Source organism: Motacilla alba, chromosome 7, assembly GCF_015832195.1.
Source record: "Motacilla alba alba isolate MOTALB_02 chromosome 7, Motacilla_alba_V1.0_pri, whole genome shotgun sequence".
NCBI lineage: Eukaryota > Metazoa > Chordata > Aves > Passeriformes > Motacillidae > Motacilla > Motacilla alba.
Genome location: NC_052022.1, coordinates 26,132,309 through 26,341,019, shown reverse-complemented (window position 1 = coordinate 26,341,019; position 208,711 = coordinate 26,132,309). Strand labels below are relative to the sequence as shown.

The following is a 208,711-nucleotide window of genomic DNA, read 5'->3' as shown; positions in this document are numbered from 1 at the left end:
AAACAGTAGATTCCTGTCTGCAGTTTAAATGGTTTCAAGTAGGGAAACCAGGTTTGAATTTAATTTTGAATGCCCAGAATTTCCATTTTCTTTCCAAAAAGAAGATACACTGGAGCCACCTCTGCACTCAGAGAAACACTTCTTTTTGGACATAATGTTACAAAGATCAACAAAGTTTCCAGAGAAGTTCGACTGGCATCATAGCCAAGGATAGGATGGTGTGAGGCAGTGATGGTGCCTGCTCTGAGATGCCTGGAACACTTTGTGTTCGTTATTCAGTGTACTGCTGCTGACATACCAGTTGGATGGTAAAAAGATGAGAGTCTATGATATATGTTTCGTTTAAACCCAGAAACAGAGGCAACAGCTGGCATATTTAAAATTTTTACACAGGTGAGTGTCTTGAGATATTTGAGGAGTGAAAAATTGTTGAGGTTTTTTTTTTTTTCTCTTTCTCTGTAGCATTGTTTGGTAACAAAAGATAATACGTTAAGCTTATTTGGAGAGTTTCCTAGGATCCATAATCAGGTAGTGTTAATAATATTACAGATTGGTAATAGTGCTATTTGGGTGCTTTTTTAGATTTCCAGTTGCTGTCGATTTCTCCAGGGAATTTTTGTCAGTACATTCCAGTGGCACACTGTCTCCACTATGTTGAAGTAGTATTGTTTACTAACTTAAAAAAAATTTCTTTCCCATTACTGAAGTGATTTACAGGAAGGTTAGTAGAGTCTAGCTAAAACATAGTCCTCTGGAGATGGAATTATTTAAGGCTGCTGAGAAGGCAAAATTGGCAGAATATGGTGAGTACTGAGATTTTGAGGAATCAGGTTTTTTATGTTACTATTGATGGAGCATAGCATTCACCAAGGCTGATACCTAAAGCAGAATTTTTTTGCACAGGTCAGACAGAGTTTACCATCCTTGCCCACAGAGTGTGGGGGGATAGAATGTAAGAAAATAAAGATGGTGCAGAAGGTAATCTCGCCCCTGAGGAGCTGCAGCTGTACTAATTACCAAAGATTAGGAACAGGCCTGCCCTTAACAGGCCACAGCTGTGTCCAATGAGAATGGGTGCCAAAAAAGAGTGGGTTAGCTGGTTGAGGGGGGAGTTGGAGTTTGTTGGCTGTGCTGTGAAGAAGGAGTCAGTGCTGTGAGGAGCTGCCCATGAGAAATCACCAAGAAGGTATGGAACTCTTGCAATAAGATGACAACAACAGAGTAAGAACCAAACTAGGTTATTGACGTCAGCACTTACTCTGATTCCTTCTTGCTGTTTTAGAATGAATGGTTAACTTTTGGCTACCTGAGAAATGCAGTTTCAAAACCAAGAACTTTAGCTCTCTTCTATGAGCTGTGTCAGAAATTTCTGAAAGAGAAGCAGTGAAAAATACTGAAGAAAGATAGGAAAGTCTGTACCACAATGAAAATGTGTACCAAAATGAACTCTTGCTTTTGAGAAGCCCACAGGACATGCTCTGAAATCCTGGAGCATGAGCCTGGCTGCCATTGGACCTGAGCACAAGCTATCACAAACCTCCAAAACCCTCTCAGCAGCACACACACAAATTTGTTCCTGTCCACCCCAAGCCAGAAAAGTCTCTACTTAGACCACATACAAAGTTAAAGTTAATTTTTAGTGTCATTTCACCGCATCCCAGTTTAAATGGGTTGCTTGAGAAAGCAGTCTAAAAACAATGATGCAATCAAAAATTGAAGCTCTTTTAAAAGTAGAAGCTGAAAAAAATGAATCTGTGTTCAAATCTGTAATTTCTGTTTTCCATTAGAAAGGAGACAGAGGGGAAATAATATTTACCTGACTATTGCTACATAGTGTAATAGGTAATAGTCTGATAAATTTCCGCCAGAAAGGAGTACTCATAATGTCTTAAAGCACTGGGACACTGAAATAATTCCAAATTATTTTGTAATTTTAAATTAGTTTTATTTTTAAATTTTCTATCTATATTTATGTTTTCATATATTGTATGAGTAAAGCAGGCAATTTTTGATTTTATGATGGTTGGTTCTCATTGCTAATGCACATCTTGACGTAATCCACATTTATAACACTATCACTTTTGCAGGGACAAGCAATGTCAGACAATAGGGAATTAGCACAGAATGGGGCATCCAAAACTACTTCTGCTGGCTTTAATCAGATTTTTGTTTGTTTTGAGTGGCAGTAGATAACTGACAATAATAATTTAGAGTTCGCTCCTTCCTTGGAAGGTCTGTGCCCTGCTGTAAATTTTTTGGCATCTACAGGATCAAGCAGAAGAGACAGGCTGAGGGTTCTGCTGTTTGGAAAACAATGGCTGCAGAGTTACAAAGTGTGGGCAGGGGACACAGCCACCATCTCTATATCCAGCAGATGAGAGAACAAGGAATTAAATAGAAGATGGATGTGAGCCCTGGTTTTGTTCTGGTGTTACCATGTTAGATCAAAAGATTTCTAGGGGAATTAATGAGCAGCACTGCAAGAGAAATCAGAGGTGGGAGCTTGGTGATGGCATCTGGTTGAACTCCACCAAGTCATCCAGCTGCTTCTGTAGCATTGGAAGTGAGAGGATATTTTCCCAGTCCTCCTTCAGACTGTTTGGAAGGAGTATGTTCTGTCCCAGGCTATCCTTTCCCTAGTTCTTGACTTTGTGAGGGATGATGCCATTTAGGCCAACAGGTTGTGAGAAGAGATGGATGTTGGTTGGCTAAGTGCACTTAGCTCAGACAACTAACATTAGTAGCAGTTCTTGTAAATTGCCAGTTCTTTCTGCAGCAGGTTGTTCTGCACACATCAAGAGATGGCAAATTTAGGAGGTGAATATACTTCTGGAGGCTGCAAAACCCGAGATTTGTGTGTGTAAGTGCAGCCTCACGCAGTGCACACACACGTGTAACTGTAATAATTTGTTAATAGTTACTGCTACAAACAACTTGGCAGAAAGCTACTTTCAGTCATCCTATGAAAAGCAAAGAGCTTGCTTCCATGTGGCAGCTCAATAAGGCAAGAACTTCAGAAACTGTTTGTAGAATATATAGCATGGTCTCTTGACAAAGACCATGATTAAAAAATTCTCATTTTCTGAAGTGTGAGGTGGTTTGCTTGTGTGTTAAAAGAATTTTAAACATTAAGCATGGCTGTTACCATGTGTTGCTGCTTCTGTGCTGAGCAGTCACTGAAGCCTACATTATAATTCCATACTCAGAAATTTCTTTTTTTTTTTACCTTTGATTAGAGAATACAGTCTCCAAGCTGTTTTCAAGCTGGCATTATAGAAGAATTAGAGGGTTTATTCTAATTAGATATTGAAATTTAAGAAATGTAATAAAATCACTAGCAGCTGTAATCAATGACAGTCTTCAGTGAATTGTGAAGTCAAACTCTTGGGAAGGGTCTGGATGGTTTGTGAATCATTAGTGACTCTGCTTTCTCCAGCTAACACCAAAAATTCATTTTCAGTTTCTGTCAGCCAGTGTCCAGGCATTGCTCTGTTCTGCAAACAGGTGGAGCGAGAGGGGTTGCAGTGGGGTGGCCCATGCAATCATAGACAGGAGGTAAGACATCAGAAAAAGCAGCACTGAAGGGAGAGGCAGTGCCAAAGTTCTAAATGTAGATGAGCTCTAAGCAATTACCAGCATCATTAGGCACCACTTCTGGAGTATCAGTTCTGATAGATATGTCGTTATCTCAGCCTGGCCTGACCTGGTTTTCCACATCAGCTGATTGCTCTGCACTTCACGCTTTGAGTCTTTTCCCCCTGCCCTGGCAGTAGGGGGTGGGATATAGCAGAGGCTGCAGTGTCCCTGCTTAGCGCAATGCTCTTCCTTTGCTAAGAAGAGCCACAACATGTGTTTTGTGTGTGGGTCACTGGGACTCTGGCCACAACAAGAGTGCACGAAGTTAAAGCATCTCAGACTGTATGAAGGGAGGAGAAGTTCCTGGACTTCCAGTGCTACTTATTCTGCAACTTGCAACCTTGAATGAAGTCTGTGATCATCCCAGCAAGACTGGACCAGTTTGCATTTAACACAAAGATCCTTCTTGCATTAACAGCTTCTTCAAAACTGAAGCCTCATAGGGAGTTTAATTAGGTGCTTGATCTTTCTGGAATACTGGTAGCACTGATGGACATGTGATGTATATGAAGGACAAGACTTGGATGTCAAAGACAGGACAGCAGACACTGGTGCAGAGTCACTGGGAATGTCACAAACAACTGAAATCTGCAGTGTCTGCCTGGACTACAGAGTTGTGGCTTTCTTCTGAGCATGGGAGAAGGAGCTCTCTAAACTGCTGAGCACTGGTGTAAAGGTTGGTGTTACCTCTATGCACTAGTTTGGCTTGCAGTCTTCACCAGCATCTGTGTGTAGCGGCAAATCCATTTGACCTTTCCTATCTTGTCAGGAGATTTGCCTCACTCTTTCTTTGCTCTCTCTGTGTTTAGAGAGAGTTGCTGTGCCATAGAGAGAGGCTTCCTGTGCCCCAGGCACAACAGAAATACTGTAGTCAGTGGAGCAGAGACATACAGGCTTTAGCATGTTTATGCTTGTCCCCTCTTCAACCAGTCCCAAATACGACCAAAAAAGATGTTGGCTACATGGCTTCTTCTTTCCCTGGCTCTGGGAAAGGAAATTGCCAACACACTCTGGAAGATTTAAACCGTAGCCCGAAGATGCCTTTGTCACTCACATGATTTACTCAAGTAACACCATTTAGGTGCTCCTGGGGAAGGGGAGCTCTAACACCACTGAAACAATCCTGTTTTGCTCCCAAATGCTATAAAATGGAAGGAAAGACTAGAGAAGCTCTAAATGGCCAACTGGAATATTGTGGTCTGAGGTACTCTAAAGGATAATTTCATCCGCTTATTATCCAAGTTCATTCTGTTTTCTCTTTTTATTTCTTTTCTGGTGACAATGCTCATCTAAACAATGAGCACAGCTCCAAGGCCAGAATCATCGTCTTGCCAGTTTATATTGGTCTCCTGTGAAAGCTAGTAACCAGAGTAGACTTTCACAATCTGTACCTGTATTTCATGGATTAGGACGTAAAGTAAGATCCTGCATTTTCCTGTCCTGGGAGTGTGTTTGCCTCATCATTCTTAGGGTGGCAATGTTTAGCTATGTGCACATAACTAGCTTAAAGAATTTTGTTTATTATTATTTTTGGGGATTTTTTTGTTGTTGGTTGGTTTGGGGTTTTTTTGTCCAAAAAAGAAGAAAAGGGTCAGACTTCCTTCATGTTACTGATATTTCCTTATATTTGCTCTTTATTCCTTTAGGATGACAAAGGTACCAACTGCATTAATCCTTTTTGATGCTAGAGGGAGCTCATGGCTTGAGCAGTCAGAATGAATCATGATACCTTGCACAATTCTTGAGGAAACACAGATGGAAAGTAAAGTGCTGTTGATGACTATAATGCATCTTTTTCCACCACTGGCAAAATTAGAAGGGCTGAATGTATCTGCTTAGGAAATTACACATGGCTTTCAGAGACACTCAGATGTTGAAATGCTGTAGCTGCAATTTCTTCTATATCTGAGCACCTCCCTGTTGTGACTGGATTTATCTTTCCAACTTCCTCTGAGGAAATAAGTTGTCTTCCCTATCGCTATGAATACCCAGGACCTGTAACACCGGGAGCGTTTGTGTTACTATGTGTGTGTATACAGATACACAAAGTAGTAGTCCAAGCAAAATTCTCCAAAGCACCCAAGGAGGAGACTTGAAAACACAAGGTAACATCATGAAACATATTGACTGACTCTTTTGCCATCTCCTCGTTGTGCTTCACTAGGGATCTGTCACTGTAACAGTGCAGTTGACACACATTAGCAACCAGAATTTAGGGTCTTTGGGGGCTGAAATGCAACCACACTTGAACTGGCCTAGCTTAAATATATTAGCTAAGATAACTTTCCATAATCGGAACAAATTTTAATTTACATTACATCCACTTCATCATTCAGAATTCTTTACATGTGGACCTCCAATCCTAGTAAGCACCGCCTCTCATCTGTTTAGTTGTATTTCAGCTAATCCTTACTCCTTCAGAAGAAGCTCAGCTGTCGCTGTAATGCTCAGTGAGGTTACTTCAAGTGTCAGGGCAACAGCAAATGGACAATCATACTGCTCCAGTGCCTGAGGCAAAGCAGGCTTGCTTGCAGTGCAGAGCTTTGCAAGCCCGGCTTGGCGTTCGTGCCGGGGCAGCTCTGCCCGGGAGAGGGCAGTGATGCCTGGCCACGGGCTCCAGCAGAGTAGCCGTGGTGGGCAAAATGTAATATATCAGATAGGAAGGTCCATATAAACAGGTGGATGTTAGATATGTCACAAAATAATCACTCAAATGCAAGTCACAGTATTTCAGTGGCATATTACTGCCAGAAACATGCCGTCCTGCTGGATATAGATCCTGTTAAGGAAGCCAGACAAAGGGGGCTCTTGCAAAGGGCTGAGGATGGGAAGGCATTACAATGGCATTGACTTCATAGATACCTATGCATAAGTACTACAGTTTTGATTTGCAGCTCAGTCTGATTTGTGGAATAGAAGATACTTCAGCCTCTTCAGGGTATACTCAGATACAGGGTGCCTAAGCTTTTCTCCTTGGTATCTTCTGACACAGTTGTCTAAAGCTTGATTGCTTGGGATTTACTTTTACAGGATGCAGTAAGTACTGAAAGCTGCTACTCTCTTATAGGTGGCACTGTAGAGACTCCTCTGCCCAAGGCAGATTTATGTTCCTTTATCACCTAGGAGGTTCATCTGCATGGACACCAATACATCATTTTTATTTACTTCGATTCCCTGTTAATTCTATCAGCCTTTTCCCCTTCTTTTTATTTGTGCCCTAGCTTTAAAAGTTAAAATGATAAAGGCTGAGACTATTATAACACACACTATTGAGGCAGACCATATTCTTGGATGTATTTTGAACATGAGTACCGTGATGGATAGATGGAGTAAAGAGGATTTTAGATGTCAGGATAGTATTTGTATAGCAGTTGTAGCTATGGGAAAATTATACCTGGGCCTTATGCCTGTGGGTTACATTTATGGTGTGGAGAGCTCTGGTCCTTATACCAGAAAGAAAAAGAGCCCTGAGGCTGCTCTAACTTCCATGGAACTGCAGCTATACCTCAAAGGCTAAAACATCAACCACAGTTCCCTGCTCTGCTACTTGCTAATTAAATTGGCATTAAGATGAAAAGTCACTGTAGAGAAGTACAGAGGCAGACACTGAAGGTCTGGCTGTAACTTCATAGGAGAAAATAAAAGCAACTTGCTAGCAGCAGCAATTACAAGTGGTCAATTGTTGTAGACTTTTTTTTTAGGTAGAGTCAATAGATTATGTTTGTGAAAGCTTTGGCACCTCAGACTTCTTCTAGATGGGATCTGGGGTCAAGGCTCTCTATCCAAACCTTTCCAGGAGGATTGGGGTGGAAGTTATTGCTGTAAAACATCTGTTCACTCATCTCACTGCAGCTTCAATATTTCCTTCCCACAGCATCTCAGCAAGGAGCTCACATAGGCTGTATCCACATTGAATGCAAGCAGTGTCTTGTGAGACATCCCTGATTTGGCTGGAGGCTCCCCAGGGTTATGCTGCCATGGAGAGGGACTGGCCCAGGCTCTGGGTGCAGGATGGCTGCTTGCAGGGCCCCACAGATAGGTGAGTGAAGTGTTGCACAGACAGCACTGAGGTGTCAGTGTTCCTCGCTGTCCCAAACCTGGCAGGATTGGTGCTGGATAGGGGAATCTCTGCACTGAGCTGCCTCCCATGGTATCGATATTCCTCTCTCCTGCCACATTAAAGACCTCACAGGGCGAGTGAGCAATGTCCTGACACCAGAATAAGGCCAGAATATGACAGGGAAGCTGGAGAAACCATGGACTGCACCGAAACAGGCCCTGGATGGGGCCAGGACAAGGAGAGAGTTGGGCTTGGAGCAAAGGTAGGCAGGGAGAGTTCATAGGCAGGTAGAGCAGAGCAGAAGACAAGTCAGGAAATGAGAGTACTGAACATTCAGCTGCATCCCTTAAGGCTGCCTATACCTCCATAAGAGGGGGAGGCTAAACACGGTGCAGGGATACAGAAGCCACTCCTGGTCAGGACAGAAGTTCACGAAAACTAGATTTCTCAGTCCCTATCAGTGTAGAGTTTAACAGTTCTCAAATATACCCTTGCAGCAGCATTTCCCTTTCTGGATAGGGAAATGGAGATGTGGAGACTAAACCAGCTTGCTTAAACTCACACAGGAAGCCCATGGCATACCAGAGGAGTAAAGGAAGAAGGTCACCACCCTAATCTGGCATTCCTGCCTATTAACCTTTCCAAATGGGGCTGCATGGACAGGCAAAAATGTCACACGGTCACTACTGTCCCCCCTATTCTAGTGGACTCTTGATCTTCCAGGCTGCTGAGTGAGTGAATGAGTGTTTCTCTGTGCCACTCCTGTTATCCAGGAGAATGGCCTGCAGGAATGAAAAGGAGGTGCAGGAAGCACCAGTTGAGGGCATTAGAGGGACAGGTTTTGCTAAACTAGCAAACAAGACCTATTTAGAAGAGAAAGAAGAGCTCTAAGGATACAAAGACAAAGCAGGGAAGTTGCATTGAACAAAACCAGGATGGCACTTGCAGAGATTAATAGCTGCTTCCTGTCCCATATAATATGTCTTGTCCTTGCAAACATACACAAAAGATTTTCTGGAAATGCATACTTTACTCCTCCTTACTCCAGTCCAGTTTCCCCTGAGTTTCAAGACAAAGGTGCAATTGAATAAATGACTCAAGTTACATTAAATAAGATCAAACACAGTTCGAAGCACAATCCAAAACTGCACAGCCAATGAAGGCCTATTCATTGTTTTAGTAGGATTTAGATCAGATTCCAGTTAAACAGTTTATTTGAAGTGTAACAGGATAACAGCAGTAGAGTGAAGTAGAACAACTTGGAGGAATCCACTTACACTCATTGTCTGTTAGCTTTAAGTGCTAGTAGAATTAATAATAATAATAATAGAAATTAATAAATAAAGGGGGAGGGTGGTGAGTGAATATCTCTGTACCAAACTATAGGTGTTAATGAGTGAGTCTAAATAGAACTGGGTGGATGATATCTGATGTAGTCATTCCCTGCTCACTGCAGGAACTAGACCTGGAGGAGAATAAATTGGACAAAGATTTGTAGACAAGATGGTGGCTCTTAGACTGAAGCTTTGCTTCTAAGACCTTACTTGCTGAGTTTCTATCTCTTTTGTACCTGATGCCTCACCTTCAGCTGTCCTAGTGTGGCTGAAGTTCCAAGAAATAGATCCCCCAGTCTCTCATTGCCCATCCTAGCTCTATCACTGGAAGATAGGATACTGTGAGCTCTCCTCATTTCAGCCTGCCATGCACAAGCTGCTCACTGAGCTTTCTGTCATGTGGGGTCTCAAGGCTCCCCCTTCTCATGACAAATCTCTGCTTGACCATCTCTCCTTTACATGCTGCAATTACTTGTTTTGTGGTATCCATATCTTCTAAGGCATAAGCCAACTTTTTTGTTCTCCTTTCTGGTAATTTCCCCTTGCTTTGGATATCAATGAGATTTCAGTTCTTCCTTCTGAGTCACTGCTTTGTTTTTGTTCAAATGTTGTCTTCATTTGCAGCAAAGCTGGCAGTATTACCTGCTAGTGGCAAAGAAGGACTTTTAAAGACACTTTTAAAGTAAAACCCATGCCAGAGGCCAGGTGCTGTGCTACTAGTAATCATTACTTTATGCATGTTTAATGATTACTAAGAAGGAAAAAAAAAGAATATAAACAGAAACTGATTAAGATGAAGAAGGAAATTCTGAAAACAGGATGGATTTTCTGTCTGAGTAGTATGATCCTGAAGTGCGATTCAAGAGGGTGAAGGAATACCAGTGATCTTGATACACTGCAATAGGACTCTGGAGAAATAACTGTATCGACTTCCTAGCTCTGCCATGGCATGAATGACCTCAAGTATTATTTAATTTCACTGAGGCTTAGCTCTCTGTGTAAAGGGTGATTGTTCTTTCTTTGACTTGAAAGATTGTTCTTGCAAGACCTTTTTATCCTATAGAGATGGTGTTCAGAGGAGCCCCTTAGAGAAGTTTCTTTTGTTAGAAGAGATGCAGTTACTGGTGAAATGTTGAAAAGGCAAAAATCATGAAAATTTCAAAACTACCAAGCTCTGAGGAAACAAGGGTAAACTCCTTTGTGGAGGCTGTTTCTTCAAACCAGTCCAGTGGTTTAAGTGAGGAGTCTGTCTCCACATATCTTTCTTCCTCTGTTTGTGATAAACCTTTAGCACCAGGATATTTGCTTAAGTGGAGAGGACTGGGTGGGTGCAGAGAATTTTGTTATTCCATACCTCAGCTGAATGAAATAATTTATCACAACAAAAGAGGCTCAGCAGTAAGGTTCCAAAGACTGCTGCCCTGCACATATGCAGGCACAAAGGCACTGCTTTGTCTCTGCAGTCCATGGACTGGTTGTGCAGTACAACCATCTACTTGAAGGTGAGATACAGTAGCGCAGTGCCCAGAGCTTAGCTTCAGTAAAAGACCTTCCCAAGTGCTGGGGGAATATTTTCCTTTTATTGTTCTTGAGATTCCTCATTGGCTAATAATGATTCTAGAAATTCTCAACCTTGTATCCACACCACCTTGGAACAGGCTGTATCGTTCAATACTCATATCTGTGTGTACCATTACAGTTCTCTCTTTCAATGCTGTCTTTTGCAGAAACCTCCTGAGACCTCTTGGCTCCATTTCACTGTTTTAGTGACCAGCATGCATCTGACCCTGTAATATTGCAAACCGCCTCAAAAACTGGCTGGCCCCTTACAGCTGGTGGTTGAAGATGGGGGCAGTTTAGGAGCCTTCCGAAGAATTTCAGCTGCATGCTCCTGAAAGTGGCTCTGAGGAGTGTCGGGATAGAGGTTCATGCTTGCTTTTGCCTCAGTCCATCTCTTCATCACCAGAGAACTGCTCACAGCCGGAAGGTAGGAGACATAGGCCCGTGCTAAATGCCAGCCTGCCTTCTCCGGCAGGGTGGGAAGGGGAGGCTGCTCCAGTCGTGCCTTCCCAGCAGCATCTCCCAGTCACAGCTGCTGGATAATGGACAGCAAACCCAGGTTTTGCTGCGAGAACTTAATCTGCACTGTCGTCCCTCATTACTGCCACTCAGTGCCGTCGTGTCCGGCCATGAAGGGTCACAAGATGACATGAGAGAGGTCGGGCAGGGGGTGTACAAAAGGGTCTGGCAAGCCTCGGGAAATATGGAAAGGCTAAAAAGAGAACAGCTACCCAAACGATGCTCCAAGCGGCTCGGTGGGGATGGGGCTGAATGCGGCTGGGTTCACACTAAGTTTTCCCGAAGGTCACTCTGCAATATGGTAACTCCCAGCCCGGCTGTCAGTGCCCATAAAGGCAGCTCTCCTCACAGTGCGGGGGTGGGGAAGGGAAGGAGGTTTGTTTAGAAGCATTAGTGCACCCCTCCCCCGGCCCCATTAGTGGCCCTTATTAAACCAACACAGACAAAGAGCAAAGATGCCCTCGTTAATGGAGAGTCTTCGATAATTACTCTGCTCTGCCGCTTCTTTTGGGGCCTGAATAGCCTTTGAATAATGTTTCTCTTGCTGTGGTTGCAGACAATACCCTCGCAGACTGCTTTAAGCGGTGCCAATCCCATTAGCAGAAGAATAGCAGAGCTTTCTGGTTGTGTGGGTGTGTGCGCTCACGGGAGGACAGCGGGCTCGCAGTGGGAACGGACTTCGCTGCCCACTGCTTCGCTCTTCTCTCCTGTCCTCCAGGGCCCGAGGAAGCAAAGCAGGCAAGTTCTGGGCGAAACTCCCTCTCAGAAACCATCACCCTGTTTAAAGGGGCCTGTGAGAGCCGTGCTGCTACTCACTGCAGGAGCGCAGAGCCGGGCATGGCTGCTCGCCAGGAGGGAAGGGAAGGGGTGGGAGGCAGAAACCCCGCAGGACTGGGGTGCCTCCAGCCTTTCCTCAGGCTCCCCGGGCACAGCTCTCCTCGTGCTCGCACAAAATTCCTAAGGGGTTGGAGGCCCAAGGGCCCCCAAAATCAGAATCAGGCAGAGCTGCTGCTTTACTATACAGAGATGAGACACTCATCCTTCTGCATGCAGTTGATTACAGAGCATGAAAATGGCTGTACCACCCAATTTTGGGAGGGTTAATTTTGTGCTGCACACCCCAAGCAGGAAGCTAATTAGTGTGTTCAAGGGGTAGCTATCAGCCAAACTTGGAAGAGTTGGGATAATTCTACCTGAGCCTTTCTCTTTGATCTCCCCGTCTGCCTGATAAGTGAAAATAGCGTATAGCCAGGCTGGCTGTGGTGTTTAATTTAATCATCTGATGATATTTATTTTCACAAACATGAACTCAAGCAACAATTATCAGAAAGGCTTCATCTTGTGCTGAACGCTCCAGTTAATGGCGTTTCTGTGAGGAAATAGCTTCTGTGTAGGGAGTCAGTAATTAAAACGTGTGAAAAAGGCCACTTTTTCAGAGGCAGTGGAAGACTGGCTCAGCTGGTATGAGCTGTCAAGTCGGTCAATGGCCACAATAAATGGGCACTGCTCCTTCCACGTTATGCCAGCAAAGGGTGTGCCCAAAAGGTTGTTGAGAGTTTGAGAAGGAGGTTTGGATTCTTGTCAACAGGAGCCAAACTTAGGAATACATGGTGCAATGATCTGGTCTTTGAAAGATGATTCTGGACTACTCATGGAAGATGTTCAGATTGAAGGAGCACTTGGTCCTGCAAACTGTCTCACAAGGAAAGCAGCTAAGTTGTTTCCAGTATTGCTAAAGAGAGACTTTTTTTCCCTCTCTCAACACAGCGTTGAAACTAAGGAAAAAATGACATTTAACGTTCCAAGTAGCAGGAAGATGAGTCTTTGTCATATGGAAAAACAATGTACAATTTTTTTTACTCATACAGTTAACCACCATATGGCTCCATGGGCAGTTCAGTGTTGGGCCATGTGCTGATGGTTGGTGAACAACGAGCACAGAGCTGGAAGTCAAGCTGTGAGGAAGGTTCTGATAGATACCCACCATTATAAGCAGTATATCTTACTGGAAACACCTTGTGATTTCATGTTGAGTGACAATGATATGCTTAAAAATGAAAATTGCAAAATTTGAAGCTTGCATTCTGAAATATATATATAGTAATAACAAAAAATTCAAAGGTTCTTATTTCTTCATAACTGAGAGTGTTTTTCTGCAGCTTTGAAAGATAGTGTTGATATTTGAGGTTTTTTTCTTCCTCTCTTCATTGGCATACAGACTGCAGGAAGAAAAAATATCTACTAGAGAAATCGATTAGGGGATTCAGAAGCAAGGAAGAGATAGGTTTTTTATAGTGTGCATTGCCTGCTTTTCTGCCCTGACAGCTGTGTCCCCCCAGGTAATGGACCAGCATGCCCTGTGCACAATTTGGTTGGCTGTGAAAGGAAACTTTTAGTCTGTAACTGGAAGAGAGGCAAAGTTCTGAAACATTGTCAGACACAGGAGTTCTAGAGAGTCTCTTTCCTTCTGAGGAGCCCAAGAGATAAATGTTTAAGTACCATTTGACAAAAGGCTGGATGGTGATAAATAACATGGCAGGTAATGATAGTGCCTTGTCCTTTGTGGGATCTAGGTGGCTACAGGTGAATTGGAATAAAAAAGATCAATCCTTCACTGTTACCCAGTGAAGAAGCCATTCATATTTGGGAGCAGGACTTGGCATGTATGGTGGTCTAGTAATATGTTTTTTTTGGAGGAGAAGATTGATTATTTTTCAGCCAGATTAAAAGGTATTTTGTGTGTCAAAGGCTCTCATTTATCCTTACTGTCACTGAAGTGAGATAACCCATTCAAATACTATGTTAGTTGTGCCAGTTGCATTTTACAGTATACACTAAATGGCTGATGTGTGAGGAGATGAAAAACTGCTGGTGGAAGCTGACCTAACTCCTGCCTTTTGCTGTGGATTGTGAGTCCTTTTGATGGATTCAATTCAGCAGCACATCTTGTGGCTCTACTTCAGCACTAGCCCGGTCTCTGCTGCTGAGCACAGCACCAACCTCTCCTGTGGCACAGCCAGTGAGACAGCACCGTGCCCGTGAACCCAGACCTGTGCATGGTGCTGGTGAGAGGTGGTCTGCGTACATGGGACGTCAAAATCCAGGTGCATCCCTGACCCAGACATGGCTATTTCTTGCCGTGAGGTTATTTTTACAGACCAGTATTGCCGGGTGGATTGCCATGCTACCTGCAACAAGGCATCTGAAATTGTCTTGTAAGTCTTTGTTTTCCTTGGGTAACAGGTTCTGCTAGAGATCCTTTAGCTGCCCTGTGGCGATACGGGTTCATGCACCACGCCGCCCCCTGCAGCCTTCGCGCCTAGGTAAGCGAGCTCGCACTTGGGACTGTTAAAATCCCGTTAGGATTTTGCGTTTCCCATCTCTCCTGAAGTCAAGTGCCAGCTCCCTGAGAATCTCGGCTGCTTTAAACTTGGAAAGGTGCAACTTTACCCTTGCTGTTGATACAGGAAAATCTGTGGTTTTTCGAGTACCGTATTTTTAGGGAAGTGAGACTGGCGGGTTGCCGGGACGGGCTGCGGCCGCCGAGCCGCGCTCCGAGGGCTGGCGCGAGGCCGGCGCTCGGCGGGCGCGGCGCCGGCGGCGGCAGGAACCTTGGTGCGGCGGAGCCGTTTCCCGCGGCGGCCGGGACGGCTTTGCGGCAGGACGCGGCGGCGGGAGGGGCCGCTGGGCGCCGGGCAGGGCCAGCGCGGGCCCCTCCCGGAGCGCGGGCGCGGCGCGGCCCGGGCGCAGGTAAATAAATCCTCCCTTTGGTCCGCGGGCGGGGCGGGGCCGGAGGGGGCTGCGAGGCTCCCCGGCCCCTCCGGGGCGGGCGGCCGGGCCGGGCTTCCCGCAGCCTTCGCCGCGCTGCCTGCCCGCCCGAGCGTACGGGGCTGTGTGCGAGGGCCCGGGCGCGGCCGCGTTTGCTTTCATAGCACAAACACGGCTGTAGTCATGTGCTCGTCTGGAAGGACATGTTCCCCTCTGCGTAAAAAGGCCCCCTGCTTTCATTTTCCCCACCCGGCTCACGGTCTTACCAGGAATTTGGGTGCTCCTCGAGTCAGACTCCAGTATGTGTAGGCGCAGGATGCTGACATCCCTGTCTATTTTAGTAGCCCAGAGTGTGACATAATGCCGTGGTCTTCTTACCTGGCAGTAAAGTTGCTTCTTTCAAGGAGCAGGCACCCAGACACAGCCAGTGGAGTTACACCTTCTGGAATCAAATAGGCCTGACAAGAGAGCCTGTGTTAGGTGGGAATCAATGTGTGCTAGCTGGAGTATCGGCAGAAATGCTGGGGTCGCTGTCAGCGTGAGGTAAGGGAAAAAACTCGGGTGTGCGTTTGTGTAGGGCATCATGGCTTGCTCCTGATCTGTTCTGCAGATACGCACAAATGATCCTCATCCTGCAAAGCTTTACAGGCAAATCTCACTTTCAGCACTGCATACCCTACTAATTGACTACAAAAAGTCACAGTAAGAAAGCATCTGAATCTTAGTTGGTCCAATGCCCATACACTTAAAGCAACAGTAACTTTCATCTTGACACTTTTATGTCTTATTTATTCAAAATTAATGAATTAGTTTTGGGACTTAAATCAGAAATCTAATGTGAAACAGAGCACTGTACAGTAGAATGAAAGTTCTTATCAGTCTGTAGTAGCTGGATACATTGTTCCTGGAGGACCTGATCAGACTGAAGCAGGTAATTGTTACCATTTCAATATCATGAGATGCCTTGATGCTTCTACCGGGCTTCTGCTAAGATTTTCTGTAATGAAGATGAAGTTCAGTTTGGAGAAGAGCAAGCACTTATGCTGGGTAGTCACACAACTCTCTAGTGGTGCCATCCCACTGGGTCAGCTGTTGTGGCAGGGCTGCCAGGACAAGAGCATTTGGGTTGCTGTGGTAGATTACCAAACTTCAGCATTATTTGGATCGGTGCTGCTTCTCCTGCCAATGTAGGTGACAAGGGACTGTGGTCCTGGCTGTTTGAAAAACAAGAGAAGAGCTTAGCTTGAGGTGAAAAGAGGCTGTGATTAAGCACTGTATTTCCCTCAATGTCAGCATGCAACTGCTAACAGTTACAGGAAATCCAGGTCTCACTGTAGAATGGCTTGTACTGTCCCAGCTGATTCTTTGGGTGCCACAGTTGGAGAGAGTAGTTAGCTCCAGCTGCAGCTCAGGGCTACTCAGAAAGCTGTACAGTACAGATTTGGATGTCAAATGTGTTTTCTTACAGCTGTGCTGGGATCTCAGGGAAGAAACGGTCTTCTGTGTCCTTGTGGGAGATGGTGTGTTTGTTATCTTCTTTTGGGCCTCTGGGGCAATGCAAGCTGTTATTCCCAGCTATGTTTTTTACTTCTGTTCACAGCTCAACAAGGGCAAATTGAAAATGTCTTAATTTCTGAACTTAAAGAAAAAAAAGTCAAGCATTTAAGGACTGACTGTCTTTCCTTTTCAACGTAGTCCTAGAAAATGTGTAGTGAGGAGATACCTGCAAAATTTCAGTTTGCATTAAGTAAAATCGTTTGGGTTTTTTTAAAAGAAAAGTATTATTTCACCTGACATATACAAAGTTGCTCCACATCCTAGCAGGAGCCAAGCTGCTCCATGGAGGCAGATACAATTAGAAGTATTAGACTGAGTCATGTTTGTTGTTTCCTGCTTGCCTAGTTCAGTCACGTTTCCTCTTGTACTGGAGGAGCTTGTATCAGCCCTCTTGGATACTCTGTTCCCTGACAATTTCTGTACTCTGTACTGAATTCAGGAGGTGACAGGCTGTTTTGGGGTGTCTGTGTGCCTGGCAGAACAGGCAGTGCTCTTGTAGACAGGGACAGCATGTAGAATCCAAGTTACACAACTTTAGACAAAACTGGAATGTGAGCACAGAAATCATTCACTCCCTTGGGTTGTTATTTGAGGCTACAGGTGTGTTTAGGACCACAGATCCACGTCGAGGGCCAAATCACTGCACTGCTGTGTTCTTTTTGTCCATGTGGATTTTGTGAGGTCAGGCAGCCACCAGGCAGCATGCAGAGTGGGGGTGGTCTGGGTTTCAGTCTGATGTGACCTAAGAAAGTGCCCACGTGCTGATGGGTTTGGCTGGCTGCAGCCAGGGCTGTGTGTCACCACCAGCTGCTCCCCAGTGGTCAGTCTGCTTGGCTTTTTGTTCCCTTCCTTGTTAAAGTCCTTTATCCTTCATCCCGGTCCAGCTGCTGAGATTTTTAATGGTTATTCATCCTCAGGAAGTGACACAGCCCTTGATGACTTGGTGGTGCTCCCCAGCCAGGAGGGATGTGTGTCAGATGGCTGCAAGGCAAACGAGTGAGTGATAAAGATCTTCGGAGAGCTGTCCAGCAGTCAGTTTCAGGAAAAGAAATCCTTTTGGTGGTCTGTCTTCCTCCACTCCTGGGTGCTCCTCAGCCTCTGGCCCCACTTTGTTCTAGTGCAGGCTGTTGTGCTCATTGCAGCTTAGTATTTAATGGGTTTTAATCAGTGTTTCCAAATGACAGTTAAAATTAAAGATAATGTGTACTGTAAGCACTGTTTTGCTGTGTGCTCATCGCTGGGTGAGCTGTTCTGGAGCTGTGGCGTGTTAGTTCTCCACACGGGAAGGATGCCTGGGGAGCTTCCTTGTTAAAGGCACTGGGTGAGATCAGCAGCTGGGGAAAATCTGTGCTTCACAGAGCCAGACTCATGTGTCCTTGCTAAGTGTCTCTTTCCCTTCACAGAATGTGGCATTCTTCTTCTTACCTGATTTCACTTCTTTCTTCAGTCTTCAGTTCAAGTTTTTGCAGTCGTTTTTTTTATTGTTTTTTTTCTTTGTTTGTTTGTTTTGTTTTCTGTAGAGTAGAAGAGATCACTGCTGTCTTTTAGCTTGACTGTAATTAGGCCCCAAGTTAATTGCAGCTGTTCTTGCTGTTTGCCTTTCCCTGGGTCTAGCAGACAGGATGTGGGAACTCTTCTTCATTGATAGATGTTGGAAGGTAATTTCATCCTTTAGGGCAATGAGACTGGAAAACAGGTGGGTTTGCAACATGGAAATGGTTATGTTTACATTCAGCTACCCTCTCTTGACCCTATAGGCAAGCATTCCTGACCATGGAGTCTCTTTCTGCAGTTTTTTTGAGTTTTTCCTGAGTATTGCCAGTTGCTTTGTGCAGGAATATCAGTCAAAAGATATTTCTGTGAGACATTTTAAAGTTGGGATAGTCTGAAACATTTAAGCAATGCATTTCTCAGTTTGTCTGTCAGGGAAAGACGCCTCTGGAGAGAGGCTTTAAAAATGTGATCTAAAGACAATTGCCCAGGTGATGTTGAACCAACCATTGACTGTCATATGGTAACCTTTTGAAATTGTGGTTCCCTGTATATGAAAAGTTTCTTGTAGTTTTCTCTTCTTTTTGAAGCTCTGTAAATTTCCTCCAGCTATTGAAATGGTGACTCTAACAAGCTTGTGTGCTCTGTCTCACTTGATGTACAAGGCAGTATGTCTTCTGGGGTTTTGGAATCACTTGGGAAAAGGCTTGCCTTGTGCCACAGGAGCAAAATACAGCCAGGATCCAAGAGAATGTGATAGTTTGCCCAGGGACAGTGTCCCAGCTGATGCTCACACTCTATAGTTGTCCCTTGTGAAGTTCCTCCTTATCAGTTGCTTCTCCAAGATGGGTGTGACAGGCAAGCAGGAGTGCAGCCTTCAGTTGCTGCTCAGAGAGCTGGCCACTGCATTGCCTGGGATTCACAACCACTCGGAGGGAAAGTGTCTTGAACCAGGACTCTTGCAGGACTCTTCAGCTCCTCGTGCAAGCGCTTTGTGCCAGTGATGTGCGGAACTGCATAGACAATGATAAAAGCTGTGTGTGACAGCCACCTGTGCATCCTTCTCTCTTCTGTCCACTCGAGTGTGCCCACCTGACAAATACAGCTCAACTTCTTAACTATTAGGTAGCACCTAAGTCATCAACTTCATAGCTGCTTTCAGGGATTCTGCACAGCAAAGCCTGATTTTCAAGCACTGTCATTGACCTAAGTGTGTCCTGTTTAGATTTAGGGCAGTACTTGTCTGATGTGAGCTACCGAGCAGGTCAGAAATCCTTGAAGCAGCAAAACCTGTAGGTTGTGATTGTTTGAAGTACCACTGGAAGACTTTGAGGTCCCAGTCTGAGGTTGCTCAGACTGACAGGTAGAAAAGCTCAGTAGGTACTTAGCTGTGCCAGCCCCAGTGGATTGTATTCAGAGACAGTGCATCAGCCTCTTCTTCAGATACCTTCAGACCAGGTTTGTCTGAACAACACATAGCCCACAAACTGGACTGTAGTGGTCCACGCCTACAGCATAACAGAAATAAAAGTCCCAAGGCTGCTTGAGTTTGCTCTGCTACCCAATTGTTACCCAGCTGAAAGAATCTCTCTGTTTTCCTTCTTGGCCTTGGAGTTTCAGCCCACAGTTGTAATGTAGTGTGAGATAAGCAGAGCTGGTTCCCACAGAAGGTTCCAGTGTGTTGGGAAGGGGATGGGGCAAGCTCCCCAGTGCCTGAGGCACCCCTGCTCTCTATTTGCATACAGGTAGCTTGTAGAGCTCCTCTTGAGCTCTTGAGATAAAATTCTCAGAAACCGTATTCTTTGCCAGGAATCTGAGCTCAAGAGTCATTAAGAGTTAATGAGACTTGAGGGACTTTTAATATTACCTGTCTCTGGCTACCTTTTACTGACTGAGAGCTCCTGTAATGTATGCATTCCCACATGAACAACGTTGATAGTTCCTTTCTGATTCTCTCTTCTGATTCCTCAAATACTAGAGGAAAGGGGAAGTCTCTATCTGTTGTGTATCACTTGTTAAGCATCGCTATTATCTGGAAGAGAGGTAGGAAGTCCTCTGAGCACCAAAACCAACAAGATTGCTTATCAAGTTGTGTGAAGTCTCCTTTTCTTCCTTTCTGCTTTTCCCCTCTGTTTCACAGTATTTTCTGTGCTTTTTAAATTTTGCCATGCATTGCTTGGATATTTTTCATAACCCATGAGGATCCAGAAAATGTATCAGGAAGCATAATGATCTCTTCCAGTGTATGTTCCTTGGCATTTGTCATTCGTGACTCTTCTCTGCTGTCATAGACTGTGCTGTCACCAGGGTTAAACTCATGTGGCTTCTCCAAGGGAGGTAATCTTTAGTAAATTGAACTTCAGTGTCTCATGTGGTATGACCAGTAATCCTTGCTGTTTACCTCAGCCGTGTGAGTGATGGGGCCACTATAAACTTGTGATAGTAAAGACTACTCATGTTGTAAGTGCACATTAATTATCTGACTGCTGCATGTTCGTGCTGGGCAGATATACAGAAAACTGTTTTTCAGCTGCTGCAATCTCTGTGTCCAGCAGTTTTTGCTGAGTACAATGCAGCATGTTCCTTCATCCTTTTTTCACTAAGACCAGTTCCCAGGGGCCTGGATGAGCACAAATCCAAGCTTATGGTTGTCCATAGCTTCATCAATCTATAATAATTTGGGCTAATGCTTCTTTCTTTCTTTCTCTCATATTCACTGCCTTAGACTGAAAATCTTTGGAAAAGAAACAATACATAAAGCAATACATTTTATAGTAACTTAAAAAAGAAGTTTAACTTATCCTATTATTTGCCTTTTTTTACCCTTCCCATGAAGGAAGTGATTTTCACTGCTTTTCCTCCTGGAGGATATTGTGATGAAGCTGTTTACTGCCATGTCAGAGTTTGCTTTCATTTGGCACCAAATCCATGCAGACGTCTCAATTAAATTTTTGTTGAGTGCTGCTGTCAGAAAGTGCCTAATTGCATTTATGGAGGATATGTAATTGCAGGATCCCAGTGCTAGTGGGAATTACTGGCAAAACTCTTTTGGTGGTGTAGGGAAGGATGAGCCTGCCACCACTGATGTCACCTTTCACATGATGTCACATCTTTATTGAGCAGGGCAAACAGACTAGTTGGGAAGGTATGAATGTTGCAGTTTGTGAACTGTGTGATACAGGGGCCTGCCATCTTCTCATGACCATGTGATTCAGCATCCTGCTGGCTCTGAGGTCAGTTTGTAGTTCGGCATCACCACACTTGGCTGCATGGTAGCTCCAGTCTCACAGGATCCAGAGAAACATTCAGCCACTTGAAGCCTCCGGCATTTAAAAATGAACTTGTTAAACGTAAGTTTCCATTTTTATCCCTTGCTTTCCACCTTTCCTCGTGACTTAAAGAACAGACCAACCTTGTTCTGCTGTCACTAGAATGCTGCAGTGGCATGTCACAAGCCCTTCTGGAGTGATTGCTGCTCCCGTTGCGTGAAGGAGTGCAAGGCTGCATCCCCTGCCAATCCCCATGAGGCAGCATCTTTGAATGGACCAGGCTGTAGCCTTCACTGCAGGCCTGTGGTTATGTTGGTACTAGCTTTGTTCAAGTGAATGCTTCTTGCAGTTTGCAACTTGAAAATACCATTCTTGCTGTAAAAACATGCTACAGAAGGGTATAGAATAAGTGGACAGGTTGCACCACCTATGTCCCTTAGGCTGTTCCTTGAGCTCCCAAGCTCTGTGGTAGCAGGGAGCAGAGCACTGCTCTGGGGCTGCTGGCAGGACTGACCTTCGAGAGTAAACTCAATGCTGCATTAAGCTGACAATGCAGATGTGCCCAGGATGACTTAATTTCCCACTGCTGTCATCTGGCACACTTGCACAGCTTTGCAAAGAGTCTGCTCCCATACTGTTCTGATTTGAAATAACTCCAGGTCTGTTTTGTTCAGCCCTCTGGTTGTGGTTTTGTCTCTATCTTTAGTGCCTTACTCTGTGTTCGCATAATTGAAGCTGATCCTACCCTGATTCACTATGAGACTAGCAAAGTGAATCCTTGATAAGAGTTAAGGGGAGAAAGATCTCAGTGTATAGGCTTGATGTTCCAGAGTTGTGTATGTGATTAGTTATTGCTTTTGAAAGCTACTTAGTTGGAGTGTCTTTGTGGACGTCATAGTCTGAACTGCAGATCTACGGAGGGAGGGTGAGCTGCTGCTTTTGAGCACAACTGTGTCGTGGCTGGCTACAACTGAAGCAGGGGTGGGAGGACGCCACTGGGGGATTGTGGAGGAGATTGGTTTGTGCTACAGAATTCTGTGCCCCTTTCTTTTGGGGTTGCTGGCCCACCTTCCTCTCTTCCTCTGGCTTGCTATAGTAAGGGTGCCTATTTAAGCAGCTTTCCTAACAGAAGTTAGACTAAAAGACTGTTCTGGATTTAAAAAAAAAAAACCCACCTTAAATAGAAGTATTATCTGGGTTTGAAGCTGCTTAATAGATGTTTTTTCCTGCTAAGTGTAAATCTTCATGGGTCCTGGTAGCACTTCAGCAGCATTTACAAGCTAATGAACTGCTAATTGTCGGCCCAGCCCAGCTAATTAGTTTTGTTAAGAGTGTAATAATCTAGGTAGAGCTCTGAGCTAATGCAGCCTTGCTGCTTCTAGGACTTGAGCTGATGTGTTCAAAACTCTGACTTTAAGCTGTCCTGCATGTACAGGCTCCGGGTACTGTGATTTGTCTTAGGAGACTTGAGGGCTGTTCTCCTGCCAGTACAAATGCCCGGTCTCCAGGTCCCAAGAACTCGCAGACATTTGACAAGTTACCCCAATTTAAACATACCTACTGTGCATTTCCCTTCAGCATGGCAGCACTGTGGAGGGAGCTTCAAGACAGCAGCAGACTTGATTTATTCGGCAAATGTCACAGTTCTGTTCATGCAGATGGATAGGCAAGGTAGCTGCTGTAAAACTCACATTGGTCTCCATAAAATTGCGAGTTCAAGCAATCTTGGACAAAAAGGCAAACTATTTGGGGCTGGTTGGCCTATGTTATGACCCTGTAGTTTAGCAACTTTTTCTCAGAAAAAAAGAAAGTGAGGGAAAGGCCTAAGGGAAACTCTATGAAGCATTCTTTAGGTGGTGGCTACCTCTCAATGCAGCTTTCTAAAGCTTGGTTTACAAATGGCATGGCTTTGGTTTCCCATCATCTGGTGTCCCATCCTGCTCTCTGCAGCTTTCAGTTCAAAAAGTGATCATACACAGAGTTCATACAGAGTGAACAACAGAAACCAAAAAGAGTTTCTTCATACACAACAATTTTGGTGCCAATTGAAGGATAAAGTTAAATGAAGGGGATTATATGAAAGGCGTGATGTGATTAAACATATTTACCTGGGAATACACTCTTACTGATGTGATGTTTTGCTTTTCTTTGCAGCTACTCTTCATCCCTATGAGCTGTTTTCACACAGGCACCATAGCCCACTTGGTCAGTGGGTGTTAGGTCTTCCCACTGAAGACAAATTGAGTTGGTTACTTCTACCACTATGGGCTGGAGTTGTTGACTGTGTTTGCCCGCCAAGTCCAAGTTAATGGTGTGCCAAGGACAGATGTGAAGCAGCTCTTTAGGTCCATATTGATGTGGTATCTTCTTAACGCATCGCACCGCCTTGAGCCCACCGCAGCACAGGATATGGAGGCTCTTGAAGTGGATGACATTAGCCCTGCCTTGGAAGTGACTGAAGACTTTTTCAATAGTTTTGATACTAAGCTTGAAAAGATTGTGCAGCCCTCTGAAGTGTATGGTGTACAGGAGGTCCCGGAACTGGTTGGGCATGAGGTATTTGATCAGATAACAGAGAGCAGGAACCTGAGGAACGTCGCCTCCTTAGCCAAAAGTAGCCTCCTCTGGGATCACTGCAAAAATGGCCTCTTGGAAACCAAAGCTCAGACTGTGTTCCCTGCCAAAGACCAATGCATGGTGCAGAGGGGAACAGCTGCTGACAACCTTGCTTGGGCAGGAGAGGGGGACACCACAGCTTTTAATATCTTCAAGATCTGCCAGCGGCGGAGGGATAGGCCTCGCTCGGTGAATGACATCCTGGTGCAGAGTGAGGAAGCCTCCATGTTCAAACCAGGTCACAACAGGTCACGCTCTGATATCAGCCATGTGAACTGGAGAGTGGTCTTCACAGGCACCTCCCTGCAGCAGCCACCTGCACCTGGTCAGGACAATAACTGTGCTCTGCTTTCCTACCTGGCACTAACCAAGGGAGAGGATATCCAAGGAAACACAGGTTTGTGCTGGTGCTTTGTTTATGTTTATATGAGGAGTTTCCTATCTGATTTTAATATTTGTCTTGAAAGAGGATCTGAATGTTAAAAAACAACAACAAAAAAACCCACTCAAATCTCACTGTGAGGTAGCTCTTAAAAGAAGAGAAATCAGTATGGCTCTTTTGTCTTTGATGTGACTCTTTGTTTGCCTGCCTAAGGATAATTTTTTAAACTTACCTTGATTTCTGTTTTTTTATGGTTTAAATATCTAAGCTTGTTTTACTTTTTGCTTCTGTCTTACTCAGTTTGACTCAGGAAAAAATGATTTATTTGCTGTATATTTCTGATAATTTCCTTGAATGATTTTCCCAAACTTAAAAAAAGCTTTGAATGCTAAAGCTATTGGGAGAATGGCAATTCCAAACAAAAGCAGTTGTCATAAAGTGAAAGAGCAGCCATTAAAAAGAGGGCGTACAGAGCTTTATTGTAAGGCCCCAGATCTCTGCTCTCTTTCTTTAAATGATGCTGAATTTTCAGTCCATAAGCAAGTAACAGAAACTAAAGTACTCAATTTGTCAATATTGAGGCATTCCTGCCAGCACTGTGTGGGGCACAGGAAGTGTTGTTATCAGATTGAGGCAGGCATCTCCAGTGAGCCATATGAAGTGGTGTTCCAGCAAGTGATACCTTTCCTTTTCCTTTCCCAAGCACTGCTCTGATGAGGTTCTGCTCAGGGCTTTGGAAACACTGACCCAGTGTCTCCATCTCCATGCTTTATTTTGTAGATGCCAGAAATGGGCCAGGCACTTATGGAGAGGAACAGCAGCTAGTGCCACGAAGATTTTTGAAATCTAAATAAAGACAGGGCTTAACTAAAAATCAAGGGATTGTGAAAGGATGCATGTATGCATATGGTGGCTTGACTCCGGTTATTAACAGGTGGCCTGTTCAGGGTTAAAACAAACTTTTTGTGTTGGATTTTCCAGGTAAGTCAGCTATATTGGAACATGGAAAGCAGGTGCCTAAGTGTTTGTGTTTGGGGAGATGTGTGTGTGTATAAATGTATATAACCTGTAAGCACGTATAAGTGTATAGACAGGTACAAACATGTAGGTTGCTGAGTTACATTGTGACATAGTTGCTGTAGCCCAAAGAAGGGTGTTCTTGGTTGACAAAGGCAAGTACACCTGCTGTTACTTTTGTCTAGGGAGATACATTGCTTCTTGTAGAGTGGAGTCTCTGTTCTATATCTTTCTGTGGGAAGGATGCAGAACAGAAACGCACTCACAAGTCTGGAGACGGAGCTCTTTGTTTTTGTCAGCTGTATCCTGGGCATCTCCTGGGTTTGATGTATAACAACTTCATATACCCACAGAAACTCCATTAAAATGGAGCCCTTGAAGGTCTGTACGTGTCCCTGATAGTGTTTTGTGCTTAATCTGTGATTCTGTGATATGAAATTCCCACGGACCCACTTCTTGAGGTAGTCAGTGCTTGCTGTGTGCCCTCCAAGAGCTTTCTGTACGGAATGTTGGAAGGCAGGGTTACCTTCTTTGAGGAAGGAAAGCTTCTGTGCTCTGAAAATACACTTTTTTAACCTGTTTCCTTTACCTGTTCTGTTCAGCAGCTGTGCAGGTTTTACAGGTAGCTGTGCTATTTCTTCCCTCTCTGTTTACAAGAGAGCTTCACAAAGAGTTTGCTGCTACTGTGAACTGACCTGAAAAGAGAAGTACAAAAGCAAGAAAGTAGGTTTTGCAGACGTGTATCTGTGGCTACTAGTTATTCTCCGGAGAAGACTGAAGAATGTGTTTGGAGGTTGGATAAAACCTTCTGCAGTTGTTGAAGGGGTCATAGTGGTTGCATCCCTTAGAAGACATCCCTTTTCAGGGTTTTAATCCAAATTAAATGAATGCTGTGAGATACTGAGAGGACCTTCAGCGACTCATGTCAGTCCTCACGGCTGTAAAGGACTTCCCTCTGGAGCCTGCAGAGGTCTCCCAGTCCTCCAAAGCTGTCCCAGTTATTGCATACATGAACTCTTCACTGTTTGTTTTTTTTTCCTTACTGTCATAGTGTACCCATTACTGTGGGCTTCTCTGTTCCTGCTGCTTGCTCTTTTACAGAATCATAGAATCTTTTAGGTTGGAAAAAACCTTTAAGATTATCTCCTCCAGCTGTTAACCCAGCACTGCTGGTTCTACCCCTAAACTGTAATACAAATAAAATGGCACTGAATCCTTTCCATGTGCTGAGAAAGAAAAGGACCTGAAAAGAAGCTGTGCTTTTGGGGGCAGTATCTTTGGCCTGCTGGTGAAAGAACTCATGTGCTAGAAATGAACCCTGTTGTGCTATGGGGCACAAGCAGGAAGCAGAGGTAGCAAAGACAGCAGTTGTAAGCGAATTCAAGGCAGGCTCTTGTACTTCTGGGCATGTGGCCTGGCAGACAAAGAGAGAATACTGCTCCTGTAATATACAGTGAAGCTTGGCTTGGATTTTTAAAACACAGTGTTTTAAGCACAGCACAGCTTGATGGTCATGTGAGTGTTATTCAAACGCCACCACTCCTGACAGTGTGGGTGCTACAGTACTTTTTCCAAGTAGCTGTTTTGTTTGCCTGCTGTGCCTGTGAGCTTGGGGAACTCTAGAGCTGTCACTGTGCTGAGCACCTGCACACTGACAAACTGAAGGATACATATCTGCAGACCCAGGTGGGAAAACAGGTGGGAGGAAAAGACTGTATTTGTAAGTAGGAAGATAGTGGACATTGTGGATCTGAGGTACAGTTTGTCCCTGATCTAGCAAATCCCACCAAGAAGGTGACTAGCTCAACCCAATTTGAGAGCATTTTAGGTCCCAAACATGTTTTGTAAAAATGTTAAATTTTTTAAAAATCTGAGAGGAAAACTACTGGCAAAGCTCTGTAACTTAGACTCATCACTTACTAAGCATCAGAGAATTCAGAGAGGAGTGCCCCCTCAAGAGTGCCCCCTCAAACTCCTCATGAACTAGACATCTCTGCTTCTGCTCTTTTCTGAGTTACTTGGAATGATTGTTCTCAGAAATGCTTTAGTGGTGGAAAAATAGAGTAAGCGTTCCTGCCATGCCAATTGAGATGCAAGTACAGTCAGTTGTTCTGGAGTGTGTATCTTCTGGCCAGGCTGATACAACATTTGGTCTCTCTCTCCAGGGGTGCTGGTTGCACCAGCTGCCCCAAGTGTGGCGAGTGGTAGGTGGGTGCTAGGCTGGCCTGGTTTCAGTGCTATGTGCAGGGTTCCTATCTGGGACAAGGGGACATTTCCCAATGGAGAGGAGAGATGCTGAGGATGATATTACTCTGTCCCTAGCTCCTGAGTCTCTCTTTGTTTTTCTCTGCCTTCTTCCACCTCTTTCCTTGAAATTATAACTCCAAATGGCTCAGATGTGAGCCATTTACTGTGATTATTTCCTTTTTTTTACTCTTCTTCAATTTACTCTGCCTGTCTCCATAAGGAGGAAAAGAGATGCAGTTTCTGTTTGGAAGATGGTCCCATTTGCTCTCTGAGTAAAAAGGTTTTATCTGGCGCAGTGCATGGGGAAGAGGTAAAGCAGCAGAGCTGTGAGATGTATGTGTATGTGCAGCATATGAATTCAACCTGTCTCTGCCAGCATCTATTGCCCTGACCTAAACAATACGAGGCATTTGAATGTTAATCAAGGTGGCTGCTGGTTCTGTCCCAGTTTGAGCAAGAGCCATTGGAGCCAATTTCACAGAGCTTGAAGGGAAGGAGTGGGGTGAAGGAGGGAGAGGGGGGTGCCTCTGTGAAAGACAGGGAGAGATACCCTTTCTCTAACTCAACAAAAGACAAGCAAACCTGTGTGTGGATGAAGGAGGGGTGGCTGGGGGAAGGTTATGAGTTGTCTTATTATGGAGAAGCTTGAACAGTCATCTGTACTTGATGGAAGTGAGAGAGATTGCAGTTGGAGCTGCAGAAGCGCTGCTTCCCTGATTGGATTAATAGAAAGGGAAGATGACTCTAGAATGGCTGTCCATTATCTGCACTACAAAGGGATTAGTGTGGGTTTCAGAGAAATTAATGGCTTTTGAGTTAGTGCAGAAATACTAATGAATGTCAGGGCCAGAGATGTACGGTGAACAAAATTGGTTCTCTTTCAGTGTGTCCATGTGTGTGCACATCTATCCATTTGGGCTATCAGAGTGTGCTTTTTCGCTGCCATTTTGGCTTATAGATTATTCTTTCAGTTTTCATATTTAGCTGAAATACCCTCGAGTAGTTTATTGATATGCAAGGTATAGTTATACTGACCTTTTTAGACCTAGTGCCAAAATAGCAATTTTTGAAATTGTTGTTATGGTTTTTGCTATGTCTGCAGGAAATTTCTGTAGATGGAGTCCTTTGACCATGGTGCTAAAAGCAGGCTCCATTCTGAGTATGTGGGTAAATGGAGAAACTGAGGCTGAGCTGTCAAGGTGAAACCGAAGTGCCTCCTTTTTGTTAGGATGGCAGCAAGGTAGCATCCTTCCCCCATTTTTAACCCCCATTAGATTTCCATACCAACATTAAATATATCAAACAATTAATTTTCATTTATATTTATTAAGTTTATGTTCATCAAGTTTAACTGGAGCTTGTCTGCTTAATCCTTAAAAATCCTTAAAAGTTGGTCTTTGCTGAAGAGCTGGCAGAAGCTTTTACACTGCTGCTATTCTGATTCTTCCTCCTGCCCATAAAAGAAACTGAGAATTAGCTGCAGAAGTACTTGCAGCCAAAGGCAGGAGCATCTTCTTAGAATGAATGTTACAGCCCAAGGTTGCCCCAGTTGGTATCAGAAGCCCCTGGACAGTAACTAAGTACCTCAAGTACTCAAGAGTCCCTGACTCTCCTTGTGCTCCAGGGGGACAGACAGACAGACTCACCCTTTATCGAGCAGTGGTGAGAGCAGTTTGGCCAGCAGTCTTGACCATATAAGCTGGGAATCTCAGTACAGATGATGATGTTGTTTCTGTACAGGCCTGGTTTTGTTTCCAAGCTTCATCCAGTCTAGATATTTCTGTTCTCTTAGCTCTGTGTTGCAGGCATCCACAGTACACTCAGAGATGATGTCTAATCTAAAGCTTGTTAGAGTGTGGCCTGTTAACATGAGTGTAACTGGTTAAGCTGAGATGCTGAAAATGTTTTATGCCTCCAGCTATCCCTGTTTCAAAGGCTGTCAGCCCCAGGGTGGAAATCTTGAGTAGACCAGCTCTTGTGTTGCTGTGGTCTGTAATGCTGTGTGTTAAAGTGAATTGATGCTGATTTTGTTGTGACCTAATTTGCTGGGCAATGGATGAGGAGCTGTTTCCAGGTGGCTACCTTGCTCATGTGCCAGGAATAGCAGACTCCAAGGGAGATAGACAGTCGGAGGCAGAAACCTTTACTTGTGTCTGCTAATTCTGTCACTGTTTGTAAGTCAAGACCCAGCACAGGTACCCTTACTGGAAGGGTGAAGTAGAACTCAAATGGGAGTAAGAGTTTGTTCCTCAGGCCTGTGTTGTTTTGGGGTGCCAGGTGTTACAGCTGGTATTACAGTGTAACAGTGGATGCCTCTGAATTTATGCAGGGACCAATAAAAATTGCCTAGAGCCACATACCTAGCCCAAGGTGAAAATACGAGTCTTACCTGTGGTAGCTGAAAGTGGTGTGAATGAGATTGGAACAAATTTTGTAAGGAAACATTTTGTTTAAACTCAGAAATGCTTTAGATAATTAATTTTAAATTTGCATCACTTTAGTGCTTGGAGGGACTTGTGCATGGCTGGTTTTCTGTGGATGAAGAAGATTCCCTTTAACTTTGCCTTGGGTTGGGGTTTGTGGTCTGCTCCCAAAGCACCTGGAGTGCTGAGATGCTCAGGTGTATGTGTTTGAATCCTTCTGGGCAGCCTCTTCCTTTTCATTTTTGGTCATGTCTGCTACTCCTGAACCTGATTCTCATAAATCAGCAAAACTCTGGAGTAAACAGAGCTGCACAAAATGTTCTGGTCCCAGGTTGTGCTGGAATGTGGTAGGAAACTGCTGTGTTGGGCACAGTTCTGCATTCAGTGGGTCAGTGCAGGTGCTGTACGCAGTGCTGGCAGCAGGGCAGTTCCAGCAGCCCCTCGGCAGGACACAGCTGTGCCCACCAGCCACAGGTGGGGCCTCTTTGGCAGAACACATCTCAGGAAGGGCACAGCACTTGCAGCTGTGTCAAGAGCAGCTGAGGGTCAGAGGGTGAGAATGTGCTCCAGCCCATGGGGAGAACGTGGCGGAGCAGGATCTCCCTGCAGGCTTGTGTGGGACCCCATGCTGAAGAATGTGGAGACTTCCTGAAGGAACTGTGGCCAGAGAGAGCTCATGCAGGGGTACGTTTAACCTGAAGGGCTGCAGCCCCTGGAGAGGACCATGCTGGAGCAGGGGAAAGGTGTGAGAAGGAAGGAGCAGCAGAGAGGGGCTGACCAGATACCACTATGCCCTTTCCCTCTGAGCTGCTTAAGATGAGGGAGGCAGTGGTGGTGTGTGTGAAAACATGAAGTTGAGCCTGGGAAGCAGCAGGGAAGAGAGGGTAAGGTGTTTTAATTTTTATGTGTTTTTCACTGTCAAAATCTTATTTTAGCTGGCAGTAGATTACTTGATAGTATTGTCCACTTCTGGACTAGGTTCTGGGAGACCTGCAGCGTTTTGTTGCTCTGTCATTGTTGTCCTGGATATCTCAGGAAAATTACTTTGTTTTTCTGTTCCTCTGTTTCTTTGTTCCTTTTTGTAAGGTGTTTTGATACCTCTGGGTAAAACAGTGCTGTATTCTCAGTGGCTCAAAAGTAGAGTTAGTGCTTGTATTGATAATTATAACCTATTACATGAAGAGTCTCTCTGTGATCCTATCTTCAGCTATGCCATGTATGGGTAGGAGAGATGTAGAAGCCAGAATGATGTAGTAATTTGAGATAATTAAAAAATAATCTTAATATTCTATTTTTTTTCCTCCAGAACACAAGACAGTGTTCTCAAATCTTCTGAAGAAGGGATACTTGGAAGTTAGAAGAGACAATGACAGCTACTGGCAAACCTGTTACGCTGAACTCTCTCAGTACAAACTGTACCTGTATTGCTTGGACAGCAGTGGCAACCAGACTCTTCCCACCGTGTATCCACTCATGCGTTTTCAAAGGGTCGCTGTTACTGGTGGCATTGAAGCCAAGGTGGTGGATGCTGTCCTGTCAGACAGCTCACAGCTGCAGCTGAAGGCTGAGTCCTCCTGGGAGACTTTGGACTGGGGACAGAAACTTTGGGAAGCGGTGCATGCTTCTGGGCCTGCTTTTACAAGACAGCAGGAGAAACTGGAGAATGTGCCAAAGCCTGAAAATAACAGTGACCTTTCTCAAACTAATGGATTATTAGAGAAGCCTATGGAGCTCTTCCTATCCATGAATTTGACTGAAAACACTAAAGAGTACCAAAATATTCTGAAATCGGGGACTCTTTACAGGTTAACTGTCCAGAATAACTGGAAGGCATTTACTTTTGTCTTGAACAGGTCTTGTCTCATGGCATTCCAGCCTGGTAGGCTTGATGAAGATCCCCTGCTGAGCTACAATGTGGATGTGTGCCTGTCGGTCCAGACAGATACTCAGGATGGCTGTGACTCTTGCTTCCAGGTCATTTTTCCCCAGGATGTGCTGCGCCTGCGCGCGGAAACGCGGCAGAGGGCCCAGGAGTGGATGGAGGCACTGAAAGCAGCAGCCAACGCTACTCGAAGTTTGACTCAGAACCCACAGGTCACGCTCAGGAACAAACCTGGAGATCGGCCCTTTGGAAATGATCTTAGAAAGACCAAGCGCCAGTCTGTGACCACCAGCTTCCTGAGCATCCTGACCACACTGTCTCTAGAGAGAGGGCTCACAGTTCAGAGCTTCAAGTGTGCAGGTGAGCAGCCAGGTTGCAGCATCTGCACTTACATCCCCTCTACAGGAAAAGAAAATCACTTGAAAGAGCCTGTATGTGTTTTAGCAGCACAGCTGTTCCCTGCCTCTCACTGTGGCTGTAGTTAGCCTTTCTCTCTGTCAAATGTAGAAAAAAAACTTATGGGATATTCAGAGGCTCGTCTGATTTTGATGAGCAGTGCTGAAACGTTAGATCCTGCACATACACCACTACATGGGCTGGGGCTGCCTTGCAGGGTGGCTGTGCTGTGTTTTTGATTCAGGGTGCTGTAAAGGTGATTTGCAGAATCCAAGGGGTTTGAATTCATTTGTTGTCTGACTCTAGTCCTATAGGCAAGATTGTGTTTTTATCCAGTTTGGGAAGGAAGTGAAAATAGAGAGAATGTGTCTGAATGCAGTACATTGTCATTTTACTTTAGCAAGGGCACCTGTGTGGAGCAAATTTGGGCACCTTATGCCTAAACTGTAGTTTCTGACTTGCTTTAGTTACACTCACTTAGAAATTGTCAGCTCAAGCAGAAACAGCTCTTTTGGAGACTTTTTCTCTTGTATTATGGGAGCTGTGATGGTCCTGCCTCGTCTCCATGCTGCTTTGGGGTGTGATTCTTATGTTGCTCTGGAGCCACACATGACTCTAGGGGGTATCTGTTTGGGCCCAGGACCTGCTGGCTGGCCTGAATCCCTTTCAGGGGAGACCTGGGCCCTAGAAGTACTGGGCTGCCCTCAAAATTGTCTGTGGGTGCAGTTGGGTTTGTCCTTCTCTGGTAGCCACCTGCAGGTCCCTGCTCATCTCTCCACAGTGTGTGACACCCACCTGGCAGCTGGAGCATCATGAAGGTTGGCATCATTGCAGTTAATGATTTGGTCACAGTATTTGAATTTCTGCCTGAATTCAGCTCTGGTTTTGGCCACATTTGTATCACTTGATGTAATTTGTTTTATATTTTGCTTAATCTTCTGACTGAGGTTCAGGAGAGTTTCAAGTGAATATTTTCAATTACTTCCTCTAAAATGGGATCAGACCCTGTGATGGCAACAAAATACATGTCTCCAATGTGAAACAGGTGTTAGCCTTGCTTTATGTAGTATGGGAGCAGACTTTTCTCTGGGAAAGGGTGGATTCCCTCTTCTGAACATGGGATGATTAATTGATTAATATCCACTCACTTACATATTCCCCACAAAAATAAGGTGCTTTGACCAGGGTTGCATGATGTCTTTTCCTGATTCACCCAGGCATTCCTAGTACTCCTGTGGTCTCCTTTTAGTCTGCCAAACTGAACAAATGTTCTTGTGCAGAGAAATTCTTCTTGAGTTGTGGCAGGCCTGTGGGCAGCTGGTCACTGGGATTCTCTGTCCCTGAGGATGGGGATTCCAGCACTTTCTGCAGGAGCCAGTCCTTTGCCATTCCTGAGACCCTTAGGGCCGGCTGGAACCTGGAGCTGTTACCATGGTGCAGAGAAAGAAATAATTTTAGTTATAACTGGGAGAAACTGGGGAAACTTGTTTGGCTCAGAAAAGTTGGTGCTGAGGAGGCCCACGGGCGAGCTGAGGCTGTCTCGTTGTTCCTTGCTCCCTGCAGGCAGTTGTGCCGTTCGGCATGGGCTGCTGTTTAACCTGAGGGGCCTGCTGTTGGTAATTACGGCTTGCAGGCATTGAGAGCGGTTTTCCCCAGGGCTGCTGGGAGGGGTAAAGCTTGGGGAAAGATGAGGAGGGGGGAGGAAGAAAAGTTTTGCTGTGAATTCTTCAGCCATTTAGTGCAAATTCCTGTAATTACCGTCTTTGTGTCCTGTCCCAATGGCACATAATACAGCAGAAGCCTTTCCTAATTGAGACCTTACAGGAGGTACAAATCCCTCCTTTGTTCAGCCTGACAAATTAGTGCCAGAAAGTGGCAAGGTCCGAGTGGGAATCAAAGGCAAGCAACACAAAGATGGAACTTACGGCTACAGTAATAACCCTCTCTAGTCCTGCAGGGGTGGGAGGGAAGGAAAAGTAATGACCAATGAAAAATGAAGGGTTTTTTTGTTATAAATTCCCTTGACATGACAGCACCTCAGGGCTGCTTTATTTATTTAGGAAAAGCGATTAAATAGTAATACAACAGGGCAGACCATTGTCTCTCCAGCTACCCCCCTTCTTACAGACCCCTGCTGCCTTGGCTAATTGATTGACAATGAACCTCTGATAAAGAAGGTTGCTGGGAGGACCTGATGGGGACAGGCTTTTTAAAATTTATTTTCTCTTTGCAGTCTTTGTGGGGTTCCCCTTCCTGGTTTTGGGTTTGTTTTGTTGTGGTTTTTTTTCCTGTTTGAAATGCTCTCGGCATCCCCCTTTCCTTTTCTCCCTCAGTAAAAGCTTTTTAAGGAATTGGTCCCAGACGAACAGCTGATATTCACAGGCAGGTAGGGAGGAATGTGAATGTCTGTGCCTCGCTATTGACAGGTTTATCTTGGAGTCTGGCTAGCACTTTTCAACTCGTGATATAAGCCAGGGCAGTGGTGTCAGATGTAGTCATGGGGCAGGGAGGACAAAGTGTTGATGCCCTGGAGTCAGAAGGGCAGTTGGAAAAAAGTTGTCTTTTGCTTGATCAGCAAACACAAAAAGCTTTTCTCCACACTTCTAATTCTGTTTTACTGCAGAGGGCAGGGTGTTACTTGTAATTTGAAAAAAAAATGAATGAACAGGCCACCGATTAGCAGTGGAGAGGCAGGGAGTTTATAAACCCTTTTAATTTTGTGGCCATTATTTATATTTTTGGCTCAGAGAAAAGCTTTTAGGGAAAGGTAGACATTTCTCCTGGAGGAGTTCTCCTGGAAGTCTGTAAGGAGCAAATATCCCCAGGTGCCCTTCACTATCGTTATTTCTTTGTCGTGTGGCATCACTTTTCTATAGATGAGGAAGACAAATGGTCTTTGCCCTTGCCTCCTGTTTTTGCATAGCTCCTGTTCTTTTGATGGCTCTCTTCTGTTTCACTTTGTGTTTTCTTTCCCCCTGTCCTTTATTAAAACAGACATTTTTTCCAGAGAAGTCAGTTGTGTCTGCCAGGAACTCTGTTACTTAGACAGCAAGTCCTAATGGATGTGGGAATTTCTGCCTCCTGGAAAATGTGCTCTGCACGCTTTCATTTGTCTGTGTGGCTTTCCTTGCTCCTCTTCTAGGGTGCCTTCTGTCTTTTCCTCCCTGCTTCTCCATGTCTCCTCACTTGCCAAAACGATGAATACTGCTATTAGGGCTTGAATGACTTGGCTGGCTGAGCTGAACACTAGGTGCAGAGAAGCCAGGGTTAGTAAATGTGCTATTTCCTGAGCTTGCAGCCCTGTCAAATGAAGCAGCAGGTGGAGAGCTGTTGTCTTTCAAGGAATCATTCTGCACCTAGTGCTGTGATCCTGTGTGTTGCTGGGGGACAGCCCAGTGCCGCATGCGCGGGTCATGCAATCTCTGCTCTATCTCAGCCCCTTGGGCTGGAATACTGCTCTGTTGCGGTAAAAATAAAATTCCTTTCTTTCCTGCCTTAGTGAAAAGAAAGTATTTCCTAATAGATTGCAAAACAGCAAGTGTAATTTAAAAACAAAACAAAAAAGTCAATGTCAACTTTGTTCAACTTTTCAAAAAGCCTTACAGTTGAAACTTCTCAAATACAGATAGTTGAGAAGCATCCTTGAATTTAGCAAATACTTAGTGAACCGTCATTACACCCAACACTTATTTTGTAGCAGGTCACTGAAATAAAAATGCTAGAGGATAAACCCTAGAAAAATGCAGCACAATAATAAAATACCATAAGGTCCTTTGGAGGGTTTTTAGCTCTCTTGTCACATTTTAGTTCTGAATAACCATTGTTCTCACCTGTCCAGGGCTTTTAGGATTGTGCTTTTTCTGAGTGCTGTATTTGTTTTGTGCTTGGTTTCATTTCAATTCATCTCTTTCTTCCAAGGCTTCAGCAGCTTTTTACCTTCCCTGTATTTGAGACTCTGTAAAATCCCCTAGGAATGTTTTGCACTGTAAAGGTTTTATTGTTTAGGTATCTTCACTTTAGGCTTTAGTCTTCTAGTCTTGTATGTGACTTTCAGGCCCTATTTCTATTAATTTAAAAGTAAAACTTCCACTGCTAGCAGTGGGATTTCTAAACCAGCTGAGCAGAAAAATACATTGTCCAAGTTAGTATTTGGAAAATACATCATGTTTAAACAAGGTCACTGACTTGTTGGGAGGAGTGGGGGGAGCATTTCCAAACAAAGGTGACTGGAATTTGTGTAGCAGGGAGCACTTTATTTGCAGTAGACCTGCATGTTTCAAAACACGAGGTTGCTGGCCCATAGTGCTTTGCCATATGACAGCTCATTTTGGACAAAGATTGGAAGATGCCATGTACTTGGATTGATTAAACCTGTTTATCAGTGATCAGTTATGATCACAGAAGCCATTTAATCTTCATTGATGAGTTCCTCAGTGCAGTTCTAGGATGGCATGACTAGAGGAAGTGACAGTGAAAACTGTCAGCTTTGTCTGGTAGCACTTGGGTCCTTCACCCTCCTGGGATTTGGCTGGCACCTCCACAGAGTGAGATTTTCTCCTTCATGGGATTTCATTTGGAGTTGGCCTGCTGCTGCCTGGAAGTGCAGCTTAGATAAGTACTTGATCAATTCAGTGCCTGTTCTGTGCCCTGATGTGCACTTTGCAATCAACTGGTGTTTAAGTGACTTTTTGTCTCAGCCCTGCAAGAGGACCTGCTGATACAGCTGTCTTGGCTGATGAATCTACATTTTCCCCCTGGCAGCCTTCAAGGGTGCTTTTTCTGTCTCTGTGGGGATAGGTGACCCCATTGCTCTAATCTGCCCCTGTCAACAACTCTGCAGGTTTTCAGTACGTGCTAATTTATTGTACTATTGTGAGCTCAGTCTCTACTGTAAGCATAGGCTGATCTTGGCCATGCCTTGTTTCTTCCTGGCTTGTGGGCGCTAGGTATGAGTTCCACTACCCCCAAAGAGCTCTTGGTTGTCTGGGGACCTTTTTGTTTGAATTTGTTGTATGAAACTAGTCTCGAGGGATCTTTTGGCATAGAGTTCAAAGAAAAGAATGCCCAAACCAAGCAGTCTAAATGTCCAAGTCTCACCTTTGCTGAGGTGGAAAAAAGCTACATCTGGACAAAAGAAAGTATTTTTCAGACCTGAACGACTCCCAACACTTATATACCACCCCCACAGTTCTTCTCTGGAGAACTCAGAGGTTCTTCATGAATTGTGTGCAAGAGAAAGCTTTATTTGTTGGGCTAGCATCTTTTAAATCAGTCAAGCCAGCTTTTGCTACTAAAGACCTTACCTTCCCAGGCATCCGCACAACATTTTCTCTGCAGTTGCAGTTTATACCAGGTTCCTGGGTTGGTTTGGGCTGTTAATTTAGTTTCCTAAGAAGGCAAAGGTTATGTTCCAATGCTGTTTGCTCAGTTCTACTCTTGCTCCATAAAATTTGGGTCTACCTGACTGTTCTAACAAAATTTGACAGAGGAGAAGAGGTAGCAAAGATGTGTGCATCTTGGAGGTGTTACGGAAGCCAGCATCACAGGGAGCCCTTCCTAATGCTGCTCCTAATGCTGGAAAAAAATTCTATGAAGTGCACTGTGCATTTGTTTGGTGCCAGAATGTCCTTGCATATGTGCAGCCCTGAGGGACAAACACTGAAGGAAAATGGCTGCTTTGGGGTCGGTCCACTGCTGCAAAACTAAGGCATTAGCAGGGCTCCCCCTCTTCTGTCACATGCCAAAGCAGTGTATTATTGCAAAACTATTGCATGTGGATCAAATCAGGGGCAACATAAAAGAAATTACAGAATAAACCAGAGGCCAACGGCTAGGAAGGATTTAAGTTTTCAGTCTGGGCTTCTGCAACATCTGTAGTGTTAAAAACTAGAACCTATTTTTAACATATAGTCTCTGACATGTACCTGTGCTGTGTAAATCTGGATAGTTCATATGCCTAAGGCGGTGCTGTGGTAGTGGTGAGTGACCAACAAGAAATTCAGCCAAATAGCATTGGTAAAAATATGTAACCACACTTAACTGCACAGTTGTTCTTTCTGTTAAAAGGAGATAAAAAACCAGTTGTGTATTCAAACAGAAACAGAGCTGGTTATTTCTAGGTATGCTAATGCTGTATCAAATAAATGAAAATTGGCTAACCAGGTAGCCTTCAGTGTAAGTCAAGGAGTGAGCAGTGCAAGGGTAAGTGGTCTTCAAACTAACTGCAGAGCAGAAATGAAAACTGGGTTAAGTAGAGACTCATTTTGCTAAATGACCTGGCTGAGGGTGCTGGCACCAGTGTTCTGATCACACAAATGGCTGGCCTGCTCTTTGCTCTGTTCTCTTCTTTGCCCTCTCAGTATGTAGAACCAAGTATGAAGGTAATCAACTCTGTAAGTGGGAATGCCCATAATATATTAATTATGCTTACAAATCTCCTCACTTCTAGCTGGCAGCAGGCTTCAAGAGCTGGGCCAGACAGTGTGTTCAGTTCCAATTCCTGACCCAAGAGCTGGTGAATTACTGAATCCTACCAATAAGTCATTTCATGGTAGATCCCGTTTCTTTCTGTCAGGGAGCATTTCAGAGTCTCAGCAAAGCACCAGATACTGCAGAAAGTAATCCTATAAGGGTATGGGGAAAAGAATACCAGATTAGTTTGAGGTGGATGGTGTTATTCATCAGCAGTGTTGTCCTGCGAACACGGGGAAAGGATTTGAAAATGTGCAATAGAAAAATGCAAACTGGCCATGTGTTAAAAGGGTCACAAACAACAGCTTATGTGTAAAGTATGTCTTCAAAGCTGTTTGTAATTTCCTTAGAGCATATTCTCTGGGAAGAATATAACTTTGCCACCTCTTAGAATTTGACACAAATGGTAAAAGAACCTATCTTCTGATAAAACTCAAGTGGGGAAATCCAAGTAAATAAAAAACTAGTTTCCAAATGTATAGTTTTGTTGCTTGTCATTTATCCCAGCTAGGATTTTAGTTCTCATTTAGTGATGAAATGTTACTCTTGCCTTATATGTGAAATGCAAGCTTAATTTTACTTTTAAGTTTTGGGGTTATATTTGTAAGCTTAACTACTATTAGTTTTACTGGGAAGGCAGAATTTAGCTCTGTAATCTGCAGCATGCCTGTATGCTGTCTTCTACAAAGGACCTGTACAATACAGGCATGCAGAATGTTGTGTATGCACCCATATGTGTTCTCACCTGACTTTTTTCCAACATGGGGTTTTTTTCTTGATTGTTCATCTTCACAGAGAAAGTCACAGCTCTGTGCATTCAGTGTGACTGATGTAAAGGGTTTTGGTCACTTCACCTACCCCCAGTCATCTAAATATTGGATATCTACACCAATCCAATCTTTGCTGATTGAAGAAAGACTGGGTGCCTAGGGAATAATTCCTCTCATATGCCTTGGAGAGCTGCTCTGAAGCGGGGTGCCTGTGAGACATCTCCAGTAGGGTGGGATGGGTCACTGTCTGGAGTCACAGCCCAGAGCCACCAAGCCTACACTGGTAGGCTAAGTCAGCTGAGCTGGAATGTGTAAGGCGAGAAAGACAGGCACAGTACCTTCAAATGGTGCTAAAGAAGATGGAAAGTCTGTTATTTTAGCACTTAGTCCTGAGCTATAGCTGATAGTCAAGGTTTCCATTGACTTGGAACAGTTGGACCATCCTTTGGATGAGCAAACCCTTCTTTATTTCTGGAGAAGCTGATCTAGTTTATAATTAAAGTGGGATGTGTACATTGCTGACATTATAGGAGTTTTATATGTTGCTTAGGTAATTGTAACTTGATAGGGTCAAACCCACATGGTTTCAACACAGAATCATTTTATTTTTTTTTTACTTTAATCTGTTACGGTTCTGGTGTCCTTTTTTAAAGTTCATAAGAAGCTCACAGAAAATGTAGGCAAGGTGAGTAGTGTCAGACTTTGCTTAGAGGTTTATAAGTTTTTCATTATTTAGTTGAAATAAAATTGCTCTGGCAAGTAATGGTGAGAAAAGGACAAAGTGTAATGCAAACCTGGGTAGGCATAGGAGAGAACTTAATTGGATTGTTAGTGTATCTTCCTTGTGAATTTGAGTTTTCCCATAGTGGACTGAATTGGAATAGATGCACAGAAATAAAGGTAACCAACTGAAGTAATTCTCACCTTATTTCTGTTGGTGCTGAGCTGATAGAGCAATGTTGTATGTCTGATCTAACACTGAAAATTTGTTGCTGTGCTCCTTCTGCTTAGTCTGCTTTATGCCTTTATCAGGCTGAAAGCCTTTTGAAGTCTGTGGATCATTTTCTTTTCTTTGTATTCTATGTTGTTTCTAAATGAATTAGCTTCTAAGCTAATCTGTCACAGATTTAATTATAGCACACAATCACAAGGGACTTGATTTTTCCTGTTACCGAGCAAGGAACTTTATTGAATAAGGAAAACAGTTGTGTACTTGATTCTAATTTGGTCTTTCACTTTCTCTGTTTCACTGTGGAGCTGCTCCAGTCTTTTCTTGCTACAAGATCAAAGAGAAAGGTATCGGGATTAAAAGCATAGTTATGTGTGTCTTCCTTGACCACAAGAGTATGTAGCCACCTGAAAGTGGTGTTTTCCATGCTTCAGAGAAGAGGAATTGTGTTCAGAGGTCTTGGATTCCTCCTCCATGCTAGTCTACCACCTTAAGTCAAGGAGAGAGTTTTGTTACAACTTTTTAACCTCACCTTCTGTGCTATTTTCTTCCTGAAGGCTTTGCATTTGGACATGAGCCTCTTGATGTTGATACTCCTGCTCTGCTCACAGACGTGTTGTTGAGAGAGATTCATCTGTGCCCAGCAGCACTTTCTTGCTGCTATTTTTTCTAACCCCTATTTTCTTTCCTTGATTCCAAGCCTGTTTTGTTGTATTTTCCATGATGAAAGGTTTGGGATGATTCCTTCTCGCTATTTGCTAGCAGTATACCTTACAGCTACACTTCTTTCCTCTGTAGCTTGTTCTATAACATTCTTTAGGGAGGGATGATCTCTTTGCATTAGGCTCCGGGTTTGCCAGACCTTTGTACAGATGTTATATTGATAAGATGTTATATTGATAATATTCTGTGTTAGCATTAGGAATAGGTGAGAGAGGTTTGGTGAAAGTTCTGCTGCTTTTTTCTCCCATCCTGTGCAAGGTGCTTTCTCTAGTTATGTAGGCAATTAAGTGTTTTCTCTGCAAACGTGGTCCCTTCCCAAACCCTAAACTATCTATTGAATTGTGTTATCGATCTCTGAGGTGGTCAGCTACCTCTGATTGTCCTGCTGGGAGAGGTGCTCAGGAGTTTCAAGCCAGGAATCAGTACTAGCTTTTCTTCTGGTAAACATCATGGCAAGTTGATGTACCTGAATGTCCAGGTGCAAGATTTCCAAGGTCATTAAACCAATGGCTATTCCTTCTTCCTCTTCTTTCTCTCTCATTCTTGATGTATTTTTTTCCATCTTAAAAAAACAAAGTAGCATAAGTGGTCTATGCCACAGAAATATGTTTGTCACACTACACCACTTTGAACTGCATAACATCAAAGAAAATCAGTGCTTTGATAACTTGATTTGAAAGGGTTGCAGAAATAGCCATCATTATGAATCACAACAGAGAGGAATGGAAAAGATGGTGATTTTCAAACAGCAATGCTTGGAAAGTAGGGGAAGATGTAAAGTGAATGCCAGCGCCACATTATCATCTAACAAACCCCAGCTACACAACTGTTATGTAGCTTTGCAGAACATGTTTTCTTAAGGAATGAAAAATACTAGGTGTAAAGAGGAAATGCAGGCTCAGGAAAGGGCTGTAACAAGGGAGAAAGCAATGTATGCTGCTTGGGTACAAATTTCTTCCACTTCCTCCTCTTCATAAAACCACCCTTTCTGAAGATGAAGAGCATCCAAGATTGCTTGCTGAGACTCTCCTCACCCTGAGAGAAGACTTCAGTTCTTATGAGCTGGATATAGGGAAGAGGAGAGAAGCCCCCCAGCATTTCTGTGCTTTGTCACTCCTCTCCTGAGAAAACTGTCTCCATGGACTGGAGTGAGTTTCTGGCTCTAGGAGGCTGCAAGAAATTAAGCCTTAAAGTGGTTAATTCTCAACTGCAAATGTTTTAATCTAGAATTTTGGCAGTTCAAATTGGACTTTTGCTTTTTCTGACCTTCAGTCTTAACAGACAGGAGTTAGGGCATTAAGACAAGGTAGCAGCCAGTGGAATGCATGGTGCTAGTTAGGTGAAATCAGTATGTCCTGTCCCGTCCTTATCCCCAAACAAGTAAGTGTTGGGTAGTGGGGAATGTTTAGAAGGTTTCAATGACATTGAGTTGGGAGACTGTTTGCATTCAGACACAGCTTTACCACTAGAACTCATTAATACTTATGCGCTGGTCTTATGAAGAGTAAAGGAGAAGATATGAACATAATCATCTCTTTTATCAACTGACCAGTTCATATATTTACTTCTTCCCAGAAACTGTATGTCCTTTCTTAAAAAAAAAAAAAGGCAGGGGAAGAGAGAGATGGAAACAGGACATGCCTCATACTGATTCACCTGGTAGTGTGTATTGCAGAGAACCAGTGGCCAAATGGCTCTGGAGTGTGAAAGAGGCAGAAATGAGCTAATTGTGTTTTTTAGGTTATTCTCGTGATTTTTATTAGAGCAGAGGGGGACATGGTGACATCATTTGATGTGGGAAAGGAGGAGCTCAGTTTATGCCTAGAATAGCTGACCTGCAATGTTTCCTCAAATCAGTGTAACTTTTGCTGGGGAGAAAAGATGCTTTCAGCTGGAGAAGTCACATAATTTCACTCAATGAAATTAATTATATTGACAAAAACAATCCATCAGTTGACTTCTATCTGAAAAACTCTGTTTAAGCAATGCTTTTGCAGTAAAAGTAATGTACAAGGATTCTGCTACTCAGTATTTCTAACCAGCTGCAGCAGAGACCATCTGAACATACAGCACATGCCAGAGTGGAGCTCTGGTGCTCTGGCTGAAACTATAAATGTCATGTGGGGACACTGGCATTTGAAGGAAAAGCAGAAATTCTGTCATGTGTGCTGTGTCTAGAGGTGGTCATGTGTGCTGTGTCTAGAGGTGCTGTTAACAACCACAGACATCTTGATATATCTTACCCAAACATTTTTAGCCTCACTTCCTGAGCAGGTTGTTTAATGTGACTGTGCTGTCTGTCTTCAGCCACCCACTCTAATATCATATGAACCTTTTGGCTAATTTTAGTCACTATTGAAAGACAGAAGTGTCAAGTATGTTGAGTTTTTATGTGTTTTGTGAAAACAGGTGGACAGGTGAAGGAGATCTCTGCATTAGTTCTTTCCAACTAAAGCAGCAGATTTTGAATACATTGTTTTTTCCTAGGGACTTCACGCAAGAGGGCATGGGAAGAGGCAAGGGATCTAGCTGTGAAAAAAGTGTCAGGCAGACCTCAGACCTTGTAAGACACAGAGTAATGCAATTGTAAGAAAAAAACACCCTACTGGGAACTGAGCTGTTCACTATTGCTAGTCAAGAACTACTCATTCTCAGTGTGACTGCTGCTCAGTTATTATTCATGATCTGACTGTGGTTTGCCTTGGCTGTGCTAGTTCTGTGGCTGTCTTACCTGCCAAGTCAGCGTCCCTTCTGGCTGTCAGCAGGAGCTGGCTTGCACCCCTGCAGGCAGGCAATGCTGGCCCATTCTCTTGTGGGGCAAATGGGAGCTCTGGGGCAAGCATACAGTAGAATGTGGCCTGTCTAAGCTTCAGGCCATGGTTTTCAGATGGCCATGGCTTTTAAATTCCCAGTGTCTCCCAAGCAAACCTTCTGCCTTTGTTTCTTCAGAAGCGCTAAGTATCTTTTGGCTGCTGTTTGAACTTTTTGTCACAGATGCCCAAGTTAGCATGTGCTTTTTCAGTGCTAGTTCAAGAATACTGATATTTATTTCTCAATTTTTTTATGGAATGAGAAATGTCTCTAGGGTAAAATAAATAAAATATTAAAAGGATCTCAGATGGAGGAATACTTTTCTGACTCCATCCTGAATGTGTATCTCCGACTTGGTGTACAAACCCAGACTTCTGCTCCTCTCTTTTCTCTAGGCTGTCAGCGCTCCATAGGGTTGTCCAATGGGAAAGCCAAGGTGTGCAGCTACAGTGGATGGTATTACTGCAGCACCTGCCATGTGGATGACAACTTCCTTATCCCTGCACGGCTGGTTCATAACTGGGACACTTCCAAATACAAGGTAATCTCCCTGCAGCTGGAGTGCCAGCAAGTGAACTGAATTGCTGATAGAAACACAGCAGCCTGAAGGTTGCAGCACTGGCTGTTAATATTGTTGCCTTTGTCCCTCTTGACAAAATGAGCCACGCTCTCTCAACAAGACATGTTTTCATCACAGTTTCCTTGGCCCGATCTAAGGTGCTCCTCCACAGGAGCAGCCATGCTCCTCCTTCTTGGTGGCATCTTTTTTATCATTGCTTATCTGGCTGTTCGAGGGACAGAGAGAGATTGCACACAATAACAGCTCTAATTCTTGCAGTTACTGGAGCCTTGAGGAGTACCTGTTTCATGACCAGCAGGGACTAAGGATTGGCAGTTTACTGATGGATGCTAAATTGTGGAAATGCCTATAGGAAACTGGGCTTACCAAATGCAGTGTTTGTGAGGCCCAGTATGTTCTGTCTCTTGGCATGAGCATTTTGAGGACAGTAGAAGGACATTGCTGCAGCACTCGACTGAACCAAACAGATGAAAGTAACATAACAAGAAAATTCTACAGTTGCTCACTTGCAATAGCTCTTGCCACACAAGAGCTTTTCTAAAACTTTTATAATCTGCTATTTGCTGCTGCCTCGGTGGCTGGTTGCTAGATAGGGGCACTGATTACATGCCTCAAAGCATTACACCAGCAAACACACCAACAGTGTTGTTTTGCCATCTCAGGCAGTATATGCTGAAAGAATAACAAACTCATAAGGAATCCAGACCATGCTAGAGCTTCAGACCTAGCAGCCACTGTTAGGAGAGGCTGTTTGATGTTTTGTGTCTGCAAATATTATTATTATGTGCTATTTGAAAAAGAAAAAAAAATAACCAGTAAATGCCCTATTAGGGGAAAAGCAGGTCTCTTGAAGAAAATTTGTCAGATGGGGAGATTATTAAAAGGTAGCCAGAGCCTGCTATCAGGAAAATTATGGTCTTGCTCCGTGAAATGCAAGATTCTTCAAAGTTGCAAAGCTCCAAGGTGTGGAGACAAAAAGCCCTCCTATGCCTAGACGTTAGGAATATTTAAAAGTTCTGGTTTTGGATGCTTTTACCAAGGACTAAACTTGCTACCACACGGTAGTATAAGCAGACCTGATATGGGGCTAGTGGATAGTAAGGCAAAGACCTCGTATCAAGCTGTCAGTAATACTGCCAAGAAAATTAGCTGGGTTTTTTTCTAAACCTGCAGCATAAAAACTATGCTCTAGTCTGTGTCCTGTGATATAGGCAGCTGAGGCACAAAAAGAAGCAGGACTTTAAAGCTTAAGCATTCATTGAAAACTTAAGCTACTGTCATCTCACTGTAATCGTGAGAAATTTCGTTTTGCACTTTTTGTAGACAGAATAGGTATGAAGTGCCTTGGAAACAAGCAAGTTCTGTGCAGCTGCTTTACCTGTCTTTGTGTGAAAGGGCTCAGAGAGGTGAATTTAAGAAAGGAACACAACCCCTCAGGAAGGAAAAAACATCATCATCCCCAACTATTAGAGCAGGAACTAAGGCAGGGAGGGAAGGTGAAGATAAGCACACTGTTCTTCCCCTTGTAGGTAGCACAGCACTGCCTGAAAGTGGAGCCTCTGCAGAGGGGGAAATGCTCCTGGCTGTACTTCTGGCTGCACATCCCAAAGAGGTCCTGCAGGAAATAAGCACATATTACGTTTGATGGTCAGGACTGAGAGAGGGCTCCAGGGTTCAAAAACTTCTTTGTTTTACACAGTCTGAAATGTGTCTGTCAGTCCACCAAATTGGAAGCGAAATTGAATGAAGAATTTGCAAACCTGCATTCCTTTCCACTGCCACCTATTCCCCACCTCCTCGGGTGTTTTTGGGGTCTGTCCTGTTTCTGGTAAAGCAAGCACCAAAAAGTGCTGTAGGACACAAGCTTTTACAGTGTAACTGGGCATGTTTCTCTTTTTATGTTACATGAGCTCAGCAGCTGTAAAATAAACTGTGGCATCAATTAAGTTTGCAAATTGAGAGGTTCTTGTCTGCTTTTGGCAAGACAGGTCATGAAAATCAGAAACAATGAACCTCTCTAGAGCTGTCTCTTCCCATACGCAGGATCCTGAAAAACTACAATGCACTTAACATCTGGTAGCACATGGGTAGGAGAAGAGAAATCTTCTTGGCTGCAATAGAAGCTCTTTAAAGGACTTGGCAGTTAGACATGTTTCTTCTGTCAAACCGAAGCTGCAGCTCAGTCCCCAGGTTTGCTTTTCCCCCCATGTCTCCTACTGTTTTCATTTTTGTATTTTTCGTGTGTTTGTGTGAAGGCAAAAGAAAAGAGGCAGTTTTGTGAACACTTTCTTTCTTTTGCTTAGGCCAAGTGTTTTCCCTGTTTGCATGCAAAGCCCGCTAAATATTGCAGTTTGTTTCAGGTGGCTTTCAGCCTGCACAAAATGCCAGACAAACCCAGTAGGAAATGAACTCCCTGTGCCAGGAGGTTTCAGGAGAAACTGACTTATGGTAAATTGAATTTTGAACTGGTCTGGAAATGTTAGCATCCATCCTTTTATGACATTTAAAGCTGAAATCCCTTTGCACTTTGCATCTTCTCACTCCTGGCTGATTTAATAGGATTGTTTTACTGCCCACTAAAGCTGGGGCACTGTGAGTATGCTAGGATGTATACTAAAATATTGAATTACTGTGACTGCCCAACCCTTCCTGTTTCAAGACTGTGCTTCAGCCTCTTGTAACCCTGCTGTGTTTGGCAACGTGAGTTAATGTTTTACAAGATGTGTGTGCCTCTGTCAGCCATGCAGAGTGGACTGACACCTGTCTGTCAGCCAGTGATGCTGGACAAAGCTGCTTTTCCTGCAATCAGCGCTCCATGGGTGCATTGTATTGGCAAGGAGAGGGAAAGGATTGCTTTGCCCTTCTCTCCTTAAAGGCTGCATTCAGACCGTGCTGCACCAGTGCTGCACAGTAGTGCTTGGTCACCATAGTGCATGCATATGGCAGAGTCACTCAGGGGACCTCAGTTATGGCATCTCTTTGTTTCTGTGCTCCTGATGCCTCAGGAGAGATGCCCAACATGGGGTACAGGTGTGAGTGTAGTATTGGGACAGGAATCACCCTCCAGTTCCCAAGACAGCAGGGCAGGTGGATGAGGAGCCCATCACCTCAACAGAGGCTTAAAGCAAGGAGATGGACAAAGAAGAACTGAGCACCTGGTCCTCCTGGTGGGAGGAGCTGGTCACTGTGCCAAGCATTCACACACCTCCTCAGGAGTCATGGAGTACATGCTCATTGGTGGAAGAGGACTAATAATTACTATAGATACAGAAGTTGCCAAGGGATTGCTGAGATATTGCAGTCAGATAGTTAATGATTGTAACAGCAGGTTGTTTAACTGCAGTTTTTTAATGCACTGCAATAAGCATAATAAAATATTAATGTTGCTAGTGTTAAAAAACTTGATAAGTTTGGAGTTTATAGAATTTTGTTCTACAAAATCTGAGGTGCTTGTGTTGCAATGTTAGCTCTGATTCCACTCAGATGGCACAGTTCTTTGTACATGCAGGATATTAAAAAAAAAAAAGAAATTAGTGGGGTGTTTTATGTAAATAGGTGGGATATTTAATACAGCTTCAGGACCTGGGAAACCTGTGGAGTTATGGTCTGCTATATTTAAAACTGCACATCTTGTTATCTGTGTAGTTATTGGTGGAAGGCTGGCCTTGGCATATTTCTTAGATTTGTATTAAATGCTGTGAAAAGGTTACATCCATCTGGGGCTAGCTTCCCCTGTCAGTAGCTAGTTAGTTGTGCTGGTTTTGGAAGTGGTGCTATTTATCAGGCTATGTATTGTTCTTACCTACAGCACCAGAAGGGAAATAACTTCCTAAATCTCAAGAGGCTGTAGCTTGTGTGCCCTTTCTACTTTTGTTAGCCTAACTCATCCCTCCCTTGTCTCAGTGTAAACATTGACTTTGAGGTCCAGGAGGACTAATTGAATTGTGGAACCAGTAGTATTTCTGTAGCAGAGCTTCAGGTGATTTGCAGCTCATTTCATGTAATCGCATCTTCTCTTTTCCAGCTGTGACAAAATGCAGAAATCAGGAATGGGAGGGAATTTGGCCTTTTCACTTAAGGAACAAGAGTCCAGTTCATTTATCGAGATTACAGTAGCTTTTTGCAGGTGGAGATAAAACAGGGCACTGTAATGAAAAATGCATGAAAAACTTCTTGCAGCTAGAACTTTGGGAGTAATACTAATAAGATTCAGTTTTATTTATCTGTATTTTAAAAAGCACAACAACTTGCCTTTTGCCAAAAAGAAAGCAGTGAACAAACAGAAAAATATGAGCAGGGAAGAAACTGGTTATTCAGATTTTAGCGTTTAAAAAAAAATCTAGTAAGCTATGTTACTGTACAGCAAAAGCATATGTGACTGCAGATATCACTGTACTTTGAGTAAGTAGCTATCTCATACATTCAGTTTTGAAGCGCTTGATGAAGTTTGACTTGGCTATAAGCAGAGAGAGTTGGATATCTCTCAACTCTGTCTCCATTTTTAATTGGTAACAGACTAAGTTTTCAGATGCATAGAATAGCTGACAGATCACAGAGGGGGAGATCTGCTGAAAAGAGTTTGGAAAAAAGCCTAACTAAACTGCTTTATTTTTTAGGTATCAAAGCAAGCCAAAGAGTTCCTGGAATATGTTTATGAGGAGCCATTAATTGACATCCAGCAGGAAAATCCCATGTTGTACAATCATGTTGAACCTCTGGCAACTGTTGTCCGCCTGAGACAGCAGCTGAAATCCCTGCGAGCCTACTTGTTCAGCTGCAGGGCAGCAGTGGCTGAAGATCTGCGTAGAAGGTAAGAGCCACAGCCAGCCTACAGCACAAGGACGGAGTTTCCTTGGTGTGTTGTCCTCTCCTGCTGCCTGTTTTGTTTTCTCTCACACTCTGGTTTTGAAGGCATTACCTGTTTGGAAAGATGTTGTGCTATATCTGACTTCCTTGGGAAGCTGGGTTATCTTCTGCCAAAGAAAACGATGTTTTAGGGTCTGAATATCTGAAGTTTTTCTTGACAGCTATTATGTGTCATCACAGATTGTGGTGAGCATCTTTTACTCCTCCTCAGGCTTTCTGGCTGTGTGTATTTTCAGTCAGATCTGCTACCTCATGCCCCCTGCCATGGCATCACAGTGAGGTAGCCACTGCTGGGACCTTTGAAACACCTCACAGTGTGGCAAAGCATGAGGGGGGCCAGAGTCAACCACCTTTCCAGCACTTCTGCTCTCCTCTGTGGTATGAGCTCAGCCAAAGGCAGAGGTCAGATGTAATCCCCTGGCACATGACCCAGCTCATGATTTATGCTGGTCTGTTGCTCAGACAGTATCCATGAGATGGCTGCGCTGAATGTTTTGTTTATTGGCTAACACATGGTCACAGCACTGCAGGTGAAAAGGTGTTTCATATTGAGTTTGCTGTGGTGAAAACAGGAGTTTTATAAAAGGTGAACTTCATTTTAGGAGTGCTGTATCTTAGTCCATTCAGCTGCTGCTGCATTTTTCTAACGAGCTAAAAATGAACATTTTCCTTCATACTGTCAAGCCACAGTTGTGATCTTAAAAGGGCCAAGTAGTTTTTGGTGTGGATCTCCAAAAGAGATGGGAAGCTGTCTCTGCCCATGCCATACTGTGAAGTGAGTGGCTCTGGGCACACGCAGCTGACCTGATGGATCTGTAAACATTTGTATAGCCCAGTTTTTAAGACAAGATTTCAAGTAGGAAAGCTACTGCTTTGAAATGGTGAGCTGCCAAAGGGCAAGGAAGCAGGTGACATCAGTGACTGTATTTTGAACACGGTGTTCTAGGGACCTGAATTCTTTGGAAGGGAGAGGAGGCTGCACTGGTGTCTTTATCCCAGGTAAGGAGAGCTGGGCTGCTATTGGGTACATAATCGATGTCATTGCTTTGAAGAACTACCTAGAACAAGTAGGAGAAGGATACAGCAACAGGTTTATGGAGAGCATTGCACTGTGGGTTAATATGTGTTTCTGCGTTACTACTCTATTCCTGTTATTTGCTAGGGCAGCTTACAGCATTTTAAAAGTTAGGATGGTTTTCTTTTATTCCAGAGGATGGCATTTTCTGGCAGACCTGGTTTTCTATGCCATCCTCTTCAATAATACCAAAGGGAAAATAAGATTTTTAAAGGTTGTTCAGAAAAAGTAGAAGAAAGAAAATTACGCTTTCTGATTAGGTAATTCTCTTAGTAAAATAGACAGAAGGAGGCAAGGAATTCAATGGACTTGGGTAAGACAGTGAAAGAAGAGAGTTCAAAGGAGGCCTAGCATAGCAATCAATTGACTAGAGGGAAAAAAAGGGATGAGGGAAAGCCAGGAAAAGGTGTTTCAAACAAGGAAGAAATCTCAGGAAATTGTGTTCATGAAGAAATCAGGACAAAAGAGGAACAACCCAAAATCTGCCTCCAAAATGGAGAGATGGCAATTGCTAAGGAAATAGAAGAGAGAATGGACAAAATGTATCACAGAAATGTGAGCGTGCTCTTTTCTTGGAGCAGAGAGGAGAGAGAAGACATCCCTGTGTCAAAATGAAATGGCTAGAAGGAAAAACTGGGAAACAATGCTCCTGTTGCTTCTCTTTCTTATTCTTCACACAATCTCCAATTAAAGCTGTGTGGTGAAGAGAAGGGCCCCAGCCCAAGAAGAGTTTGGTTTTGTACTGGGGAAGCATCTCCAGTTCGATAGGACTTGCTGCAAGTGTAAAAGCCCCTGAAGGAATGTACAATACACACCTTAGAGTCTGACTCTTTCTAGGTTTGTGAAGTCTCCATTGAGGTGATTTTGGTGCTCAGTTGTTCCCTCAGATGTCACCTAAGAAGTGTGCAGAGATGAGAAGAGGGAAGTTCATTTCCCATAAGGATTTATTCCATGCACAAAATGCTCCCAATGGCTTTGCTGCTTTCATCTAGTATCCCAGTGTGCAGATGTTCACTACCAATGTGATGACTTTATAGAGCACAGCTGAAAAGTAAACAAAGAAAATACGTGATTTAAAATTTTCCTTTGGCTCATCCCAGAGGCAAATTGCAAGAAAAGGAGGAGTTTAAATAATATGGTGAGACAGCATTCCTAAATTTAGTACTGTTTCCTAATTAAAAGTGAAAGATGGAGAGAGAATCCAGTTATCTGTCCTCCTCTAAAAACATTCTTTTTCTGCTTGGTCTTCACCTTAGTATGTGAATGACTATTAATCACAAGAGAGTGAACACAGCATCTTGAAGACCTGTCAGACCCATATAAACAGACTGAAACAAACTGTTAATATTGCTGTCTACAGAGAACTAAAAACAGACTGATTAATTGTATTGGCACCTTGCTGCCTCTGGGACACTGATAGAGCGTGCCTTATTAGGGAAAAGCAGATCACTCTGAGGTTTCTTTTATTAATACTATTTGCATTATCATCTACTTTAAATCTATACCTTGCTCTTCAACCCAGATCACAAAATGAAGATGGCAATGAAGTTGGAAACTCTTGGTGTCCTCTGTGAAGACAAAACTGTTTACAATGCTTACAGTCACTTTTTTTCTGAAGAATTCCAGATGGCTATAAACCAGGTTAGCTCAGGATCCAGTTAGCTTAAATGTGGAAATGTTATTTATAATGTTTGGTGTGCCTAGATAGGTACTTTGAGAACTTTAGCAGGGAACTCAGGACTGAAACCATATTGTGAACCTTGAAGATGCAAGTGACAAAGTAGAAAGAAGGGAAGGAAAAAAAGGAAGGAAGGAAAAGACAGAAGAAATCCTTAAAGTAGCTAGGAGGCTCGCAGTAAAAATCGTCTTTGTCACTTTTAGTGATTTATTCTCACCTACTGCTCTACTGAATTCTATGCTTTTATATTTGCAGGGGGAAAAAAATAAGGAACATGGACTTGGCAGGGAGGTGAAATAAGGCCCTCCAGCAGCACATATCAGCAGTGTTCTCTGATGTTAGCCAGATGAGATTCCTAGCCTGTTGCTGAGCTCCCTGTTTTACAAGGGATGTTGTTATGCCTAGTTAGCTGTAACTGTCACCTCAGTATTGCAACACATCATTTGACTAAAATGTCTTTACTGAACAAGTTCTCGCTTGTTTTTGTTGCCTTGCTTGTGTGGATGCTGTTCAGGCAGAGGCATACTGGACTGAAACCTAGAGCCAAAACACGCAGCTAGTGCAAGTGGAGCTGTACAGATACCACCACCACGTGCAGATGGTGAATGAATGGCCCAGACAAACCAAGATGGAGTCAGTAAAATGGATGGCTGGGAAGGAAACAGAATCTCTGAGTCCATTAAATAATTAGGGTATTTTATGAAACTATGCTGAATGATGCAAGTTCTGTTCTGGGTTTGCTTTGTTCTTGTCATGATTGAGGATTCTTCAAGTCAAGGAACTGGCAGAATGATTTTTGGGGTAGTGTTAGATGCCTTAATATCTACTGTAGGGTAGGGTAACCTAGGCCAGCCTTGGAGGTCCATCTGGGGAGCCTTCTGGGCTCTCTGCTCTCTCAGCTGTACATCTAAACTTGCAGTTCAGGTGCTGCTAGCCCAGATACTTTAGACAGATGGCAGTGACACAAGGTAAATGTTTTGCAGCAGATTCCTCTATGCATTAGTGCTTGTTGTAGTGCCCTGGTTCTGTAAGTAAATCTGAATGGTGGTGAGAAACTACATGGACAAACTTCCCTCTTGTTACTCATCTCGGCCTGGTACCATTTGTCTGCCAGGTCCAGAACAGCAATACATCAGTTTTACCCCAGCAGAACTCCAGTGATAGATGCATCACTTAGCAGGCTCTAGTTTGGTCTTCCTGTACAGCAGCAGGAGGTTGAAGGTACACCCCCAGTGCTGCGACGTGTGGTCTTGGCTGAGCCTGCCGCTCTGTCGGCACGAGGTGGAACAAGCCCAGATTCAGTTCTGCTGAACAATAGAGTCCTGTCACTTCCTCCACTGAGGCCTTAGACATAACACTTCTGACACAGGAATAGATTACTTTCAAAATATTTGTGTGGCAATTGGGGAACCTGTCTAAACACATCACAGGAATACTGATTGATCTAATGCAATCACTATACCTCCAAATACCTCATGGATGTGAAGCTGGGGCTATGTCATCATTCAGACCAGGGACAACAGAAGGTCATCAAGTCATCTCCAGACTGTCAAAGGAGACTCTCCATTTTCTTTGCAGTGTTTAGGCCATTTGATGAGTGGGAAATTCCAAAGCAGGAGAACAAAGATACAGGTTCTGAAAGCAGTAAACTGCAAAAAGAAAGTTTGAGCAGGGAAGAAACAGAAGGATGTGGTTTTGGGACTCTGAGATAGTGGCGAGACCAACAGAAGAAGAAAATTTGTTGCATGGGTGGTTATAAAGAGGATGAGAGGAAATTCATTCACAGAGGTTATTCACATATCCTGAGAGGAACCAGTATTAAGACTAAACAACAACCCAGAGTGAGGAAAGGTTAGAAAATAAATGCAGAGAAGTATGCACAAGCCATTTGTTATTTTATTTCGATCCTGCATGCCTGTAGTCATTGTAGTAGCTGAAATAAAATTGCCTGTGGATGGAGCTCATACAAACAGACTACCTTCACCTCTTTGCTTCAACTCTTCTCTCTTTTGGAAGAGGTAACCATGCATGCAGGATCTTACAAATTAGCATCTTAAAAAGTGTTTGGCTGAAACTGAGGGGATGGTGTTAAGGTGGAATTTGAGCTTTCATTTCAACTAGAGGTAACAAACAGCTGAAGCATTGAGATCTGTGCCAGAGCAGCCAGGGTGGAGGCAGTGCTGCTGTCTGTTCATGTCAAGGGAAGGTCAAGCACAAGCTAGTCCTCTACCATGGTAAGCATCCAGCTGAGGAACCTGCCAGAGCTTTCCACGGTAAGTCTTCCAGAAGACAGGTGGGTCTTTCAGTTCACATTAGTGTTTTACGGTCTAGGGGGCACACCTGTATCTCCTTGTCAAAGACATGAGTGATATTACATCTCTTTCACATTGGTAATTTCCATTCACCTTTTGAAATCACGTTGCTTTCAAAAAAACAATGATTTAAAAACAAGTTCCTGTTAGATGTGGACACCATGTTAAATAGGATTTGTGCCATTTTTATCTGTGTCTTTATATCAGAACTTCCAACAGCAAAGTGCAGAGGTTCAAGAGTGCCTGACAAAAGCGAAGACCATTTTATTATTCTTAATTTCATGTTAATTGGGAGCTCTAAATTATTTTGATTTCAAAATGAAACTCTGTCTCTAATTCTCTGTTCTGCTTTCACTAACACTGCTACTTGATTCATGAGTTATCTGTAGTAATTCTTGTCTTTCACAATGTTACCATAACCTTGCTCAAGGAACCACAAAGGAGAGGGAGTTGGTGTACTGCATTTTAGTAGGAAGTTTATAAACTGGTTCAGGATTGCTGATGGATGATAAGAGTAACTGTTTTAACACAGGGGTGCTCCTGGGGAATTTCATAACAACATAAAATAATACCTTACCTGCACATGCTTGCTAATAAATCTAGCACTTAGTGTGGGCTGAAGATATGTGGGAGTGACTGTTCCCAGAACATAACCAGAAGTGTTCATACCTCATGAATGTGAAATGATTCACAAAAGTTTTTTTGCATAAGCCCACAGAATTAGAAAAAAAAATCTGGTATAATGCCACAAGAACTAAATGAATAAGTAGTGTTTTGGTTTGCTTTAAATTCATTCATTTATTTTTACCTTTTGACTTGAGAATCACTAAGTTCCCAAAGCCCTACTTTTCTGAGTAACTTTAGTTGGCTGGAAAGTTTGGGTTCTTCTCTCCCAGCAAAGTTGAAGGAGCTAAGATTTCCAAGGAAATACAAAATCAAAAGACTGAAGAAAACTATAAGAATTAGCAACACTGGAAAAAATCCCGCCTTTTCCCCTCACCTCTGATGCCCTTCTCGACCTTGAATTGACAATGTCCATATCAAATGAATTGCAAGAGAAAACCCAGCAAGAAATGTTATTTACCTTGCCATGTGTGTTTGGGGTAACTAGCAACTCACTGCTACCCCTCTGTACTTTTATAACCAAACAGTAAGTCTGAAAATTTGGAGCTGCTCTTAGTGAGATCAGAGTGCACACAGGTCCTGCCTGCCTGCTCCACACGTGGTTGGTGCATGACTGGAGGGACAGGACCAAAGAGGGCTCTTGCCCCTTGTTCAGGGCCAAAAAACCACGGGAACAGTGCTCATCAGCATGTGCTGGTGGCCTGCAGCTGCTACTGTGCAGTGCAGTAGCTCCAAAGGTGTAGGTTGCAGTGCCAGGATATGAACTGTGCTGGATGAGGAATTGGACTTGGTACCCTGGTGCTGTGCCAGCTGTGGGTGTAGCAGCTTCCTGCAGAGGGGTGGAGAGGAGGCTGAATGCAGTGCTGTGCTGGACCGGGTCATCTGCGTCCCCTGTGAGTCACAGCTCAGTCATACAGTTCCCAGCCTGGTCAAACCAGCTGGCAGCTCCTGGCTGGCACATGAAACCACGGTGCCACCTTCCCTCCCTTCCCCCCTCACATCCTAGGTTTTAAGAGGCTTTTTGGTATAAAGGAAACTTGGTTGTGCTCACCTGCCACCTAACTTGATTTCTTTTGATTGCACTATAAAAAGAAGAGTTCCCCCTGCTTATCACATTTGTACTTTGGTTATAGTGTCAGGCATAGGCAGATTAATTGGTTGTAGCTTTAGCAGAGCTGTCAGGGTATTTAACCCATTGAAGAAAAATTGCCTAGGCTGGTGATAAACAGGCTTTAAATGCAGAGCAATTACTTAGTGCTAACAAAGCACCATGACTACACACTTTATCCAAATGCAAAAAGCAAACTCTTATCAGTGGTTCTGTTTGCAGGAGGACACTAAAAGATAACCTTTGTTTGTGCAAATACTTACCTGATAAGATCATCCAAGAAGTAACAGATGAAATTTCTGTCTTGCCTGAAGGTTATACTTCAGATTATAAAGTATCAAGCAAAAAAGAATAGTAATCAGAAACTGAGAATGCTCACATCATTCTTTTAGTTGGATCAAAAGTCCTGGATGGTGTGTTTCTTTTCTGCTTGCATTGATTGTGTTTATATCTAGGACATAATAAAGCAATTTAGAGACGCTTAACCAATAGGACTTCAGATTTCACTGTTCACAGTACCTGGCAAAGCTAGAGGCTGCTTAGCATTGAACTTGGTTTGTTCATTGCAGGTTAAACCCTGACTGGTAGCCAGGGTTTGCAGCACAGCAGTCCTGTGACTCATCAGTGGTGAAACTGGTCCGGGAGTTTCCAAGCTGGGAAAGCTTAGGAGGTGCTTTTAGTGGGACGTGCACTTGATACCATTTGCCTCTCAAGGGTCACAGGTCACATTCTGAAGCTGCAGAGGTTTGAGTTTTTATTGTGATGAGTCTTAACGTCTTGGGTTTGACCTCTGTCTGGTTCACTCCAGTTTCTTTTCTGTGTTAAGATTTGACTGAAAGGCCGCTGTTTATTGAATGCTCCTAATTGACCAATTAAAAAAAAATCTAGTTAGTTGTACCACATCAATCAAAAGATTTACAGAACTGACATATTTTATTTTGCTTTCAAATGACTAGTCAGAGATTTCCCATTTGGTGTTTATAAAAGACCTTTATATTAAGGGAAAAGTAATATTCAGGCACGTTTTGGTCTTTTTGTATCAAGGTCTTGTATTATTTTAAGCATGCTCAAAGTTCCTGATGCAACCTTGTGTAGAAACTAAACACATATTTCCTAGTGAAGTGTTCCTAAGTGTCATTATCTTAGCCTGCTCTGGTCTCTGTGAGATTTTTGGACATAGGTGTGATTTTAGGTTGATCTGGATGCCTTGTAGTACTTTGTCTGGATGCTAATGCCGTGGTGTGGTGTTTGTGTGGGCCCCAGCTCGCCTGCTCTTCTCTACTGACTTTGGTTTCCTTTGAACAATTTCAGTTGCCGGTGACAGAGGGACAGAGATAGGATAGACACTACTTTCCTACTGGCTACATGGGAGGAGGCCTCCATGTTGGGAAGTAAGATGCTGTGAATTAGTCCTGTGTGCCTCCTCCTGAAAAGGACTTTATATCAGCCATGACCTCATTAGGCTCAGAGAACCTGTGCAGGCAAGCAAATGGTTGGAAACTGGCCATCAGTCATTTTCTTGCTCACTGGAGTACTTGGTCTGTATGGATTTCCTGCCCCAACTGATTTGCTTGCGTTTTATGAGGTTTTTTTAAAAATGTATTTGGGTTTGGTGTTTTGGTGCCTGTTATTCTCTTGTTCCAACCCACTAGAGGCTGACAAAAACTGGCAATGAACAGATGCATTTTGGGAGGTGGTTTCAGCAGTTACATTCAGATAGCTGTTGAGCTTTGACTTTTTCTTTCCAAACAGGACTAATAGAAATTTTTTGGAGTAGAACTCAATTGCAGACATGCAGCACAGCAAGACCTGTTTCTGTAGCAGTTGCTCAGCTCACCATGGGTGTGGTGAAAGCACTTCATTTATATGAGTGGGGGCTGAGCTGCCTCCTCCGAGGCAATTTCAGGGTTTCACAGCCATGGGACTGTATGGTTTCCACCTTTGGTGGTGTGAGCAAATGTTGAAGGAGTGTTTTGCCCCTCTGCATTTACTGGGAATCATGCAGGGACTGGCCCGGTTACTTCATGACTTCTGTAAATGCTGTTGCATTTGTGAGCTTTGGCTGCCTGGCTGTTCCTCTGTGGCCTACCACAGAGAACCAGTTTTAATTGTTAGAGTCAATAGAAGGACTGCACATCTGAAGCTGGACCAGCCTTACTTACTTACTGCTCTGTTTCTGTAGCAATGGAAATAGTCACTCCCTTCCCTTGAGTGCTGAGTATTTGTGTGTGTGTGTATCTATATATATGTATATACATGTTTTGCATAAAACTGGGAGGGCAGTGCTTATTTTTTTTTTTCCTGGAAGTAGATGTGGAAGTAGATTTTTGCATAAAACTGGGAGGGCAGTGCTTATTTTTTTTTTTCCTGGAAGTAGATTTGAAAGGGAGGAGGTGCATTGGATACCAGCTCTGCAGAGCTATTTCTGCAAATTAGCATGTTTTAAGGAAGGGGACAGGTATAGGGGTAAGATTTGTCACCAGGGCCTGTGCTGGCTGAGACTTGTCTGACAACGGAATTTGGTTGATCATGAGTTTGCTTTTCACCTGCACACTTTTTACTAGGAGTTAGAACTTGCAGGACATAAGGAAATAAAATGCCATCCTTGAAGGCAGGGGAGTGTGATGTTAGTCATCAATACTAGTCATTTACAGTTTTTGCATTATGGGCTATTCATGCTATTTCCTGAAAGAAAGGTCTCATTGGCTAATTGTTTTCCTTAGCAGTGCTGTAAGGGCATCAGCAGATAACACAGTTTCTGGCAAAGCTGTTTAGTGCCTGCCTGTATGATCAGTGGAGAATGATGGTAAATTTTAATGAAAGAAATTCTGTCTGAGCTGAAAAAATACTAATGCTTCAAAATGCTGTTCGGAGTTGACTCCTTATCTTTTAATAAGTCTGAATTATGACTTCTACCTTCTTAGAATTTTGACTTCTATTGCAAACGAGCAATTCCAGTCTCATACGTTGTCTGATGTCTGGATTTTGACTGTTTTCCAGTGGTCTTTGACATTGTGCCAAATGTATTCTGAAGGTGTGATGCAGCAGAGCCACTGCAACGCAGTCCCCTGAAAAAGGAGCAATAGTATAACCTGCAGAGCTGAAAGGGGAAATGGCAGTGCCCTAGTGAGATTGCAGCTGAGAATTCTGTGGGTAGAGTGGATATGCTTGGTGAGTGAGAAGGAGCAATGGCACAGTCCTGCTCTGGCAGAGTGCTGTAAGATGGGTGGCCTGCAGTTGTCAGTGCCTTGCTTGCAAAACTCTTCTCCAAAAACCCCAGTAAATCTTAATTTTTTTTCAAAAGTACTAGAGGAATTACAAATTATTTGTACTGCCCACCTTAGCAGCAGTGAGAGGTCCTAGTTCCTTCAGTACATACAGCTTTGAAAACTATCAGTATAAGGCTGTTGTTCAAGACAACTAACGGAATACCAGAAGCAGAGGTATTTTCATTATTTCTTATAATCCATGTTCTGTGGAAAGATTGCATTTGGTAGTCTTATTCTCTTGATCTGTGGTTTAGCTGGTTCTGTTGTTGCAGCTTCTGTGTGCATGCACACAAAGATAGATGTTATTTTTCTGTTCCTGAGATCTTTATAGCAGATACATACGTTTTCATAAACGTTTTTAGTTAATATCTGCTTAACATTCCAATGTCCTTTTTTTTCCTCTGTGATGTTATATTAACCCAGTTTTTCATTTTACTGCCAATCAGTCTAATTAGGGCATCTCTTCTCTGTTCAGTTTCCTGTAATTTAGCTTTACTTATCAGGTCTGTCAGTACATAAGCAATGGTCTTGCCTGAAACCTTGGCTTATGTAAGGTAAATACTGCTTTCTTAACTCATTATAGAGTCTATACCAATACATATATTTCTGTGTGGAAAGGGGAATTGATATCAGTCAACTTGATGTTGGAAGAACAGTATCTGCATGGCCTTTTCCCCCAATATAGTTATTTCAGTTACAAAACCACAAATCACATGTTAAACTGTTACAGCTTTGTAGCAGACAAGAATCTTGTCTCAGACCATAAGAAATACTTCTAATGTGTTGTTTGCATTATTTATTTGTATTGCTGCATTGTTTAAAGAATAATCATCGTCTGTGGTCAGAAAGAGCTTTCAGTGGCTGTTAATGTCTCAGTATATGACCTGACAATATGAGAATGACACTGGCACAGAAATTACTCTTATTGTGGGACTATTGTGCCCATGCAGAAAACTGTAAAAATAGCTGGTGCTGAGAAGGTGATATAATTCTAGTTTCCTTTTCTCTAACATTACTGTCTTGCTGTTATTTGGTGGGGAGAGGAAGCTTAGGAGTTTCCCAGTCAAAAAGGTGTGACACATACCCATTTGTCTCTTTTCAGGATCTTTCCCAGAGAGTATCTTCTTCAACAAATCCATCTTTATTCTCTGGCAGACCTTCAGCAGGTGAGTGTCTTTGGTTTATTCTACCTGTTACACATGGAGCCTGTTGTCACCTTCAGAGCTAATTGTCCCTTCTAGCTATTCATAGCATAAATACCCGTACTTCCAAGCTGTGTCTGTGGCTTGTAGTTCAGTATAAAAATGGGTTAACAGTGGCATCGATTAGGGATGAAAGCCTAGAGCATCAGTGTTCAAATAGGGATGGAAGGAGACTGTGAAAGAAAACTGTAGTCTGTAAAGAGAACTTTGCTATGAGAAATTTTTAATCTGCTCAATAAATTCTCGTCAAAATCTCAGCCCACAGGTGACAAGTAGTTTTTATTTCTTTGCTTGAATGAGTAGTTATTTGGGAATTTTGAAGTTTGTGAAGTCCCTAATGCGACGTGAATATTTGCAAATCTGGTGAGCATGGCCATGAGGAGGGGCAGAGTGGAACCTAACCCCCACCCCCCTTCCCCTCAAACCTCAGCCAGCCCGCTACACAGAGCTGAGCCATGCAGTGTTACCATGACAGATGTGACCACGGAAGAGGTAATGTGCCAGCAGAATTTGTCTTTGCATGGTTATGGATTCAACTAAGCAAGAACCTTGAAGTACATTTATCTGAACAGCAGGATTTTATTATGTAACAGGTTAAACAAGAAGAATTTGGAAAAAAGAGCTGAAAAGGGGAGAATAGGGAATCTAAGGTGAGTGTGCTGCAATGCTCAGATGCACAGTGGAGGAAGCAATGAGGTGAGGTGTGCTGGCTGACCTGGGCACCTCTGTGTCCACACTAACGCTGTTGCCAGTGGCATGTAAAACAGTGTTTTAAGCTTCTTTCACCTATGTTTCCCTTCTCTAGTGGTGCCTTTTCTGCAGGATAAGAGTAGCATAGTCAGTTCTGGATGTTCAGTTGACGCATTAAGTTGAGATAGTTCAGATGCCCCTCAGAGCTGGAGACTACAGAACAACAGGAAACGTGGCTTTTGTTGGCTGGAAAATCACAGGATAGAAATGATTCCATATATAAAATAAAAAGGCCAGTTGCCTGAGGTCTGAAACTGTTTCCACATCTTTTCAGCATGTTCTGCTATCTCATCTTTAATAATCAAGCCATGAAAAAGCAAGCTACTTAACTCCAGAGCTGCAGTCTCCCTGGTGGGCCTGACTATTAGCCCCCAGTGCTTTGTAAGCTGCTTAATCAGTTCCTAGCATTGGTAGTAGATATTTTAGAAGCAAGCAGCAGCTTATCAAGCACCCTGGGGGAGAGAAGGAGGGTAGAAGTCATAATTCATGCATTGATTTAGCACTTTCCTGTAACATGTTTCTTTGTGTTTTTGTTTGCAATACACCTTCTCTTCCCCTGAGGCGCCCAGTCCCAAACTTATTATATTTAGAGGCAATATAATTTGATTATAATTTCTGCTGGAGTGGGTTAAATTACATTTACCTTTTAATCTAGCTATAGCCTCGCTGTCAGCATGGAGAGGGTTTTCCACATTTTAGAGGCTCCAGGTTTGAAATCTGATTGCCTGTTTTTGTCGAAGTGGATCCAGAGTGGAAAAGAGAGGAGGGCCCCATTGAGAGAATGAATTCAATGGTCAGATAAATACTAATATCCTTAACAGCCCCTCCCTCCTGTGTGCTTTGCCCCTTACTGCTGCTTTTTCCCAGTTGCTCATCATTTTCCACTAACCTGCAGTTTGGGGGGTTTTAATCCTGAAAGTTTTTCCTCCTTTTGATTCCTCTGCTGCCTATTTCCTCATATCCATGGACTGCTTTTGCACTGTTTCCTGCTGTCATGTAGATTGCATGTGCTTGGGGAATTAACTAAAAGGTTTATTAAAGATTAATGGAAAGATAAGGCATGGTGAGTGAATTAGAAAAGCAGAGAGGGGTAATCTGCAGATATAAGCAACCTTTACCCTGGTTAGTCCCAGCTCAATTCTGATTTGCTTCCTGACCAAGTTCCCTTTAAAGATCCTAGAAAACATGGTTGTTTCCTACCAAGCAGCTGAGTTTCAAAAATGGGGTTTGAGGGTTTGTTCTTAGTTGCAAAAAAGGTTGAAATGCCTGTTTGCCAGTAGATGAAGCAGCTTATAATACTACTCTAAAATAAAATCCAGTATCAGTCTGTTTCCAAGCTTAACAGGGCCTAGATATTATGTATCTAGCAGAGTATATACTTGGGCTATCTGGTGGTCTGGGGATGGTTGTCACTTGGATCCATTTGGATAGGGTTCTAGTGGGGAAGACTTTACTGTGAGGTTAAAAGCAGAGTGAAAAAAAAATTGCAACAAAGTGGCCTTACTTTTGGAAATTTCCCAAATCCTGGTGAGACGGTGGTTTTTGCTAGTACTTGTATTGTTAACAAATGCTCGTAGTGCAGATGTGAGTAACCAAAGAGGCAGCAAGTGACAGTCTTTATTTGTACGTACACACAAATGCATACGTGGACTCCAGAAGGTTTTGCTGCAGCCCAAGGCCCTAGGGACTACATTAAAGTTTACAGCAGTCTGTATCTGTGGGCATTCCTGTGGGGTAGATGTTTTCAGAATCCTGGTGTCAGCAGACAAGATAACTGATTAGGTGTCTTCGGATTGAATAGGCAGAAACACCACAGCTTGCCTGTTCTGCCTCATTGGCTGCACTTGTTTGTCTTTGCAGCCTCGTGTCATCTGCCCTACATCACCCATAACCCTCTGCATCTCTGTTAGGCAGTTTATCCAGGGTTATTCCAGTCAATTAAAGCTTTCAAGAAGGAGATCTCCACTTGCTAGGAAGCAAGTATTCACTCCTGAATTTGCTGGTGTTAGCAGACATAGTATACTGGAAAAATGGATTAGTCCATGATGTGCTATTACAGTCCAGAATATTTTCATCCTAAGCCTGCTGGAGGTGTGAACTCTTCTCTGCTGACATTACTGATACTTTTGTGCATGTATGGACAGAGTTCATGCAACAGGAGTTAAAAACTGTCCATTTAGATTTTACGGGTGTGATTATGGGGCTGCTTTTATTGAAACTGACAATTTTTACATGGTTAAATGTTGGTTTGGACCAAAGTTGACTCAGACAAGAGTCTTGTATTTCTTATGAAAAGTAATTCTGGCTCCTTACACTACATAACATGTTGATGGGAGCTTTTGAAGTAAAAGACTAGAAGGTAGTACTGTGGTGATTTCCAAATTCAGATAGTTCATCCATAGAGAGTTAACTAATGTCTTGCCTTTTTTAAATGTTAAATAGCAAGATACACAAGTGCACAAAACTTATTGCAGTGATGCACAGGCAGTTCCACCTGAATGTGAGGAAGAACTTTACTGTGCAGTGACCATGCATGGGAACCTGTTGCCACAGGTTGTGGAGTTTTCTCTCTCTGGAGATATTCAAGAGCTGCGTGGGCACAGTTCTGTGCCACATGCTCTGGGATAACCCTGCTTGAGCAGGGAGGTTGGTCCAGATGACCCACTGTGGGCCCTTTCAGCCTGACACATTCTGTGATTCTGTGATGGTCTTCACTGTAGAAACTCTCTTAATCATGGCAATTATTTCATCCTGGTTATACCAACTCTAAAAGATACAGTAAAATGAAAAGGCTCCACATAAGGGCAAAAATTACTGGATGTGAAGGATGGAAATTGTGAGCAAGATGTGAAATTTAAAAAGATGATAATTTGAAGACTTGTTTATACAGGAACACTCAGGGAAAAATAATGAAATGACAAAATATGGGAATTTAAAAAGATGAGTTGAATTACTTTAAATCACTGTGTAAATACTGTTATTGAAAATATGAGTGGCTTTAATTTGGTTTATCTCCATTTACTTTGGAAGCAAAGTGACATAAATTGTATTAAGGCCAATTACATTCTGAATGTGTATGTCCATACAGGCATTTAATGTAGTATAATTTATCCATTTTAACATTGTAGATAAAGTAATCTGTTGAAATTTAGTTAAAACATTATTGACTTCAGATCAACTTTCCTAACTACCTGTAGATGAACCTACAAATAATGTGAAGAACAGAGCAGAGAAAGGATGAACAGGAGAGCCCTGTTCTCACGATAATATGGCACAGATCACACAGTGAGTATGAGGGATGCATAAAAATCCTTAATGGAAATGCTTCTTTGCAAAACACAGTGAGTATGAGGAGTTTAATGCCACAATGGTGTCACTGAGGCCAGAAATGTATCATCTTTGAGAGGATTAAGTATCCATAATGAGAATATCCACAGTTACAGTACATAAAATAAAGGGATTATAGGATTTCAGACTAGACATACTATACTGAAGGGATTAGGAAGATGTCTCCCCTACTGACAGACAATGATTTCATCTTCCTCTGACGTTTGGAGCACTGATTACACATAGCTCTGATTACAGCTCCTGGGAGCATTTTGGGTTTGCTGGACTGTTGGTCTCACAAAAGCGTTCCTCACTGGGTAATCTTAATGTTTCTGGTCAAGCTTTTCTGCATATAAGGCTCCCTAACAAGAGTGTGGGGAATAAAGATGAGCTTCAATGAGACAAAAGTTCTGCCTGATTTGAGCCTAACATATTGTTAGATTAGGATTAGAAAATTTTAGAAGAGCAAGGAAATCATTAGATCTCTTCAATCCTCCAGGCTTTTAACCCACACTGTACTTTCATTGCACCTCCTACACAGAAGTGAAGGAGTAGATCAGAGATGCTCTTTCTACTATTTTTATATATGCAAAGCTTTATGTTGATTTAGACAAGTTGTTTCATCAGTCCCAACAATAGCAAAGAATGCAAGATGTGGACTTCTTTTGCCTTTTACTTGCTGGTTTTTTTTTCAGAAGTAAAACTTCTTTTCTGATAACTCAGTCCTCATACCATTGCTTACAGATGCTTAGTATAGATTTGTAACATACAGCCTGATGAATTCCAAGCCCTTCAGTGGTGGTGTCCCTGCCCAGCAGTTCCTTTTTATTGATACAGTAAAATGATGGGATGTAGCATCTAACCCACATGGAACCTGTGCATTTGGCTGTTTTGATTGAAAAAAATGGGATTTGGCTAAGATACTTTGGGCTTGCTGTAGTTTCAGAAGTACTACTGAATTAGGTACGTGACAAATGCCCTCCTGCTCTTAGTGTAAATAGCTGAGCCTGTGAAATCATGAGTGCAAACTCACTTATATCAGTGAGAGAGTCTGTTGCTGTCATTTGTGTCATTCAGCGATTCAATATAAGCTGTATCATCTTAAGCTTTTATTTACCAAAGAGGTTGACCTGTGTAGCTATACCAGCAAATTCTTTTAATTTTAGGCAAGCCCTTTTTCTGCTTGAGGGGCAGGAGGTAGAAAATGAGAAGGAGAATCAGGTTTTGGGCAGGCCTGGCTGTGCTGAGATGACTCAAGATTTGTCCGTCACAGTTCTGTGTGGGAACTGACTGTGCTCAACAAGGGCAGCAAAATGCCAGGCACATCATCTGTGCCATAGCAGCCACAGTTCAGAGTTCAGCACTGTTGGGAAAACATTGATTCACAGCTCCAGCCTCCCAAGCAAGGGTTGACACAGCATGTGTGACAGAGGTGTGAGTCCTGCAGGGAGTTACTACCAGTGTAATAACACCAGATAATTCTCTACATGACCTATGTAAGGATGCATCTTAGACCACAGTGGCATAATGTTAATAGCTGTCTTTATGAGCTGTGCCTGATTGACAGTGTTCTAAACTAAGTATATTAGCAGAGGAATATGAAAATAGTCCCAGGATGGGAAAAACACACAATATCTGTTTTCATAAGTATTAAAACATCTGATAGCAAAGCAGCAGTTAAACAGCTTGTCTACTTTCCTGTGGCCGTGGCTCCTTTATCACTGAATCACAGAATGGGTGAGGTTGGAAGCACCACAGTGTGTCATCTAGTCCAACCTCCCTGCTCAAGCAGGGTCATCCTAAAGCACCTGGCACATCATTTATTTTTGTCACTCCCTGGAGGTTGCCAGCACTGAGCTGCCTTTCAGCAGAACAGGAAGCTTCAGGTTAGCTGATATTCCCGGTGTGTGTGTAATTCTCAAAGTGCTGACAGCTCTGGTTACAATTAGTGGTAATGGCAGTGATTGTACTGGCGTTTCCTTTTTACCTCAGCTCTGCTGGGGAAGGGAGTTGCTGTCATTCAGAGTGGCTCTCAGGCAGAGAGCATGGCAGAGCCAGCCAGGCTAGGGGATGAAGAGCTGGTTAGGAGCATTTTGGCAGGTGGCTGTCAGGAAGACAAGTTCATCTGAATTAGGTATTGCAGGCAAATCTAGAGATCTAGCAAGATTGTTAGTAGACATTTTTAATAGTAGGACTGGTTCCAGCACTGCATGAAACCAGAATTTTTAACAGGCTTTATTAAATACTTGTAGTCCTTTTGAAATACTTGTAGTCCTTTTCCTTGTGAATATGTAATCTAGGCCACTTGAGGTAAGTGTGGCTTTTTAGAATGAAATTCTGTTTAAAATGACCCAGTAGTGGTGCCAGGGATTCACTGGAGCTTTTGAGTTGAGATCTCCAGAGATACTTTAATTTTTTTCAGCCTGTAGAAGCAGTGGTAATATAAGTTACCCCTTTTCTGCTGCCTTGTGCTAAACAGGTGTCTTCTGTTATTTTCTGCTGTGCAGAATGAAAAGCCCAGTACTGGAGATGTGTGTTAGCAGTGTGAAAGATTGGGCTCTGAACTCATTGCTCTACTTCACTTTAAATGATGATTTAGGAGAGCCAGCTGGGTGTTCCTTCAGGATTAACACCCTGAAAAAACAGATTTCCCAAGAAATAAAATAGTGTCTCACCTGCTTGGATGAGAGAAAAACATTTTTTTTTTAGGTTTTTCTTTTAAATATACTTTGTCCTCACAGAGGTTTTTTTCAGAGTTAGCCCTAGCCATTTTCTTGGTATGTTGCTTTCTTGTTCTAAAATCCTTCAGAGGACTCCTCCTTAAAATGCCCAGATCCAGGCCTATGCAAGGCAGAAAAGTTTCTAATTTTGTGCTATCACTCATGAAATAACATCTTGCTCAGTGGGCATGTAGAGTCAGTTAATATCTCTGCATGCAATTGCTTGCCTAATCTTAAAAAAAGGTGTATATATACTCTCTGCCTGAATGCGTATTTGCTTCTGTATTTAGAGTCACGTATGTTTGTAAGCTAAGTAATGTGCTTTCTGTTTTCTACCAGCCAAATTCCTGGTACTCTTTCAACCTTGTTTGATTAAAACAGCCTTTAACCTTTGCTTGAATACCTTTTTCTTAAAACAACCTATAATTCATTCCTGCAACAAGATCAGGAGAACTTGGAGTGTGACAAAATTGACATGTAGCTGCCTGGAAACCTTGAGGGAAGGAGAAAGGAGCAAAGACCATTGAAACACAGTGAGTGTGAGTCTTGTTGCAGAGCTGGCGGGGGAGCTGGCACAGGTGATTTCCAGGCATGTTGTTTATACTGAGACAATTCCATCTCCTCTTTACTTGTGTCAGCTTGCATCCAGAGACCTGCTGAAATTTCTGGCATTTCTTCCTTTCAATGAGAAGAGTGGGGGAGGGCTTGGAGAACCTTGTCATCCTCTCTGTCTGCTGCTATAAATCGACTTGAACTGTCGCCAGTTTGTTTTTCCTCTCCCCCAGCCAATGTAAAACTCCATCTTCACCTCACCCCCTGCCTATGTGTGCTTGTCAGAGATTAGCAGTGTTTGCTCTTGACCTTGTAATTCTTCCTCTTCCCGGTGCCTATTTTAGTTAGGGGCTAATTTGTGGAGTATGTCTCTAATAGCAAATTAAAGTGAAACATATTTAGGGATTTACTCCAGAAGGACTGTGAACAGCAAATGGCTCTGCCATCAGCACAGGCTGCCTGATGCAAACAAGTCAGAGGGGGCTTCTGATTTCTGTTTATTCAAATATCACTCCTTTAGTTTCCTCTGCTTAATTTGATTTATTTGGCAGTTGGTTTTGTGGGGTTCTTTTTGTTCTTTGCAGTGTTTATTGCAGGGTTTCCTTTCAGATTGCTCTCTGCCCTGTGTGGGTGATGAGTTAGTGCAGCACAATGCGTGCTGGTGTCAGCAGTGGGCGAACAGAGTCCCTGGCTCACCTGCTCCTGCCCACCCTGCTGTCACCTGTACCACAGGCGGAACAGGCTTTTGGGACAGCGAGGGACCTGTGGAGGGTGTAAAGGGAAGAGGAGGGAAAGGGTGGGGTGGTATCACTCTTGCTGTTGGGAGCTGGGATGGTGGCCCGTAGCATGCCTGTCACAACTGAAGTTACTGCTGTGTTCTTTTTTATTTTGTTGTATAGCAGTGCACAGTGACTGATTGTAGTGTGCATGCACACAAATAGTAAGAGGTCATTCTTCCCTTAAATCACCTGTAATTTAAATAAACAAGATAGGCAGTCTGAAAGAGGTGACTGGGAGTCAAAATGGAGCAAGGAAAGCCAGCCGATTAGTATATTGCACAAAAGATCTGATATCTGCCTCTCTGCAACTTTTACCTCATGATCATCCTTCCTCCTTCCATTTCCTTTTCCTCTGAACTAAAGATTAATTGTGCATTGAAATTATAACAAGAATTTGTGGTGTTAAGAATCTGGCCAACGGAAGAGAAAAAATCCTCAAGGAAATTAGCAGTCCACAAGCATTGTCTGTTCCCTAGATATAAATGACTGGGAACTTCCCAGCCAGAGAATGTTTTCCCTTTATTTTCTCTGCAACTTGTATTATCCTTAGCTAAGCATATTGTAGCATGCTTGTTTCCAAGTCTGTGTTTTTATCACAGAAGTCCTGACCCCACTGAAATCTTCGTGGGGCAGAACTTGCATTTACCATTTCAGCTTTAATGCCCAACTTGCATATTTAATGAATGCAGAAAATACCTGCTTGTTATCCAGTAAACAAATAGGGAAAGGCAATCATTGTATTTTTCCTACACCCCCAGTCCACTTTTGCTTGTCCTGACTTCTGACACAGATTACCTGTGACAGACAAGAGAATTTGTCAGAAAATGATTTCTGAAATAGATATTGCAATGTAAGGATAGGAGGTAGAGTGTAAAGTAAAGATCCTGACTGCAGCAAAAGATCCGAGGCAGGCATTAGGAACAACTTTCCAGTTGTTCTGAGCACTGAACTGATGTGGTATCTCTCTGGTGAGAAGTTTTTAAGCAAGTCATACAGTCATTTTGGTTGTGCTGGAGGGTGAGGAACAAACCAGATGTTTCTAAAGGTGTTTTTTCTAGACCTGTTTTCTTGTATCATTGGTAGCTTCTTTAAAAGCATATTTCCAATCTGTCCTGGAGATGGAGAAAGATTATTGAATGTTTAGTCCTCCTCCACAAAGCTTCCACTGGTGGAATTTGGAGGGTAGTGAGCATCCAATGGTGAATTGAAGACAGTCTCTTCAGGATATTTTATCTGCCCTTTCATTCAGTCCAGGAAGCATATTCTCTGTGGTGCTTTAAAGTCCAGGCAAAGCTGGAGCTAACCTCTGAACTTGTTAGGAAAAGGCATGATTCAGACTAGCTGTTTCTGGAGAGGTAAAAAGAAAGCAACCAATGAGGGCAGAAACCTTTTCTGTAGAGGATGGTGGAAAGCTGTGCACAATTGTTGTCTGCTCCTTCAGGTAGCTTCCTTCTGCCAGACATGCCTGTGACAGTATTCCTGCGAATTAAAGTACTTTCTGTCTCTTCAATTTGCATAATTGGGGATCATGAATGAGTGAATCATGTCCACCACCCCTTCTATTTTCTCAGTGCCTCTTGGCCTTTCATGTCTCTTCTGCATTGCGTCAGTGCCTCCTGGCAAATTCTGTCTATGTCTGTCTCTCAGATCAGGCCAAGTGTGTGTCTGGCCTTGAGAAATAATCATAAATTTTGTTCTGTCAGGAGGAGACAATCCAGTTTAGATTTGAACCTGTAGTTCAAGGTGTTTTAGGGATTTCATACCACTTAACCCATACCCTCCAGGGATCACTTGTGTCTGACATGTAGATCAGACTGGAGGAATAAGAGCAACAGATTGCTCAGTGCTTCAAAAGAAGGTTATGAAGCAAACCTGTGTCTTTAAAGAGAGTGCCTTCTAATAAATGTTATCTGCAGAGAAATACACCAGTCCCTGCATAAGTAGTTAATGTTACTGCTTCAGTGTTGGCTCATAAAACAACTTTATCACCTCTATGACGATAATGATTAACAAGCTGATTTACAAGGGTGGGGTCACAAAGCCATTTGGCAAATTTAGCTTGTCTCACAGTGGCAGGAATACAGAACCTGGGTTTTACAGTATTTTTACCACTTTACCTGGAATACTTAACCCTGGTGGCCAGGCTCTTAGGCAGAGCAGTAGCAGCAGGTTCTCCTTTATGAGGATAATAAACAGAGTTTCCTGCAGTGCTTCTGATACCTGAGGAAATTGCAGGTCTCAATCTGAGGATTCAGGAGCTCTGGGGACATTTCACCAGTTCCCATCTCAGTGTTTATTCCCTGATCACTTAGTCACAGTGAACTGACAGTGTTTACAGGCACACTGTTATTTGAGCCTCTGGTTGACTGCCCCTTGTGCCAGAGCTGGCAGAATATCTACCCAAAGATGTGTGTAGATTTATCTTCTTACTCTTAGATTCTGAATAGCTTCTGTTAAATTATCCTTTATCTGTTGATTCTCCATCATCTTGGATCTTAATAAGGAAGTTTTTTGTTTAGACTGTGTCAGATTTTTCTTTTATTATCATATGGTAGGAATTACCCAGAGTGGCAAATTTAATTTAAGAAGTATTTTAATCCAGAAACACTTTGTGTGGTTGTAATATACCATGACACTGTTGAGAATCTAGACTTCTTAACCTTTGCAATTTCTCACATTGAGCAAAATGGTGTATCTGAAAGCTCAGCAAGCTGTATTCCTTTTACTGTCTGTTCTGACAGTCCTAATGTAGGTGATCAAAGATATTTATGATCTCCATTCTATGTAAACATCTACTGCACTTTTAGAAGTTGGCAAAAATGCACAGACAGAGTAGAAGTTTTGATGACTCTGACTCAAATTCACAACACAGACTCCTGCAGGGATGTAGGTCTTACTCAGTACCTTTTGCTTCTTATCTAGCAATGCTGACAGGAGCCCTGCCCTGAAAACAAACACTCACTGACCTCAGAAATGTCTGAAAACTGTGCTCTTTTTTCTTTCCTGTCCAGAAAGTTCATCGTATCTGATAGATTTCAGTGCTGATTTATGTGGCCATGATGCAAAGTTCGGGTATTTCTGTGGCCCTGATCTACTAGGTGGGTGGAAGGCTATTGCAGGTGTTACTTGAAGCACTAATGGATTACAGCTAACTCATTTGTCCTCCTGTTTCTACACATCTCTCCCCTAGTTCCTGCTAAAGTTATTGGGATATTACATCTGTGGAAATGCCACAGTCTGAGTTAGGAGGGGTCTTGCATGCTTGCCTTGTCTAAACAATATTTGATTGCTTTTCAGTTAGTCCCAGCCAGAGGCTTCTATTAATGTCTTTTGTAATTTGAACAACTCTCAGGAACAAACTCTAATTCTGTAATAGGGTTTTTTTGTGCCTAGGTTTTGGTCTTGCTCTGTTTCCTAAACAAAGTTATTACAAGTCATGAGTTTAGGTTACCATCTCTGGGTTAAAACTCAGAACAGACTTGAAAAGTCCTGCCACTGTTGCCTTGGCCACTTTTCTAGTTTGGTTTTTAATATGAAAACATATATTGCAACACCTTGTTCACTACATTGCTCTCCCATGGGACTGGTTTGTGCAACCCTCCTTCATACTGGTAAGTAGGTTCTCATACAAGGAGTTTTTATTGACTGAACAGGGAAGACAAAGTGACTTGACTTCTCTGCTGTGTGCAATGGGAGCTGGGGGTTTGTGCTGCATAGGGGCACAGCTGGGTCTGGGACGTGGGGCCTTCAGAGGTGGACTTCAGCCAGCACTGTGCTCAGCCCAGGAGCCAGGATGAGGGATGGAGTCAGGACAGAGCTGGAACTCAGCGTGTGCCAGAGATGAGGGGACTGCCTCTCCTGCAGTGCAGGGCAGTGCTGTGGGCTCAGAAATGCTTTGTGAAGGTCAGACACAGGGACTCTGGTCACAGGCCCCTGGGAAACACCTGCTGCTTCTGTAAGTTGTCTGTGAACAAGAGCCCTGTTCTGCACATTGTGGGCCGCTCTGGCTCGGTGGATGCTCTGGTCTATGGCCTTTGCAGGTGTTGGTCTCTGGGGACAGCTGGCTCTCCATTTGTTTGTGAAAACATCACCTTGATAGAGTGAGGGAACTAAGAGTAACTTCCACTCTTTGAATAGAAGGATCAGGAAACCTCTGGGGATGAGCAGCCCTCCTGAAAAATAGTTAAACTTTGACTGATCACACATTGCCCTCATAATCATATTAATGTGATATATCCAAAGGGACTTCAACTTGTAGCACAGCCACTGCTGCCTTTTATCTCCTGTCTTCCTGGTGAATCAGGAAATACATAACCCAGTGCACGTGTCCTGCCCTCCCACTGCACAAAGACTCTCGCAGCCTTTGCCAGCGTTGGCTTGTTTGGCAGCCCCTGCATTTTCCCCTCACCTCACTTATTCTGTGCAATGTTTCTTCAGAATTATACTACTCCCCAGCTGGACACAAAGAAGAAAGTTTGATTTACCTTTATTCATAACATTGACTTGCATGAGAAGCCTCTGTTTCAGAAGTCATCTAAAATAATTGTGCCACCACCCTTTCAGCACATGTTCAGGTACTTGTACCCCTTTTGTTTCTCCCATTGCTGCAGACAAGTCTCTGCCTTCCCCTCTTGCTCTTCAGTACAGCTTGAGCTTTCCCAAGCTGGGTTCAGGAGGCTAGGCAGTGGGGCAGGTAGCTGCTCCTGTTGGATTTCCTGGTTTCTCCTCTCCTCCTGGCAGCCCTGGCACCTGCAGCCAAACTCTGGCCAGAGGGATGGTCTGCAGTATGGGCAGGGAACCTGTATGGGAGGCTCCTCCAAAACACAGCTTGTCCCATTTCAGGTGGAAGATATGTGGCAGTTACTGTAAAAAGCAGTGTTTGCTTTGCTGGTTTAAATTGTAAGTGCTCTGAGGGCAGGGCCTGGCTTTTATGTATGTACATGTGGGTGTGTATGCTTATACAATTCCTAATGTGACACACACAGGAGCTGCGGTGTGCAAAGCATGGCTTTCTGTCTTCTGGAAGCTTAGAGAAATGTTTTCCTGATCCAGAGAGATGAACAGTGATTCTGATCTGAACACTGGGGCTATTCAGAGACACAACTTGCTTTGGACTTCTGGACACAACTGTTTTCCTTCTCTTGTCACCAAGTAGTGTACCCCAATGTATTCCAGGTACAGCAGTGATAAGCGTGGCCCTGTGTCCACAATGATGTTGGGATGGATTCCTTGACCAGCTAAGGAAGAAAAAGCTGCATTGTACCCTCTGTCATTTGCTGACTGGGATGCCATCATTAACCACCTCTCACCCATAGTTTTGACCAATTAAACAATTGCTTGCTCTACAAAGAGTTTGGATTAGAAACAGACCTTGCTCTTTATGTGTGCTGTAAGTAGAAGAGAATCTGAACTCAGCAAAATTTTAATTTAAGCTTGATGCTTTTTTCTTCTTAAGAGAGAGACATACATTTTTAATCCTTTGCCAGGTGTATGCTGAGACATCCCCTATGTTAAAGAGATAAGTCAAGGGGGAACATTTTGGTTTCTGTTCTTTGGCATACTCTTAACTTTTATGCTAAGCTGTCACACTTGTGAAATGTGACGTACTTTTCTGCAGCTTGTAGTGTGTGATTTCACAGTTTCTGTGTTTTGTAAACTTATTTTGTAAACTGAAATGTTCTTAGGAAAGGTTCAGGTCAGAGCTTAGGAATGACTCCAGCAGTGAGAACAGACGTGTGCTGGATTAGACTGCATAGGGGCTGTGAAGTCTTCATCACTGAAAGGCTTTAGGAGCAGATACAGCAGTAAAGAGTGATGTAAATATTAGTGGCTCTGCCAAGACAGCCTCTTGAGGTCTTTCTTTTCCTCCCATAATTTCCATGATATCTGGATAATGCATTACATTTGACTATCACACTTCTATTCTTTTATCACTTTTGTTTCCTTGAAACTCAAAATCAGATTCTAGCCACAACTGGGAGAAGATCCTGGGACTCTTCCATCATGGTTCCGGGATGTCTGAACTGACTGACTCTGGACCTCTGGCACAGAGTAACAGGCACAGGAGAAGTTTTAAAACCTTTGGTGACATGTTCTGTGCTCCTTTTCCCAAGCCATAAAGCACTCACTGTTACCACAAAACAGTGAGTAGACAGCCAAGTAGACTTGGGATAGCAAATAGAAATCTTCCTTTCTGCTTGCCTAGCATAAATGGAGACGAGGATTTTATTCTTATTAGCTACAAACAGGAACGAGAGAAGGCTGCAAGGAAAAATCATCCTGTGCACAGCCTTGAGGTCTCTGATGAAACAAAATAACACAAAATTTACAGATGCTAAAACCAGTGATAACATCGATTTGATGCTGCATTTTGTCTTCCTCCTATAATACAGTAAAATGGCCTGTAATTCACATTGCAAAATTGGCATGCATGGCTCTTTGAAGATATCATCTTCCTTGTATGTCTGCAGTGGCCAGAGTAACAAGCCCACCCACTATAGTGCTACAACAAGCCATACAAATAAATAATTTAATAAAGAGGGACAAATAACACCATCTCCTCAGGGCAGCTGCCCACTCGAGTGTCTTGCTTAGATTGTGAACTCTTCGGCACAGGAAAGTTTGGTAGTTTTAAATTCACTCCCAGTGCTTAGGAATGTAATAGAATATGATAATTGTGTTTATGACATTATATAAAATGTTACTTCAGTTCAGATATTTTACTTTTAAATCGTTGCTGACAGAGACATTAGTTCAGATTTAGAGAGTTTGTTTGCACTGTGTCTTTAGCCTGCCATTTTAAGCTGAGTAGTTGTGGCCTGAGGTGACTGCTATAGCATGAAGATTCTCTGGAAAATTTGTATGCATTGTGATTTATTTATTATCTTTGTATGTGCATTTCATCTCTTAGTGCCTAAGTGGGTTTTTGGAGGGTGACTGTAGCCTTGTGACTTGCTGGGTGGCTTCACTGTTTCTTTCTTTCTGTTTATTGAATATTGTCAACTTCTGTGTCTCCCCTCTGTAACTGTGGAGTCTGCAAGCAAAATATTTCTTCCTTCAAAATGAAAAACAAACCCTAGCCTGAGGGAGCTAAATTAGCTTCTGACCATCTGTTAGGTGGTTAGCAGTATCACTGCCTTGAACTATGGCTTCATTTTCGTATTTCATGCAGCAGCTTCTCTGCATTGTTTATATTATGGTTCAAGGGATCTTCCGATACCAGGATGCAATAGGAACGTCATTTTTCCTCTGACATGAGCAGATGTCCTATCTGCAGTAGTAGCAATAACATTGCTGCTTCCTGTTGTTGCAGGTGTTGTCAGCAGGCTGGAGCTGAAGGCAAAGAAGGGGCACGTTTCAGCCCGTGCCATTCACTGCCATCAACACCAGCACTCCCCATGCACCTCCTTTCCCAGTTCTACTTGTTACTAATGGCTTTCTTGGCTAGTGGGCAGGAAGTTGCCCTGGAACACAAATTTATTTCCTTACTACCTGGACTTTGCTTCTCTGTTCTTCTTTGCATTGGTATCTCTGCTTTCTCTAGATTTGGTTATGCCTAACCCAAATTACAAGTGGTGCATTACCATATTTAGGGAAGGGGTGCCTGAACTAAATGAGTGTGTGACACTCATTTAAGTGTAAAACTCCCCACTCTTGGGTTCCAGGGCACAACCCCATGCAACTCTTCAGTCAGCAATTACTGCATTCTTTTTCCTTTTTACAGGAGGTTGCTATCAAATCCCATGACACATTTCTATCACTAATCTGGCAAGCTGCCATTCAGACCACAGGAAGCCCAGAAGAGAAGAATATACACTTAGGGCCTTATTCCATCTTCATTCTTCCCCACAACAGCAGAATTCCTTAAAGTCTCTAGAAGTTTGATCTGAATGGAAAGTATTTTGCCTGAATAGCACCCCTTATTGAGGCATTGTCTCCAAGTCACAAATTTAGATGAGTGTTGTGGTTAGCAGTTTAAGGTTTGGTCATTTTTTCCACACCAACATGAGGAGTGCTAATCACTTCTCATGGTCTAGCAGGATTCTCTGGGACTTCTTGATTTGAGAGCTGGACACTGAAGGGAAAAAAAAAAACCAAAAAACAAACAAGTTCCTCTTCAAGACTTTACCTAAGAAGTTATTCATTTTAGCAGGGAGCAGAACATTATATTTGAGTGGTTTTCAGTGGGAAACACAGTCCTACTAAAGGACTAAAGCCAGGACTCTGTCACAACATACATGCAAAAAACTTGTACTTTGAAGGAAAAGAAACAACCAAAACTGTGGTATGTGCATAAAAAGTAAGAAGAAGTGAAAATTGTAAGGCAGTATTCATAGCTGTAAGAAATAATGTGGAAGCCTTAAACTTGTTTCCTGTTTACTTCTTTGTGCCTTATTGTATGAATGCATTGTTGTACTTAAAATGACTACTTATATTTTGTTATTGCCATGTACAGATTTACAAAGAGATAGTAACTTAGTTTTCATGTTCAGATCATTGCTGCTTCAATGACTACTATTATCACTTGTGTTTTCATGGAGCTCCAATTGTTGGGAAGTAACTTTCCAACAACTTTTTTGTTGTTGTAACCAACAGCATGTACCTACATTTCTGTTGTAATAAGTATTGTCTCAGTCTTTCAGGTCATTCTGGTTATTTCTGAGGGGTTCATTCCATATTGTCTTCTCATTCCAGGTTATTGAAGGAAAGCTGGCTCCTTTTTTGGGAAAGGTGATCAAGTTTGCCACCTCTCATGTGTACAGCTGCAGCCTTTGTAGCCAAAAGGGCTTCATCTGTGAGATTTGCAACAATGGAGAAATCCTTTACCCCTTTGAGGACATTTCTACAAGCAGGTACTCCAATGTGGTAATATCAGTCATACATTTGATTTGAGTGTTAAAGCCTGGAGGATTCTCAGCCTCGTGACCTTATATTTAAATAATTAGGGACTAGATTCCACTAATGCACATTTCTGGGGAGCTACAGTGGATCACTGCTCCAGGGAGGCCACCATGAGCAAACGTGGAAGCAAATGAGAAGTGCTGCTTCCCAAGGTCCTGTAAGTCTCAGAACAGCTGTTCAAAAAGGGAAAAGCCCCCAGTATCATCACACAGTGTGATTTATTCAAAGCTCTTCTGTGTTTGCTGCTTTTCTTGTCCTGAAAAGCCAGATGACTTTTCTGGAGTGATCACAGACATCTTTCTGTTCTCTGGTGTCACTGGGCCCATAATGTACAGGAATCATCCAGTATAAAACAATAACCATCTATTCTGAAGTTCTTCCCCATGAAATGTTACGGCTAGTTCTCTGCTCTCTCTGCTTATTCCTCTGTGCCTGTGTACGCAAGATTTTAATTTTTTTTAAATTATATTGCTGTTCTCAGGTGGCAACAAAGTAAGTGTAAGTGTATGTGAATCCTAAACTAAACCAAAAAACCCTTTATTTCAGATCATGTAGAGTACTGGATACTAGGTCAGGGACAGGAGTCACAAGGGAAACCTAGAAGCAAAATGCAGGAAACCAAAGCAGACTTGGCAACACAGCAGTGTTACTACTCTTTTTCAGTAGTGTCTTGGAGTTTGAATAAAGGAGATGCATTTTTTTTCCAGCCTTGACAGAAAGACAGTATATCTGACATCCACAGATAAGTATTTTTTGTCTGTTTCGAATGCAGTCATTGTAATTTGTTCTCCAAAGTGTTCATTTGAAAGGGGAAAAAATCTAGGACCCACCTTTTGAAACAATCAGGATCAGCCAATTAAAAGGGTTTGTTAAGAGTCTGGTTCCCTTGCATGCACAAAGATGTTAAATTACAAGTAACCAGGGACTACTCTTAAGGGATTTTCAGTCTGATCTGAGTTTCAAAGGTTGTTTGCACATAGTTTTTCCAGAGTCTTATTCTAAAAAATGTATTGACAAAGCAGTGGATAAAAGCTAAACAAGGTATGTGGCTGAGTTTATAAACAGTTTTAAAGAAAGAATGCATCTAGGGTGCATGGTGAGATAGGCTGAGTTAAAAGACAGACTAAGATGGCATAAAACATAAGATGTCTCTGGAGACTGCATAATAGGTGATTGAAGATATTCCCAAAAGATTAATGAGAATGTGAAGGAACATTTGGGAATGCAAGTTTACGTTTAAATTTGATTTGTCTGGGGGATTTTTAGTCAGAAAACCATTATCGGGTGTATTTTGTTTCCCTGCCCTTCAGCTGAGATCAGACATACCTTGCAATTACAGAGTTCAAAACCCTCTGGAATCAAATAGAATTTGTCAGCAATTCAAGCCAACAGAAGCTGCTCTAGCTCCTGTGTTTATGTCAGTTAGAAGCCAGAAAGGACTTGTGTTCATGTTTCACAAATGTGAAGTTATGGTTGATGTTATGCCAAAGACAGCAGTCTTTGTTAATGATTTTAATTAAAACACAATCAGCATGAAATGTTCTCCAAGATTTCTCTTTCTTATCTCATCATTCTGCTTACTCCTTTTGTATTCCTTATAACTAAACCTTGTTTTTATCCCCAGCATTTTCTGTTTCCCTTCCTAGTTAATTTTCTGATCTCATTACTACACATGCACCTATGTGGAACCAACCAAATTATTTCAGTTCCATATTTTTGCTCTGGCAACAAGTTATGCCAACAGAGGAGCTTGTACAGTAAAGCTACTGTGCAGCTCTATCAGCTGCAAAGCAGTGAGGGAGAAGGTCAGGTGGAGGGATTTTGTGTTTGTTTCCATCTCTTAAAGATGAGAGAGGTTTCTGAAGTAGGTGTACTGACCACTACAAGACAAGGTAAGGTGAGGAGACTGGTTAGAAATCGAGAGATGTACAGAGTAACCTGTGGCAAATGGAATGGCAAGTCCTAAAAGGTCCATGTAAAGACTTGCAATTATACCTGAAAATTCTGATGATATATTCAGAATTTCCTTGTCAGTTGTCATACAGACCTCTGAGTAAAACAGTCAGATTTGTGATTTAGTTGTACTATTCTGAGTCCACAGTGTACAGAGATAATTGACTACAACTCCCTTTTCTCCATCCTGGTTTTCTGGGAAATGCTATCTACAGCACAGTACTCATATTTTGTACACAATAGTGGACTACCAGCTACCCTGGCTGAAGCTGGTGAGTTGAGGAGGAAAGAGCTGCTGAACTCTGAAGACTGTATTTTTATTTCTGCATTTGAATGTTTGTTCACTTTTGAGCTATTAACTTCCAGCAAACTGGGCTGTTAGGTTAGAAATATTCAAAAGTGGGCGCATGACATCTTTTGCAAACTTTGCTGCATGTTTAAAAAGTGAAGCCTGCTTTTGTGCGTATGTGTGTGTATATATGTATGTCTGTGTTGAGCTGGCATTTGGAGTTTTGGCTACCTCCCTGATCTTTCTTGCTCTTTGAGAGAAGAGTGACAGCTGTCAGAGTGGCCATTACAATTCCAAGGTGGTTCTCAGTTGGCTGTTAACTTTCCCTCCTCGTGGTCTCTTAGGTCAGCTTTGAGGTGAAGAGATTGTTTCTCTCCAAAATATTCTCAACAGTTTCTGGCACAGTGTTCAGTAGGAATTTATGAAGGATGGATATTCTTTAGATAGATGCAGCTGAGAGGAAAAGAGGGCCCCTCTTGAGGGCTGGAGTTTCTCTTTGGTCTGGTTATTTGCTTGAGAGTCATTTTTGTCAGTCCTTGGGCAAACAGAGTGAATACCTGGGTTATGCACTCCTCAGGGTTTGAATACACATATGTTACATACCCTTCTCTCGCTAATCAGTGTGACACATTCCTTTGTTGGCAAACGGTTCCAAAACAAACACAATCAGTTCACTTAATTAGCGGGTCTGTGGGCTGTGCTTGGCAGGCTCTTTACATCCTGCTCAACAATGCAGCGCAACAGTTTGCTGCCTTGAATGTAAGGGTGGGCTCACAAAGTCATAAGCTTTCTAATGATACATCCTTTCTCTGGCTGTTCTTGGGAGGTGGCCATTCTGCACAGATCTTAATGAAAGCTGGGATTCAGCAGTTAAACAGTTTCTTAGAAATTGTCCCATCCTTTTGATGCCTCTTCCAGTCAGTTTGATTCTTCTGTCCCTTATTTCCCTCTTTTCTATCTTACCCATATTTATATAATACTTAATCGGGATTCTTTCAAAATTTCAGCATTTCACCTTCTTTTTGAAGGTCTCTAAATCATGAGAACTATTTAAAGCCTCTTGAAATAATTGCACATTTCATGGACCAAATTTTCAGCTAATGTAAACTCTCAGAGCTCTGCTTTTGCTGAAGTTCTGGAAACTTAAATAAACTGAGCATCTGCCTCCTATTTTATTTCTTGGGCTAAATTTGCCCCGGGCTTAAATTTTGTGAGTAAACATATAAAATTATCACATTATATCACTTATTTTATATTTACAGGTGTTGTGCAATGACTTTAAATATCCTTGACTGTAAATTGGCTTGTTAGATCTGTCCTTGCCCATTAGCAAGCAGGCACTTCCCCTCAAGTTGCTTTGATTTAACTTGTTCTAAACTAATGTGGGGAAGAGGTTTTGTTTCTTTCTCCTAAAATTAAAAAAAGACCCAACAACCAAAAAACAGAAGTGAAGTCTGGGTAGTGGAACTGTTGTTTATAGTAGTGGCTATTTGTTTTGTAGTGTGTTTGTTTTATAACTTAGAACAATTTTTAACAATTTTTGAATCTTAAGGAATACTGAGAAAATTACCTTTGGAATGAGAATATAATTTATTAAAACATGTTTTCTGTCCCATCAGATAATTAAGCAATCATGGTATGATTAAGATTATGTTACCCATTTAATAAAGTGTTGGTCTTGCCTGTCATCATCCTAATGATTACTTTCACAGGCAATTAAATTTGTTGTGTTTTGCTGGTAAAGTTACTTGCTTGTTAAGAACAATTTAATCCATTCCTTTCCTTTTATGTGCTGACTGTAGATGTATGTGAAGCATGGAGAGTTGCTCTTTTGTGTTCATATTCATTTATCAAAGCTAAACTGTTTTCACTTTGTTAAGTTAATTTGTTCTGCTGATCAGTTAAGACATGTAGACCTTTTAAGATACAAACCAGAAGGCCCAAGTTTAAAATAGACGTGCCACAGAACAGACTTGACTATGTCAACCAGCTTGGATGCCTCCATAATCTTTGGCTACCATCCTGATAAGACCTGTGAATGTACTTTGCACATAGTGACAAGGTCTGCTAAAGGCTCTGGGGCTATGCGTGCTGAAGTCTTTGCAAAGTTACAGCTTACTGTGTTATGGATGCTGTGTCACTGGACAAATGCAACTTGGAGCGTTTGGGAGAATGTTGAAGATAGATGTTAGGTGAAGAGACTGAAATACGCAGTACACAGTATTTGCAGGAAATACCTTGGCACAGGTCGAAGGCATCACTCAAAGTACATAATTTTCTCTCTTGCTTTGATTGGTTTTGCTAGAAAGCCTTTCCCCAGGCCCGGCTCACCTGAGTTGTGCCAGTAGTTTAGTACCTAATTTTTGAAAGAGCTTAGCTTATCAGATGCTGATAGCTAGCTCAAAGCACTCTGAAGTGATCTGCTCAGCACTTCTTTGAGGAAATGTAGGCACCTAAGTAGATGTTAAGTTCTCTAGGTGATTTAATTTCACCTGAATCTGTCAAAACTGATCAAAATCTTCTGGCCCAGATTGTCTTAGTTTTGTTTGTGCAGGGTAGCACAGTAATATTATCTGGAAGATGTAAACAGAAGACAATAAAGTATACCGGCTTTTTCATCAAGTATTGTCTTTTGCAACTGAATTAGCTTTAGAGGTTGATTTTACTTGCCTCATGTCACAGTGGTTTTTAACTAGAATGTCCAGTCAATGTCATATTAGTGCCAACTTTCTTCCATTCATTTACCACGTGGGCATCCCTCCCTAGGCAGGCTACTTGCATTGGTTCCTAGGCAACTGGAATAATATTACTGCACGTGTGTGTCAGGCATTGATTGCCTTTGGGGCTTTTTTTGTATTGTAAGTGAACACAGGCTAGTCCTTTTTCCTTTTCTTTGTGTTCTGCTAAAGGCTCAGAGTTTGAAGGGCCTGTCTATGATATTCACAGCTGAGCAATTCCCAAGTGCTTGCAGACAGGCACATGTGCATAGTGTGGGATGATGATCATGCTGGAATCCCTAGGCAAGGCTTACTTCAGCCAGCGTGGTTTGCTCTTTGGAGTTTTGTAATAGCCAAGTTACAGGTGGTTTAGTGTTTTGGGTGCTTGGTGAATGTTTAGCATCATCTAAGGAAAACATAATGGATGATCCCATTTAATCCTGCTTTTACTCTGCATGGCAGGAAAGAAGAAACTGAAGAGTTTAGTCGAGAAGGATTCAGCCCTAAATCAAATCCTTGCTGAAATTTCTCCCAAGGGATTACTCACTTGTGTAATCTTGTGTTACTCAAAGGTGTGCAAGGTCTGGCACAAAGAAAGTGAGTTTATTGAATGAAAAAAATGAAAGCTAATGTATAAAATGACAAAGAAAGGGTAGTGGGTGAATGTGGCACTGCAGTGAGACAGGGGAGCTCTTACCCTTCTCAGCTCTGCTAGGAGCCCCTGGCTGACCTTGAGCAAGCCAGTTCACCTCTCACTTCCTGTTGTGAGGTGGGAATGGTGCTGTATCTGTACAGCCAGCCCCTGAGCATGGGACTGAAGGTGTCCCAATAAACCTTGTTGGTTCCAGCAGCTTCATCCCACCTTTATACCAGTCACATAGGTAAGTCTATCAACCAGTAAGGTTCCTGTGAGACAAAAACCTCGCTTTCAGATGACATCCTGGGCTACCTGTTGATCATCCCTGCTTCATTTTTCTGTTTAAGGTGAAAGGTCTTTGAGTCCTCTTTGTGTTGTACCCTCCACTTCAGGCACCTGATTCTGCTCAGGGGCACTTAATGGTGGTGCAGTACAGGGAATAAATATGAGCATTATCAATTGGTTGTCCAGCATCTAGAATTACTTGAGCTGTATTCCTGGGAAAAATAGATGGGAAGCATGAAAAGAGCATGCCAGAATTTGCAATTTACTAGATATTGATATGTTTCAAGTGCCCAGACTTAATGGGAGATACTAACTTCAGCATTTCCTCAGCATACAAGGAATGATTATATGCTTTTAATGTAGAAAGCCTTTTCTTTTGTAACTAGTGATGATAATAATAAGAGCATTATAATGCCTCTCTGGCTGGGGAGAGCTTTGCCCTTTCTCTTACACTTTCCAGTGCAATAGAAATTATTTAGAGGATTGAATTATTCTCTGCATTTTTTACTCCATACAAGTAAAACATCCTTAAAACATAAAACACCCCCTAAAGTCTCAACAGAAATTGAGTTAGGTCAGGAAAGAGGGAAAAAAAAAAAAACAAAAAAAAACCCCACCAAAATAGAGAGGAAGCTATTTCAGCTGCCTTCTTAGAAGACTGCAAGCCTGTGTGAAAACAACACGCAGTGTTCACTAAGTCTTCAAATACTGTTTGAAAAATAGCAAGATGCTATTAATGTGCAGTGTCACAATATCATTCATTAAAGAGGGAAACATGAAAGGCCTGAATGGCTATGGGCTCATCAGCTTATTATCAGTGGTGAATAGCATTCTCACAAAGGATGTAGGGACTTTTTGGCCTCTAGACAAAGAATAAGTCAGGATTCAGAAATAGCACCTGAACTGTGAATTACCTATGACAACAACAAGGGTTAAGGGAAAGATAAGTAGGTGTAGTGAACTATTAAGTGAGCCTTTTATAGGCTACAAAATATATTTTATTTCTCCAGAGAAATAAAATCATTTTAATATACTGAGGCTTGAAAACAACAAAAGATCCTGTGAAATTCACATGTGGAGATAAAATTAGATCTCAGAATTAACTAGGAAGCAATCTGTTTGTAATATTCTAAAAAGGAATTTAGTGCTGGAGTTTTTGGTATCACTGGAGAACCTCTTGCAGTGAGGTCAGAAATGGTCAACCAGTTGGCATTCCAGGGCCAGTTGAGATTGATATGAGGAAAAGCAGAGCTGTGTAGGTAGCTTGGGGTAGTATAGCTCCACCATTTTAAAAGGAGTGACTTGCCAGTTGCATGAAGGCAGAGCAAGATCAGCAATGCCCCCCTGCCCTGGTGGCTTTGTCAGTGAGGGCGACACAAGCATCTAGTGAAGGCTGAAATGGGTGTCCTCTCTACTTGTTCCTGTGCAGAGCTAGAGGCAGCTTTGTTCTCCAACTCAGAGCACCCTTCATCTAGGCTGCTGCTTTGTTGTCATCTGGACCCCTTGGCTGGGCTCAACCTTCACAAGAGAAGGCAGAAAATAGGTCTTCAGAGCAGCAGTCAGCGGGCACCAGAATGGACCCACAATAGCAGCAGTGGAGGCCACTGCAGGGACTGTGAGATCAGGGCTGGCTGTTTGCTCTGCCTCTGCTTAGTGCCTGACAGTGTGGGGTCCTGGGCACAGCTTCAGCTACTGCACCAGCTCTAATGAATAACAGTTCAGACAGTTTTTCTCTCTGTTTTGATTCTGACCGATGGGAAAAAAAGTTTGTTAATCTTTTCCACTGACTTTATTTCTGAAAAATGAATTTGTATTAATTTGAACACCATTAGTCTTTGTTTGCTCTACTGATGGCCTTTGACTTGAAAGACCAGGTGTGCTGGCTCCTCTCTCATCCTGCTCAATACACTTCAGCAGTAATTTCTGATAGGTTTTGTCATTTCCATGTATGCTGTAGAGAAATATTGGTCTAGCATAGGGGGTGGTGATGTGAGAGCACAAAATTACACTCCTCATCAATCATTAGCCTCTAGCAACTTCCAAGGCACTGTAAACTGCTGACTAACAAGGGAGAATTAGCTTGATAAAATCACCATTAGTGTCAGTTGAGAGTGGTGTAAAGTTTTAAAGACACTGCTGTGTTCCGTCTCTTCTTTGCCCATTAGTGTGTCTGTTTGTGGAGATCCCAACCCAGCAAAGCACGGAAGAACACTTAATGGAAGGCAGATCAGTAATCCCAGAGAAATCAGTAGGATATGAGTGCTAAGCATGTGTGCATGTGCTTCGCTGGATAAGGGCAATAACACACTCTCTGAGCACAGAAATTGTAAATATCTCTGCATGAGCCAGTTTCTTGATTCAAAACAAGATTAAGACTGTAGCTGCACTCAGAAATCCAACAGTCAAGTTTTACTGCAAGAGAGCATGGAAACCAGTAGATATACTGCTTTATATTTAGCCTTGTTCACCTGCCTTTTCTTTCTCATATTTAAGTTTTATCAATTTATGCTAATTAGAAATGTGCCTCCTTAAATCTCTGCACAGCCTTCTTAAAGCTCTGCAGTTATTAAAATTTATGCCATTTTTGGAGCCATGCATAAAACTTCAAGTGCAGCCAGACCAGGAACAGTTTTTTTAAAAGTTACAGATGAGATGCAGCCAATATAGCTAACAGGTTGTGTTAGCATATGGGCTTCTCTAAGTATTGTCAGACCCCATGCCTTGTGGCTTCTCACTTTTTGGGGGTTTCTTTCTTCAGGTTTTTAATTTTTCTTCACAGTCTTGAAGACAAGAACCTTTTTCCTATGAAAAATAGGTTCAAAGCATACCAGCAAAAAACCCCTCTAAAGTTATAATAATGGGCACTTGGATTCTTATGTAGTCATTTGACTACAGTATCTACAAGAAAGGAAAAAAAAGTGCAAGGCATTTCAAGATGTCCTATGGAATCGCCAAGGGTGACCCACCCATTGTTTGTACTTCCGGGTTACTCTAAAGTTTCGTGTTTTGTTGCTTTTATTATTTGATTATCCAACTGAAATCTAAGACTTTTTACCTCTGACAGTCCTCCTTTTACTTTTTCCTTTGGTTACAAAGCTGTAGTGACAACTCATCACTACAGATAGATATTTGCATTGAAAGGCCGAGAATGTCCAACTGTTGAGTTGTAGCCCACTCGTTATTTCCAGATGTTTCATTGCTCCACATCCATCTGCAACTGGGGATTGATCTGCTGTGACATTAAGTTCATTGCCTCACAATACCCCAAAAGTAAACCACTCATCTTGTTTGAGCAGTTGATTTGTGTGAAGTCCTAATGTCACATTGAGAACAGAATAACACAGCTTTGAATGCCAGAAGCATAGCTCAATGTATTGATCAATTGATCAGAATGGATCAGTTGTCTTCATCTAGTCTAGTCTTCCATAGGACAAGGGCAGACAACACTTACCTCTGTTTCATTTTTACTTTTGAAATGACAACTTCTGCTGTTGAAGTGGACTGTTCTTTACTCTTTCCAGAACAGCTGACCACTGGAGCTTCAATGAGAAATATGCCGCATCATGGCTGTTGCAAATCACAGAATCTGTTTCTGCAAATGCTGAAATATACCTTATTGGAAAATAATATAGTCACGCCTCATTTACAAACAAAGCGAGACCTGTCTTTCATAAAACAAAGTTGATGTCTTTTCAGTGATATACCTGATTACTAGTTACTAAGAAGATAAGTATTAATCCTTCTAAAAACTTGTCTGTGAAGCAGAACTGCTGGGACAGATCCTCAGCAACTGCAAAATGAATGCAAGTCAATTGATTTTAGTGCTCCTGAGTAGCTTTACACCAGCAGAGGTGTGGCCATACCAGTGTCTTTTACAACGCCACTCTAATGAAGCATAATGCTCTTTGAGCTCACAGAATGGTGTCAAGGAATACCTGCTGCCCACAGCCCACGTGAAGCCCGTTGCATGCTCTGGTCCTATGTTGTGATTCAATTTTGACACTAATTTGTGTTTGCAGGTGTGAAAGCTGTGGTGCTGTCTTCCACTCTGAGTGCAAAGTGAAGGCTGTACCATGCCCCAGGTGTGTGCGTAAAGAATTGCAGAAGAAGCAGAAATCCTTCTGGAGGCAACTGAATATGGACGAGAACTTTGAAGAGTCTTGCAACATGTTTGAATTGTCATATCAGAACACATGAGGTCCTTAAGGCAGTGGCCAGCCTGAAGAGAATCCCTCTCCCAGCTGCCAGCTCAAGCAAATTCTCTGCTTAGACAGGCAGAAATTGTTTTGAAAAATATTACCTGACCTTCTTCATCTGTGAAATAAGAGCTGCCAAAGTGGCCATAAAGCCTTGTTGGCTTTGAAATACCAATGGCTAAACTGCATTTAAGTCCAGCCTTTGACTCTCATTCAAAATGTGGTTTATGAGAAATGCTTTAGGTCTAGCTAATTAAGTACCCAACTTTCTTTTTCACCTCTGGGAACACTTTATCTCAAGGCAGAAAATATTTGCTGCCATGATTGCATTATTTTTTATGTTGTTCGTTTAGAGTTGATGAACCATCTACTTATTTATGTGTATTATTTATTTATTAGTAGCCTTGGCAGAGCTTCTGGTGAGGTGTTTCACAGAACCCGATAGAGCAGGAATTATTTTTAATCCACTGTCTCCTTCTGATATGGACATGTAGTTTCACTTCCTCATGTTTTCAGAGAACTACCTTAAAGGATCTCCCTTAAACCTTATTTGGGGTGCTTGCAAACAGAAGACACAGAATAATTCCTTCAGTTATGTTTATATATTTATAACCACCCCAGTGAACTGCTCCATATTCAGATAACCATGGGACTTGCTACTCTTTCTGTTCAGGCTGGAAGTATCAGTTAAGCTCTGTCACTGAAGTCCTTTGAGATTTGTGCTGGTTGCTCTTGATTCATGGCAGGCTATGTCCTTGTCTGTAGTAACATGATGTTGGTTCTCCTCCTTCCAGTCTGAAACTTTAGGGCATTTTAAGTGTTCACACTGGTTTTCTTTTTATTTCCTGAAGTTTACTTCAAATGTTTTTCTAATCTGAACCTGTTGAACTGATAGTTAGGAAAGTGGTCTTGCCCATTTTAATTAGCAAAAAATCTCCAAAATTGTGAAACGCTACTTTGCTGTTTTCATATGCAACTTGTGTCCTACATTCTCTCTGAGCTCCGAGGCATTTATAGTTCTGTAATGACTTCCATGGTGGACGGTGAAGTTCCTTGAGGTATGATTCTGCTTCACACACCTGGAACACAGGGAAGTATAAAACACAGTGAATTATTTTGTAAAGGGAAGTACCTGATGGATTTAACTGGGGAGGTGTGTGTCGTTGCTGGCAGTATGTTTAATTCATGGCGAATTCACTTCCAATGAGCAGTTAGATTGTCTTCCCCTCATTTCACATTCCTGACTCTTTTCCACACCCTGCAGTGATATGTGTATTACATACCTATGAAAGCATTCATATGTATATATATATATATACATACACAAACACACACACATCTATATATAGAAAGTAAATATGTTTTCAGAAGAATAATGCCAGTTGCATGTGTATTTTTCCTCTCCTCTCACATAGGTTTGTGAAAATATGGAATACTGATTTTTGCTTTCTATATAATCTACAGACTGTTGTTTTCAAGGCAGAAAGCAGTTTTGATTGTTGAAGCATCTCACTAATTGCTGAAGTATTTGAAATGAAAGAACAGGGTACATCATGCTTACATTAAAAGGCAAAATGCTGCAATGAGTTGCCTTGTACTGGAATATAAGTGGTTACCTTTTCCAGCCTCCAGTCAAAGAAAAAAGTAGCTTTCTCAAATTTGAGTGCAACTACTATATGTAAATATATATGCAGAAGCATGTTTATATCTCTATACATTAGACAACCAGTGCCTTTCTTTTGCAGAAATTCTTCCTTCATTGGGATTCTTTAGAAGGAAGTGAGGGTTTTTCCATGTTCTTGGCAAAGTGCTGTAGGGATTCCCATACTTAATAAACATGGTGAATCATGCACCTTTGTCACCAAAATTAATACTTCCCATACACAATGGTGTCTCTGTCTCAGCTCACTGTTCCTCATGTGAAAATGAGTTGCTTTTGGCTATCACCCTTAAAGGTATAATGTTCCTTGCAAATCCATTCCCATGCAAAGAATTCCCTGTGTTCAGAAATGCAAACACTGGGGAAGTATTGTGGAATTAGTCAGGCAAACAGGAACTGCACTGGTACTGGCTGAATAAACAGAACGCTCCCATGTTTTTCAGCTTGTGTCACTACAATTACTGCTGTGGCAAAGCCAGTAGCTCTGAAACTGTCAGCATCTGGCAGGTACTATTTTGAATTATCTGTAGACATAATGTTAGGTCATTAAAAAAAAAATGGTGGTGTTTTTCATATCCTCATGCTCTGGTATTTATAATGCCTCACAGTGCTTGTTCATGTCCAGCTCAGTTTGGAGAAGGCTGCTTGAGTGCACTGTCAAAAACCATGCGGAGTCAAGGAATCAAGGTTCAGACATTGCAGAATATTAGTTACTTTGACAGATGTCCTGTCTAGAAAGTACCAGCCATGTGGGTGGTTAGATATTGGAATTGAACGCTGGAATAACAACATAGACAGCATTGGAGTTGCTCTGGGTTTGTACATGTACTACAGAACAGTTTCTTTGCTAACAGAGATTTAAAGGATAAAAAGTATGATGTTGGCAAAACTGCCGAAATTAGTCATGGGTCTGAAACCACTGCCATTATAAATGGCATAGAGCAAGAGCATGTTATGGTATTCTGTCAGTGCTCCGAGCTTTATGTAAAAGGATACTATACAATACAATACAGATCATGCTATTTGCTTTAAATCCAGTGTTGTAGTAAACTAGCTAGTTCCTCAAATGAATAGACATTAATTTCTACTTTGGAAAAGTGATACAGCTTCACAGTAGCTCTAGGAGCAGGCTGTAATGTGGAAGATGATGTCCTCTCAGGGATGCCTAGCTCCTATCCAAAACCATTTATTCCTTATAGGTAAGATAAAATATTTTGTCACCAATTTTTGTAAGCATAATGAAAGGCTTAATCCTGCCCTCAGTCGATTTTCTTGCAGGAGCCATCTGCAAGCAGGAGCCTCAGCCTGGGGTTCTGCAGGTGGTTTGGGTTTCAGACAGCGCTGTACCCTTGCATGGTTGTCTCTGCTGTATCACCAGTGCTCCGTGCTGGTCCCTACTGCTGCTGTCTGCCCATGCTGCAGCCCACAGCCTGCACGTGGCTCTGCTCTGCAGACTTCTGGATGAGCATCAGCTGGTAGAGTTCCTGGGGGCTTTGCAGATTGCATGACTCTGCCCACTCTCTCCCCCCACCCCAGGTGAAATTATGCATTAGTACTTCAGACTTGTCCTACCCATGTGTGAAATAAATTAGAACGATGCCATTTCATTGTGAATCAAGAATAAAATATGCTGTTTGTCTTCTTCAAAGAGAAGATGCTTTCATAACTGACTGAAAAGAAATTGTTCTGTAATCCAGTTACTGCTTTTGCTTTGTACAGAACTCATTATCAGTTTAAAAATAGGGTGCTTAACTGCAGTGGACCATAGCTTCACTCTCTACAGGTACTTACAGTTGTTAGTCTGATATTATTTAAATCTAGGACACTATCGAGATCTTTCTTCAAGTCTCTTTTCCTCTTTACCCTAACCATCTACCTTTCCTTTAATGGGAAGATGGGCCTATTTAGGGGATGCAAACTGCAGCTCTTTTTGTATTATCAATCTATAAAAAGAGAAATTCGTATTTCTTGTGTAGGAATCCTCCTACTGCTTTTCTTGTTTTTTGTCTGTCTTATGTGGTGGAAAATGATGGGTTTGTGATATGACAAAATATCCTGGCTGGCACATACCAATATGAGCTTACTGCTGGGATCCATAGGAATTGGTAGGTATGAGGGAAGGTACTCTTTTGAGAGGAACTTAAGTTTTTGCAGTACTGTGCAGGCTCTGATGGCCCTGTTAGGAGTGAATCATCAGGGTATCTCTGGAGCTCCTCTTGTCAAGGCTTCTCTTATTATTAGCATAGTGTGTGTATTACAATAGTTTGATGATAATGTCTTGAAAGATTTTTAAAAAGAGCAGAGGATGTCTGTTTACAATGAAATGGGGAAGCTGCCCAGTTGAATTTTGCTTTTACCCTGTAGCAACAGAAGCCACTGAGTTTCCTAAGCTTCCCAGAGGTCACTGCCTGGATTGCAGCTGACTGTTGATCTGTATTAAAAAAAAAAATAAATTGAATAATTGCCATAATTTTCTAATTTTTTTTCTGCCACTGAGTTGCAAGCCAGTCTCCCCTCTCTCTCCACTGTCTCTGTTCCTCACCTTACTCATAGTACTGAGCCTATAGCCAGGCTTGGAGCTTCATAGGTCATTGTGTTGCTTTTGAACCAGTTGAGTCCGGTCATTCTCTCCTTTGTAATTTGCCTTCCAATTTTCCCTTCCCAATAGGAGTGCCTTACAGTACAGTATATTAGTGTCTCTCTTCCTGTTTTGGATTTCCTGATTGCATCTGCTGTTTTATTAACTTAAACCGAAACGCTCCTGTGGCTGGGCCTGCTCTTTCGCAGGAGCAGCTGAATAAATCAGTTTGCTTGTTCTGCCCGCATGAAGTTAGCTCTACAGGCTTCATATACCAGCTCTGAAGACACCAAGCTGTGTGGGAACTCCTCACTTTTGCTCATTTTGGTGCCTTAAATTTTGAGAAGTGAATGATTTTTTTTAGAAATGCTCTGCCATGATGCAATGTGTTTGGCATTGGAGCTTAAAACCCTTGCTCATGACAGTTTCCATCGTGCTAGGAATGGTAACCATAACACTTGTTTATTGTCTATGTTTTTGTGAGGGCATTATTTTTGAGAGAGGATAGTGTGGAGATGGTATTGGTTCTTATGATGTGTATTTTTGAGACTTGCTGGGCTGCTTAGCCTGAGATGCAGTTGTGCAAGACCTTCAGAAGCTGTGCATGTATAATAATGTCAAGTACAGAGAATTAAAACAGGGTCAGGTCACATGCAGTTTTGCTCCTCCTGGCGCCCCTGGCCAGTCCACACTACAAGGCCAGGGACTCCCATACTGAGCCCCCTGCTCTCTTGCACAGCTGGGTCCAGTGCTGTGGGAGTGAAGGTGTTTCCTCAAAGCTCAATTTTAATACAGCCTGCCTCCCTGGAGGCTGACCCAGTGCGGGTTTAGTCAGCCTCACCTCAGAGAGAGGGTTAGCCCGTTGCAATTTTAGCAGTATTTGCTGAAGTATGTGGCATGTGTCAGCCTGGGGCACAAGTCTATACTAACTGTGATTTCGTAAGTCCACACTTGACACCAGTAGCAGAAATCCCCTTAACAGCAGCAGTGCTGTTACTGCATTTTAGCAGTACAGAGAGGAGACAGCCTGGATAATAATGTGCAAAATCCTTCTTTACTTGAAAACCCTGGTGTGGCCGTGATGGCTTGAGTCATATGTTAAAATGCCAATTTCATCCAAATTCCCTAGGGTGACCATTAATCCAAATTGCAAACATGCCACTTGTGGTCAGCATCAGAGATATCTAGGTCTGGAGAGCTATCGGCTGTCTAGGACCAAAGTGTATTAGACTTTGTCTTTGTGCACAGGTGTCAGTGGCTCAATTATTTATTTATTTATTCCTGTCTAATCCACATGTTAAACCATTATGAATCCTTGAATACACAGCATTGTTTTGGTGGAAAAAAGGATTTGTTTCAGTTTTGCTTATGCACTTGTCTACCAAGTTGATTTTGCTTAAACTAAACTGTGCTTTCAGTTTGGATTTTTAATTAATACCTGTGATACCAAGTTACCTTACATGAGTCCCTGCTATACTTGAGGTAAGCAAAAGTAAATTCATGAGCAAAATGTGTGTTTCATAGGTATTAAGTGATGAAGGCAGCTTGCAAATCAACTTTAGTTCAGTCAAGGCAGTTAAAAGCCAGGGAAAGCCAGGTGTGAGCAGCAGAGCACAGTGGCTGATGTGGTCCCTGGCAGCCTGGGGTTACCTTCCTGCCAGAGCACCAGCTCACCTGCACCATTTCAGTGAATTTTAGCATTGCTGGCAGTGCGCCCTGAGTTTTTGGAATACCCTTATGTGTGTGTGCTACTGTGTTAACTTATTTGCAACATTGTTATGTGTATTTCATTGTTGTTGGTTTGGGTTTTTTTTACTTTTGACAAGGATATTTTTTTAAATTATCTGCAACTACTGGGCAATAGTCTTAATTTATTATTGATGTGTAATGATGTTATAATTTGAATGCATTGAGTTTGAATTGCTTGTTGACACTTGAGCAGGGTTTATTTGGGTTCACTTGTGACTGCATCAGAGCACCAGTCCCTCCTGTATAAAGGCAACTCTCAATAAACACTAAAAAAATGTTACTCGTCCTTTTTAATTTGCCTTCTGGTGGGTACTGTACCACAGGTAGGGCAAGGCTCTGAAAGAGTGATAGTTTTCTTAAAAATGCTTCTCTGCTGGTTAAAATCTTCTGAAACTAAGAAAATATGATACTTACTGTTCCCAGATCTCAGCCAGGAGGGCCTCTGGAAGTACTGTTGATGTCTGCATCAGGCTCTTGGGGTTTGGATTCCCAGTTAAATCTTGTGGGTTTGGAAAGCCACAAATTTCTAGATTTGTAATGGTGCTGACCCCTGCCATGAGCTCCCAGGGGATCTTACTGTGGCTTTGAGGCACCCTTGAAACAGGGCTCCTGGGAGGCTTGCAGCAGGCAGCTGCTTACTGTGTGGCTGCCACATGCCCTCTGCCAGAAGGGTCCAAGGTCAGGGCCTTGAACTCTAAGTAAGGGAGGCATCTCCCAAGTGGACTGAGGGGACCACTGAGGGGCTGTAAGGGCAGAATTTTGCCCATGTTAGCAGGGTTCTCACACCTATGAATGTAGGAGCAGGCAAGATTCTTGTTCTTCTTGGTGGTTTCTTCCAGTGCACTAGCTAAGGTGTTTCTGCAGCTCCTTGAATCTGGATTCGATGACTAAAGATTGCAGCACAGAGCTGTGGTGGAGCTCATGGGCCTAAACCCCCTGCCTGACACTCCCCAGAGCATCCCACACCCAGCCTTATGTTCTGGTAGCTTTCAAAGAGAAGGATCTATCCCCTCCTTCACGATGTTCCTGCCCATCCTCAGAAAGACCAGAAGTCCATCGGGAATGTCAATCCTCTCTCCTGCAGGAACCTTTGGACTTCATCCCTGTGATGCAATCAGCTACAAGCAATGAGTTAATGTTTGACCAGGACCACACAAGCTGCACAAGGAAACCGTGTGCGAGACCTTCTCTTCCTCCTTATTTGCTTTACAAGGTGAGCAAATTCTGCTATGACATCTCCTTCCCCTTTCACTGCCTCCCCTCCTCACTTCACCCTCTAAGAGGTAGTGTGAAAAAGCATCCATGCAGAGCAGAGACCATGGGCTCTGTGGAGCCCTGGGAAGAGCATGCCACTCCAAGCTCTAGCTCTTCTTTTAAAGTCAGGATAATTCATTTTAAAAGAGCTACCCTTCTAGCTCTCAGACCAAAATTAAGAATATTTGGGTTAGTATGTGAAGTTGACTGGTTTTCTGAAAGAATGGAGTTAGCAACCTCCTCCTTTCCTTAGGGACTGGCTGTGAGGCTTACCATACCTTTTCAGTGAAAGCACGCTGAGGGCAAATGAAAATATTCTGGGAGTGTGTGTACATAGCTCTGGACTGTCTTGTTAAAAGAGTTCTTGTTTAACTAAATACTCTCCAAAATAGTGGTCCCATTTAAAGGCCGAGTATTAGCACTATGAGAAGGTGGTGAAAAGCATCTCAGATAATCAAGTGTCACAATTAAAACCAGACAAAGTCTCCAAGGCAAGCAGGAGTAAATTCCATCCATTTTAAGCATAGACAAATATAAAACTTGGCATTGAAGCTGCAAACATGCTTTAAAAAAGTCAGTCAGTTGTTTATAGTAAGTGACTTTGAATTTTTTACAATTTAGTTGCAAGGCATTAGCATTCATTTAGATATTAAAAACGAAGGTGTGAGGCTCATCTGGAAAGCAAGACAAGTCAGATAAGAGCTTGTGTTAAAGGACTGAACTTTCATTTACTTGAAAATTCTCGGGTGTTTGTCATGTGCACACTATGATGCATTTAGAAGTAAATAAGAAGGAATTATTATTAAAGTTAGGTACTCTTTAAAATAAGAAAGTGCAAATTACTGAATCAGTGTAAGAAAGTAATGGATATAATCAGCATGCATGGAGCAGTTCAGTCCAAAGTGCTTTCCTAGCTTTAAGATGATAAATTAATCTCATTTCTGACTGACACTGCAGGCAAATATCTGAAGTGCAGCAACAAAGTAATGAAACACAAGGAGTGTGCAGTTTTGGGCTCCACAATGCAAGTAAGAGGTTAGGCTATTAGAGAGCATCCAAGAGGAGGGCAGCAAAGATGGTGAGGGGCCTTGAGGAGAACCATATGAGGAGCAGCTGAGGTCATTTGATCTGTTCAGTCTGGAGAAGAGGACACTGAGGGGAGACCTCACTGCAGTCACAACTTCCTTGTGAGGGGAAGTGGGAGAGGCAAGCATTGATCTCTGTGGTGACCAGCGACAGGACCTGGGCAAATGGCCTGAAATTGTGTCGGGGGGATTTAGGTTGGATATTAGAGAAAGGGTGGTTGGGCACTGGAATGGGCTCCCCAAGGAAGTGGTCACAGCTCTAAATCTGGCAGAGTTCAAGAAGTCTTTGGACAGTGCTCTCAGGCACAGGGTGTGACTCTTGGGGATGGTGCTGTGCAGGGCCAAGAGTTCAACTCCCTAGTTCTTGCGGGTCTCTTCCACCTCAGCTTATTCTGTGATTCTGTGTCTCTCCCTCAGTTTGTACCTTCCCCTGCAGTGATTTCTGAGAACAGGGGTACAAATGCCCACGAAAGCAAAGCTAGGGTGGAAAACAAATGCCAGCACCATCCTGTCATCAGACATTGTCACGCAATGGCTTGTGACATTGGTGGATACTTTCTTGTGTACATACTGCAAAATGTCCTGTTCTGCCTTAGACTCTGCACTTCTGAAGGACGCTTGTTTTGGATTTGACAGACAGCATGTTTGATCCTTTAAGCAGATCCAAGATCTGCTGGCTCCAGTGAAAACTGCAGTTTGTCAAAGAACCAGAGCTGGGCTCTCAGTATTTAAAGACAGGAGCTGTAGCAGTGTATAAAATTGGCAGGTTCCTTGTGAAATACAAGTGCATCTAACACAGAGTTAACCCTGGGTGATAACAGGTAAAAGAGGGCAAAAGCATAATAAAATACAGGTCTCTACTGTAGGTATTTACACAGTATCAACATTGTTAGCTGTGCTTAGAAATTTATGTCAAGTGTTAACTGCACTGTCATAAAACAATAAAGTACTTCTGTGAAGGGCTTAGGGCAAAGGGGAGGCAGAGAAGTCTCACTATATAAGGCCCTCCTCCTGCATCTGTGGTAATCCATGGGAATGTTTCCATAGTTGTCAGCAGGAGTTGTGTGGAGGCCTGCTAGGGGAGGGCAAGCAGAAGCACATTTACTATGTTTAGAGCAGGTAACTAATGATTTTGTCTCAGGGAGGATGTTGCCACCACCAAATTCTAGGAGCTAACACAGCTGATAAGTCCACCTTGCAATAAGTGGAGAGATTAGGGTTCCTCCTGGCAGCAGGGACGTCCTTTGGTGTTTCATAGAAATGCTGAACCGTAAAATATGAGAGATTACAATACGAGAACTACTGTGTGCCAGGTGGCCATGAGGTGAAAAGGGCAAGAGTCCAGTGTCCCAGGGTTTCTACAAAGCACACCTGGACTCTGCACACTTCCAGCTCTAGGCTGTTGCAACTCTGCTACTCACACTGGGCTCACAGTAGGCTTCCTCTCAACATTTTGACTACAGGAGCAGACTTCTCATCTGAGTTTAGTGTTTATATGTAGTGGACCAAACTGAAACGCCGTCCAAATCAGTCAGAGCACCAGAGAGTTTAGATCCAGGCACGGTGCCTGCCTGTCCATAGATCTGTAGCTCCAGTTTGTCCTCCCTGCTTGTTGTGTCAGCCTTTCATGAGGTTATGGCAAGATTGCTTCTCCAAGCCGTGCTGATACATGGGATTCACTAGAAGAGTATTGCTCTTCCACTAGAGATGCTTCCTATGGAGTTGTTCCCTGTTTAGATGCCACTGTATGGGATGGTGTTTTCTTGCTTCTTTGCAGATGCAGGAAGTAATTCTTCTTTATCAAAACATCTAGTAGAAGTCTCCCCCACCACAGCAGTCCCACAGCTGTCTTGAGAGGGACAGGAGAATTACCTGCTTCCTGACCCTGCTGTGGACAGTGCTTCTCAAAGCTCAGTCAGCTTCAAATAAGAGAAACATCTTTGCCCAGAAGATATTTCAGAGCCCTTCATAAACCTGAGTATTGCTGCCAGCCTTGCTTTCTCTGTCAGGAACCACAGTGCTCCACACCTGCTGGTCTTCACTGTTCTCTGAGGGAGCTGATAGGAGCTATGTGGAAAACAGGTGTTCAGCACTTCAGCATCTGACCCCATGTCTCTCAGTTGTCTGAATTTTGAGCCAATGCAACTGGATGAGTGTTACATACTTCTTTCTCAAAAGCATTGTCCATGCCATTTCCTGTCTCATATTTTATCTTAAAAGCTAGTGAATACAGCTGAAATCTGTCCCTCACTTGTCAGCTTCTTCAGCTTTAAAACTCCAGGCCTAACTTCATACTGAGACAGCTTTTAATGTCCATGGGTTCATTCCTGCCGTATTTCAGTGTGAGACTGAGTTAGTCCCTCCTGAGTCCTGGTGGTGTTACAGTGGCAATAAGCAGCTTCAGTCCCGTGTCACCTATTGTCCCTTTCATCCCTCCAGCCCTCAGCTTTGCTGGTGCTGGAGATGTGGCCTAGATTCATTCCCCTACTCCCAGCAGCACCTACCCCAGCAGAGTGCTGCAGGACACCCTGTCCTTGCATCCCACTGTCCTGTGGAAGGATAGAATGTAAGAAAATAAAGATGGTGCAGGAGGTCATCTCACACCTGAGGAGCTGCAGCTGTACCAATTATCAAAGATTAGGAACAGGTGTGACTTTAACAGGCCACAGCTGTAACCAATGAGAAGAAGAGTGTTCTAAGAGAGTGGGTTGGCTGGTTGAGAGGAAAACTGTGAACTAAGAAGGAAACTGAGAGCTGGAGTTTGTTGGTTATGCTGTGAAGGAGTCAGTGCTGTGAGGAGCTGCTGGTGAGAAATCACCAAGAAGGTATGGGACTCTTGCAATAAGATAACAACACTGTCCCGGTGCGAAATACAGATAAATTAAGCTCAGTTTAGAAAGGGTGAGGAGTCTCCCATGTGTACCCAGGGCAGAGTGCCCCAGCACCAGCATCTTGGCTGTGTGTGACCTTTTCCCATTAGTATCTCAGTGGTGTCCTCATCCATGAGTTCTTCAGCCTGTGGCATGCTGAGACAGCCTGGGAGATTGCACATTCCTTGCTCTGCATAGCCACGCGTTACAATTTTTCGCCTTCCACTTCCATGTAGGAATGCGGGGGGCCCTTGGAGCAAGCTGCCTGGGACGGGCACGGACGTGCCCGCGGGAGAGACGCGGAGCAGAGCGCGTTTCTCGCTCCTCACACTTCTCTTTTTTTCCTTGACCCGCCTCGGCGATTGGAAAGGACCCGTGTCCCGTGTTCCACCCCACCCCCCCGCGGCCCCCTCTTCTTCCCCGGCCGCACAATTGTCGCCGCCAATTAGTGCATTGTTAGGGCACACAATGGCGCTGTGGCCACTGGAATGGGCCGCTTTTGTGCGTCTCCAGTCGGCTGTAGGGGCAGTCAAGATTCATTTAGGGCCTTACACAACATGTACAGAAAATACTATCAGAAAAGCAAAAGGGGGAAAGAAAAAGGGAGAGGTAGCGAGGAGGGGCGGGGGGAGCCCGCTATTCAGGGGTTAGCCCAGCCGCATGAAAGGCCCAAGAAGCAGTGCCACGTTGAAGACGCCCCTTGGAACACAAAAAGGAACCGGGGCTTAATAGTAATTAGTGGGCAAACTGCAAAGCGCACCGTGGCTCTCCAGTGAATTGTTCCTGCACTTACTGCCAGAGCTGCCCCTTCCCCCTTCCCTCCGGTCTGCCTGGGAGGGGGGCGGCTCGGGGCTGGGAACTGGCAGCCCTCCTTTACCCACCGGCTCTGGGGAGGCCTCCCCAAGCTCTTCTTTGTGGCAGGTAAATTGGATTTCATTCTCTACAGCTCAGAGCCAGTTACAGGAGGTACTTTTGCAGCCAGGGCAGGGGGATGGTTTCAGAGTCAGCACCGTGCCCGTGTCAAGGACCTTTAAACAGCCCCGTCCCTTCCTGCAGCCCGCCACGACACACCTTGAGGCTCAGCTCTTTGCCTGTGGCTGTCCCTCTTTCCCCGGCAGAGACTTGGAGGCCACTGCTGCTGCTGTTTTGCTTCTGTTGTTTTTCCCCTTTGTTTATAAAATAACCACCTGCACCTGGGTTTTTATGATCTATCTAGGGAAAGGCCTGATAACACCTCAGTCAGTTTAGTAAAGGTGAGGAATCTGCTCAGGCTGAAGACCAAACCTTGCCCATCCTTTCAAAAGTCTACACAGTGCAAACAGCACTTGCCTCCACCTCTCTCCCCTCATATCTCTCATATCTATGCCAGCTCTCAGTCACACTGAGGTCTTCATCAGTCGTTAGGAATATAGAGAAGTTCCTAAAGAACATTTTGGCCCAGCACACCTTGGGATTGTCTTAGGCAGCTGCATTAGGGTGCAGCTGAATATGTTTCATCCCTACTTCTGTAGAGATCAGGTTGCTGCTGTTATCAGTCTCAGCTCATTTCCTGAACTTCTTGTACTAGGTTTAGTCAGGAGCCTGTGTGTCCAACACAGTTAGCTGTGTCTTGGTAATATGCCAGATTAAAAGAGCCACAAGGCAGGTTTGACCCTACATAAATAAATGTGGTTAAGTATTGAGGAGAAATTCAGGGCATTTTAGCCCCCATGGAAAGTACACAGAGGCACAAAATTCAGAATCATTCCTTTTATGTTGTCAGAGAATCTAAATATAATCTATGGAAGAAATCTGTGGGGTCTGATGGTTAGTTTGTTGGCTCTTCTTAGGATGTATATTTCAGCTATCCTTGAATACAGGGCTGCTGAGGTGCTCATCTCAAGCACAACCACATAGTCCCACAAATTTGAACTGGACTCTTGCAGATTAAGCTCAGTGTGGTTAGACCAGATACCAGCTGACCAAATTTAGTAGTCTCAGCTGGAAATGTTTGCAAACTGCAGTGTGTGAGATACACATACACAGTTCTGGACCACCACCTCAGTGCTGGTAGAGATTGAAAATACCTCCCTGTTTCCTCTGGTAGTTACAACACTCTCCTATCTCCTAGACATCCAGGAAAGCCTAGGAAATACAGATGCTGCTCCAGTACTGGTCTTTTTCCATGACCTGGAAGCCACAGCCACTCTGTGTATCTATACAAAATAGGTTTGGTTGTATTAGAACAGTGAAAATAAGATTTACAACCAAGACTTTTTGTCTGTCTGGAATCCCATCAAGGGTTTCGTATGAAGCTGTGGGCAGCACAGCGGGCATCAAGGGCTCAGCTGGTGTTGCTGGGATGGCTCCTGCAGTACAAACACAATCAGGGAGCTCACTGTCTCACAGATAGAGCTGGTTGAAGGCACTGTCTCACAACACAGAACGTGTCTGTCTCTCGCCAGCCACAGTACATCCTCTCTCTGCTAATTAGCAACATCCTTGGCAAAGTCTCAGCTGAAAGGATTACACTGTCTTCTCACCTTGCTCTATCCCTTCCTCCCTGAAAGAGGGATGTTTGCTCCTGTCAGGATGCAGCCTGGCTGGCCCAGGTAAGGAATATGCCTTGTTTCCCTCCAGACTGCCCATCTACCAGAAGATGGATTTTGTCTTCAGGACTGTAAGCCTGGCCCTGACTGCAGGGAGATGCAGCCTTGCCTCCCTGCAGCAGAGAACAGAGATTGTCAGTCTCATGTGCTCTAGTGGAAGAGAGAGGGGAACAGCATCTGCAGCAGGAGCCAGAATGGTATTTTTCCAGCTTAGCACCGTGGGGTTGATTTCACAGCTCTCTCTGGCCATAGAGACAAACCATAAAATTACCTTTCCTTTCTCCTGTTGTTGTGTTCCCTGTCTGCTCAGCCCAAGAGCAGTTTGAACTGCAGGTACATTCAGCACCTGGCACAGGTGGGAAGCTTGCACAGGAATTTCTGTGAGTGCACGCAGTAGGATCCTGTCTGCCTCGTGATGGTGTAATGGTTGGGGGTCTGGCACTGCTGGCCTGAGGAAGACATGGAGAAGGGCTCAGCTTCTCCTTTGTCGCAAATAGTGGGACAGTTAATTCACCAGCATGAATTCTCCTGCAGCTGGACAGACTTTCCTGAGCTAAAAGCTGAACCAAGCTACTTCAGTGTTTTCATGCCGTAAGGACGATGCTGACCTACATGAGCCCCATCTTTGCAGCTATTGTGCTGCCTTTTGTATCAGCTTGTTGCTTTTACAAAACCAATTTGACAGTATCAGTTTGGTAAAAAAGCACCTTGTAATAGGACTACACAACCTTGTCATCAATATTTTTGGCAACTCTGTGCCAGCACTTGTGGAATATTTTGGAGAACTTTCTTGCATCACCAGGTAATATGCCAAGCTGGATAACATAATTGCATGCTCAGTGTTGCTGTGCATGGCAGTGAAGTGTAGGATTTAGAGAATGAATTCCTTCTTTTGCCCAGCAAATTTCCTGGTTTGCTCCAATTCTGTTAACATTAGTCCCTGTCCTTATGGCCACAGAGAGCTGGGAAATCAACCACTCAGCCTTGAGCTGGAAAAAGACCATTCTGGCTCCTGCTGCAGACTCTGCTCCCTGTTTCCATTCCACTACAGCACATAAAGGTCACTTGCATGTGTTAATCCTTCACATCTGACTAATACCTGAGTGGGAAGGTTGCTAGCAACATCCTTTCCAAAATCACTTTGACCTGTGTATTATACTATGCCATGAATGACTTGCAGAAGGAAGTAATCAAAATGTGTATAGTTCTAGCGAGTGCTAATTGCCTTTTCATCTGTTTCTGGTTCTTTTTATTGTGTCCAATAAATGTTGATTATGCGGGGATTTAAATCTGTATTTCAACATAGTTTCATTCACGTGATGTGAATGACATGACTCACTAACTCTTAGTTCTAATATTCCTCTAGCTCTGTGTCAAGCACTTCAAGGATGTCAAAAGCAGATAGGAAAAACTGAAGTGCCTGATCTTAGCAAGAATGCCTAAAAGGTCAGGCAAAAGACATTGTTTCAGGGGGTCTCTGGCTTTGATACTTTCTGGTTCATAGAAACACAGAATGTATGTGAATGTTCTCCTTCTAGGGTAATGTATGTAAGAACGCATACAGGATAAAGCTTTTAAATGCATAATTTTTGATTGCTTCTGTTCTTAAGTGAGCAATATGGCATGTTGTAAAGGAGTCCAGTTTCTGGAAATAATGATCCCTTAAGGTTGCCTTAAGAGAGTCCAGAATCACTGCATCTGGAAGGTCTTGATCACAGCATCTTGAGATATTGGTGAAGAAATGCAGTCAAACTGGCTTACATGTTTGAAATCTATTTTAAATGAACTCTGTATTTTCAGGAAAAGACAGACTGAACTCGAACTATTCTGAAGACAGACTGAAGTTGTTTTTAACAGCAACAGTTGTTATCATATGTTTTGCACCAATTCATAGAATTTTAAGGCCAGGAGAGACCACCCATAACTGCAGATGCTCATACTGAGAGCAGTTTCTTTGTAAAGTGTCAGTTTGGCAGAGACAGAAAATATCTTGGAAAGGTTTCTGTTTTCATTGACCATCTTTCTCTGAAAATCAGGCAGGACCTAAGAGACAAATGCTCACCAAGCAGATTCCTGCCTGAAGTCTGCCCAGTTTGCGAACAAGATCCATCTCTCTAGGGTTTCCATGTTCCCCATTCCACGTCCTCCCCCCATCTTTTGCCCCTAAGGCTTTCCTGGGTAGGGGGCTTCTAGGAACGCTCCATGTTTTGAGAGGAAACCTGCTAGCTTTTACTGATGCTGCAGGATTGCTCAGAAGTAAGGGCAGCTTGCCCTGTTTGGAACAAACTGGTGTGTTTTACATTTTTTTTAATGTTGGTATTTTCCACAAAACAGAAATCATAAGTCATAACCAGCTTCAGCCTAGGCCGCCTGAGCCATTACAAACTTGCATCCTAACTCTGAAATACTTGCCTCAAATTTTTCAGACAAAAACCTGTCCCTCTTTTTGCTGGAATAAAAAAACTACTTAGTACTTCTGTCTCTGCAGCTGTAACAGATAATATGTTAATTTTGGTGTAAAACAAGCGGATAGAAACAAGTCTCCAAAGGCTGTGATCTGAAGCAAGGCAGGCAAAGCATTTTGCCAAAAAACTGCCTTGAGCAGTTTCACCCTGAAAGTCTCACACAGCAAAGGAGGGGGCAGGAAAAAGGCAGAAAAGGAAAGAACTATTTTTGAGATAGTGCTGATCAAAACAGCATTGGTCTGAAGACGAGTCAAGCAGTAATTAATCTATATTGTTATTGTTTCCTAGAGGCGATTGATGGCTCCCATGTATGAGCTGGGGGTTTGTTTTACTCTGTGGTCGGAGTCAGAGCTGGTTAAGCCAGCCCTGATCTTTGCTGGGCCGCAAAACTGGGCTCCTTCAGGCCTGCTGAGGAGCCTAGCCAGGGATTTGGCTTCTCACAGCTGCCTTGGTCTTCAGAAACTAACACTTGTGTCCTTGCATGCTGGCCCCCAGGAGGTTGCGGGGAAGTGATGATGGCCCCACCTCATGTGCATGTAGAGGGTTAGATGTGCTATGATGCAAACCACAGCTTCATGGCTTGTAAGGTCACTTTTGCTGGACTTTCAGATCAGACAGGGCAAAACTTGTGTGGTTCATGGGAAATGCTCTGCTCTCTAAGTTAGGAAAAGGCCTGAGCTGCTCAGACCACTAGAGTGGCAAGCACTGGCCCCTTGGCTGAGAAAAAAATCTCAGATTCCATGCTTCAAGGCTGCTCATTTTGCAGCTTTCCTGGGAGCTCGGTTCACTTACAGCTATAGGCATACAAATATATATGCCATGGAATAATCTGGCTTGGAAATCCCACTGGAGCAAAATATTTAACTGAAAAATATTTGGAGTAACTTCTTTGCAATGTATAGAGCAGCAAGAGTTTAAGAAACAATCTCACTGTATTTAAACAGTCATTACTGCTTTCTGGGTAAATAACACATGTTTTTAAAATGGTCTCTATACACAATAGACGCTAACACAATAAATCCTAATTGCTCTGAAGGACCCATTAGGCTGTATCAGGTCAATACATGGCGGAGCTTTTTTTGAAAGTCACTCACCCTGTTGTTACATAAGCCACAAATTGAAAGTCCATAAATAAGTATTTGCCAAATGAAGAGTGAGGGCTTTGCCAGGGCCATACCAATTTATCATGTCAACTTCACTATGGGGATTGTTTTCTTTTGAGAGAAAAAGAAAAGGAAAAAAAAAAAAGCATAATGTCCTGTGCTTCAAAAACTACATATCTGAAAAGTTTCAGATGTTTCAGGCTGCACTATACCCCCCCCCAAGAAAATTAGATGTAAGGAATGTCACTGGTGCCTCTTTATCTCAGCGTTGTGAGTCACAGCAAGGAGATTTGAAGACCAGCCATGGCTGTGGCATGGCAGAGGCCCAGCCTCATCACCACCAAGCCTCATGCAGCTCTGGGCCAGGGCCCTGATCCTGCCTCTGCATGCTGTGGTAGCTGGACCTCAGGACAGGAACATCCCTTCAGTATTCCAAGTGTGGCTCATGGGAAGGTTCCCAGTGCCTGGGGAGACCAAGAAAGCTTATGACATGCATTTTATGTGCACTTATATGTACAAGTATAGTTAATTAAGAAGTGATGAGTTTGGCAAGATTAGTTTTATGTGCAGCCACTCTTCCTGATTTTACTTTGGTCTTACTTACCTGAACTTCTGGTGGCATTTTTCAAACTGCAGCACTGTGTTAGTTAGGTGTTGCTAAAGTCTGTGTCACTGTTAGAAATTGAGTTTTAAAAGAAGTTTTCAAGTTCCATGTAACTTTTTGGATATGGCTACAGTTTGGCATGGTTTTGTTTTCCTGCAATATGCTAAGGTGTGTAATTGCACAGGTGTAATATAGAACCAAATTGTATTGATGTAAGCTAGGATTTTTAAGGGAATTTGAGCAAGGCATGGTGAAAAGCATTCAAGTGATTTAAATTTGAATTCCTGTCCCCAGGCTACAGCCTTTAATTCATCAGGGCACACGAGAAATGTTTACCCCCCCTGCTGTTGCACTTCAGTAGGATTTGGGTGCCGGGGTCCCTCTGCAAATGCTGGCAGTGATTCTCACTCTGCTCTGCCTGCTTGCAAAGGGCCAAGAGTCCTTCTGCCTCCCTGCCTGTCAGATCCCTCCTGCCTGCAGCGCAGCAAGAACTTTGGTCTAATTTAGGAGCCCCCTGCTCCAGGTGCTGTTGCCCAAGGTCAGTCTTGGTGCTGGGGTTTGCAGCACAGGCAGCCTGGAGCTGCAGCTCTCAGGTGGGAAGGCAAACACTTGCCATGGGTGGAAGCAGAAGCGCACCTGCCTTGGTGCAGCATGCAGCTGTGTCCTCAATGTGGGGCAAACACTGATATCCTTTTGTACCAGGACACAGTGGTCTGCTGTGCTGGTGCTGCCTGGGGACTGCACCGTGATGCCAGAAGTGATGTCTGTTCCTGCACTCTTCACAGGCAGTAAGGCACAGTCTTGTGCTGCTGCAAACCACCCATGGTCCCCAGCACCCCCTCACTCAAGCAGTTTGTTATCAGGGGTCACTGCTAATTTGAGCAATGCCTGAGCCAGCACAGCCTCCAGCTGGGGTGACTGGCAGGCTGCCCACCAGCACTGGGAGACTGGAGTCACCTGTGCTGGGCCCCCACTGCTCCCTTCCTGGGAGCTGGAGACTTGTCAGCAGCGCAGACAGAACCAGGATTTGCTGCTTAGAGCAAGAAGGGTCGAGGGCCAAGGGGTGGTGTGCTGATCCTGTGACAAGAGGGGCAGGAGGTTCCTGCCCTGCTTTGGTGCCGGCAAAGCCAAGAGCGAGATCAGTCCTCTCTGGCTTTGTCCCTGCCCAAAGCCTGGGCTGAAAAGCTCTTTGCAAAAGTCTGCCGAGTCCTCTAACAAGGGCAAGGGCAATAGCCAGTCTTTACAAAGGAAACTCAGTCCTTTTCTAAAGTCTTTTAAAAGTCATGCTATCCTTCACAAAAGCAATTTGTCCAGGTAAACAGTGTATGCTGACAATCAGCAGTGAAAGAACCAAATACAGAAATATTTATCACCTTTTTACTTTCTGCTTCTACCAGGAACCACTGCATCCTAGCTGAAAACTCCTCAGTGAGTGGAAGGTATGTCTGTGAGGACACATATTGCCAGTCCATGCCTGAATCCTCTGGGCTGCAGCCAGGAGCAGGGGTTAGATGTACTCCCAAGCAGACCTGTCTAGCACAGTGGATCTTCTTGGACGCTTCTGCACATGGATAAAAGGTAAAGTGATTTTTAATAATTTAAGAGTTTTTTAACTACAAAAGCATTTTCTTAGGGCCAGGAAACACTTCCTTTTTTGTCTGTAGGGTTTGACTCAGTAAATTTTTTGTGCAGACACATCTTCTGTTTATGTGCTGGATGCACATAAAGCACTGTACTCTCCTCCTTTACTGAAGAAATGAGTAACAAACCTATCAACTGCACTTGCACTTACCCCATATTTAATCCTGCTCTGGTTGTTCTGCTACATATTCATAAAAAACAAAAAGGAAACAGAAGCACAGAGCAAGACAACAGATGTCTACCTGGCTCTTAATTGGATTTTATGTGTCCCCAGTGTAGCAAATACAGCATTATTTACAGCCAGGCTCTAAGAATTAGATACATCTGGAGGAGTGGCAAAACCTGAACCAGGCTACAAGAGTTGATAGATTAACTGAAATGAAGAGCTGCCCTATTTTCCCCTTCTTATCTTCTCCCTTCCCACTTATGTACCCATTCCCTATTGTGTGTCAAATCAAACGAAGATGATGCCCAAGAGAATGCTTATAAAAATGAAAAATGCCAACAAAAAAAGACAATTTTTGCTCTTATGGAGTTGCATCAGCATTTTCTAATTGTACAGCAATGATGATAATAAAAAGGCTGCCCTCTTCTCTCAGCTATAATTTGGATAATCAACTGACAGCCATAATGAAACTGTCTGTGATTGCTTTCTGCTGGGCTGCTAGTTCACAGAAACTCATTGTTGAGGAGAATTAAAAGTTATGACTCCTGCTACAAGGATATGCCACTGTCTTCCAAAGGAACATGTGACTTATAATTTTCTTCTGTATAGCTCTGTTACAGGGAAAAAAACTTACAGTGTAAAGCAAAGAGGTGTAGGAATGTGAGATTTATTTTTTTCCTTAAAAAAAAAAAAAGTTAAGCATCAACATTGACAGTGCCAAGTAATATGCATGCCTAGTCTGGGTGGATGTGAATTTCAGAGGTGGTTGTGAGGTCTCTCGCCTTAAAATGACTGATGATTTTGGTCATCAGCAGTCAGTGCTCTGCCTGCGGGTACATCAGCCACTGGCTTCAGAGCAATGAGCAAGCCTGATTTTACTTCTGGGAGGAAGGCAGGAGCTAAGTCATGCTTTGCGTATTTGCTTTGTGGGCTCTGGGTGCAGTTAGGGGTATTTTGGGTGCTGGTGTTCCTCGGCACCAGGTCTTGAATGCAAAGTGTCTGTATCTGTGATGTGCTGTGGGTATGTCTTGACTGGTAGATCCAGGGCTGGATGCAAGTACTCTGGTCTAAAATGCCCTTCCATCCACATCCACTGAGGTGGAGTGAATGGCTCCTGTGCAAGGCCTTCTGCCTTGGGGCAGAAGGCTCTGCCATATCAGCTGCAGTCTGGACCCCCGAATCTGGCTTCTGAAGCAGGTCTGTTCCCCTGTGTGCCCTGAAAATGCCGTGGGCTTCAGGGCTTTCAGGGAAGCGCTTGAAAATCGGGCTGGCAATTTCGGTGTTTACGAATGCATGGACCGGAGGATTGGAATTCCTGGCAACTGAGCGTGACCACCTCGGTGGCTCTGGCAGGAGCCCGCGGTCCCAGGGCGCTGGGCACAGCCTTCTGCCCCGGCGCGGTCTCGTCGTTGGTTCGCGCTGCGCCGCAGCGCCTGCCGCCCGCCTGGGCGGGAAGAAAAGGGCTGGCGGAGCGGATGGCGACCGGAATCCGGGGCAGGAATGTGGTAACGCGGCTGCCTGCGCCCGGGCAGGGGTGGTTTTCCTTCCCGCCGAGGCTCAGCGTTCCGGGAGTCAGGAGCGCTGCCCCGCCGGGCAGCTTGGGCGCGGGCAGCGCCGGTAGATGCTACAGTGCCCCTTGTACCCGGGCTGATGTGCCACGGCCGGAGCAAGGCAAAGCCGCTCAGGACCCCTTCACGTTTTCCCTTCCCCTACCCAGGTTTTCCCCCGTTCGTCCCAGTCCCGTTACGGTGGGCGAGGCCCCGGCCCCTTCCCGCGAAGAGGGGCTGAAGGGCCCGAGGAGGAAGGGGAGAAGCGGCAGCAGCGCCGCGGGCACAGCCTGCTCTTCTCCAGGCGCTGGGGGGGCGGAGGGTCCTGGGTCTCGGGAGGGGCCCGGCGGCCAGGAGGGGAAGGCGATGCACGGATGCGGAGCAGTCGGTGGTTTGGCACCGTCATCTTCTCACTTCGCCGCTTGCCCCCGGGCCGCCGCGGGACTCCGAGCCCCGGCGGACGGGGACCCAGCGGGACGCCTCCAGCAGCGGGGGCCGGGGCAGAGCGGCGTTTCGCCGCCGCGGGACTCGGTACCCGGCGCGGGGGCGGCCGCGGGGAGCCCCGGCGGGGCGGGGCCGGCGGCGGGGGCGGTCCCGGGGCGGTCCCGGGGCGGGGCGCGGGCGCGGCGCGGAGCGGGGCCGCCCGCCCGCCCCAGAGCGCAGGTGGCGGCGGCGGCGGCGGTCGGGATCCCGCTCTCGCTCCCGGCGGGGCCCCGCTCCCGGCGCGGAGGCGGCAGGTGCCCGGGACATGCGGCGGCGGTAGGACGCGCGGCGGCGATGGGCGGCCGGGGGCTGCCGGTGCCGCTGCTGCTGGGGCTGCCGCTGCTGCTGGGGCTGCCGGCGGCGGGGCGCGCCGCCTCCAAGGCGCTGGTGTGCCAGGAGATCACGGTGCCGATGTGCAAGGGCATCGGCTACAACCTCACCTACATGCCCAACCAGTTCAACCACGACACGCAGGACGAGGCTGGGCTGGAGGTGCACCAGTTCTGGCCGCTGGTGGAGATCCAGTGCTCCCCGGACCTGCGCTTCTTCCTCTGCAGCATGTACACCCCCATCTGCCTGTCCGACTACACGAAGCCGCTGCCCCCCTGCCGCTCCGTCTGCGAGCGGGCCAAGGCCGGCTGCTCGCCCATCATGCAGCAGTACGGCTTTGCCTGGCCCGAGAGGATGAGCTGTGACAGCCTGCCGGTGCTGGGGGACACCGAGGTGCTTTGCATGGGATACAACCACACGGAAGCCACCACCCTGCCGCCTTTCTTCGGGAAGCCCACGCGCCCTGCCAAGGACACGGCCAAAAACCTGACTCCACTCGATGGGCAGCGCCTCTCAGGGCTGGACTGTGGGCAGACTTGCAAGTGCAAAGCGCCCCTGATCCCCATCTCCAAGGAGTCCCATCCGCTGTACAACCGCATCAGGACTGGGAAGGTACTCAACTGTGCCATCCCCTGCTACCAGCCCTACTTTACCCAGGATGAGAAGACCTTTGCTACCTTCTGGATTGGCCTCTGGTCCATCCTCTGCTTCCTCTCCACCTCAACCACTGTGGCCACCTTCCTCATTGACATGGAGCGCTTCAAGTACCCTGAGCGCCCCATCATCTTCCTCTCTGCCTGCTACCTCTTCGTCTCCATGGGCTACATCGTGCGGCTGGTGGCAGGGCACGCCAATGTGGCTTGCAACCCGGAGCACCACCACATCCATTACGAGACCACAGGCCCTGCTCTCTGCACCGTGGTTTTCCTTCTCCTCTACTTCTTCGGCATGGCCAGCTCCATCTGGTGGGTCATCCTGTCCCTCACCTGGTTCCTGGCTGCTGGCATGAAGTGGGGCAATGAGGCCATTGCCAGCTATTCACAGTACTTCCACCTGGCTGCCTGGCTCATCCCCAGTGCCAAATCCATTGCTGTTCTGGCACTCAGCTCTGTTGATGGTGACCCGGTGGCTGGGGTTTGCTATGTGGGCAACCAGAGCCTGGAGAATCTGCGGGGCTTTGTGCTGGCACCGCTAGTGGTTTATCTCTTCACCGGCAGCCTCTTCCTGCTGGCTGGCTTCATCTCGCTCTTTCGCATCCGCAGCGTGATCAAGCAGGGCGGCACCAAAACTGACAAGCTGGAGAAGCTGATGATCCGCATCGGCATCTTCACCGTGCTGTACACCGTGCCTGCCACCATCGTCATCGCGTGCTACATCTACGAGCAGCACAACCGGGAGGCCTGGGAGCAGGCACACAACTGCTCCTGCCCGGGGGATCCTCACCGCCCCAAGCCTGACTATGCTGTCTTCATGCTCAAGTACTTCATGTGCCTTGTGGTGGGGATCACCTCCGGCGTTTGGATCTGGTCTGGCAAGACACTCGAGTCCTGGAGGCGCTTCACCACGCGCTGCTGCCGGGCCAGGAAGCCTGCGGGCGCCTCTGTGTACGGTGAGGCCAGCCCGGCACTGGTGGGCAGGACGGTACTGCCCAGTATGGCCTCCTACCACAAGCAGGTCCCACTGTCCCATGTGTGACCAGAGGGAGCCTCGGTGACCCCAGCCACAGGGAGGAGAGGGTTGCGAAGACCCTGGGCCACAGAAGAGGGGGTGACAGCTGGGCCACCCCTGGCATCTTCAGCCCCACCGTGGTGGTGCTGCCTGGGACCACGGGCACAGAGCAGCTGCAGCCCCAAGCAGGGCAGGAGGAGGTGCTGCCAACTATGTGGGGGCAGAGGGATGGGGTGGTCTGGAGCCTGGCACTGCCATGTATGCCCCATTTGGGGTCCCACATCCTGGTTGGGGTCCTGGGATGCTGCTGCCTGTGGACCAATTAGGTGGCAGTAGGCCTTCAGGCACTGATTTGTGTCCTACAACGAGCCTCTGGGCAGGTCTTGCTGGTGCCAGGGTGAAAGGCAGAGCTGTAGCAGGCAGAGCAGATCGTGGTCCCCGACCCCAGGTGGCACTGCCACTGCCTCACTAAAGCCCAGAGAGTGAGTCAGAGAGAGCTGGCAGGGGGTGCTGCTTCCCTGGGTGTCCTGAGCAGAACAGGAGACTGCCCTCAGTGCCCCCAACCCCCAGGCACACCACATATTGAGGAGGAGAAGCCTGGGGGCTCTGGTGTGAGGCAGCTGCTGGCCCTGCTCAGGCAGCAGCACACTGAGCAGGAGGAGAGGAGCTGTGCGGGCCGGGGGCTTCATGGGTGGTGGCAATGCAGGAGGAAGGGGCTGTGGAGAGGATCTGCCACAGGGACAGGGTCCCAGCTGTCTGCAGGGCAGGCAGGGACCAGGTGATCCCCTGCGGTCCCTTCTGCCCTGGGCAAGCACATCGGGCTCCCTTCAGTCAGGCGCTCAGAGCGGGCAGGAGCTGGCTCGGTGGGCTCAGCTGGGTGGCAGCGGCTCCCTGCTCTGCGGTGGGCAGCCAGCTGCACTGCCCGCGGAGCCACTCAGCCCGGGGGCTGCACAAGGGGCCCTGCGGGTGGTGAGGCTGCCAGCCAGCACGGGGTTTGCAAGGAGCCCTGGCACCGCTGGCTCTGGCACTGACAGCGGGGCTCTCCTGAGCTGCCCTGTGCCCTGGGAAGGGTCGGCGCCACTCGTGCCCCTCACCTCTGCAGAGGGGTGAGTGCCTCGGTCCCCCTTGTCCCATGCGGGTTACCTGGGGCGAGGGAGGCAGGCCCCGTGTCCTGCCCGCCAGCTGTGGCATGTGGCACAGCAGCTGATCGTGGCACAATCAACCCTAAAAGGGTGGCTGCACCCCTGCAGTGAGCAGTGACTGCACGGGGGTGTCCCAGCCAGGTGGCAGGCTGTCTCTCCGGAGCAGCAGCTAGGTTTTCCAGTCAGTCGGCTTCAATACTTGTTGCTGCTTTTCCCAAAGCTCTGCCTCTGCTAGAGAGAGTACCAGGTTTGAGAGGGAGCAGTTAATTTAGGAAAACTTAGCTGAGCACTCATACCTCTTTTCCTCCAACTTCCCAAGCCTTTTTCACTTCCCTGGATCAGACAGCAGCTGAGCACTGACAGTACCATTGCCTGGCGTTAAGCAGTGGTGACAGCTGGGTTTCAGTAAGTAGAATAATGGTGGCGGGGCCCTGTTGTCAAAGTCACTAAATGCAGCCAGGGCAAGGGGCTCCAGCTGTGGCACGGGATGAGGCTGGCTGCCTCTGGCCACTTGTGAAAGCACCTGGGTTTTAATTTTTTTTTTCTGCCTGCTCTAAGCAGTGGTGATATGTGTAACTACCCAGCCATTACAGGAGTCCTTTTTGCCCTCCTTCAAGCGTGGCACTGTGACCCAGCTGTTCAAGCACTGGAGAACAACTTCTGGCTTTGCTCCTGCAGGGCTGCAAGGATCCGAGGGTGTTCCTAATGCCTTTGGACCGCTTCAGGCAAAAAGGTTTCCACCTCATTTTAAAACCAAAACCTGGGAAGTGAGGGAACTCTCAAGTGGCACATCAGCGGATAAAGGTACTGCATGAGTGTCTCTGGGGAGTCCTGGATAGAGGAGACAGAGGTGCAAGGATGAAGGGCTCACCAGGGACTGTTCAGCTGCACCCGTCTGCACTCTTGCAATGGGGCTCACCCCCTCCAGCATGTTGGAGTGCTTTGTTGTGGACAGAATTGCACCATATTGTGTTACACACTGTAAATAGTTGTATTATAGCCTAATTTGTACATAAAGAAGCCTTACGTAGTGACCTTTGATACAGGTTAGGGACAGGTGTGTTCTCAGCAGCGAGGCAGGTCAGGCGCAGAGACACCGTGGGTAGTCTCGTGCTGTAATCCAGGGCATTAAATGATTCCAACCTCCTCCAGTCTGCACCTTGCTGGACTCCTCTCTCTCTATAGTGCCTTTTGTAGATACAGCTAAACACACATCATGCAATACGAAGAACAAAACCATGTGAAAGGTGGTATTTTGCTGTTTTTGTTTTTTCCAATGTGCAACTGACTGTGTAAAGAAATCCAAGATTAGCTACAAACCGTTGCCTATTGAAAAACGCAAGAGCATTTTCAACTTTGATGTAATGGTAGGGTAATACAATCGACTTGTGTTTGAGCCTGGCTTCTCAGCAACAAGTGGCAGGAGGGGGGAAGGAGCTGTGGCCGTGTGCCCTGTCTGCTGTAGCCAATTTACATGTTGGGTTTTGCCTCTTCCGTTACCGATGCTGTTCAATGTTGCTTAAATAACTGTACTATATTATGTGAAAAGCTGAAGAAATTTTATTCAAAGAGAAGTATCAAGATTAGTTATTTATGAGGATAAAAATTAGTGTGTGTTGTTTTCTTTACTTCTGCTTCTGTTAGAGTGTTTATTACCTTAAAAGCTTACCTGTCAGGGGAGGGGGAGGCGTGTGCTGGAAGGCCAAGCCGGGCTCTTATCGCTGGGGATCGTGGGGAACTGGTGAGGCAACTGCACTTGCGTGGCACAGGAAAAGCACGTTCCATGTGCACGAACCCTACGCAGCGCTGCCCTTGGCACGGAGGATGCCACACATCCGTGCCCTCAGTGCCAGGCTCTGCCCTGAGCCGGGTTCTGTGCCCGTGACCTCACTGACAGCGACTTCCTTGACGGGCCAAGGTCACGCCTTGCTGCTAAAAGAGGGTTAACTATCAACTTTTATTGGCCTTCTGCAGTTTGCACGGTACGTGTCCCTTGCCCTGTGCTGAGATCAGGCCCTGGGGAGGTGCCCTTTGATACTCCTAAGGCCAAGCAGACGACAGCTCCTAGCCAAGCAGGATGCTGCACGCCGGCCTGTTCGGGTGGCCGTGCTTCCATCTGTGAGGAGCACTTGGCGAGGGACAGCAAGGGGTTAAGGCTGGCTCCGTGGTGACTAATGGTGCAGGACTCTGCTATCTAGTTAGGTGTGTAGGCACACACCAGGTCCCACCAGATAGGATCTCTTACCTGGAAGCAGCATTCCAGCACCAGTGATAAACCTGACAGTTCCACAGCCTGACTCACCTGATTCTGCAGGGATCTGCCCCCCATGCTCAAGTACAGGCAAAACACACCATTGGGGCTGATGCTATCGCTTGAAGGGCAGCCGTTTTGGGGTGTGGAGGGGACATGAACCATTTCAGCATCAGGTTCTTCTCAAGGAGCTGTGGGCACTCACTGCCTGCTCCCGGAAGTAACTCCAGCACCTTGCTGGCAGCCTTGTTGTCATTCTTGCCTGCCAGGAAGCTGTTGTGTCCTCAGCTCCTCGGTAAACAGGAGTTTGGCAGCACTGCCATCCACCGCCTACCTCAAGCCACTGTTTCCGAGCAAGGGAAGGGCCTCTCCTGCAGGCAGTGTGTGAATCACCTGCTGCCTAATGCTTGTGCTCCTGCGCTCTCCAGGTTCCACTTGGTCAACTTAAGCCACCCTCGAGGCAGTCACTGGCTTCCCTGGGGCTGAACGGTGCCAATGCAGCACAAGTGCAGGCTGGGTGGCGTGGGGAATGACACTGTCTGATGGCATGGGGACCATGTGGCTCTTCAAATAGGTTTTAATATTGGTCAGAAGCCTAAGTGGTTATTTCACCTAGAAAATGCCTTGCCTGTGAAGGCAGCCTGAGACTTTCCTACTGCTAAGACAAACAGGCCCACGCTCTGCCATTTAAGTGCTCTTTTGCCAGTCCATTGGGGGCTGGGTGTTAGTAAGGGCACAGCAGTCACTTTGGCAGCACCCTGTAATTCACTCTATGCTGGCAAACAGCTTATTTGGTGCAAGGATAGTTTTCCCAGGTAATGATATGGAATACCAGTTCTGTGTCATAGTCCTGCACTACGGTGCTGTGGGAAATCCCAGCACAGGATGGGGGCTGCAGCCTGCCCAGTGCTGCGCTGTGAATAGAGCAGCTCACCCTGCCCTGAGCGCTCCTGCCAACCTCCTGTGCAAGCTCTTGCCTCAATGGCTCTTCTGTCCAATTCTCCTTGCTCAGGGTATGCTTGACACCTATACTCTTATCCAGGAGCAGTGGTCTTGACATTTATTCTGTCCTCAAGTGCCTGTCCTCTTAACTGCCAAACCCAAACTGAAGTAGTTCTCATAAAATTCCCTTGGAAACAAAATACACAGTCCCTGTACACAAAGGGAAGGGTAGGGTTGTAGCCCATGAACACCTCCATGGCCTTCTGCCCCTGCTGACTGCTAACACACGCTGCTCCTGCTAGGCTGGCTGGTGCTCACATCACTGTTGCTGGGCCATAACACAGCTATTGTCTCTGCAAACAGCATTTACTGCCAGATGGGGAGTGCTACCCTGGAACTGAAAGCAGGCAGAGGTCACCTCAACATCGATTAAATATTAATTCAGCTATTGGATTAAGAAAAACAAGGTACGTTGATCCCATAGCCAGTTGCTCTTCCCTGAGAGCAGAGATTGTAACAGTCTCTGTAATTTCAATATTCTGACCATGACTGTAAGTTTTCTTTTGCCTGTTTGAGAAAAGTGTTGCCAGCATATAGAGTAGTGCAAATTGGAGGGTATTTCCCCTTCACAGTTCGTTGTCCAGCAGGACCGCCTCTATGCAATTCCTTCTGAAACACTATTACTGCCCAGCACTTCAAAAGGGAGCTGTATGGTTTACTTTTTATTGTTTAGCTAAGAAATACACTAGCTGTATTTTCCAGAATCTAACTCTTTTAGTGGTACCAGAATGGTAAACAGAATTGCTGTTTTTCTCTCTTAAGAAGCTGAGTTGGAGTTCAGGCCTGCTTAGTATCTGCTGAACAGATCAAAATCCCATTGATAATGTGCTTTGGGCTACAGTAAAACTAAAGCCAGATAATATTCATAACAAAATTAGGTTCATAGCAGCTGTCTCCTGCAGGTTGTATTGCAGAAGCAGCCATCAGCTTGAAATGTCATTCACCTGCCATCCAGATCAGCAAGAAGAGTCTCCATCTCATCTGGAAAAAAGGGAAATGAATGGCCCCAGACTCTGCTGAGCAGCTCACAGTGAGTGGCTGCTTTTGGAGCAGCCCCACAGCAGAGTGCACCAGACTGATCCCACACAGCTGAAGGCACCTGGCCGTGCTGAGGGAAGCAAAGCTCGTTAACAATTAGGTCACAAGTCAATCCAGGAGCTGGTCACTTGTAGCTTCCAATTTAGTGCTCCTCAAGGGAGGACTTAAAAACCATCAAATCGCCTCCAGAGAGACTGGCCCTACTTAAAGCCCATTGAAGTGCAAAGAAACTGTCAGTGAGTGGTTTTATTTGAGCAGCCTGAATCAGGTTCTGTATCCAAAGACCATGTGGGAAGATCTGGGCAGCCATGCAGCGCTGCACCCTTCCCAGGAGTCTGCTGCCTGCTCCCAGACATTGCCAGCCCATGGGGCCCAAATGAAGGTGATAGACCGGTGTGGGCAATGGAGAGGCCTTAACACACACCACTGGGGTTTCTCTTTTTTTTTTCCCCTCCTTTTTTGAGGGACAGTGGAATCCAACAGCTGTACAGAACACACCCTTCACCTTTAACTTTAATTAAAATAGAGTTTATTAGCTTTTCTTTTAATACAAACATGAGAAAGGAAAACCACCTGAAGATGTAGTGTTATTTTCAGTATTGAATTGTGATCAATACCTGACGTGCCAAGTCCCGTGGGTCTGTGAGCCAGGGGCTGGCACATTTGCATACTGCAAAAGGCTGTATGCATCATTTGAACAGCTGAGTGCAGCCACACTGATGAGGGCACTCACACAGCCCCACTCCCAAAGGCAGATGGACTTGTTGTTCAGTGTAAGTTTCTGGGCCTTGGCCATAAGAGGAAGTGCACAAAACCCGTGTCATTTGGAGGGAGAGCTGCTCCTAGGACACTGCCTAGAACCTATTTGGATCCAAGAAGGGAAGATACTACAAAGACTTGTAACAGGAAGAGTCTATAATAATACTTATCCTGTTTAGAGTTCAGTTTCAGAGCTTGAAAGTAAGCTCTGTTCTAAAGTCTCAGAAAGAGCAAACCCCAAGCCTCTAGAGCAGTTGCACAAGATAAAATTCACTTTGGGGAAAAAAAAAAAGTTTTATAGAAAGCTTTTTGATAAGTCTCAGTTGAACACAATATTTTTCCATCTACCTTAATAGGTAGTCCAGGATTCTCAAACTCATTATTGTCTCATTATGAAAGTAACTTCCTCCCAGGAAACTGAAACCCAAGGAGAGCCAGATGGATGCACAATATCAGCTTTAGGAACTCACTGTATATAGCACAAGAGATCTGCAGTAGAACTCAGAGAAGCAGTGCTGCACACACGCCATTCACCACTGGATTGCTACACTGTTTGGGATGGTGATGATGTTTCCAGACCAACTTTTTCATTCAATGCCTCAGAAAAATACACAGATTACATCTCTTCCAGAGCAGTATAAGTATTATAAAATGAGAGAAGCACCATAATTCACAAGAAATGCAGCATGGACCCTATACATTTTAACAATACATAAAACCGTATCTCTGCCCCCAGTCAAAACATTCAAAGTCTTTTGACAATCTTTACTGGAGTGAAGTTGTAGGTGCAGAGATGGAATTCCTTCCTGCTGGGCAGCTTCTTGGTATGAACACATCACCAATAATAGCAGCTTTTAGTAGCCAAACCAGGGAAAAGCCATCAACACGTGTCTATGCTACTGTTTTCAGCTCCAGAGCGGCTTTATACTTTAAGAGTCCCATGTGTTGTTTTTGTTAACACTGCATTGACCTGAAATAGAAATGCAGCGAAGACTCTGGATGACAGGGGAGAGGAGGGAAGAACTTTGTAACTATAGTCATGTGGTTAGTGTTTAAATTCTAAAATTTAAAACTACTTATTATTAAAAACCTCAAGAGTTCACAGCTATGGGCCTACATAGTAAGCAAACATCTGTGGGGGAGAGAAGGAGATAAGTTTGTTTTTGCACCTCTGGATACATTAGAAGGAGGAGAGAGTTGATTTGACAAAGGTCTTGTCTTTTGCACCAAGTGTGTTCCTCAAGCCCTGGGCTCCCTGGGCGACTCTCTCACTTCCCCTTGCTGGAAGACACCATCACGGCTGGCTTGCGTGCATGGAGTGGTGGATTCCTGCGGCTCCCGTGGGCGCTGCCTCCTGGTGCTGCAGCTTGCTCTCTCCTCAGGAGAGGATGGCATTAGAACGGCGGATACCAACTAAGTTATCAGCGCTGAAAGATCGTCTCATAGCAGCTTTTGACAAGTCTTTGTATTTGTCTTCACACAGCCGGGAGATTGCCTGGGCACCACACACAGACACAAAATGGGAAGTCTGCATTAGGAAAGCTTGAACCTCCCAAGGGAGGTTTTACACGTGCGATACCAACAGCACAGGTGCTCTGCAGCAGTGACACTTCTGGCTTTTATCCACAATGACAATAGATAGGGACTACTCTGGAGGGAAAATAGTAATGGGGTCTGTCCCCAGGTAAACACGAGCCATCAGTAAGGTAGATCTAAAGAAGGTGAGTGGTTTCCACATGCAAGTATCTTCTTTATTTTACTACTATCTAATGAAAAACTTGGATCCATTTTAGACTTAAATTTGTGGAAGTTATGTTGAAAATCACCCCAGTAGCTGGGTCTGGTGCATGCAGCAGCACAGAAATTTTATTTTAACAGTGCAGAAACACACACAGGCATTTCTCTGAGAGAAAAGGTTCAAACTGAAAAAGTTTCTGTGCTCCCTCGCGCATCTTACCCTTGGCCACTCGGGGCAAGCAAGCCAAGGAAATGAATTTCTACCAGGGTGTCTGTTTTGCCTTTACCTTCTCTACACCCTGACTCCCAACTTATTATCTCTTAGCAGGATCACCCTCATGATCTGAGATGGGAGGGCAGCTATGGTACTTTATTACAGCAATTAAATATTAGCACATGTAGACAATGTAGTGTTGAATTGCTTTTTCATCCATTTATTGGCTTGCCTTTGCCCTGCTTATCTAGCTATTCTAGTAACAAGCCTAATTATTTAAATCCTAGTAACACAATTATCAAAAAAATACTATGTCTCCTCCCCTGCAAGGCCTGTTTCTGATTGGAGCCTTCAGGCATTATCAATGCAAATTAATAAGGATACCTGTAATAAAAAAGTCATACTGAATTTCAGTCCTGAGCATTTACTTCCATTAATAATTTACCACCTATCACCAGATGAACTTTCAGAGTCCTGTGATCAGCTACAAGCCTACACCTTCCCTTTAAGGCAGCACCCATTCAGCACAGCCCAGTGTTCTGCAAGTTCAAAAGGTGAAAAGCACTCTGAGCATGAATAAAGTTCTAAGTGTGTTTTAAAATAATTATTTACATTTATTTCTGCCGACCTTCTGGAGGCATGCATTTGGCTCAAGAGTGGCATTCTTTGAGACACTGGCGGCATGAGCTCCTGGTGCAAGACCAGACAGACTCTCCATCCTGCTTTAATGCTAGCACATCAATCACACAGCAACCTGTGTTGACATATTTAGCCCCAGTTGCCCATATGGTGTAAATCAGTTTTCAGTTTCTGGAATTCACTAATTCACTGCTTTATACAGGCTCCTATCAGCTGTTTATGTGCTTCTAACTGAAAAGTAGAATTAAAAATTTTAGCAAATAGTCTAAATATTTATCACATTTTAGAATTAAACCCCAAAATGTCCAATATACATGCATTAGTAAATGCATGATAGCAAATTACATAGTGGTCTGAAAATTACTCTGGTTTCAAATACCAAGCCCCCAAATACTAAGAAAGAAGAAACAAAACAGGCTCACGATCTGTAAATCATCCACTTATGCCCTGGCACTGAGCAGTTCAGTAAACAATTTCCTGTGGACTATGAACTGCCCTACAACCACATTTACAATTAGTGACAGTGTTAGCTTAAAGTGCAAGTAACAAGGGTGAGACAAAGCAGAAGAGCTGCACTGCTTAACTTTAAATAGAGGAATTCATAGGCATATCATACTTTTCATTCCAAAGGACCAGGAGGGATCCCAGTTACTCCTGAAGTTCAGGCAGTTTTGGGACAAAATAAAATCCCTAGCCCTTGGCAGAATTATTGGGGGTGGACAATGGAACGATATAAGCCAAGAATCCGCAGCACACCCCTCTCTGAAAGGGACTATGGTATCAGTGTGTACAGGGCCTGTGGAAATGCTTTTGTTGAAAGGTCAACAAAACAACATGCAGAGTCATCAATTAAACCTGGACAGAAGAAAGGTTGCATTGATCCAACAAGAAATTTCCCTGGGAACCCAGGTAATTTGTATATTTTCAAAAAGTCTTACATATCTCCAGCAACTAGGAAGACTGACTCTGCAGAAGTTAAAGCTTTTTAAAATGAGCCTTCATGCCAAGAAGGCTGCAGGGCCTCCCCACAAGGGCAGCCTTTCCATGGAGCAGAAGGGGACAGTAATCTGAATTTATACTCCCCTCTAGGCATTCTGAAGAGTTCCCAACAAGGGGCTATTCCAAAAGTTTATCTTAAAGCAATGTTTCTCTGTAAAGGAGGGAAGCCACAACTTATTCCTGCAGCTGCCCCCAGACAAATTGTTTTTTAAACCATGAGAGGAGAAAGAGTGCTCCCTCTAAATCTAAAAGCAGCTGTGCAGTGGGATGCAGTGGGAAACCTTCAGCTGGTAGTATTTAGAAGGGTCTGAGTGTGACTGTCTCTAGGTGCTTGGAATACAGACTGTGACCAGGGAAGGACAGACAATCCATTACATATGACACTAATCCTTTCAATCTTAAGTAGCCTAGCTGAACTATGGTTCCCAAAATAACATCCATTTTATTTTGCTATCTGCTAGACTTTTGTAATCTCTTCCAAAATCCTTCCTTTCCTCAGAATTCTGGCTTAGCCTATGCATGGTTTTAGAAGTGCTAACTGTATTTATAAAAGGGTTAAATTACCCTGTAATACACTAATCTAAAAGCTTTTTAGTTTTTCTAACTGCCACTTAACATGATTAGCAACAGATGCTCTTACTACTCATACAAGACAGAGGAGTCCCCTGCTCAGCCACTCTCAGACCATTTACCTCCAGCTTCTGTGCTCTCTCTTTACTGAGAGGCTCCAGCAGAAAGCTCAGGTTATTGTCATCTGCTAGGGAGCGAAGATCAAAGTAGTATTTGGCGTAAACACTGGCAGGAACATTGATATTAAACTGCAGTAGCTCCAAGAAGTGTCTTTCCATCTCGTTCCTAGGAGGCGTAAGGGACAGGAGACAAAGGAAAAAAAAGATTGTTTTAGCTGGCTGAAAACACCGAAGAGACCTCAAGCTTGTTTTAAACCCAGCAACTTTGAAACAGGTCACCGAGAGCTGTGCATTATTAGTTTCGAGAGACAGGTCATTCCCTGGTGCTCCAAACAAGGTGCAGCTTTTGAGTCCCGGCACCTCCGGCTCGGCTCGGAAGGCAGTGCCCTGTCGTGCACCCGCCCGGCTGAGCGGGGAGCTTCATTCTTCGGAGTTCCATTAGTGCAGCTGTACAATTCATGCGCCATTCTCACTCTCATACGGCCCCACACTATAGTGATCAGATGAAAGGAATGATGTATGCTGTTTATTAGCTCTGAAGAACTTGCAGACATTTTCACCAGGCTGATAACAGGAAGGGGGTTTATTGAAGCAGAGGCGGACTAACAAAAGGACTAGGCAGATCACCACGGCAACAAATGGATCTATGAAGAGCTGCCGCTATTATCTCACAGAAAAAAGCCTCTTGAAGCAACATGGATTCATCTCCAATAAATAAATAAATAAGCAGCATTAGGTGGGAGAAGGAATTTTCTCCTCAATAGCATTAGGCAGGATAACAAAGTACTATGTCAAAGGGCACTGTCCAGTTTTTACTCTTGTCTGTTTTCGCTGGGCAAAATACTTGGAGGAAAGCGTGGAGAGTGCCATGACATGAAAAAAACTGCTTCAGCTACTGTAATGTGGTCAGCTAAAGCAGAGATGTTCTACAGAGCAGAAACAATATTTTACAAATTAACCTAAAAAGAAACTCCTGGTACTCAAACCCAGCAATTCAGTTCACCAACAACTCAACAACAGCCCCTACAGGTAGCAAATCTGTTCCAACAGAATTTAGCAGCTGTACAGGCCAACTGTGAATACAGCAGAGGATGAGTTGCACCAAAGTCAGTGCCAAGGTTGTTACTGCTTTTTTGGGAGCTTTTAAAATGGATGCTTTACCTATCAGTGTGGGGGCAAATAAATCAAGGAATCATCTGTGTTGTCCTGTATTGGGTGGTGGGTGTCAATATGAATAGCAGCTTTGTGTTTCTTTCTAGCATAGCAGACTTGAGTACCATTGAACCTAGTGCCAAAATTAATTTCCTGTTCATATGGTCATAAGCCTATAGAAATGTAAATCAGATAATGTTTTGATGATCAGCTGATCAGAGCTTGATTTACCCTGTGAGTAAATGCTCTTCACTGCCCCTTTTGTACTCACTAGGCTAATACATTTTAATTCTGTAAAAATACAATTCTTCATTGGATTAACAAGTCTATTAACAGTGGTTTAAAACCTGGGAAAGGATAATGCCCATGTTTTTTCTGTGCCTTATTTACAAATATATGTAGCCTAAAGAATGAACACCGTGTGTGCCCTTACAAACAATCATGGCAAGATTAGCAGCTGTACTGTTAATTTTTCAGCAATTATGGATTCGGTCTCATCAAAGCTAGCAAGTTCTAACAAAGGATGACTTCCAAATGTCAACTGAATTTCCTTTGATTTTTCCCATTAGAAATAAGTAAAACAAAACCAAAAACTATCTCTCAAACCCAAAAGAAAAATGTCTTTCATTAAAAAAACCCACCTTTGCCTTGGACAAATAGAAAAGGGCTCATGATAGAAAAATTAAGATAAACACTTCAGCTATGTTGAGTAGGATGAGGCAAAGGCAAATGAGCACATGTGGCAGTTGCCAGGTCTGGATCTTGTATCCCTTCAGAACCCGGCTCCTAAAAAGCCCCAAAGCTGTTGGGGGCACTGCCAGCACAACTCTGAGCAGTGGGGGGAGAGTTTGGTGGGGAGGAGGTGCAGCCGTGCTGCCTTCACAAGGGCTGCCTGGCTTGTAAGCACACACACACAGATTTGCAAAGTGGGTGAACTAAATCAGATATAAAACCTTCTGGCAGTTCCAGAGCGGTGCAGCCCCTGTGCTTGGCTTGCAGTGGTTCAACAAGAGCATCTGTCAGGTTAGTGAGATCATTCTAGAGAGAGCCGAGAGTTCAGAGGAGCTCACGAACAAAACTTGCCACCAGTTCCTGCACAGGGATGGCCCACCCAAGGAGAGACACCTGGTAGAGTTCTGCCAAGCAGTCTTTAGCTGAAGAACTGCTGGGATTTCGGGTGGATTTTTTGGCAGCATCACCAGCCATCTCCAGCATTTAAAAGCAACTGTGACTGAAATCCTTTGCCAATTATTTTCTCTCACTAACACTCGTTTTCGGAATACTCATTATCAAATGACTGCTTTAAAAATACTGCAACTACCAAAACTCACAATAACCATGTACCAACCATGAACTGAAAGTAGGCTCGTAAACTTAAAACAACTTTGCCAAGTATTTGAAGCAGTTTTCCAAGGTCCCTATGATGGTGATGTTATCCACCCAAGGAGTGCTGAAGTCTGTCCAGTCGCAGAGCCTGGGATGAGCACCCTGTACCTCTGTCAGGAAGGGGGTACTACAGTGTCTGCCCATACCTAAATTCAAAGGCCTAAATAATCTCAAATGAGATGGGATTACAAAAATCCCATCCTCAAATTGGAGGGGGAAAAAAGCCTAAATTCCATCTATTTTCCTTACCACCATCACTGCTTTGAAAATGCAAGTACTGACAATTTCAGGAGACCCAGCATTGGCAATAGAGCACAAATATCCTGCTTGTTAAAGATATTTTCTGTGCTATCAATTTGATTTGTCCCAAATAGGGCTAGAAGAAGAGACATCAAAAAGAGCAAGATGTACACTCCAGCACTTCTGGCTTTGCTGACCCCACTTCAGCCATCTCAGAGTTATTTGCAGCAATGCTTAAAGTATGTTCCTCAGACAGATGAGTACTTGGGGCCAGGCTAAGTGGAGATGTACATTGTATAAAATCACTAATTATGCTTTCCTGAAAGCAGGGCTGGCAGTGTCTTGCATTTTGAGACAAAGAACTCCCAGGCAAGGGGTATGTATAAAACAAGTAACAGTGGTTGCTGTTTGAGATGTGAATAATAATTTGAATAATAAAAATTGTTTTGGTGCAGAAAACTCCCTCATTTTTAGAAATACAGCCCCCCACCTAAAAGAAAGAAAACTAGATATTCCTCCTCCTAAAGAGTCCCAAATGAATAATTACTTACTGTATTTAAAACATTAGTTTGGGCTGAATCCTGGGAAGAGAGCTTGGGGCAAGAACACTGCCCCACGACACAGGCAGCCTCCCAGGGCTGTGTGCAGAGCTCTGCCAGCTCAGTCTGCTCCTGTGCTACAACTGGCTGTCACTGCACAGGCCTGGACACATGCTCAGGGCACAGCACTGTGACTGAACTCAAACACACACAAAGCATCTCATGAAAGCAAGGCCAGAAAGCCTGGTGTTTTAAGCTGTTTTATGCAATTTTTACCTGTGATAATAAGAGAAACAGGAGAACAAGCTAGCAAACAGAATTAAAACAAAAATATTGACGTTTCAAAGCTCTGAGATAGAACTTTGTGAGAAGGAATTTAACAGAAAACCTAATGGGCCAACTACAGTTCACATAAACACACCTCCAGCCCAAAGTATGAGCCTGGAGCCATGAGGATGAATATCTGCCCATACTGCAGAATCTGGCTCAAAGCTGAGTGCAGCAAGAAAAGACAGCAGATTCAAAATTCCTGAAAAACTGAAATGGACATCTAAGACAGAAATACATCTAAGGAACAGCCTTACAAAAACAAGCAGTAATAAGAGTGAGGACTTTGTTTTCAGCACTGTAAGGACATCTAAGAACCTACCCAGAGGGATAAGCTGTAGCAGAAGCTGTGTGTCACACAGGCAACCACAGCTACCCATACAAACACCTGCTAGCCAGCAGCAGCACTAGAGCTCAGACCTTGAGATGTTTAGGCCTTAACTGGATACACATGCACACATGAAAGTCCCAAGTTATGGTTTACCTTGCAATTCTTCAAATTCTAAACCAGAAAAGGCAGGGGACAAATTTAGTTCGCCTTTTTTTTTTTCCTTCTAAAAAGCCTTTTGATAAGACTATAAATTGGGCAGTTTAGTTCCATGGCTCATCACTGAGATTAAGAAGGTAAAGAAAACTAACTTCGAAGTCACTCACGCAAGTTATTAAAATTATTAATAGAGATTTGTCTCAAAGTAGGGTAATTATCCAAAATTTTTAGAGGTAAAAAAGAGAATGAGGCCAGACACTAAATATACACCTTATATATATATATATCATAGCAACAGAGAGATTTTTTCAGCATGATCACACGCTATTTAAAAAATCATAAATAAACAACAACAACAACAAAAATCACATAAAAAACAACAACAACAAAAACCCCTAAAAACCCCACCACTGTAGAATACCCAAACCTTGCAACTTACATGTCCTCAACAGTAATGTCCTTCAGTATTTGGCAATAATCCACATTCCACACAGCTTGATCATCCCAGACTTTAGAAGCCAGCAGAATAGCTCCTAGGACTATCCTCTTCCAGTTACTAGGGCATATGTCAATCTCTGCATAGGTTAAAAGCCTTTCCAAATAAACCTATACAAAGAAGAAGGGAAAATAACCAAACAACAAAACCCCACAATTATATGTCTGTAATTAAGACCTGGAGCAGAGCTGAGCAGCAAACATGGCAGTCCAATAGGACTATTTATTACTGTTAAGTGTGTCAGCATAAATATCAGTGATTACCACTTACACTTAAGAATCCAAATTTTCAGGAGCTACAGGTTCCATTTTTTATTTTCCCCCAAGAGCTGGACCAGCAGGGTACATGAGGTGAGAGTTCTGAGCAACGAGCACTGCTCCTTCAGGGAGACACTGTTACAGCTCTGCCACCCAGTCACACATCACTGGCAGGTTCTCATCAGGGCCTACCTGGATAGCAGATCACTCCACATCACATTAGCCTTTCATCCTGGTTAAGGTTCAGCACTTGTAGCTTAACAGGAAGTGCTAAAACCTGCATTTGATCTCTTGTGATGGGACGAAGATGTGTTAATCGCTGTCTTTCCACAGTGAAAGGCCTTCAGTGCTATTTCTGTCTTACCCTGTAGAGAACAGACTTCAATCCCTTCATTTCCATCACCAACCGCTTAGGCAGTGAGACATGCCCAAGTCCAAAGATGTGCCTTGGTCTTTTCCTCCCATGAGATCTCAAACCAACTCCAGGATGTTGAATCTCTGTCTTCCTTGAAAGTTCTCTACTATTCACACTCCTATAATGATCCATGTACTAAGAAATATGCACTTTCAAATCTGAATATAAATTGGTTTTAATTTTATACTCCCTCATCCAAATCCAAATTTCTAATGTAGCTTCAGATAAATTAGTGGGTAAGGGAAGCTCCACCTGTTAAGGTCTAAGGGAAGGATTGATCTTTGTCACTGAGTTCTCTCCATGCTTTCTTCCCATCCTTGGCTTGTAGCCTTCAAATAGCCTAAAGGTGTTCCTATAATAACAGGGCCATCTAGTGGTAAAACTCACTTTAGAAACTAACTCCATTTTCTGTAAACGCTTCACATAGTTTGCCCAGGGTTACCTGTCATTTAGTTCTGTCAAAATTGCTTGCCTGTCTTTGAAAAACCAAAAACCTCCAACTACTTTCAGAGCTTCAATAGCTCGTAAATATTCAGTTTTTTTAATTGCTCATTTCCTCATTAAAGAGAGTCCTTCGAGCTAAGTTTGCTTAATTGCTACACTGTCTTTTGGTGACAGTTGTGTTCTCCTTTCACACTGTTTTTCAGAAAGAAGCCACAATGAAGACTGAAGTTTAGTGTACAACTAAGTGCAGTTTGAGAGACAGTCTAAAGTGGCAATTATACATGTTGTGGTATTTAAATTTCCTTTCATATATATATATATATATGCACACACAAAAATATATATTGTGTAAATAAAAAATCATTGTCATAGATAAAATTTTAAATCCATCATGCTTTCTGAAATCAAACAATGAACTGTAATGAGATTATTATCTTAATATTGTTCTTAAATTCTAAGCACCTCCATCTCACCTGGGGAAAAAAAGTTACATCCTCTTTGGCTTCATTAAAAAAAAAAAGTTTGGTAGAAAAATGGCAATGATTGAAGGACATAATAATGAGAAAGAGCCTCTCCTAGAGTTCCTATAGGAATGACTCTTGGTGCCTGGAGACAGTTGTGGTTAATATGAACTCAAAATGAACACCTTCCCCTGCACATAGCTGAAATAAAAAATGTCATTGTGTATGATCTAATCACACCCCACTGTTTACAGCTCTGCTGTAAACAATCCCACTGTTCTGCTCTTCTCAAGCTTCAGCAAGTTATGTATTACGAAACAAACAGGGTTTTATTGGGCAAGTAATTAAGCATTACATATTTATACACAGAAAAGGGAACTGCCCTTTTATTTAATCACTTCTGTGACTACTTAGAGATCTGTAATGAACTCACTTGTACTATGCCTTCATTAATAGGGTTTCACGAGATACTCTGAACTATTTAAATGCCAGTTCAGCGCAGCTCTCTGAAGGAGCAGAGGGGAAAGCCCTCCACAGGCAGGAGCTGCAGCAGTGCCCTTACCAGTGTCACTATTGCACATTCCGCTGTCAGCTGCGCCGCGCTGAAGAGCGTCCGAACAAACCGGTAGATGTGCTTGTGGTCAGGGTCGTGCTTGTAGTAGTCATCTGGGACTTCCTCCCGCTGAAAGACAGTTCTTGGAATTACTGAAAAGTTCTTGGAATTACCGTCTGCTTAACACTGACTCTAAAGAACAGGTTGTTTCTTCTCACCAAGGTGTATACACCCATTTCCTGTCACAGAGGCAGAACAAATTTATACCCTGAAAGAAGCAGCCTTGCAATATTGCAAACATTCCAAACAAAACACAGGTATCTCTATACACAGGATAGATACACAGGTATCTTTAGCTGGTATCTCTCTTCTGAACACTTGTTTGATGTGTAGGGCCAACAGGAAAGAGCATGAACTACCATCATCACTGCTAGGTGCTAACTACGGAACTGCTGTCCACGGAACATTCTTCAGACCGAAAGAGATGTAAACAAAAAAATGCTTCTCCCTGCAAGAAAATCACAGGTATATACACACCAGGGAAACAACGGCTCTTCAAAAGGCAAAATTAACAGACTTCATGATATTCCTCTTCCAGCTGAGGAAGCACTGAAGAACACATGGCAATAATTCTGTCACAGGTAGAACTAGAAGGTAATTTACACTGCCTTCATAGGACTCATTCTTGAGAGACTCCAGAAAGACAACAAAGCTCATGAATGACTAGATTTAACTCTGACACAGTGCTAAACTGTTTCTAAACACAGGGGAGAAGAAAAGCTCAGAAATAAACAGTCTGTAAAAGAAATCCTAAAGTAAGTGCTTGAGATACTTTCTGATAGTTAGCACTTTTTTTGGAGGGATGAAACTTCAAGAGCTCCAACTCTGCACACTGATTCTGTAAGACTGATACTGAACAGGTTTCTGTCGACAGTCCAAGTTAGACCTACAATATGGTCAGGACAGCAGCTGAGAACAACATACCTGCTTGACACTAAGATAGTAGTTTGTAAGGTAAGCAAAGCAGCATTTTCCTGTGGTTTTGTAGTTTAAAATAGCTGGGGAGCATTGTCAAGTAAAATGCAGAGGTAAGTTAACTTAGTGCTGCACACACAGCCTTCTAATACACCACTAACCAACAGGTTATCTCTGCAAGGGGGACATGCAACATTAGGAACAGCATGAGCAGGAACACTGCTCATTCCTGTGCTACACATGGTACCAAAGCACATCTGGAAGTACATTTTTCCTGACTGGATGTCCTGAGGTAACCCAAAATGGTACTGTATTCCTCATCTATCTGTGCCCAAAAACTGTCACTGTCTCTTTAGGACCCTGCTGCAGGAAGCTGGGGATGGGTGGGTGCTATCCCAGGTGCTTTCAAACTTGGCTCTGAAGGCAGCTGGGCCCTGCTGCTGTGTGATCTTGGCTTTTGCCCATTTTGGGTTCTCTTTTTGGTGTTTTTTCCTGGACTCAAAGAGACTGCTGTTAGTGGCTTTCTTATCTTGGGGAAGAGTATTTCTGGCATTTTGGGTCTCTCCTTGGTCCCCCAGGATGTGAGATTCAGCAGTTTGGCATTTAGCAGTTATTTACTGTTAGTTTTTGCCTGTTGCTGTTTTGTTTGTTATTAAACTGTTATTTCTCACTTACATCTATTTGTGTTCATTCCTTATTGGTGGAAAGGGATTGGTTGAACCTATAACGGAGGCAACTTATTCCAGAGCGTTCTCCTTTTAAGTTGTCTTAAACCAAGACACTGGAAGTGAGAAAGGAAGCACCAAGACTGGTATTTGTGACTAAATCCATGGGACCAGTACCTGGGTCCCATTAGGGTCAACAGAGCTGGGTTTGGACTCCTTGTGACTGCATCTTTAGAAGACAAGGTGTTCAGAGATTCCTTCCTGCTAATTAACCTTTCTGAAGGAACAGTAGGTACCCAGGCAAAACTCCATTGCTATAGAAACTAACAAGCCATGTGTGCCTTTTCCTCAGAAGTGTGACAATCAGCCCTACCTCTATTTCTGTCTGTATGCTGCAGTAAGATAGGAGAGACCTTTAAGTGTTCCCCAGAGGACACAATGATTTTCTTCTCATTAAATAGGAGGGAGGCTATATGAAAGCATCAAAGGATGTCAGGTTGTTAAATAAAGAAATTGTCTGATGGAGTTCATCTTACATAAATAATTTTGAATGCCAAACAACAGATTCAGGCATTTAAAATTGTGGAAGAGGTTTTACAGTGACTTCTCTGAGCTACAGAGAAGTTTGTTAAGAGGATCCATGTTTACCCCTGAAAGAATTTCCTACCAAGGTCGTTGACATAGAAACCAAGAAAGAGAGAAGGATAAGAGAAACCTGCAACTCTCTATTCCAATAAGCACTTTGTTTGTCTCTTCTGACCAATGAGTAAAGTGAAAACTTAGGAGTTTTTTAAGAATGTATAAAAAGCATGCATGCTAGAATAAAAAATTATTTTAAGCTTTCTGAAAATGGAGTGTTGCTTTGTATTGTGACCATCTCAACCATGACATAAAATAGTTTTGGTCCACACTTTTTGCTCTGAAGTGCTACAATCCATACAAGAAATCTTGAATATAGCTCTTGTCCTGAAGTTATTTTTTAAATTGAATAAAGAGTTGTATTTATTTATATTGCACTGTACAATTCCTAGCACACTCAGTCATATTTAGGGATGAAACTTTAACAAACTTAAAATATTGACTTGTTTATTAAAATCTGTTTATTAACAAGTGAGATCCATGAAATAGGTTATCCTGCATTCACTCAGGTAAGACCCAGAGCAAATTCAATTTTTAAAGCTGCTGGATCTTTGCAGAATTGATTTCACATGAAAAACAACGTAAGTGGTTTTGCAGGACAGGCATTAAGCTAGAGGTGCTCAAACTGGATGTGAAAAGCACACACTCTACTCTTGAGCTTCCCTGTACTATGAGGTTTTGCATCTTTAAGAGTATCTAAAAAGGCGTACCAGGACAAGTCACATTAAAATCACATCCTGAACGCTCCTTGCTGTTACTGCAAGCAGTCTTACGCAGATCTGCCTTAAAATGTTGCCTCTCCATTTTTTTAAAGGCCAAACTCACTGTCGCCTACTTTGTGTGATGCTTCATGTATTACATTCTCCTGTCTGCAGTCATTTAAAAGGTTAGGCACATACCTACTAACCATGTCTTCCTAAAGAAACAGAAGACACTTCTAATAAAGCAGTTACTAAAGAGGGGGAGAAAACAGACAGACAAGAAACTTCAGACATGGAATACAAAAGAATTGGGCACGTGGTTGTTTCTGTTTATAGTCAAAGCATAAAAATCAAACATAGTTTGTAACATTTAGACTGGGCTCTATTCATGATCTAGCTGATCTCAAAAGTCACTGTTAGCACTTTGTATTATATATAAAGATACAATTTAAGATCAATTTGACTGTGGCCTGGTGCCAATACATTTTTATGACTTATACCATATAAATCAAGATGTTACTGATATACGCTCAGAGGACAAAAAATTACTTACTGTGAGAGGGTGAGATTTTTCATCAAAAATATCCAACGATCTGTCAGAATCTCTACAAAACAAAAGTCTCTGGTTTAGCAATAAGACTTAATTGGTAATACTGTGCTCTACTAAAAATCATTGTTCATTAAAAAGGATAAAGGGACATATTTTATAGTTCAGCTTTTCCTAGAATATGGTATGGAGCTACCTTGTATTTCTGCAAAGCATTTAATGATGAGTCCTTACAATTAAATATTTAAGATGCTAAACAATGAATAGCTTTCCATGTTCTTGTATTTTGCTTACTTAAGTTCTCCCCAAAATGTGAAACTAGGTGAAACTCATTCATAGCATTACTTCAAAAGGCCAGCTGTAATTCACAAGCATATGTTGGAACCAGCTGTAACGGCAAGAGTGACTTGTACACGGACAGATTCCCTTCACCCACCAAAACTAATCCGTACCTCAGTACTCAGGAAAAACTGACCAAAGGCTGATTTGTGGTGAGTTAAGTGTGTTTTCCTCCCTCCCTGGCTTGGAGTTTTATGTGCCATTGGATGGGTGCATTACTGACCTTTCCACAGCTGCTCAAGAGTGGGTACAAAGAGAAAACAGATACAGCATACAGTGCCAGAGTTTTCACCTCCTTTAAGTTTCAGCAGCTGTCACTGAAGTGACCAAGACCATATTTGACTCTATGATCTTGGGAGGTTTTTTCTAGTCTTAGTGATTCTATGATTTTATATCCCTGGTTCCAAAAAAAAGTCATTATATTTCAGCAAAGGAAGAGTTCACTCACCTGTTCTTTATATGGTAGAATATTGCTAATGTTACACTAAAAAAAAAGAAAAGGAAAAAATATTTAACAAAGCATTTTCCATGCACACTATTCCACTGCAAAAGCTGTCATTCAGTGGAATGTTACAAATCCATTTTGCAGCAACCTCCTCTCCCATCCCCAAGCACTACACATCTCATTTCTGATGTGTGACTGTCTGGACAGAAACTGGCCAAATCAAATCTGCCTGCCAAAATACTTTGACATTCATTGTACAGATATTTGTGCAACAGAGTAGGTGTTAACTGACATTTTCAACCTATACTTTCATTTCTTGATTAGGTGATATTTAGGTGATATATTAGGTGATATTTAGTGAAAATGCAGACTATTCCCAACTAAAATGTGAGTTCTCCTTGCTGTTACATATACCATTGCAGAGATTCTGCAGATGTTTTAACCCTGTCTAGTTGTCTAATTTAGGAACTGTCTAAAAAAGAGAATAATAAAGATGGTATTATACCAGCAGAATCCAAGAAGTGGACAAGAACAGTCTCTGCTAAGTGAGGCAGTAAGTTTCATATATTAGCACTCATCTACTGTGGAAAACTTCAGATTCTTTACTCATGGTGGTAACAGGAACACTGCCATCACAGGAACCTATCATGAACAATTCTGATCTGCTGTCAGCTGTACAAAATGGGCACTGTCACTTTAAAATGGAACAAACATAATTTTTTAGGCTTTTGTTTTGCTCTAGAAAAGGAGAAGTGACATGCTGCATACCTTTGTCTGAAACCAAATTTTAAAGTAATAAATCAACTTAGACATTTTAAAACTCTACTACACTATTAGATCTGTAAAGCCTTCTGGGCCTCAATCTACTCAACCTTCCTTTCCCCTCAAGCATGATAAAACTCTCTTCTCAGTTCCCAGCTGGTATCATCTAAGTGCAAATAATTGACTTTCTGGTACCCAGAAAAATAGCTCCAGCAGCCATTTACATGGGAGAACATAATTATCACCTACCTAAAATAACAAGTTTGTGAAGAAAAGGCAGAAAGGCCAGAACTAAACCCTAAGTCAGCAACGTGCTGGTTTTCCACAACTAGAGGGCAGACTACTATCACTGGAAAGTACCAAACACAACCCTACAACTTTTCCTGCAACTCCAACAAAATCCATTTCAAGTTTTCTCAGGTCAAGAATTTCTTGATTTGGCTTTCAGTGTGACCTAAACTCCCCATCTCAACACAGACTTTCAAGCCCACAGTGCTGACACACTTCTGCACTGCCTCAAGTGCACAGTGAGAACAACTCTGAAACAGGACAGTCCATGAGCTCTGTGACTGAAACAAGAGCTCCCTCCAGAGCTCTACACCCCTTCCATGACCAACCTGCAGAAGCAGTGCTGTGCTTCTCTCATTTCAAGGGTGGAGCTGGCTTTGGAACAGACAAGACCCCCAGAAAATCCCAAATAACCCTTACAATGCCACTCTTACAAGCCCTTGTTCATGACAAGGGTCCTTACCACTTTATTGTGCTTCTAAGGTTAGGCTGACTGACGGTGCTGTCATCTATAAATATTGTTGAGCATGAGCTGTATTTTTTCGTAAGCTGCCCAGGAGAAACCTTGTGGGGGGGAAAAAGAAAAAAAGAACTGAAATACATTCAAGAAGAGCAATTCTGTAAGCTTTTGTTTAGCACACTGAATACTGGCTTTACACCTCAAGTGGCTGCTGCTGCAATGTAAGCTACCCTGCAGCCATCTAGTTCCTTTGTGTAAGATAAATTTATAAACCATGGCTTGTAGGATACAACATTTTTACAGCAGAAATAGCTGAGCCAAAGCAGCAAGTCCTGATTTTCTCAGTTCTCTCCCATTCCATTCCTGTCACTTTGAGTCCCAGTCGTCCCTCTCTGTGATGTACTCTATTAGATTTCCCTGTGACTCCATAATCACCTTCTCACTTCTTTTACACCCTACACCTTTACAGTTTCTGGTTATCCAGTTTAACATTTGGGGGTTTGTCATGTTACAGTTTCAAAAAAAAGAAACCTTTTCCTGGCATGGCTCCCTTCACACATGTCCTGTTCAGCATCTGGAATCTGGAAACAGAGTACTGCTATTACCCTTACTTTCACTATTATTATTATTTAGAGCTAGCAGTATGCTCCACCATCCATCCTAACCTTGTCCATTCTGTACTGTAAGAAATCTTCCAGTGTGACCCTACCCAGGCTTCCCTGAGCATTTTCAGAGAATGCCTTGCACTAGAGACAGGATGTCATAATTGAGGGAGGAATTTTAATCAAACAATTCAAGATTCATTAGTTTTTACCAGAATTTTTTAAAATGCCTTGTCTAAAACTTGAAAGTCTTAAATATGAAAATGCTGACACCCTTCAAAACTCTAGAGCTGCCTGGGAAGATCTCCCATTCCAGCTGAAGTTTGCCAGCAAAAACACTCCAATCACACTTCACCTTGGTACTGGCAGACGAAAGCTGGAATTGTAACAAACAAAAAAAAAAAAGAGAGAAAAACGGGAAAAGAATCACCCCCATTCCTTGCATAATCATGCAAAATAAGAGACTTGAAATACCATTATCTTACCAGTACTTTATCAGTAGACACTGTTGATATTTTTAAGCTTTGTTACTAACTTTCATTCTTACCTTTACTAGTCAATGATTTTTTTATCCACCTATTAATGACATTGCATATTTTTTGTTTGGGCTATTTTTTTGGTAAGTGAAGTGTCCAAACCAACTAATATTTGTGGAAGAAGCTCAGAGCATGATTTGAGATTTTTAAAACTAAAGGAGAACCAATTTCTCTAATGGAGATCACAAAACATCAGTATGTTTATCACACTGATGATATTTGTTCATTATTCTCTTTTCACACTGGATACACTTTTTAAAATAAGCCCTGTAGCAATACTCAATCAGCAAGCCCTTCAAGACTTGCCATCTCATCTGAGAAATTAATGCAGTTTAATTATTTTGTTTAAAAAAATACAGACAGGTTGGCTTATATTTTCTTTCTTATTGTTCTGAAATACTTAAAACTGACAACGACAAAAAAAATTTTATTCGTTTGACATCAGCCATTTTATGCTTTGTGACATTGGGGCTGCTTATTGCTTAGAGACAGGCAAAGTTAATTCAGTTTTACCCTTCTAAGGAAGATGTGGAACGTGTAAGACTATATACCTAGAACTACTACAGTTATTTCCTTGAATTTGTCTTTGGCCCTAATTTTATTGACATAGAATCTGGTTTACTTACATGATTTATGTGGTTACTCTTCCTCTTCTCTCGCACTAGAAAGAAGGAAAAATAATGTGAACTGAAAGATTTCCCAATTTACATTCAATAAAGTAATTAACTTAGTTTTCTAAAACATGTGAGTATTAAAAGTTTTAAATTTTATTTTAGTGTCTGGAAAAGTAGTTTGAGGAAAAAATACCAAGTTTTATCTGGAAAAGTAGCTTGAAGAAAAAATACCACTTTTATCAAGCTAGTAAGCTACATATTCTTTCTGTCCACCACCTGCACATTTGGGAACAACTACTTCCCATCACACTAAGGGGAAAAACATCTCGGCTTTGAAAAGATGCTGAGATATTCAGCATCTTTGAAAAGATGTGTATCATAAAAACCAGGATGATTTCAGATAGTTCAAACAACCATTGTCCAACAGCAAACAGAAGCAAAACCAGCACACCCTGAGCCTGCCAAAGGCACACAAGGAGAAAGTGAGGTGCCCAGCATTATTTAGGTGCTCTCTCTCCTCCTATTAGCGGAAGGTAAAAGGGTATTTCACTGTACAGAAGGTGCTGGCACAAGCTGTGCACCTGTTTATCATATACCTGCAACCATGTCATTTGATCATTTTAAACTGTGTTAGTCATTCAAAAGAGACTGCAAGGTTCAACTGCCAGCTGTGACAGCAGCAATACAACAGCGTGCTGGGGAGAGCTGCACACATGCACAAAGTATGCAAAAGTGACCAGCAAGGACAGGCACCTCTCCAAAGTTCTAACCTCAGATCATTACCACTCTTTCGCAGGACACATTCTCACACATTTTTAGAAAAACTGACAATTGGAAAAGAGTAGCCACATTTTTTTAGTCTTTTTTCATAAATCAAAACTCATAATCCTGATAACATCTCACTGAGAGAGAACTTATGGATATCAATTCTACTAATTCTATGGAAGGTCAACTAAAAAAGAAGAAGGGAGATTAGAAAATAAATTATTCTGCCCGACTTCTCCTTAAAAATTAATTTAATATAAACTTCTGATAATAGTTTAATAGTTACTACCTCACCTAGAGGAGCCTTCTTCTACATGAACACAAGTCTACACAATTCAATACATTTCATTGAAGAAATCCAAATGGCATTCAGAAGCAATGCTAGCCCCACCGAGGCTGTTCACATCGCTGGAGCATTTCAGCAGCAAGGCTGGAGGGCTGCACAGTGAGTGTTCATGAACTCTGGCAGCATGTGGCTGCACCTTCAGCACTGCTCATCTCAGAGGTGTCTGAAACGAGCAGGTCAAGCCCTCCGGCTGTCTGAAGACTGACCTCAGATGCCCCAAAAAAAGAGGTCTTTCTTTGTGTCTCTTTGGTATCATCTCTTCTGGAGAACCGGGCTGGTACTTGTTGCCACTGCTCACAGATTATCTGAGCACTGCAAAGTTGATACGACTGACAATTCTACCACTTGCCACAAGACTGAATAGCAGGACAGCATCTGACAAACCTGTCAGAATAATTCTCTTCTGTGGCAAAGCTGTGCCAAGATAAAAGACACACTGCAGCTTTCCATCAACACATCCAACCTCAAGTGCATCACTGTCTTAGCAAAACAGTGCTTCAAACAAGAACCAACTATAAAAGAAACAGAAGCATTTAAAAAAGATTATCTTAAACTTTTTCTTAGTTGCAACTTCAAAATGTCCTATTGTCAGAATTTGACAACAGAATTTTTATATGTGCAATATAGAAATGCCTCCACTTTTTAACAGCCTTTTGGAATGCACAAGCTATAGCAACTGTTTCAAAATTGAATTATGAGGTAAACACAGGATCTGCAAAGAAATTGAAAATTGAGTTATTACGTAAATACAGGATCTGCAAAGGAATTGAGAATTCCAATACATCCATACAATTAAAACCATGATTGGAGAATATTTATCCTCTGAAACTATTCAAACAGTTTAAAACAACATATTCAAAAGCAACTGATATGGACTTATGGCTTAGGCTTATTATTTATTAGAGAAAGTTAGGGGTTTTTTTAACTACAATTTTTTTACTTTAAAACAATTTTTGAAATGGTCCTTGGTCATTAAAAAACCCACCACTGCTTGAAACTTGAATAACACTAATGAAGAGAGCCTTGCTCCTTCAGACTACTAGGATCTGCTCTCTGAAATCTGATACTTCAGCATTTTAAAGATCGAGTGGTTTTAAGTGTTAAGTAAAATGGTCTACAAACACGTTTCTGTGTAAATACATAAATTACTAATCCCTATGCTGTGAAAGAATTGAAGCACTGCTCTTCAGCTGTTACTTTTGGTTACTTTTCCAATTTTTCCTGTTTTTTGTTAAATTGGAAAAAAACTTTAGCTTACCATCTGTTTGTGACTTGCTCAGGAAAATTGTGCTTGCTCTGGGATGATCAGATGGATTAGATTCCAAGGCTAAATCTGAAATAGGAAGGACAAAAAAAGAAAGAGATACCTTTAATAAAATATGATAACTGCAACAATTCCCACCCATCCTCAAAGTTCTCAAGCAGAGTGATGGAAACATGATCAAACCCACATAGAATGGGCTGTCTCTCTGAAACAGAACTCTACTTTTGCCAAGATGAATAAAAATTTTACATTTTTTCCTCTGAGGAAAAAAAAATGGACAGGGAGATCTTAAAAAACCCATTTATCTTCAAAAGTCAATCTGTGCCCCTGCATGTTGGGGTAGCTGGCTGTGGCTCAGTAATGAGCAGAAAGCTAGAACTTTAGGAAGAGAACAATTAAAAAAAACATACCAAAACAAAAAAAAATTATCACTGCTGATCTTTTCCTCTGTGGTCTTTCCCTCTAAGCTTTATGAACCAGATACAGCAGGAAACAATCTCTGTGGTCTTACAAAAGAACCTAATAAGTAACATTTACAGTGCTGATACACATCAAAACATGGAGCTTACACTATTCAGTTCTTTTGGAATTTCAAATAAAACCATGTAAATATAAAATGGAGTTACTGAAGAACCAAATGACTGCTTTAATCCTTTGCCACAACAGAGCAGTGATGGCTTTAGAAGAGGATATATTACTCCCTTAGATTAAGATGGAAGCGATCACAGAAGTTTGTTAATGAAATTGTGACCATCATGATGAAATTCTGAGCTGCCTTAGCTTTGACAGAATAAACAGCTGCGCAGAGGAAATCATGCTACAGACACAATGACTTATGTGAACACATGAACAGAATAGTCTAGGACTGTGATCCTCTAAGTCCTGGAAAGAGCAATTTTGCATCCATTTACAGTTGTCACTCTTATGCCATGCCAGCCATACAAGCACACACACTCCTGCATGAGCACTTGCACTTCGAATTTTCAAGTTGGGACACCAACACAGCTGCCACAGCCCTAAAAAGAAAAGCCATCTAAGAATCGCCATCAACTTCTGACTAAAAAACCCCATAATCGTTTATGTACCCAACCAACAGAACTCTGCCAAACCACAAACTGCCTGGGTGCTGAAGTTTTAACTGTGTGAATGTTTGTGCCACTGCACCTCCCCACAACACAGCCACAGCTCCCACGCACCAGCAAAGGAACGTAACAGCAGAAGTGCACGATCCCCCAAAACTCCTCATTCCAGATCCCACTGGTGCACAACATGCTGTCCAGACCTCCATGTTTCCCAAGCACTGGGCTTCACAACACTGCTGATCTTAGTCCAGCCCTGCTGCTCTGGCACTGGTCCAGGATGTGGACCACAGTAATTTTGAATCTCTACTGTTTAAGTAGCCAACATCTGTTTAGGAGCACCAAGACTGTTCAAAAGGGAATTCCCCCCTCCTCTCAAAAAGACCAGAGTCAGCCTTGAAAGCAGACCATCTTGTAAAGTTTTGAAAAGGTAATTTACAAAACCAGTATTTCCATTGTCACCTTACTGTGCTCATTCACAGCACACAGTGAACAGATACCTGAATTTATTCATGCAGTAAAATGTAAGAAGTCCTGGCCTAGATACCCTGGAGTGGATTTTGCCTCACAGATCATACCTCAAGTACTTCTGATACACAGCTGATTCTCTGAAAAACAAAAAACTCAGCATGCAATAGCATGCCATACTGCCACATTTTAAGTACCACTTGTAGCATCTTAACAAAATTGTGTAACTTGTTTAAAACTTGTCCACAAGTCTGACAAGTTTCTAACACTGATTTAACAAAATCACGTTTCTAATGCTAGCACTGCATTAACAAACTCAACACAAACAGTGATTCAGAAGTGGAAGTATTTTGCCAGCCTATAAATAACTGAAGTATCATCAACAGGCCAAACAAGACTGCAATATGGAGACTTAAAATACAGATTATTATCAGCAAGTTCTGATGCAAACAGAGCAAACGACTCATAACTTACTTATTTACAGTTCAGCAGCAACTTTTAGAATATCTGGGTAAATCAGGTTAAAACGGATCTCAGAGGTCTCCAATTCAACCTCTTGCTGAAAGCAGAATCAGCTTTTGGTAGAACATGAGCTGCTCAAGGCTTTACTGAGCTGAGCCTTGAAAACTTCCAATGAGGGTCCATAGAACCTGAATCCCCTTTCCCATCTGGGGGACTAATGCCTACAGGGCTATGAGACTCACTATGGAATGGGAGGGAAGAGCTTGTAGGACATATTTAGGGAAAGGCAGCAAGGAAAACTGGGGAGGAAAAAGCACAGGAAAACTGAAGGAAAAGGGCACTGAAGTCAGTAACTCTTAATACAGGACTCCATGTTTCTCCTTGCTGAATTTCCTAGGGTTGGTGTTGGCCCAGTGCTGTCCAGGTCCCTCTGAATAAGCAGCCTCCAGCACACTGACTGTTGGCTGTCATCTGCAATTTGGGCATCCTCCATCACCTCCTCCAGGTCACTGATAAACATTAAACAGGACAGATGCTTTTTTCCCAGGGAAGAGACAATACAGGATAACACCCATCCTCCCTCACCTCATAAAAAATACACTACTATCTTGACTTCCCTATGGTTTTGATTTACTTTGAAACCATGTGAGTTGTTAATGCTCACTTACATTGTTTCTGCCTCTCCTTGTGCTCTGCCAGTCCCTATATCCGTGCCTCTTACATGCCAGAAATCAGGTCTAGGACTAAAAGCACCAGAATGAACGTAACCAACTCTCATCCCAGACAAGAAGTGTCAGCAACGTCTTCTTGTCACTCCAGGCAAGAAGATCCACAGCACTGCAGCATGCGCTGAGTGACACAAAATTGACAAGGCCCCTGAACCAAGCAGACCCACACATTTAAGGAGAGGAACAGAACTGAAAGGATCATAAACTTCACTGACTCCAGTCCCATACTGGCTCTGCCAGACATTTTCTGCTGGATGAAGGCAGGTGTATCAGCACCCACAGCACACTGAACCCACAACACAGACTGTACAACCAGAGTTAAGGTGCTAATAGTCCAAGACACATCACGTGTCTCCCAGTCCAAAATCCCACCAGAAATGATCAAGACCAACTGTTGCTGGGTTTGTTATTCCAGGATAACATAGCCTGAGCAGACACGGTGTACCTGCTTTGGTCTGCCAAAGAAAGATGCATTTAATAGACCACCTCCCTGTAGCCTTCCCCTTAGAAGCTGCCAGAGAACTTTAACCATCCTGCCTGTGCCATTTTCCCTGGACAATGCTTTTTCCTAAGCAATGGAAAAAGTAGTCATGTGATTTGCTCGTCCCAAACTGCCAATGCTGCTCATAAAATACCAAAAAACAACAGCAATGCAGCTGAAGGAAACATAAGGCAAGAGGCAGATAAGGGCATGAGCAGAGGTAAAATTTAATGGGAAACAGCAAAAGAAAAGGCAGAGGAAGAGATAAATCTGTCTGCAAACAATTTGACTCACAACCAAGCACAACTCCTAATACTTCATCCTGGCAGCACTTAGGAGTCCAAAGCCAAGATACTAGCCCTGAAGGTAAGTCTTGAGTAGGAGCTGCATCAGAAGTTGTATGACAGAAAACTCAAGCTTCACAGTAAGCTAACAGAAAAAGAAAACATGCATGCCAGAGGATAAACAGGAATAATAGGAAATAAAATATGCAGAAACAAGAATGAGAGAAATGAGAGGAATAACAGGATGATATAAAAAGCAAGAAAACAGCTCCAGAACATTTTTGTTCTGGAGGCTATTGACTCAATAGAAATCTAAACACTTTCTATCAGACCCTCACACTAAGTGATAAAGAGGTGAGAAGGGAAGATTCCCACCAGAAATTAGATCTGTGAGAACAGAACAATAATGCTGCTACATGCTGTCTGAGAACAGCACGTTAAAAACCACCTTCCCCCGAATTCCTCTGTATCTCTCAGAGCCATTTACTCATGTGTACTATCAAGCTTGTCATATCAACCCTGCCTCCAGGTGAAGCAGAGAGAAGAGAAGCCTGAACTTGCTTCCCTCTAGCACTGCTCCCCCTTTGAGGAATCCCTTGCAGCTCGCTTGCACTCCAGGCAATCTCAGCCACCTCTGCTGCTGCTGTGCACACACAGTCCCCCACAGGGCAGATCACACCAACTCCAAAGGCAATCCTCTGCCCCAGCTCAAGATCTTGCATCCTTTCCACAGCACAAAATCCACATGAAGACTTTACTTTTAACCATGCCATGTAAAAATGTGTGTAGGTTTTAGGAACTTATTATGCTAGCTACTTATCTATAGTTTACACAGCTCCACGGGTGACTTCTAATTATTACAAACACATTTTACACATTGCATCGTGCTACATGTATTATCCTGTGAATAAAGCTGACAGTCAAAGATGACACTAAGTAGCAGCCCTCTGACAATTTCACTACTTCAGAACAATAAACTATTACATTTCCTTCAACAGTTTTAGGCCCATCCTTTGCTTTGCTAGACAGCAGTAACATTTTGATACAGCACAACTTTAAAGCATTAAATAATACAATAATCTCTTTGCTGTAAATTGCATTTTGTCACTTGCTCAATGACTTCTAGCTGTGACTAACGCTTGAGTTTCCCTTATATTTCATTACCTTATGCTGTAAAGATGCAGGCCACTTAACACTGCCAATAAAGACGAAACAATTATAACAAATTAGATGAGCAAATCTGCCAATCCATTTCAGAAAGCCTGTTATTCCTAACAATAATTTCATATAAAATTATTTCTCCTTCAAATTATGCTACTCTAATTCTCTTCCCAGAACCTTTTAGGAAAGTTACAACTCTGGTTTCTACATTTAACCTGCTTTGTTTATTTGTCCCAACCACTCCAAATGCACCAGAGAGCCCAGCACACATAGGCTGCTTTCTATTTGCAACTCTCCTTATTGAAAGATTGTTAAAAGATTATTTCTAAATATTGTGAATTTACACAATAGACACAGAGGGATATTTTAAAGCTATTTAATAGCTGTCAGTTAATTTTTAACTACTACAGAAACAGTAATACCATTACCAATACCCAGCACATATCTAAGTACCAACTGATGTTTTAGAAGGATGCAGAAATTCAATATACAACAAGCTCTCTTAATTAGGAAGGAATTATTTTCTCATTTACACCACACTCAGAGCTGGGCTGGAGAAACTGATGCAGTAAACATTTCAAATTTGCTATTAAAATCAGAAGACTTTAGAAAGCAAAAGTACAGATATATATTAAATACTGGAGACTACCTAAGGCTTAAGTAATTTGTTTTTCTGTGGATTAAAAAAAAATCAATACCATATTAATACGTGTTCTTTCATTTCTCAAAGGGCAGGAGTATCCCCAGCACTCTGTACAGCCTCCACAGGCCATCCCATCCCAACATGATCCCATTGCACCCTGTTCACAGCCCCTGCTGGGGAAACACGGCTGAGATCTGTTCCACACAACACGACACCACCCTCCCTTGCTGGGACCAAACTGAGCCTAGGAGGCTTCCACACCTTTCCTGATGTACCTGCCAGGGTTATAAGCACTTCTACAGATTTTAGCTAAGGCAGGTATCAGGAGTGCCCCAAATTCGACAGCAAAAGCAGGACAAGTTAAAACAGTGGTAAACAAGATGCCCCTAAGATTTCACCTTTGAACTAGAAGGAAAAGGGTAGCTCACAAGCTAGATTGTAGAAGTAACTAACTAACGTTTTGTTAGGGATGTGTTCCTGTACTGCATTTAATTTAGGACCATTTAAAGGACAAGGAGAAAGAATTAGTTCTGTGCTGTCACTTTTTATTCCCCACACCGAACTTCACACATAACACAACTCACTACCACCAGAGGTTAAAGTCGAAGTCCACAGCTCTAATTTTCAAACTGATAAGCCAAAACAAAAAACCCCTAAAACAAAACAAAACACCAAACGCCCCTCCAAAAAACCAAACCAAAAATGAAACAAAACTAAACCAAAAACCAAACCAAACCAAAAGACAAAACCACCCCACCAAAACCACCAAACCAAAAAAAATTTGGTATACTTTAAGGAGCAACCAAATTTTAGAATCTTAGATCCATGCTGACAACAGCAGGCAGAAGGAAAGCCTTCCCGTAACACTCCTCCCATGTTCTCTGTCTCACTTCCAAGCCATGGTTCAGAAAGCAGAACAGGTGAGTACCAGAAATTCCAGTCTCAGGTTGTGTCTGCAGGTGACCAAAGCAAGACACACTGCAGTGTCTGCTGGTGTCACATGCCACCTGAAGGACTGGCACGTAGTACATTTTTCACCTCTTGCAATTGCTCACATTTACAACTTCAAATGAAGCCTGGACCTTACCTGCAGTTTGTTCTGTAAATAACTGTCCACGTAACAGAACATGTCCAAGAGCTTCACAGAAAAACTTGTTTTAGTCTTTGAAATATACTGGCATTCAGCAGTTTATTATCTGAGCCTGACTGACACATTTCATAACAAGCCAGCGTTAGTTTTCACACTGGGAAAAAATCAGCAATGCTTGATTACTGCAATGATTCGAGACCCTTTCAGAACTCCAAACAGAAGCAAAGCTGTGCTATACACACACAGCTCATGAAACATTGTAGAATGCTACCTGGCTGACAGGGGGATTTTTGTGTAAGCTGTCAAGGTAATCCTGATATTCACATCATCTGCAAGGAAGATCTTCTATTTTATTCATCTGGCTTGACTACAGATTTAAATAAATAGCACCGAATTTTTTTAAGTCAGTACCATCCTTACTTATCTCTTGAAATCAAAACACTCAGAGTTTTCCTCTGAAAACATTATTTTTCTAGTGAGTGAAATAAAAGTGCACATTCAAACTCTAGATGTAATGAACAAAAAAACCAGATAGGTTTAAAAATCTCAACACAAACTTGCCGGCAAGGATCTACAGATGCAAGGTCTGGGTTCATAATGTTTGGCAGAATTTCCCTCCTGCCTCCCACAGTAACTTCTTCCTTCTCCTGTATGTGGAAGAAACATGGCTAGAAAATTTAATGTGCAATATGAATCTGGGAGGAGTACGGTTTTGTGTTTTGTTGGCTGTGCAAGAGTTCATTCCTCTGTTAGTCAGCTTTTTGGTATGACCTCACCACAATGATCACACTTGAGAGAACACATACTCCTAGCCACAGAACTTCTGTTGTTCTACAACATCTACCCTGCAGGTAGGAGGGAAAACAGCAAATCTCCCAGAGAAAGCCAGCAGAGGATAAGGATGCTAGAGGTAACTCACACAGAATCATTTAAAAAAAAAAAAAAAAAAGTTCAGATTAAAATGAATTCAGTTTCCTTGTTCTATAACTCTCATCAAACCTCTCTGATTATGTATTTCCTTTCAATACCTGTTATGCTGAAAGCCTGAAGAAACACACCAGAAACACAAATCAGTCTCCCTCCACATGTACATATGTTCTATACCAACTACTCTTAAAAACCTAGGTTTACTTGCTTGCTGCAAAAGTCTCCAAGACTTACTGAAGAGAAAAAAAGGACAGAGGATTCTTTAGTTGCCAGCAGCATCCAAGCTTAAAAACAGAAATGCAAATATTATACTGCAGAGACAAATTATTTTATTTCAAACTCCCAATTCTATAGGTGAATTTCATTGCTGTTCCTGGATGACTCTGTGATTCAGTGATTTCCACTACAGCTACTTCACAGATCGTTTCTAGAGGCCATGGCATCAAGCTCCTTAAGGTAACAACACGGAAGGTGTTTCAGGCTTACAGAAAGTCCAACACTTCGTATCTGTCAAGATCACAGACTATCTGCAACTGCTACAAATACCTTAGTAAAGAATGTCTAGTCAGTTTTTGGAAAGGGATATTGACAGTTATGGGGAACCAGGAGTAAGTCTAAGTTAGGTGAAAAACTCGGTGACTACAAGGAAAAAAGGAGAGGGAATACTAAGAAAAGGCACCAGAGAATCATTTGGTTTTTAGCTCTGACATCATGTTTGTCCAAATAGACAACAGTATTTGTCAACAAATGCAGCTACAGATCTTCAAATAGAGAGGCACAAAAACCAACACAAGATGGTTAAGCCTTCCCTGTGATGAAATTGCTGGCATCAAAAAAGCTGATTCTTTACACCAAAATGTTTTAACTTAACTAACATTTTAACTAGGATTTAAAAAAAAACCAACAAAAAACAAAAACAAAAACAAAAAACCAATAACAAACAAACCCCAAACTAAAAAAAAAAAAAAAAATCCACCCGGAAAAAAACAAAAAACCTCCACCCACATGCCTGAAATAAGATGGAATTATATAAGAGAAACAAATGAACAGTATTTATACCTTCTGCAAGGAGGTTTATAGACAAGCTGATATAGACAACCAGATCACAGACAAGCAATATATCCAAATATCTGTTCACCTCAACACTGTTTAATAGCTTCAGCATGCAGACAACCTGAAGCTTTCAAGAGTTACTCTAGGCACTAGCCAGGTAAACCTCACTTACTACATCCCTCTTCAAAGCCCTCTTCCATTTGCCTTCCCATCTAACCCATGAGTGATGATCACATCCCACTCAGCTCCTCTCCTGATCCCATTTGCTGTTCCCTCTTATCCCTGACTGTCTTTTCCCTTGTCTTTCTCCACCCCCCAGTTATTCAGGTGAGGGTACCAGGTCACTTTTTCCCACCACTTCAGTAGGGCAGCACTTTTCCCCTTGGTTCAAGGGAATCAGGCAAACCTCTGCTCAAACTCAGTGAACAGCAGCACTGCAGGGAGAGTACAAGTGAGAAACATCTACCAGGCAAGGTCTTGTTCTAGTTTTAGGCAAGGATCAAAGAATTTTTCAAGAAGTAGATCTATGTTTAAACATAGGGATCTAGCAAGAAAGTGTCAACTGTAAGAAGTTCTTCCCCCAAATAACCAGAAAAAAAATCTCAGGAGAAAAAAAAAAAAAAAAAGGCCAAAATAAAGATTAGCAGACACTCCTTTGGGGGGGGGGGGGAAACCCAAACAACCAAACAAACCCAAATAACCACCAAACCAATCACCACAGCCCACTAAATGGCACACTAAGATCAAAGAGCTACCATCACTAAAACTAGATAGGAAAGCCTTTTTGGTCAATGCAAACTGTGTTGAACTGTTGATTTAAGGAACGCTTAATGCTCCGCTGAAAAGTCAACTAGCTGCTTTAGATTCATGGCAGACTTTGATATTTAATATTAGCAGTAGGCATGAACCTATTTGGAAGAAAATTCTGTCTTCAAAGTTATGCTTATTCCCTGTTTACTTAATCCAACTTGCCTTAGCATATCAAACCACAAATACAGGCTTATTTCTCGTTTGGAGAAAGCGTGCGCCAAACAAGCTACAGCTCAGGATCTTGAGAGCCATAAAATACAAGGTCATGCTTTAAATTCTCCTAGTAGAGGATCTCACAAACCTTTCCTGTTTTAATTAACCTTTGTTGAAACATGAGTCTTCCAGTCTTACTGTGTGTTTTACCTCCATACCACCTACCACTGCTTTTTTACCTCCATACCACATCATAATTTGTCCATTTTAAGAAAGTGAGAATTTTCTTGTTTCCTTCTGATCTGATACAGACAATCTAAGCAGTGCTGACTGGAAAGCAGCGCCTGTTAAGGATAGAGTGCTGGAGAAGCTACAGAATAATCCTCACTTAAGAGCACAGACCCGCGAGGAACACGTTCCACTTGCTATGGAAGAGCAACACAAAGCTATGAAGCAACACAAAACAAAAAGTCCAAAGCTCAGTTGGTAACTTCTGCATTCCTGATACAACCAAAACATTCAATTTTAGCAAAACAAGTGCAAAAGTACTTAAGACAGACTTTAGAACAACAAACAACGAAGAAGCAGAAATTTAAGGAATGAAGCATCTCCATCCCATTCGGATGCTAGCTGTCTGATATATTTAGCTGTTTTCTTAGGAACTCCTAGAACTGAGCAGCATGCAACAAAAATAGCCAAAATGATCTTGACTTTTTTCCTTGCAGCTTTCTCCTTTCTCCCTGCCAAAGGATTCAAGAACAGCACAGTCAGTAGGTTCTCAGCCTCCCATTACCAACTAAGTTTGCATCTTGCCTAGCCTATGAGATTATACAGTAATCAACTACAGAAATAAGTTTTATCCCCCAAATGAAACCAATACTTTCTAGTAGTCAAGAGCACAGAAACATGCAGGCTGTCTGCATGGCTTGCGTATGCCTACAGCTTTTACATCCTAGAGTTCAAGAGGAATAAGCACAGCTATCTGGTCTATTCCAGATTTATTCTTTCATAGGAGGTATTAAATTAAACACACAGCTGTCTCACTTCTAACTTCATAAAGCCTGGATCATAACACTGGATTTCAAACTTCAGAAACAGTGCTTTACATTTTGAACTTAACTCTTCGATTCTATCCAGGGAGTGCTTTGCAACATTCAAAAATCAACACAAGAAGTTTTAAGATTGATACCTTTATTAAAATAAAATTCAGGATAGTCAAACTTTGATACTTTCTGCACCCCTAAAGAGTTGTATCAATCAGAAAACTTCAAATATCATCTATCACTTGCAGCAGATCAACTTCAGAGCATAAGAGTGAACCACGTACCACTGTAAAAGTGATCTTTTAAATCATCTTAAACATGTACTACTTATGCAGTTCTAATTTTAGGATTTTCTCCTGCCTGAAGACTCAAGTTTCTATAGCCACAAAAGTAAAATTTGTGATAGACAGCTAGTATTTTATTCTTGGACTATATGCTCTTTTTCAGGCTTTCAAATTAAAAAAAAATAATAATACTCCTCTACTTCAAGGCCAGTCTTTAAACATGGATGAATTCATAATTAAATCTGTTACTTAGCACAGCTGACATGATCACATACTAAAGATTCAAACAAATACAACCGTTATTCCTGAGGAGATTTGTTCAGCTTAGGCATTTTTGCTCGGCTTATTAGAATCTTTAGAGAGTTTAGCTCCGCCTCCCTTAATGAGTTGAGAGAGTTCTGTAATAATCTTCCTGCAAAAATAAAGGTTTATTTCTCCTAGGCAGCAAACATAATTTCTACTACTGCACAGCTGTCTCAGAGGAGCTCCAAGGGGCTGACTGTTCCATCTCATTTCTGGAACAGCTGCACCATATGGTGCTGGGCAGAGCCCTGCAAGTTGAATGATTCCATTTCTGAAGGTCTCCTCACACTCTTCTGCAATGAGTCTGATAGCTAAAATTTTTTTCTGAAGTTCAAGAAGAGTATGGATCACAGTGATCATTGTTATTCTGCGCACCGTACATTAAAGATGTCAAGCAGACTATCTTTTCCCAAGCGAATGTATTTCGCATAGGTGTGGCTCTAATTGCTTAGAGGAATAGCAAGATGTTTGTTAATTAGACGAAGTTTTGAATATCATGAGGTGCTAGACTGCGCCGTGGGCTGCAGCGGCACCACGTGAGCGCCGGGCCGGGCAGGAGCGCCCCGAACCTGTTCCACGTCTGGGGCGCTGCCGCGGCGCAGGGCAGATGCCGCACAGAGCGGGGCTGTGAGGTACCGGCGCTCCGGGTGTGCCTGCAGGGAATCTGAGCAGCACACGCGTGCCTTCCCACGAGCGCAAGGAAAGCAAATTGGGAACACCGAGAGCTGCGCGACAAGGAACGCCGGTGTCGCGAGTCCGCAGTTACAACCCTGCACAGCCCGAGTATAAATTACTCACGTCCAGCCACGGTGATGTCATTTGCACACAATCTTTGTAATTCTTAATTCCCTTACTCCCCACACACCCTCTTCCTTCCTCCTGTTCAACAGAGACTGGAAATGCAGCAGCTTTTGCGATCTGCCCGAACACTACGACCGAGTCGCGACTCCATAGTTCGGCAGAAAGGAGCAGCCGGACTTCTCCGCCTCAGCCAGGAGCACCCGGGGGCTCTGCCACGTTCTCTTCTTGTTCCCCGACCCCCTCTCCGGGATCCGGGCAGGGCCGGGCGCTGCCCGGCAGGGGAGGCGCTCCTGGCCCGGGCGGGGACTCGCCGAGCGGCCCCAGGCCGGTCCCGCGGGCGGAGGTCCCGGTCCGCGGCCGGACCCGCCGGGGCTGCGCCGGCGCCGTGACAGCCGCGGGGAACTTTGGCTGGGGCGCGGCGCGGGCCGAGCCCCGCGGGGCCGGCGGGACCGCGCTGCCCCCGCCGCCGGACAAAGGGGCCGCGCCTCGGGCCGCCAGTGCCCCCCGGGTGCCCACCCGGGCGGAGCGGGGGCACCGAGGGCACGGGGATGCGGTGCCCGGCGCTCCCCGCCCGCCCGCCGCTTACCATCCGGGAACTCCCGGTCGCTGATGTGCTGGAGGTGGGGGCCGCCGCCGCCGCCGGGATCCGAGTCCCCCGACTCGGCCTCCGCCGACCCCGAGCCGCCGCCGCCGCCGCCGCCCGCTGCCGCCGCCTGGTACGCGTCCGCCCAGCGATCGGGCCCCGGCGCTGCCCCGCCGCCGCCGCCGCGAGCTCGGCTGAGCTTGGGGCTGGCGTCCGGGGATACGCAGCAGGTGACGGTGTTGCCCATGGAGCTCGGAGCTCCCCCGCCGGGCCCCGGCTGCGCGGCTCCGGGCTGGGCCGGGGGAGGGGAGGCGGGCGCAGGGCGGGTCGGAGCGCGGGGCGGGCTCAGCGCCTCCGCCCCCGCCCCGCCGCGCGCGGCCCCGCCCGCCCCCACGGCCGCGCGACCGCCCCGCCGCCTCCCGCACGCGGCGAGCGCAGGCCTCGCGCGAGCGCCCGCCGGGGGGAGCCCGGGCCCCGCCCCGACACCGCCCAATCGCCTCCCGCCGCGGCGCCGCGTGACGGCCGCTCCGCCAATGAGCGCGGGGTTCGTCACGCGGCCGCCGCCGCGCCCTCTCCCGGCCCGCGTCTCTGCCCTCCCCTCCCCTCGCCTTCCCCACACGCAGCGCGCACGCGCCGCCGGCCGCGAGGCCTCAGACGCGCCCCCATGGCCACGCCCGCTCGGCGCCGCGCGCTCGGCCCCGCCCCCGGGGGGCTCGCGCTGGCCGGGCGTGCACGTGCCGCGGGAGCGGCGGGAGCGGCCGTGCGGGAATGCGGGACAGCCCGGGAACAGCCCGGGAACAGCCCGGGGACAGCCCCTCGCAGGAACACGAGCCACAGCGCCAGCGCTGCCCCGCCGGCAGCCCCGCCGCAGCTCCTGCGAGTTGGAGCAGCTCCTGGCCGGCCTCTGCCCCCTTCAAAGGGCTGAAGGGCTCCGGGCCGGGGGAGCCCAGCAGTGCCGCGTCCCGCCGCTCGCTGCCGTGCGCCGTACCTGCCGGCAGTCCGGGAACGCCACGCTGCACGGTCCCGGCATCCCCAGGGACCTCTGAAAGTCCCCAGCAGCTGCGTATTTGGTTGCTGACTTTCAGCTACCTGAGAGCTCCTCAGAGGACTGGAATGTTCAAATGCACTCCAGGGAAGATGGATTAGAGGGCGAGATACCCACAGCAGTCAGAGGCCCTGATAAACGCAAACACGCATTGTTCCGCAATGAAACAACCCATTATCGCCACAAAAATTTCACTCTGGCCCCTGATAAGAAGAATGGCTCTGCAGAAGACTTAGGAACACACAAAAGTATTACAAAACTCTGCTATCATGCTGGCAGTTATTCCAAAGATAAGCAGGCTCAGGGTTTTACTCTGTTTTGTAGGAAAAATCCTCATGTTGGCTCTCCCGTGTGATGACACACATGGAGTTTTTGGGCAAACCGTGTGTAGTTTCTTTGAAGACAAGAAGTCAGAGATGCTGTGTTTCCAGAATTTGTACAACTTAATCCCAGGCGCAATAAAGTGACAAACCAATGATTTATAGTCTTCTATGAGGATTATTCCCTCCGACTGATGAATGATATCTTTTCACTTACAAGCAGTTTCTCTAAACTGTGTTAGCTAAGCCTGTCTACATGCTACTGGCAGTTTGCAAAGCCTTGTTACTCCAGAGGAGTCTGACCTTGCTGTGGATTACACCAGGGCCTTGGGGAAGATTTGCTTTCAGCACTTCTTGAACCACTTCAGAGCAGCTGAAGTCCCTCTGCAGGCTCTGCACTCTGCTTGGAAAGCTGTAGGCCAGCCAGCCCTGCTCCCAGTTCTAGGAAGTGCCAGGGGTTAACCATTGGGTGGAACAGGAGACTGACTTGAGCCAGGGAGGGAAAAAGGGGCTTCATGCAAAATAGCCATTGGAAGACTGGTGTTTTCTTCTCTCTGGCATTGCGCCCACTGATTTTTTTTTGTGAGCACGGTGGGGAAAAAGAAGCTAAAGGGTTGCTGTGACTTATTGAAGTAATTAATTCTCAAGCAAGAATAAGAGTTGGCTTGCATCTGCACTATTTAATATGAAAACTGGCATCATTTCCTCTCGCACGAGAAGAGCAATACCTTCCCTCACTCTTTGCACCTGGCTGACTATTTTCAGAACCTGGAGAGGCTGAGCAAGCTGCACTCCTGCTGCACTGCTGGGCCCCTTCCAGGGGCTCCATGCTGATGGAGGTGAGCTGCTCCATCCAGAGCAGTGCTAGGAGCCACAGGCAAACCTGCACACCTCAGCCAGACAGCAGCCATGGCCAGTGTCCGTGCCTGAAGCCCAGTCTGTCTGTCTGCCCCTTGCAGCCGTGGGGCTGCCTGGCTGCGGCAAAGGGAGGTGCAGCTGCAGCAAGTGCCTCGGGGCATCCCAGCAGCAAGCTGGGACCTCTACTGACTCTCAGATTTGGAGCAGCCTCAAGGAAATCCTTTGCCAAAGCTGCGGTTTTGGGCAGTGGAAAATCCTCGTTCAAGGGTGAGGAAGTGAGCAAGAGTGGCTCACTGGGCAGCTGAGCACCAGGACCCAGCCATGGGGCCAAGAGCCAAAACCCCACGTACTTGTGCCGATAGGTGAAAAATGCTGGGAACTCAGAGTGGCTGGAGTATGTGATGTGCCTCACTGCTATTTGGGTGTGAAGGTTTTGGTTCCTCTGCTACACAGAGGCTGAAGTTTCCCATGGGTTTCCTACTTGTTCTCAGTGTGTAATTCTGCAAAGGCTGCTCTTCCCGTGTGCTAGTGCTGTTGAAGAGTATCAGGACTTACACAAACATGCAGAGGGAGGAAAGAAATCAGTAGTCTGTTTCCCTGTGAGGACCTATTCATGTAGGTCTTAAGCAAGAGGAAGCTGAATTTAATCCCTGGAAGTCACAGAAACAGCAAACTGTCCCACCTCCTTGTCATTCCAGGAGAAGTTAAGCTTCCGCTTCCACATACCTCAGTACACCAGTAAAGAGTAATTTTCCATATCAGTGCATGTTTTCATTTAGCTGCAGTGATGAGGAATATCCAGTTCCTGCTCCATTTTGGCAAAGTAGCTCTTAAAGTCTTAATTCAGATCTGACTTACCAGGATAATATGACAAAACCTGTTGCTGTGTGTGTTTTCTGCAGAACCAGGTGATCCTGTTAATAGGTGTAGTCTGAGCAACACCCTGCAGAAATGAAACACATTATCTTTTATTTATGCAGCTTAACATTCCACTGACTTACTGCTATAGCAATACACTGAATACCCTCTATCATGATTTATTACTGGCCCTGGTTCTCTTCCTATTTTCTGTCTCATCTTTCTACTGTTCTGCTTGATTTACCCCAGTGAATCATCAGACAGTTTCCATTATTTAAAAAATCAGTTACTTTGATGTACAATGGGCAGCACGTACCTAGATCCACATTTTGCATAAGCGGGCATTTTGGATGGTGGATCGTGGCAATAAGGAAGGTCTGAGCTGAAAATAGCTTACTATGGACTGTTGGGATTCAACCTCTTTTCCTCCTGCTCCAGAAAGAGATGTGTGTGTGCCATGGGACTCTCAGTTACCACCCCTTGTCTCTGAGCAGGGCACCCACTGGGCAGCAACCCTCCTGTGCTTTAATTTTCACAAAAGGGAAAGCAAAGTAACTTTCAAAAATGTGGGAAATGAATCCTAATTTTAACCCTCTCGGGAAGCTGCTGCAAACTTCGGGAGAGCTCCACACAGCCTTTAAGGAAGGCCAGACAGCATCTTGAAACAAACCCTAAACCAGATTGTGATGACAGCCAAAGGAGTAGTGACCTCTGCTCCTAATATGCAGAGATTAGAAAGATCTGTGGTTTATTCTGAATATACGGAGGATCAGACTTGCTCCTCATGTTAGTCTAATGAGGTCAGAGGAGCCAACTACTCCAAGTGAGGAGCACACCCTGCCAACCACTAAATGCAGCTTCTGACCTATAAACTTAACTATATGTATAATTATTTGCAGGATGCATAATAAATGAAGACTACCAGGCTTGACACGACTAATATTAGTGCTACCAGCTGTGTTTTGGCTTGTGGGCTTACAGGGGGAGGTAATTCTGTCTCTTTACTTGGCCCATTTGCTGAGTACATGGGAGCTGCTGTCTGCTTGCACTTCTCAGACAAGTCTTTACATTTCCTGTGGTGGTTCCTCGTAGGCAGAATTGTGCAGGTTTTTATTTAACTCCCTCTCTGAAATCTCAGCACTTGCATTCACAACCACACAACCCTGTCGTCCTTTGCCTCATTATGCAAAACCAGGCTTCCCTTCTTCTTCAAGCAGCAGTATCCCTAAGAGGAGATGTCTGAACCCAAAGTTACCAGCTTCTTTATGAGTAATAACTCTTGAAAAATTCCCAACTCCAAGCATATGTTCTTGTCCACACCAACTGCAACAAGAAGATGAAAGTCTTCTAAAAGGCTTGAAATGAAATTGCAGAATTTCCCGTAAACCATCCAGTTTCAGTCACCATCAGTCCCAGAAATGGAGAATGGCTTGTTGCACACACTTGGTTGTGCTTCACAGGGCTGAGAATCTTAAATCCAGTGAACTCTGCTGTTATCTTCACCCTGACTTGGTACTGCACATGCCTTTCCAAGGTCATGCACCTCCTTGCCTGTCTGCAGGGTGATGACACCAACTCTGGGATGTGTTTTGTTCAATTTCTCCCTTCTTAGAAAGTGCCACAGCTGGGGGAGGAGTGCTTTCTGATCTTACTTGGATAACTTGGAGAAGAGCCAGGGCTTTGTCTTTTCCTGGAAATGTAGCTGCAGGAAGAATGAATCACCAGGTTGAACCTGTATAACCAACTGAAAACAAAAGCTCAGACTTCTGTGTCTCACTTAGAAATAATCAGGGGAAAAATAGGCATCCTGTTTTGAAAACCACTACCAGCTGACAGGACAAAAATGTTGCACGTGTGATGTCTTTTGAAGCTGACAAGTAACCTAAGACTACAGCCATTTAAGGGAAAAATCCCTGAGCAAAACAGTAGTTAGGGAAAGAGAATATTCCAAGGTTTGGGGGAGAAAAGTAACCAGGGAGGTTATTCAGAACACCCAAGGTGGATTTTTAGTAGCCCTAATGTTTCACACACTATTAAATCTCCTGTACTACCTTGGCTAGCAGTGAATACAAGCAAACCAGGGCTGGGGAGCTGTGTTTGACAGCGTAAGGACAGACTGCAGTGCTGCTTCATTGATTAAATCCCTCCTTTTGCCTTTGCTGCAATCGAAGATGTCATTACAGGCAATGCAGAAGCTGCTCGGCTGGCATGCGAGCATCTGGATCGCTGCAGGGATACCAACAGCACCGGCATGTGGGAGTAAACCTTCCTTTATCTTAGCTTCTCTCTTCTGCTCCTACCTTTGTTTTGTCTTCAGGTAAAATAAAACCAGCTTGACAGTTACTAAAGACTAAGTTCATCTTAATGGAGGCTTAGTACCTGAGAAGAAAATTCGAGATGTGCTGGAGGCAAGATGGAGGCCTGCAAAGCTGTACTTTGGGCTGGCAGAACCACCACATCAAGTGTTAGAAATAGCTGTTGCTGCAGGTCAGGGAGACAGATTTCTTATGTAGAAAAGGAAAATGCTTTTCAGTATTTTAACGCAAACTTTAACATGAATAGTTTATTCTCAGAAAAGTCTAATTGCGCATGTGTAAGTCCTGCAGCAAGTTTATTTAGAACTTTCTGCAGTTCTAATTCCAATTCTGGGCCACCAAAGCCTGGGCAGTGGTGCTAAGGGGCCCTCCCTGTTAGTTTTAAGGTACCTGAAATTGCTTAGACTCAACTCTTCCATCTTCTCTGTCGAATGATGGATTTTCTTTCTAAGGACTCAAGAAGAGAAACACTGACAATACCATTAGAAATAACACTAAATCCCCCACATCTTTCATATGCTTGGATTCTTCCTTCTTTTAAAAGGGCAATGGCTGCACTGAGGGAAATGCCTTTGCATCTATATGAATGCTATAGCTGTTGTCGGCCTGTCCATATAATTGTTTTTAAATTGTTTAAAATTAGTTGTTAACTAGTTTTTAATTAATATAGTGCATTGCTTGCACTGTAATTTCCTCTGGAATTGCAAAACACTGCACCTGTAGAGCATATAATAAATTTCTCCACCTAATGTTAAGCCTCTAGATCCATTCCCAGACTCCACAAAAGGAAGGTTTTTGTAGCATTTTCCCTGCCCCATGTCTATTCCACTTCCCCACCACAGCCCTGTGCTCCTGGAGTGCTGCTGGAGCAGCCTTTCCCTCGTCTGCTCACGTGTCAGTCTTGCTCCGTGGGTTCTGGACTCTCCCCTCCCAAGACCCAGCACTGGTGTCTCGTGGCCTGGAAGTTCAGCAGCTGGAGATGTGGGTAAGGCTGTAGGTCTGTGAACTTCTGAAAGTGGGGGGAGGTTTCCAGCAAATGAAGTGCAGCTGGAAATCCAGTGGTTAGTTGTGAAGAAGAGCTAACTCAATTTGCTTTTTGTTCCTGAACCAGGACAATGTCAGCTTTCAGACCTGCAAGATCTTTGAGAGCTCACTCACATAATTCTACTAAAAGCTAAGTGATCTTTCTGCCACAAGACATTTTAATAAGCATGGTGATTATTTGTGGCAGTTTATCAAGATGCAAGGTTGAAAGCATAAATGTAGTGTTACTGATAGGAACAATTCCCTCTTCAGAAGTTCCAGAAACTTCCTGTGTTTCAGCTCAAGCTGAAATGAACTTTCAAACTTGTGAAATGATACATCTTCATATTTTTGATCATTACTTCCACTGTGTAATGTAACTCTATGTGTAAAGGAAATGAAATGCTAGATCGGATTATACATTATTTCAAGATTTCACTTTTTTTGCAAGGATTTGCAGAAGCAGCAAGTTCTAAGGTCTACTGATAACCCACCACTTTCTGAAGAAACAAAAGTTTTCATTTTTAATTCATCCCATCAGTTTCAAAGATGGTCCAAATCACTTCTAGCTGAGGCTTTCTTGATTCTGCAACTGCAAGCTGTCATCAACCAAATCAATCTCTGCTTTATTCCCTTTGTATTTAACAGCAAGTGATTCACCACCCCATCTATTTTACTCGTGTGGAGAATCTGGAAGATTCTTCTACTGGTGAAGATGAAAATGTAGAACTTGTTAAATGATTTCAGTGCTAGTCATCTGAATGGCTACTTACAGTGATACATAGGGAGAAAGACTGCTTTCTTTTCTGGGTTTTCCTCCATGCTTTGTCTTAGCTCTTGTTCACTTGGTTGATGAAAGGTCTTAGCAAAACAGATATTTGTCCAAACTTTACTTCCAAGACAATTTTCATATTTCAGTGGAATGACAACCAGAAGTAGCTGCTGTTTATTTCGGGAGGAAAGGATTAAGCCAGAAGTTTCCACACAAATGTAGAACAGAACCATTTGGAATAAGGCGTTGCTGTCAGAGGGTTATCAACAACACAGGTTTCTAGATAGAGTTTAAAAAAAAATCAGATTGTTTCTATTTATATCCGCCTTTGCCTTGGTAACCAGAGACTGTGTGAGGGATGCAGTATTTTCCCATCATGGATGTCTCCAAAATCCATGCGCAGACATGCAGTGCATCCAGTGCCTGCAGAGCTATCGCAAGAACTGTCACATTCATTTCTAAGGGAGGATTGTACATACTAAGCAGCAAAGAGAAGATTGCAGTAAGAGACTTCTACCAGTATAGATTCAAAATAATTTGTACTCATTTCTATCTTACCTACTTTGTTCTTTGATCTTTTTAAGTATTTCAAGGACCATTGCGCTTAAACACTTTTTCTAATCACCCCGAGCAGCTTACCCAAATCCGAGGTGGTGGGATTTACTCATAATTGGCTACATTATGCCTGCTTTATCAAGTGGTTGAATGAGGTAAGAATGGACTCAAATCGGTGTTTCTTCATACTTTAAATCATTCTTGCTTCCCTTAAAATCAGCTGTTTCCTACTTTGCAAGATTACCTGCAGCTTAGGTGTCCTTACAGCCCTCTGCAGTGCTCAAAAGCCAAACCAGGCTACGTTCTCACCACTGCAGTGCTGTGCTGAGCTTTAGCCCTGCTGGAAGACAGGCATTCCAGCTCTGGACATCTGTTTTAGCCACAATTCTGTGTTGTTGTGTTTTCCTTATCCTTTTACTTTCAGGAAAGATAGAAGAAACCAAGTGTGTCTCTCTGCCATTGTAATACCCGGGTACTCCATTTTCTTAGAAAATGGATGTGAAAAGGTGAAGAGAAGGTAAACAAAGGCTCAGAATGAATACAGGGAATCAGGGCCCTTACTGAACTTGCTTCTCTCTTAATAGCTTCACTACCCAGTTATGATCTGGAAAGTAATTTCTGATCTTCTGTCTAAGGCTTATGGAAGTCAGTGCCAGAGCAACTTTATCAGGAAAGAAGGGGAAATATTTTTGGGTAGAGAACCTGCTGCGCTCCTGAGATATTCAGGGATATCTGACTAATAAAATCACGTTATTGGGATAAAAGCACTCACTGCATTATCATCTTTGGGAACAATACATTTTCACATGCAGCCTTTTTTTACTCTAGTTGCTATTCAGCCAAATACTTGGTCTTACGAAGTACTGCAGGGGGAAAAAACTCATCTGGGGACAGAAAGGAGGCAGTTGGGAGCACTGGAGCCCTGCCACACTCCTCCATATTCTGGTTGGAGATCCCAGGGCTGGCATATGGTGCAGGAGGTGGAGGTTGAAGCCATTTGGGAGTTTCCCTCTATTTGCCTGCTGATGTAGTTTAGGCAGAATGTAGGTGACACAAAAAGTAATTCAAACAGAGGTCTTGTTTTAAATGTAATGACTCTCATTGCCTTTTTTTTTTCCCCCACACTGCCTATTTAAATAATTTAAAAAATAATCGAGATAAATAGCACAAGCAATTTTTAACTCTCAAAAGCAGGAACAGTGGCAAGGGACCAGCACTTTAGGACATAAAACCACAGAAAACTGAATCATCACACCTGTTCTGGCATGTTTATAGGGAGAAGTCTGAGTTGCCATAAGACAAGTATGGACTGGTTTGGGGCAAGTGAAATTTTGGGTTCCACTCTCCTACAGAAGCAGAACCCTAAAAACAAACTTTACTCACTGTTACCCCTGTGCTACATGTAATGATCCTCTACAGAGGTTTTCACGAATCTTGAGCCACTGTGTTGAAATTGACAGCTTTTAGATGTAACCACATTTGCCTTGACTGCCAGACAGATTTGCTGGTCCCTGTGGGAAAGAGAGGGGATGTTTTCTGGAGCTGGTTACGGTCCACACCTTCGAGGGGCCGGCCTTGCCTCATCGGCGGTGTCACCGGGAGCTGTCAGGGCACAGAGCCACTAGAGACGGGGCAGAGAAGATGTGTCCCCTGCCCCGGCTGTCCCGTACTCCTCTCGGGGCTGAGCAGCGTGGCTGCAGGCACCGCGCCGTTCTGTGGGGGTCCTGCTGCAGCGCCTCCAGGCAGCCAGAGCAGGAGAGCTGCCGGGACACTTCGCCGGCTCTCCCATGGCCTTTAGCAGTCTTTGGAGCTAGTTCAAGTAAGACAGGAGAGGAGCGCTGGGTTGTTTTGCCAGACAAGAGATTAAATGGAGCCAAAGGTGAAGAAACAGCGCTGCACAAACGGCGCCGGGGAGCGTTTCTGCCGCACGGCCAGCCGAGAGCAGCCCGGGCAGTGCTGCCTCGGTCGGTGCCCTCTGAGATGCAGAGCTGCTGTGTCTGCGCTGGTCTCCCAGCGACTGCGGGAGCGCTTCCAGGCTGCCATGAGCCCTCGCGGAGACACTGCTCTCCGTGCAGCAATGGAGGACGGGGCTTGCTGCGCTGCACAAACGCCTTTCTCGGGCACTGCCTTCCAACCCCGCGCAGCAAAAGCCTGAGGCTGGAACCACAGGGAGGCTGCGGAGGCAGCTGACGGTGTCCCACGGCCGTGGGACCTTTCCCCCGTACCTTTCCGCCTGGCAGCGGCTGTGAGCAGGCAGGGAGCCCCTCCGGGCCCCGGCCTCCCTCCGGAGGCAGCGCGGCGCTTCTCCCCTCGGGCCGCCCCGGGGCCCTCCCCGCGCCGCCGGCCCCGCCACAGCCTCCCGGCCGCCCTGGCCCCCGCTCCCGCCGCGGCCAGGGGGCAGGACCGCTCCGGGCACCTTCCAGCCCAGCCCAGCGCTGCGTACCCGAGAAGCGCCCGCCCCGCCTCGGCGGCTGAGCGCGGCCGGTCCCGCCCGGGCGCTGCGGAGAGGCGGCCGCGGGGCCGCGGCGCGGGCGGAGCGGGCGGGCCGGGCCCGGGCGAGGGGCCGGGCCTGTCCCCGCGGCGGCCCCGGGCCTCTCCTGCCCGCGGCGCGGCTCGGGCAGGGCCTGGCCGGAGGCCGGGGCCGCGCTGAGCCGGGGCCTGGGGCTGCGGTGGCCGGCGGCGGGATGGCCTTGGTGCCCTACGAGGAGGGAGGCGGCTGGACGGCGCGGCAGCTGCACAGCCCTTCGGCCACCTTCCACTTCGCCAGCCGCACCATCCGCCTCCAGCAGGACTGGCGGCGCCTGGGGGTGGCGGCCGTGGTCTGGGACGCGGTAGGTGTTCATGGCAAGCGCAGCTTTTCCGCACTCGGTGGCTTCCTGTGGCTCTTGCCGAGCTTTCAGATTCACCGTAGAAAATTATTTACGGTAGAAATGTAAAGGGAAGGCTTTTATTTATTTTTTTTCATGTTAGGAAAGAATATGTTAAATTGTGGTTTACTTTTCCCACTTCCCCCCTAAGAGATCCTGCAGGAATGCAAGAGAGATGCACCACCCAAACCCTGCACAGCCAGTGCCCAATACAGGAAATATTCCAGATAACTCTCACCTCTTTCTTTACAGTGGGTGATGATGTTAGCTTGGCACCCTTCAGAGCACAGCGCAGATCCCACTGCTTGTAGCCTCAAGCAGGACTGCCGATAGACTTTATCTCGAGGATAAGAACTGTCCAAAACAGAGGGGTTTGTGGTGGGTCCAAGGCCACAGCGCAGTTGCTCACAGCATCACTGCAGGAGTACAAGGGCTTCCCATCAGAGTGGATTTCAGTCCACGCACAGATTGCACTTTTACCTCTAGTTTAAAAGAAGAAGTGTAGCATCTTCAGCAAACTTCCCAAATGAATTGGTGTACAGGGTTGCTGATCTTTCTGGACATCAGCTTTGACAGAACTTGCTGTGGGAGAGGTCCTTATCAAGATCTATATAACATACAACATGCTATACAACCAGCCAGAAGTGTCATTAGTTTACTTTCCCTGTGTCCTTCCTGAGGACATACCAGTGTTGTGCAGAAATCTTTTGAAATACCATACAAGATACTATGAAACCTTATTCTGGACTTTTGCAATACTGTGTTCATTCACTAGTGTTTGACAACCCCTCAAATTTCCTTTGAGGAATTTTTTTCCAGATACAATTATTGTATTTCCTTTCCAATACAACTTTTCCTTTCCAAATTCAACTTTTTCTATCTCCTTGTGTGTTTGGGGATTCATGGAGCAGTTACCACATCCAAGTTGTACCCTCTGTGGTTCTCTTTTCCTTTTGCCAGTAGGAGTCTTCCATAAAACTCTATAAAGAACTTCCATAAAGCATAAAAAGTGCACACAGGTGCACAGAGGAGGTGGAGAAGTGCGGAACAAAGTTTGCTGCAGACCTGAAGCACCTGACTCTTCCCATAACCTTCTCTCTCAGGTTAAACCAGAAAGCCCGTGTTCAGTATGACTGAAACCCCGTGCCCTTGTCTCTTGGCTTAGGCTGTTGTTCTGTGTGCTTATCTGGAGCTGGAAGGCATTGATCTCAGGGATCGGTCTGTGATTGAGCTGGGAGCTGGAACTGGATTGCTGGGAATAGTGGTCACGTTACTAGGTAAGGCTGCCTTGTTTAAAGCAAATCACAACTGTAGTAAAACTGGCTCTTTTACATGCACATGCCTGGTGTAGAAGTGAGCACCAAAGTTCACATGTGAACTGTGATGGTTCTCTGAGTCATCTTCCTTCCCTTCCTTCCCAGACTCAGAGCCTGCTGCAGTATTTGTTGTAGCAATGGTGCCGCTGCAGTTTGCTGTATGGCGGGACCCTGTTGAGGCTGCTGCCTGTTGCCATGGCAGGCAGCTCAGCAGCATTGAGCTCTGCAGCTGTTCCCCCCCAGGGAGCAAGAGCTCTGCTTCCCGTCTTCCACTTGTCCTCCCAGGCAGATAATGCTACAGACAGAAACCACTCTCCGAGCTTGCGTAAGCCTTTCATTAGCCTGTCTTGCAGACAGGGCATAGAGAAATGATTTGCTGCTGATCTGTCTGTGGATGAAGCAGGAACTGGGTACTATGTTAAATTTGTGCAATCTTTCCCAGGTTAACTTTGTAATTCAAAGCTCTAGTGGCTGTGAACAGTGCCTATTGAAATCATAGAAACAAAAGTTTGACAAAACACAGTCATGCCATGAAAAAATCATACAGGCATAACTTTTGTCTGTGGAAGAGGCTCTCTAGCTGCCTCTCTCCTACAGAAGAATTGGAATTGGAGCAGGTTAATTGTAATACCCTCTGTAATGCATTCTTTTGTCACATATGGAAAGGCCAAAAGTAACTCCTTGACTTTCATGCATTGAGAAAAAGCACCAGAAAAGATGTTTTTTTCCCTACCTAACTTAATCTTCACATAGAATACTCTTTATATTCTTAAGTGACTGATGAAGGGTAGGATGTCTGTAGACAGGGGGGTTTTGCTTATTTTGTTCTTTTGTTTGTGTGTTTTTAATCGGGCAGCTCAGGGGAGCTGTTAATGTTTGACAGGAACTAAGGAGGCTGCTGGAGGTAGAGCACTGTATTGCACACGCTGTATTGAGGGATGTGGGTTGTGAGTGTGAGCCATGTTCTCCTGTCCCTTAGGTGCCCGTGTTACCATCACTGACAGGGCGGCAGCACTGGAGCTCCTGGAGTCAAACGTGCAGGCGAACTTACCCCCTGAACTACGTCCCAGAGCGGTGGTGAAGGAGCTGACCTGGGGAAAAGACCTGGATAACTTCTCTCCAGGAGCATTTGACTTAATCCTGGGTGCGGACATCGTTTATCTGGAAGAAACATTTGCAGAACTGCTTCAGACTCTGGAGCACCTGTGCTCAGAGCGAACGGTGATTCTCCTTTCCTGCCGCATCCGCTACGAGCGGGACCTCAAGTTCCTGAAGATGCTGAGAGAGCGCTTCTCTGTGTCCGAGGTCCACTATGATTCCAGTAAGGATGTTCATATCTACAAAGCACAGAGGGGGAGTCGCAAGGATGACCTTTGACTCTCTGCTTTGTTAATAAGCCACTGATGCTGTTCAATTCTCCCCTTTGTTTCTACTCAATACACTTGTTCCTAAGCATGAAGTTGCGGTTGTGTTATTTCACTGGCTTCTTGTTCTGATGGTCTTGTCTGATCACTGGGTCTGATACAGCAAGGATTGTACTTCTCTTCTGCAGATTGAACCTCTGCTTCACATCTGAATAGAGTCGTATAGCGTGTTCCACTGTTTTTTTATCAAATGTAATCTTTGAAACTGATTCAAGCTGCAGAAATCTCCAGCATCAAAATTGTTATATCAAAAGGTCTGTTGTCTGAAATCAAATCACATTTAGCTTCTGGGGGAAACTTAAAGAGATTACAATGGGGTTTTTTCCCTTTATCGCTTCCTTAACTCTAGAAGTAGGAGAGTGGATGAAATAAAAGCTAATGCTCCATCTCTAAATACCTCAACTCTTCGGGACTTCTGCATCTTAGAAGTTGTGATAAAAGAAACCACTTAAAAGGCAAAAAGAACCAAAGGCAGATGCTCCAAAGTTGTTCTATTGCTGTCACTGCTGCATTGAGGAGGCACATGAAACAAAGAACAGAATCTGGAGGGACACTGGGAACAGGGATTGCCAAGTGAGCCAGCTTAGAAATCAGTGTTATTTTTATCTGATTTGCAAGTGAGTGGGCTACACGTGCAGTACTGAAGCAGTTGTGGTTTCTGAGTTGTCCCTAACAAGTCTGCCTCACACAGATCAAGCCTCCTTGGAGGAGATACACGTGCACATGTGCCGCTGGGAAAGTGCAGCAAGGAAACTCAAGCTGTTCTTAAAATATCAAATTAGCCCTTGACTCTCAAAGTACCACTAGATAATGTTCTACTTTGTGCCTTTGTTTGTGCTCCCTCTGTCTCTGAGGGCTGTTACTTAGGACAGGAGTGTGCTCTGTAAAGTCTTTGCAGCAGGGGAAGTACTTACTCTTGCGTTGCTTGGGACTTTGGAGCAGTGTCTAGGTTTCAGTGTGCTTTCAGTGCACAGTGGTAGTTAAGGCATGGCTCTAAGTAACAGATTTCATACCTTGAGCTTGTAAAACACATCTGTGTATTTATCCCACAAGATCTGGGAATCCATCTCGCACCAGCAGCAGACTTCCTTCTCTTTCTAGTGGTGGAAGAATGAAACTGATGAAAACAATGGGCTAACAGAAGACAGCTACACCTCTAAATGCAGGAATTGCTTTACTACACTTTTTTTTTTTTTTTTTTTTTTGTGTGGATGTGGAACTTTTTTTACTTTAAACTTAAAAGGCCTCAGGTCAGGCTGAAACTTTGATCATGTGTATGTATTTGGCACTGGCAACAGCAAACAGCTGTGCAGAACAAAGCAGCAGCTGCTTTGGGCCATGGACATTTTGGAAGTTTTTGTCACTTTTGCTCCCATCACGCTTCCTGGTCGGTGGTCCAGAGGTGCTGTGCTGACTGTAATGTGGAAATGACACATTTATGGTTAAGGTTTGTGTTTCATCCCTGGCACATCTCTTGCATGTTTTCAGCGAATTTCCGTGCTTGGCTTCGGAGCCCGTCTGGGAGTTGCTGCTCTGGAACACTTGCTGTAACAGTATCCTCAGAAGCCACATGGTGTCACTAAAACAGTGCTCAGGCAGCTGGCTGAGAATTCACTGCCTGGAACTGGAGTTGGAGTCAGTTTGGGGGAAGGAAGACAGCACCTTTAATTGAAAACAGATGGGATGAGCTCTCACATGTCAGGTGTAGCTCCTTCTGTCCTATCAGCTGGGAGAGCAGTGGTTGAAAAGAATTATGAGCTCTCCCCCCTCTCTCTGGCTCTAGTTTTTGGAGTGCGGCTCTAAGTTCTCACCTCTCCTCTTCCTTTTCCTCCCCACTGGTGTATCCTTGTCTCCAAACTCATCTGGCAGTAGGCATTAGGCTTGTGTAGCTCAGGCTCCCCTTGGGCTGGAGCAGTGACAGCCACAGCAGCTTGCACTGTTGCCATAGCAGGAACACGCTAAAAATTCTGCTTAAATAGCACAGAATAAAGGCTGGTGCAGCAACCTGCACACTTCTAAGAAGGGGGTTTTGCCCCAGGTCTTGCTTTGATGATAGAGTTTTGTACTTTTAAAACAAAGCAGTTTAATTCCATCTAATTGTTAAGTTTTCAGCGTCAGATATCCCATTGCTGCTGTTACAGCCCACAGCCATCCTGCCAGAGCAGGCATGTGCCAGTGGAGACCAGGCTTGGCTTCTTTGACCGTGCTGCTGTTACACAGCTGCATGCGCACCCAAGGGAGTGCGTTTGAAGGCTGCAGTGATGCTACTGCCCATAAATAACTGGAGAAAAGCACGAGGTGGCACTTGCAGCTCAGGTGAGTGCCTTGCCCCTGACCTGCAGAACTCTTGGTGGCCCCTCCCCAGCCCAGCAAGTGGCACCCTTCAAGGGGACACCTTCTCCTCTGACTGCTACTGCGGTGCATGTCCTGTTAGACTTAGGAGACCAGACCCAGGAATTCTGCAGTTAGGCCACAACCATGTGCATGTCAGACGTGGTTGCATTTAAAGCTGCAGTGTTTAGGAGCGGGCATCAGCCGTGAGAATGTAGCTCAGCTGAAACCCGCAGTCCATCCCCCCGGGCAGTGCTGACACCCACGAGCACCAGGCAGCGAATGCTGCCTTCTGTTGTCCCAGTCTGGCTTCACAAGTGTTTTGTATTCCCACCCCCTTACCTTCAGGGAGAGGTCAGGAGTGAGTCAGGGCGCAGGTGAATCACGCCAGGCGTGTAGGACAGGCAGCAGAGTGTAACTGCTGGTGAGGAGCACAGGGAGCAGCCCTCTGCAGCGACACCTGCAAACTCGGCTGTCCCAGCCCACGCTCCCACCGGAGCTCCTGCTCTAGTATGAGATGATGCATGACAACAGCTGTTGCCAGCAGTTTGGCAATATACCAACACCCTGCCCAAGCACTTTCTGTCACCCTGTTCATCCCAGCACCAGAGAATCCCACTCCTTTGGGTGGTTCCATTGCACTGATCCTGTAATAGGTGATCTGAGCTCATCTGTAGAAGGATGTGTTTGGCATGCATCCCTGAGTAATGGGGCACTGCACAAAGAGTCTCCTGAGAAATTCACTCGCTCTAGGGAGTGGGTCCAAGCCACAGGGGAGTGACCAAGTAAGACACAACCATGCTGTGACACTGAGAAACCATCCCTGAAACATGGGCAAGAGAACAAGCTTTTCTGAAATGTCATTGCAGCCAAGGTAATGTTTGACTGATACTGAGATACAGAGCTGACTACACACAGGGATCTGTGTTACCCAGTTCTTCTCAGTGCAAAATTCAAGCCAAACTGCATTTTTATCTCAGGGACTAACCCTGTTTGGGATTCTCTCTCATTACTGTAGATTTTTCTGAGCAAGAAAGTGAATGGAATTTTAAAAACTAGAAAATCCCAGCTGTAATGAGCTGACCTTACTGCTTCCCCTTGATTTCACTGGAGGTGTGTTTACCTCAGTGCTGAATTTGTTCTCCTGGCTTTCGTCCCAGTGTTTGGACCCAGCCTAGCAGATTACATAATAGGGCTGTGATCCTTGCAGTGTTTGCTGCCTTCTGTTTCCGTTCTGTTCTGAAGACCAGGAGTACATGGTTTACAGGAATGCCTGAAAGTGAGACATGCAGCATATTTAAACTGTGGAAAGGCATAAGCCTTTCAAATATTATTAAACAACAGAACTGCCACCAGAATGGGCACTGGAAAACAGGTTTAAAAATATCAGGAGGAAGAGACACTTTGCTTTTCAGGACTTAACCTCTAACTAATCTAATTCAATTAAGATTAAAAAGAGCCTTCTCTTTGGGGAGAATACTTCATGAATACTTAGGGCAGGGCACAGATTGAGATGAGACCATAGACTGCTCAAAATACATCTTTTCCCATATTCTTCTAGCTGCCATTTGCCACTAAATTAAATTAGTGTAAATGGAACACCCTGCTCAAAAAAGAGACTTTGTAGAGTTTTTTAAAGCATGTTTATGTGACTGCACATAAATGTTTGTGTAAAAAGGGAGTTATGACAGTTTATACCACAAAGGTTACAGTAAGAAAAAGCACTTCTTTATGACAATAATTCACAAATTCACAAGAATCACTTTAATATACAAAGCAATTACTACCATTCTGAAACACAAAGCAGCTAATATGTACATAGTGTTAATAAAATGCATTATAACCCAGTACAATTCTTTTTAAACACAGAAAAAGCACAAAAAAAAAAAAAAAGAGAAAACACAACAGGGATGTTTATAGATTATTGGGGAGATGTAAAAAAGCCTTTATTTTCCCCCAATGATGGATTTTCATTTAGTCTTTTAACTTCCACAAGTATGTGGGAGTCAAGCTCAAATACCCTGTTCTGTGCTGACATGGTTTGGGTAAAGAATCAGAAATGCAGATGAGGTGAACATACTCTTTCCAGCTTACACTACAAAGGGAGAGTAATACCCTTGCTCTGGAAGCTTCCCTGAAAAACATTGTTTCAAAACATTTTCAAATTATAAATCCAGAGTAGAAACAACTAATTTCTGAAGTGAACAACCAATCTGTGGAAAAAAGTCTGTGGAGGGGCTGGCTGCCAACTAGCACCTCTTCTTGTCCTGTTCCCATCCCAAGAAGTCCATTATAAGCAGCACAGTTTCAAATCTCATAAAAAACTTGAAGCTGTAGAACGTTTTAAAATTAACGTTTTAATATAAATAAATGTAATTAAACACACAAAAAAAATGGAGTGGCACCTGGATAAAACACAACTTGTGGAAAGCACCCAAACCTCCTTAGTTCTTAAGAGTGGCCATTTCCAGATAAGCAACTGGCTCAAGGCCTGCCATCCCCATGCTCTCACTCAGCTATCCCCTAATTTAGAGGAATATGCAGCTGAGGCTGAGTGAACTGCTCGATTCCTGAGTGCAGTGAATGCTCAGCTTATGGAGTGTGCCAGCCATGGGTTATTCCAGCCTGCCCCTGGCCCTTTCCCTGCCAGCACACACCTCCCGAGGAGAGCTGACTGCTCCTGCCTCTCCTGCTGAAAGCAAGCCCTGAACTCGCCACGGAGCAAGTCACAAACCTGCACCTGCAGTGCCAGAAAGCAAACGGGTCACTCTTCCTTTTGTGCTATGCCAACTAGCCCAAGCACATCTCTCTGCAGGCCACAGCTTAAATACATTTTAAAAACACATTCCAAGGCAAAACACCTGAAATGCAAACCCTCTCTACACCACCTGGATCTGGTCCCTTTTCCTCAAAGATTCACACACTCAAGTCTATCTATCCACAGACCCTAACCTGCCGCAAGCACACAGAAGGTGGATTTCAGCACCCTCTCTTCACCAGTCTGGCTCCTTCCAGACCAACTGAGCTTCAGGATACATTTAGGCTTTTGTAAAATCAGTGTCTTTCACAACTAGCAAATTACACAGCTCAGAAAAACGAGTTCCCAGGCAGACGACAGAGAACCATCAATGTACTGTATGATTTTAAAACCTGCTCACAATGACAGACTTCAGGGTTAGAGTTCAATTATCATCATTCCTGCTAAAGAAAGGTGGTTGTGCTGTGCTTTTCTTTTCAAGCAAGGTGACACATTGTCAATGTACCTTTACTTCCTGGTGTCAAATTACTGGAAAGCCTTTTGATTTATTTTCTTGGAATGCAGCTTGTAAAATCTGCAGACAAATCTCCAATTAAGAAAAGGGGAATAAAGTGGCTGAAAAATAGTTCAGCTTTCCTTCCAAATTAACCTCCCTTTCCCACATGGGATCACTGAACTAGTTCTACTCTAAAAATAATTTCCCATCCATCCTCTACATACTGCTCCAGACACTACAAGCTTGATTCCTGCCCCTTCAGCTCTCCTGCCCTTGTGAAGCAATGCCTGCTGGGCACCAGGTGCTGATCTGCAAGTTCAATTAGCCAAGGAGTCAACTGCTGTGGAGGAGTGAATTGTGTGCAGGCAGCAGGATCACAACAATTATGCCAGAAATCTTCTCAAGCAAACCAAATTTACCTTAATGTTTTTTCCTCTGTGTTTTGTTTGTTGGTTTTTTTTTTTCTTTAAAAGTGCATATTTTAATTAAACAGTTACAAAGAACACAGTGTAACAAAAATAAATACATGACCTTTTGGTTGGATCATTGGCAAATGTTACATACTAACCAGGCTCCAGGGTAAAAAAATTACAATAAAAACAAGGTCTTACAAAATCAATTAAATCCTGCATGAACTGTCATAGATTTACAACCACTGATATCGAACTTGCTTTGATGGGTGGACTTGTCTTTAAACCACAAAAAGCACTGTCTGCCATAAATGAAAAAACAAAGTAAAAAAGCAGGTGCCAGTTTTCACTAACAGATGACTAGTTGCTGCTGCAGTTTACTGGAAGCCCAGATTTAAAAAAAGCAACCTGTGGTACAAATTTAGGTCAGAAACTATCAGGGCTGTTTTTCCTTATTAAATCTTTTTTTTTTTTTTTTTTTTTCCTGAGCCTCTTAATGATTCCAAACACCCCACCGATTTTCTGACCAATGTACCAGTACCAGAGAAGACAGTGATCTCCAATGCAAATGCCAACTCCAGGCTAGCCAGAACTACAGGTGTCTGAGCAGTCCTGACGAGCACATCAGGCTAAAATTGTGCTTTCGGATACAAGCAACGGTGCCAGCAACTCCCCAGTGCTGGTGAAATTGCTGCCTAAGGAAGAATGCATCACCACTACCTCAGGAGGAAAACAGAAGTCTTACCAGTGGTTCCTTTAGAAAACAACACCTTAACAACCTTTCCAAATGTTTTGCCTTTGATATATAGCTGCCAAAGAGAAAAAGCACAGAAGTGAATTACTCTGGGTGGTGGTGGTTGTAAAACAACTGTTTACGTAAGTTCAAAAATCTTCATCAATAAAAAACAAACTTCACAAAAGCCATGAAAGATGAAATAAAATTCTTGAAAATGGGTAACTGAGAGACAGCACAAAACAAATCAGTAATTGAAAGCTAGAATAATGCAGCCCAGAGCTACTGGGGTGAGGGGAAGCTTTCACACGCACGCACACACACACCCACACACACCCAGACACACAGAAAAGTAAAAATTCTTTTTCTGACCTCCATATACTATAATACTCAGCATTCCTGACTTAAAAGCTCTCAGAGCTGTAGATTATATACTGTGTGTATATATATATATGTACATATATTATACATATGTATTTTCCAAGAATATCTAAATTAAAAGAGCACCTTTGACAATATCTTAACTGCCTGATTGGTGCTGTTGTTTTGCAAAATAATGACATTACAAAAATTATATTTCAAACCAATTCTTGTTTATTATGAACATAACGGATCTAGCCCTTTCTAACCCTCTCTTCAGGTAAAAGAGTCTATCAGTTCTGGAAAACTCACAACCGTGAGATATAAAACTCATCCTCCCTCCCCCTTGTCAGCATAATTTCCATCCTACTTCCAAATGGCCTTAGTTTATAGAAGCTTATCACCCCAACCTCACTTCTCGGTAAATAACATAGGAATGGATTCCCGTGTCATATTCTTTCCCTTTTTGGGTCAATATGAATAGTAAAGCATGTATGGGTAGCCTAGCCAGCCCTGTACTTGGTCTAATACTTTTTTTACTAGTGTAATCTATAATTTTCATTAAATAAATTTGTGTCCCATAATCCTCAGTGCAGCATAAATAAAAATAAAGATCCTTGCAGACCCCTATGTACTTTGAATTACATTTCTTTTCTTAGTGGAACTTTATTTGCTAATGAAGTCTAGGCTAAAACCACTACAGGCCACTTGCAGACCACACACAAACGGGTAACACAGTTCTCCTCTCACTGTCACACAGATTTGCACAAACTGTGTCTTAGGAGAACCCCACCTGGGCACTGCTTTAGGCTCCCATGCCCATTCAGCGCCCAGGCTTTGTGCCCGGTGATTGTCAGCAAGCTCTGGACAGTGTTCATTACCCACCAGACACAGCTCTCAGAGCCCAGCTTGCCTTGCTCAGGTTCACTGCAAAACCTCACGTTTTTTGCAAACAGATGTTCTACAAAAGAAACAGCCTTAATGTGGGCATATACAGCCTTTTCTGTGTTTCTCAAAGCTGGAGGAACCATTCCTCCAGCACTGCAAATGAGGCCACTACGAGCTACATGCTTTACAAGAATGACTCCTGTATCATCAACATTTCTACTTCAGTACTCGTTCTGGAAAATGAAACCGTTTTATGTATTTGTATTCGCTGATTTTAAGAATCAGAGACTTTATAAAAGCACTGCTGAGAACTTAGGGTCTTCTTTAAATTTGCACTGCTAAAATAATAGATTCATCTCCCATTAAATAAAAACACAAAAAACAACTCTCTATGGCAGATAAAAATAGACCATTTATAAACACCCACAAAACTTGTGAAAGTGAATTATTTCATATTTCTGATGCTTATGTTCTTTTCTTGAAATACAAATGTAATTTGAAATTCTTGATAACTCTAGATGTAACAATAATGCTGTAAGTTTAACCCTGCTCCTTTTAAATTAAGTCTCTTGGAAACTGAATGCCCCCTCAAATGAGAAATCTAGAACTTTTAATACTGCTTAGGTGTTTGAGACTCAACTGCACAGTCTTCCAAGTATTTTCCTTATAACATCACACTGATGGTATAACCTTTTAGAAGCCTGTGTGTGAAATTTATCCTTAAAAGATACAGAATGAACGGGAAAAAATATTAGCTAATACTCTGCTAGGCAAGGCATTAGTATAGACCAGAGCCTTATCCATACGTTTCTATACATAACAGTTTGACCAGAAGCCCAAAGTAAACTTACTCCATCGAATGACCCGAGTTAACACAGTGAGAGACTGGCTCCAGAGGGCCAGTACACAAACCGCACATGATTCTTTTGGACACATGCTTTTTGACAACTTCTTGATGTTCTTTTTTGGTTCTTTTTGAGCATGATTCTTTTGAAGTCCTAATGCTTAGTACAGAGGGGTTTTTTTTAAATATGAACTACCTTTTTTAACACCATAAATCTGGGAAAGACCACAGTTCCTCAGTGCACAGAAAAAAACCTGATCTTGCAAACATCTGAGGCACGTAAGTAATTTTAGTTGCAGAACAGATTACTCAGTAAATCTGACCCTTTCCATCAAAAAATATCCCAAATAAATTAAGAGTTTAGCTCATCTGGCCAGGTTCAAATAATCAGTATTTTCCCTTTCAAAGCAGGAGTTGGAATATTTGTGTTTGAAGTCCTCTTTAATATTTGAGGTTGTCCTAGTAGTTGTTATACTGAAACTTCATTTATGTATAGAAGGCAGCCTCAAAGTTCAAAAAATAATTTAGCAAACCAGGCTGATATTTCTGTTGAGTACAATAATTTCCATTGCATAAGACAGTAGTAGGGAAATAAAAACAACCTCATTGCTTGAGAGGACTTGGGACACAGACAATATTGTCTTCAGAGAGTACTTAAGTGGAGTTGGCTATGCTTCAACTGCTTAGTTGTTCTGCATACAAATAGGTAGTGCTTTACTGTGTTACCCCTGTTTACTATGTGACTGTTTACAGAACATCACAATTGCATCTTTTAAAAAAATTTTCTTTCCCAACCTATATCCTATGAAGTCGGTGTCTGTTTTCTGTGCATTCAGAATGCTGAATGCACTTGCACACATAAGCTAGGAGAATCAACAACTGACCAGTGAAGCTCGTTTCAATGCTTTTGTTTCTGAAGTATGGAGAAGCTTTTACTAGTCTAGGAGGGCTTGATGCAGGTTGCAAATCAAACGCCCTCCTGGGCTAGTTTGAAGAAGGTCTGTTATCTCCACACCAAGAAGGTGACAGTGAAGCGCCCTTCGTCCGGCGTGCTGCTCAGCTGTGTACTCGCACAGCTTGGCACGAACGAGTGAAACCAATGTGGCAACCACTGCTTCTCCATTGTACCATGCACGCTCCACCTATGTGGCCCGCCGTTCTCTGGACCAAGAGGCTGGGGTGGCTCTGTCTCTAAGGCAATGGAAAGAGCTCAGCACAAATTCTTGACATCTTTACAAAAGGACCCTCCCCACAGTAACTTCCCAAGCGACCATTGTTACTCCTTGAAGAGGTTCGGGAGATGAGAGAGAAGCCTGTTCTTCTTCTTCACGCTGAGACTGATGATGAAATTCATCTTGTAAGGGGAGAAGTGGAGGCAAGTACTTGAACATTCACAGTTTGATGCAAAGCACAGATGAAGTATATTCTGTAATTGCTTCAGGCAGTTTTGCGCATAGAAAAAAAGAAATGTTTAGAAAATAAAAAGTTTACTTTGTCTTTCTGGGTATAGCCAGAACCAGTCTCTATCCCACCTGGACAAGTGAAAATGAGAATCCAAAATTAATCTGATTTGTGGCAGTAAAGGTCCTTAAGTGCTTTCAACTCCTCAATCAGTGTCTTGTTTTGGTTTTCAAGCACAGCCACTCGATTTTCTAGACATTTCACATACTCCTTTTTCTTCCTGCGACATTCACGTGCTGCCTCTCTGCAAAGAAAAAAGGCCATTCAAATCCAGAACAATCATTTGCAGACATGGGCCACCTAACTGCTTTCAGGCAAACCTTTACTAGTACTGCCATTTTCAGAATATGGAGGTATTGCTAAGAAATGCAAGTGAGGAAAAACCACTGAGTTCATAACAACTGCTCCTCTCAAATCACACACACTCAAGATCCACATATCATTTCAACATACAGATCCCAGTAAGGCAGCACCAGTACATTTTTTTTTTTGTGAGCAAAGGATCCTAATCACTGATAAAATTTTGCTTGCAGGATTCACATTGGAGCCTTTACGCTGAGTAAAATGCTGCTGCAATAATTTGACTTTATTATAATCTATTATTATTTTTACAGTCTTTAACTTTTCCCTTTGCTATAGTCCAACAAGATGATCAACTGGTGTAAAAAAGTGCTGTATTTAGAGCTTCATGTATTTGCTCTTGAGCAATGCTTTTATTTTAATAATGATGTCTGCATCACTGCAATGATGCTATTAATGACTCAAATAAAAATTAAAAAAAACCCAAACACGTAATTCTTTAGTCCCTGTCAGCTATGCCAAAACCAGACCTCAAGATAGTCAAACTTCTAAGTCTTGCTTGTAAAGAGTGAGCTGCCTGTAGGCAACTTGGTAACATACCAAGAGCATCAGTGAAAAAATTAATACCAGAAGGTATTAATGTGCTGCTGAGCATCCTGAAGGCAGGAGCACCAAGGCAGGAACTACCCTGCACAGCAATATAACGGCACCAAGGTGCAAAGTAAGCACAAGGCTAAATGCCACGGGCAGATGGGAGCCCAGGCAGAGGGCTCTCCTCCTGCAGTGCCTCTTGGCCAAGCAGCACTTTGCAGACACAGGGAAATAAACACTTACTTGCCCTGAACCTTTAGGTGCAAAACAGAACAGCTTCAAAAATAAGAGTCTGTGTGCCTCTTCATTGCAAACACTACACAGACTGGTGAGACAGTCAGTGTTCTGGGAAATGAGAGGACAAATCAGAACCCAGTTCCTCCCTTTATTAGATAAATAGGAGCTGTAAAAACAGAATGCATTCCAGGACCTAACTGATAAGAAGCCTCTAAAGTAATTTCTGAAATTCAGCTCCACAAATGAGAGAGGATGAAGAAACCATAGCCTGTAAGCCCTGAAAGGACTCAGGTATCTATTTGTCACTCCCAGAAATACAATTTCACATGCCTGCAGTGCTTCAGTAAACCACGTGTAACATGTGGAATTTAAGTAATTTTGGGCTGTTACCAAAAGATTAAGTACTAGGGGATCAGGAAGTGCCTCCCAGTGCAAACTACTAACAAATCTCCTTGGGTGACAACATTTTCTTTCTGTGATTTTTTCCCCTTTAGGCTGTGTATATTAAGCCACCTCAAGTCTGTGTGTGCTGATTTATGAACAGCCAGAATTTTACTGAATTACAACAGAGCTTTAAAAATGTCAAATTTATACAGAAAATTTGCACAATAATATCTATGAATATTTACACTATAATCCTCCAGTAAGTACCACCTTACCATCTGCCTCTCTATCCTTTTTCCCCACTTTGCTATGGAGCTTAGATTTGCAAATATCTATTAAGCAGACAGGCTAAAAGCACCACATGCAACATGATACTGTTGCAAAAGCTGTCAGTTTAACTCAAGTGGGGTAATTCCCTGTTGTTTTTCTTGGTTTTCACAAACACAAAAGCTTTCTTTTACTGGAATAAGACTGATGACTAAATGAGGGTATTCTGTAATTCTAATTAATTTTTTTTCAAATGCAGAGCCTGAAAGAGTGATATCCACTATTCACTGGTATGAGAAAACTATATAAAACATTCTGTACATTCTGACATTCTGTACAAAAACCTTTTTAAAAGTGACCTCTCCTGTTCAGCATTATTTATTTCATTAAAAGCCCCTTGTATAAGCACTGGTTCTGCTCAAATAAGTTTCCATTATGTTCACAGCACAGCAACCTACAGAAGGATACATGAACCTGCACAACATCAGATTTTTCAGACTGACATATGAAGTAAACAAGGTTTTCAGGGGGCTTCCCCTGCTCAGAAGGGCGGGAAGCACTGGGTTCTCAGTGTCACAGGGGAACACACAGGCTCCAATCTGTGGCCTGTGGGTAAGAGTTCAAGCTTGGTGTGATGGGCCAGTTCAGGCCCACCCCTTCCCACTCCCACAGCAACAGGGAGTTGCTCAGCTTCTCCCTACAGCTCTCTTCCTTTGCTATTTCCACCCACCCCCACCACTAAGCTCAGCTGTTCCTTCTCACACACTGGATCCTACAGGATCAAGTCTTTACCTTTCTTTTAGCCCCTCTGCTGCCACTAGTGGCTCCACAGGACGTCAATCAAAAGGAATAGCTGCTCATTTAGCCTTTGCTTGAGCTTTTCAGCCCCCAGAGGAGAAAACCCAAAGCGGCTAAAAGAACAAGTGAGACAGTCTCACAAGGAGCACACGTGGGCCAGCAGCAAGGCTAAGGGAGAGAATCCAGCAAAGTAAACCACATGAATGTAGTAACTAAAAAAAAAGCAACTCATCTTGGTGTTTGCAGAGAACAGATCTGCAGTCATACAAGTATCTCACCCATTACTTTTCTCCTTACTGCAACAACCAAATTCACACACCTCACAGAATTAGTCTGACACTTTACTTGAGGTTTCACAGTCGGAACACACAGCATTAGTAGATGTGCATTTCTGCTTTGCATCTTTAAATAAAGGCAAATGCTTCATAAAGCATTTCATAACACGGCTAAGGAGGATCAGCACTCTTAGCACTCGACACTCTAGGCCAATGCAGAGCTCAGTGGGCAATAGCAGCGGTGTGAATGTACGTGCCTGTTCTTCATCAGACGCACTTCCCTCTTGCGCGCAGCCTCCTCTGCCGGCTGGGTGGGGAGCGCTGGGGAGGACGCCATGACTACTCCTGGTGCAATGGTGCTGGTCGGGGCCGTGCGGATCTGGTAGGTCTGCACGTCTCCTGAGGCAGCTGCAGGGACACATGGGAATGTGACATCAGTGTGGTGACGGCGCTGTCACACGCGCTGTGGAAAGCGCCTACTCATCTCTCTAACCCGTCATCTCCCTAACACAGTCACCTCTGTGACCCAGCCATCTCTCTAAGCGTGCAGCCCGGGCCACAGCTCAGGAGGGATGACCATCATCTGGGTCATCACTGCCACCTCAGGCTCAGTTTATTCATATATGCAAGGTTTTGGGCATTCCTGCTGAAGAAGTCTTCACTTGTGCTTGGTAACTTAATTTGTCTGGCAGTATAGCTATGCTTCTTTCTCCCTTATTATGTTTCTTCATACTGCTCTGTTTTTTGGGCAATTCTAGCATTTCTAGAGAAGGATGGGGTCACTATTTCTAGCTATGCTCCAAATGTCTGTCTGGAAAAAGAGGAACTGCATGTGTAAGTATCTAACATAGAAAAAAAGGTGTAAAAATGTAGCATTTACTCCCACAAGAGATGGACAGTGCTCTATTGCTTCTCTAGAATGAGTAAGGTCTTGGCTTTCTTTTACTTTAATAATTTTAATCTTAGGAGTGTGTTAATTTTGCCTGAGCTCATAAAAAAACCACAATACCACCTAAAGAATACCACCTAAAGAAATCATATGTCCTTAAGAACACAAAACCCCAAAGATCAATGCAACAACAGTACTTTTCTCTGCTATGCATTTTTACTGATGCCTGGTAAACTCTTCCTGGATAACTTTCAAATCAAATACTTTATAGTCACAGAAGCAGGGGTACACTTTTTTATTTTCAATAAAAATTTTGTAATACTCCTAAATTTTTAATAAACCAAAGTATGTATTCTGATTCAATAGGTCCCCACAACTTACTCTAAGCAAAAGTAGCTCTGCCAAGTTGAGGGCTAGACCAAACAATCACTTAAGGCACTCTCCTAAATTGTTCTATGATTCCAAGACTCACTGATTGAGTCACTCACTCACTGACTAGTTACAAAAATCACAGTAGGAAGAAATTACGAGTTTCAATTGAAAAAAGGGAAAAATTACTAATAAATGAAAGTGTCCCTTTAGAAAGAATCAAACATCCTTCCCTCCTGTCTTTAATGCTTGCTTGAAATTTCCTATTGTTGCACATATGGGAGAACTCACAACTCTGAAGTGGTATAAGTTTTTGCAGAACATATAAAAAAATTGTGTGGACAAAATGCAGGAAATACAGCATGGAAAAGCAAAAATAAATATATTAAACCTCAAATATCCAGTTTTAGCAATCTAAAGGGAAAGGCTTCAAAAAATATGACAAATAGCTTTGTCCAGAATTTCAGTAATTTTGTGGACTTATCTGTGCCAAAGCTCTTAATTCTGTTTCCAGACACATTTTAAGGAGTCACGTTGGCAACTCATATCTGCATAGAGAAAATGTTACACAGAATGAGTGGCTGTGAAGTTTCTCACCTTGTACAACAACTTGGTTGCTGGGTACAAGTATCTGCTGTCCGTCTGTGGTTTGTGCATATTGTAAAATGGTGGTGCCAGGTTGGGTTGCAGCTGCATTGGTCATTGTCAACGTCTGGAGACCTTGTACTCCATCTGTGCCATTGTTAGACAACTGTATTGCTCCTCCTTGGGTGATGGCAACTGCAGACAAAAAAATCAACCCAGCATTTAAGACACTAATTCAGTCATTAACTTACAGTATTAAACCTAGGTATGGAAGAATACTGATCTAAGCTAAATCCTTTGAACCCTTGACACATGGCTTCAATGTACACGAAAGAAATCATCCTTTGAAAGTTAAGTTTTCAAATGTTTGTGAGGGCCAAAACCCACAGCTAAAATACAAATTAGTTTCTCTAATAAAACAGAATAACATGGAAGAGCCACAATCCACCTCCAGGGAATACTTTTTAATTTGTTATGATTTTCTTCTTAGTTGGTTTAGGTATTTTTCTCAGTCCTTAGTTTTTCTTCTGAACTGAAATTCCTCTAATCTTCTGTGCTTTATGCCCTTCAGTCTCCTCTGCTGCTAGTGCTATCCATCTTGTGTCCCACTTTTTTTCTTGATTTGGCTTCTTTTTTCCTTCTGATTGTGTCCCCCCTTCTCTACAACTTCCTCAGACCCTTACTAGCTGTTTTATCATTCATAAAGGTACAGTTTGGTTCAGGCAGTCTTAACTTTGCTGTTTTTTTCCTTTCTTTCCCTCAATCCTGTCATGCAGGTATACCAGGACATCACCCCTTTTGTGACTCACAGAATTCCACCGTGTTCCTACATACAGACACACCAAAATCTCAAGTGTCTGCACATGCAGTCACTGTACAGTTATAACAGGAATCAGAATGAACCACATCCATTTCGATAAAATTGAGCAGGGTACAAAGCAAACGGGTTAAGGAGTAAACAGAGATACGAAATTTGAAAGCGATTTTAAGAGACAGATGTAAACAAGTAGTTATTTCTCCCTTTTGTATGTGTTGTATACATCTCCTACTGTATGGATAGTGTGAGACAGCATGTGTCTTATCTTTAAAGCCATACCCTCAATCATTCTTCAAGTCAAAACACTGTACCTATAAAATCTAACACAGAAAACTCAGAAACATATACTTATGACATATATTAAGGTTGTCAACAACCTTATTCTTTCAGGACTTTCTAAAAATGTAATCGCAGACCGTAATGGTTTTTTTTCTAATGATGAGGTTACAGCTTTGTAAACAAGTGTTAATGATCTGCCAAGAAAAAAAAGAAACTTCTGAATTCCCTCATCTAGTTCCTGAAGTGAAGAAGTTTATAATAGCATTATGGCTAGCTCCTGTTTTGCCTCAGGATGCATTAGCTGCACCAAGTGGCAAGCAGAATGTTAATCAAGCCTTTCAAACACTTACAATAGAAATGTGTTCAAAAGGCCTGGTTAACAGTCAAACTAAAGTAATCTTTTTTTCACCTCCTGCTTTGTCCTAGTCCAAACAACAGTTACAGAAATAATAGTTCTCCATCTTCTCATCCCCACTTACTAGCACCACTGAGAAATTCAGACTACATACTGTACTGCCCACTGCTGGTTTGGTAAATGGGAGTTGGCACCGTAACAGTGGCGATGGCAGGTGCTGCTGTTTCCTCTTCAGACTTTTCTTCTTCGATCCTTGGCACTCCTGGGGCGTCTGAGGACAAGTCATTCAAAATTTTTCTGGCAAAGACAGTGTGGTGTAGAGATTTTAATAAAAATTGGGGACGAAAAATAGTCTATCTGATACACAATGCTGGGGAAAACTGAAGTGCAGCAAGCCAGCAAGGAAAATATGAGTGGAGAATGAAAACCACACACTATCTTCAAACTCTTACTGTTCAAAACGCCAAGCACTGATGGGCAAGGGAGCCAGCACAGAACAGCTGTGCTTGTCAAAACCCATGATACACATATTACAAGCTTCCCTTTTTCTTCAGAACATGTTTCTCTCATCCATTTTTATTTGTTTCCTGTTTTAGCCATATAAATATTTGGGAAAAAAAAAGTCAGAACCTGTCTCCTCACTTACACTGGGGAACTGCTCCATTTCAAAGACTATAAACACCTCAGCCAGAGAGCTGAGAACCAAGGGAGTTAGCAGGAATGCTTGCAGAGAGCCAGCAGTTCATAATTTAACACCTGCCCGGGAGACAATACCCAGTGTTTGACAACAGTCTCGCAGTTATGTTACACCTGCCCTGCCTGAGAAAGTTCATGGATAAAGGAAAGAACAGATTGTTTCATTATTTCCATGAGCTAAATATCCTAAGTCAAAACTTCTAAAACATTGCTGCTGAACATGACTGTAGACTGACCACAGCAGTCACTGCAAATTGCATCACTGAGATCAAACACTGTCCTTCCTCAGAGGACTGTTAAGCCCTTCTCATTGCTGGCATATTCTATTGTGTCACAGCAAGGTGCAGTAAATGCCCTTAGGTAAAGGGCAATAATTTTTGTCATTCTCCTCCTCTGTTTTCCAGTGGACTGGCAAATGAACTCAGTGGCAGAGCAAAAGCAGCTGTATACCCCAAGTTCCAAGACAAGACTATTTTCTTAGACAAGCCTCTTAAGGCTGTAGGAGCCAGAAGACCTGTATGAAGCTGTCTGGGGAGAGCAGTCATTCTGCTTAGCAGCTTGACAAACAGAGCTTTGCTGTTGCTGCTTTGACTTTGTGCATGCAAGAAACCCCAGCACTGGACAACACTGTATGAAGAACCACTTGGACAAATAAAAAAATTCCCATCCAAAGAGTTTGCAATCTAGGTGATAGATCAGAAACTAGCAAATGAAACAGATGAAAAAATATGGAGAGAGCTGGGATGATGAAGAACAAAATCCAAGGAGATTTAAAAAATCACTTTTTAACCTCACGTCATTAGGACATCGTGGTTAAAACCTACCTTTGCCATCATAAAAATGGATTTAAGGTAAAGGATAAGGTGGCAGCTTTACAAATACAGGAGCTATGAACTGATGGAATACATGATGTACTTGAGTAGCAGAATCACAGAGGAGTTTTTGTGGAAGAGGTATAGCTTTCAATTCTGTGAACATATCTGCACTTCTCTTGTTTCTGGGGCCAGTTACAGCAGGTTGAGTAATGCCAGCTGGGAAGTCACTAAAGGCAGCAGTGGTCTGGCTCAGCCTTTCTGACCTAACCAACACCAGCTTGGAGTCTGAGCTGCATATACAAGGTTTACAGCTAACAAATGTTGCTGTGTCACCACAATCTGGTTTGAAGACAGAGGCTGTGTTGTGGCACCAGTGCATGCAGAAGAGTCCATCTCAATGAGAAGTCAGCATGCACAAGCACCCTGTTCTCAGTTTTGCTGCTTGTTTACTTAGCTCTGTTTTCTCACCATATACAGCCACTCTTCCATATATAGTAAAATCAAGTGTCTTACTGCAGAAGCAGACTGAAGGGAATCTGTGGCAGCCTTGAAGTTAACTCTGCTCCTCACAAATAAAAATATTTTTTCCACATCTATTATGGCTAGCTAGGGATCTCCAGCAATGATTTTCACTATCTTTGGCAGAACAGCCTTGAAGGCTGCTGGACAAGGCAGACAATCTCCCAAATGCTAAAGTACCATGGTTGAGATATGCTCAGGTCTACAGCCCAGCTTCTATTCCAAGGCTATGCTCATAAAGAAAAAAGAGCATCTGAATTTACTAAAGGAGCAGGAACTCACAGGTCATTTAAAACCTACTGAACCCCAGAGCTGTTCCTTAATGCTATTTAGCGTATTTTAAGAATGAAAGTGGGATTTAATACAGACACAAAAAGCTGTACAAAGGCTTAACTAATAAAGTAACATGACACACCCGGTGAAGCAGAACCTCAGCTGGTTTTGCCAGAGGTATTTGCCATGAGAAAGAGACACTAGATACCTTTCACTGTATTCAACTCACATACTGACTTAACTTTAAACACAAACTATTTTGCTCAAGCAGAAATTCTCTCTGAGCTATGGAACATCACAGCTTCCTTAAGTCTCATGGGAGAAAGGAATTAAATTTGATTGCTGCTACCATTTCAGCAATAATGAAAACCAGTAGAGTTCATTTTTTTTTGCAGACTACAGATTACACAGAAGTCCCTTTTCGCAAAGCTTCAGTGTATTTTGTATATTAAGTATTCATTAAAGCTATTTCTAAGGCATCTATCACAATGATACCTCAATTTTCTGAAATGTGGCAATTAGCATATTCTCAGCTCACTTCTGTCTTAATTGAGTGTAACTGCTGAGGTTCTTCCTTTTCCTGCTCATCTCTTTGCATCCTATTCCATGGACATATTCCATATTCCAATTGCAAGACATGAGAGAAGAGAGATTTCAGTTAAATGGTAAATCTAAAAATAATAAAAAAACAATCCCACTGTCTGTATCTCCACGTGAACACACCCATCCATCAAGAAATGCTTTTGTTTTAACCTCCATACCTGTAGGAGGGTCGTCTGGACAGAATTTCTCTTCGTTTCTGTGAGTCTGTGACACTGTCTACTGATTCCTGTGAATCTTCACTTTCTGCTATAGTGGAGATCTGTAAAAAAGAACAGCAATCAAATTTAACAAGACACTTCCACTGCCTGCATTTCAAGGAAATGCTGACATCCTGTGAAAAACACCACAATGCAAGAGCTCTATCTAGACAATGAACAGAAAGATACTGCTTAGTAACAAATGCAGCAAAGAATGACCACAGTCAGTGATCTACCCATCAGAATGTTCTTTACAGTTTAAATACTCCAATAAGAAAACCTAAACATTAATACCATACGGTTTTTGCCTTCCATGATGTTTTGTTCTCATCTATTGCAAGGAAACAAAGATTTTTTTTTTTTAGTAAAATTTAGGGAGAAAATAAGTAAACAAAATTAAGGTAGCAGAAACGTTTGGAAACAAAGAATATAATAGTGAAAAAACATCAATTTATAAATAATGAGGTTGATATGTTAAAGAGAGACTGCCTTTTATGGGGGAAATTGCCAGGAAAACTTCATACGTGAAGATATTAAAAAATAACAGAGCTGCAATTCTGAATATCCATGCTAAAAAAGCAGAATGTTTATGCAGGAAAGCTAAAATAAAAATTATATTAAAGTAATTTCGATAATTTTAAATTCGAAATGTGCTTGACAAAATATATAAAAGCTAATGATGCTTATGTGAGAAACAGAGCTCACATCCTGACAATTTATGCACCGTAGAGAAGATTCTTAAAGGCGCAAACATCTTGCTGGCACCCACATCTCTCACAATTGTCAGATAGAGGGCCGGAATAAGTCCAAGCCTGACTGTGAAGTACTGGGCTCTGAATATCAAAACACAATGGATCTGCATTGAACCAGGTGAATTCCAAGAATGGCTTCATTGTCAGCTTCTTATCTTCTACCTCCGGGTAGCAACTTGTGCACTTATCTCAAAACTGCTCCCCTCTGATAGATTAAAACTCTAAACTTTTCACTACAATGGCTGAGGACAGTAGAGCCTGCCACAAACTCAGCACTGAAGCTGAGAAGGAAAAAAATAAAGATTATTATCAGAATGGTCTAGTTTTAAATTACACATACTTTATTTTTAAAAATAATACCCGGTTGAATGTCATCATCAAAAAGTCACAATACCTACTTTTTGAAATGAATCATTTTTTGAGCCAATTGTTCTAACAGCAAATGAATAATATACACTCCTTGTCCTGTGGTGTAGCTGCTGTACACCAAAGAATTTCTGCATTCAGTAACACTGAACTTCAAGTGGATAAAAAGCAAGTTAGAAGTTGTAAAGATTTCAGACTACTTGTCTCCTATCTTCAGGCTACCTCACCATATTGCATTACCTGTCTTGCGTCACAGAAGAGAAAATGCTAAGGCTTCACAAAGCACACAACACTCAACCTGCACATTTTAAAACCATTTCTATGTAAGGATGGATAGATTTATTTTAAGAACCAGTGACATACAGAGACCTATACTGTAAACCAAGGCAAGTATTTCTTACTGAGCAAAGACTCTAATTCTAGGATACTGGTCTCATTAATTATGAAAATTACAATATTAAAAAAAATCATCTTTTTGTTCACTTGAGAATAGTATGAATTCTTACTCAATAAAAATGTATGTAAATACAGTATAGAGAAAAAACAAGAGTAATACGTAGGAAAAACCATAAAGCTGCTAAACTCACCAAACAAATTCTAGAGGGAAATGAAACTCAGCAATGTTTGAGAAGTGGTTAAACCAGAACAGAAAAAAAGTCAGAGTAGCAAATATTGTACAGATTTACAGAAACACAACCGAGGACACAAATACAGTGCAGTGAAGGACCTATTTCAAAGGCCCAATTCACATATTAGGAATTTCTTCAGTCAGTACCTGAACTGTCTGGACCTGTGGAGACTGAATAACTGATGGCTGGGCAGCCTGAATTACTCCGTGCACTTGAACCGTCTGCCCATTGGGCAGCTGAACTAAGGTCACCGTGGGCGCAGAAGATGTTGCATGAGCTGCTGGCATAGATACCTGCAAAGAAGAGACAGTGAGCATAAATTAGGTTATTGCAAAATCTCCTTAGTTCAGTATTTGTTCCAGTGAAAGAACTATGCCTCTTCTAGACCCCAGTCAGATGGCCCAAATGTTTCAGTGTAATATAAAACCCCCTGAACTGCCTGAGCCCAACACCTGACCTACTTCACAAAATAATCTAATGCAGAATTTCTGCAGGCTCAAACATAATTTGTAAAATCGCTGACAAGAAGAAGAAAAACACAACTGCCTCTATTTTGAGGTAACCTGATACAAACACATCATTACCTTTCACTTACTTCACTTGGATACTGCTCAGACTCGGGTGTACTCCTACAGACACTGCTGAGTCAGAGGCAGAAACATATGGGAGTGGAGCTATTTTTGTTCTCACTCAGGAAAATGCAAGGAACTTGCCAGATATAAGAACATTTTTAGGGAATCATACCTTTCACTTTCTACAGATTAAGCCATATGAGTAGCTGGCAAAGTGCATGTAAATGAAGAAAACTGACCATGTGTTCAGACAGAAAAACCCCATGAGTTTGCAGTGGAAATAAGTATTTTGCAGGAAGTCACTGTGATTATTGTGTAACAGGTCAACACAAACTCTACTTTCAAGAGTTATTTCGATGAGGAAAAATTGCCCACGTTTTAAACACAACTGTTTCTCCAGCACAGACCTGCAGGCGTAGCAGCCATGCCAACAGGGATACACTGATGACCTCAGCATGCCACATTACGGCTTGGGCTTTGGGGACAGAAGCAGCCATACACAGCTGCTCATGCCACACGGGCAGTGTCACCCTGGCAGGCCACAGGAACCACTCTGGGTAGCTGAGTGCCATGTACCAAGGCTGCTCCATGGCCAGGCCCATGCCCAGTGCACATCCAGAACTTCCAGCTGTCTGCTGACAGGAGGCCTGGGTTAGGGGCTGGGGGCTCCTGAAAGGCTGCAGGGTGCAGCACGCCCTCCCCCAGCGAGCGTCCCTCCCGCACGCCATGGCCCTCAGGGAAGGACTGCAGGCAAGCGTGAGCTGCTCTGGCAGACCTCAGCCAGCTCACGGCTCACTGACTCGCCAGCTTTCTTCTAGTCACCCAAGTTTGGAAAACCTAACAATGCTCCAGGGTTCAAGAGCATTTAAAAAAAATCGATCCACATAGCTGCAGTGCAAGAAAGGGCTGCACTGCTGTCCTACCTCATCTCAAAGGGCTGCTGTGTACTGGATGCAGAAGGAAATCTTCTGCTGTCCCTGTGAACACGTGATTCTCAAAAAGCTGCAATAGCTCATCTCTGAATTTTCATAAACATCCACCACTTACAACGAAATCTTGTTTAACAACAAAATTAAAGGGAATTACATGCAGACCTCTCTCCTCCACAGCTGTCTCTCCCTAATCCACCAATTTGCATTTGCTTGTACGTTCCTTTTTCAGGAAAGCAGATGCAGCATTACATGGTGCTACTTAACTTGCATCTGAGAGAACTGGGCTGAGATTAACATGAGAGCCTTTCCTCTGACAAATTATATTCCTTTACCAAGTGACCTTTCTTAATAATGCATGTCTGACTAAACAGTCTTTGGCAATGACAGCAAAGCTGATCAACTGGAGGCCACTGTGGTTGGATTAAGCCCACAGCAGAGTGTAACTTCCGCACATGCCTCTGACTCATACCTCATGGAACTGGGACGAGTTTCCTTTTGACTCTGAAAGCTACCCTGAACTCACTAAAAACGCAGCAATTAAACTAAGCTTGCAAGAGGGGCGACTTTACAAGAGATAATGGAAGAATTAAATTGATATAATTAGTTATTTAGATTTGGCTAGGCCTCTGAAGGGACTCCCTAATGCCAAACACTGCCACATCACTTATTAAAAATATCATAGTAACAAAACACTGATGTGAACAACACAAGGAATTATTTAGACTGTTTTATTACCTCCACAAACTCTGCACAGGCTGGGGAAAAACCAAGGTGCAGATAATATGGTGAATGACAACATGGTGGTTCACATGGATTTTAACCATATTTGTATAGTGTTTTCTCACTTGGAAAAAAGTCTCATTCCAGTACTGGGGTAATTATGTCCGAGTAAAGTGCATTCTACCCACTACACACTTTTAAGTTCAGCTCAGAGGTTAGTATGTTAACACATAAATACAAATCATTCTTGATTCTCTGGACTAAACCTTAAAGCACATCAAGTGAGCAGCAGTTAACTGGTTTTGCATGAGAAATAAACTACTTCCACTCAGTTCACACTGAAGTGTTATTCACACCACCTACATCCTGTGCCTAAGTTAGACAGTGAGAAAACTGCCCAAAGAGGCAAGCTGGTGCAGGGCAGCTGGTGGCTTGTAAATTCACACTAGCGCTTCACCCTGTGCATTTAAACAGCTCCAATCCCCACACTGTCACTTGAATGGAAATGTACGGACTACAGCGGGCAGGACTTGTTTGGAAGTCTCTAGACTACCAAAAGGTGCAATGACTTTAAAAAGACACTAATCATTTATAGAAACGAAGTGATTTAACACTTGTGCCACTTAAAAGACACTCAATTCCATAAACTATGAGATCAAAATCACCTGTTTGGTCTTTGCAGACTACAATTAGTTTTCAAATTAAATGGTTACAGAAGAGAGCCAAACATATTCTGTAGCCATTCAGACAATGGGGTTGCTTCTGCCAGCCATCAGTGTATTCAAAAATGAAACCCAATCTCAAAATCAGAGATAGAGCTGGGATTCTGTTTCTTGTCTCTCCAAAATAATTTGGGAACAACAAATTATCTACTTCTGTCTCTCTAACTTGCCAACAATTCTGTGAAACTCTGGAGACAACAGGGTAACACGAGCTGTCAAGTGCCAGATTGTTCCACTTGATTGTAATGCTCCTAATATTAATCCCATCTGATATTTTCTGCATTATTTATCTACATATTAGGTTTGCTTTCTTCAGAATTAAACTGACTACTACAGACAAGTTTTTAACAGAAAACACAACAGCAAGACAATCCAGTCAATATAAAAAAGACAGTAGATTACACGTACTGAAATGAATACCTTCCAGTGGTATGACTGTGGTAAAGAACACTAGAAATATTTTTATTCATTACTGTGTTAACATGACACAATTTACACACATACAGTTCTCCAGAACTAACACAGCCTACTACTCTACTGCTTTAAAAATGTGAAGACAGATATAAGAACTATACATCAAATGTACTTCAGAATGGTATCAATACAATCTTCTCTCAGCCCCGTGAGCAGACATTATCCCTCTTAAAAATATTAACCATAAGTAAAACTATTACACCATATGATTTTTATACCTGGGCTAACGTTGCAATCTGTGGTTGTGCCTGTACTGTCATCTGTTGGGTTTCTGCCTCTGTACCGGCTGCATCTCCACTCTGCTGGTTCTCTGCTCCAGATTCCATGGTCATTTAGTTACCTACAATCACAATATTTGTCGTAAGTCTGGGTTGGTATGCAAGTCCATTACTCTTGGTGAATCTGGCAGTAATCACTGCAGCTGAATTACCATTACTACGTACTGTTTTAATTTGCTTATTAGATGTTGCCAAATTATTAGTATTCAGGCAAATTCCTTTCATACCAGGTGTTTGCCTCAGGTTGATTTTTCTGCATATAATGTTTCTGAAAAACAAGTCCAGTCTCCTCCAACAATGAGAACAGGAAAAAATGCATTTTGCTCATCCTAAAAAAACTGAGCAATTGCACTCTGATGACCTAGTACCTCTGCAATTTGGAATAAAGACCTGTCAGTATGTCAGGAAGGGCACTCCCTCAGCGCCAAGGTGACAACATGCCCTGTTACAGCCCTCCCTCTCCCCCCAGCTGCAGTCTGCAGATATCCAACAGCAACTGCGTCTGTGCTGGGCACTCAGTTCTTGGCTGTCTTTGCCTGAACTAAATATGCAACATCTCCATGCAAGTTCTTTCCATCACCACACCGTGTACGGCTCTACGTCACAGCAAGTTAGCCTCTTCCACCCAGTGATTTTAAAGCCAGGATACAAAATGATGGAAGCCATTTCTACTTGAACCTTACCGCAAATGTTCTTATATTTAGAGGTACACGTTAGTTTGTCATGACCTAAGTTTTTTATCATATTCAGCTCCTAATACACTGATATTTCTAAACACTAACTGAGCAAACCTAGATCACCAGAACATACAACTCTATAAAAAGAGGTTGCATAACTTCCAAACCCATGCACGTAGGCAGAGTGCAATGCCTGTTAAATTCTGCACCAATCTGAGAAAATCAGTTTTCAGTTCTTCTTTAAGTACTGATATGAAAATACTTGATATAAAAAAGAACTTCAAAATATAAGGAAATTATATACCAATGCTACTGTATTATACAGAACTCCAAATACCAAATATTAAGAATGGGTATTACCTCCACAGCCACCACACTTACTCTGTGTACCACCCTGTGCTGCCCAATCTATTCTGGCCTCTGGCTACCCCAGGGCAGCACACCTCTCTTAGAGCTAGTCCAAAACAACCATTAGAGCATTTCTGCTTTGGGAAGGGGCCTGGAGGCAGAGGATACTCAGAGCAGAAGAAAGGTGGAAAGAAGCAAAAATGCCCCTCTCCTTCCCTGGCCCCCTGAGGAAAAGATTTAGAAGCATCAAGACAGGTGGTGGTACCACACTCCAGACATTTCATTTTAAACACAAAGTCAGGGACGTTTCCATTTCAATGCAAACTACACCTCAGTGTTACAGGAAAGAGTATACCTTTTATAGCACCTAACAGCAGAGTCACACTTCAGCCCTGAATATGAAATGTCTTACAGTAAGCAATTGATAATCAAGAAAGATAAAACAGCTTTTCACAGTAGTAACTGCATCCTACATCGAAAGAAACCAAGTCATTGTAGATCAATCAAAACCTGTATATTTACTATTGAAAGTGACCGCTGAAAGTGAACACTGAAATGTGAAGTATCAAATATTTAGTTCTAACATCAGTAAAGAAGAATTAAACCTGATTTTCTTTGAAAATTAACAATAAAAGAAAATATAGAATTTTTTAAAAAAGCAAATTAAACTATTCTAAGCAGTGGAATTTTGTTATGCCTCTCTCTCTAGCCAAGATTTCTGTACTACAAACCAAGTCTTTCCCATGTTGCATTTCATATTTCAAAAAGCACACAAGAAAACCCATGCACTATTAGTATTTGCAATATATGTTACCAAACAGCTTTTAAAGACTTAATTACAACAGCTTACATGGTTCTCTACCCCAACTTTAACACACAAATCACATTTTAACACTTAGTCCTCCATGCTATATGCCCATTTTTCTTTTGAGTATTCTGTATTTTGAAAACTACAAACCAGACTACTATAGGTTTCCCTTTGATTTTCACCATTTCAATATTTCTCCAAGGTAAGCAAACTAACATCTTTTTCCCAATTCCATGGATGTATCATGGTGACTCCAGTCAAACAACTACCTCACTGGAACTGTTTCAGAAGCAGATCTTTCACATCAGCAACATCTCCCAGCCAAGTCTCTCCAAAGAACTTTTGAACACAACTTTCCAGCTACAAATCCAAGTATATTGCAAAACTAATAATGCTTTTGTTTGCTGATAGAAATCGTGACTCCAGCACGGAGTGAGTTGGGATTAGAAACGGATGAAATGTGCAACTATCAGGTATTTAGCAACGTTCACAGAGGTAAATGTGTTGCCAAATTCCTGCTGATAAATGCAATGTTTTCCTAGGAAGAATTTCCAATCCTCTCATACACTATTTAGCAAAGGTCCTCTGTCTTTACAAGCTTGGCTTCCACACTTGCATCATTTTTTGCATATGTAATTAGCAAAAGGATTAACTGTTTGAGATACTCCCTCTTCTACAACACAAATATTTCAGAAATCAAACTCTTAACATGAATTGCAAACACCTAAAAGGAACTTCCTCATTTCGTAATGTAAGAACCAAGCAGTGCAGGAAGCTGGCTGCAAGATTTACATATTGACACATGCACTTGAAGTGAGTTTCCAATAACCTGCAGCTTTTTGACAAGCTCTCAGTCTCATGTTATTTACAGGTTTCTAGGGACTCTGGTTCAATTTAGCTTGTACTTAGACATCATAGTATTTAAATTCTAACAGCTTCTCTACTACCTTTTACAGTAATTTGTGGGGAAAAAAAGAGGAATCAGATTTTTGAGCATGAAGGCATCATATTCCAGAGACACTGGCCACTACATTGTTCAACGTCTGGGCATGATCCAGATTGCCAAGATGTACAGGATCATGCACACAGAACACAAACACTTTCTAAGTTGCATGTACGGGTAAGGCCATGACAGCTGAAACAAAGGTTGTCAATTCCTATTCTTGCAATTTATAGTGAAAATATGCTTGCTTTGAAACCTTAACCTCCCAACACATACAAATGAATGCCAATCTGTACATCTCCTTTCTAAGCTTTCAAACCCCTAGTCTAGACAAGCTTTGCTGATGCATATCCCTTTCTGTTCTTGTGGGTGCCACCTCCTCCTTTTATTCCTCCTGCCCTGTTCGCAGTGGCCCACCCTTCTCCCTGGCACTGATCTCCCTGACAGGCACCACACCAGGACTTCTCAAATGAAGACAGAGATCTGAAAAGTGTCCTAGTGGGGAACGAGTCTCCAGGGCATGGACAGCATATGGGAGCCAAGGGAGCACGCTTCTCATTTTTCCTTGCTTCCAGGCTACTTTCCAACTTGTCAGGAGAGGACACCCACATGCACATACTGTGGGAAAAGATTAGTAACTGCAGTATTGAACCAAGTATTCTAAATGAAACTGACTGAAAATAATAGCTATTAACAACCAGAGCTGGAAAAAACAGAGACTGCTTGCCTAAAACATCCTGGGTATGAACTCTGAACACCAGAAAGCTGAGGAGACTACCTGGTTAGAGATGGTTTAACTCATGACTTTTGTAGTGCACAGCTTTCTCCATTAGTTCAAAAGTGGCAGCAGTATTATATTTACTAATGCTTTTTCCTAATACCTTACTTACTAATGATCTCAAACTCTGGAAGCAAAGAGCCAAACAGTGAAACATTCAGCTGAAGATGGGGATTTATTTTAGCTAAATCAAGACTGGGAGAAAGGAGTTCAGCAGAGGATAACTAACTGAGCCAGCTGAATTTACACCATGACCAAAGAAGACTGATTCTACTAAAAAAAAAAAAAAAAAAACCAGTTGCAGAATGCAACTGAACTACATACACTGCAGAAAAACCCAAATAAACCTGTCTCCTTAGCTGCATAAAGCTAGAAGGGGCACTTAGCTAAGGACTGCTGCAGAGAAATCACTTCAGATTTCTCCTTGACTTGCACTTAAGACAAGAAAAGCTACAGAGTTAGACTGCAACAATAGTAAGAAACAGGGTAATCTTGAACTACTATATTTGTGTAGCTGGATGTGTAGCTGATGTGTAGCTGGACCCTACACATCACCTGGATTACAGTGCAGAGACTGGGAGCCTGTATTAAAAACAGGTTCTGTGGAATTTGGGTATTCAGAGAAAGCAAGTATTTAGGGCAATGAAAACCTGTTTTATGAAGAGGTAAGATGGATTTTTATTATTTATCCCAGAAAGGAGAAAAATGTTTCAAAATCATCTAGAATATATATTTAAACTATTAACAGGGTAAGTAAACTTGAAACGTGCACTGTCTGACTATAAAACCACCAAAGCTTAAAGATGCCAAATTTTAAAGTATAAAAATGAAAAATAAAAAAAATCTATTAAAATTATGAAAATTGACATTTCATGTTCTGCATAAATGGAGCAATGATGCTATTGATAAGATATTTATTAAGACTTAAACATGAGTTAGACAGGCACTTGGGTAAAAAGAATATCTAAGAATATGTTGAATTAGTACTTTTTTTTCATGCCAAAAATGTGCTGAACCAAAAGGAAGATGAAAACCTAATGAGTCAGGATTTAAACTGATTTCTAATCTTCAAAAATTCAAATAAATGCTTTTATGAGTGGGGAAGATTATATCCCATGTAATTTTTGCAGGTTCCAGTAGTCTTTTGAGGTACCTACTGATCTTCACTATCTTGAAGACAGGATGCTGAACAAGGTGCTGCAGGTAATGCTAACTCCTGTCATCCCTGTTAGTTGCCTAGAGTCAGGATAAAATATAATTGTCTTCCAATAGCCCTCATCTCATCTTCTTCACTCTTTAGAACCCTCCCTTGGTATGTCTGGTCTCCCCGCTCTATTTTGCTTCCCTACATCTCTTTCTATCTCCTGTCTGAATTACTCCCATGAATTTTAGCACGTCTCCTAAAGATCAGGCTCTGCTCCTTGGTTTTCCCCTTGCTCACACAAGCTGTGGAGCTTTCCTGCTCTGCAGACAGGCTGCTTTTCATCTCCCAAGGCAGACTGGAGAAAAGAAAGTTGGAGATCCTTTCCCAAACACCATAAAATCCAAGAATCAAACCACACTGTGGCTGTTAGAGCACATAAAACTTCCCATCCAGTTTCATAAGCAAAAGTCCTTAATACCGCAAAGCTTTCTGTGTTTTTCAGCTGGGCAGCTGGCACAGTAAAACACGGCACTTTTCCCTGTAAGCCTTTCTTTTCTCTCTTTATTAGCATTGTGCTGGCAATTCACTGTCAGAAGTTCAAGCTTACACTGACAGTTACTGCCCAGCTGACATTACTGCACCTCCAGGAAACACTCAGAGGCACTGTCACACCTGCTCCCCAGCAAGCACAGCTTCACCAAGGGACACGCTGTGAGGAGTCCTCCTCTGGCTTCCACATTTAGTTTATTGAAGTATACACACAGACTTTGAAGAAAAACAAGTCTCCAGAAACAGTGCAGAGCAGAGACCCAACAGACTCATGCCCATTCTGAGCCTGACTTCTACCACACCCTCTCATCTGCTCACCCAACATCTTCAGGTCACTCTAGTGCCACATGAGGCTCCTGATCCAGGGCAATATCCAGTCACCAGGCTGCTCACGGCAGTGAAGGACCAGAGCAGCTGAGGGAAGGGAAACTGAGGCAATGCCTGTTTCTCAAGCCCTGTATTCACAGCAGGTATGCCAGTACAATTGTTCAGGAAGCACAGCTCCAGTACCCAAAGTTCAGGAATTTGACTCATTCCGTATTTAATGCATGTGGCTTTATAAAGCCACAGATCCACCACGAAAGCACTGAGAAGATCATCAAACACCACTCTGGCACACAATTGTTTTCATGGTTCCAGCATAAGCACTGAAAACACTGACCTGCAATCTGCAAACATCTCCACTGTCACCTAGCAGAGCAGCAGCCCTTTTAGCCACAGCTCAACAGCCACTTCATGAACTCCATTCAGCGGCTGCCAGACTGAAAATGTTCAGAGAAAAATAATTTTATTTACGGCTAACACATGGGACTTCAAATAACCAGTAATAAATGCTTAACAGGACAAGACAGGCCCGTAATTATCTCTCTTTGTCACTAATGACTATAGTGGGCTGGCACAAGAATTGCAATTTATACCACAGTTTCTTTGTCATCCCAAGCTGGCACTGCCACTGCTTCTGGGTATTTGCTCCCTGTGTCCTCTCCCTTGGGTGAGCAGTCTGTGTGTCACACTGTAAACACAACCTACGTTTGCTGCTTCATCTGAAATCCACTTTCTAGCACTCCACAGAATGGGCTCTCCACAAAGCCATTCGATGATCACACCAGCTTCTGGGTCAGGGAAGCCCAGAGGTCGGGAAAACCAAGTGGAAGTGCAAATAAAAGAATGGCTGCAACAAGCAATGCCACTAAAAATGCCAAAAATGAAGAAGAGTCTTCAGATCGTGTTCTGCAAATAATCTGCAATAAAGCAAACTGCCAGGCAAACTGAAGAATAAAAAGCTGGAAAAAGTTAAAGTATTTTATATTGAACATACAAGAAAAATTTAAGCTCACTGTAAAAATATCTAGCACAAAGCAGAATCATTCCATCAACATAATGTAATATCTGTAGTCCCACCCTCTGTCTCCATCAATGTGACACTGAGAGCGGTGTCTAAAAACTCTCTGCTGACTGAATACAGCCTGCAACAGCCATTGCAAGAGATGTGAACGAGGTAGTATTTTCATACAGGACACAGAAGAAATGCAACCAGGACCCTCAATTAAAATTAACCAACTTTTCTGGCTCATGACTTTTTCAACAAAATTTTTGTTACACTTCTAAAGTCAGTGAAAAATTCTCACACCAGATTTAAGTATGAGTGATGAAAGTACTGGAAATTATTTGTGTTGCACACCCAACCCCTGTTTTACTAAAGAAAATGCCATGGCAGATTTTGAAATAAGGGCAGAAGACCAAAAATGTAATCTCAGAGCTACAGCGGTGAGCACCCAAACCAGCAATCTCCTCTAGATTTTGTTCTCTGTTGGCATAGCTCAAGCAAGCAGACATTTACCAGGCAGATGGTGAATCAGTAGGCACAGGTAAGGTGTATGAGTGAAAGTTGCTTGAACATTCTTCACTGCTGTATCCTCCTGATTTGACTCCATACTCCTGGAATTGTACTAGTATCTAGTGTTTCTGCCTTCAAGCTTTTCAAAAGGAAAAAAGGCTCTGACAGCTATTAACTGCAATTAGTTTCTTGTACCACAAATTACACTAATAAATACAAAAGTATCCAGCAAGTATTTGGTACACACAATTTAATTCAAGTTTAACCTATACTGCCTTTTTTGTTCAATAAATAAATAAACCACCCACCCCTTTTTACTAACCTTATCTAATAGTTGGGATAGGTCTTATGTGAATACAGACAGCAGAGCCCAGTAGAAGCAGCCAAGGGGAGACACCAGAGCAAGCATTTCCTAAGGCATTAACTGTGAAAAGCAAACAAATTACTCTCCACTGTCTTGTTCCCTCCCCTTTCTGAAATGCCCCCAAAATACTACCAGACTTCACTTAGACAAAAAAAAAAAAGTCAAAACAAATCCCAGGAAGGTTACAAAGTCATTAGGTAACTATTATTATTATTGAAAACATAATCCATAAATATGTTCTATTTATAAATATAAATGCTCTGTGCTCCTATTGAAGGCACTTAGGGTATTAAAAGACTAATTCACATGCTTTAAGTCTGTGGTCCTCAACATGCAGAACCGAATTGTGGTAATAACTATTTCTAAACACCTTCATTAGTGCAGTAAAAAAAAAAAACCCAAAACCCACCAGAAGAGATCTGCAAACAGAATTTTAGAGAAGCAAGACATTTTTAAGAACATTCTGGCCAACATATCCAATCTATTCACAGAGACTTCTAAGAACTCTGCCCATTTTGTTGATCTTAACACATTCATTGCCAGTATCATATTTATGCATTTCAGTTGCTTACTAACTGACTGCACTTTACTACAGCTTACCATCTGTTCGCTGACATTATTTTTAGGGCATAAAACTCACCTAATTTCCAATCTATGCAGATTTCTTGCAATTCTTACCAACTGTAAAAGCTTTCTTTTCTCAAAAATGAAACCATATGAAATTGCCAAAATACATGCCTCTTTTCTCCCTGGGACTGCTGAAAGTACAGTGGCTCACCTCATCACATGTAGCGGCTGGTTACTTAATAAAATCCATCACAACATTGTATCTGAACGGTATCATTTGTAGGCAGCCATCTTTAATGCAATACAAAATATAGACACCAAATGATTTTTTATCATGCTGTTAGGGATCTAATGCTCCTGCTGAACACACCACAACTCCAGGAACAGGCTCTGCAATTGGTACACGCCCAGCAAGTCAATAATCAGCACAGCCACTTGTGATGAGCTTTAAGTTCTGGCCCTAATCAAATTATCATTTCACCTTTGACTGAAACAGCTGTGGGTAGAGAAGTGAGGGATCCATGATTCTATGGGATTTGAAGTTGACCTCAACCCAGATGGGGGCAGCTACCTGAAGACAGCCACTTCTCATACCTGCTCTCCTCACTGCAGTGTTGAACTGTGACAGCACATCAGTCTGATAGCAATGTTGAAAGGATGACGTGATTTCATCTGTGCTATGACAAGTGAGGGAGTTCTGCTTAGCCCAGGTTCTGAAAGCTTGCTGGATGAAAACAGCACCCATCTAAGAGCCTGTTAATGCAGCCCGACCCCAGGCAACAGGAGTAGAGAGATGGGTACAATAAAGTAACACCTCCTCTGCTAAGGAGGCTCTGTGCCCGAGCCGGAATGCCCTGCTCTCAGCAAGGGCTGGTAGCCTGGGCTCAGCGCCACACCGGAGCAGCTCTAGGAGCCCTCGGAAGGAGGCAGGCTGTACCTGGAGTGAGCAATTCAGCAACAGTTCTCTCCTACCACCCAGATATATAGATATGCCAAATAAATAATTTACCCTGCTGTACTGGTCAACCAGCAGAACATTTTGAGCCACTTCCTTTCACATCCAACACTGACACGTGGAGGTGTTCCAGCAGAAGAGCTAAGGCAGCCCACAGTGACAGAAAGGACAGCCAATTCTGCAAGCGGTCAGAGACCGTCTCCTTTCCCAGGGAGAAAAGAGGACTGTCACTACAATAATTAAAGGAGTATTCAGAGCAGAAAATGATGCCAAGTTAGCAAGGCTAGCATCCAACTAAAAGAAGGTGCATGTATGTGTTCCTTTTTTCCACTGGGTAGAGCTGTCAGAACTTGAGATTTCCACCTCACCTGCCAGAGTCATTCAGGTGAATATTACATTTGTTCTACTCCATATGCATTTCCATGTTTTATGGTCTTTTACTGCCTCACCATTCATTCTGGCAGAATTAGAACCTCCTAAATGCTGCATAACATATTTTGACAACCTTCTGACATGTCGTAAGGATCTTTGTCCACTTGCCAAGCAACCTTTAAACATTCCAGGTCTGAGGCATCGGCTGGAAGAACTGTTGCAATTCCAAGCCTGGGGCAGCCTGAAACTCTGTAAGGAGAACCTCTAAACATTTTTATCAAGTATAGGGTTATCTCTGAGGTGAGGGAACTACTGAAACTCGTTCTCAGCAAACAACTACAGGAGCGATGACTGACTGCTCAGCAGAGTCACTCTCCTAAAGTGAAGAACTAAGATGTTGTTAGGACAAGGATATTTAATATATGACTGCCTCCTGCACAGGCTGCACTCTGTAGGTGTGCTAGGGAAATCCACAGGCTCCCACTGGGTCTGTGACAAACGCTTATGTGAGCAAAGCTAAAGCTACTTTGACTCTATACAGACCCAGCTCTCTTTTGGTGCTCAGAGCAGATCAGGAACAACTTATAGAAAGATACAAATAAAAACCAGAGCATTACACAGGCCTACACCCATGGTTAACCTCAGTGCTCCAAGCCCAAGGGCCAAAAATACAACATGTAGTAATCTCAGACCTGTAACAGAAAAAGGAATCACATCCATACAGGTGTTTCCTTAATTCTATTCATTTAAATTACACACCAGGTATGATTTAATGGAATAATGCGATAAAACCAGAGAATCACATAAACATGTTTATTATCTGAAATCTTTCTATTCCAAAGAAATGTTTTCAGAATCTCTGTTAATTTTACAGTGTGAAAATATTAATAGACACATGTAATTTATCAGAATAGAGTACTGTAAGACTGGACCAAAGGTTCTTAAGAGATTACACTGATTAAAAATCTCTTAAGAGATTACACTGATTAAATATGACACTCCAAAGTAATATGAATGTAAATTTATATTCTGAAACTCAAATCTTCTGGGAAGTCCCAGATATTCAGGGGACTTTCCCATTAATAAAGTAAATGTTCCCTTTTCCACCCTATAATGAAGGAGAGCAACTGTCAGTATTTACAGTTTTTTTTTTTATGGTCTCAAATATTAAATTAGAGACTTGAATTTTATCATCCATTTGCAAGGATAATAATAATTATAATACTACTAATAACAATAAGCTGGAGGTTTAAATAATGTAGGTCACCTCAGCAAAATACTGTACACTGAAAAGGGTCAGATACTGGAATTCCAAAGTGACACATATCACACTCCCTTTCACATCATTCTTCCGTTGCAGAAAACTGTAAAATCAGTTGGGGAACTTAGGGCAAGCATGGAGTTTCAGGTATTTAAAAGCTGCACAGTTAAACTTGACATGAAAATTTTAGGTACAATTTGTGTCTGATGAGATTTTGTCTGCTGGTGAAAAGGGACAGATCCATGGCTAATGTTTCTAACCCACTTCTGAATGTCAATGGCTAAAGCATCAATTCATAAAAAATATCACTTGAGATATTTATGCTGCAAGCTTGACAGACATGAACTCCTTAAACAAACAATACTCATTCTGATTGATGCTTGGAACGTATGTGGTATTTCTAGAGCTCAACCCGTAGTATAAAAGCATGAAGTTTTATAACTTGGTAAATATTGGAAAGTATTGCTTAAAAAAACTGGAACACTTCTAATGAGTTCAGAAAGAAAACACAACAAAATGGATGTTTCAGACCAACGCTTTAACTGTTTTATTAATAAGTATCTTTAGAATCGGTCACCTGAAAGTAAGACTGAGTTATTCACACAAAGCTGATAATTACCAAGTATCAAGTCAAGTCTCTGAAAAAAACAAAAAAACCCTGCAAAGCAATAACTTTGTTATTATTATTATTAATTATTATTATATGCCTTTGTTTAATTTACAACAGGCAGTATAGAATGTTTTTTGCTTTAATGCCCACCAGGAAGTGAAAACCTTTGAGTTCTTTCTGAGGTTGGATTGATAGAGTATGCCCAAGCACGCACAAGAAAAACAGCACTTCCTCACAAACCTTGCCCTTGTCAAATTTCTGAATGCATCCTATTCACAAAATTAACTGCAACATTAAAACCAAAATATCTACATCTTAAACCACAGCTTAGACTTGGAAATACTTTCAAATCCTAAAATTGCTCTGGCTTTACTAGTCTTATTGAAAACATCATTACTTGGTCAATTAGCACCAGTCTTGAAGCATCACCAGACTATGTTGCATAATGCACCAAAATTACATCTCTGACCCAGCCTCTCCCTAAAAACCAGCTGAAATGCATCAGTGATCAAACTCTGTAGTAAAATAATTCTGACTAACGTTATCAACCAAGTGGATTCTAGTTTATTTTTCATGTATCTTTAAAATTTGCCTGGGCAGTGCAGGACAGTCTTTTAAAGGAGAAAGATCACTCACATGCCTGCCAGGCAGATCTACTGTGCAAAAGCATCTCCAAAGAAAGAATAATGTTTTTCAAATACTTTACTGGAGTTAAAGACCTCCATTACCTGTGAGCAACATGACTGTCCCCACAGAACAGGGGTGTGATTTGCTGGTAATGCTGAAGGTCTGCAATGACCCAGAGTAAGCAACGGGAGCCACTGATGAACCAGAAAGGACAAGAGAGAGAATTCAGGTTTCACACCAATGTGTTACACACAAAAGAAAATCTCCATTTTGCTTTCTGCAACGACAGTTTTGCAAGCATTTCTGCTGGCAGCACTGCCAGCTAAGGCTCTGGTTTCCTCTCTCTAAATTCTTTCTTATTTACACCTTTACACTTGTCTGTGAAGCTGTCTAGTAAATAGGACCAGGCAACCAATTTGCACTACAGACAAGGAAACACAACTAATTTCTAGCCTGGATCAGTTCTCTGATCCAGTTCACAGGCAGTCATACTGTGAACAGAAGCAGGAACAGGGAAGGTGGAGCCAAGTCTACCCTCCTGCAGCCAAGCCTGTCAACGAAAGCAAAGTAAATCAAATCATGGGTACAGGTGTCACAAGATTGTCGGAAGCCAACAAAGATGCTGAAAGAACCACCTCTATTCTGTAACTTGATTACTGTTGTGATGACTCTGGTTAGGAGTGGGAGGCTGGAAACAGGATGAGTATTTTTTATATAATCAACACTAGCCTTCTGAGGATTGGGCAGAGATGTATTTTTCAAACAGCCATGTTGCTGACAAAGCAGCGATTTGCAGCAGGTAACATACTTCTTCCTCTCCCCAGTCCAGGGTAAGGTGCACTGGTTACACATCCACATTAACTTTACACTACAACTTCCAGGCCAGTAGTTTCAGCCACCATTAATTATTTTACAATCTGGTAGACAGAGCAAGGCAGTTATCAGTTTGTAGCAGCAGTGACACTACAGCAAGCTCACTGCCCAGGTGCCTTGGGCCCACTGACAGGATGTGCACAGGATGTGCACCCAAGTGCTGGACCTGGAGCCCTCCTGGAGCTTTGTATTTCAACTTAAGCTTCATTAAAGAGACGTTCTACATAATTCTCTCCTGCTGACTGGGCTTCTCATAATGCAAAGCACCTAAGAGGTACACTGATCTAACCTCTTGAGAAGACTGAAATCTGCCTCTGATAAGGAGCAGTTAATTCAATCACACAGGTGTCACCAAGCTTTTAAAACACGGAAATTTTCCTAGTTTGGTTCTTTTTGTTGTTGTGTATTTTTCGACTTACTGTGTTCTTAGCTTTCCTAGTAGCAAAGACAAACTCATGTGGCTCTGATCACTATGGACAGAGTCCAACTCTTCCTTCTTTTGCTCCAAGTCATGGATATGCTGCCATTCTCCAAGATGGGTCTGTTGACACAGCTCTCTGCTGTGAAGGAAGAAATTGTGTACCCCTCCTTCCTTCCCGTACCATCACTGCAAATCTGCTACCAGCACAAACAAATCTCAATCACCAACCAATTCAGCTCACTCATGCAGGAGAAAATTATCTATTAAAAAAGCACAGTTCTCTCCTGGGTTAGTGATTTGAACTGGGTTATAAGGTTTTGTATACAATCAACACTACAGACAATGTCAAGGGATGGTCCAACACCACACAGCCAGAAGCAGGAAGGAGAGAGCAAGACTCTGTTTCCTGAGAGCCACATAAAGCTGTATCAGCTCAGACAAAACCACAGCAACAGATTACTTTTGTTGGTTATACTGTGACATTAGTACACAGTACCCTTTCTGACACCTTCCCTCCCTTTTATCTCCCAGAATTTTCCTATCAGTACAAAGGGAAAATTTGGATGAGTTTCACGCAGAGGGCAGGGGTCCTACACTTACAGTAATGCCCCAGGCTTTTTTTTTCAAGAGAAGGAAAGCTCTCTACAATTCAGAAAGGTGTAAATTTACAAAGCCTGCTCATATTGTGTGCTACTTGGAGAAATGGACAGGCAGCAGTGGATTTTGAGGCCAGGCCAGCTACACATAGCCAGATGCTGTGTCATCAGGAAAAAAAAGGCAAGAAAATAATGCTTCCCATCCATTATTTAATGAGGTATAAAAGATGATGAAAGACATTTTACAGATGAGAAGAGACTTTGACATTCAAACCCAAGGAAAGGTGCAAGGGGAAGTAAAATCCAACTGATACTGGAACAGCATAGAGAATGAGAGATTTAGGGTAGCATCTATAAGAAAAGTGCATGTAATACTGGACCCAAAATGTCACAGGAGGCTGCAGAGTTTCTGAAGAGATGACTGAAATATTGCAGCAAAGAGCTGCAGTGAGAAGCAACAGGTGAACTTAAAATGTGAAGAATAAAAAAAAAAAAAAAAAGGAAGTAAAGGAAGTGCACAGAGAACTTGCTAAAAAACACACACACAAAAAGTGTTTCAGACAAGTAAATAAGCAGCAGAACAAGTCAGTTTAATACATGATATTGAAGTTTGGGAACAGCTGTTGCTCATGTTCATTTGCTCATGGTTAGCACATGTAGTAACTTAGCTGAATGATCCAGCTCTGTGGCAAGAAGAACCCCAGCAGGATCTGTGTCATCCAGCTTAGTTATAAACACAGTGATAATTTAAACATTTTTACATAGGCTGCATTTTCTCATTTAGCAGCAGAGTGATTGAGCTGCCCTTATTCCCTGCTCATTCCAGCCCCATCCCTTCCCCTGATCACGCTGGTACAGCTCCTGTGCAGCCATGGAGCAATAGGGAAGGGAATGATCCAGGTGAAAATGAACCAGGCTCCACACCTCTCAGACAGCTGGACCATTTCCCCATGCAGTAGCCCAAGCATTTGTGAGAGTGCAATGGAAAATACATAAAGATGCTTTGGCCAGTATTATCACCAAAAAATGCTATGAGGTACTAGAGTTTCAGTTCATAACCCAGGAGATAAGCTTCAAGAATTCCTGGGTTTCTTAGGCTACCTGCTCTTTTGTAATTTAGAAATCTATCTGAAAAAGTTTCTGCTTAAAGAAGAAAATACAACACAGCTTTAGTTCTGCCACGTGCAGGGAAAAGGAGTTTTCCTGATAACCTCACTGGCTAAACAGGCTATCACTGAACACTTGGAAGATCAGAGATTTTTACAAATCACTTTAACTCTCCCCTCCAAAAAGCGTGAAAGCATCAAGGAAAGTGACTTTTATTTCAGTTTCCTGAACCAAGGCAGGTTCAAAATAGTTCACTGTAAGGCTCCCTGCAATTGTGTCTCAAGTAGCCAGTGTAGTATGTCAGAGGACAACTGAAAAGTAACACAATCCAGAAAAGCAATTTTCAGGGCTCTCCTATCTTCAGAACTATTTTTCCATCTTTCACCTAATGGTCTTTTTTTTTTTTACAAAATATCAACTCTCACAATATTCTGAGGACAAAAATAGGAATGCTTATTATTACCTTAGAATAATATCCTGTACTTCACTGCACTCTACTCAAAAATCACTGCAGGTAACTAATAAGTATCAGTGCTGCTTTAAACTTGTTTGTATGTACATGTTAGGTAAACATATACATGCATCCAAACAGGAACATGTTTCCTCCAAATTCTTTATCCTCTCACCCTTAAGTGGCTCTTCCAAGACTGAGTTTTTTATTCTTTCCACTTGACACATAATATTATAAATCCAGCACTGCCAGACAAAAACAGCAGCAGAGAATTCTTGGCTGTTTTTGAGTGCTCTTTTTACCTGAAAGGCCAACTACAGCCTGGCACATTTTCACCTCCTGTGCAGCTTACAAGGCTGTTTCAGAAATATGGAAAGCTGGAAGGTGTTGTATTCATTCTCACTCACCTTTTTTAACTGCAGTACAATCAAGTGATCTAAAAGCTTTGAAGAACGAAATAGGTATCAATGCCTTCATGCTGGGAGATGTACATAGATGATTAATGGCAGGCTGCTCAGGTTTTCACAATCGCTATGAAATATGACCTCAGACTGCAGATGAGGCAACACAATTTTTGGTTCAGTTAAAAAAAAAAAATCACTGCCTTGTCATGAACTTCAGCTGTATGCAGGTAGGTAGCAGAGAGCTCAAAGAAATGGGGTAGGGTTGTTTCTGTAGATGAGGATTGCTGTCATGTCCCATAAAACTAACTTTAGTTAGATTAGTGGCTGAAAGCTAACAGGGCCTTCTCACTGCACAAAAGCCTTGAGAGGTGTGGCACGAGTAACTGATCTCCACTTGCTTCCAGAGATCCAAAAATAGAGGTGAAGTGTGAATATCCCATTTGTTTCAAAACGGTGCCAACAGACATTCCCAGCTGGGGCCTTGTCTCCTATCAAAATATGCACCTACAGAGCTGTAGCTGCAAGAGGCTGCTTCCCACTGCAGCAGAACAGCTACTCTGCAGAGTAAGATCTACAGAAGATTTCGTATAGCAGGAGCTGTGCTGGTGCAGGTTTCCAAGAAAGAGCCAGATTGATGACTTGACAGTCTAAATGAGATGTTTCTAAATTTTCTGTATCAGCAAACCCCTCTCCCCCTTTTAGACCTTTGGGGTGTTTTTTGTGTTGGATTTTTTTGTTTGTTTGATTGGTTCTTTACTTTTTTTTTTTTTTTACCCAGAGTAGTACACACACATATATCACCAAACCTATAAGAAAAAAAATAAATTAGATGCAGACCGTTCAGTGCAGATCCAAACACCATATTGAGAGCACCAATCAGAATACTGGTGATCTCTCAATTAAAGCATTAAAAATTATTACACTCTTCTTTGCTACATGCAACAATTTCATTTTAGGTCACGTGTCAGTGACGCTTAGCAAACACACAACCACCTCTCTGTTCCCTTTTCTCCCTGACCTGTGAGGGGAAAACGCTGGTGAGGAAATGCAGAGATCTGTGTTTGAAAACATGGATCTGAGAGTCTTCCACTCTGTTATGAAATAGAATAAAATGAAATGTTTTTCGAAAATTACAAAAAACAACAAGCAAGGATTTTCTGTCCCATTTCTGTATTTACAATGTAGTGCGTATTCCATCAAACCAAGAATGAATGAAATACACCAACAATTACACTCTCTTTAATCACTATCAACAGCTACATTGCTTATTGAAGTCCTCAGATGTCTATCAATCACTTTAAAGTTTAAAAACCCTCTTCTCATGCTGGTATTATACAGTGAAGTGATGTAGAGCATCTTTGGCCTTCATTTCAAAAGAAGTAGTGGATGTGAGAGAAAACAGAAATTCACATACAAGGAAGTATACATGTGAATTACAAATATCCATTTTGAACAAAACCTATTTCGGTGACTTCATATTTTACTGTGTAAATCCACATCTGTTGATACAAGGAAGAAAGGGTGCAAGCAGAGTCTCAAAATTCCTGTATTCTAAAATCGTTTTTAGTGCTGGTCAGCACGGGACTAAAGAGGGATACATGATATTTCTAAGAAGTCTCTAGTCTTTTATTTAAGAAATAGGAAACATGTTTCTAACCCCAGGGAGGGAAAAAAAAAAAAAAAAAAAGAAGACAGGTGTTATTCCAGAAGCAGATTGTGAGCCGGCATTCCAATATTTAAGAGAAATGAACAAAAATTTTAAAAGTGTTTCATGAAAAAAAAATCATATGACCATTTAAAACCTTTTATCCCTGTATACATTTAAGAGGTGTAACAACCTTTGCTTAAAAAGTCTGCCACGTTGTTTTTGCTTACTACTGTAACACAAAACTGCAGATATCCAGGATTTGAAAGTAGAGCAAAGTCAAAACACTGTCTTTTATTCTAGGCAAAAAAGAGGAAAAAAAGCCCCCCAGCTGCAGCAAGGCAACGCTGGTGTAAGGTGGAAAAAGGCATTTGAGCTGACATTTGCTATTAAAGCTGGGATAGAGGTCAAATCCTGTTCGCTGTGCAGCACCCAAGTCTGTGGAAAACTGGCAAAAGCAAATCCCAAACCGAGATTTACCAGCCGCAGCCTGGCTCAAGTTCACTTTGGGTTAAAAATACTACCAGGGGAGAAGCAGCGCGGCAAGGAGGAACCGTATCCCTGTTACGTGACCTGCGCGCCGGGCTCGGGCTGCGCCCGCGGGTCCCGCCCGGAGCGCGGTGTTGGGTGACCGGCACCTCAGCCCGGCGCGGCCTCCCGGAGACGGAGTAACAGCGAACCACCAGACCAAGCGCTGCCCCGGCTTCCGAGCACAGATTTTATTAAACGCTTCTCGTTACAGAGCCGGGCAGCGCCCCACGCACTCGTGTCCATCACGGCGGGAGTCTGTTTGTTTATCCGTACAGCGCGCTCGGGGCGCCGGGCAAGCGGAACTCCGGCGGGCGCGGGGGGCCGCGGCGGCCCCGCGGGAGGGTCCCCGGAGCCCGGCGGGGCCGGGGGCGGCAGCGGGGGAGCGAGAGCCGGAGCGCACACGGCGGGGAGGGGGCGCGGGCGGGAGCGCGGCCGCCCCCCGCCGCCGCTCCCCCTCGTCGTCGTCCTCCTCCGCCGCCTCCTCCGGGGGCCGGGGGGCGCGGCGCCCCTTCCCCGCCGCGCTGAGCGCCGCCGCTGGCTGCCGACAGAGCCGCCGCCGCCCGGCCGTGGCGGCCGCCGCCGGGCCGGCTCCCATCCGCCATTATCCTTTGTTCGCGGCGCGGCGGCGGCGGGGATGTTGCAGGGCTCGGCTCCATCTTTAAGGCGGGCGCCCCTCCCGCGGGCGGTGCGCGGCCGGGCCCCCGCGTCCTGCCGCCCGGCGGCTCCCCTGGTCCCCGCCGGGCTCCATTTCCTTCCCTCCCCCCCGCCCCTGTTTGCTGGGCGCCGTCCTCCTCTTACCGGTTACCAGGCTGCTCCGTCACTGCTTTCGTTCGCGCCTGGGATCTCGCCGCAGTTTTATTCTCTCCCCCACGTAACACACCGCGTCAAACTACACCTCCGCCGCGTCACTCACACACACAGGCGCTCCCAGCCCGGCGACAGGCAGGCAGCGGCCGACTGAGGAGCGCCAGCCAGGGAGCAAGCGCCGAGCGCGCCCGGCCCCGCACGGAAACCGCCGAGCGCTCACGGAAAGCGCCGAGCGCCCGCCAGGCGGCGGGAACGGCCGAGCGCGCCGCCGGCCTCCGCGGAAAGAGCCGAGCGGCCGCGGAAACGAACGAAGCGCCCCGGAGGGGGAGGCGGAAAGAGCCGAGCGGGCGGCGGGAAGGCGCGAGCGGCGCTTCCGCCCCGGGGCGGCCCGCGCGGGAAGCACCGAGCGGGGCTGCGGGGGGGGGGAGGGGGAGCGCGCGCTCACCCCCCCGCTCCCCCCGCCCCGCCGTGCGCGCGGCCGAGGCGGCCGGAAACTCGCGAGCGCTCACGGGAGCGGCTGAGGGGCGGCGGAGGCCTCAGCTTCACTGCGGAGCCATCGAACGCGTTAGGTTGGAAAAGACCTGTGAGACCCTCGAGTCTCGCCTGTGGCTGAACACCACCATGCCAACTAGATGATGGCCCTAAATGTTTAAGTTCCTTAAACACCTCCGGGAACGGTGGCTCCACC

At 43.5% G+C, this 208,711-nt stretch overlaps 5 protein-coding genes across 15 annotated transcripts; 3 read left to right on the top strand and 2 right to left on the bottom strand.

Moving 5' to 3' along the window:
- The first annotated feature begins 14,735 nt into the window (after positions 1-14,735).
- PLEKHM3 (pleckstrin homology domain containing M3) lies at positions 14,736-117,303 on the top strand. Of its 9 annotated transcripts, XR_005257658.1 has the most exons (10): positions 14,736-14,859; positions 23,349-24,207; positions 31,186-32,121; positions 44,277-44,422; positions 49,078-49,271; positions 60,496-60,559; positions 77,418-77,575; positions 107,055-107,235; positions 116,191-116,294; positions 116,790-117,303. XR_005257658.1 is itself a non-coding variant. In XM_038143612.1 (9 exons), exons 2-8 carry the CDS (start codon positions 23,550-23,552, stop codon positions 107,230-107,232), a joined length of 2,334 nt encoding a protein of 777 aa, XP_037999540.1. In that variant the 5' UTR covers positions 14,736-14,859; positions 23,349-23,549; the 3' UTR covers positions 107,233-107,235; positions 116,191-117,303. The 9 variants fall into 9 exon arrangements, 6 of the variants coding, with proteins under 6 accessions (XP_037999540.1, XP_037999541.1, XP_037999537.1 ...); XR_005257659.1 differs by lacking the exons at positions 116,191-116,294; positions 116,790-117,303 and adding an exon at positions 94,773-94,901 and having other exon boundaries at positions 107,055-107,179; XR_005257660.1 differs by lacking the exons at positions 107,055-107,235; positions 116,191-116,294; positions 116,790-117,303 and adding exons at positions 64,543-73,297; positions 73,899-74,112 and having other exon boundaries at positions 77,418-77,543.
- Positions 108,306-114,240, top strand: FZD5 (frizzled class receptor 5). The gene has a single exon (XM_038143608.1). The coding sequence runs from the start codon at positions 108,754-108,756 to the stop codon at positions 111,517-111,519; it is 2,766 nt and encodes a 921-aa protein (XP_037999536.1). The 5' UTR covers positions 108,306-108,753; the 3' UTR covers positions 111,520-114,240.
- Positions 117,304-117,437: 134 nt separating the features above from the next.
- CCNYL1 (cyclin Y like 1) lies at positions 117,438-151,473 on the bottom strand. Its single transcript, XM_038143615.1, has 10 exons — positions 151,024-151,473; positions 138,662-138,736; positions 136,305-136,339; positions 134,544-134,644; positions 133,034-133,069; positions 132,253-132,304; positions 128,729-128,848; positions 126,533-126,699; positions 121,966-122,128; positions 117,438-119,179 (listed from the first exon to the last, which is right to left on the bottom strand). Exons 1-10 carry the CDS (start codon positions 151,265-151,267, stop codon positions 119,063-119,065), a joined length of 1,110 nt encoding a protein of 369 aa, XP_037999543.1. The 5' UTR covers positions 151,268-151,473; the 3' UTR covers positions 117,438-119,062.
- A 6,899-nt stretch (positions 151,474-158,372) lies between these two features.
- On the top strand, positions 158,373-164,408 carry METTL21A (methyltransferase like 21A). The gene is made up of 3 exons (XM_038142277.1): positions 158,373-161,597; positions 162,799-162,910; positions 163,929-164,408. Exons 1-3 carry the CDS (start codon positions 161,451-161,453, stop codon positions 164,324-164,326), a joined length of 657 nt encoding a protein of 218 aa, XP_037998205.1. The 5' UTR covers positions 158,373-161,450; the 3' UTR covers positions 164,327-164,408.
- Positions 164,409-168,330: 3,922 nt separating this feature from the next.
- On the bottom strand, positions 168,331-208,436 carry CREB1 (cAMP responsive element binding protein 1). 3 transcript variants are annotated; one of them, XM_038142275.1, is made up of 9 exons: positions 208,015-208,436; positions 196,755-196,844; positions 189,289-189,410; positions 185,797-185,943; positions 183,865-183,965; positions 180,955-181,097; positions 179,362-179,544; positions 177,764-177,914; positions 168,331-174,898 (listed from the first exon to the last, which is right to left on the bottom strand). In XM_038142275.1, the coding sequence occupies exons 3-9, from the start codon at positions 189,400-189,402 to the stop codon at positions 174,754-174,756; spliced, it is 984 nt and encodes a 327-aa protein (XP_037998203.1). In that variant the 5' UTR covers positions 189,403-189,410; positions 196,755-196,844; positions 208,015-208,436; the 3' UTR covers positions 168,331-174,753. The 3 variants fall into 3 exon arrangements, with proteins under 3 accessions (XP_037998203.1, XP_037998202.1, XP_037998204.1); XM_038142274.1 differs by lacking the exon at positions 196,755-196,844 and having other exon boundaries at positions 208,015-208,433; XM_038142276.1 differs by lacking the exons at positions 189,289-189,410; positions 196,755-196,844 and having other exon boundaries at positions 208,015-208,435.
- Between the last annotated feature and the right edge of the window lie 275 nt (positions 208,437-208,711).

Coding starts and splice junctions, on each gene's coding strand:
- FZD5 (XM_038143608.1), top strand. CDS start 108,754: ATGCATGGACCGGAGGATTGGAATTCCTGGCAACTGAGCGTGACCACC.
- CCNYL1 (XM_038143615.1), bottom strand. CDS start 151,267: ATGGGCAACACCGTCACCTGCTGCGTATCCCCGGACGCCAGCCCCAAG. Junction 136,340..138,661: donor GAGCAAGTCACAAACAGATG/GTAAGCTAAAGT, acceptor CCTTCTTTCTAG/TGCGAGAGAAGAGGAAGAGT. Junction 126,700..128,728: donor AATGTGCAATAGTGACACTG/GTAAGGGCACTG, acceptor TTCTTTGTATAG/GTTTATTTGGAAAGGCTTTT.
- PLEKHM3 (XM_038143612.1), top strand. CDS start 23,550: ATGTGGTATCTTCTTAACGCATCGCACCGCCTTGAGCCCACCGCAGCA. Junction 44,423..49,077: donor GGGACACTTCCAAATACAAG/GTAATCTCCCTG, acceptor TTTATTTTTTAG/GTATCAAAGCAAGCCAAAGA. Junction 60,560..77,417: donor CTCTGGCAGACCTTCAGCAG/GTGAGTGTCTTT, acceptor TTCTCATTCCAG/GTTATTGAAGGAAAGCTGGC.
- CREB1 (XM_038142275.1), bottom strand. CDS start 189,402: ATGACCATGGAATCTGGAGCAGAGAACCAGCAGAGTGGAGATGCAGCC. Junction 185,944..189,288: donor AGATTGCAACGTTAGCCCAG/GTATAAAAATCA, acceptor TCTTCTTTGCAG/GTATCTATGCCAGCAGCTCA. Junction 179,545..180,954: donor AACCAGCAGTGGGCAGTACA/GTATGTAGTCTG, acceptor TTTTGTCTGCAG/TTGCCATCACCCAAGGAGGA.
- METTL21A (XM_038142277.1), top strand. CDS start 161,451: ATGGCCTTGGTGCCCTACGAGGAGGGAGGCGGCTGGACGGCGCGGCAG. Junction 161,598..162,798: donor CGGCCGTGGTCTGGGACGCG/GTAGGTGTTCAT, acceptor CTCTTGGCTTAG/GCTGTTGTTCTGTGTGCTTA. Junction 162,911..163,928: donor AATAGTGGTCACGTTACTAG/GTAAGGCTGCCT, acceptor CCTGTCCCTTAG/GTGCCCGTGTTACCATCACT.